Source organism: Hippopotamus amphibius, chromosome 9 (assembly GCF_030028045.1).
Source record: "Hippopotamus amphibius kiboko isolate mHipAmp2 chromosome 9, mHipAmp2.hap2, whole genome shotgun sequence".
Taxonomy (NCBI): domain Eukaryota; kingdom Metazoa; phylum Chordata; class Mammalia; order Artiodactyla; family Hippopotamidae; genus Hippopotamus; species Hippopotamus amphibius.
Genome location: NC_080194.1, coordinates 30,634,418 through 30,915,377, shown reverse-complemented (window position 1 = coordinate 30,915,377; position 280,960 = coordinate 30,634,418). Strand labels below are relative to the sequence as shown.

General features: G+C 38.9%; 1 protein-coding gene, 1 long non-coding RNA gene and 3 pseudogenes across 9 annotated transcripts; 3 read left to right on the top strand and 2 right to left on the bottom strand.

The window, feature by feature from the left end:
• The first annotated feature begins 52,533 nt into the window (after positions 1–52,533).
• On the top strand, positions 52,534–63,707 carry LOC130859901 (uncharacterized). The gene is made up of 3 exons (XR_009055345.1): positions 52,534–52,630; positions 61,238–61,331; positions 63,097–63,707. It is a non-coding gene; the product is annotated as an uncharacterized LOC130859901 (long non-coding RNA).
• A 5,728-nt stretch (positions 63,708–69,435) lies between these two features.
• On the bottom strand, positions 69,436–80,671 carry LOC130860751 (eIF-2-alpha kinase activator GCN1-like; annotated as a pseudogene).
• Positions 80,672–118,191: 37,520 nt separating this feature from the next.
• On the top strand, positions 118,192–192,214 carry FAR1 (fatty acyl-CoA reductase 1). Of its 8 annotated transcripts, none has more exons than XM_057695163.1 (14): positions 118,345–118,449; positions 142,700–142,798; positions 143,947–144,142; positions 152,450–152,625; positions 159,288–159,467; positions 162,137–162,314; positions 163,366–163,410; positions 163,533–163,651; positions 164,588–164,655; positions 166,588–166,759; positions 173,821–173,950; positions 176,366–176,493; positions 178,188–178,290; positions 187,024–192,214. In XM_057695163.1, the coding sequence occupies exons 2-14, from the start codon at positions 142,731–142,733 to the stop codon at positions 187,027–187,029; spliced, it is 1,569 nt and encodes a 522-aa protein (XP_057551146.1). In that variant the 5' UTR covers positions 118,345–118,449; positions 142,700–142,730; the 3' UTR covers positions 187,030–192,214. The 8 variants fall into 8 exon arrangements, 7 of the variants coding, with proteins under 7 accessions (XP_057551149.1, XP_057551150.1, XP_057551146.1 ...); XM_057695162.1 differs by lacking the exon at positions 187,024–192,214 and adding an exon at positions 183,687–183,725; XM_057695166.1 differs by lacking the exons at positions 166,588–166,759; positions 187,024–192,214 and adding an exon at positions 166,115–166,286 and having other exon boundaries at positions 118,192–118,449; positions 178,188–181,055.
• On the bottom strand, positions 128,110–128,526 carry LOC130860750 (40S ribosomal protein S24-like; annotated as a pseudogene).
• A 5,877-nt stretch (positions 192,215–198,091) lies between the features above and the next one.
• LOC130860749 (ferritin light chain-like) lies at positions 198,092–238,125 on the top strand (annotated as a pseudogene).
• Positions 238,126–280,960: the final 42,835 nt, after the last annotated feature.

The window sequence follows — 280,960 nt, the reverse complement described above, 5'->3', positions numbered from 1 at the left end:
ATGTCATGGCAGTTTCTTGTTAGTCTGTCTTGTACTAAACAAGGCTGAGATACTCTGTGAAAACAGAAACGTGTACTTTTTTGCTCACAATCATATTCTTTATCGCCACCAGTGCCTGGAACCTGGTAGAGTGGTGAAATTGCCTACCCAGCTTTCTTCCCTCTTCGTTAATAAAAGAACCCTCTTTCCCGTGAAGCATCTATTGCATGTGGTTTACTGAACTCCGATTCCATCTGTATTGCAAAAGAATTGCACACATCAGAGTTTGCCCTGCACTTTTCAGAGATTAAAGGAGAAGACCCTTCCTCTGAGATTGGCCAAGCTGCAGATGAATCTTGGCAGCCATCACGCCTGCCACATGGTTGCTGTTGTTGCCTCACCCATGTTCCCTTCACAGGGGAGATTAGCACAAATCTTCCCACCTAACAACTCTTGCCTGATTGGCAAGGGAGTGCAAAAGGCAAAACCCCCTTGACTCCAGGTTGGATAAACTCTATGGTGTGATTTATGCTTCAGATCTCCCCACAGCAAAAAGCTGAAACTAGTCTCCAGTGGAGGCGGCATTCTTACTTAGCTTTCTTCCCCTGCTTTCCTCCCACATATTTTCCTGAAAGCAACCCCTCAGTAAATCACTTTCATAAGAATCCTATCTCAGGCTCTATTTCTAGGGAACCCAACCTAATCAACCTGTGCAAAAGAAAGATGAATACAAATAACATGATGCCTGGATCTCACTGTGTTTTTCATTGTACTTTTCCATTAGGTGCGCTGGTTTGTTTAAGCTAGTTGGATTTGAGTTTCTATCCTTTGCATCTAAAAGAGTCTTGACATTTAGCAGCATTCCATAAATGTTTGTTGACTAAGTATATTGAATTACAAATAGAGTAAAATGGAAATATAGGTGAGGATAGGAACATGGTGAGCTAGTTTGTTTAAGCTACTTGGATTGGGTTTCCATCATTTGCATCTTAAAAGGTCCTGATATTCAGCAGGCATTCTATAAATGTTTGCTGAATAAGTATATTGAACTATAAATAGCATGAAATGGAAATATAGATGAGGATGCAATGAATTCCATTGAGTATTTTGAGGAGAAATGGTAATTTACATTTCTTTGAGCCTGTAAGTAGAAATAGTAAATCAGCAGGAAGGTGAGTAGTGAGGATATTTAAGGCCTCAGGAACCTTTGTAAGAACAAAAGTTTGGTAATGTGAAAGTACATGGTATCAGAGAAAAGTTGCTCTGCATGGGTAGAGCAAAGGAGTGAAAAAAATGCCTATTCTGTTGAAGCAGCAAGTCTATGAGATGGCATGAGAGGGAAGGCAGACCATCACTGGTTTACCAAGGTTGTGAGCTAATGCTGACAGGTGGGCTCTAAATGAGGGTACAAGATGTACAGACAACACTCTATTATGTTTGGGATGTAATGGCAAAGAGATTGCAGCCAGTGTAACCAAGCTGTTGCTGTTAGTCATGGTCACATGCAATCAAGGTAAAGATCTGCTGAGACCCATTGATTCTGAGGTGTGTTCTTTATCCACATGGGAACTCAGTGTACACGTCAGTCTCCTTAGTGTCATTTTGTCCTGATCCGTTTCACCTGGGTGATGCAAGAGTTGGCCTGTACAGGGTAGAATACATTTATTTTGTTAAGTCATCATCAAAGTTTTTTTTTCTTTTTTTCAGAAAGCAATGTTATAGGTATAGAGTATTTTTCATATTGATTGCTCATACTAACGCCTGCTCCCACAATGCACAATATAAACCTCCATCTATATAGCCAGATACTTTCACATGAATTTTTCCATTTAATCTTCACAATCATCTGACAAAAATCAAAGAAGTTTAAACTTTGCCAAAGTCACCAGGCTTTAAACCATGTCTTCTCTTTTCAAGTTCATGCCTTTTCCTATTACCTGAGGGTAGCCTCATGGTGATTCTTATGGGCTTTCAATAAATATTTGCTAAGATGAGCTGCAATAGCACTATTAGTTCTTGGTTCTTTTTTCTCTGTTCTTAGGATAATGGTCTCCTTCATCTGACACATGCTCCAGTACCCCAGAAGTCAGACCTCCCTTGATAGTAAGCTCTCTTCCTCAGCTGTTTTTCTTGCTGGAAGGACCTGACCCTTATCCTACATGCCTTTTGAACGTCTCATAGACATTTCAAACTCAGCATGCCTAAAATGGATTTCTGGATGATTTTTTTAAACCTATATATTCTCTGGTGCTCTTCTATTCTTCCCCATTTCAGTATATGATGCCACCATTCAGTCAGTTATTAAAGCCAGAAACTTGAGCATCAACCTGTTAGAATATTTTCACTTCTCTCCATGTATCTCCACTAGTACCATCCTAGTCTGAGACATCTTTCTTTCATTTTGACAGCTGCAATAGCCTCCTAGGTGGACTTCAGAATTCTAACCTTGTTTACTCTACACACACAGTCCATTCTATACGCATCGCAGGAGTAAGCTTTTAAAAATATAAATCAGATCATAACATTCTTTGGTTTAAAATTCTTTAATGGCTTCTAATTGTACTTTGGATAAATCAGTTCTTGAGTAACCTACAATGCCCCGTAAGCATTGCCTGCTTACCTCTCCAGTGTCACTGTGCTCTTTGCTTAGTGTACTCTAGTCATATCGGCTTTCTATCAGTTCCTAGGGAACACCTAGCTCTTTCCTGCCTCGGGGAGTTTGCTGTTGTGCTTTCTCTGCTGGGAATGCTCTTGATGGGGCTAGTTCTCTCTTATTCTTCATGACTTGACAAAATTTTAAGTCTTCAAAGAGGCTTTCTGTAAAAACCCCAACAACAGTTATCTTTGATTTTCTCAATTATGGCAGACTTTCCTTTTTTTTTTTTTTTTTTTTACAGCAATCTGCAATTATTTGCTGTAATTATTTTGTTATTAGTGAAGTTTCTTGTTACGTCTGCTATGCAAGAAAGTAAACTTCATGAAGGGTGATGTCTATTTTTGATTACATCACTAATCCTTGGCACAGAGTTGGCCTTGAATAAATATTCTTTAAATGAACAAACAATTGAATGATCTTCCACTTAAATAAGAAGGACATAAGATGCAGTATTTGTCCTGGTCCTCATGCCACTCACATGGCCACTCACCTAGCCCAGGCCAGGGAGAAAGTATAGAAGACGTTTGAGAACTACAGAAGGAATCAACCTATCAGGCTTTCTGTAGTGAAAATGTTATGGGACTTGGAGTCAAGAGAACTGCATTCTAACTTGAGAGAGTTACCTAAACTTTCTGAGCCACAGTTCCCTCCTGTGTGAGGACAGGGATCATGTTGCATATCTTGCAGCCCCAGTAACGTGTACTCACAATACCTGACACGTAACAGATGATAAACATATGATTGTTCAATTAATAAAATCATAATATTACATATAGGATTTTTATGAGGATTACATCAGATGCATATGTAAGTTTTGGGTATATAATAAATGTTCTTTAAATGCTTATCTCATAGAACATATAGTTGAAAGAAACAAAGTTGCTTTCTTATTCAAAACAACTCTGAAGAAGAACAAAGTTGGAGGACATAACTTCATAATTTCAAAACCTACTGTAAAGCTATAGTAATCAAGGCAGTGCAGTACCAGCATAAGACTAGACATAAAGATCAGTGGAATAGAATTGAGAGTCCAGAAATAAACCGTTACATTTATTATCAGTTGATTTTTTAAAAAAAAATTTATTGAGGTAAAATGTCATAACAAAATTTTCCATCTTAATCATTTTTAAGTGTACAGTTCTGTGGTATTAAATACATTAGTTTCCCAACTGGGGATCGAACCTGTGCCCCCTGCAGTGGAAGCACCAAGTCCTAACCACTGGACCACCAGGGAAGTCCCCCTTATTGGTCATTTTTATATCTTCTCTGGAGAAATGTTTAAGTCCTTTGCCCAATTTTTAATCAGTTTGTTTTTGTTGTTGTTGAGTTTTGAGTTCTCTATATATTCTGAATATTAATCCTTTATCATATACATGACACGCAAATATTTTCCTTTATCATGTGGGTTGTCCTTTTATTTTATTGATAGTGTCTTTTGACATACAAAGTTTTTAAATTTTCATGAAATGTAATTTGTCTGTTTTTAATTTTGTTTCCTGTGCCTTTGGTGTCACATCTAGGAAACCACTGCCAAATTCAATATTATACAGCTTTTGTCCTAGGTTTTCTTCTAAGAGTTTTACACTTTTAGGTCTTACATTTAAGTTTTTGATCCATTTTGAGTTGATTTCAGTATGTCATGTTAGATAAAAGTCCATTTATCCTTTTGCATGTGGATATCCAGTTTCGCCAGCACAATTTGCTTAAAAGACTGTCCTTTTGCCATTGAACTGTCTCGGCACTCTTGTCAAAAATCATTTGACCACATATGCAAAGAGTTTACTTCTGGGTTTTCTATTTTATTCCATTGGTCTATATATATGTTTGTTTCTATGCCAGTACCATACTGTTTATGGTCAAATGATTTTTAACAAGGATGCCAAGACAATTCAATGAAGAAATAATAGCATTTTTACCAAATGATAGTGGGACAACTGAGTATCCACACAAAAGAATGAAGTTGGATTCCTACTCATACCACATTCAACTCAAACGGAACCTAAACTTAACAGCTAAAATCACAAAGCTATTAGAAGACAACGTAAGACTAAGTCTTTGTGACTTTTTATTAGGCAATGGTTTCTTACATATGACACCAGAAGCACAAACAACCAAAGGAAAAAAGATAAATTGGACTTCATCAAAACTAAAAACTTTTGTGCCAAAGGACACCATCAAGAAAGTGAAAAGACAACCTAGAGAATAGGGGAAAATATTTACAAATTACATATTAAATAAAGGAGTTTCATTCAGAGTATATAAAGACCTCTTACAACTCAACAATTGAAAGACAAACAACCCAATTTTTAAATGGGCAAAGGATTTTAATAGACACACTTTCGAGGAAGATATACAAATGGCCAATAAGCGCATGAAAATATGCTCAACATTGTTCGTCATTAGGGAAGTGCAAATCAAAACCACAATTGACTTACCACTGCATACCCATGGGATGGGTATTAAATACAAACATTACTAAGAATTAGCAGGGGAAAAAAAGACCTCAATAAATAATGCAGAAAATTATTTAAATAAAAAAACATGTGGTAAAAAAAAAGTTAGTGAGAACGTGGAGAAATTGGACTCAAACCTTGCTGGTGGAAATGTAAAACGTAAAATGTAAAATGGAACACAGTATTGTATTTCCTCAAAATGTTAAATACAGAGTTGTAAGACCCAGAAATTCCACTCCTAGGTATGCACCTAAGAGAACTGAAAATATGTATACACAAAAACTTGTACACAAAGGTTCATAAAAGGTGTTATTCATAAATAGTAAAAAGTTGAAAGGATCCAAATAGCCATCAACTGATGAATGGATAAACAACATGTGGTATATTTATAGAATTTAGTCAGCAATAAAAATGAAGTGCTAGTATATACTACAACGTGGATGAACCTTGAAAACATTATGCTAATGAAATAAGCTAGACACAACATACCAAATATTTTATGATTTCTTTTACATGAAATGTCCAGAATTGGTCAATACATTGAGATAGAACTTAGATGAATGGTTGCCAGGTGCTGGGAAAGGGAGGAACGACTGCTAATAAGCATGGAGTTTCTTTGGGGGTTATGAAGATGTTCTGAAATTACACAGTGATGATAGTGTCTTGTGCCTGATGCACAGTGAGCCCAAACCAACCAAAACTTTGGAGTCTGAAGCAGAGAAAGTTCTATTACAGGCCCAAGCAAGGAGAACAGGTGGCTCTGCTCAAAAAACCCGAACTCCCCAATGGTTCTCAGGGGTAAGTTTTTAATAGGCAAAATTTGGGGTGAGGGCTGCAGGGTGTGTGACTATCTTTTTTTTTTTTTTTTATAAATTTATTTATTTATTGGCTGTGTTGGGTCTTTGTTGCTACATATGGGCTTTCTCTAGTTGTGGTGAGTGGGGGCTACTCTTCATTGTGGTGCGCAGGCTTCTCATTGTAGCAGCCTCTCTTGTTGTGGAGCATGGGCTCTGGGCATGGGCATGCGCCTGCGCGAGAGCTTCAGTAGTTGTGGCACACGGGCTTAGTTGCTCCATGGCCTGTGGGATCCTCCTGGACAAGGGCTTGAACCTGTGTCCCCTGCATTGACAGGCGGATCCCTAACCACTGCACCACCAGGGAAGTCCTGTGACTGTCTTCTGATTGGTTGATGGTGAGGTAACAGGGTGGTGCTCCAGGAATCTTGTGCTCAGCCTGAAGTTACCACCTGGATGCAGGCCTTAGTCCTTGACTCAAAGATATTCCTCTGTATATTCCTTGAGGAGGAACCAGGGTCCTGCTTCAATTGCTGCACTGTAGTTTCTTGATTTATCCTCGTTTGTTTCTTCATTCCTTTACTTCCCTGATTAGCAACTGTTTGAATCTGCTCTTTGGAACTCAGGGAGGTCTAGGAGGCTGAAGCCTTTATCCTACAAATAAGAAACTGGGAAGGGAAAGGCTTTTGTGCCCAGAAGGGCCTCGCAGGGTCCTGCTCAGTTTCAATAGTTGCACAACTCTGTTAATATGCTAAGAACCACTGAATTGCATACTTTAAAAGGGTACACTTTATGGTATGTGAAATATACTTCAATCAGACCATTATAAAAAGAAAAGAACATTTACCTAAAGGCCTCATTTTAAGCATGATGAAATTGTTGCCCCAAAAAACCCAGGCTCTGTTCACTGATGCCGAAAAGAAACACGGAGACAGAGCTTTGGAGGAGTATAAAGGAATAGCTTTATTACTTTGCCAGGCAAAGGGAGAACACAGCAGGCTAGCTCCTCAAGAACGGTGCCCCCCTCCCTGGGGACTAGGGAGAGGTCTTATAGTCGGGGCTCGTGGTCAGGGGTAGGCAACGTGGATCAAGGCAGGAAGAGTCTTGCATTCTTCTGATGGGTGGGTGGTGAGGTGAGGAGGAGTCAGCATCATCAGCCTTCAGGTCCAGCTGGTCTGGGGTCTACATGCTTGTGGGCAGCACACCATCCTTAATCAATAACGTCACGCATCTGAAGGGGGTTTCAACATCTGCAAAATAGCTCAAAGATATTGTTGTGTGTATTGTTGTTGGGGAAACAGGACCTGCCCCAAGGCTGCTCTTGACCGTTTCTTCGAGGTCTTGTGCATCCCCTCCCTTCCCTAATGAACAACTGCTTGAATCTGCCCATTGGAACTCAGGGAAGGTCATGGAGGCTGAATGAAGGCTGTTTCCTATAATCAAAGGAATAGGGGACACAGAAAGGCTTTGTGCCCAGGAGCCCCACAGGGCCCTGCATGGTATCAAAATTGAGATCTGAAGAATTTGAGTGCTGGCATATGTACCAGTGGTTTTCTCTTCAAATGAAACTATTATGAAACTATAAAGGCAAGCCACAGGCTGGGTTAAAATATCTTTTAAAAATCTATCTGATAATGACATTTATCCAGAATATACAAGGCACACCATAATAAAAAGACAAACAACTGAATTTAAAAAATGGGTAAAAAATTTAAAGATATCTTCTTTGACCAAAAAAGATATACGAAGGACAAATAAACACAAGGAAAGATGCCCCATGTCATTACTGATTAGAGAAATGCCAATTAAAGTTACTATTAGAGACATCTACACACCCACTGGAATTGTTAGGGAACCATTAACTGAAACCGCCTGGCTTGGCCAGGCACAATGATAACTGCTTGCCTGAGTTGTCTCACAATAGGAGGTCCTGTTAAAGAACGAGGTGCTGCCACCAAAAACGAAACCAGAGAATTTGGGAGGGGCCCAAAGGAGGAGGGAGGAGACGATAAGTCCTGATAACCTCCCAGAAGTCCTCACACTGGAATCCATTTTGGCTGAGAGATGGATGTGCCACCAGGAAGGACTCTGAGTCACCAAATATGGGCCAAGCAAGATGATTGGTCAGAGACAACCCAGAAACTAAGCCCATTGCCATAAAACCTGAGACAAGGAGCCATGTGGCAGAGCAGTTCTCCTGAGGTCCTTTACCCTACTGCTCTCCACCTGGCTGGCCCCTCCTGATAGTCAGCACGTGTGTCTCCTTGGACAATTCATTTCCAAGTGTTAGACAAGAGCCCACTCTCGGGCCCTGGAAGGGGCCCCCCTTCCTGCAACAGAATGGCTAAAATGAAAAAAACTGACAATACCAAGTATTAAAAAGTATGTGGAACAACTAGGGGCTTCCCTGGTGGCACAGTGGCTAAGAATCCACCTGCCAATGCAGGGGACACGGGTTCAATCCCTGGTCTGGGAAGATCCCACATGCTGTGCAGCAACTAAGCGCATGTGCAACAATCATTGAGCCTGTGCTCTAGAGCCAGCGAGCCACAACTACTGAGCCAATGTTCTGCAACTACTGAAGCCTGCCTGCCTAGAGCCTGTGGTCTGTGACAGGAGAAGCCACTGCAATGAGAAGGCTGTGCATGGCAACAAAGAGTAGCCCCCGCTCTCCACAACTAGAGAAAGCCCGTGTGCAGCAATAAAGACCAATGCAGTCAATAAATAAATAAAATTAATTGATTAATTTTAAAAAAAGTATGTGGAACAACCAAATTGTCTATTATCGCCAGCGGGAATGAGAAATGGTATAGCCACTTTAGAAAACAGTTTGTAGCTCCTTATAAACTTAAACATGCATTTACTATCCAACCCAGCAATCCCACTCATTGGGTGTTTACCCAAGAGAAATGAAAATATATGTTCACTCAAAGACTTGTATATGAGTCTTCACAGTAGACTTATTAAAAGCTCAAGCACACACACACACACACACACACACACACACACACACATAACACCTGGGAACAACCGAAAATGTTAGTCGATTGACAAATAGATGAAAATTGTGATACATTCATACAATGGCATGCAATTCAGCAATAAGTAAATAAGTTACTGTTATGTACGACACTAATGAATCTCAAAAACATGCTAAATAAAAGAAACCAGACATGAAATTTTTGAAAAGGCAAAACTGTAGTGATAAAAATCAGATCTGTGTTTTCCATGGGCCAGGAATAAGGGAAGGAGATTCTCTGTTAAGGGACAGGATTTTGGGGTGATGAAATGAAATGTTCTCTATCATGATGATGGTGGTGATTACAGTACCATAAATGTTTTCAGTACTCATCAAATCACACTTAAAAATGGTACATTGCATATGCAAACAATATGTCATTAAAGCCGATTTTTAAAAAGAGCATCACCCCAAAACCTCATTTAGAGATGAAAAAGTTGAAATCTAAAGGTGAGTGATTACACAAGTAGCCAAAGTTGGATGTACATCCAGCAATAGAACCAGTCCTTGAGTCCTTACCTAGGTCTATTCACACTACAACTTGTAGTTTTTTAGAAGAAAAGCAACAAATGTACTTTCATTTATTAGGTTTTCCCCACCTCTACTGCCCAGCATTTGCTGGGTCTTCTTGGGAACACAGTAATTAAAAGTTTCCAATATCAGTTTGTCTTCTATTTAGATTAACCTGGGATCAAGCCTCTTGATAATAAGTAACTCATTGTAGTCCTCAGTTGAATAACAGACTGTCTTACAGTTTCCAAATCCCTTCAGTAAAGTGGACTAATAATTCTCCCCTTCCGCTCTTTAAAAAGACTAAGAAAAGCTAAGAAGCCTCAGACAGTGGTTTGATATAAATAAAAGGTGTTGTTTCCAGGCTCGTGATCTGTTTTGTGTTTCTCTATTGTTTTGTTCCAAAAGAAAGCAAATACTTAATACTTCAGAACTCACAACTATTCAGGGTGGTGAAGATGTTTTTACAGACTTCATTTGGAAAATCCAAGGGATCCCCTTGTGTAGCTTCTTGATACTGCACTTGGGTGATGCTGCCATCTAGCGGGGAGAGGAGAAAATCCCTGCGGTAAAACAAAAGGGCTAGTTTGACATTTTGTTCATTCAGATGTTCCTGGTCCTTTGTGTTGTCACGCTCACTAGCCTGGCTAATCCAGATTGCCTTCAAATTGGACATAATTCAACAAACATTATTGAGTCTATTATTTTCCAGGTGTCAGATTGATGCATAGCGAATGGATATTTGGAGACATCAAAAGTTAAATGTTACAAAAATGTATGGCATACAAAGTGCTCTTATGCAAATTATTGGGTTTGATTTACAAGGGAGGTATTATTATCCTAACTTTACAGATGAGGAAACTGAGGCTCAGAAAAGCAGAGATTTGCCTAGGAGCACTTTTTTTAGAAAGCACTTTAAAATTGAATTCTTTCTGTTATGTACCGCACCCTTGGCCAGTTTCCAGGAATATAAGGGGAAATAAATTCAAGAACCTCACTGTTGGTTGTAAATATGTGAAGTAATTACAGCACAGAGGAGGAAGTCCTCAACTCTGATGGGGAGAGTTGGGAAATATTTCCTAAGAGTAATGAGATGAATCTCACAGAGTATAAGTAAATTTGCTATGTAAAGTAGAGGGAGGAGAGGTTTCCAGGCAGAAAAAAATCATGTGCAGAGATATGAGAGCACAGAGGACCAAGGCAGTGAGAGAATGGTGAAAATTCCATTGACTAGAGACAGCATCAATTACGTAATGAGAAATCATGGGGTTGAGCCTGAGAAACACAGCTGCTACCAGACTGTAAAGGGCCTCTATGACATTCTAAAGAGATTGGATCTTTAAAATCTCTGTGTATTTCTACTGCTTACAAAATCAGCACATAATGTCTTAAGAAGGTAACTCTGGAGCCAATGTGGCTACTACACTGGAGGAGGTGGATTAACTGGGGGCTGCTGGAGGAGTCAAGCATGGGATGATGACAGGGTCAACTAAGGCTGACTCAATGAGGATGAGGACAAACAGGCAGGCTAAAGAGATACTAGGAGTCAGACATGTCAGCACTGGGGGATCAGTTGGATTTGGGGGGTTAAGGGAAAAGGAAAATCAGAAGATGACTCCAAGTTTGAACTACCAGGTGGATGGTAATGCTGCCATTAAATACATGTAGAGCACAGGATTTGGGGCCAGTAAATGATGAATCCAGAACTCAATCCCAGGCCTTCTGACTCCAAAGCTTCTGCTTATTGTACTCTAACACACTGTGTTTTGTAGGCTAGCAATGCCAATTGGGGTGAAAAAATGTTAATGAAAGTAATAAATTTTTGCAAAAACAACTTCTACACTATAGCTAAATTATTATATTAGCATAGCCTCTTCTGTTGTGCAATGATTTCTCAAGAATATATTCTTTTAAAGCCCACCAGAGTTATGTTACTTCCTCTCTGTCACTTATTCTCTGCTAGGTCTTGGTTTACTTCCAGAGGAGATATTAATAGAGAAAAATTGGATATATACAATCTAGTCCAAGTTTTAATAATATAATGGAACAGAAGTCAACTTGCTCCAGTTCAGAGGTGCTACTCTACCTGGGGATACTGTAAGTCCCCTGGCAACCTAGACCTGTCACCATCAGTCAGTGATCCACCTCTCAGTGTCACTCATTCAGTCATTGCACTGTGCTGGCCCCTATACACTACATAGTAGTTTATTCAATCCTCCTATTGTCTCTGTGAAGGCACTATTAAATCATCCTTACTTTATACATGAGGATCTTAAGACTCAGGGAAGCTGAATAACTTATCCAGAGTCTGACAACTTGAAGTATATATGCTAACTTCTCCCATACTGGCACTTCCAGCCAAAACATCACAAATCCCGGACCTGTATCTCCAGCATATTACCAGCCAGCCCCACCTAGACATCCTTCACTTGCCTCACAACTTAATGCCTGAAATCCAGTTCATTATTTTCCCCACCATCTGCCATTCTTCTGTTTTCTATCCTGGTCAATGGCATCGGTATACCCCTGACCACTCAAGTCAAGAAGCTAGAAGTCACCTTAGTCTCCTTACTTATTCTTTCCACCCATGTAAAGTAACCCAACCTTTTTCACCTCCCCTTCCTGCTCACCCACATTTCCTTTAAAACATGATTGACTATAATCATACATGTTGTCTTAACTTGCAGCAAAATAATTTCTCAAAACTGCCTGTCTGGCTAATGCATCTCAATAAAACTGCAACTTGCTTTAACCTACAGAATGTTCTTTGGAGATCTATCATTTGCAACATCTGATTAGTGATCATTTTTGCCCTAGGCCTTTAGTAAAGTGTTAGAAAAAGTTTCCAGATTCACAATAATATAAAAGCATAATTTTTGGAGACAATAAGTATTGCTGAGCAAGCCAAATTGGAAAAGCAAAGAACATTTGGTCTTCCATATGAATATGCTGCGGGAGCACTTAAATGCTTTCAGCTTTTTATCAGTGGTTAAAATGTGGCAAGATCCTGAACTATACCTTTTGGCCCAACCAGAACATTCATCTTTTAGTAACTCACAAACAATTTAATATTAATATATTGAGCACATAACTTACATTCATATTTGGGTTCTTACTAATTTACTTCTTCTCATTCGAAGACAACTTTTCTATACAGTGTACATAGAAGGTAAAAACAAACTGCCTAGGTTTGTATCCTGACTCTACTACTTCCAGCTGTGTGACTCAGGCACATTGCTTAACTTCTCTCTGCTTCAGTTTCTTCATTGGTAAAATGAGGACAGAAAGAGTACCTACCTCATACAGGTCTTGTGAAGGATTAAATGTAAAGCGTTTGCACATAGTAATTAATAAGTGCTAGCTCTTTATTACTCTTCTGATTATTAAAAGTATATATGCTTATCATTCTAGCAATATATAAAAGGTTTTTTTTAAAGCAGAAACTACCCAAACTATTCCATGACCATTGTCAGCATTTTTGTGAAAATCCTTCCAGTTATATTTCTATGTATGTGCGTGATATGCAGAGCCTGAAATTTACAGCAGAAGGGAAAATTTATGTAAGGATTGCTGGTGCCTCTAAGAGGGGCAAGTTCCAGATCCTTCTTTGATATTCAGGGTTATTGAAGCAGTGGTCTTAAACAATTTGGGGTGGCAGGGAACAGGTTCCTGAGACAAAAAATGCCCATGACCAACAAAAACAGAGAAGGTGGTAGACTGGCTTCTACCCTGAAACTAAGTGTGAGGAAGGTTTAAGGTTGATACGGCAGCAGACATCAGTTTCTGTCCCGTTTCAGTTCCTATGAGAGGAAGCTTGTGATCCTAGCAAGTGGTGTATATGGGAGCAATGGGAAAGCCTGTCCATCAAGAGCTGTAAGTGGGGAAGTCAAGGCCTACTTTGGAAAGCAGTGATGCATTTGAATCCTCAAGCTCTCTTAGCAGTGACAAGGGGCACTGATTCAGAAGATTCATGGAAGAGTCTGGTCATTTGAGGAATAACCTAAAGTTGCACCTTCAAACAAGCTAAACCCAAAGCTAGAAAGAAGAAAACAATAATGACCAAAGCAGAGATCAATGAAATAAAAAATTGAAAAATAGGGATTTCGCTAGTGGCCCAGTGGTTAAGACTCTGTCCTCCGACCGTAGCACGGGGTGAATGTTCAATCTCTGATTGGGGAACTAAGACCCTACATGCCGCACAGCCAAAAAAAAAAAAAGAAAGAAAGAAATAAAGAAAAAGAAAAAGAAAAGGAAAAAAATTATGGAAAAATATCAGCAACCAAAAGTTGGTTCTATGAAAAGATAAACAAAATTGACATCGAAGAATGTCACTGAGGAATCTTGGGGCAGGAGACTCAGGAAGGTAAATTGTATTTTCTGCTAAGCTGAGAAGAACAACCTTGAAGTTATTACCATTTGAACAGTAAAAGAATATGACTTTATTTTATACTCAAGCAAATGAAGACATACATGTTACTTATCTTTGTGAGTCATTTTACATAAGTGGGATCATAGTACACATGCTATTTTATAACTTGCTTTTTTCACTCACAATACGTTGTGGACATCTTTCTGTGAAATAAACATATAAATGTATAGCTGTATCATAAGTTTTAAAATCAGCTGAATGCTATTCCACTATATGTACAACTAGTATAAACCACCCCCAAAAATCAGGATAGAAATATTGTCACAGCCCTTTTTTTTTTTCCAATAAATCACTAGTGCCCCCATCTGCTAGGTCAATAGAAAATTCCACATCTCTCTCTTAGAGCTTCCTATTCTCTTTGAACTATCAAAAACTCCAGAGCCTTACACCAGTCTAAAAGGAGGTCATTTGACTTCCATATTCAGGGAGCAAGACACTAGTGTTGGTTCTGTCTTTGTCCCCCCAGCTCTTCCACTGGGGCTCTTGCATTAACATCTGACTCAGGATCTGCCCTGTCCTAGTTCCCAAACTTTACAAGATTATAGGATAATGGAAGAATCTGTAGTCCATGTATCTGATGAAGTTTGGTATCATTTGTCTTTGCAGTCTAGGAGTTCTAGTATGTATTAGTGAGCACCCGTGTTGCTCTCATGTTCTCAGATACTAAAGGAACCCTGTGCCCCCTGTGCCCCTTGAATCTTGGTGTTCGGTGTTCTTTTCTTTGTGTACTTTAGCTCTTGCTACACTGCCTCACTCTTGCCAATGCCCTCTTCCTAGGAACTTTGTCCCTGTCCCTTGCCTGGTGGCTGTGACCTAACTGGTGGGCCCCTCAAAAGTCTCCCTGACACTTGAATTATGGCTGAGCTCATCCAATATGTTAGATAAAATGTCTTTTAGGTCTGGTATCTCCATCTCTTAGTCCAAGGAGTTCTGGGACTTGATGAGACATGTCCCTGGCAGAGAATAGTAAACAAGAGAGTCTGGTCAGGGACCATAGCAGGTCTTCTGGGCCAAAACAGACATTGTCTGGAGATGCGGTATAGTATGTTGCTATCATTATCATGGTTATTTGCTACTCACTCTCCATCCACCTCAAGACCAAGAATGGTAATCCCTTTTCTTTTCCCAGTGATCAGTGTAGGAATGTGTCAATCCTGGCAATGAGATGTGAGTGGCAGTCTACTGGGATAGGCTTCTAAACAAGACTTCCTCATTCTTAAAATAGAGACTCAGAGAGAGATGGTCCCCTCTCCCTTTGCACATTGTAATGTTTAAATGGGGTTCCTGGAACCACTTTTGCCTCTTCGCGAGATGAAAGCAAATCCATGGTGGAGGAAAGAACCAAGAGGATTGCAGAGATGTATAGCTGGAACCCAGATGTGCTGACTCTGAAGGCCACCCTGTCTCTAGACTTAATAAGTGGGATTAATATATTTCCTTATTGCTTAAGACCATTTGAGTGAAGTTTCCTATTACTTGCAGCCCAAAACTCTATGAACCTTTTATGTAGATAAATTAGTATCTTTGAACCCTAGTCTCTTTATCTAAAATAATCCCTACGCTCCCATATTGTGAAGTTTAAGCAAGCTTTGTCATGCAGCTCTCATTATTAAAGATCATACTTCTCCATGTTTCTAATCTCGTTTCACAGTGAACTGCTCAGGTAGCTTGGACTCTACTTCATATTCTCTGAGGAACTTAACCCCACGGAAACTGGACTGAAGACCTTGAAACTGAGTAAATCTCAGCCAAGTCCACAAAGCTGCACAGTAGTGCAGTATCATGATTAGGAAAGTGGGATCAGGAAATCGATTGCCTCAGTTTAAATAATAGCTGCCAACTAACTGTGATCTTGGGTAAATGGCTTACCTTCTCTAAGGTCCAGTGCCCCTAACCATACATTGTAGGTTTTCTTCTTTTTATATAAATTTATTTATTTATTTATTTATTATTTTTTGGCTGTGTTGGGTCTTTGTTACTGCGAGCGCGGGCTTTCTCTAGTTGCGGTGAGTGGGGGCTACCCTTTGTTGCGATCTGCGGGCTTCTCATTGCAGTGGCTTCTCTTGCTGCGGAGCACGGGCTCTAGGCACATGGGCTTCTGTAGTTGTGGCTCTTGGGCTCAATAGTTGTGGCTTGCGGGCTCTAGAGTGCAGGCTCAGTAGTTGTGGAGCATGGGCCTAGTTGCTCCATGGCATGTGGGATCTTCCCGGACCAGGGATCGGACCCATGTCCCCTGCATTGGCAGGTGGATTCTTTTTTTTTTTTTTTTTTTTTTTTTATTTTATTTTATTTTTTTGGGGGGTACACCAGGTTCAATCAACTGTTTTTATACACATATCCCCATATTCCCTCCCTTCCTTGACGCCCCCCGCAGGTGGATTCTTAACCGCTGCGCCTGCCACCAGGGAAGTCCCTACACTGTAGATTATAGTACCTACTTCAGAAGGTTGTTTTAACATTCAAATGAGGAGATCTATATTAAGATTTTAGCCCACTGACATTGTTCACAGTTTAAAAAAATTAGCTATCATTACTTGGTCCAGTAGTATACTGATTTGTTGATACAGATTTGATCTTTGTTTACGTAGTACCTCATGTCTACCTGTACATGCTTTTATGAAGTTCTGCAAAATATGCTGAAATTGAAATGTGGTTGAGAGTTTTATTTTCTTACCCTTTAGTTTTATCAAGTATCATTTTGGGTTTCTTTACCTTAAAGTTTCTAACTGTGTGTTTGGAACTTGTGAGTCCATTTTTGATGTAAGTCTCATATGTGTCCAGGAAGAGAGATGGCTGCCTTCAGAACAAACCTCAGGGTCTATGTCTGACTCAGCTTACTTTATGTACCACCACTCTCCCCCTATTCCTAAGGCCTAAAGGTGAGTGGTGACTAAGGGGATGAAAACCCTTACTAGTATTGAAACAGATGAGGTGTCTCTGGAGGCCACCTCTCCTGAGATGTTTCACTTTTGAAAGGTGGCATGAGCTGACAGAACCAAGGAGATGGATCAGCACCACTTCAGGATCCTTTTTTTCTCTTTTTCTCTCTCTTTTTCTTTCTTTCCCTGACTCCTGGTTTGCTATGTCAATTCAGATAATCCTGACTCAAGAGTCAGTTTCTTTCAGTGTTTCCCTGCCTCTGCCTTACGGAGAAGAGGTACTCAAGAATCACACGGACCATTACAGAGTGAGGACCCTTGAGGCAGGTCAATAACAAAAACAGGGAAGGACAAAGAAAGCATAGGAAAATGCAAGCCCCAGGGAATAAATAACTTATGGCCTCTTTCACAAGACCCTGCCAGGGGCAGCGCAAATATTTGGGTCAACGAGATAAGAAAAAACTAACTCTGCACTCTGGCTTCTGCACATTGCTTCTGCATAGATAAACATAGCTATAGGCCCCCAAAAGTGCAGGAACTGGTCTATAAAAGGAGAAGCTCTCCTTTGGTTCGGGGCTCAGTCTTTGGATGTGAATCCACTGGGCCTGTACCGGTACAATAAACATTGCTTCCTGCATTATAACCCTCAGTGTCCTGCCTACCTCTACCAATTCCTCCAACATTTCTGGGGGCTCATCCGGGATCGGGAGATGGTATACAGAGATGGTGATTTCACCTCCCTTGTCTCTGGGGTACGATCCCTGGGATGCCAGCAGTGGTGACATTGCCTGGCACCAGCAGACCAATTGATCCGTAGGAGACTAGCCCCCCCAGCTTGGGGTGAGACTTCCAAGAGCACAACAGAACCCAGAGAGGTGCAGGAACCAGTGCAGGGAGCACCGCCTGACAGACTGGTAAGAACCTGGGTTTATTCTGGTTTAATAGGGCCATCCTTAAGTGACAGAAGGGGAGCGTGATCACAACCCCAGAGTCACCAGAGTAACCTCCAAGACCCTCTCAGGGGGAGAGGAGGAGGCAAAACTGTGACTCTAAGGTTAAAGGATTGAGCAGAGGGCTGGAGCTTGTTGAACGAATGTGAGTAAATAAGACAATCAATTAAGGTCAAAGCGAGTGTTGAGTCCTGATCCAGTTCCATGGCAATCCTCATACGGCTTAGGGTGGTTCTCTTCAGAGAAGTCCTGATGTGGGGTTTATTCAGTCCCATCAATGCTAAGAGGTGCCTGAAAATTTCCACAAGGGAAGCGGCCAGAGATGGATGAAGTGCATTTCCAAAACCTGATTTTCCTACTCCTATCCTCCCTTGTGTGTGTGCGTGTTGTCTGATAGGACGGGAGGAAATGGGTGACAAGCAAAGTAAACCCACTCCTTTAGAATGCATGATTAAGAACTTTAAAAAGGGATACTCACAGGCTTCCTAGGTGGCGCAGTGGTTGAGAATCTGCCTGCTAGTGCAGGGGACATGGGTTTGATCCCTGCTCCAGGAAGATCCCACGTGCCACGGAGCAACTAAGCCCATGCACCACAACTATTGAGCCTGTGTTGTAGAGCCCATGAGCCACAACTATTGAGCCCATGTGCTGCAACTACTGAAGCCCACGTGCCTAGAGCCTGTGCTCCGCAACAAGAGAAGCCACAGCAATGAGGAGCCCGCGCACCACAACGAAGAGTAGCCCCAACTCACTGCAACTAAAGAAAGCCTGTGCACAGCAAAAAAGAGAGACCCAACACAGCCAATAAAATAAATAAATAAACAAATAAATAAATAAATGAATTAATTAAAAAATTTCATTTCTAAAAAAAAAAAGGGATACTCAGGAGACTACAGAGTTAAATTGACCCCTAGAAAACTCTGTACCTTGTGCGAAATAGAGTGGCCATCATTTGGAGTAGGATGGCCCTCAGAGGGCTCCTTGGACAGGTGACTAATCAATAAGATATATAAAGTAATGACAGGGGACCCGGGATACCCAGACCAATTCCCATATATAGACTCTTGGCAGGATGTAGTCCTGATAAAGCCACCCTGGCTTCACTTATGCCTAGAGGAAAATTGTAAGATCCTGATGGCACAGGCAATAGCCTTCTCTAGGTGCAAGCCTAAACCAAAAAAGCTGGTCCTAGAGGGAGAACCAGAGGAAGTGCCCCACCATATATACCCTGATACCCTCCCCTACCCGCTACTGACTCAGCAAGGAATAGTGAGATCTGTCGCTCATCTGAAGCCTCCTCGCCCATTATGCCCCAGACATCAGACTCCAAACCACCTCCTGGGGGAAGTCCCTGAACCCTGGAGAACAGAAGGGAAATGAGAGCAGCCCAGCCCTCACTCGGGGCTGACGGGTGGCCCTAGAGATGCCATTGAGGGTAACACAGGGTCCTCTCTACTATGATCAGGGTGGACAGATACAGGGGGGACAGTGTACATTCGTATATCAGCCCTTCATCACAACAGACCTCCTAAATTGGAAAAACCATACCCCCTCATATACAGAAAAGCCCCAAGCTATGATTGGTTTGATGCAGTCCATAATTCAAACTCATAAGCCCACTTGGGTGGACTGTCGTCAGCTTTTATTGACACTATTTAACACCGAAGAGTGCCACAGAGTCACACAAGCTGCCCTGCGGTGGCTAGAGGAATATTCACCAGAAGGCACTCTTAACACCCAGGCACATGCCCAATGCTATTTTCCTGAGGAAGACCCCCAGTGGGACCCCAATGAAATCCAAGGCCTTCAAATGCTAGAATGATACCAGGAGGCCCTGTTACACGGAATGAAAGAAGGAGGGAAAAAGGCTATGAATATGAGTAAGATCACTGATGTGCCCCAGGAGCCTGGGGAAAGCCCAAGCCAATACTATGAGAGACTGTGTGAGGCGTTCCGCCTTTACACCCCATTTGATCCTGAAGCCACAGAGAACCAGAGGATGCTTAATGCAGCCTTTGTGAGCCAGGCCCAAGGGGATATCCGACAAAAACTGCAGAAGCTTGAGGGTTTTGCTGGGATGAATATCAATCAATTGCTGGAGGTAGCCATCAAGGTCTATATTAATCAAGACCAAGAAGCTAAGCGGGAGGTGGAAAGAAAATTAAAGAGTAAGGCAGATTTACTTGTGGCCGCTCTTACGGAAAGGAAAGGGTGCCCCTGAGGAAGGGACATACGAAGTCGAGGTCCAGGTCAAGGCTGCGGCAGGGGCCTGGAAATGAGTCTAGAGGGGAAACCAACCTATCCAAGATCCAGGCTGGGACAAAACCAATGTGCCCATTGCTGTAGGGAAAGACACTGGAAAAATGAATGTCCTCACCGATCAGAGGACCGTCACTCAGGCCATAAAGGAGAGGAAAGGGGGCGAGTAACCCAGGGACGATATCAGCCTGGGCGACGGAGACATGAGACCTCCTCCGATGACTTTGTGGGTTTGGCCGCCATGGAAGGATACGAGGAAGACTAGAATAGACCGGGCTCCATTTTACTAGGCCCCCAGGAGCCCATGGTCCAAATGACTGTAGGGGGCCAACCCATGGACTTTATGGTGGACACAGGCGCAGAACACTCTGTAGTAACACAACTGGTGGGACCTATTTCGAAAAAATAAACTACCATTGTGGAGGCCACAGGTGGTCAAGTGCACCATCCCTTTTTGTTACCTAGGCAATGCAGGCTAGGAGGCCATGAGGTGATTCATGAATTCCTATATCTTCCTGATTGTCCTGTAGCTCTAATGGGACGTGACTTGTTAGGAAAATTACAAGCCCAGATAACATTTAACTCACAAGGATGAGCGACTTTGACTTTGAGAAAGCCCAAGACTAGGATTTTGGCTCTTATTTTCCCCTGAGAAGAGGAATGGCACCTCTATAGTGCCATGAAGGACCCATGAGAAGGACCTGAGCTCCCTTTCCAAATACCTGGGGTATGGGCAGAAGATAACCCCCCTGGACTGGCTAGAAACATTCCCCCGGTGATGACAGAACTAAAACCCAGGGCTAGGCCAATCCGTCAAAGACAGTATTTCTTTCCCTGAAAGTCTCAGGTTGGGATCCAAAAACATTTGGAGAGGCTCCTAAAGTACGGGATTCTACGGCCTTCTCAGTCAGCATGGAACACGCCTCTCCTGCCTGTACACAAACCAGGCACGGAGGAATATAGGCCAGTTCAAGATCTGAGCCATAAACCAGGCTACTGTCACCCTGCATCCAGTTGTCCCGAACCCCTATATGCTGTTAGGACTTATTCCTGCTGAAGCAACATACTTTACTTGTCTAGACCTAAAGGATGAATTCTTTTGCATCTGTCTAGCTCCATCATGTCAGGACATTTTTGCACTCCAATGGGAAAATCCTGTAAATGGAGACAAGGGCCAGCTGACTTGGACTAGGTTGTCATAGGGTTTCAAAAACTCCCCGACCATCTTTGGGATGGCCTTAGCAGCTGATCTAAGGGCTTATCCAGCTGACTAGCTGGACTGTACCTTGCTCCAATATGAGGATGACCTTTTATTAGCCAGAAAAACCAAAGAAGGATGTATGGAGGGAACCTGGTACCTCCTTACCCTCCTATGGGAAGCAGGCTATAAAGTTTCTAAAAGAAAAGCCCAGATCTGCCAGAAAAGTGTAAAATACCTCGGGTTCCACCTTTCACAGGGACAATGATGGCTAGGCCCAGAAAGAAAACAAGCCGTTTTCTCAATCCCAGTCCCTACAACCTGACGCCAGGTCCGAGAATTCCTTGGGGCGGCAGGCTTCTGTAGAACTTGGATACCCAACTTTTCTATAATGGCAAAACCCCTGTATGAAGCAACAAAAGGGGGGGAAGGGGAACCATTAATATGGGAACAGGCACAACAGGAGGCATTTGAAAAGATCAAAAGAGCCCTCATTAACGCACCCAGTTTAGGGCTCCCGGATGTTTCAAAACCTTTCTTTCTGTATGTACGTGAATGTACTGGGATAGCAGTAGGAATGTTAACTCAAATTCTGGGCTCCTGGCACCGTCCCGTAGCATACTTGTCCAAACAGTTGGATACAGTTGCTAGAGGATGGCCCCCTTGTTTGCGAGCACTGGCAGCTACTGCTCTCCTGGTCGCTGAGGCTGACAAGCTCACTATGGGACAAGAATGAACTGTTCGGGTGCCACATGCGGTGCTAACTCTGATGGGCTCTAAGGGACAATATTGGCTGACCAATGCTCGGATGGTTAGATACCACGGGATGTTATGTGAAAACCCCCGTGTCCACCTAGAAGTGGTAAAAACTCTCAATCCAGCTACGCTGTTGCCGGTGGGACCAGGTCCACCAGACCATGACTGCATTGAAGTCATGGATGAGGTGTTCTCTAGCAGGCCAGATTTAATAGGTCAATCCCTCAAAGACCCTGATGTAGAATATTTTACTGATGGTAGCAGCTTTGTGAAGGAGGGAGAGCAGTTGGCCGGATACATGGTGGTGACATTAAATTCCACCATAGAAGCTAGGCCCTTGCCAAAGGGAACTTCTGCCCAAAAGGCAGAGTTGATTGCGTTGATCAGGGCTCTTCAATTGGCAGCAGGTATACAAGCAAACATGTATACTGACTCTAAATATGCCTTCACCATTCTCCTTGTACACAGAGCCCTATACAAAGAAAAAGGGTTAATTAATTCAAGAGGAAAAGATATAAAATATGGAAGAGAAATTCTTGAACTTCTAGATGCAGTATGGGCCCCCAAGAAAGTGGCAGTTATGCATTGTCGGGGACATCAGAAGGAAAACACAATAACCGCCAGGGGAAATCGGTGGGCCGATCGAGAGGCAAGACTAGCGGCCTCTAGAGAACATCAGGAAACTGCAGCCTTAACTACTGATTTACTCCCCATCCCCTAATAGAATGGAACCTTTGGTACTCTAAAAATGAGGAAACTTGGTTTAAAACTGAGAAGGGAAAATATCTCCCAAGTGGATGGCGGCAGTTTGAGGATGGCTGCATAGCCATCCCAGAAGCCCTTGCTCTGGCCTTTGTCAAATCATATCATCAAGGAACACATGGGGTTGGACAGCCTCAGAGGTTACCCTGAGCTGACACTTCTATGTTCCTCGGCTCTCTAGTATCACTCAGGCAATAAGCAAACAATGTGAACTGTGTGCCGAAAACAACCCACGCCAGGAGTCAGTAATGGCTCCCGGGTCACACAGTGTTGGAGGGACTACACTTGAAAATATTGTAGTAGATTTCACTGAACTCCCCTGCATCCGGGGCTGTAAGTACCTGTTGGTATTTGTGTGCACATTCTCAGGGTGGGGAGAGGGCTTTCCTACCCGTACGGAAAAGGCGCGAGAAGTAGCCCGGCTCCTTCTAAGGGAGATCATTCCCCGGTTTGGAATTCTGATTAGCATAGGGTCAGACAATGGGCCTGCATTTGTGGCAGAAATAGTACAGTTAATTGCCAAAGGATTAAAAATTACTTGGAAATTGTTACAGCCTATCACCCACAGCGTTCAGGGAACGTAGAGCGAATGAATAGAACTTTAAAACGACAGCTAAGCAAGTTACGTCAGGAGACTCATTTACATTGGGATCAACTGCTACCTATTGCCCTGTTGAGAATTAGGACAACCCCCACAAAATGGACTGGGTTTTCTCCATTTGAAATTCTTTATGGGTGACCGCCCCCTACAGTTAAGAGCATAAGGGGAGATTTAGAAGAAATAGGAAATATCACTTTCAGGCAACAAGTGCAGGCTCTTGGCTCGACCCTAACCGATACACATCACTGGGTTGGGGAACGACTGCCTGTAAGTCTACCTACTGACGTTCATTCCTTCAAGCCCGGAGATACTGTATGGGTGAAGGAATGGAATGTCCAGCCTTTGAAGCCCCTCTGGAGGGGACCATTCACTGTTATTCTATCCACTCCTACTGCAATAAAGGTGGCTGAGGTAACACCTTGGACTCACCACAACAGAGTGAAGCCGGCCTCTCCAGACTGGGACTGCATCCCTGATCCAACGGCCCCATGTAAACTGACTGTTCCAAAGAGACGAGTTGTGGTGCTTAGAACCCTGGAAGACAACAGCCCTGCCTCAGTCACTTCGGAGGCTTACTGATCTACACACGGCGGAAGCCTGAAAAAGGACACCACAGCAAAAGGACAGAGAAGACTATTATTACCTCCCCATGGACTGTAATCCCTTTTTCTTGATTCCAGTTGCACTTTTAGCACTAAATCTAGCTATGGGATTAGTGTCTACTGCTCCTGAAGGTTGGACATGGGGGGAAAGGACTTTACTCGCGCTGTTTTTCCTCGTGCTTATAAGTCGCTTGCTTGATATTGGATGCTTGGGATAATTGTTGTGATAGGAAGTACCCAAAACCCCTATTTCCCTATCAAGCTGACCATTAATGCGACTAGATCAGCCACTCCCTTTTCTGTAAAGTTTGATGCTTGCCAAGTCATACCCTGTGGAAATCTAAGTGCACAAAAACAACTTTCCCTGGTAGATAAATACCTCTGTCCTGAAACAGATAATAGCATGGGGCCACCCTGTCCGACTTGGAATGACATACGGTGGACCACTCAGTATCAAGGGTGGACAGCCAGCACAAGTCCATTCAGGTGGCAACTTAGGTGGGGATGGGACTGCCTGAAGCCAAAATTACATATTTACAAGGGAACTACATTCCCTAACTGCCAGCCGTTACAATGTAATCCGATAATTCTTTCTATTAATAACCCTGCTGAAATAAACACCTTCCCTGTAGTAACCCCTCGGACTTATGGACTGGGAGCTGATATGTCTGGAAGGGAACCCCAGGGAGAATTCAAAACAGTTTTAGTCAGTGATCCAGTAGTTAAATCTACTACCATAGCGCCTAACCCAAAAAAAGAGACATCGAAACGCCAGCCTGTAAATAACCTGAAACAAGTAAAAGTGATTGAAGTAAAGGATCTGAGACAGACCCTAGACATTAAAATAGGATATGTGGGGCCAAATGCCTGGATAGAGTGGGTAAAATTCTCAGTGTTGGCCCTAAACAAAAGTGACTGTTACGCATGTGCTGCAGGGAGACCCCAAGCACAGGTAGTCCCGTTCCCTCTCAGATGGGACAATGATCCTTCTGGATTTGGTTGCATGATGGCACTCTATCAAGACAAAAAGGCCTGGGGAAGTGAGACATGTAGGAGTCTGGCCCTGCTCCACCCAGCGATCTGCGAGTCAGACCCGAGGGTAACACCCTCCTTCTCGGTGGGAAAGGTGAACTACTCTTTGTGTCTCTCTAGATGGGGAGAAAAGTTCACTACTCCTGTGGGAGACCTGTCAGACTGCGTAAAGCCAAGAGACGTGTGGCACGAACCGAGAGCCAATTACTCTAACTTGAACATTCCTCGCACCGATGTCTGGTGGTACTGTGGGAACCAGACTCTCTTAGACAGATGGCCCACCGGATGGACGGGAACATGTGCCTTGGTTCCGTTGGCTAAACCATTCATTCTGGCATTCCGTCCCCCTACAAGGGCCAAAAGATCCATACAGGGATCTTTCGACCCAGATGTATATCTAGACTCAATAGGAGTACCCCGGGGAGTCCCCAATGAGTTCAAGGCCAGAGATCAGATAGCAGTGGGATTTGAGTCATTCCTTTTCTGGTGGGTAACAATTAAGAAAAATGTAGATTGGGTAAACTGTATTTACTACAACCAGCAAAGATGTATTAATTACACTAGAGAGTCCCTAGAAGGGGTGGCTAGCCAGTTAGATGCCACTAGCCACATGACCTGGGAAAATAGAATTGCCTCAGATATACTGTTAGCAGGAAAAAGGGGAGTGTGTGTCAGGCTGGGAGGGAACTGCTGTACTTTTATCCCCAATAACACCACCCCGGATGGCACCATAACTAAGGCCCTCAAAGGATTATCATCATTGGCAAACGAACTGGCTAGAAATTCAGGAATTAAACACCCTGTTACTGGCTGGCTGGAAGAATGGTTCTCAACTTTAGGTGGTTACAAGACTCTAATAATAAGTGTGCTCACAATATCAGGAATTCTATTACTTCCCTGTTTTGTCCCCTTAATTATATGGATAATTTCAAACCTCGTTGAAAATTTAGTCGAGAGAAAAACGGCCACCCATGCAATGATGCTATGGAAATATCAACCAGTAAGTCAAAATGAAAATGATGCTTATTGGACCTTAAGTCAGATCCAAGCATCAAAGGGGAGAATGAGGCAGGTTAATAACAGAAACAGGGAAGGACAAAGCAAACATAGGAAAATGCAAGCCCCAGGGAATAAATAACTTATGGCCTCTTTCACAAGACCCTGCCAGGGGCAGCGCAAATATCTGGGTCAATGAGATAAGAAAAAACTAACTCTGCACTCTGGCTTCTGCACATTGCTTCTGCATAGATAAACATAGCTATAGGCTCCCAAAAGCGCGGGAACTGGTCTATAAAAGGAGAAGCTCTCCTTTGGTTCGGGGCTCAGTCTTTGGATGTGAATCCACTGGGCCTGTACCGGTACAATAAACATTGGTTCCTGCATTATAAGCCTCGGTGTCCTGCCTACCACTACCCATTCCTCTGACACTGGCAGGCGGATTCTTAACCACTGTGCCACCAGGGAAGTCCCAGAATCAGAGTTTAACAAGATCCTCAGGTGAGTTGTGTGGCCCTTAAATTTGAGAAACCTTGCTTTAATCTAACTGAAGCTGAAGGATTTCTGACTTCTGGTGATCAAGTAGCCTTGTTATTAAATTTTTCCTTAACATGATGAAATTTCCAAATAATCATGTGCAAACCACCCTCTCCAGAAGCGAAAAAGTGGAATATTTCAGAGAAAAATAGAATTAACACTAGATGGTATATCTTGCTAAAAGTGAGGAGAGTTGAAATAATTTGAAAGTCTTTATAAAAAACAAACAGAGAAATTAGAGAAATTTCTTCCACACCCCATGTCACTGAGTCAAATGAAGATGATAAATATTTATTGGAAAAAATGAAAATATGAGGTGGAAGGAATATTTATCGGATAGCTTCACCAGGTATTTTACATAGTTTAATTTTTCATCAAAACATCAGACCATCACTGTATAGGATCTGATGGCAAAAAGAAATTAGATAAATTGTTCAAGGCCATGCAGAGTTAGGTCTGAATCCAGGTTTGTCTGATTCCAAAACTCCTTATGCCTCTCCCTGTGTGTGACCCACATACACTTGCTAGGTGCTGTGAGTCTCTGAAAGAAGTTCCTATATTCTCAATTCTAAGATGCTCTTTTTTTCCCCACAGCTTAACATTTCTGAAGTTAGGATGCTTCTTACAACTAACATCAAAAGACATTTGTCAAGGTACCAAGCAATTTCAATGTATATTGTAAAATTTTTTCAACAAATAGTGCCCAGAACAGCTGGATAGTCAACCAAAAAAAAAAAAAAAAAAAATGAACCTTGACTTATATCACATACCGCACACAAAGATTAATTTGGGATGAATCATTGTCTTAAATGTTAAAAACCAAAACTTTAAATGTGGAAGGATATAGTTGAAAACTTGGGATAGGTAAATATTTCTAAAAGAAGTCACTAAAAGCACCAAGTAACCTCATAGTCATTAGGATGACTACTGTGAAAAAAAAAGAAAAAGGGAGTTGGAAGGAATGTGGAGAAACTTGAAACCTTGAACACTGTTGGTGGGATTGTAAATGGTTTAGCCACTACAGAAAACAATATGGAGTTTCCTCTAAAAATTAAAAATAGAACTACAAGAAATTCCACTTCTGGGCATATATCCATAAGGATTGAAAGAAGGGTCTCAAAGAGATATTTGCACACCCATGTTCACTGTAGCACTATTCACAGAAGAGGTAGAAGCAATCTGCATGTCCACTGATGGATGAATAGATAAATAAAACATAGTATAGACATACAAAGGAATATTATTCAGCTTTAAAAAGAAAGTAAATCCTGTCACATGATGTAAAATGGATGGACCTTGAGGGCATAATGCTAAGTGAGATAAGCCAGTCACCAAAAGACAACTACTTTATGATTCCACTTGTATGAGGTATATAGAGTAGTCAAAATCATAGAGATAGAAAGCAGAATTGCTTGTCAATGAAAAAAATGTTGCCTCACATATCAGTAAACAAAGGATGTTGCAGCCATCAAGCCATCACTTTACAGCTGCCCTGACAGTGAGCCCTGAGGGAACTCAGGATAGAAACAGGATGTCTGCCATCAAGTCACTGCAGCCACTCCCCAATGGTGCACCCTGAGGAGACTGAGAAAGAGAAAGCACAGGATATTGGCCCCAGATAGCTGACGAGCTTATCAAAGGAATGGTTTTAATGAGCCCAGAGCTTTGCATCTTCCCATATATAGAAAAGCACTAAATTCATTAACTTGAGATGTCTATTTTTTTTTTTAAATCAACTGTAATCATTTGAAGTTCCAACTACCTGGTCTTTGTTGTAAAAACTCCTATACATCCTGGTTCCCCCTTACCTCTTTGGAGCAGTCTTTCTGAGCTGAGAGGCTGCAATCCCATGCTTAAGTCCTCAGTTTTATTGCCAAATAAAACATAATTCTCAACTTTTAGGTTGTGCATTTTTTTCAGTCTACAGGTTGTTACCAGAGCCTAGAGGAAGGGAGAAGAGGAAGTTATTGTTTAATACGTATAGGGTTTTAGATTTATAAGATGAAAAATTTCTGGAGATCTGTTTTATAACAATGTGAACTACTTAGCACTATTGAACCATATACTTTAAAATGGTTAAGATGGTAAATTTTATGTTATGTGTTTTTTACCACAATAAAAATTTTTAAAAAATCTTCACAGAACAAAAGCACTTAGCATAAAAGAAAAAATGATTTATTTGACTTCATAAAAATTGAAATTTGCCATCCACTGAGAAACTGAAAAGAAAATGAAAAGGCAAATCACATACTAGGAGAAAATATTAATAATACACATATCTGCTGTGGATGCTGTGATGCTCCCTCTAGATTTCTCTTCCACAATTGCCAGGAGTTTGAGCTGCTAGAAGTTCAGCAATTAAGTCTGCCTCTAGACATTGCCCTTGACCAGAAGAGAGAGAGAAAAAAAAAGTAAGGGTCAAGAGAAGAAGAAAGATAAGGGCATCCACAGAGATGGGAGGGAAAACTAGGATTGTGTGGAAACATGAAAATCAAAGGAAGAAGATGCATCAAAAAAGAGGTAGTTTGTCAAATGTTTCTGAGCAATTACATAAGAGAAAGAGTAAATAATACATATCAGATTTAGCAATATGGAGGTTATTGGAGACAATAGGTAAGAGCAGTTTAGTTAGTAGTGGGGACAGAAGCCAGATTGTGGTGTGTACATGAGTAGGAGATAAGGAAATAGACACAGTAAGTGAAACAACTCTGAAAAATCTTCGAATGCCAAGGGGAGGAGTGAATTAGTTTAGCATCTGGAGCAGCTATGTGGGTTGGATGGCAAAATGTTTAAAAATTCAATTTAATTATTTTTGAATAAGTACTAAATTCACTTGGATTAAATTTTTTAAATTTTACATTGAGTAGTCTTACTCTACTTCACCACAATCCACATCCTCTACTCTGACCTTTACATGTAACCACTATCTATTTTAGTTTTTTGGGAATCTTTCCATTGTTTCTTTAGGCAGATATGACCAAATGCTAATGTAAGTTAATAATCCTCCCCCTCTTTCTTACACAAAAGCAGTGCAGCTTTGATTTTCTTCATTTAACAATAGATCCTGTATATCTTTCTAGATTAGTACCTATAGAGGGACACAGGTTGTTTCTGTTTGCTACTGTAAATGATGCTGCATTGGATAACCTTATATAGTTGAAAGTTTGTATCTATAGGTATATTTTTAGGTTAAAATTCCACAAGTGGGATTTCTGGATTAAAGATTGGTGCATTTTAAAAAATTAATTAATTAATTAATTAATTTTTTGGCTGTGTTGGATCTTCATTACTTCATGTGGGCTTTCTCTAGTTGCAGAAAGTGGGGGCTACTCTTTGTTCCAGTGCAAGGGCTTCTCATTGCGGTGGCTTCTCTTGATGTGGAGCACAGGCTCTAAGTGGGCAGGCTTCAGTAGTTGCTGCATGTGGGTTCAGCAGTTGCGGCTTGCGAGCACTAGAGCACAGGCTCAGTAGTTGTGGTGCACGGGCTTAGTTGTTCTGCGACATGTGGGATCTTCGCAGACCAGGGATTGAACCTGTGTCCCCTGCATTGGCAGGCGGATTCTTAACCACTGCACCACCAGGGAAGCCCCAAGACTGGTGCATTTTTAATTTTGATGGATGTTGTCATATTGCCTTCCTTGAGGTTTGTATCATTTTGTTCTCCCAGGCATTATATGAAAGTGTCTGTTTCCCCTAGCTCCAGTTACAGAACATGCTATCATACTTTTGGATTCTTGTAATCTCATGCGTGATCTTTGATACTTTATTATACTTCTATTTTGCATTTATCTTGTTATGAAAAGAGGTTGAACATGTTTTCGTATGTTTAAAGGCAATCTGTATTTTTTTATAGTGAACTCTGTCTCTCAAATAGTCTTATTGTTTGTCTTTATTCATTTTTTTTTGCTTGGGTTATTGGCCTTTTTCTTCTCAATTTCTAGGAGCTCTTTATATATTAGGGGAGAGGGAGCTATTAATCAAAAAGTGAAAGGTGGATAATAGAGCAAGCTTATTAAGAAGGAAGGGGGAGTGATATCAAAAGCAAAAATGCAAATATTGACCTTAAGTAAGAGGAAGGATACATTTTGTTATGTTACAACAAAAGGGACAGAGGGAATTTGGTCCACATTCCAGGTGGGTATGAGGATTTTGTGGTAGGGTTGCAGGAGTACCAGTTTATCAGCTTCTACTTTCACAGTGAAATAAGAGGCAGGTTCATCTGCTGAGAATTGATAAGGGGGTAGGGGTGGGAAGAGACATAGTTGGAACACTGAGAATGTGTTGTCTGATTTAGTGATTTTATAGGCAAAATAGTTTTAGGTGAAGACAAGGTCCAGGGTGTAATATTGGGAGTGTGTGGCTGAGGTGACAGGGGTGGAGGTCACTGAAAATAAAAAGATCAAGAGACCAAAAGTCAGGATGTTGGATGATTAGTACTTTCTAGACATGGAAGTCACTCATGTTGATGTCAGGTGTAAGGGTGCAGTGGAAGGTTTATGAGCTGAGTGCCTGAGTCTGCAATGAATGAGAGGTAGAGTCTAGGATGTCAAGAGATGACAGGCACAATGAAGACTAGAAGGTGATAAAGCCAAATGTCATGGACTATGAAAAAGCAGAGATTTTTACAAGCAGATAGAAGAGTATGGGTGAAAAAGCAACACTAAGAAACAAAGAGAAAAGAGGCTTCTGACCTCACTTGATATACAGAAATATTGATACACAGGGTTGTGAAAGAGCAAATAAGCAGACTTCACTTGAATGGGCCGTAGTATCATCTGCCCCTTGGGGAATCTTCTTTATGGATTTAGAAGTGTGGAGCAATTAGATTTGCGTCACCATTTATGAACATGAATGCTCTTCTCCTTACTGACTGGGGACAGCCAGCTTTAAGAGTCATCTTGTAGGAGGCATTTGCCAAATGTTAACACCACCTATAACTCTAGTTCCATCATTTCAGGTGAAGGCTTGTGATATTGCAAATGCGTGTCAGCTTTTACACTGGAGCTTTCCAGGGAGTAGTTTGAACGAGAGAGGAAAAGGGGATAAGGACATTGGATGCTTGAGGGAGGAACCCTCCCAGAGTGAGGGAAAATTCTAAGAGTTCACCATCTGTCAGACCCTGTTCTAAGCACTTTATGTATAAAAACTCATTTAAACTTCACCAATAACCTAATGAGGTAAGCTATAATAAAATCACTCTCATTTTTCAAATGAGGAAACTGAGGAAAAGAGATGTTAAGTAACTTGTGCTAGTTGTGTCACACAATTAGTAAACAGCAGAGCCAGGATAGAGGTTCAGGCAGTCTTGGCCGCAGAAGCCATACTCTTAACCACCCTGCCATACTCTTTATTGATCAACTACATCCAGATGCAGCCTTGGAAATCCTTAAGGATGATATGGGTTTTCCTAGGCAGCTGTTCTGGAGCCTTCCCATTGTCCCCCAAAGAAAATCTCTCAGAGATTAGTCCTGCACTGTGCAAAGCATTAAACTGGGGGAGAGAGAGACAAGAGAATCTGTTTATATCGTAAAAGCAAAATAGGCTAACAGTGTTCAATAAGGTAGGAAGATTTTGTTAAGTGAAACCAAAGAGTAGAATTGGCCTTTTCTAGGGCTCCTCTGTCCTTAGTCATTCTCTTGACCTCCTGGTCTGGGACTCTGAGGGAGGCATAGTTATTCTGGAGTAGTGCTGTGAGCTAAGCTCTTAAAATCGAAGAGGTGGGGGAGATTGTGGGGAAGAGAGAGGAGATGCCTCTCTTCTTCCTGTTTCAGTCTCAGAATTGACCTTACAAAGACCTACCCAAGTCTTTGGGGTCTTTTGACGAACCCAACCCAAGGAAGTCTCTGATGTACTTCAAACAGCTATGGAGTCTTTGCTATAACCACAGTAAACCATTATTTGTTTGTTTTTTTAACCAATTGTTCAAGATAGTAAGTCACAAAATAGTACATGCTGTTTGAGCCCACTTTTTATTTTTCCCCCAACAAAAATGTCTGTATCTATATACAAAAAACTTTAGATATAACCAACAGTAGTTAAATCCTAAGGGCTATTATAAGTATTTATAAATTCATTTTTGTCATCTATAATTTTCTTCTTTTTTGACAATGAACATAACATGAAATTTTAAAAATTAATTAAAATAGTTAATTACAACATCAATAGTGGGCCATGAAACCATTCCACAAGAAGAGGTCAAAAAAATAAAAATGATCTTCCTGAAAGCTGTGTGTTTGAGAATTCCTTCTCTCATCAAGTTTCCTCCACAGCTGTGTCTCAGAGATAAAGTTGGAAGAATGCCCCCTCTCCACACAATGTGTCTACTTTCCCCATAATGACCAATCACTGCAGGGTCACATCAATTGCTGGCACCCTCAGTTTGACTTTATCTGATTTTCTCTGATTCATTCCCCTCTTGGAAGCTTCACATGTTCACTGTCAGGCCAGGAGACCTGGGGGTAGTTCTCCATGCCTACTGCCCCCATTACCAGTGCTGTGCTGGCCGAGGGACACAGTTGTACACTTTCCGGGACTCAGTCATACTTGCAACTACTAGCACCATCCCTGCCACCCCCTGATATGGCAATCCTCTCATTTATCCTTTGCCTTTTCCCAAACATTCCTGGCTCCTCTGCTGTGTTAAATTATTAAACCCCAATGACAAGTTTAATTCTCTCTCTCCTACGTGTTCGGAGTAGAGGATGGCAAAAAAGGAAGATAACGTCACCCCTCAAAAAAGTGATGCTCGTGAAGCTTACTCCAAAAAGGTTCAGCAACATCCCAGTTGTCTAATGAGGTATGGTCCTGCGGTAAAGCTGTAGTTTTACCTTAACCTTTTCTGCTGGGGCTTGACTGGAGTAGCTCCCCTAGCATCATCCACATGCTGGATGTGCTCAACTTTTCCTCATGCTTGACTTACTATGTGGGTTGAGGGCGTGGCCCAGACTCTTGACATCTTTCCTTAGGCATTCTACTAAATAGGAGCCGTTTTATCCTGCCAAAACACTAGATCATATATGCGAGAGAATTTCTCAGATTGTTTCACTGGGCTTCTCTTAATTATTTCACCAAGCTTCTCTTACCAAGCTTCTAAGAGTTTGGTAACATGCAAATATGCTCAGATCATTTGGTCATTACCTCTTCATGACATTTTTCTCCTGCTAAGAAAGACCAGTTAGGCTCTGATTAACCAGGAAACACCACCAATGTCCCTTAAACCAAGACAAATGTGCAACTGGCTGAGTTATTGAGAATTAAATGGAGCAAGATTGGATGTGAACACTCAACAGTATTATTGATTTTCTGTTGCTTAGAAGTACCATGCGGCATATGCCTGAGAAACTATCACTTTTCTAAAGACTGGGAGTGTCTTATCCCCAGAAAATACTCTTTGATGATGTTGAGGTTCGGCTCTCATTGTTTAAAATATCTAGAGCTTCTTAATGAGTGGTTAAGTCCATTATTAAAGAAAGGAGTGGAAAAAGGAAGCCTGGGTGTTTTTCAAGTGTTGGAGGATTGAAAAGTCTGGTCCCTGGAGAGGCAGATTAGCAAACAGTGGGAAAAGGGCAGTTGAGGTAAGGAAGTAGTGGCTTTCTTTTAGAAATCAGAGCCACTCAAACGTAGTGCGCTGGAAAAATATAGGTAGCTGCACTATTCCAGGGCAGAATGCTCAGTGCTGTGGCAATGTTCCCCATGGCTGAGTGGGCACAACTGAACCATCTACTTCTGTCTAATGTGATATCTAATGAAATGCGGTCTTGTGGCAGAACTCATGAACTAAATGCGATGGGGCCTTGAGCCTATCTTTGATAGTGATCACAACAGACTGAAGGCCAGAGGTACCTCTCCCGTTTACCCTGGAACTGAATAAGCTCTGGAATCCTGGCAAAATCCAAAGAAAGATAAAAAGAGCCATGAAAAATGACTGATATTGAACTTTTCCCTCCTCTTGGCATAAGATTTGATTTGACAGAGAAAAACAAAACATGTCACATTATTGGTACCTGCTGTGGTAGTGGGAAAGCCTGGAGGAATCAGTTTCCTTGACGCAATCTGGGTGACCCTCATGTTAGTGCTTCAAGGCAGAGTCAACCTTCTAACACAAAATCTTATTGCCAGGGTCCCCAGAGATTTTTACATTATGTCACACATAACATGTATGAAAGTTAATTTCGTTAACTGAGTACCTAAAGCTGTCCTCTGTCCTTTCTCAGCAGGAGTATGCACGTATATAAAATAAAATTAAATATTGTATATAATTTTAAATGTATACTTTTAAACAATTATTTTAGTTTATATTTCTCATAACGGAAAGTTTGAAACAAGGGCTTGGATTTAGGAGGTAATATCAGGAAGCAGGAGTGAGAGAATAAAGAAAATGAGACATAAACAGAAACTGCCAATAAAAGATGTGTTATTGAGTTACTATGTGGATAACTGGGGTTCAATCCCTCTCTGAACCCTCTGAAGAACTACACAAAATGGGACTCAGAATTGTCCTTCTTAAGGATGGGAAACGAGGGCAGTTTTTGTTGTTGTTGTTGTTTTTGTTTCTGATTGCCACCCTCCATTGAGTCTTGCTCCCAGGAGTGCTTCTGGACTACCCTGTGGAGGGATGACAGATCTTCAACCGTGACGTTGAACATCAAAGCACAGGGAGAGCGAGAGGCAGGAGGACTTAGACATGGAAACTGTCTACCACAGCTGCTACTAAAACCCAAGCTGGCCTGAGAGGATGCAACTTGGGGCATTAAAAAGCACATGCTACATAAACCTGTATCAGGAAAGTGAATGGAAGATGACTAATCTTTTAGAGAAGAATCTTTCTTCCCCTCAACTCCCCACCCCAGTTTGTTGGGTAAGAGGGTGGGTATTGCATGATCTGTTGCCTTTGCACATGTATTTAAACCTCACATGAATGCCCTGTTCTTAGCAGCAGTTCTCAGTTCTACTCTGTCTTATCTGATGACTTTGACTCCGAAGCCTTTTTGGGTTTGCCAGACAGATCTCCCTTCTGGCTATATAGCAGCCTCCCTGAAGCTTATTCTAGGCTGTGGATTCTTTTGTTATCTAGTAACACATTGTTTTCTATTTTCCGTCTTCTAGAATTTTGTTAACAATTTTTTATCTCCTGATGGAGAAATGTCTACTCTGATCCTTTGCCCCTATTTTATTTATTTGGGTTATTTGTCTCTCTGTGGTTGAGCTGAAAGTGTTCTTTATGTATTCTGGATTCTAGTCTCTCTCTCTCTCTTTCTCTCTCTCTTTCTCTCTCTCTTTTTTTGGCTGCACCATGTGGCATGCGGGATCTTAGCTCCCCAACCAGGGATCAAACCCGTGCCCCCTGCACTGGGAACAAGAAGTCTTAACCAATGGACTGCCAGGGAAGTCCCTGGATTCTAGTCTCTTATCCAAGATACGATTTGCAAAAAGCTTCTCCCAATATGTAGATTGCCTTTTCGCCTTCTCAGTGGTGTACTTTGAAGCACAAAAATTTTAAATCTTGATGAAGTGTAATTAATCTGTTTTTCCTTTGGCTGCTTCTGCTTTTGGTTTCATAAATTCAAAATGACACATGTACCCCAATGTTCACTGCAGAACTATTTACAATAGCCAGGACATGGAAACAACCTAAATGTCCATCAACAGATGAATGGATAAAGAAGATGTGGTACATATATATAATAGAATATTACTCAGCCATAATTTATTTATTTATTTGGCCATGCCATGCAGCATGTGGGATGCAGGATGTGGGATCTTAGCTCCCTGATCAGGGATCAAACTGGTGACCCCTGCATCAGGAGTGCAGAGTCTTAACCGCTGGACCACCAGGGAAGTCTCTTGAGGAATTCGTTTAGTTTTTGCTTATCTTAGAAGATCTTTATCTCTTCATCAATTCTAAATGACAATCTTGCTGGCTAGAGTATCCTAGGGTACAGGTTTTACTCTTTTAGCACATTGAATATACCACACAACTCCCTTCTGGCCTGCAAAATTTCTGCAGAAAAATCACCTGATAGACTTATGTGGGTTCTTTTGTACAGGATTTTTTTTTTTTGTACAGGATTCTTTATTTTTCTCTTGCTGCCTTTAGAATTCTCATTTTATCTTTAACCGTTTTAGTCATGTTACATCTTGGTATGTGTCTGTTTGGGTTCATCATGTTTGGGATCCTCTGTGCTTCCTATACCTGAATATCTGTTTCCTTCCTCAGGCTTGGAAAGTTTTCAACCATTATTTCATCAAATACATTTTCAACCACCTTCTCTCTCTCTCCTCCTTCTGAGAGAATGTTGGTAGACTTGATGCTGTTCTAGAGACCCTTTTTTTTAAAATTAATTAATTAATTTATTTATTGGCTGTGTTGGGTCTTTGTTGCTGCATGTGGGCTTTCTCTAGTTGTGGACAGTGGGGGTTACCCTTCGTTGGGGTGCACAAGCTTCTCAGTACAGTGGCTTCTCTCATTGAGGAGCACGGGCTCTAGGCATGTGGGCTTCAGTAGTTGTGGCACATGGGCTCAATAGTTGCGGCTTACTGGCTCTAGAGTGCAGGCTCAGTAGTTGTGGCACATGGGCTTAGTTGCTCCTTGGCATGTGGGATCTTCCTGGACCAGGGTTCAAACCTGTGTCCCCTGCATTGGCAGGCGGATTCTTAGCCACACACCACCAGGGAAGCCCTGTTTTAGAGATCCTTTAAACTGTTCTCATTTTTTAAATTTGATTTTCTTTTTGATATTTTGATTGGGTGATTTCCATTATTCTATCTTACAGATCACTTATGTGTTCTTTTGTATCACATATTCTGTGGTTAATTTCTTCTAGTGTTTTTCATTTCAGTTATTTGTATTATTCAGTTCTGACTTTTTTTTGAATTGAAGTATAGTTGATTTATGATGCTCTATTAATTTCTGGAGTATAGCAAAGTGATTCATATATATATATATATATATATATATATATTCTTTTTCATGTTCTTTTCCATTATGGTTTATTACAGGATATTGAATATAATTTGTTGTGCTATACAGTAGGACCTTGCTGCTTATCTATTTTATATATAGTTTATATCTGCTAATCCTAAACTCCTAATTTATCACTTCACCACTCTCTTTCCCCTTTGGTAACCATAAGTTTGTTTTCTAAGTCTGTGAATCTGTTTCTGTTTTGTAGATAAGTTCATTTGTGTTATATTTTAGATTCCACATATAAGTGATAATGTATGGTATTTGTCTTTTCCTTTCTGACTTACTTCACTTAGCATGATAATCTCTAGGTCCATCTATGTTGCTGCAAATGGCATTATTTCATTCTTTTTATGGCTGAGTAGTATTCCATTGTGTATATACATACCACATCTTTATCCATTCATTTGTTGATGGACATTTAGGTTGCTTCCATGTCTTGGCTATTATAAATAGTGCTGCTATGAACACTGGGGTGCATGTATCTTTTCAAAGTTTTCTTCAGATATATGCCCACGAGTGGGATTGCTGGATCATATGTCAACTCTATTTTTAGTTTCTCAAGGAACATCCATAATTTTTCCCATAGTGGTTGCACCAAATTACATTCTCACAAACAGTGCAGGAGGGTTTCCTTTTCTCCATATCCTCTCCAGCATTTGTTACTTGTAGACTTTTCAGTGATGCTCTTTCTGACTGGTGTGAGGTGGTATGACTTGTTCTTTTTTTTTTTTTTTTATTTTCTAGGTCCTTGTTAAAAGTCTCACTGTGTTCATCTAGTCTTTTCCTAATTCAGTTAGCATTATTATTACTAATGCTTTGAATTCTTTATCTGGTAAACTATTTGTTTCATTGGTTGTTTTTTTCAGGAGTTTTTTCTTGCTCCTTCAATTGAAACAAATTCTTCTGTCTTCTCATTTTCCTTAACTTTCTTTGTCTTTATGAAATTTGATGAAACAGTCACTGACTGTGGTCCCAAAATGTGTCCTTGTGTGCGTGTGTTCCTATACAGTCTGTGTGTGCCCAATGGCTTTAGTGGGAGAGCTGGATCTGATGGGAACACAAGTTACATCTTTCCCCAGGGTGTTCTGGTAGCTACCACGTTGATAGGAGGTAAGGCTGGAAATGGAGGGGCTAGGGACAGAGCCAGGTGTGAGCTGGGGCTTCTCCTTTGCCCATTGGCCATCAGCACCCTATTAGGGGTGGGTCACAGGTTGCTGGAGCAGAAGCTTGAGGGTTGAGTCCAAGCTGGTTCTATTTCAAGGATATCCTTGTCTGAGAGGTTAGGAGTGCTGGAGCATAAGCAGCTAGCGCAGGCACTTGGTGTGAGTCTGAGCACAGGCTGTGGCAGTCCAGCTGCAGTCATGGGTGTAGACTGCCCTGATCAGATGCTGCTCTGGGTCTGAGCCTCCTTTGTCCCTCACATCTGAGCTCTCCCCTCAGCTGATGCTGGCCTTGCCCTGTTGTGGAGCTTTGCTGCAGAGTGAGTGAGGACTGTGTGGGTGCTCAGAGTGAGTGAGGGCACAGGCTTTGACGGTCTGGCCATAGTCAGAGATCCAGACTGCTTCTGATTTGCTGCCTGTGTAAGCGCTAGCAATGGCTGACCCCACCTTGCTTCGGTGTCACTTTGGGTCTGAGCCACCTTTGTGCCTCACAGTCAAGTTCTCTCCTTGGCTTAGCAGCCTGCACCTCACTGTGCAGCTGCATCATGAAGCAAGAGTAGTGGCTTTGCTCAGGCTGGGGTGCACACCTGGGCAGTCCAGGAAACTGGCCAGCAACCCATGCAGTTTCAATTCATCCCCTCCACGTTGTTTTGGGAGTGAGCAAATGTGTGAATTCCCATCATGAGTGGAGTCTAGGCTTCCCACAGGCCTCCTGTTAGTCTTGCTGGCCCTCCAACCAGCCTAGGGAACTCATCTTCCCAGTGCCAGACCTCAGGGCTGGGGCACCCAATATGTGGTTCAAACCTCTCACTTCCCAGGGAGCATCTCCCCTATGTAATCTCCCTTCTCTTCTGAGTCCCATCCCAGAGGCACAGGTCTCTGATCACTTCTCTTCTCTTTCTACCCAATTCCATGTGGATCTTTCTTACAGACTCAGTTGTACAGGAGTCTCTCTGCAGGTCTCCAGTTAGTTTTCAATGAGAATTGTTCAACATGTAGATGTATTTTTGATGTGTTCATGGGGGGAGGGTGAGTTCTGTTCTGTATCCCTCTAGCCTGCCATCTTGATCTCCTTGCACTGCAGGGTTTTTTTTTTTTTTTTTCTTCTTGTAGTTAATTTCTAGTTTCATAGTGTTGTGATTAGAAAAGATGCTTGATGCTTGATATGGTTTCCATTTTCTTAAATTTACTGAGGCTTGTTTTGTGGATTAGCATGTGATCTATCCTGGAGAATATTTCATGTGCACCTAAAAAGAATGTGTACTCTGCTGCTCTTATGTAAAAGTTCCCTATATATATGTGTGTGTGTGTGTGTATAAAATCTATTTGATTTAATGTGTTATTTAAGGCTAGTGTTTCTTTATTGATTTTATTTCTGGAGAAACTGTCTATTGATGTAAATGGGGTATTAAAGTCCCTTACTATTATTGTGTTACTATCAATTTCTCCCTTTATGTCTGTTGCTATTTGCTTTATATATTTAGGTGCTCCAATGTTCAGTGCCTTTGTTATATCTTCATCTTGGATTGATCCCTTGATCATTATGTAATGGCCTGCTTTGTCCCTTTGTTTTAAAGTCTATTTTATCTGATATAAGTATTGCTACCCTAACTTTCTTTTCATTTCCATTTGCATAAAATACTTTTTTCCATTCCATCACTTTTGGTCTGTGTATGTCTTTAAATCTGAAATGAGTTTCTTGTAGGCAGCATATATATGAGTCTTGTTTTTATATCCTTTCAGCCACTATGTGTCTTTTTATTGGAGCATTTAGTCCATTTATATTTGAAGTAATTATTGATAGGTATGTACTTATTGCCATTCTGTTAATTGCTTTGGGGGTGGCCGAAGTATTTTATAACATAAATCAGATAATTTCATTGCCTTTATCTCAAATGTCAAATCAGTTTCCATTATCCTTAGAATAAAATCCCAACCCCTTGCCTTGGCCTACAAAGTCTTACATAATCTGGCTTTGATTGTGTCTCCTTGGATCCTCCTCCTCTTTCCCTGCTCACTACACTCCGGCTACACTAGTCCTGCTGTTCTTCAAATACAAGAAGCTAGTTCCCAACTCAGGGCATTTGTGCTTAGTGTTCTCTCCAATAGAAATGCTCCCAGATGAGTCACATGGCTTACTGCTTCACTTCAGCCCTGTCTTTAATTATCACCACCTCAGAATGACCTTGCCTGTTTACCTTACCTAAATAACCTCTCACCCTTCTTGACTCTCATATCCCTCATTGTTTTGTCTTTTTGTTTACTAATTAATTTCCTTTTCCCTTCCCCATTACCTACCTGACACTAGAACATAAATGCAATGAGGAAAGAGATTTCATTTGTTCCCATCTGTATCTACTGCCAGGAACACAGGCACTCAAAACATATTTCTTCATTCATGATTAATAACAGTAAAAAAAAAGAGTTGTTTACATTTAAAAACTGTAACAAGACAAAGCTGAAATGAAAGCTTTGAAGTTCAGATTCTACTAATGTCACCCCTCAGATTCATTTGCAAGGGTATGGCCAGAAGAATTAGGATACTTCTTCTCTTCCCACACATATCTAATTATATCCGCAATTAAGCACAGAAACAAAGATATTGAAAGAGGTCTGATGGATTGGAGTGAGTCTGGCCAAAACCTAAATAAATGATATGGGAACACTGACCATAAAAATACACTCTTTATGAGGATAAAATTTGTGTGGGTCACCTTTTACATTGAGTTCTGAGGCCAAAGGAAAAACACTAGTTACAGAAACAATTTCTACCCTCCCACCCTGGTACTGTGGGTTATTATGTGAAAAATTGTTTTGTATGTGTAAATTTAAAGAGCTGTACCACTAAATAAATATATCACGTGGAACTCGGGCTGTTTCTGTTGCAGGACATTATGGCAGAGACTTTTTACCTGGTCCCAGTAGTCATTTCTCTTCTATAGCAAGGTCAACAAACCTTTTCTGTTAAGGACCAGAGAGTAAATATTTTTGGCCTTGAGGGCCATATAATATAAAAAAATGTTCATGACTATGTTCAAATAAATATTTATTTACAAAAAGAGGCAATGGTAAGATTTGGCCCCCAGCTATAGTTTGTCAATCCTTGATTTAGAATAGTAAAATTTTTAACTGAGTACATGACTGCCTAGCTAAAGACTATGTTTCCTAGCCTGCCTTGTAGCTATCTGTGGCCATGTGACTAAATTTAGCGTCTATATAGATTACTGTTATTCTTAATTTCAGGATTACTGTTATTCTTAATTTCAGAACTACTGTCATTTTAGGCCAGATAATTCTTAATTTATTTTTATTGGGATATAATTCATACCATAAAATGCATTGTTTTAAATTACAGTATACAGGGACTTCCTTGGTGGTGCAGTGGTTAGGAGTCTGCCTGCCAATGCGGAGGACACTGGTTCGATCCCTGGGCCAGGAGGATCCCACATGCTGTGGAGCTGCTGGGCCCATGTGCCATGACTACTGAGCCTGCGTGCTGCAGCTACTGAAGCCCTCGCACCTGGAGCCTGTGCTCCGCAACAAGAGAGGCCACCACAGTGAGAGGCCCACACACTGCAATGGAGTGTAGCCCCAGCTCTCTCTAGAGAAAGCCTGCAAGTGGCGGCGAAGACCCAATGCAGCCAATAAATAAATAAATAAATTTAAATTGCAGTATACAATTCAATGTTTTTTACTATATTCACAAGGTGTGTTCAATCACCACTGCTATCTATTCTAGAACACTTTCACCACTCCTAAAAGAAACCCTGTATCAATTAGCAGTCACTTCCCATTCCTCCCTCTCCTCCATACTCTGGCCACCACTTACCTACTTTCTGTCTCTATACATTTCCTTACTCTGCACATTTCATATAAATGAAATTATACAATATGTGGCCTTTTGTAACTGGCTTCTTTCATTTAGCATAAAATTTTCAAGCTTCATCTATGTCATAACAAGTATCAGTACTCCATTCCTTTCTCATGCCTAAATAATATTCCATTGTACACATATACCACATTTTGCTTATCCATGCATGGACATTTGAGTTGTTTCTACTTTTTAGCTATAATTAAAAATGCTTTTATGAAACTCATGTACTAGTTAGGTCATAGAATAGAGGAACTTCCAAACTATTTTCCAAAGTGGCTGCACCATTTTATACCACCAGCAATGCATGAGTGTTCCAATTTCTCCACATCTTCACCAACACTTATTAATGTCTGTTTTTTTTTTATTATAGCCATCTCAGTGTGTGTGAAATGGCATCTCATTTTGGCTTTGATTTGCATTTCCCTAATGACTAATGACATTGAGCCTCTTTTCATGTATCTATTAACAATGTATATATCTTTAGAGAAGTATCTACTCAAATTTTTGTCCATTTAAAAAACTGCATTTTCTTTTTATTGTTGAGTTGTAAGAATTCTTATATATCTCAATACTAGATCCTTATCAGATATATAATTTGCAAATATTTTCTCCCTTTCTCTGGGTGGTCTTTTCACTTTCTCAATAGTGTTCATGGAAGCACAAAAGTTTTTAATTTTAATAAATTCTGATTTATATATTTTTCTTTGGTTGCACATACTTTTGCTGTCATATCTAAGAAATGTTGCCTAATCCAAGGTTATGAAGATTTATATATTTTCTTTTATGAGTTTTATACTTTTAGTGCTTGCATTTAGGTTTTTGACTCACTTTGAGTTAATTGTATATATGGTATGAAGTAGAGAATCCAAATTTATTCTTTTGTATGTGGATATCCAGTTGTCCAGATAATTCTTTATTACAGAGGGTTGTGCACTGTAGGATGTTCAGCAGCAGTTCTGGTCTCTCCATATTAGATGTCAGTAGCACACTTCTCCTAGTTGTGACAATCAAAAATGTCTCCAGACACTGTCAAATGTCTCCTGGGGTGTAAGCAGGGGGAGCAAACTTAACCCTGGTTGAGAACCCCAGATCTAGATAATGGGATTTTTCTTGAAATGGAGTGTACAACCTTTAGACTTTACACTTAAAAGAAAGGCCTTCTCCTTGACTATTTCTTTTTTAAAAAAATATTTAATTAATCAATTTATTTATTGACTGCATTGGGTCTTTTTTGCTGAATGCAGGCTTTATGATACAGTTGTGGGGCTGCTCTTTGTTGTAGCACGTGGGCTTCACATTGTGGTGGCTTCTCTTGTTGTGGAGCACAGGCTTCTAGGTGCATGGGCTTCAGTAGTTGTGGCACATGGGCTTTATTACTCTGCAGCATGTGGGATCTTCCTGGACCAGGGATTGAACCTGTGTCCCCTGCATTGGCAGGTGGATTCTTAACCACTGCGCCACCAGGGAAGTCCCTTGACTATTTCTTCTTGCCTACTGGCTGGAATGTAGATGTTATGGTGGGTGTTGAGCAGCCATTTTATTCACAAGATAGACTCCACAGGTAACAGTACTGGAGCAATAATGCAAAAAAGCCTGGGCCCCTTATAACTATAGAGCCATTACACTGATCCTAAATTGTTTATCCAGATTTACCCAAGAGTGAAAAAAAAAATCTTCTAATGTATTTAAATCACTCTTATTTTAGATCACAGTAGCTGAACCTATATCCTAACAAATACACTTTTTTTTAAATCAAGGAGGAGTGTTTTACTCTTTCTCCACCCCAAACTTTTACATCAACTTATAAAATCTTTGTTGCCCGAACAAATCTCCGTAGCTCTCCCAGAATAATGATCACATAGCTAGCAGCCACACTTTGCCATAACACGGGTAGACTGTTCCTGACTCTGTCAGACATTCCAGTAAGAAATTGCACGTGTAACTGCATGGAGGAATATAACAGCATGACTTGTTGGTGGGAACAATGAGGAATTCAACTCAATTGACATATAAGGTCCAAATGGAAAAAAAGTGGAAAATGTAGGTATAAGCAAGGTTTTGAAGGGTCTATCTCATCTTTCGAAGAACTTGATTTTTTTCTGTAGGATGTGGTGAGTCATTGAAGTACCTGATTGGATATCCATTTTAGAAAGATAACTTAGGGCAGTGTGACAAATAGATTGGATGGAATCATGACATGGGGAGGGAAAATTGAAAGGATGACTGGGACTTCCCTAGCAGTCCAGTGGTTAAGACTCCATGCTTCCACTGCAGGGGGTATGGGTTTGATCCCTGGTTGAGGAGCTAAGATCCCACATGCCACTCAGCCAAAAAAAACCCCAGAAAACAGGAAAAAAAAATTGAAGGGATGACTATTTGGAGAAAAAAATTAAATGAAAGCAAGCTTTAGAAGATAAACTAGCTAGTTTAATAAAGAAGAGAGAAAAAACAGAAAAACATAAAATGAGGAATAATATTCAGGGGGTAATAGAGAGTAAATTAAAATAAAGAAAATTATATGTCTACCTCGTCTTTCCTCATCCCCATTCCCGCTTCCCTCCTCCTATAGGCATTCATCTTAGTATATTAAATGAATTATTTAAAATTCACCCTCCATACACACATTTTTATAAGTATCTATATATTCCTGAAAAATATTACACTATTTTGATTAAAAAATTTTTTATTGAAGTATAACATATATACAGATATGTGCACACATTGTTAGTGTGCAGGTCAATAAATTACCACAAGTAAACATGCTCTAGTAGTTACACCAAAATCAAGAAATAGAATATTGCCAGAATCTCAGAAACTTGTATCTTCACCCCTTCCTGCAACTACCTCCTCCCTAATGTTTATCACAAAATGACTTCTAGCACCATGGCTTAGTTTTTGCCTGCTTTGAACTTCAGATAAATTCATTCATTAGGTGTGTGTTCTTTTGTGTCTGGCTCCTTTCATTAAACATTACATTAATGAGATTCATCCACATTTCATGGACCAGTAGATCTTATTTTTTTTTTTTTGCTGTATAATATTCCATTGCTTGGCTATACCATAATATTTTTATCCATTCTATACTACTGATAGGCTTTTGAGTAATAGCCAATTTTGGATATAATGAATTATGCTTCTGTGAACATTTCATTACATATCTATCAGTATTGTGATTTCATTTTCTAAATCAAAGATTAAAAATTGTTGCACTAAAACACAGCACTTTCCCAGTGGTCCAGTGATTAAGATTCCATACTTCCAGTGCAGGCAGCACAGGTTTGATCTCTGATCAGGGAACTAGGATCCCACATGCCCCACAGTGCATCCAAAAAAAAAAAAAAATTATGCACCAAAATATATTTCCATCAGCAGTGTTTTCAGATTGTTTTAAATTTTCCCAGACATGGTATTGTCAATTTCTTTTTAAAATTTTTTAGTCATTTTGGTAGATGTATAGTAGTATTACACTGTGGTTTTAATTTTCATTTTTCTGATGACCTTCTCAAATGTTTATTGGCTGTTTGGATATCCTCGTTTGTGAAGTGCCTCATCAAGTTTCCTGTCCATTTTTTAAACTGGGTTATTTATTTTTTCCCTATTGATTTATAAGTATTCTTTTATATATTCTGGATATTAGGCTTTACATATCTTCTCAAAGTCTTTCCTCTCAATGGTATTTTTTGATATTTCTTAATTTGAATCTAGTCCAATTTATCAAGCATTTTTGCATAGTCCAAAATCACAAAAATATTCTCCTCTCTAATACTCTAGAACTTTGTTCTTTCATAAGAGTATGGTGCTATTCTTGGCTCTTTGCTTTCCCATATACATTTTCAAATTATCTTGTCAGTTATCGTATATACAAAATATCTGCTGGAATATTGATTACAATGGCATTGAATCTAGAAACCTTTGGGGAAATAATTGATTTTTTATAGTAATGGGTTTATAATCCATGCATAATTAGATCCCCTTTAATTTCTCCCAGCGTTTTGCAGTTTTCTATATAGATCTTGTACACTTTTTGCTAGATTTTTTCCTAAATATTTTTATGTTCTTTTAATTTTAAAGTATGTCATTTAAGAGTTTTATTTTCTACTTGTTTCTCATTGGTTTATATACATATTGCCTGATTTGCTTTGCTAATATTTTGTTTAAGAGTTTTGCCTCTATGTTCATGAGTGAGAATTACTCACAATTTCTTTTCTTGTTATGTTCTCAACAGGTTTTTGTATGAAAGAAATCCTTTGTTTATAAGATAAATTGATAGAGTCTCCCCACTTTTCTATTCTCTGTAAAGATTTGTGTAGGATTGGTATAATTTCTTCCTTAAGTATTTGGAAAAACTCACCAGTAAAGCCATTTGGGAAAGTTTTTAATTATGGATTTAATTTTAAAATAGATATAGGACCATTCAGATTTCTGGTTCTTCTGAGTAAATTACATATTTTTAAGAATGTACCATTTTAATTTAAATTTAGCACAAAGATGTTCATAATATCCTCTTGTGACCCGTGGAATGTCTGGTACTAAGTTTTACTTCCTGACATGAGTAATTTGTCCCTTCTCTATTTTTAAAAAAATTAATCATAGTCACCAATTTAGGAAAGTTTTTATATTCCAAAGAACCACCTCTTGCCTTGCTGAATCTTCATATTATTTGTTTTCTGTTTCATTAATTTCTGCTCTTTCTTATTTGAATTTCTTTTGCTGTTACCTTTTCCAATTTACTGTGATGGATGCTTAGCTCAACTCTGTTAGGTATTTCTTTTTTTTCTAAAAGATGTATCTAAGGCTACATATTTCCCTCTGATCATGGCTTTAGATGCATCTCACAATTTTGATATAAAGTATTTTTATTATCATTCAACTAAAAATACCTTTATTAAAAGTAAAATTATTGTAAAAATATTCAAGTATACACAAAGAAATAGAGAACAGCATAATGAAACCCCATCTACCCACCACTCAGCTTCAACAACTTCCCACATTTTACAAATCCTTTTTCTTTTATCCCTTTCATTAGCATTTTTAGGGACATGGGATATTTTCAAGCAAACTCCATACATCACATTACTTTATCAGTAAATCCTTTAGCAAGTTCAAAATATTTTCTAAATCCAAACAGGAGAAAGGAGCCGAACTGGAGCAAAAAAAGCAAATGGGAAAAGTTATTGTGAGGATGGAAGATAGAGGGAGTCAGACCATGCAGGGCCTTGGAGACAAAATTTCCAATAATTTTAAGAGCACTGGAGTACAATCAAATTGTGATTTTGAAAGATCTCTATAGCTACAGTGTGGAGAGAGAGGGGATTGTAACGGAAGCAAGAGTACATGCAAGTAAACCAGTTAAAAGGAAGATGAAGTTAAAGAAAGGAAGATGGCACTTTCCCGGTGGTCCACTGGTTAAGACTCTGCACCCCCAATGCAGGGTGCCCTGGTTTGATCCTTGGTCAGGGAACAAGATTCCACATGCCACAACTAAAAGATACCATGTGCCACAACTAAGACCTGGCACTACCAAATAAATAAATAAATAAATAAATATTAAAAAAAAAAAAGAATGGGAGGCAACTACCTGTAACAACCCCCATTCCAAGCAGCTTCCAAATATCCTTACACAATTGAAATGTTATTAATATCCCCCACCCTGTTCTGAGAGAAACTACAGTGATTAAGAATCTGCCTGTCAATGCAGGGGACACAGATTTGATCCCTGGTCCAGGAAGATCCCATATGCCATGGAGCAACTAAGCCCGTGCACCACAACTACTGAGCCTGTGTGCTGCAACGACTGAAGCCTGCACACCTAGATCCCATGCTCTGCAGCAAGAGAAGCCACCGCAATGACAAGCCCATGCACCACAACGAAGAGTAGCCCCCGCTTGCCACAACTAGAGAAAGCCAGTGCACAGAAACGAAGACCCAACACAGCCAAAAATAAATAAATAAATAAATAAATAAATAAATAAATCTATCTTTAAAAAAAAAAGTTCCATCATTGTGAAAACCTGAGCCCCTCTGAGTTGGTTTGCTAAATTAGGGTTTTGTGGAAGTGGGCCATTGGGTCATTTTATCACCCATGATAAGGACTGACAGTCTTGGAAGTATCGTTGCTTACAATGTTTCATTTTTCTGAAAAAGAAAGGGCTTCTAGCTGGATTGATAAAAATCAATAAATGGTGTTTGGAAAACTTGACAGCCACATGCAAAAGAATCAAACTGGACTACTTTCTTACACCATGCACAAAAATAAATTCAAAATGGATTAAAGACTTAAATGTAAGACCTGAAACCATGAAACTTCTAGAAGAAAACACAGGCAGAATGCTATTTGACATCAGTTTTTGTAACATATTTTTTTCGTATATGTCTCCTCAGGCAAGGGAAACAAAAGCAAAAATAGGACTACATCTAACAAAAAAGCTTTTGTACAGCGAAGAAAACTATCAACAACAAAAAGGCCACCCATTGAATAGAAGATATTTGCAAATGATATATCCAAGAAAGAGTTAATATCCAAATTATACGAACTCATGCAACTCAACAACAAATAAACATTTTGATTAAAAAATGGGCAGAGGATCTGAATAGACATTTTTCCAAGAAAGACATACAGATGGACAACAGGCACATGAAGAGATCACTGGACATCACTAGTAATCAGGGAAATGCAAAACAAAACCACAATGGGACTTCCTAGGTGGCGCAGTGGTTAAGATTCCACCTGCCAATGCAGGGGACATGAGTTCTATCCCTGCCCCAGGAAGATACCACATGCTGCAGAGCAACTAAGCCCATGTGCCACAACTATTGAGCCTGCACTCTAGAGCCCATGAGCCACAACCAATGAGCCCATGTGCCACAACTACTGAAGCCCATGCACTTAGATCCCATGCTCCGCAACGAGAGGCCACCACAATGAGGAGCCCGTGCACCACAACAAAGAGTAGCCCTGCTTGCCACAACTAGAGAAATCGTGTGTGCAGCAACGAAGACCCAACACAGCCAATAAAGTAAATAAATAAATAAATTCAAAACAAAACCACAATGAAATGTCACTTCACACCTGTCAGAATGGCTATTATTAAAAAAAAAAAAACAATAAATAACACGCATTGGTGAGGTTGTGGAGAAAAAGGAACGCTCATGAACTGTTGGTGGGAATATAAATTGGTGCAGCCACTATGGAAAACAATATGGAGATTCCTCAAAAAATTAAAAATAGAACTGCCGTATGATCCAGCAATTCTACTCCTGGAATTCCAAAGAAAACAAAAACACCAATTAGAAAAGATACATGTTCATTATAACATTATTTAAAATAGCCAAAATATAGAAGCAACCTAAGTGCCCATCAATAGATAAATGGACAAGACACACAAATACCAAACCCAATAGAACATAAAACACTAGAAAAAACTGACAGAACCCCAGTATGCAATCAGACAATCAAAGAAGAAACCAACAAAAATTCAAAATCAACCAACCAAACAAACAAACAAAAACAAACACACATACACACACACACACAAACACAAATCCAGGGAAATTTTGAAAGCGAGGATCGAATATAATAAAGAGCAAGAGAACAACTAGACAGACTGAAGATTCCCAAAACAAAATCAGACAATTATAATTAGAACTTAGATAAAGACAAAACCTAATAAGAAAAACCAAAGCAGTGTGTCATCTGGAGAATAAAGCTAGGAAACAGAGCAGACTGATAACATTGATTAAAAGTACATTAAGATAAAATAAACTAAAAAAGGATAGAAGACAGGGCAACAGAGAGCGTAGTATGACTGGAAATATGAAAGGAAAAAGAAAAAAATAGAAATGTATAAAAGAGAAGAAAAGAAGGTAGGAGGGATAAAGTCAGCACTACAAAAATCTTAGCTAGAAATAGAAATATATAAAAAGGCTAAAAATAAAAAAAGAAGAAAAAATAGAATAAAAATATGTTATAAAATGTGTAGATCCCTTAGGACTAAGATTGTAATTAAAAAAATAGATAAATGGATAAAGATGTGATATAGTCATATGTTTACAATGGAATATTACTCAGCCATAAAAAAGAATGAATTCTTGCCATTTGCAACAACATGGATGGACCTAGAGGGTATTGCGCTAATTGAAATAAGTCAGATGGGGAAAGAGAAATACCTTATGATTCATCACAGGATGTGGGATCTCAAAAACAAAATAAATGAGCAAACATAACCATTCAGAGTCATAGATAAAGAAAACAAACAGGTGGTTGCCAGAGGGGAGAGGAGTGGAAGGATGAGTGAAATACGTCAGGGAGATTAAGAGGTAACAATCTTCCATTACAAAATAAATAAGTGAAAGGTATAAAATGTACAGCATGGAGAATATAGTCACTAATATTGTAATAACTTTGGATGTTGACCGGATGGTAACTAATTGTGGTGACCATTTTGTAACATATAGAAATATTGAATCACTATGTTGTGCACCTGGAATGAATATAGTGTTGTAGGTCAATTACACTTTAATTCAAAAAATGTAAAACAATGCCATTCATCTCACTATGGCTGACCCTTGAACAATCTAGGGGTTAGGGGTGATGACCCTCCGCACAGTGGAATGTTCACCTATAAGTTTACAAGTTGGCCTTCCATTCTGCTGTTCTACATCTGTGGATTCAACTAACCGCAGATCATGTAGGACTGCAATACGTATTTATTGAAAACAAAAATTCACATACAAGTGGACCTCCACAGTTCAACCCCATGTTTTTCAAGGGTCAACTGTGCTTTGTATTGGAAAATAAAGCTATTCTCCATAAAAATGTTATTACTGCTAACACACAATGTGATGATTATTATTGTTATTTTTAAGTGCATTAAAAGTAAAGATTCTTAAAATATCTCAGTTATAATTTATAATATAGGAAATACTGATAGCTATAACCCTCATAAACAAAAGCTCTTTGGGGTTCTTAACAATTTTTAAGACTATAATAGGGTCGTGAAACTATTTGAGAAATGATGTTCTAAAGATCACACTTAGAAACTGAATGGATTTTCTGGACCATAGGGAATGCATCATATTCAACTTCAGTATACAATGCCAGGTTGTTTTCCAAATTAATTATACCAGTTTACACTCCCACCAGCAATGGAGTGCTTTAGTTAAAGAACTTGGTACTTTCTGTGATTTCTGACTTTTATTTGATTTGTAAAAGACTCTATAATATTGCAAAGGTAATTAAGACTTTTGGGAGCGAGTGAGGTGCAGCAGTCTGGGCTCCACCATTTAGTAGCAGGGTAGTCTGAGACACATTAACCTCAGTGTCCTCATAAGATTGTTTTTATGATCACATGAATCACATGTAAAGCACTAGAACTGTGCCTAGTGCTATTACATGCTGTACATAATTGTGCTTACTAAATGTTGGCTATCATCACGGTCCTTGTCATCAGTTCTGTGGAAATATGGAATTACAAATGTGATATGGTCAGCAGTGTCCAGCTCTGGGATTGTAGCTAAACTGGTGAAATAGGTATTTTATTTAGGCTTCAACTTACTTCCAGAGGGTGGGGTTGAGGGTGGTAGGGGTGGGGCGGGGGGGGTTGGTGTCTAAGAATATAAAATATATGAACTTACAGAAATGGAAAAATGAGACCTCTTTGTAGCAAAGGTGGGGAGTCTGGGTTTTCTCTTCTATTTAAGTAAAATGAAAGCCCACATGGTATTTCCATCCATTCGGGATGAGGAATTTTCTCAATCCAGACCCAGAAAGGAATCATTTAGGTTCCACAAAAGACCCAGGAAGATAAAGGGACTGACTATTAATAAAGAGATAACATTAATTGAGTGCTTAAGATGTGCTAGACACTATTCTAAGAAACTTCCATTTGTTTTGTCATTTCACTGCATTACAATTCTACATACTGGGTACTTTTCTTAACTCACCTTGCTGAGGCATGCCTGCATATTTACCAAGCCTACATATTTGTTAAGGTGTGGAGCTCAGCTTCAAGCCAAGGCAATCTTAATTATTCTCTGAGATTGCCTCACTGGAATACATAATCCTCAAAAACACATTGTTTAAGTGGGTGGGAGAGACTGATACACACTTTAGGCAGGTCAATGAACCTGTGTGATAGAAACGTTAGAAATGATTTAGCGTTGATGTAAGAGCAGTGTTGCTGACCTGATGGGGGGAAGCATGGACACCGTCCCAGGCTGGTATGTATTACTATGACAGGATGAGGGATTAAGCTGGGCTTGGCCCAAAATGAGCCTCCGTGGACAGTCCATCCCGTCTTTTGGCAGCTCTTCACCTCCTGAGATTTTACATTATTGAGTTGATCTGAAAGATCAACTTTCTAACTCTTTTGATCTTGTTAGCATTTTTCCTTTTACAATGCCTTTCTCAGCAACCCAGTGAGGGAAGCAGGGTAGATATTCTTATTCTCATTTTACAAATCAGTTAAATGGTTTGCTTAAGGTCACACTGTAGCAGAGTCAGTATTAGCTTAGATTATTGTCTCCAAATTCTGGGCTTTTCACATTCTGTCACAATTGGCATTCTAAAATATCAACCCCTCCTTTTGGGGCTTTCTCTTTGTTTTTTAACTTGTTCTCTTTTCCCCCTATAGTTTATTGTACTGAATAATTATATGCAGCAATAACAGGATTTCCTTATTATTCATGCCTATTTTATCAAGAGATCTTTTTTAAATTTTAAATTTTTATTAATTTTATTTATTTATTTATTTATTTGCTGCATTGGGTCTTCATTGCTGCACATGGGCTTTCTCTAGTTGTGGAGAGTGGGGGCTACTCTTCATTGTGGTGTGCGGGCTTCTCATTGTGGTGGCTTCTCTTGTTGCGGAGCACAGGCTCTAGGCGTGCAGGCTTCAGTAGTTGTGGCACATGGGCTCAATAGTTGTGGGCTCTAGAGCTCAGGCTCAGTAGTTGTGGCACACAGGCTTAATTTGCTTCCCAGCACGTGGGATCTTCCCAGCCCAGGGAATCAAACCTGTGTCCCCCTGCATTGGCAGGCAGATTCTTAATCACTGCACCACCTGGGAAGCCCTTATCAAGAGATCTTGATGACACAGTTCAAGTGTTTCTTGAAAGATTATTTGGGGATATATTTCCTTTCTGATAAATTCTCTGGTTTTTAGATGTTTGAAAAAGCTTTTCTAATGAGTTCTTCATATGGCTAAATAATCGATTCAAGGCATTAAAAAAAATATATTACCTGAGATTCACCTGGCTTTCTTTTTGGCAGAATCAAATCAGAAATTAGCCTAATATGTTTTCTCTGCCCACCACTAATCCCCTCTATCTTTAAGAAGACAAAAATATAACCAAAGCTTTCTTTCAGCTGAGTCACATTGATCAGTCCAGAATATATTTATTCAGAGTTAGTATAGTCACCATTTAAATCTTGGATTTTGAATCTACTTTTTGTTGTCATTATTAATATCTCTCCATGTAAAAAATATTTTAGATAAGGCTGAAATCTCCTTCAATCACTTTCAAAAATCTGGATCCATCCCTTTTTTTTTTTTTTTTTGGGGGGGGGTACACCAAATTCAATCATCTGTTTTTATACACATATCCCCGTATTCCCTCCCTTCCTTGACTCCCCCGCCTCGAGTCCCCCCCACCCTCCCCGCCCCAGTCCTCTAAGACATCTTCCATCCTCGAGTTGGACTCCCTTTGTTATACAACAACTTCCCACTGACTATCTATTTTACAGTTGGTAGTATATATATGTCTGTGCTACTCTCTCGCTTTGTCTCAGTTTCCCCTTCACCCCCCGCCCCCTCCCATACCTCGAGTTCTCCAGTCCATTCTCTGTATCTGCGTCCTTGTTCTTGTCACTGAGTTCATCAGTACCATTTTTAGATTCCGTATATGTGAGTTAGCATGCAATATTTGTCCTTCTCTTTCTGACTTACTTCACTCTGTATGACAGATTGTAGTTCTATCCACCTCATTACATATAGCTCCATCTCATCCCTTTTTATAGCTGAGTAATATTCCATTGTGTATATATGCCACATCTTCTTTATCCATTCATTTGTTGATGGGCATTTAGGTTGCTTCCTGGATCCATCCCTTTTCATCATAGGTAACCACAAATATCACTTTAATTTTTGACCTCTAAACTTTTTTCTCTGCACTTATATTCATACATACACACATTCCCAGAGGAAACAAAGTTATTTTGGAGTTTGGTTTAGGTTTTACGTAAATGAAAGAATGTTCTGAAACTTGCTTTTTTCCATTCAACACTATATCTTAGGAATCTTTCCATATTAACATTATTTTTTCAATGATTATACAGTAAATATTTTTTGGTCTGATTTTACCACAATTTATTTCTCTACACTGGTTGGCTTGTTTCTTATTTTGGGGTTTACAAACAATGCTGCAGTGAATATCCTTGTACATGCTTCCTTATGCACCTGTACTGCTATTTCTTTGGGGTAGGCATGGAGAAGTAGAATTGCTGGGTCACAAAATGTGTATGTTTAGTATTTTAATACTTTATTGCCAAATTGCCCTCCAAAATGATTGCAATTTAACCTACTAGTAGCAGTGTATGAGATAATCTTTTTCCAATGCATCGTCACCCTTGATATTTTCAAACTTTTTCAATTTTGCAAATCTACTGAGTGAAAATCCTATCTCATCATTCTAATTTGCATTTTTCTGTTTTCTAGTAAGGTTCAGTGTCTTCTCATTTCTTAAGGCTATTTATGTTTTGTGAATTGTCTGTTTATATCATTTACGCTTTTTCTATACAGGTGGTCTTTTTCTCACCACTAATGTCTTTTTGGTGAAAAGAAATTTTACATGTTGATGAAGTCAGTTTATGACTTTTGATTTTTTTAAATTAAGGTAAAAATCACATAATGGAAAATTTACCATTTTAACCATTTTAAACTAAATTCGGTGATTTTAGTACATTCACAATGTTGTGCAACCATATCATTACTAATTCCAGAACATCATTACCTGAAAAAGAAACCCTGTAGCATTAGGCATTCACTCCACATTCCTCTTCCCCCAGCAAGCCCCTGGCAATCACTAATCAGCTTTATGTCTCTATGAATTTGCCAATGCTGGACATTTCATACAAATGGAATCAAGTAATATGTGGCCTTTTGTGTCGGGCTTCTTTCACTTAGAATGTTTTCAAGGGTCATCCATGTTGTAGTATATATCAGTACTTCATTCCTTTTTATTGCCAAACAATATTCCATTATATGGATATACCACATTTTATTTATTCATTCATCAATCACGGGCATTTTGGATTGTTTTCATTTTCTGGCTATTATGAATAATGCTGCTATGAACATTCCTACACAAGTTTTTGTCTGACCAATTGTTTTCAATTCTCTTGTAAATATACCTAGGAGTAGAACTGCTGAGTCTTATGATAACCCTACGTTTAACATTTTGAGGAAATATTAAACTCTTTTTTAAAATAACTGCATCATTTTACATTCTGATGAGCAACTTACAAGGGTTCCAGTTGCTCCTCCTTCTGCCAACACTTGTTATTTTCTTTGCTTTTCTTTCCTTCTTTCTTCCTTTCCTTCTTTCTTTCCAGCCTCATGGCATGTGGGATCCTAGTTCCCTGACCAGGGATTTAACCTGCACCCTCTTCATTTGAAGCACAGACTCTTATTAACCACTGGACTGCCAGGGAAGTCCCTCCTTTTCAATATTTTTGAATTATTCCCACCCTAGTGGGTATGCAGTGGTATATCATTATGGTTTTGAATTGCATTTTTCTGATGATTAATATTGTTGAACAACTTTTCATATGTTTATTGGCCATTTGTGTATCTTCTTTGGAGGAATGTCCATTCAAATCCTTTGCCCATTTTTTAATTGTGTTGTTTGTCTTTTTGTTGATGAGTTGTAAGAGGTTTTTAAAAATATATTCTAAATACTAGGTCCTTATCAGATATTTGAGTTGCAAATATTTTCTCCCACTCTGTGGGTTGTCTTTTAACTTTCTTGATACTGTCCTTCAATGAACAAGAGTTTTTAATTTTAATGACACCTAACATCTATTTTTTCTTTTTTTTAAATTTATTTTATTTTTAATTTAATGTAATTTAATTTTTTTCTTTGTTATTTTTGGCTGTGTTGGGTCTTTGTTGCTTCGCACCAGCTTTCTCTAGTTGTGACGAGTGAGAGCTACTCTTCATTGCGATGCATGGGCTTCTCATTACGGTGGCTTCTCTTATTGCAGAGCACAGTCTCTAGGTTCTCAGGCTTCAGCAGTTGCAGCACTTGGGCTCAGCAGTTGTGGCACATAGGCTTAGTTGCTCTGCGGCATGTGGGATCTTCTCAGACCAGGGATTGAACCTGTGTATCCTGCATTGACAGGCAGATTCTTAACCCCTGTGCCACCAGGGAAGTCCCTATTTTTTCTTTTCTACTTCTTATATATTTTTTGCTTATGTTTTTAATGTCCTATCTAAGATTTCACTGCCAAATCCAAGAAATGGAAATTTGCTCCTATGTTTTCCTAAGAATTTGAATATCTCATGTTAAATCTTGATCTGTTTTGAGTTAATTTTTGTGTATGGTGTGATGTAAGGGTCCAACTTCATTCTTATACATATGGATATCCAGTTGTCTCAGCACCATTTGTTGAAAAGACTATTCTTGTCCCACTGAATTGTGTTGGCATCCTTGTTGAAAATCAGTTAACCATAAATGTGAAGGTTTCTTTCTGGACTCAAAATTCTATTTCATTGATCTTTATGTCTATACTTATACCAATACCACACTGTTTTGATCACTGTGGCTTTGTAGTAAGTTTTGAAGTTTAGAATTGTGAGTCTTCTAACTTTGTTCTTTTTCAAGACTGTTTTGGCTATTATGGATCTCTTGCTATTCCATATGCATTTTAGGATCAACTTGTCCATTTCTGGAAAACAAGCTGAAATTTTGATAGGAATTGCATTGAATCTGTAAATTTAGGGAATATTGCCATCTTGACAATATTGTCTTCCAATCAATGAACACGGAATGTCTTTTTATTTATTCAGGTTTTCTTTAATTTCTCTCAGTGGTGTTTTATAGTTTCCAGTATGTGAGTCTTGCACCTCCTCAGTTAAATTTATTCTTAAATGGTTTATTATTTTTGATGATAGTGTATATAGAATTGTGTTCTTAATTTCATTTTGAGGTTGTTCATTGATACAGTATAGAACTGATTTTTGTAAGTGGTCTTGTATCCTGCAAACTTGCTGAATTCATTTACTAGCTCTAATAGTTTTTGAATAAATTCTTTATGGTTTTCTATATTTAAAATTATGTCATCTGTGAATAGAATAGCTTTACTTCTTCTTTTCCAAATTGGATGACTTTTGTTTCTTTTTCTTGCCTAACTGCCCTGACTAGAACTTCCAGTACCTGATAATGAACAGAAGTGTGAAAGCAGATATCCTTGTCTTATTCCCAATTTTAGGGAGAAAGCTTCAAGTATGATGTTAGCAGTGAGTTTTTTCATTGATGCCCTTTATTAGGTTGGGGAAGATTTTGTCTCTTCCTGGCTTGTAGAGGGTTTTTTTTTTTTTTTTTTCTTTCATGAAAGGGTGCTGGAATGTGTCAAATGCTTTTCTTTTTTGCATCTATTGAGGTGATCATGTGACTTTCCCCCTTTTATTTTCATAATATGGTGTGTTACATTGACTGATTTTCATGTTGACACACCCTTACATTACTGGAATAAACCCTACTTGGTCATGGTGTATAATCCTTTTAATTTGCAGTTGGATTTCATTTGCTACTATTTTGCTGAGGAATTTTACATCTTTATTCATAAAGGATATTGGTCTTTTTTTTTTTTATTGTGATTTCTTTGTCTGGCTTTGGTAATTAAGTAATCAAAGTAATACTGGCCTCACACAGTGAGTTAGGTAGTGTTATCTCCTCTTCCTTTTTTTTTTTTTTTTTGGAAGAATTTGAGAACTGGTGTTAATTCTTCATTAAATCTTTGATAAAATTCACTAGTGAAGGCATCTGAGCCTGGGCGCTTATTGCTTGGAACTTTTTATATAACTGCATCAATCTTTTTACTTGCTAAAGGTTTATTCAAATTTTCTCTTTATTCTTTAGTCAGTTTTAGTTTTTTGTGTGTTTCTAGAAATGTGTCTATTTTATCCAGGTTATTCAATTTATTGGTGTACATTTTTCATAGCATTCTCTTATAAACTTTCTATTTATGTAAGATTGAAAGTAATGTCTCCATTTTCATTCTGGATTTTATTAATTTGAGTCTTCTCTTTTGCTTGATCAGTCCAGCTAAAAGTTTGTCAATTTTATTGATCTCTTCAAAGGACCAACATTTGGTTTCATTGATTCTTTCTATTGTTTTCCTATTCTCTATTTTGTTTATCTCTGCTCTAATCTTTATTGTTTTCTTTCTTCTAGCTGCTCTGGGGTTAGTTTGCTTTTCTTTTTCTAGTCCTTAAGGTGAAATATTGGGTTGTGGATTTGAGATCTTTGTTTTTTTTTTAAAAAAATATAGATGTTTACATCTATAAATTTCCCACTGAGAACTGCTTTTACTGCATCTCATAAGTTTTGGTATGTTGTGTTTTTGTTATCATTCATCTCAAAGTATTTTCTAATTTCCCTTTTGATTTCTTATTTGACCCATTGGTTGTTTAAGACTGTGTGGTTTAATTTCCACATATTTGTGAATCTCCAGATTTTCTTCTTTTATTGATTTCTAATTTCATTCCATTGTTGTCAGAGAAGATACTTTACATATATATATTTACATATATATGTGTATATAAATATGTATATATGTATATAAATATGTGTGTATATATATATATATATATATATATATATATATATATGTCATATATATAAATATATATGTATGGGAGTACCTTTGTGGCATGTGGAACCTCCCTAACCAGGGATTGAACCCATGCGCCCTGCAGTGGAAGGGTGAAGTCTTAACCAGTGGACCACCAGGGAGGCTCTCATTTCAATATTTTAAACTTTATTGAGATTTTTTTCATGGCCAATATGTTCTATGCTCAAGAATGTTCCATATGACCTTGGGAATAATGTGAGTCCTGCTGTTTTTGGCTGAAGTATTCTATATATGTCTGTTAGGTCTAGTTGATTTATAGTGTCATTCAAGTCTCATATTTTCTTGTTTATCTTTTATCTAGTTGTTCTATTGATTACTGAAAGTGAGGTGTTGAAGTCTCCAATTATTGTTGTTGAAATGTCTATTTCTCCCTTCAGCTCTGTCAGTATTTGCTTTAGGTCTCTATTGTTAGTTGCATATATGTTTGCAATTGTTGTATATTCTTGATGAATTGACTCTTTTATCATTACGTAATGTCCCTCTTTATCTTGTGTAACAATTTTTATCTTAAAGTCCATTTTGTCTGATATTAGAATGGCCATTCCTGTTCTCTTTTGCTTACTGTTTGCTCTCTTTTGGTTACTGAAATATCTTTTTCCATTCTTTCATTTTCAGTCTATTTGTGACCCACATCTAAAATGAGTCTCTTGTAGACAGTATATAGTTTGATCAAGTTTTTATCCATTCTGCCAATCTCTGCTTTAAATTTGAGAATTTAATCCATTTATATTTAATGGAATAATTGATAGAAAAGGATTTACTTTTGTGATTTGTCTATTTGTTTTACATATGTCTCATAACTTCCTTAGTTACCCTATTACTGTCTTCTTTTCTGTTAAGTGGATGATAATTAGTTAAACAGTTTTCTAGTATACTATTTTTCCTTTTCAATTCCTTTACTATATATTTTCTAGTTATTTTCTTAATGGTTTACCATGGGGTTAAAATTAATATCTTAATTTATCACAAGATAGTTCAAGTTAATACAAACAGTTTCAATAATATGTAAAAACATTGTTCCTGTATAGCTCCTCCAGTTATTGTCTCAAATTACATTTTTACACACTGTGTGCCTAACACAGTCTTATAATTATTGTTTTATGTAGATTTTTTATATCAAATAGACTAAAAAGAGAAGTTATAACCAAAAATACATTGACTAACTTTTATATTTAGCTATGTGGTTACCTCTATTAGTGGATATTTCTTCATGTGGATTAGAATTTACTGTCTAGTGTCCTTTTATTTCAGATTAAAGGGCTCCTTTTATCAGTTCTTGTAGGGGAAGGTTTACTAGAAACAATTTCTCAGTTTTTATTTATCTGGGAAAGTGTTGGTTTCTTCCTTTTTTTTTTTTTTTTGGTTAGGTTTTGTGTGTGTGGTGTAAAAAAAAAACATGATATAAATTTACCATCTTAACAACTTTTAAGTATATGTTACAATAGTGTTAACTATATGTACATAGTTGTACAACAGTTCTATACAACTTTTTCATCTTGCATAACTGAAACTCTATATTCATTGAACAACAATTCCCATTTCCTCCTCACCCCAGCCCCTGAAAATCACTATTCTTTTGTTTCTATGAATTTGATTACTTTAGCTTTCTCATATAAATGGGATCTTTTGTGTATTTGTCTTTTGTGATTGGATTATTTTATTTAGCATACTCTCTTCAAGATTCATCCTTGCTGTAATATAAGACAGGATTTCCTTCTTTTTTGAGGCTGAATAATGTTCAATTGTATGTATGTTCAATATTTTCTTTATCCTTTAATCCAATAATGGACATTTAGGTTGCTTCCACATCTTGGCTATTGTGAAAAATGATGCAATAAGTATACCTCTTTCATTTCTGCAAGATCATTTTGCTAGATATATAATTCTTGGTTGACAGTTTTTTTTTCTTTTAGCATTTTGAATATGTCATCTCACACCCTCTGGCCTCTGTGGTTTCTGATGAGAAGTCAGCTGTTCAGCTTATTGATGATCCCTTGTACTTGACAGGTAATTTCATTCTTGTTGATTTCATGATTGTCTTTGTCTTTGATTTCTGATAGTTTGATTATAATGTGTCTTGGTGTGTATCTCTTTGATTTTGTCCTACTTGAAGTTCACTGAGCTTTTTAAATACAAAGATTTACAATTTTCATCAAATATAGGAGGGTTTCAGCCATTATTTCTTCAAAGGTTCTTTCTGCCCCTTTCTCTTTTGTTCTGGGACTCCAATTACCTATATATTGGTATGCTTGGTGGTTTCTCACAAGTTTCTGAGACTCTTAATTTTTCTTCATTCATTTTTCCTTGTGCTCCTCAGATTGGATAATCTCAATTGACATATCTTCAAGTTTACTGACTCTTTCTTCTGCATGTTTAAATCTGCTATTGAACTCCTCAAGTGAATTTTTCACTTCTGCTATACATTTTTCAACTCCAGAATTTCTAATTGGTTCATTTTTAATAATCTCTATTTCTTTATTGATATTCTCTATTTGATGAGATTTTGTTCTCCTGGTTTCCTTTACTTCTTTATACACAGTACCTTTTGAATATTATGAAGCAGCATCTCCAGAAATTATATTCTTCCCTCCCCAAGATTTGTTGTTGCTGCTTGTTGTAGTTGTTGTTTGTTTACTGAGTTTTCTGAATTAATTTTGTAAGCTTTTTTTTTTGTCATGTTGGCCACCGACATCTCTGTTCAATCATCTTAGTGATCAGCTAATGATCTGACAGATTTCCTTTAATGCCTGGAAAAAAACAACAGAAAACCTCCCAGTTTATTAAGGATCTCCATGTGCATGTTATGACACACATTCAACACTCATCTAGATGCTAACAATTCTGCCTTAGCCTTCACTTCCTGCTGGAGCAGAGACTAAAGACCAGCTAGAAGGGAGAGCCCAGGGTCTTCTCAGGTCTTTTTGAACACACACCAGCCCTGGGCATGCACTGGCCTTCTAGAGTCTTGGGAACATTTCAGAAGCCTTATTCCCCAAAGCATATCATTTCCCAGGATTTCCTCCCAAGCTTTTCTGTTTCTTGTTCCAACTGTTACTTTTTTGCCCCAGGCAGCAACAGATAATACATTTGCCTTTAAATGTTTTGGACAAATACCTCCAGGGAGAGATCCAAGTTAGGTGAAATAAAGGCAAGATTTTTGACCTGATCTTTCAGGGAACCACCAGACAAGTAAAATGAAACTACCACAATTCTTTGAGAATAAGGTTTGCTCTGCTCTCTCTGTAATAGGGAAGAGCTTAATTGGACTCCATGCTGGATCTGCTTCTTTGACTTTAACCTTTGCTTTTTGTTGCTTTAATCATACACAATGGCCTTGTTTTGGTTTTGTGTACCCTTTTGTGTTACAAATCAACAGATTCAATTCAATTCTGGAACTTCGGTTCCATCTGGGAACTTCAGTTCCATCTGGGGAACTCTGGTTCCATCTGAGGCTATGAGTCAACAGACTTGATTTGATTCTGGATATTAAGTTGCTCCAGCGTGCACACTGGGAATATATTCCCCTCTCAATTTGGGCTTTTCCTTTATGGGATAAGCCAATTTGTTTGATTGGGGTACCCTATTGGAGAGGGGGATTGTTGTTGGACAATACCTGATTTGGGGAACCAGTTCATTGGGAACTAGTTCGTTGGTTTTTATTTTTGTTTTGTCTTGGTTTTGTGTGCATCAATGCTATAATTTGTTTGTGCCTTTTGTATTGGAATTTGTCTGCATCTTTTGTGTTTTGGTGCAACTTTTGGTTTCTTCTTAGGATCAGAAGAATGATGGCCCCTGAATGGCTCACTCAATTATTATACCATCTCGCAGTTAGAAGTATTTTGCAAAACATCAGGGAAAAGAGATGAGATTCCATATGTAGAAGCATTTATGCTATTGCATCAGAAGGAAAAGGAGTCAGAGGACTGCTACTTTATGGTGCAGTAATCTGAAAGAAAACCTAAGGGGAAACCTATTCTATAAGGGGAAGAGAGAGAAAATGAGAGTGGGGACATATTGCTCCTGAACTTAAACCCCCCTCAGCCTATCCAGCTCTCCCACTGGCCGAGCAGGCTGCACCAGCAGTTGTTCCAACTGCCTCCCCCATGCCACCAACATATTCACCCCTTTCACCATCTCCTGTTTCACCCACCCATGGGGATCAGATAGAGTTTCTATGGTAATCCCCAGGGCACAGGGACCTAGTTTATTATCACCATCTAAAACCCAACAGGGCACCCAATTTGGACCAGTAGCCACATTCACAGAAGGGCAATTTCCCTGGCGCCTATATCCTGTAGGAGGCTTTAATGCAAATGGCCAACCAGCTGGGTTCCTATGGATGCACAATCCATTCTCCACTTCAGATTTGCTTAATTGGAAAAACCATAACCCTGCTTATCAAGAGGACCCACTCCATATGACTGAACTTTTCACCTCCATATTTGCCACTCATCGTCCCACATGGGCTGACATTCACACTCTTATGAATAGAATGCTTACTGGGGATGAAAGGAGGATGCTCATTGACAAGGATCTAGAGGAAGCACACCAGCTCCATTTAGTGGATCCAAATGGAACTCCAGAAGCAGATCTGGCAGTCCCTTTTGCTGAGCCTAACTGGGATCCTAATAATAGGGGCACGCCACTTCTAGAACTTTATAGGAGATATGTCTTAAAGGGTCTTTAAAAGGGGGTACCTAGACAAAAGAGCTTAAACAAGATTCAGGAGATAAAACAAAAACCAAATGAAGATCCATCAGAGTTTCTAGAAAGAATTATTCAAGCTTATAGGCACTACACGGATGCAGACCCTGAGGCACCTGAGAACATGAGGATGGTAAATATGACTTTCATCGGGCAGAGCGCCCCAGATATAAGGAAAAAATTACAGAAGTTAGATGGTGTGTTTGGAATGAACCCTTCTCAATTAGTAGATGTTGCTTTTAAAGTGTTCAACAACAGGGAACAATGACAGACTCAAGAAGATGTAAAACTGAATGCAGCTTTTCTGGCAGCAGCATTGCATTCCCAGAAGGTGAGTAACCTAAAGGAAGGTAAGCCACCATTGGGGAAGCAACAAAGTGCTTACTGCAAGGTTGAAGGGCATTGGAAAATACATTGCCCTAGACTAAAGAATACTAGAAGGAGAACAGGAGTCTCTCACATGATAAAAAGAGAGGGACACTCTGATAATGAATGAAGAGGCCTGGGGACTCCCTTGGACTTGAGGTGTCTGATTCTAATTTCCCCATAAGAGCCCCGGGTAACAATAATAGTGGGGAACGAGTTGACTGACTTTCTAATAGATACGGGAGCCACATATTCTGTGGTAAACACCAAGGTGGCACAGAAAACATCTCAGTCTATGCTGGTCATGGGAGTTTCTGGAGAAGTACAAAGTCGTTCATTTTTACAATCTCTAGAATGCCAACTAGGGGACCTCACCCTTAAACATAGCTTCTTATATATGCCAGAGTACCCAATCCCCCTTTTGGGATGAGATTTCCTTTGTTAATTAAATGCTCAAGTAACATTTTCACCAGACAGCTTGACATTAGGGTCCTACTGGAGCATGCTTTAAGCCTACAAATGGCACTCATGGAAACCCCAGAGAAGGAGACTGAGCTCTTTCACCCTGAGGTCTACAAAAAGATATGGTCAGAAGTGTGGACTGATGGCACTCCAGGGAAGGCCAAAAATGTAAGACCAATACAAATCCCATTAAAAAGGGATGCTGGGACACCTAATCTAAAACAATGTCCTCTGAGACAAGAGGCCTAAAAGGGAATTCAGCCAATCCTAGAGGTTTTTGAAAACAGGACTGATTAGGCCTTGCAGGTCCCCATATAATACCCCTATACTCCTTGTCAAAAAGCCAAACTCAGCAGAGTATTGGTTTATCCAAGATTTGAGGCTATTAATGAAGTAGTCCAAGACTTATACCCTGTGGTACCTAATCCACACACTCTGCTCATAGCTATTCCGGGAGAACATGGCTGGTTCTCAGTCCTGGACTTGAAAGATGCTTTTTTCTGCATTCCTATTGCAGAAGAATCACAGCAGGTATTTGCTTTTGAATGGAAGGATCCAGAAACACAGGTAGTCCAACAGTTTTGTTGGACAGTCCTGCCTCAAGGATTTAAGAATCCCCCTACCTTGTTTGGGGAGATGTTGGCTAGAGACCTTAGAGACTTTATATTGGACAAAGGACTCTTGCTCCAATATGTGGACGATTTGCTCACAGCGAGCCCTACATATGATAAATGTCTACAAAATACTATCAGAACCCTGAACTATTTGGCCAATTGTGGATATAAGGTCTCGCAGAAAAAAACCCAGATATGCAAAGAGCAAGTCACATATCTGGGCTTTGTCATCTCCCACAGGCAGTGAGATCTTTTGCCTGACAGAAAGTAGACAATTGCAGGATCGGGGGCACCCAAGACCCGCAGACAACTGAGAGGCTTTCTGGGAATGGCAGGGTTCTGTCAGATTTGGATTCCAAACTACAGGCTCATAGTAAAGCCCCTCTATGAGGCACTGAAAGGACACAATCTTGAGCCCCTTACTTGGACCAAAGAGTGCCAAACAGCCTTTGAAACAATAAAAACAAAGTTAGTCTTAGCCCCGGCTTTGGGACTACTGGACTTAAAGAGACCTTTTAAACTGTATGTATATGAGAGACAAGACATGAGCCTTGGGGTGTTGTCAAACTCTGGAGACTACCCCCTCACCCCCAGCTCCACTTCTCAAAGCAACTAGAACAGACTGTTAAAGGGTGGCCTCCTTTCCTTTGAGCTATAGCAGCTACTTGTGACATACTTCAGAAAGCTGAGTTTACCCTGGGGCAACCCACCACTATGTACCTTCCTCGCCATGTCCTTTCTTTGCTGGAACAAAAAGGGAGTTATTGTCTGACTTCTGGGAGAATGGGAAAGTACGAAGCCATTCTCCTGGACAATCCTAACATAAGACTTCAAGTCACCTCAGCCCTAAATCCAGGCACATTGCTCCCAATTGATGCTGCACAATCCCCAGAGCATGACTGCCTGCATGTCATCAAGCTCGTGTACTCTAGCAGACCAGACTTAACAGACCAAACCTTGGCAGAGCCAGATATGGAATTGTTCACCGATGGAAGCAGCTTCATGGACCAAGCAGGTCTGCCTATCCAACTGAGGTAACTTTGCATCCTTTCTGACCAGAAGATAACATCCTGCTTAAAACCTGGAGAGAACAAGGGCCTGAGCAACAGCTGACTGTAAAGTGGACAGGATCACATGTGATGCTACTCACCATGCATTCATCTATCAAATTGGCTGGGATAAAACTTTGGATTCATCACACTTAGATTAAAGCTGCACCACTGTCATCAAAGAACAAGCCAACTCCTGAGAGGCCTAGAGAGCAGTGGGCTTGTGAACCCTTAGAAGACTTAAGTTTGCTCTTCAAAAAGGGTAAGTGTTGAGATTGCAATTTCCTTACAGCTGGAGAAGGGTGGGTCAATCTGCTTGGTTAATCCTGATCTACTGAACAGCACAGCATCAGGTCCGGATAACTGAGAATTGTACTATTTACTAAAAATTCTAAGAATTATTCCCTACCCAGTGCTGATCAGTTCCAGTCCACACTCACCCCTCATTGCCCCTACACAGCAGGAAGTAGCTAAGAGCGATCATTGCCCCTTACCCCACAAGATTGTGGAATGCACACTGACAGTGGGGAATTGTAACAGGGAAGAGCTAAATTGGACTCCATGTTGGATCTGTTTCTTTGACTTTAATCTTTGCTTTTCATTGCTTTAATCATACGCAATAGCCTGCCTCAGGGAACCCTACCCACCTGTGAAATTAACACAACCCTTCCCTGAGGCTAGTCATTCCAGGAGATGTTTTGGAAGACTGATAACCCTTTTTTACTTTACCTCCCCACCTCTCCCCCTCTGATTCTATCAAAGGAACTGGCATCCAGACCTCCCTGAGAAGATGGTTTTTTCAGAGACATTAGTCTGCCATCTTCTCAGTCTGTTAACTTTCTGAATAAAGTCATATTCCTTGCCTCAACACCTGTCTCCAATTCATTGGCCTGTTGTGAGGCAAGCAGAGTGAGCTTGGACTCAGTAACACCTCTGGCACTTGGAACTTAATCTATAATACAAGATATTCTGAAGGCTGTGCTGCTGAATGAACCAGGGAGTGGAGAATGGAGGATCAGGAGTGAAAAATTAAAATTCCACAAAGCTCTTTCACCAAGATTCAGCTGTTGTTTTCTTTTCTCTCTCTTTTTTTTTATTCAGCTGTTGTTTTCTTAATTAAGCATTTGCCTGGTTGCTGTGAACTTATTATTATCTTCTGGAGGTTCTGATAAAGTTGGTTTTGATATTTTTTTTTTTTTTGTCCAGTATATTTACTGTTTTTATAGAGGGACAGAACTTTGGATTTCCCTCTTTACTTTAAAATTTTCACTGATGTGGGAGTTCCCTTGTGGTCTAGTGGTTAGGATTTGGCTCTTTCACTGCTGTGGCCTGGATTCAATCCCTGGTTGGGGAACTGAGATCTTGCAAGCTGTGCAGCATGGTCAAAATGAAAAAAAAAAAAAAATTTTGTTTTCACTGATGTCACTCTGATTTAGATTCCTGAAACTCATTTAAGGACTTTCTACATCCAAGATTATAAATAGAGTCCCTTAAATTTTCTTTTATTCTTTGGAAGATATGTTTTTTAAAAACTCATGGGTCTGAAATTCATCCAAATTTATTTTTGTGAATGATGTGAGAAAGAGATTGTGGTAGGCTGAATAGAGGTCCCCCAAGACCCACTGAATGTTCTCATATATGGCAAAAGGAACTTTACAGATGTGATTAAGGACTTTGAAATGGGGAAATTATCTGTATCATCGGAGTGGGTCTGAAGTAATCACAAGGGCTCTTAGAAGAAGGAGGCAGGCAATCAGAGTAAGTAGTACTAGGAGATCTGACAGTGGAAGTAAGAAGCTAGAGAAAGCCCATGCACAGCAACGAAGACCCAACACAGCCAACAAATAAATAAATAAATAAATAAATTTATTTTAAAAAAAAAGAAGGCAAAGGTACATTCTTTCCTGAAGCCTCCAGAAGGAATGTAGCCCTGCTGATATCTTGAGTTTAGTCTTCTGACCTCCAAAACTGTAAGAGAATAAATTTGTGTTGTTTTAAGCCACTAAGTTTGCAGTAATTTTTAAAGCAGAAATAAGAAACTAATACAGATTTCTTATTCTAAATTTTAGCCAACAGAATGACCTCACACCTGTCAGAATGACTACCATCAAAAAGTCTACAAATAATAAACGTGGGGAAAAGTGGACCCCAATACAATGTTGGTGGGAATGTAAATTGGTGCAACAACTCTGGAGGACAGTATGGAAGTTCCTCAAAACACTAAAAATAGAGTTACTATATGATCCAGCAATTCTACTCCTGGGTATATATTCAGAAAAAAATGATAACACTAATTCAAAAAGATCCATGCACCCAGATGTTCATAACAGCATTATTTACAATTATAACAGCCAAGATATGGAAGCAACCTAAGTGTCCATCAACAGATGAATGGATAAAGAAGATGTGGTATATATACAATACAATATTAATTAGCCATAAAAAATGAATGAGGCATCACTTGGTGTGGTGACAGTGAGGAGCGTGGCGTGGGGCAGAGTGGCAAGGGGAGTTTCCTGTGCTCACCAAGTTGAGCCCAGCTCAGAGCTGTGCCAGAGCCTTCAGTCTGGGCCCACAGTGCTGGGCACCTGCCGAGTCCAAAGCAAGAGTCTGGTGGAGTGTTCCGCCCCCAAAAATAGGGAACAGTTTTGGGGAAAGATGGTGGTGAACTAGAAGGACGTGGAATGCATCCCTCTCCATAGACGCATTAGGAATACACCAAAAGACACAATAATTCCTACAGAGAACCAGCTGAACAACAGCAAATGACCTCGGACACCAGAAAGGACTGCGAAGATCCCAAAATAACTGGTAGGGAGACATTTGTGACTGTTCAAAGAGGGTGAAGCAGCTGAGCTGTGGCAGACGGGAGGGAGTGAGAAACACATGGAGGGTCCGCACCATGGCTCAGCGTGCCTAGACTGGGACATCGATTCGCAGCTGAACAGGGGATCTGGGAATGGGAGTGTGGGAACCAGAGAGTTTGTTCAGGGTGAGAAACATTGTTGGTGGTGGGGAGATGGACTGAGGGGACAGGAGGGAAGAAGTCCACAGTGAGGAGTGCCTATCGCAGAGGACTGCGAGACCATAGTGGCAGCTGGATACTGCTGACTCAGAAGCAGGGGGGAGGAGCCACGGGTGTAGCCTCTCTCTCAGCACCTGGGATGGACAGAGGAAGGACTCCGGTGGGCCAAGCTAAGGCACTCAGGGATAACAAAAGCCCCCGGGCAGGGCTGGCTTAGAGTGCCTGCAGCCAAGAGCCAAAAGCCCCACAGAGTGGCCCGACTCTGAGACATTCTGTTTACACCTGAGTCACCAGCGTCCCTCTGCAACAGGTACCGCCACACCCGACTGTTTCTTTCTTTTTATTTTCATATTTCCAGTCACACTACACTCTTCTGTTGCCCTGTCTTCTATCCCTTTTTAGTTTATTTTATCTTAATATACTTATAAGCAATATTATTGGTCTGCTCTGTCTCCTTGCTTTATTCTCCAGATGACACACTGCTTTGGTATCTATTATTAGGTTTTTGTCTTTATCTTAGTTCTAAGTATAATTGTCTGATTTCATTCTGAGAATCTTCAGTCTGTCTGGTGGTACTCTAGTTCTTTATTATATTTGATCCTAGCTTTCAATATCTCCCTGGATTTGTGTTTGTGTGTGTGTGGTGTTATTTGTTTGTTGGTTTGTTTTTGCTTTTGTTTCTGTTTTGTTCTGTTTTGGTTTTGAATTTCTGTTGGTTTTCTCTTTGAAGGTCTGATAGCATACTGGGGTTCTTATGTCAGGTCTTTCGAGTGCCTTTTGTTCTATTGGATTCATTATTTGTGTGTCTTATACATGTATGTGTTTCCTTAACTTAGTATTTGTTTGACTCAACAATCTGCCATTAGTCTGGGGCTTGGACAGTCTTCTTTAAACCCCTTCATTGTGAGGACACGCAACCTCTGAAGTTTGGACTACCTTGAGAAACAAAGAAACACCATGCAAGCAAAGGAGTAAGGAAAAAACCTACAAGACCAAATAAATGAAGAGGAAATAGGAAAAATGCCTGAAAAAGAATTCAGAGTAATGATAGTAAAAATGATACAAAATCTCAATAACAAAATACAGAAAATACACGAAACAGTTAATAAGGATTCAGAAGAACTAAAGAACAAACAAACAGCAATGGACAACAAAATAACTGAATTTAAAAATACTCTAGATGGTATAAACAGCAGAATAACTGAGGCAGAAGAATGAATAAGTGAGTTGGAAGATAGAATGGGGGAAATAACTGCCACAGAACACAAAAAAGAAAAAAGAATAAAAAGAATGGAAGACAGTCTCAGAGACCTTGGTGATAATATTAAGTGCACCAACATTTGAATCATAGGCATCCCAGAAGAAGAAGAAAAAAAGAAAGGGTCTGAGAAAATATTTGAAGAGGTTATAGTGGAAAAATTCCCCAACATGGGGAAGGAAATAATTAACCAAGTCCAAGAAGCACAGAGAGTCCCATACAGAATAAACCCAAGGAGAAACACACCAAGGCACATATTAATCAAACTAACAAAAATAAAACACAAAGAAAAAATATTAAAAGCAGCAAGAGAAAAGCAACAAATAACATATAAGGGAAAACCCAGAAGGATAACAGCTGACCTTTCTGCAGAAACTCTGCAGGCCAGAAGGGAATGGCAGGATATACTGAAAGTCCTGAAAGAGAAAAACCTACAGCCAAGAATACTCTACCCAGCAAGAATCTCATTCAGATTCGACAGAGAAATCAAAAGCTTTACAGACAAGCAAAGTTAAGAGAATTCAGCACCACCAAACCAGCCTTACAACAAGTGCTAAAGGAACTTTTCTAAGTAGGAAACACAAGACAAGAAAAACACCTACAAAAACAAACCCAAAACAATTAAGAAAATGGTAACTGAAACACACGTCAATAATCACCTTAAATGTAAATGGATTAAATGCTCCAACTAAAAGACACAGACTGGCTGAATGGATACAAAAACAAGACCCTTCTATATGCTGCCTACAAGAAACCCACTTCAGACCAAGGGATACATATAGATTGAAAGTAAAGGGATGGAAAAATATATTCCATGCAAATGGAAGTCAAAAGAAAGCTGGAGTAGCAATACTCATATCAGACACATTAGACTTTAAACTAAAGACTATTACAAGAGACAAGGAAGGTCACTACATAATGATCAAGGGATCCATCCAAGAAGAACATATAACAATTGTAAATATCCATGCACCCAACATAGGAGCACCTCAATACATAAGGCAAATGCTAATAGCCATAAAAGGGGACATTGACAGTAACACAATAATAGTAGGAGACTTTAACACCCCACTTACATCAATGGATAGATCATCCAAACAGAAAATAAATAAGGACACACAAGCTTTAAATGACACATTAGGCCATCTCAACTTAATTGGTATTTATAGGACATTCCATCCAGAAACTACAGAATACACTTTCTTCTCAAGTGCACACAGAACATTTTCCAGGTTAGATCACATCTTGGTTCACAAATCAAGCCTCGGTAAAATCAAGAAAATTGAAATCATATCAAGCATCTTCTCAGACCACAACGCCATGAGACTAGATATCAATTACAGGAAAAAAACTGCAAAAAAGACAAACACATGGAGGCTAAACAATGCACTATTAAACAACAAAGAAATCATTAAAGAAATCAAAGAGGAAATCAAAAAATATCTAGAAACAAATGACAATGAAAACACAACAACCCAAAACCTATGGGATGCAGCAAAAGCAGTTCTAAGAGGGAATTTGATAGCAATACAGTCCTACCTTAAGAAACAAGAAAAATATTGAATAAACAACCTAACCTTACACCTCAAACAATTAGAGAAAGAAGAACAAAGAAACCCCAAAGTGAGCAGAAGGAAAGAAATCATAAAGATCAGAGCAGAAATAAATGAAAAAGAAAGGAAGGAAACAATAGCAAAAATTAACGAAACTAAAAGCTGGTTCTTTGAGAAGATAAATAAAATTGATAAACCATTAGCCAGACTCAACAGGAAAAAAAGGGAGAAGACGCAAATCAACAGAATTAGAAATGAAAAAGGAGAAGTAACAACTGACACCGCAGAAGTACAAAAGATCATGAGAGACTACTACAAGCAACTATATGCCAATAAATTGGATACCCTGGAAGAAATGGATAAATTCTTAGAAAAATACAATCTTCCAAGACTGAACCAGGAAGAAATAGAAAATATGAACAGACCAATCACAAGCATGGAAATTGAGGCTGTGATTAAAAATCTCCCAACAAACAAAAGCCCAGGGCCAGATGGATTCACAGGTGAATTCTATCAAACATTTCGAGAAGAGCTAACACCTATCCTTCTCAAACTCTTCCAAAATATAGCAGAAGGAGGAACACTCCCAAACTCATTCTACGAGGCCACCATCACCCTGATACCAAAACCAGGCAAAGATGTCACAAAAAAAGAAAATTACAGACCAATATCACTGATGAATTTACATGCAAAAATCCTCAACAAAATACTAGCTAACAGAATCCAACAGCACATTAAAAAAATCATACACCACGATCAAGTGGGGTTTATCCCTGGGATGCAAGGATTCTTCATTATACACAAATCAATCAACATGATACATCATATCAACAAATTGAAGGATAAAAACCATATGATCATCTCAAGAGATGCAGAAAAAGCTTTTGACAAAATTCAACATCCATTTATGATAAAAGCTCTCCAGAAAATGGGCATAGAAGGAAATTACCTCAATATAATTAAAGCCATATATGAGAAACCAAAAGCCAGCATCATTCTAAATGGTGAAAAACTGAAAGAATTCCCTCTAAGAACAGGAACAAGACAAGGGTATCCACTCTCACCATTATTATTCAACATAGTTTTGGGAGTTTTAGCCACAGCAATCAGAGAAGAAAAAGAAATAAAAGGAATCCGAATTGGAAAAGAAGAAGTAAAATTGTCACTCTTTGCAGATGACATGATATTATACATAGAAAACCCTAAAGACACTACCAGAAAACTGCTGGCACTAATCGATGAATTTAGTAAAGTAGCAGGATACAAAATTAATGCACAGAAATCTCTTGCATTCCTATACATAAACAACGAACGAGCAGAAAGAGAAATTAAGGAAACTCTCCCATTCACCATTGCAACAAAAAGAATAAAATACCTAGGAATAAACCTGCCTAAGGAGGTAAAAGACCTGTATGCAGAAAACTATAAGACACTCATGAAAGAAATCAAAGACGACACAAACAGATGGAGGGACATAACATGTTCTTGGATTGGAAGAATCAACATTGTGAAAATGACTGTACTACCCAAAGCAATTTAAAGATTCAACGTAATCCCTATCAAATTACCAAAGGCATTTTTCACAGAACTAGAGCAAGATATCTTACGATTTGTATGGAAACGCAAAAGACCCCGAATAGCCAAAGCAATCTTGAGAAGGAAAGATGGAGTTGGTGGAATCAGGCTTCCTGACTTCAAACTATATTACAAGGCCACAGTGATCAAGACAGCATGGTACTGGCACAAAAATAGAAAGGAAGGTCAATGGAATAGAATAGAGAACTCAGAGGTAAGTCCAAGCACATATGGGCACCTTATCTTTGACAAAGGAGGCAAGAATATACAATGGAAAAAAGACAGCCTCTTCAATAAGTGGTGCTGGGAAAACTGGACAGCTGCGTGTAAAAGAATGAAATTAGAACGCTTCCTAACACCATACACAAAAAGAAGCTCAAAATGGATTAAAGACCTACATGTAAGGCCAGACAGTATAAAACTCCTAGAGGAAAACATAGGCAGAACACTCTACGACATCCATCAAAGCAAGATCCTTTTTGATCCACCTCCTAGAATAATGGAAATAAAATCAAGAATAAACAAATGGGACCTAATGAGCTTTTGCACAGTGAAAGAAACTCTAAACAAGACAAGAAGGCAACCCTCAGAATGGGAAAAAATACTTGCAAATGAAGCAACGGACGAAGGATTAATCTCCAAAATATATAAGCAGCTCATGCAGCTTAATACCAAAAAAACAAATAACCCAATCCACAAATGGGTGGAAGACCTAAATAGACATTTCTCCAAAGAAGACATACAGATGGCCAACAAACACATGAAAAGATGTTCAACATCACTAATCATCAGAGAAATGCAAGTCAAAGCCACAATGAGGTATCACCTCACACCAGTCAGAATGGCCACCATCAAAAAATCTAGAAACAACAAATGTTGGAGAGGGCGTGGAGAAAAGGGAACTCTCCCGCACTGTTGGTGGGAATGTAAGTTGGTACAGCCACTATGGAAAATAGTTTGGAGGTTCCTTAAAAAACTACAAATAGAACTACCATATGATCAGTAATCCCACGACTGGGCATATACCCAGAGAAAACCATAATCCAAAAAGAAACATGTACCGCAATGTTTATTGCAGCACTATTTACAATAGCCAGGACATGGAAGCAACCTAAATGCCCATCAACAAATGAATGGATAAAGAAGATGTGGCATATATATACAATGGAATATTACTCAGCCATAAAAGGGAATGAAATGGAGCTATATGTAATGAGGTGGATAGACCTAGAGTCTGTCATACAGAGTGAAGTAAGCCAGAAAGAGAAAAACAAATATTGTATGCTAACTCATATGTACGGAATCTAAAAAAAAAAAAAAATGGTACGGATGAATCCAGTGACAAGACAAGAATAAGGATGCAGATGCAGAGAATGGACGGCAGGACACGAGGTTAGGGGGTTAGGGGGCGAAGGGGAAGCTGGGATGAAGTAAGAGAGTAGCATAGACATATATATACTACCAACTGTAAAATAGGTAGCCAGTGGGAAGTTGCTGTATAACAAAGGGAGATCAACTAGATGATGGGTGATGCCTTAGAGGGCTGGGACGGGGAGGGTGGGAGGGAGTCGAGGGAGGGAAGGGATATGGGGATATGTGTATAAATACAGCTGACTGACTTTGGTGTATCTCAAAAACTGGTACAAGAGTGTAAAGCAATTATATTCCAATAAAGAGCCTTAAAAAAAAAAAAGAAATAGAAAAAGAAAAAAATGAATGAAATTTTGCCATTTGCAAAAACATGAATGGACCTGGAGGTTATTATGCTTAGTGAAATAAGTCAGATGGAGAAAGACAAATACCGGATGTTATCACATATGTGAAATCTAAAAAATAAAAGAAGCAAATGAACATAAAACAGAAATAGACTTACAGATAAAGAAAACAAACTATGGTTATCAGTGGGGAGAGGGAAGTGGTAAGGGGCAAGAGAGGGATAGGGGATTAAGAGGTACAAACTACTATGTATAAAATAAGTATGCTACAAAGATATATTGTACAGCACAAGAATATAGGCAATATTTTTTAACTTTAAATTTATAAAGTCTATTTAATCTGTACAAATACTGAATCACTATGTGTTTCACCTGAATCTAATATTTTAAATCAATTATGCTTCAATAAAAAAATTTAGGCAAAGGACTATCCAATTATACCCAATGCCAAGTTCTAAAAATGTAACCTCTCACTGACTGGAAATGCAGGGGTTGGATTGGGGTGGGAGGGTTGTGTAACAGGATCTGAATTATGTCTTAAAAGGATCATTATGGCTGCTGTCTTAACAACAGACTATGTGGGAAGGTGGGGATAGAAACAGAGGAAGATAAGTAAAGAGGCTATTAACTAATCCAGATGAGAGCTATGGTAGCTTGAAACAGGGTAGCATAAGTGGTGGTGATAAATGGTTAGATTCAAGTTATATTTTAAAGGTAGAAGAAATAGGATTTCCGGAGGGATTGGATGAGGTGTTAAAAAAGAGGAATCCAGGATGATTTTTCAGTCTAAGCAATGGATAGAATGGAGTTGCCACTTATTAAAGTAAGCAAAACTATATGAGGAGCAGGTTTGGAGGAAGAAAGAGTGTTGGACATGCAAACTTTTATACCTTCCAAGTGAAAACAGATAAGAATTTTGGAGAGTCGTCAGCATATAGATGCCACTTAAAGTGATGATACTGGATGAGATAACCTAGGGAGGGAAGGTAGACAAAGAAGAGGGCTGAGCATTCAGACTTGGTAGACTGCAATAAATGTTGAGGAGGAGAAATCAACAATGGAGCCTGTGAGTGAATGGTCTATGAGGTAGAAGGAAAATCAGAGATATGATGCCCTTAAGTCCAAGTGAAGAAATATTTCAAGAAAGAGGAAATGATCAACAAACACTGCTGCTGTGTCAACACTACTGAAGGTTAATAAGATGAAAATGAAAAATAATCTTTGGTTCTGGAAACACAAAGATTGATAACTTTGCCAAAGTTGTAGAGCTAAAACCTGACTGGAATGAATTTAAGAGGGAATATGAGGATATGAAATAAAATAGAGATAATAGACAACTCTTTTGAGGAGTTTTACAGTAAAGTGGAATTGAGAAATAAAGCAGCTTTTGCAAGGGGAAGTGTGGTCAAGAAGCACTTTTTGAAAGATGGGACGTACGAAATTATATGACTCTGAGCATTCTCTAGCTAGTGATCTGAAGCAGTATCGTATTCCTCTGCAACCTCCCCAATCCACTCTGCCCTCTGAAGTCTTTGTTGTAAACAAAATATTCCATTCCCTCAATCTGCTCTCTGAAACTTTGCCTATTTATATGGATCAGCCCCATGTACGCAAGCTGGGCTGGGAGCAGAGAAGATCAAATCCCAATCACAGATGTTCCCTGCTCCTTCTCCTTTATGGGGAATTTATCACTAGATACCTTCTGTTTTCAAAGATGCATTTTCTAGGGATTCTCAAATTAGAATCACTTCTGGCCTGTATTAATGACGTAAATACCTTGCTTCTACCCCAGACCTACAGATCAGAATCTCTTTAAGCACATACAAGTTTGGGAACTACCGCTACGTCTTACTGTCTCCGTTTCTTCTTTAAAATTTATGTATTTATTTTTAATTGGAGTATAGTTGCTTTACAATATTGTGCTAGTTTCTGCTGTACAAGGAAGTGAATCAGCTATATGTATACATATATCCCCTTCCACTTGGACCTCTCTTCCCCCTAATTCCCACCCATCTAGGTCATCACAGAGCACCAAGCTGAGCTCACGGTGCTATATGGCAAGTTCCCACTAGCTATTAATTTTACACATGGTAATGTGTATATACCAAACCTAATCTCCCAAAATCCCACTCCCCCTCCCCTGCTCTGTTCACATGTCCGTTTTCTACATCTGCCTCTCTATTCCTGCCCTGCAAATAGGTTCTCTGTACCATTTTTCTAGATTCCATATATATGCATTAGCATACGGCATTCGTTTTTTCTTTCTGAATCACTTCACCCTGTATGACAGACTCTAGGTCCATCCACATCTCTACAAATGACCCAATTTCATTCCTTTATATGGCTGTGTAATATTTCATTGTATGTATATGTACCGCATCTTCTTTATCCATTCATCTGTTGGTGGACATTTAGGTTGCTTCCATGTCCTGGCTATTGTAAATAGTGCTGCAGTGAACACTGGGGTACATGTGTCTTTTTGAATTATGGTTTTCTTGTATATGCCCAGTAGTGGGATTGCTGGGTCATATGGTAGCTATATTTTTAGTTTTTTAAGGAATCTCCATACTGTTCTCCATAGTGGCTCTATCAATTTACATTCCCACCAACAATGCAAGAGTGTTCCCTTTTCTCCACACCCTATCTAGTATTTATTTTTTTGTAGACTTTTTGATGATAGCCATTTTGACTGGTATGAGGTGATACCTCATTGTAGTTTTCATTTGCATTTCTCTAATAATTAGTGATGTTGAGCAGCTTTTCATGTGCCTCTTGACCATCTGTATGTCTTCTCTGGAGAAATGTCTGTTTAGGTCTTCCATCCATTTTTTGATTGCGTTTTTGTTTTTTTTTTTATATTGAGCTGCATGAGCTGTTTACATATTTTGGAGATTAATCCTTTGTCAGTTGCTTCCTTTGCAAATATTTCTCCCATTCTGAGAGTTGTCTTTTCATCTTGTTTACAGTTTCCTTTGCTGTGCAAAAGCTTTTAAGTTTAACTAGGTCCAATTTGTTTGTTTTTGCTTTTGTTTCCATTACTCTAAGAGATAGATTCAAAAAAATATTGCTGCAATTTATGTCAAAGAGTGTTTTCCTTATTTTTTCCTCTAAGAGTTTTATAGTGTCCGGTCTTACATTTAGGTCTTTAATCCATTTTGAGTTTATTTTTTTGTATGGTGCTAGGGAGTGTTCTAATTTCATTCTTTTACATGTAGCTGTCCAGTTTTCCCAGCACCACTTATTGAAGAGGCTATCTTTTCTCCATTGTATATTCTTGCCTCCTTGGTCATAGATTAGATGACCAAAGGTACTTGGGTTTATCTCTGGGTTTTCTATATCATTGATCTATATTTCTGTTTTTGTGCCAGTACCATACTGTCTTAATTACTGTAGCTTTGTAGTATAGTCTGAAGTCAGGGCACCTGATTCCTCCAGCTCCACTTTTCTTTCTCAAGATTGTTATGGCTACTCAGGGTCTTTTGTGTTTCCATACAAACTGTAAAATTTTTTGTTCTAATTGTGTGAAAATTCCCTTGGTAATTTGATAGGGATCATACTGAATCTGTAGATTGCTTTGGGTAGTATAGTCATTTTCACAATATTGATTCTTCTAATCCAAGAACATGGTATATCTCTTCATTTGTTTGTGTCATCTTTGATTTCTTCATTAGTGTTTTATAGTTTTCTGAGTACAGGTCTTTTGCTTCCTTAGGTAGGTTTATTCCTAGGTATTTTATTCTTTTTGCTGCAATGGTGAATGGGATTGTTTCCTTAATTTCTCTTTCTGCTCTTTCATTGTTAGAGTATAGGAATGCAAGAGATTTCTGTGCATTAATTTTGTATCCTGCAACTTTACCAAATTCAATGATTAGCTCTAGTAGTTTTCTGGTGGCATCTTTAGGACTGTCTGTGTATAGTATCATGTCATCTGCAAACAGTGACAGTTTTACTTATTCTTTTCCAATTTGTATTCAGCAAATGGGTGCCTGGTCAGGGCTTCCATTGCCGAAGAGTCACTGCACTGGTGGGCCAGGTCCCATAGCAGCAGCATGGCTTCATCCATCAGGCAGGGGCTGTTGGACTTCAGCTGACCAGCCAGTCCTTTCATGATGTCCAGGGCATACTGGCTGAGGTCGAGAGTCACTGATGCCAACAGACTGGACATAATTTCAATAACATTCTCTGGACTCCTCAGTAAGCACTACTCTATGGTTGGCAGTATGAGATCCTTAAACACTGAGTGGGACATGTATTGGAGCAGAGGGGCACAGTTATCCAACAGATACTTCTGAGGCTTTACTTTGCTCATCAGGATGTTCTTCATATAAAAATCCAGAAGGGCACTCTTGTGCTGATTGACCATGTCTATCTCCTTGTGGCTCGTGCAGAACTGCACCAGCAGCCCCAGAATGCCTGGGTGGGTTCTAGGCTGAGAATGGTTGAGAAGTACTGTTCCACCAGCCCCGGGGTTCTCTTTCCACAGCTGGGTGAGCTTCTTCACAGCACCATCCATCCACAGCATGCTTGTGGGAGCCACCCAGTACCTCCAGCAGGAGCAGGCACTGCACCTCCACCAGTTTGTTCCAGATGTCGCATTGATGCTTGGCTCTTAAGGGAAAGACAATGCACACCAGCAGGTAGGTCCATTACAGGGCCAGCAAGGCAGCTGAGCCACTGCTCTTACTGGGGACACCTGCTTGGAGCCAATGCCTGAAGACTGCAGAGAGTGCAGCAGGTTCTTAGCAGTGGCTTCCGGATGGGCCTCAGCCAACTTCTAGATGGCTGCCTACAGGACCCTGCGCGAGGCTGCATCTCTGTATCGATGCAGAGTCAAGCAGAATAATTTGCAGAGGCTTTTCACTGCTCCCTCCAGCAGGTCTTTTCCAGCAACACATTTCCCCAGCTCACTGAGAATTTTCCTCTGTTCCTTCACACTAGCTGTTGTCACCTTCCCTACAAAATGCTTTAATGTCTCAGAAACCTGTGTGTCCGCTGCCCCTAGGCTCCTGATACCTGCTTCTGGCATTCCTGACTATGTAAGACCCATTTTCTATACACTACTCTATTTCAACCTTAGATATGACTTTATTACTCACTATTTGCCCTTAGGATCTTTGACAGCATGTAAAATATACTCCATCCTTAGCCTCACAGGCTTACAGTTCAAGGAATCAGACAGCAGCCCTAAACCTATTTGAGTTACCTTGGAAGGCAGCCAGATAGAAAACTTTGTGGTTGGATGGTCAACCAAAGATGTGACAGTGTTAGAGAAATTGAGTTAAATATGCCACTTACACTTTGAATATGTAAAAAATGGCATAGTGGGGTCATACAAGAAAGTCATTTCTAAGGGAAAGAAAGACACAATTATTTGTGAACTGGACTTCTTTAAGTATTTAACAATAGTATGAACATAAGGGCAAACAAATTTTTATAAGCAGTATGTAACTGTTACCTAGTCATCATCTGCAATGATGCAAGGGAAAAATAGTATTAAGAACCTAACAGGTCAGAGTTTGATTTTATTTCTGCCGCCTATCCATTGGGTGATCTTAGGCAGTAGGTTACTAAACTTCTCTGAATTTCATTTTTTTCTCATCTGTAAAGTAGAGATAATGGTACTTATTATAATGAGCAGTTTGTGGACTGAATAAAATGTATGATGTATATATAGTGCTTAGAACACAATATATATTCAATAAATGGTATGTTCCCCACCCCCCACCCCCATGCTCCCATGGGAATCCAAGGCTTAATTAAATATGGGCAACTTGATAAAATTTGACTTGAGGAACTTTGTTTTAAACTTAGTTTTGAGCAGAAATATCAAGCTTATCAGGTTCTATACAAAGAAGGAAAACGATTTAGTGATTCCGAGAGGACACCCCTAGATTTAGTAAAACAACAGTCTTTGAAAGTCTCATCTATAGCAACATAAGGCACAAGCCCCTTACCTCCCTGCCCCTGAGGTAAAATTAGCAAATTTTTAAAGGTCTTTTAAAAAGTGAGAATTTTTTTCAAAATTGAAGTTGGAGCCAGGTAAGGAAGGCACTATCTCAAAGAAAGGTATTTCAAACGTACAATAACTACACAAAATATTTTTAAAAAATAAAATAAAAACCTCACAAAACCAAAAATCTTCCTGAAGGTGGAAGTAAAAGGAAAGGAATTGCAAAATCTTTTTCAGCCTCTGGCTCTTGTCTATTTATGTGTCATCTGTTTAAGCTTGAAAACAAAACATAACAAAATTAAACAAAATAAAATAAAATGCAAAATAATGTCCTGTTGAATGTGGTTCTAAGCCAGAGGTTGTCTGTCCAGCAATTTGTCCCACTTGCTTGTTTCTTCTTGGGCTGCGCAAAGGAAACTCAAAGGACCAAATAAAGGGCTACATTTTTAGTGCTAGAAAACCAGTCACACCACTCCTACAAGATGACCAAACACCTCTAAAGTCCCCTCACTATGTAGTGAACTCCTTCTTTCACCTGCTCTGTTTCAGTCTTTGGACACTTGCTCTTCCTGTGATAAATGCACAATGCTACTCAGTAGAAGCAGAAACTTCAATGAGGAACTTGGGTTACTTCTTGCACCATTGTTTTTCGGGGGACAGGGAGGGGCTGTGTGCCAAATCTTAGAACACTGTGTTTTTCTCTGTGTCTGCACCAAGCTCCTCATTTTGATTGTGACTTACTTGGAATTATGTTGAATACCAGAGAGCGCCATCAAGATATTTGCCATGTTCCCAGCCCAATTTACGGCCCATGTTGACCAAGTAACACTTTCTATATCATGTGACCACCTCGCCCCATATCACATGGCCACAGCTGATTGAGGCCAGGTAGGCACCTGACTGACAAACCACCAATACATAGGCTGGCCCACATCCTATGCAGTGGAATGACATGAAATGCTTTGCCTTAACTGAGGAAGGAGTTTGCTTACTAAAGGCTGAAACATAAAAAAATGTAGATGCAAGAACATTTTCATTTTATATGCTGCAAGCACCTTCTGCCACACAGGATGGAAAAAGAGATTACTTTTAAGAGCAGACCCTCCCCGTACTCTGGAAAGTATTATTTTCACATGAATTTTTAGTTATATGAATATGAATCAAGTATCTATCAACTTTCCTTGGGGAATTCAGTAAAAATATACAAATATAGAGGGTTTATGTTGAAAAATTGAGTGTCCTATTTAGAAAGGTAAATTGGTATTTTTTTTTTTTTTTAAGCAGAACCATATCCCTGAAAATGATCTTAAAAACACTTTTCCTAAGGAAAACACCTACAAATACAAACCCAAAACAATTCAGAAAATGGTAATTGGAACACACATGTCAATAATCACTTTAAATGTAAATGGATTAAATGCTCCAACCAAAAGACACAGACTGGCTGAATGGATACAAAAACAAGACCCTTCTATATGCTGCCTACAAGAAACCCACTTCAGACCAAGGGATACATATAGACTGAAAGTGAAGGGATGGAAAAAGATATTCCATGCAAATGGAAGTCAAAAGAAAGCTGGAGTAGCAATACTCATATCAGACAAATTAGACTTGAAAGTAAAGACTATTAAAAGAGACAAGGAAGGGCACTACATAATGATCAAGGGATCCATCCAAGAAGAACATATCACAATGGTAAATATCTATGCCCCCAATATAGGAGCACCTCAATACATAAGGCAAATGCTAACAGCTATAAAAGGGGACATCGACAGTAACACAATTATAGTGGGAGACTTGAACACCCCACTTACATCAATGGACAGATCATCCAAACAGAAAATAAATAAAGACACACAAGCTTTAAATGACACATTAGACCATCTCGACTTAATTGATATTTATAGGACATTCCATCCAAAAACGACAGACTACACTTTCTTCTCAAGTGCACACGGAACATTTTCCAGGATAGATCACATCTTGGGTCACAAATCAAACCTCAGCAAATTCAAGAAAATTGAAATCATATCAAGCATCTTCTCAGACCACAACGCCATGAGACTAGATATCAATTACAGGAAAAAAACTGCAAAAAATACAAACACATGGAGGCTAAACAATTCACTATTAAACAACCAAGGAATCACTACAGAAATCAAAGAGGAAATCAAAAAGTATCTAGAAACAAATGACAACGAAAACACAACAACCCAAAACCTATGGGACGCAGCAAAAGCAGTTCTAAGAGGGAAGTTTATAGCAATACAGTCCTACCTTAAGAAACAAGAAAATGATCGAATAAACAACCTAACCTTACACATAAAACAACTAGAGAAAGAAGAACAAAGAAACCCCAAAATGAGCAGAAGGAAAGAAATCGTAAAGATCAGAGCAGAAATAAATGAAAAAGAAAGGAAAGAAACCATAAGAAAAATAAATAAAACTAAAAGCTGGTTCTTTGAGAAGATTAACAAAATTGATAAACCATTAGCCAGACTCATCAAGAAAAAAAGAGAGAAGATGCAAATCAACAGAATTAGAAATGAAAAAGGAGAAGTCACAACGGACACCTCAGAAATACAAAACATCATGAGAGACTACTACAAGCAACTATATGCCAATCAATTGGATAACCTGGAAGAAATGGATACATTCTTAGAAAAATACAATCTTCCAAGACTGAACCAGGAAGAAATAGAAACCATGAACAGACCAATCACAAGTACAGAAATTGAGGCAGTGATTAAAAATCTCCCAACACACAAAAGCCCAGGACCAGATGGATTCACAGGCGAATTCTATCAAACATTTCGAGAAGAGTTAACACCTATCCTTCTCAAACTCTTCCAAAATATTGCAGAAGGCGGAGCACTCCCAAACTCATTCTATGAGGCTACCATCACCCTGATACCAAAACCAGGCAAAGATGTCACAAAAAAAGAAAACTACAGACCAATATCACTGATGAATATAGATGCAAAAATCCTCAACAAAATACTAGCTAACAGACTGCAACAGCACATTAAAAAAATCATACACCACGATCAAGTGGGGTTTATCCCTGGGATGCAAGGATTCTTCAATATACGCAAATCAATCAACGTGATACATCATATCAACAAATTGAAGGATAAAAACCATATGATCATTTCAATAGATGCAGAAAAAGCTTTTGACAAAGTTCAACATCCATTTATGATAAAAGCTCTCCAGAAAATGGGCATAGAAGGAAATTACCTCAACATCATAAAAGCCATATATGACAAACCAAAAGCCAACATTGTTCTCAATGGAGAAAAACTGGAAGAATTCCCTCTAAGAACAGGAACAAGACAAGGGTGTCCACTCTCACCACTGTTATTCAACATAGTTTTGGAAGTGTTAGCCACAGCAATCAGAGAAGAAAAAGAAATTAAAGGAATCCAAATTGGAAAAGAAGAAGTAAAATTATCACTCTTTGCAGATGACATGATACTATATATAGAAAACCCTAAAGACTCTACCAGAAAACTGCTAGCACTCATTGATGAGTTTAGTAAAGTAGCAGGATACAAAATTAATGCACAGAAATCTCTTGCATTCCTATACACTAACAACGGAAGAGCAGAAAGAGAAATTAAGGAAACTCTCCCATTCACCATTGCAACCAAAAGAATAAAATACCTAGGAATAAACCTGCCTAAGGAGGCAAAAGATCTGTATGCAGAAAACTTTAAGACATTGATGAAAGAAATCAAAGATGACATAAACAGATGGAGGGATATACCATGTTCCTGGACTGGAAGAATCAACATTGTGAAAATGACTGTACTACCCAAAGCAATTTACAGATTTAATGCAATCCCGATCAGATTACCAATGGCATTTTTCACAGAACTAGAGCAAGAAATCTTACGATTTGTATGGAAACGCAAAAGACCCCGAATAGCCAAAGCAATCTTGAGAAGGAAAAATGGAGTTGGTGGAATCAGGCTTCCTGACTTCAAACTATACTACAAGGCCATAGTGATCAAGACAGTATGGTACTGGCACAAAAATAGAAAGGAAGATCAATGGAACAGAATAGAGAGCTCAGAAGTAAGCCCAAACACATATGGGCACCTTATCTTTGACAAAGGAGGCACGAGTATACAATGGAAAAAAGACAGCCTCTTCAATAAGTGGTGCTGGGAAAATTGGACAGCAACATGTAAAAGAATGAAATTAGAACACTTCCTAACACCATACACAAAAATAAACTCCAAATGGATTAAAGACCTACATGTAAGGCCAGACACTATCAAACTCCTAGAGGAAAACATAGGCAGAACACTCTTTGACATACATCAAAGCAAGATCCTTTTGGACCCACCTCCTAGAATCATGGAAATAAAATCAAGAATAAACGAATGGGACCTCATGAAACTTAAAAGCTTTTGCACAGCAAAAGAAACCATAAACAAGACTAAAAGGCAACCCTCAGAATGGGAAAAAATAATTGCCTATGAAACAACGGACAAAGGATTAACCTCCAAAATATACAAGCAGCTCATGCAGCTTCATACCAAAAAAGCAAATAACCCAATCCACAAATGGGCAGAAGACCTAAATAGACATTTCTCCAAAGAAGACATACAGATGGCCAACAAACACATGAAAAGATGCTCAACATCACTCATCATCAGAGAAATGCAAGTCAAAGCCACAATGAGGTATCACCTCACACCAATCAGAATGGCCATCATCACAAAGTCTGGAAACAACAAATGTTGGAGAGGGTGTGGAGAAAAGGGAACTCTCCTGCACTGTTGGTGGGACTGTAAGTTGGTACAGCCACTATGGAAAACAATTTGGAGGTTCCTTAAAAAACTACAAATAGAACTACCATATGATCCAGTAATCCCACTCCTGGGCATATACCCAAAGAAAACCATAATCCCAAAAGAAACTTGTACCATAATGTTTATTGCAGCACTCTTTACAATAGCCAGGACATGGAAGCAACCTAAATGCCCATCAACAAATGAATGGATACAGAAGATGTGGCATATATATACAATGGAATATTACTCAGCTATAAAAAGGGATGAGATGGAGCTATATGTAATGAGGTGGATAGAACTACAATCTGTCATACAGAGTGAAGTAAGTCAGAAAGAGAAAGACAAATATTGTATGCTAACTCACATATACGGAATCTAAAAAAGGTACTGATGAACTCAGTGACAAGAACAGGGAAGCAGATACAGAGAATGGACTGGAGAACTCGAGGTATGGGAGGGGGTGGGGGGTGAAGGGGAAACTGAGAAGAAGCGGGAGAGTAGCACAGACATATATATACTACCAACTGTAAAATAGTCCGTGGGAAGTTGTTGTATAACAAAGGGAGTCCAACTCGAGGATGGAAGATGCCTTGGAGGACTGGGGCAGGGAGGGTGGGGGGGAATCGAGGGGGGGGCGTCAAGGAAGGGAGGGAATATGGGGATATGTGTATGAAAACAGTTGATTGAACCTGGTGTACCCCCAAAAAAAATAAAATAAAATAATAATAAAAAAAAAAAAAAAAAAAAAACACTTTTCCTTAATCTGGAAGTAGGATAGCCTACACCTAAAAATCACTGTTTTGAAGAAAGGGATGTGATTTTGTCCAAGTAACTAGACATAGGAAATTAGAACTGAAGACAAGCCACAATTATCCAAAAGAAGCTTGACTGTTTGGTTGTGAGCCTATGTGTGATATTATAAAAAACTGAGTCGTTCATATTTTGAGAAATGGACTGCTCATTATTTTCAGAAGAAACTTATGATGAGAACCTAAGGTAAGGGAGGATAGCTCCAAGAATGGGGGGGTGAGAAGAATGTGTGCTTCCACCTTTAATCACCCTGGGACAAGGTAAATTCTGGAGCATAAAACGAGGACTCTGTGGGAAAGATAAAAGCAAACGCCCCCTCCCAGAACCTTGGAGATTTGAGGAATGTACCTTAGGGAGGGGAAACTGGCTCAAGGGTGGTCTAGCAAGCATTGGCCTGGTCCTCTAAACATTGTACTGAGTCAGTCCGGGGTGAGACCAGTAGGACCACCGGGGGAGCAACATGTCAGGAGGTGTTCCCTCTTGGGGTTGTACAAGTGCGTGGTTGGCATCACAGAATGTATGCCTTCTGAAATGTTGTTCTCTGGAGACCTTGCTTGCTTCACCCTAGTTCTGGCCCTGTGTGGCACTCTGATTATTGGGGAATGAGTTGTGGCGGAGTCTCACTCACAGGAGTTTAACCGCTGAATCCTGAAAGTTTCCGTAAATTAAAGATGAGAGCAGTTGCTCAGAAGTCTGATCCCTGAGGGGAGCAGAATATGCTGAACGGGAATCCAAATATGCAGCTTTGGCACATTGATTATTTTGAGTGGTAGGCATTTAAACAACAGCAGATGCAGGAAGGGATCTCTGAACTTCTCCTTTTTACCTAAAAGCAGATCATGAAATTTCCCACAAGAAAAGCATCCTCCATGTATCAGGAAGAGAACATTCTTATCACCAGAGACTGGGAGCCAAAATGGATCTGTACAAACCAAACTACTAAAACAACCCTTATCTTTCATTACTTTCCCCTAATATTTCCTAGTCACTTCCTCACAATTTACCACTCCTGAAAGGTTAAACTGTTCTCCTTTGTCTTGTCACTTCTCCACAAGTTTATTGTTTTTTTTTTTGTTTGTTTAAAAAAAAAAAAAGTACATAAGCTCTTGGTCCTAACTGCTTCTTTGGGTCTTCAGTTTTCCTATAAAGGCTCCAAGTGCATATAACAATATTAAATAAAATTTGTATACATTTCTCTTGTTAATCTATTTTATGTTAGTTTAATTCTCAGGCCTGGCCACAGAACCTAAGAGGGTAGAGGAAAGGTTTTTCCTCTGCTGCAGGGGCCATGAGTATGTTGAAGGGAATAACTGAAAGTTTGGGTATACAGGAACTGTGAGCTGGAGAAAAGGTAAAGGGTGAGGAAGAATTCGTAGTAGGGAGAGAAACAGTTGCAGAGTAGCAGACAAAAAGTAGTTGATCACATTGCACTGGAGAGAATTTCTACTGCTGAGGACCCAAGACCTGTTTTGGATTCTGCATGACCACCCAGTCTCATGGGACCCAGCCCTACCAAGGTTCCAGCCATTCGTGAGTGAATCTTTCTGTGGCAAGCTGCCCCAAACGGCTCTGACTATCTTAAGCAGAAGGGGATTTATTCAAAAGGCATTACGGGTATAATCAAATTGACAGGAGGTGGGAGAGTCAGGCTTGAGAACTGGTGGGAAGCAAGACAGCCCTAGAGGCAATAGATGTCTTGGTGGCAGGAATGGTTTTGTCAAGGTGCTGCTGTACAGACAGGAGGGAAATTTGATCATTGATAGCTTCAGTCTCTTTGTCCCTGTGGTAGAGATTCAAATTCCAGGGCAGGAATATACAGTGCCCTAGCTTGGGTCATGGGCCTGCCCTCCTATCTTGGGTTACAAATCAAGTCTCAAATAATAGCTCCAAATTAATCAAAGTGGAAGAGGCAATAGGGGAAAAGGAAATTGGGGTGCTAAGAAGGGGAAAAGATGAATATTGGGAGGCCAAACCAAGAACTGTCCACTGCCTAGCAACATGGCTTTCTGTCTTTTCCTTGTTGCCACAGGCCTTCCCACATAATTCCGACTCCTATCTTTTGATTCCTGTGAGTACCATTACCCCAGCTATCCCATAACTGTTACTTGAATAATTCTCAGTCCCTTGCAACAGAGACAGCTGAGGCAGATTGTGAGGAAAAGAGTACTCTTCTGCTTTTTTTTTTTTTTTGTCTGTCTCCCCTCAGAAATTATTAAAACCTCTCCAAGAAAGACCCCAACTTGCTTCTTCAGAGAGTGTTTGGCTCTGCTGGATTCTCTTGACTTGTCAGCTTTCTCTTGGGACATTTTCCATGTGGGAAGGGAAAGGGGTCATAATATTACAGTATTTGCTTTCTCAGTTAATGTTTAGCATGGTTTGGCTCAGAGATCAGCCCAAACAGGAGCTATACATGGGCCCTTACACTCCCTCATTCTTTTTTTTTAATTGAGTTATAATTCACATGCCATAAAATTCACCCTTTTAAGGAATGCAACTCAGTGGTTGCTGTATATTCACAAACTTGTGCAACACTCACTACTATATAATATTAGAACATTTTCGTCAGTTACTCCCCATTTTCCCCTCCCCTCAATCCCTGACAACTACTAGTCTATTTTCTGTCTCTATGAATTTGCCTATTCTGGACATTTCATATAAATGGAATTATATAATGTGTGGCATTGTGTGTCTGGCTTCTTTCATTTAGCATAATGTTTCAAGGCTCGTCCATGTTGTAACATGTATTAGTACTTTATTTCTTTTTATGGCTAAACAGTATGCCATTGTATGAATACATCACAGTTTATTTATCCATTCATAACTGACAGATACTTGGGTTGTTTCCACTTTATGGCTGTTGTAAATAATGCAGTTATGAACATCATGTACAATTTTTTTGTGACCATGTGAGTTCTCAGTTCTATTGGGTACATACCTAGGAGTGTAATTACTGGGTCATGTGGTAATTTTATGTATAATATTTTGAGAAACTGATAAACACATTCTGCAAAGTATAAGGTCGTATTCCAGATCCTCGACACTTGCCCCTCACTTTTATTTCAACCATTCTAGTGGGTGTGAAATGGTATCTCATTGTGGTTTCCATTTGCATTTCCCTAATGGCTGATGATGCTGAACATATTTTCATGTGCTTATTGGCTATTTGTGTAACTGCTCTGGAGAAATGTCTATTCAAATCCTTTGCCCATATTTTAATTGGATTGTCTTTTTACTATTTAGTTGAAAGTGCCCTTTATGTACTCTGGATACTAGTCTCTTATCTGATATATAATTTGCAAATATTTTCTCCCATTCTGTGCTTAGTTATTTCACTTTCTTGACATTCAAGCACAAACGTTTTTAATTTTGATGAAGTCCAATCTGTCTATTCTATTTTTTATTTGGTGGCATATTTAAAAAATCATTGGCTAGTCCAAGGTAAAAAACCTTATACTCACATTTTCCTCTAAGAGTTTTATAGTTTAAGCTTTTACATTTAGTTCTTTGGTTCATTTTGAGTTAATTTTTGTACATGGTGTGAGGTAGAGGGTACAAATTCACTCTTTTGCATATGGATTGTCGTCCCAGCATCATTTGTTGAAAAGACTATTCGTTTCCTCACTGAGTTGTTTTAGTACCCTTGTTGAAATCAAATGACTATAAATATAAGGGTTTATTTCTGGACTGTCAACTTGATTCCATTAATCTGTATTGCTGTCTTTATGCCAGTACTATACTGTGTTCATTATTGTAGCTTTGTAGTAGTTTTGAAATAAAAAATTGTGTGTCCTCCAACTTTGATCTTTTTCAAGATTGTTTTCACTATTCTGAATCCCTTGCTATTCCATGTGAACTTCAGGATCAAAAGAAAAGCTGCTGGTATTTTGACAGGGATTGCACTGTATATCTATATATCAACTTGGGGTATACTGCCATCTTAACAATATTAAGTTTTCTAATCTGTGACTATGTCTTTGCATTTATTTAGGTCTAATTTTTTTTCAAATTTTTTAGTAATTAAAAAATTATTTCTAAGTATTTTATTTGTTTGATGTGATTGAAAAATGGAATTATTTTCTTAATCGTATTTTCTGACTATTTGCTGGTGTACCTAGGTACAATTGATATTTGTATATTGATCTGCTATTTTGCAACTTCAGTGAATAAATTTATTTTTCAGTTTTAATGGTTAATGGTTTTAATAAAGGCTTGGGATTTCCTATGTACAAGATTCTCTCATCTACAAACAGAGGTAGTTTTACTTCTTCCTTTCCAGTCTGGATGGCTTTTCTCGTTTTCTTTTTTTTTTCTTTTTGCTTAATTGCACTGATTAGACGCTCCAGCATGATGTTGAATAGAAGTGAAAAGAGCAGGTACTTGTCTTGTTCCTGATCTTAGGGGAAAGCTTTAAAATTTCACCATTAAGTATGATGTTAGCTGTGGTGTTTTCAGATGCTCTTTAACAGATTGAGGAAGTTGCCTTCTATTCTTTGTTGAATGTTTTTTATCAGAAATATTGAGATGATCATATGATTTTTTAACTTTATTCTATTAATGTGGTGTAGTGCACTGCTTGATTTTTGTATGTTAAACCAACCCTGAATTCTTAGGATAAGTTCCACTTGGTCATGGTGTATAATCCTTTTATATGCTGTTAGATATGGCTTGCAAATGCACAAATATGCAGCTATTATTTTACTGAGGATTTTTATGACTATATTCACAAGGGATATTGTTCAGTAGTTTGGTTTTGTCTTTTTCCTTGTGATGCCTTTGTCTGGTTTTGGTAGTAGGGTAACACTAGCCTCATAGAATTAGTCAGGAAGTTTTCCCTCCTCTTCCATTTTTTTTTAGAAGTTTGGAAAGGACTTTAGTAATGTAACTAAGGCCAAGAAAATGAGAGACTGTTTTGTGCTGACTAATTCTACCCTTCTGGTTTATAAGAATACAAAATATTACATACAAAGATAGACTATTATGAATAAGATACTAAATATTTAAAAGACAAAAATTAAGCCAACAAGTTTTGTCCCAGATTAAGTTTACCCCCTCCTAAAATCCCTAGAGATAGTTTACTTAAGCTATATCACAAATTTATTTTTATATCAATGATTACTGTATTTGTGAAAATGCAAATATAGCATACTCTTTGAAAAGCATTCAAGAAGCACAGCAACACATTAATATGAAAATAAAAAGAAATAAAAATACTACCATCCAGAAATAATCATCAGAAATATTTGGTGAACACCATGTCAGACCATGCTCTATATCACAGTTACTTAACTCCATATTTAAATGTATTCATTGTTTACCACCAGTCTTCTTACTTTACCTTCTCTATACTTAAATCTCATGGATATACGGATTTTTTTAAGTAGTTTTGTGCTAGGACTCCTGGGCACTGTGATTCCTGAGTTCCTTTCTGCTTAGGGATGTTCATATGCTTCCTTATATGTGTAGTATTCTTGTCTCACATATTAACTTTCTAGAGATTGTTCTATTATTTTCTGGCATGAATATTGCTATGGAAGAGTTAAAGGATAATCCAATTTCCTCCCTTATAGATGACCTTCTTTTTCTGTGTTGATGCTTGAAGAACATTCTTCTTTTATTTTGTTTTATTTTTTTAAATAAATTTATTTATTTATTGGCTGTTTTGGGTCTTTGTTGCTGCACACGGGCTTTCTCTAGTTGTGGCGAGTAGGGGCTACACTTCATTGTGGTGCGCAGGCTTCTCATTGCCGTGGCTTCTCTTGTTGCGGAGCACAGGCTCTAGGCACGTGGGCTTCAGTAGTTGTGGCACATGGGCTCAATAGTTGTGGCTCACATGTTCTAAAGCGCAGGCTTAATAGTTGTGGCACACAGGTTTAGTTGCTCTGCAGCATGTGGGATCTTCCTGGAGCAGAGATCGAACTTGTGTCCCCTGCATTGGCAGGTGGATTCTTAACCACTGCACGACCTAGGAAGCCCGAAGAACATTCTTTAATCCTTGAAATTCAACTTAATTTGACACGTTTCATCTCAGGGAGATCATTCTGGAATGATCAAAATCAGCCCTTTAATTTATAGATTCAGTTTCTTTTAATACTTATTTTTTTCTGCTGCATTTTTTGGTCACTTCTATTTAGGTCTTTTAAAAAAATTTTATTACAGTATAATTGATTTACAATGTTGTGTTACTTTCTGTTGTACAGCAAAGTGAATCAGCTATTCATTTACGTATATTCACTCTGCATTTTTAAGCTCACTCTTTTAGGGATAATAATTAGTCTTATCTTGGATAATGTTTGTCCTCTGTGATGACTAAGTTCTTTCACCTTTGTTTTTTTCTCTTATAAATGATTAACCAGACTTTGTTTTGTATTAGAAACCTCTTTTCAGTTGTGTCCTTTCTATTTCTTCCTATTTCATATTAATTTGTTAGAGAAAGGTAGTGTTATTTTGGTCCTTGAATTGTTTTCATAACTCTGCAATTTCTCTTTCCATCTCCTGTTGTCATTTTATCTGGTATTTGAGCTCTTGCTTTATTGAACTGAAATTCTTATTAAGTCTTCTTTAGGTGTACTTATGAACATTTTTATTCTGCAAAGTATTTAAATAGTACAGATGTTTCTTCTTTAATGTTCCACACTCATCTAAACTTTCACCATTTGAGTAGTTTGCAGGGAATGGAGAATGCTTAATGCAGGTCCTTATTTCTGTTATGTCTTAATCTTATCAGTTAGGATGCTTTTGCCTGCAAATAACTGAATCTGTAACTAACAATGTTAAACAATAAAGACATTTTGTTATCTCACATATCTAGTACCTAGAGGTAGTCAGCTCCAAGGTTATTTCTGCAGTTTAACTATGTCATTGAGGATATAAGCTCTTCCCACTTTTCTGTTCTGCCATACCTCAAAATCATAAGATGGCTGCCACAGCTCCAAGATTCAAGTTTATACACACCAGCATCCCAGGCAGCAAAGAAGGGGAAGGGACTAAAAGGGCCTTATCATTTTTTATCTCTCTTTTTTTCAGAAAGAAAAGTTTTCCTCAGAACCTCTCTTCCTTCCACCCCATCCCCTAAATAGACTTCTCCTTTCATTTTGCCAGAACTTGATCACATGCTCTTCCCCAAATAAGTCACTGAAAAAGGAGAACTAGATTGGCATGATTATCTAAGACAGTGATTCTCAACTGAGGGTGATTTTGACCTCCAGGGAACATTTGGCAATATCTGTGAACAGTTTTGTTTATTACAACTTCAAACCAAAAGCAAACCACAACCAGTATTGGCAAGGATAAAGGGGAGAACAGCAGTTGAGCATATGCGCTACCTACCTATACACCATTGTCTAGTGGGAGGAAACGCATTTTCAGCTAGAATACTAATGAATAGTTTATTTTTCTCACCAAAAGGATTGTTAAATTGTCCTTCCTTTGCCATACAAAGGATAAAATAGAACTCAGAGAGAATGTAGAGGTCCTAGATATGTAGAGAGAAATGCTTCAAAATCATGAAGTCAGAAAAAGAAAAATGCAATTGGGGTTTAACAAGTGAAAAATACTACTAAAGAGTATGAGAAGAATAAACCTATGAAAATAAACTAATCAAAACAGTCCTTAATGTGAACTTTATAAATATCAATAACTTTATGAATAAAAGTAAAAGTTAACTAAAACAGAGAATAAATTAGAAAAAAGGACATCTATGGTAGACAGAATAATAAGTCCTCAAAGACACTCATGTTCTAATCCCTGGAATCTGTAAATGTTACCTCACATGCAAAAGGGGTTTTTAAGATATGAATAAGTTGTCATGAAATAGGGAAATTATTTTTTGATTATCCTCTGAGGCCCAATGTAATTCACAAAAGTTCTTACAAAGGGAGACAGAAGGGTCAGAGTCAGAATAAGAAATGTGATAACAGAAGCAGAGTTGAAGTGAATGCAGATGGCCTCCTCAAACTGGAAAAGGCAAGGAAATGGGTTCTCCCCTGGAGCCTTCAGAAGGAATGTAGCCCTGCTGACATCCATTTGAGACTCGATCTCCAGAACAAAAAAAGATAATAAATTTAAGTTGTTTTAAGCCACTAAGTTTGGGATAATTTGTTACAGCAGCATTAGAGCATCCAAGTACAGGCTGACATAGAAAGAGAACAGCATGAGACAAAGCAAAGATCATCTACAGTCCTGTACAATGCAAAGACAAGAGGATTCAAGACTGGATCCATACAGAGGCAATACATAGCTAAACACTAATTAAGAGTTTTCATCATTTTTCATAGTAAGAAGGAAACTGGACATTTCTATGGCAATTCACTGTGTATTTGTTACAGTTTGATATATGTATTAGTTAAGGTTCTCCAGAGAAAGAGAACCAATAGGAGACTTTATGTATGTGAGGTGTGGCTGTGTGTGTGTGTGTGTGTGTGTGTGTGTGTGTGTTAAGGAATTGTCTCAAACAACTAGGAGGGCTGGCAAGTTTGAAATCTGTAGGGCTGGCTGGCAGCCTGCCAATTCAGGTTGCTGTTGCAGTATTGAGAATTCTATAGGGCAGCAGGCTACAAACTCAGGTAGTGCTTTATGTTGCAGTTGTGAGAATTCCTTCTTTAGACCTTGAACTGACTGAATGAGGCCCAATTACATTATGGAGGGTAATCTGTTTTATTCAAAGATTTAAATGTTAATCACAAGTTCAAAACAAAACAAACGAAAAACCCTTACAGAACATCTAGTCTGTTGTTTGACCAAACAACTGGGCACATAATCTCACTGACACATAAAATTAACCATCACAATGTACACATGTACATTTAACTCTATAGTAGAATACACTCATTAATTAACAACAAATCTCTTGTTGTGTTCATCAATCTGCCTTACTAGTGTTTAGATAAAGATTCTTAATCTGGAATCCATGGACCTCTAGAGGGTCTCTCATCTTCAGGTGGGGGGAGGAGGTTTCATGAGACATTCCAATTATATATAGCATTTTGAGTTGATGTGTGTTCATGCATTTTTCTGGGTGATGGGTCCATAGTTTTCACCATATTCTCAGAAGACTCTAGAAGGGTATGAGACTGGTCAAGAAAGGTCAAGGAGCCACTATAGACAGATATCTAAACTGAGTGGACTATCTTTGACATCAGAAGGCTGGGTTCTAATGTCTGAACAAGCAACACCTGTACCAACTGTCCTGGGAGTTACTCATTACACAAATAGAAAGTCCTCACCAACTGCAAATAACAGATTAAATATAAATCTTTGCTTTTCAATACAGTTTTCCATATTTTACTCTGATATGATACTACAAAGGCGGGCGGGGGGTGGGGGTGGGGTGGAACAGTCCCATAGTTCAGTCCCAAATGAGTCTTTCAGAAGCAATTTTTGGGTCATTATAGTTTGGGGGGGTCATTATAATTTTATGGATGAGCTAGGTAGCTAATACATGGCAGTAGAGTGAGCAGCAGTGAGAAGCCTTCCAATAAGAAAGAGAAATAAGAAATAAGAAAGAATGCTGCTCTTAAATCCTAAACTTATCAACTTAACACATATAAGAAGCCAGCAAAATGTCTCCTAAGCCCTCAGAACAGCTATGTAGCTAAAGTGAAAGAATCAATTAATAGAGGAAACTAGTATTTTAAAGCAGTTCAGATTACACATGGGCTGCATAGGGGAATTTATAAGGTGATGGAAATATTCTGTATGATACTATAGTTGTAGACAGATGACTTATGCCTTTGTCATAACCCATAGAATTATGCATCACAAATAGTGAACTTCTGCATGCAAATTTTAAAAATATCAACCAGGATGTCCAGGGATCCCAGGATGGAATGCAGACAATAACTAATGAACCTAATTGTAATACAAATGTATAATATAACTTGACTGAAGGAAGCAGGGAAAACAGGAGCTGACTTAAATAACTTTGGAAAAACATGTTTTGACTGGATATTTTAAGGCTAAAAACAAAAAGGACTAGTTGATATGAATTAGCATTTCTGAAACTGCTTTATATACATACTAGGGTAGAAGAATTAAATAAGTTGTAGATAATAGGAGCCAGGTTTCTGTCAGAGAATAAAGTTAAAAAATTTAAGGAGAAAAGGCTAGAATTAATACTGTAGTGCTGTGTTAGAGCTGGGGATGTATGAACTCAAGTTTATCTTAAGATATATGCAGATAGATACAGAAGCATATATATGTGTGTTTACATGGGTATGTGTACACACACACACACACACACACACACACACATTTGCTAACTCTGCTCACTGAGTGGGCTGAGAAAAAGTGGCAACTCAGTAGCAATGAGCACACCCAGGACCCAAATCTTGGTTTCTAAATATAATTCTCCGATAAAAGGACACAGAAGGTAATCTGAAATAGCTCTCAAAGATAGAAAAATGTGGCCAAAGCTGGAACTATTTGAGCAACAAAATAATAGTAGCACTCTATTATAACCCAAAGAATAAAATAAATATCCATGAACTTATAGTGATATAAATAATTGAATAAATAAGTAGATAGATAAGCACTGAAGAAAGAACAAATCTTTCTTACAGAAGAATTCAAAACAATATTTGTAGATACTTCCTCCTCTAGGAGATAGAGATAATTCTCCTCTCTTTGAGAGTGGGCTGGATTTAGTGACTTGCTTCCAAATAACAGAGTATGGGAAAGAAAAATAGTAACTTTACAGTGGAGAAAATTGGCAGGTACTACCTTAACCAAGCAGATAAGGTTAACATCATCAGTGATAAATCATTGGGATATTATATACCCCCTGGTATGCGATGTGAAGAAAAGGCACTTCACCTTTGTGGTAATTTCCCCCAAAACTCATAACTCTCATGAATCACAAGAAAAACCCAAACTGAAGGACATTCTACAAAGTAGCTGACCAGTACCACTCAAACTGTCAAAGTCATAAAGAACAAGAGACTAAGAAACTGTTAAAGATTGGAGGGGATTAAGGAACCATGACGACTAAATGCAATATGGGATACCGGGTAGGTTCCTCAAATAGAAAAAGAACATTAGTGGAAAAACTGGTAAAATCCAAATAAAGTCCAAGGTTAATGGCATTATACCTATGTTAATTTCTTAGTTTTGACAACTGTACCATGTTTGTGTTAAGATGTTAACAGTAGGGGAAGCTGGGTGAAGGGTATATGGGAACTCTTGATACTACCCTTGTAACTTTTTAGTAAATCTAAAATTATTCCAAAAGTATAAGGTGATTCTGAAAAGCAAGTTCTGACAGAATGTCTGGTACAAGAAAAATGTTCTTCTGTGGGTCAAGAGTATTTCTCCAGGCCTGAGCTGGCTGAAATATGCCTCAGGTCTGATTGTATGCTTTGAGTGGAATTCCCTGCTTATCCAACAACTTTCAGATTGTTGATTCAGCCTACAAGGGACTGTGGTCCTGGGAAAGGAATGCAGTGAAGAGAGCACATGAGCATATTGTCACTAGAAAGATATATCCCCTAATTATTAATCAACCACCCAGTATTCAAACTAATTGCACCAACTCAGAAAATTTTGTTATGAATCTCTCACTGAGAACCTGTTCATTCTAGGGTCCAAAGTCTTTCTGGACTAGCAAGCCTCAAATTCAGACCTTACAGTCTGGTGGGCTCCCTCCTCAATTCCTCCCCACCCCCACCTCCAGCACCACTTTATCCATGTTGTTGTTCCAGCTCATTAGCCCTCCCAATAGTCAGCTCTCCCAGTGATACCTCCAGTAACACCACACTTGCTATACACAAGGTATTTCTGATATCTTGGCATCCCTTTTACTTTCTTGAATAACATGAATACCAGTTTAAAAAGTGAGATTCCCCCAGTTTCCCTGATGTTTTTATTAAGTAAAAGCTGTGGCTGTATCCTGGAAAAATTAGGGCACAACACCAATAAACAATGACTCTAGAATCCAGCCTCTACCAGGTTTTTACTGTGTTGAAAGAAAAGAACTTGATTCTCTCCCTCTTGTATAATGAATTTTTCTTTACTCTCTGTGTGCATTGCTTGTGCTTTTCCTTATCATTCTATGGTTGAAGGCCTGTGTAACCTGAATTGCCACTTTTCAGAGATGAAGAGAGACGTATTCATGTCATTTGTATTTCAAGTATGAGGTCATTCCCCTTTCTTACTTTTTATTCATTTTAAAACTCTGCCTTGAACTTCAAGTTCTTCTGGCCAACATGACTCTAACCTGGTTGTCAATAACTTTTTAGTAACTATTGTAACTGAGAGCTTTTCTTTACCACTCAAAGTTCACCAAACCCTATACTAAAAATGGAAATGTGTTAGTGAGTCAAGCAGAGGCACATAGAGCATCTTCTTGTGTGAGCCAAAATGAAAAGTAAAGTTGCTGAATATTTGTTTCCTCTTCATTATTCAAACTTTATTATATATAATTTTGTGTGTGTGATTACAACAGTAAATACACACTTAACTTTAAGAAATGGATACAGTGATTTTTGACTGAGAGAATTTTTGCCTTATTGCTACAGACAAGCCTGGACCTTGAAATGCCTGACTTCTGTGTATCTCTCTCCCAGAATTGGGTAAAGAGTGGGACACTTCCTTCCCTTTACATTGTGGATGAGCAGTCAACCCCTCCTCATTCTTCTCTCTGGGAGCTGATCCTTGCCAGGGTCCCAAGGCCTTGACTCAGTTTCCTCTTCATTCTGGTCCCCCTTTCCATCTTGTGCCCACTGTAGGAGAGGTGAAGGGGAAAGCAAGCAAGAAAGGGGGAAAAAAGCCCAGCCGGCTCTTGCCATGGTATTATGCAACACCATGTCCTCCTTCATCACCTCCTTCACCCCTTCCTAACTTTTATACTACTTTTATGGTCAAGAAAGGCTGACTGGACTAGGAAGTTCCCAGGTTGAGATTTTATGAGAAGGAGAAGGACTGAGAAAGGGCAAACTCCATCCCAACACATCTTCACACCCTTATTCTCCCACTCCCTGATGTAATGCCTCTCCCTTTTCCATAGAACTTTCTTTTAGGTTCTCTGTTGCACTAACTTCTTGCCTCATGTTTCAGCCTTTGGTCAGCCCTTGTCCTCCCTGTTCCTCAACCATCCCACTCCCTACACCAATGCCATGCTGTTCCTGCACCAGTGCCAGTGACATGGAAGGTCCTCTCTCATTGTCAGAGGGAAGAGAACAGCACCTCCAGGGAGTGGTCCTGAGGAGAGATTTGCTTCTAGCACCTCAAGATGGAATTCTGTCATTTACCTTGATAAACCTTAAGAATAAGCATACACTGCTATCTCTTGATTCATTTGTTTTATTAATGAATATCAATTAACTGCTTAGTCTTCCCATCATTTCAATATAATCACGTATTTCCAAGTGAAGATACTTAGTAGGTAAACTTCAGGGGAGAGGATAAGCCTGGATATTTAAATCTGGAAGTTGTCAGCGTCCATACGATATCATCTGACATACAGACTGAATAAAGGTACCAGCTTTAAAAGAAAAAAGAATGTCCCAAAAGTAATAAAGAATTAAATGAGGTATAAAAAAAAAAAAAAAGGTACCAGCTTCAATCCTTATGCTGAATTTTAGTAAAGCTCTTTTTCTTTTTCATTTCTGTATATATACATATTTTAAAAACACATCTATAGAAGTTCTCACATTTTTCTACCTACACATGCCTGGGGTGCTAGAGCCTTGCTTTGCAGAACAGTGCTCAGGGATACAGAAATCCAATGGCCAAGTTCTATGAAATGTTCATCTTCAATTTTACTGCAAACTGCCAAATTGCTTTTCAAAATGTAATGTGCTAATCTGCAAGCAATTTATGAAGGAGTTCCAGTTTCTTCACATCCCTTCTTAAACTTTATATTATCAGACTTCATACCTGCCAGTGTGTGGATTGACCTTTCCCCTCAGGGATCCGATTCCTGCTCTATCTCATCAGATGAGGAACTGCCACTCTCAACTTAGCACAAGAACTGTGACCATTTAATGTCCCTGAGAATAAAATTATTCCACAGAAATAAAACAAAAGTTTCATTAGTGGGCCAATAATTAAATGTGGACTTAATAGTTTGTTTTCTGATCCCTCATAAATATTTAAAACATAATCACATAAAATGTTAAGACATTGTCACCAGGAGCCCATTAAGCACTACTACCTACCTGACACATAAGTAAGCCTTCAATAAATGTTTTGTGAATGAACAGAAGGAAATGTCACTACATAGCCATGTACAAATACAACTGGGTGTCCCTCTTGATCCCTCTTTGTTGCTTCCCTGACATGAGTTACCAGGTTGCATCAGTTCTACCTCTGAGATATCTTTTGTGGCCCTGTATTCTTATGGATTCTCACTACCATTGCTCAAGTTATGGCCATCTAAATCTCCTTCCTTTCTCATTCTCCCACCCCCAAACTGAAAATGTGTCGGTTATTCTTTCATGTTTATGTGACATTCTACATGCTCATCTTCTGTCTGGAAAATACTCATCTGACAGCATTCTTACTTAGCCTTCGGGATTCAAGTCAGATATTACCTCCTTTGTGAAGATTTTCTTGACTCCTGGGCAGTTTCTCCTGTGCTCCTTCAGACATTCTAATGACTCTTCTCATTGGACTTACGTTCGATTGTGTTCATCTTTTTGGCCATCTTGACCAATGCTGTCAATAGAAATACGAGCCACATGTAATTTTTCTAGTAGTCACATTAAAAAATGTAAAGAGAAACAGATTAAAAGAATTTAAATATTTTAATTTAACCTGAAACATCCCAAATATTATAATTTCAACATGTAACTAATATAACATTTATTAATGAGGTATTTTGCCCCATTTTTTGGTACTAAGTCTTCAAAATTCTGTGTTTTTTATACTTATAGCATATTCCAATCCAGACCAGCCATATTTCAAGTGCTCAAGAGCCACATGTGGTTAATGGCTCCCCTACTAAAAGACTAGTGTGACATTCAAAAGGAATCATATCTTGTTACTTTTTGTATTCCCAGGAGTTCGACTTGTCAGAAATGCCTAACAAATGCTTGCCAAATAAATTAACGAATAAATGAACAATGATAAAAATAGCTAGTGCTGATCGCTTACCTTGTGAAAGGCACTGTGGTAAGCAATATACACAACTTCATTCCTTTCCCTGCCAGCAAATGCTTAGTTGGCATTTAATGGCTACTTAACAGTCGTTAATTAAGTAGCCTTGGGAAAGCCATTTAGTTTGTTAAGAACTCAGTTTTCCTATTTGTGAAAGACAGAGGGGATAGGAAAAGTGAGTCTTAGACCAGTTCTAAAATAGTGTGAATATAAATAAATCAGAGCATTTATGAAATTCACGAAAGCAATGAATGATCAGATAAATTTTAGGAGACAATGTTGCGCAGTGGAAGAGCACAGGCTTTGGAATTAGGCCTACCTGGTTAGAATTCCCAGCTATACTACTCAGTTATGTGCTCTTAGGCAATGAAATTAAATTTCCCAAACTTCCACTTCTTCGTCTGTAAAATGGAGACAATAATACCTACCTTGTTGTGGGGTTTGGAAATAAAATCTATAAAGTGTTTGACATATTAATATTATCTTCAAAAAATAGAAGACATTATTATTGGTTCTGAGAAGTCTGTCATTCTATCTTCTCCCCCTTAGGATTTAACAATCGTAGAGGTAAACCTGTGCTGGAAACTGTGATAAAATGCTTTAAAATGTTAACTCATTCAGCTTGATAGCATCCCTGTGAGGTAAGTGCTATTACTATTATTTCCATTTTACCCCCCAGGAAACTGAGGCATAGAGGGTGAATAACTTTCCCAGGGTCCCACAGATGGTAAGTGGTGGATTCTACACCCAGGTATTCAGTGCCAGAGTCAGGACTCTTAATCACTGCTCTGTTCCTCTCAAGCCAATCACTGACTAATTTACTAGAAAAAAACTTACAACTGGCTGCTCTAATAAATGTAACAGAGTGGTTAAGTGGCTTTTTTATGGACAAACTAATCTGTGCACTGTTCTCTGCTCTGGAGAATAAGTGATCAGGGACTGAGTCAAATATAAGTTTTATTTCCTTAAGAGTGATACATTTGTATACACTGACTATTTTACAGGCATAGGTGGGGTTTGCTGCCTGAGGTTCTTCCAGTTCAGGTCCTTTGTTTCAACTGTTTCTGGGAAGAGGCCTCTCCCTAGAAGCTCAAGGGTGAGCTGACACTGATCTGAGACTTTAGGTACAGTTCTTGAAAAGCACCACCCAAAGAACAGGACATAGGGGAGTCAGAATCTGTCATTTACACCTTGGACATGCTGTGATGTTAGAATACAGATCGTGAACTAGTGAGTCCCACTTCTGGGCATCTGCAGCAGTTCTGTTCTGACTCATGAACAAAGGGAGTAAATCCCTAAAAAAGAAAGAAAAAGAAAAGAAAAAGACAGGCACAAGAAAAGAATAATCTGCAGGTCTCAGGGTCCTACTGAGTTACTACTGCCCCCAAAGTGAGTCCCTGAAACAATGACAATGCCACCCACAAAGAAGGGCAAATGACCATCAAATCAGTTGTGGGAAGAAATTGGCCAGCAAGGTGGTTACTTCGTTTCACAGTGACACTTGGAAAAAAGACAGCAGGTGGTATTTAAAGAAATGTTACAAATATGTTTCTTTTCCTCCCAATACCTGTGAGTCAGGTAACACCACAACACTGTTATCCATAAACAGAGTCTAGAGGAGACACTTAAGAATGTAGGGAAGGCAAAATTTTACCTCTACGTTCTTAAGGGTTTTCAACTGGGCCTGAGAATTAAATAGAAATAAGACAGGAGAAATGCATACAAATTTCTATGTTTTATGTGACGTGGGAGCTCTGATAAGAAAATGAAGACCCAGAGAAATGGCAAAACCTACAGGCTTTTACATTAGGTTGAACAAAGAGAAGAAATTATGGGAAAGTAACTAAATTATATGGGGAGGCTAAGGGAAGATAAGAATTATTTTACCAAGTCTGTTTACACAGGATTCTCTCAGCTTCACTCCCCATTGAAGAATGCTTTTTTCTCCTGGTATAGGGAGGGTATCTTTCACATGGGAGATTTTACCTCCTGTTTTCAGGAAGAAATGGGGAGATTAGAAGACCCTTTTGGCATCCACTATTCTTTCAAGTGCCTTTAGTTCAAAATAACCCTCACGTCAAAGTAGCATATTCTGGGGTGGCATATTCTGCCACTTTTTATTCCTCATCTTTGAAACTTTCCTCCAAAGATTCACAGTCCAGAATCTGAGTTGGCAGATTATTCTGTTTCTCATCAAATTAGTCTCTTAGTCTTGAGAATAGGTAAGTTCATTTGAACAGTTGTGTCTTAATTCAGGAGACAGTGGTGCAGGTGAGAGCAGTAGTTCGTGGAAATTAGGTCTCTATATGACATGAACAATCAGGTATTTAACGAGGGCTTATTTTTTTAATGGAAACAAAAGTAAAACAAATATTAATCGTTGGAAATCTAGTTTCTGAGTCCAGAGGACAACCAGGTGAGAAGATTTCTAGATTTAAGCTTAGAAGCATCTTTAGATGGCAGAATGAGGATGGCAATTTGTAATTTGACAAATTTCCTGATTTGAAGTTTGAATGTCTCTGGTTATGGTATTGGGTATTCCAGTGAATTTTCCGAGTGGCCCACATAGCAGCAGGCATGCAGGTTGTTTATATATGACTTGTTGTGGTGATTTTTCTGAAGTTTATATCAAGCTTTAGCTTGCAGGGCTTGGGGAAAAGAGCAGTTTTAGTTCCTAGTGATTTCAAGTCAGAAGGGTGGGAGAAAACTTGGCAAGATAATTTGGAGAGTTGTAGCCATATATTTTAGGGAACTAGAAGAATTCAGGATCCAGGCTAGTTTACAAGTAAATAACGAAAACTCAAAGACAGTAAACACAGCTAGAATCTAATAATCATAAGAGTGCGTTATAGTTTTTCATTGAAACATAATTTTCTTTCTAGAGTCAACCGCATTTTTATTAAATATAATTACAGTAAGACTATTTTATTTGTAAAAATAAGTTTAGTCTTGTTAAACTTGGCCTGATTATTTACATAAGTACAGCAAGAATGATTTATCATATAGGTTCTTTTAAAGTCTGCTTTGTTAGAACTTTTAATAAGGAATCTTAGGTTGAAACTTTAAAACTCTTTCAAGGATAAGATGCCATATCAAGAATTCACGATCAGACTTTGCCTATAGCACCCATAGATTTGGGTGAATTCCTCTCTTCTTGAGGTACCCAACGTATCTTAAGGTTCTTAGGCCTGCCAGCAAGTGACCTTCCTTACTAAGCACTGACTTCATAAAGTCAACCTTAGTTTCTTAAATCTGTCTAGTTACATTTGAGTGTATGTACATTACTGTCAAATATGACATTACAATGTCTTGATAATATAATCAATGTTTCCAATTGTGTTCTGTTACAAAGAGAAGAGATTCTTATTGAATCTATGTAAATAACTATATTGCCATGAATAAGAACATTTTTAAAGAATTTCCAAATCCTCAAGGGATTAGGAAGAAAGAAAAAGATGAATGTTTTAATTTTTGTTTACAAAGGTATAATTGCTATAAGTTAATAGATAGCTTAAGAAAAAAGAAACGGGGTCTTCTTAAATTTGGAAAACCAGCAATGCTTTAAACAAGTGATAAAATTATAATTGTCCTCATTGGTTCATTCAGTCCCATATAATTACTTTTTGTTTGCTTGATCTTGAGTTAGCAGTTTTATGAATCAATCAGTTTCTGCATTAGAATTCTAGAAATAGTTATCCAGTTTAGTGGTACAATCTTAGAGTTATCAGAAACTTATATTCTAGAGTATTTGTCAGGGTCCTTTTCATAAATCTCCTTGAAGATGAAGCATTTCCCCCTGTAGATGATTGTAAAAGCTTTCCAAGAAGAATCAAGAATGAAATAACAACTGTCTGTGAATGACAAAAGACTTAAAAAAAGCCATGGTTAAAGATCTGGTGAGAGTTCACTATTCAAAAAATGATACAATTATCAGGGACATTTGGTTATTTCTGTGATATGCAATACTTTAAAATAATAATTGGGTTTATGACTGCTTATACAGATAATAAGGACACTGACAAATTTCTAGGAATTTTGTAAAATTTTTGAAATATTAGTTACAAATGCCCATACAAATATAACTAAAGAAAGTTAATCAGCACTTTTGACAATGTTTTCTATGTAATTTAACACATCAAATAAGCTAATTAGTTTAATCTCTCCCTCTCTCTTTTTTTAAGGAGAGAGAACAAATCTTTTGAGATCTTCCAGGGGCCATCTGGAAAGTCCCAATGTTAGCTCCAGGTCAAAAAGTCTTCATTTCGAATTTGATTGGGGGAAGTTTATCAAAATTGTCAAAAGGTTTAAAACACCTGATTAAGTAGTACCACAGGTCACTGAAAAACAGATAACTTAGTTATCTATCAAATTAAGGTGACAATTGAAAGATTTTAAAGGCAAATACAAAAAAATGACATAGTTGTAAAAAAAAGAACCCTCATTTTCTTTAATATTGAAGATATAGTTTTCATAAGTAGTCAAAGACCTGATAAAGACAATGTGAAGCATAGGAAATTATTTTGATAAGACAAAAAATCTTTGTTTCCTTGACAGATTACACAAAAGGTAAAGAAAAAAAACCTTTTATAATCTTTTATTAAAAGCAGACCAAATGGAGCATAACCTTTAAAAACTGTGTAAAATATTAAAAAAATTTTAAAAAGCAGACCAATAATCTAATAAACTTTGTCATGTTAACAGAGAGAAATTTAAACTCTAGTTTGTATCAGTACATTACTGCACTCATTTGAAAAAGTCTTATAAGTAAATGCATTTAATTTTAGCCAGCTTTGATCTTGCAACAAAAAATTTCTGTTCTACAAAACTTCTGTAATTTTCTATATCCATTTTGATTTTGTCCTATTCCTCTTCTCTTTCTCGTTCTGGAACATTTAGTCATTTTACTTTAGGACAAATTCACTCTTTTTTTTCTTCTTTTTTTTTTAAACAGAAACACATCCTACATTCCTTGTATGCTCTTCATATAAAAATATACCTATACTTTGCTTACAAAGTTGTTTTCCTTTGCTGGTATTGTTTTTAGTAGTTTTATTTTTATATATTGATTATACATTTTAACCATTAGTAACCTTTATTTTCCAGTGAAAATTAGAAAGCAGGCAATTGTAAACTGTCATATATTAGCATTCTTAGCAGATTTGCAAGTTTATGAATACAGTTATACCTCAAAGATATTGTAGGTTCTGTTTCAATGCAATAAAGTGAATATCACAATAAAGCAAGTCCACTAATTTTTTGATTTCTCAATGCACATAAAAGTTATGTTTACACTATACTGTAAAGTATGCAGTAGCAACATGTCTAAAAAAACAATGCACAATGCCTTAATTACGAATACTTTATTGCTAAAAAATTCCAACCACCACCTGAATCTTCAGCAAGTCATAAGCTTTTTGCTGGTGGAGGGTTTGAAATATTGTGAGAATTACCAAAATGTGACAAAGAAACACGAAGTGAGCAAATCCTGTTGGAAAAGTGGTGCTGATAATAAAGTATTATGAAAAAGAATGATATACTGTATTAAAATTTGCTATAGCTGGGAGACCATGTCAAAAAAGAAAAAGAGAAAAAAAAAGGAAAGTAGTGCTGAGGTACTGATAGACTTGTTCAATGTGAGGTTACCACAAACTTTCAACTTGCAAAAAACACAATATTGGGACTTCTCTGGCAGTCCAGGGGTTAAGACTAAATCTGCAGGGGGTGTGGGTTCAATCCCTGGTGGGGGAACTAGGATCCCACATACCATGGCAGCCAAAAAATAAAAAAAACAAAACACAAACCCCCTGCTCCCAAAATACAATATCTGTGAAGTGCAATAAAATGAGGTATATCTGCACATAATTATAAAAAATTATAATTTTTAGAGACATACGCTTTTTCACGTGTACAATTTTTTAATGTGGCAAAAAATATGAGTAGTAACAGACCCCCAAATATCTTTTTTCTCTTTGTAAAAATTAAGAAGCCAAAAGTAGATAAACTTATGTTTAGCAATTACTGTTTTAGTGTATTATCTCATTTAGAAATGATCTAGGTATTCAATGAATAGCCATGATTTAACTTATAACTTTAAGGCCTCAAGTTTCAAAAAAGATTTTGGAAGCCATTTTTAAGTAGACATGATATTTTGTTACGCTAATATTGTTAACGAAACAAAACTAGCATAATCTTATTTTTCTTGTAGATAAATCAGGCAAACATTTTTTAAAAAAATCACAGCAACGGGACTTCCCCGGTGGTCTAGTGGTTAAGAGACTGCGCTCCCAATGCAGGGGGTCCGGGTTCAATCCCTGGTCAGAGAATTATATCCTGCATGCCACAACCAAGAGCCCGCATGCCGCAACTAAAAGAGCACGCATGCCACAATGAAGACCAGGCAGAGCCAAATAAATAAATAAATATTTAAAAAAAAATTCACAGAAGCAAAGAACCTAAAAGTTAAAACATGACTTACTTCAACTTTTTTAATGTTGACATTAAAATGTTGACATACACCAAACTATTTTTATTATATGTCCTAATTTTAAATTGAGTTTAAAATTTTACAATCTTGAACATCTGGTAGAGATAATATAAACTCATTTGACTAGTAAACCCAAATAGAATAAGTTCTATGTCTTCATTACATTTAACGTTGACAACTCTGAAGACAAGACTTGCTTTTATTAAACCAACAAATTTAAACTAGCTTTTATTTCAGATTCTGTAAACCTGAAAAACATTTGGGTTAATTTCTATATTTCTGAGAGTTTTAGGACTACTTAATTCGTATAAGCATTTTTTTAAACCAATTAAATAGAACTCTTTTACAAAGTAATTTTGACAATATTACCCAGAGGTAGAAAAATATTACATATATACATAGACATACAGAGACATATACAAAAAGAGATCTTACAGTTTTCATTTTAAATCTTAGCCATGAGTTAGGTATAAATACAGAAACACAAAATTTACTAACTTATACAATACAAGAGTTACCTTTCTCTTATTAATTTTTTCCTTTCAAATTGACCTTCCCATAGGTAACCACAGGATATTTGTACAGGGTGAGAGCTCTCTAAAAACTCCTTTTAGATATAAAAGTCCAAATATTCAAGAGTATACCTATTTTAATTATAACTTAAAACCAATAAGACTTTTTATGGCTTAAAATCAATAAGCCTTTTATGGCTTAGCCACAGACATGAGAGGCATCTGCAAGCAAAGTAAAAAAGATGCAGCCCTCCCAAGATCCAGAAAGTTTACTCCGAGAGTTAAGCCTAAGAATGCAAAGAGCTTTGTTGTCACAGGTAGTAAGAATAGTATTTGTGAAACGGGTGTCACTTGTTTCCTCCAGAAACTTGAAATATCTCCAACTATAGACTAGCTGATTTGTGACATCAGGTGGGCAACATTAGGTTAAGCGTTTCCTAGCACTATGAAGACAACAAAGAAAAGACAACAAAGGCTCCTTATGGACTGGAATCTCTAATTAAGACAAACTTCACTGAGAGCTGACAAGGCTGGACAAAGAGAATGCTGCTTGTCATTTTGTGTCTTGATTTCCAGCCTGTTTGGCTGGTTACCTGACTTAAGCCAACATTTGTACCATCCGGTCTAGCTGGTGGAGACTAGACAGAATATTTTCACTGGCCAAAAGGCCAAGCTCTAAAGACACAAAAGGAGATGAACGGAGCATCTCATTTTATGATTTTCCTCCTTATAACAAACACCACTAAAGACAAAGACCAAAAAACCCCAAAGACTAGGAGGCTGTGGATTATAACCAATGGGTACCCAGAACCAAATACAAGAGTCACAACTCAAAAAACTAATTTTTACATGTGTTTCTCCTGCCAAGCTACATTTAGAAAGAGAAAAAGATAAGGACTTTCCTTATTCTTGCTTTGGTTGGGCAATGCAGGCAGAGATCTAAGGGAACTCTTGATGTGTAAGAGTTCTTACCTTCTGCTGGCTTTTTGTCAGATGTCCCAGGATCTCTCAGTGAAATCCCAACCTCAGCACCAGAAACTGTAGGGGAGGCAAAATTTTACCTCTATCTTAAGGTTTTTTGGCTGGGCCTGAGAATTAAATTGGCATAGAACAGATTAACAGAATTGTATACAAATTTATGTTAAATGAAGACTCAAAGAAATAGCAAAATCCTTCAGCTTTTATACTAGGTTGAACAAATAAAGGCAATTGTGAAAAAGTAACTAAATAATATGGGGAGGCTAAAGGAAGACACGAATTATTTTAACAAAATCTATGTATACAGGATACTCGGATTTATTTGCCATTGAAGAATGTATCTTTTCTTCTGGTATAAGAAGAGCATCCTTCACATGGGAGCTTTTATCTCCTATTTTCAGGAGGAAAGGGGGAAGCTTAGAAGGCTCTTCTTGTATCTGCTATTTCTTAAGTGCATTTAGCTCAAAATAAGCCTTATGCTAAAGCGGCATATTTTGGGGTGGCATATTCCACTACTCTTCAAAAACCAGAAAGTCAGTGGTCATGACACAAGAAATATTTTAGAAGAGTCAAGAACATAGCAGCTCCATTTTTGTTCCACCTAGATTAAAGCTGTTGAATAATTGACGGTCAGCTGATTTGCCTCCAAGGGAAAACCAAACTTATTTCATAGATCTCTAAAACTCTCAGAACAGATACTGGGCATTAAGTTTCATCTCCTTTTAGAGATAAGGAAATGAAGCCACATAAACCTGTGCATACTTGCTCAGACCAACAACTGATATACTAGCAGAAATGTTAGAAACTTGGTAGAATTTTTTGGTTTTTAGGCTTTAAAAATATTTTAAGCAGACCAATTCCAGATGTCATAACTGAATAAAGGGCAAGGTAGAGATCACCAAATGAATTGCAGAGAGTAACTGTGCTCACTAGAAATTTGGCTCTCTTGAGAAAAGCTGCCTGAAACTCTTTCTATGCTGTGCTCAGTCTATGCTATGAAAGTGAGCATCTCTGATGCATTCTAGATAGCTGTAATGGGTTCTTCATAGCAACTACAGAGTTACATTCCCTTTAGTTTTGTCAAAAGAGGTAGTTCTTTTAAAACTAAAGAAAGAAGAACAAATAAAACCCAAAGTTAGTAGAAGGAGAGAAATCATAAAGATCAGAGCAGAAATAAATGAAATAGAAACAAACAAAAAACAATAGCAAAAATCAATAAAACTAAAATCTGGTTCTTTGAGAAGATAAATAAAATTGATAAACCTTTAGCAAGACTCATCAAGAAAAACAGCGAGAGGACTCAAATCAATAAAATTAGAAATGAAACAGGAGAAGTTACAATGGACACCACAGAAATAAAAAGCACCATAAGAGACTACTACAAGCAACTATATGCCAATAAAATGGACAACCTGGAAGAAAAGGACAGATTCTTAGAAAGGTATAAACTTCCAAGACTGAATCAGGAAGAAATGGAAAATAGGAACAGACCAATCATAAGTAATGAAATTGAAACTGTGATTAAAAATCTTCCAACAAACAAAAGTCCAGGACCAGATGGATTCACAGGTGAATTTTATCAAACATTGAGAGAAGAGCTAACACCCATCCTTCTCAAACTCTTCCAAAAAATTGCAGAGGAAGGAACACTCCCAAACTCTTTCTATGAGGCCACCATCACCCTGATACCAAAACCAGGCAAAGATGTCACAAAAAAAGAAAATTACAGACCAATATCACTGATGAATTTAGATGCAAAGATCCTCAACAAAATACTAGTCAACAGTATCCAAAAACACATTAAAAGGATCATACACCATGATCAAGTTGGGGTTTATCCCTGGAATGCGAGGATTCTTCAATATATGCAAATCAATCAATGTGATACACCATATTAACAAACTGAAGGATAAAAACCACATGATCATCTCAATAGATGCAAAAAAGCTTTTGACAAAATTCAACACCCATTTATGATAAAAACTCTCCAGAAAGTGGGCATAGAGGGAACATACCTCAACATAATAAAGGCCATATATGACAAACCCACAGCAAACATCATTCTCAATGGTGAAAAACTGAAAGATCAGGAACAAGACAAGGATGTCCACTCTCGCCACTACTATTCAACATAGTTTTGGAAGTCCTTGCCACAGCAATCAGAGAAGAAAAAGAAATAAAAGGAATCCAAATTGGAAAAGAAGTAAAACTGTCACTGTTTTCAGATGACATGATACTATACATAGAAAATCCTAAAGATGCCACCAGAAAACTACTTGAGCTAACCAGTGCATTCAGTAAAGTTGCAGGATACAAAATTAACACACAGAAATCTCTTGCATTTCTATACACCAGCAATGAAAGATCAGAAAGAGAAATTAAGGAAACTATCCCATTCACCATTGCAACAACAACAAAAAGAATAAAATACCTAGGAATAAACCTAACTAAGGAGGTAAAAGACTTGTACTCAGAAAACTATAAGACACTAATGAATGAAGTCAAAGACAATGGACAAACAGATGGATAGATATACTATGTCTTAGATTAGAAGAATCAACATTGTGAAAATGACTAGACTACCCAAAGCAATCTACAGATTCAATGTAATCCCTATCAAATTACCAATGGCAGTTTTTACAGAACTAGAACAAAAGATCCTAAAATTTGTATGGAGACACAAAAGACCCCGAATAGCCAAAGCAATCTTGAGGGGAAAAAATGGAGCTGGAGGAATCAGACTCCCTGACTTCAGACTATACTACATAGCTACAGTAATCAAGACGATGTGGTGCTGGCACAAAAACAGAAATATAGATCAATGGAACAGGATAGAAAGCCCAGAGATAAACTATGGTCAACTAATCTATGACAAAGGAGGCAAGGATATACAATGGAGAAAAGGCAGCCTCTTCAATAAGTGGTGCTGGGAAAATTGGACAGCAACATGTAAAAGAATGAAATTAGAACATGCTCTAACACCATACACAAAAATAAATTCAAAATGGATTAAAGACCTAAATGTAAGGCCAGACACTATAAAACTCCTAAAGGGAAACACAGAAAGAACACTCTTTGATGTAAATAACAGCAAGATCTTTTTTGATCCACCCCCTAGAGTAACGGAAATAAAAACAAAAAGAAATAAGTGGGACCTAATGAAACTTCAAAGCTTCTGCACAGCAAAGGAAACTATAAGTAAGACGAAAAGACAACCCTCAGAATGGGATAAAATATTTGCAAATGAATCAACAGACAAAGGATTAATCTCCAAAATATGTAAACAGTTCATGCAGCTCAACATAAAAGACAAACAAACAACCCAATCAAAAAATGGGCAGAAGACCTAAATAGGCATTTCTCCAAAGAAGACATACGGATGGCCAAGAGGCACATGAAAAGCTGCTCAACATCACTAATTATTAGAGAAATGCAAAACAAAACTACAGTGAGGTATCACCTCACACCAGTTAGAATGGGCATCATCAGAAAATCTACAAACAGCAAATGCTGCAGAGGGTGTGGAGAAAAAGGAACACTCTTGCACTGTTGGTGGGAATGTAAATTGATACAGCCACTATGGAGAACAGTATGGAGGTTTCTTGAAAAACTAAAAATTGAGTTACCATATGACCCAGCAATCCCACTACTGGGCATATATCCAGAGAACACCATAATTCAAAAAGACACATGCACTTCAATGTTCATTGCAGCACTAGTTACAACAGCCAGGACATGGAAGCAACCTAAATGTCCATCAACAGATGAATGGATAAAGATGTGGTACATATATACAATGGAATATTACTCAGCTATAAAAAGGAATGAAATTGGGACATTTGTAGAGACATGGATGGACCTAGAGACTGTCATACAGACTGAAGTGAGTCAGAAAGAGAAAAACAAATATCATATGTTAACATATATATGCAGACTATAGAAAAATGGTACAAATCAACCAGTTTGCAAGGCAGAAATAGAGACACAGATGTAGAGAACAAACATATGGATACCAAATGGGCAAAGTGGGGGTGAGGGGGAGCAGGTGGGCAGTTGGGGTGGGATGAATTGGGAGATTGGAATTGCCATATATACATTACTAATAAGAAAAAAAATATCAAATTGTACACTTCAAACATATCCAGTTTATTGTATGTCAATTGTATCTCAATAGAAGTTCTTAAAGAAAAAAGAAAAAGAAGTACTTTTAAATAGTTCACACTCTCCTTTGTCATGAAATCTGTAAAGATAAAACATGGTGAAAAAAATTATTAACTCCATGGGTTCCTTGAGAGACATACATAAGATTCTGTGCTACTCATTGTGGGAAATAAAAAGCTGTATAAGGACAAGGCAAAATGACCAGATCTTGTTTTTGGAGGAGGCAAATGTAGCATAGTAGAAAAATTATGGAATTTGCCATCAAATAGACCTAGATTTCAATCCCACTTCTGCCACCTAACAGCTGTGTGACTTTGGGCAAATTACTTGTCTCAGTGAGCCTCAATTTTTTCTTCTACAAAATTCAGATGAATAGATGAATAGGGTTGCATAGGGTTGTTGTAAAGGTGGAGTGAAGAACCTCAACAGAACTGTTTAATGAGACATTGATAGAACAGTATGAGTTACAAAATGACACAGGCCACGAGAAAAAGTATTTTCTCAGAGCATGGAGAGGTACTATTTGCATAAAAATTTAATGCTTGACCTTAGTTGTCTTCTGTTTTCAAAGAAGTTATGAAAGTCTGAGGGAATGCATACATAGCTATAACAACTTTATGAGTGGCATATGTGTTTTTTGGTGTCTATTTCTATGTATTTTCTCAGTAATATATGGTATCCTTAGGCTGTAAATTATAATAATACATTTTTGGCTTGGTGTAATTTACCTTCATTTACAGAATTGTGTTTCTGTAGCAAGAATCAAAAGTATATACAGGTGTTTCACATGTGAATAAAATTACAATGTACAGATTCCAATATATGGCAGCACAATTTTCAGGGCTCTTGTTGAAAAGAGATAGGAAAAGCATTTGAATAAATGATTACTTTTTTTTTTTTTGGGTATTACTCTAAGTGTTAGACTCTGGGAAAAATCCTTCATTACCTTTTGTGAAGACTGTTAGTCACTTTTTATACCTATATGACTTGGAATTAACTTAAGAATGATGGTGCTCTATGAGGGACACAAATCATACAACATGCTCTCTCCATGAGACTGTACCATCTTGGATAGCAAACTGCTGTTTTAATTTTAAGTTCTCTCACAGAAAGCATGCTGCCCATCTGTGGGGGTCTCTGCTGGAGGGATATGTTACATACACATTGACTTGAATCAAATGAATGACTTTAAGATTGCAACCTAAAGTTATTTTTGAAAATCATATGTACTCATTAAGCCATTACTTAATTTCTTCACATGTTTTTCTCAGAACTATTAATTTATGTATTTATATATAGCTACTATATTGTTATATTTACATATAACTATTTTAAAAAATCACGATATTTGCACAAAAATTAAAAAATTTGTAATGAAAGTACTCTCCAGAAGTAGTACCTAATTGCCTATGGTATGGTGATAAACGTTAACATTGGTTAACTCAGCTCTGTGTCTTCTAAGAAGATGCCCCTAAATTCCCTAAGCTGGGTTAGATCCTTTTTATATGTGTTCTCTCATCCTCCATTTTACTGGAATTATCTGTTTTTGTCTGTCTCCCTAGGCTCTGTGGAAAATACCATCTTACCTAACTTTATGTGCCTAGTTCAGGGAGAAGTACTTTAAACAAAGATATTTACCTGAACTGAACAACTTAATGACCGAATTTACAAACATGAATTCTGTAATCTTTAACTGTTTTGCTGCTGATGCCGTTTCACAGGCTAGAATTTAGCCCAGAGTTCTTGTGTTTGTTTTGGGAAGAGTATTTTATTAACCTGTAGCCAAGAAGTGTTTCATCTGACCCTGGATATTTCAGAATTCTGCTAATGGACCGGGTTTTAAACACACACACACATCTTGCCTAACCTAGGGAAATGAGTCATCCCTAAGGGTAGGCAGCTGTGTTAGTTTTGTGTTCTGTGCCCTTCTCCAGGTATGACTGTACAGTCAGTCTTGGTATCCATGGGTTCCACATCTGTGGATTCAACCAACTGTGGACTGTAATTTGCAGGAAAAAAAATTCTTGGGAAGTTCCAAAAAGCAAAAGTTTGAATTTGCTGTTTGTCGGCAACTATTTATGCAGCATTTACATTGTAGTTAAAACTACTTACATAGCATTCACATTGTATTAGGTATTATAAGTAACCTAGAGGCGATTTAAAGAATATGGGAGGATGTGCACATTGGCTCTGTTAGCAGTGGTTAACTTAATTCTGCATCTTTTAAGAAGATGCCCCTAAATTCCCTAGGCTGGGTAAAAACCTGTTTATATGTGTTCCCTCACCCTGCATTATACTGGAATTATCTGTTTATGTCTGTCTCGTTATATCCTATGCTGTGTGGAAAATTCTACCTCACCTAATTTTACATGCCAAGTTCAGGAACAAAGATACTTCACCATCTTACATAAGGAACCTGAATATCTGGATTTTGGTACTGGGGGCGGGGCGGGGGGGGGAGTGCGGAGGAGGGGTGTGTCTTGCAACCAAGTCCACACAGATACCAAGGGATGACTGTACTTGGTGCTGTACTCGGAGCTCCTCCAAGGCAGAAGCCATGGAATTCAATGAAAGTGTCCTGAGTTCATAACTTAGGTGGGCCACAAAGTAGGCAGCTCAGTAAGCTTTAGCAGTTTCCAACTGGGTGCAGTACCATGGGTACTTTTGTTCTAAGAGTGTCAGGCACTGAATCAAGCTCTAAATCCTCAAAGAAAAGTCATTCTGAACCATCTTAGATCATCCTTAAAGCACCAACCTGTGACTGTTATTTACCATGCCAGGAGCTTTCATTCATTTTAAATTCTCACAATCCCTTTTTCTTTTTCTTCCTATGGTTTCTAGTTTTTGAATGATAGCTAAATCCTAGTGGGATTGTTTATACTGAGGGTGTCCCATGGAACCTAAGGTTATGGCAATATTATTAGAGTTTTTCTCACAGTCCTTTTATCACTTAAAAAAATTGAGATATACATAAAGTGCGTTGAGTGCGCTAATCTTAAGTGTAACTCTCGGTGAATTTTAACCTGGGCATACACCACCTCAGGAACCACCACCCTGATGGAGAAGGAACTACCACCCAGATGGAGAGACAGAAAACTCCCAGCTCCCACGAGGTTCCCTTGTGCCCTTTCCATTTCCCCTCCTCCCCCCGCGAGATAACCATTATTCTAATTTCTCTCACCATGGATAAGTTTTGTATGGAATTACTCTGGGAGAAGTGTTAAGTGGAAGTATTTGGCCCACAGTCCCGCGGGTCTGGACGAGACGCACGCTCGGCTCCCTCTCCCTAGGGCACCCCGGGGAGGCTCCAGGGGACCACAAAGCCACCGCTCCGCTCTCACCGACCCGAACCAGCCCCGCCAAGAGGCGCGCCAGGCCTCACGTAGACAGTGCAGGAGCACGCCACAATGGCTACCCGCGGTCTCCCGCGCCCGCCTCGCCGCATCCTCCCAACCTTTCCAGCGGGCGCCACTCCCAAGGCGACGCGCAGCCCGGGCGTGGCCCTGGGCGCGACCCGCCGGAACGCGAGCTGCCGGCGGGGGGCGCGCCTGAGCCCGGGATGTGGGACGCGCTCCCATTGGCTGAACTTTCCCCGTGGGCTGGCCGGCCGCAGAGCCCACCTCCCGGCCCTCTCTCCGCCCTCCCATTGGCCATTTGTGTCCCACCCGCGCCCGCTCCCGTCCCCTTCCCGCCCGGATGGAAACGGGGTTGAGGGGGTGGGAGGCAGGAGCCTGGAGGAGGGTGAGCGGTCCTCCTGGTAAGGGGGCGCGAGAGAGCCAATCAGGACAAGACGTGGAAAAGAGGCGCCGCGTCAGCCAGTCACATTCCGAGGTCCGGGTCGGGGCCGGCTGACGCGAGTACCGGCCGCAGCCAATGGGCGTGCCGCTACCCGTCCGCTCTTCAGCAGCCTGTCGGGGGCGGTGGAGTAGCGAGTGAGGGGAGCGCGACGGCGACGGCGGCGGAGCCCTCGCTGGACGGCCAGGAGGAAAGCGAGGCCCGAGCCTCTGCGTCTAGGTGAGAGGCGGGCACGCCGGGCGACAGAGGCGGGCTGCAGGCCCCTCCTCGCCTGGCCCGGGACGCGGCTCTGGGAGCAGGGGAGGCAGGCCTGGCCCAGGCGGGGCGACACCCGCCGCCCCGCCCCCGCCCCCACCCTCGGCTGCCCAGAGCTCGGGGTGCCCGCTTCAGGCGAATGGTCTCTGCGTGGCTTGGCGGAGCCACCGCCCTCTGGAGGGCCTGGGACCGAGAGCGGGGCCGTAGGGAGGGGCCTGGTTTGCAGACGCGGAGCCGGGGGGCGCCGCCTGGGGCGGGGAGGCCGCATAGAGGTGGCGAAGGTGGGGCGGGGTAGCTAACGGAGGAGCAGGTTTTTGCGCTCGAGGGTGGCAGTGAAAGGAGGCCTGTAACGGGAGGATTTCTGGGTCTGTGAACGAAGAAAGTAATGGGAATAGGGTGATGCTCAGAAAAGGGTTCCCGGGAGAAGGTGCAGAGCCGGGGCGTGTGATGGGTCTCTTGGAAGTAGGCATTGCCAGAGACTGGGGGAAATCAGCTGGGAGTGAAGGGAGGACAGGCTTGGGACACGTGGATCTGGAGTAAGAGGCACTCATTAAAGCCGGAAGGTGACTGAGAGGCGAAGGTTTGAGATGAGGTGTGGATGGAGGCAGTTTGGCTAGAAGGCGTTAGGTGGCCAGTTAAGAGAAAGTGTACAAGGAGGGAACCAGCTAGGTTTGTGTTTGATAGCTGAAGAGTGTGGATCTTTTATGAGTAAGTCAGCAAGAATAATTGTCCGTTTTGTCAGATAGTAGTCAGCCAGACAGGTTCATAGGTTCATTCACTGCTCATCGTCGGCTAAACGCTCACACTTGTTGACTCTCGCCGCTGAGGTTGATTGCTCTCGCTCCCCAACTCTCCTCCCACCCCTGTTGACAGTTCATCTCATTGTTTTGCCTCAGCAGCGCAGGAACTCATCTTAGAAGCAATGGCACAACTGTTGTTTGCTTTTGATTGGATGGCAGTGAGGAATTGCTTAATTCTTACATTAAAAAAAGTAGAATGTGTTGGTTTAAAAACAACATCAAAGGATACTTTCAGAAAATCTGCCCTATGGGGGAAGTTTCTCAACTGTCATGTGTAAATATAGCATAAAAATGATGCAGAATCTCTTGCACAAGTAAGAATGAACACAAGTACAGTCCTGTTACTCTATAAGAGTCAAGCATTTTGATGTGGAATTTGATTATGTATCATGCTTGTTGGGAAATTTTTCAGCCTTGGGGAGAGTTTTGTAGCTAACTAGGTTCAAAGTTGTTTTCACTTAGAGGAAAGAAAAACATGGTATCACTGCTGCTACCTTAACTGTTTAAAGCTTTGGAAGTTTTATATGTGGGGTGTGGGCAGAGAGAGGTTGGGGGCAGAGGAAAGGTAGTAGAAAAGAGAATGGTCTATTACTACAAGGGTGAGTCAAAAATTTTATCCGCACTCCAGCTATATTAAAACTTATGTAAATTCTACAGCCGGAGTGCAGATAATTTTCACCCGCGTACATTTCCACTGAATTTAAACAGGAGAAGGTGATACCACCTAGGTATGATTTCTGCTTGAGGATAGGACAAAAGGATTGTGAAGCGTTAAGTACTTCTTTACCAACATAAAATGGTATAGTGTTTAAGGACAAAAACCAAAGAGGGCATTTGTTGTATAGGATGTTTCCTTATTAACCAAACCAACAAAGCATTATAGTAATGGACCGTTCTTTACGATGTAGAAATAGTTTTGTGGAAGTAATTTATTTCTTGGTAATGCTGTTCACTGATCACATTTTACTCTTAGTATAACAGAGTACCTAAGTGCTGAGGTGCTGAGGCAACTTGGAGCATAGAAGTGATCTGAGTAGTGTGCAGTTAATCAGGGAAAATTTCCTGAAAGAGGTGAGTGTTGAGCTATCTTTTGAACCAGCAGTTGGAACATGGGTTATTGCAAGACAAAAGGATGACGTTCTAGTAGTATGGACATGTTATAAGCAACTATGGACAAGAGTGACAAATTAAAAATGGTTTTTAAGGAGGATTGAAGATTTGAATGAAGATTTAAAGGTGCAGAAGTCAACTAAGTCTGTTGTTATAGCTTAGTTGAGAAATGTTGATTTTGTATAGTGGCTAGGAGAGAAAAACTAGAATAGTTGATGATGGATTGGAGGTAGTAGTAAAGAAAAGAGTACAAAAGTTTTTTTTTGATAGTTATGATAAGAGGAATATGGTGAAAGTAAGTTGTTGAGAGGTAGATTTGGTGTTCAACCATATATAATAATAAATATTTTGATTATGTTGATAATAATAGCAGAATTTATTGCGTGTTACTTTGTGCCAGAAACTGTTTTGAGCTTTTCAAGCATCATCTTCCTTTGATTATCCGTACTTTATAGATGAGAGAACTGAGGTTCAGAGAGATTTAATTTAACCAAGGTCACATAGCTAGTAAGTGGCAGATCACGGTTGGCAAAGTCAATAAGTAAATGTGAATTGAGCATCTGCTTCATGCCAGGCACTGTGTTACTGAGTGCTGGAGATTCAAAGTTCACATGCAAATTCAAGATCAGGCCTGAAGAAAGAGAAAAAGATTAGTTGGAGAGACTTTTGTAGCCACTAAAGAGTATACTGTTTAGGGAAACTTAGGATAGAGTTTTAAGAAAGAGGAAGTGATCAGCAGTAAAATATGTAACTAAGAGACTCGGAGGAACAAAGGTTGAGAAGAAACCATTGAGTTAAGTAAGGAAAAACGTAGTTTGAGTTTAGTCTCAAGAAAGCCAAAGTAAAGGTATTAACGTACAGGCTGGTAGTTAATTGTGTTTAGTGACAAGTGCTCTATACAAATTTAAAGTTTGGTATTATTACAATTATGTCAGATTCATAGGAAAGATGTTGGTATGTCCCTTTGTAATATTTTAATTATTGGCTGGTAAGATTATGGGTAGTTTAAAAATGCTGGTACTTTTTGTATTTGTCCAAGTTTAAAAAAATGAGTGTTGTTATTTTCATAATTAGTGGGGAAAAATTATTCAACTAAAGTGAACTAATAGTGAGGGAACATGTGTCTAGTCTGCACTGTGTTTAGGGTAGGAGAGAAGATGATCTTATTTCAGTGTCCACTGCAGACTACTTTGGTAGGCACAATCCCATTTTGGCAATGACTTGTTATTGTTGGAAACAACCTGAAACTGTTCATTTGCTTAATCTGAGGGATCAGGTTACTAAAAAGCACCCTAAATCATGGAGATATGTTCTTGGCTTTTTCTGAATATTGTTCAGTGAATGAATTTAAGGTTAAAAAAAACAAACCAGTCTTACATTGAGTCACTTTAACCGTGTCTTTTTGGCCTTATACCCTTCCCTCCTCCCACATGTAGGTTTGTAGTTCCTCTCTTTAGTGGGTTTGTAATGGGCTTAGAGTCTAAACTCAGTAAGGCAACATGAAAGTGCTGAGTTTACATATAACAAATTTAACTTAAACACTTAAAATTCATCATTGTTTTCTCTTCCCAATTTGAAGAAGAGATAAATTTCAAGAAAATAAGCTTTTCTTATCAAATAATTATTCCAAAGCAAATTAGTATTTGCCCTAGGGTTAGTACAGATTTATTCCAATCTTGTAAGTCAAGAATGGGACATAGTTTGTAGTTTAATTTCATTTGGTCCATAGAAATTGAGGGAGGAAACTTAATATTTCATCTAGGTGCTGTACTATGTTCCTTAAATAAATTATGACATTTAATTCTCATGCAGTTCTCTGAGGTCAATATCTCTTTTTATGAAGAGAATGAGATTCAGAGAAGTTAGTAATTTTCCAAAGGCTGGAGAGCTAAATGGCAGAGCTGAGATTCAGATTTTGCTTTCTCTGACTCCAAAGCTCATGTATGTGAGGTGTATGGCAAGAAGCACTTGTTTATTAATACATACAACTGACAAAAATGCCACATAGCCTTAGGTATTTAGTAACTATTCATTACCTTAGAAGATGGGACTCTTGCTCTGTGTGTTTGTGCCTGTGACACAGGATCTTAAATGATAGTGATTTTTGTGTCTTATAGGGTATATTATATTTTATTGCTTTAGAGGTGTATATTTTCACATTTTAGTGTTTTTTGAAATGAAGATTTTACAGTGTCTTTATTTAAAAAACAAAGTTTATGAAATGGATACTATGTCTTAAAGTCAAATGTGTCTCAGAATTAAGGAAGTGTGGTATGTGCATATAGCATTCATGTATAACTGTCTTAGCAGTTTGTTTGCATTTTCTCCCCAGCCTCCTCTTTACTTAGCCTATTACTTTTTTTTTAGTATGATAGAATACAGAATTGAAGTGTATATTAATAATAAAATAGTCATTCTCTTTAGGTAGTGAATATTATTGTGTAGAAGAAAAATTTTTTTATGTAGAAAATTCACATTGCACTGTGAATCAGCAGATCTGAATTTTAATTTTGGTTTTGTTAGCAACCTGATGTGTGACTTGAGACAAGTCACACATCAAGTTGCTCACTTCCCCTCTCTGAGCTTTAGTTTCCCCATGTGTAGAATGAGTGAGGAGGGGAACTTTTAGACCTGTCTAGCTTGAAGAAATTGTATGCCTTCTTTCTAATTAAAAATGTGGGTGCCTTAGAGCCCTTTCTTAAACAACTGTATTTGTTGCTTTTTACTATTTTTTTTCTTTCTCTTCATCTCCCTATCTTGCCTCCCTGCCCTTTTTTCTGTGGATCCTTGAGGGTATTGTCAGATTCTTAATTTATTAGAGAGTATGAATTACTTTTTCTATCCTCCATTTATCAAGGCAGGATATCTGAGAAAGTAGGTAACCGGTAAATAGTTAATGAATGAATGAATATGTTTTCTCTGGGTTAATAAAAGAATTGTTTAAATAAAATACCATCAAAGAGTTGTTGAAGATTCATTGAAGGGTAGTACTGCTCCTTTTCACGTAAAGAATGAAATGTGTTTAGCAAAGTAAGTATCTGCCCTCTACTGGGCAGATGTACAAAGAAGAAAGCTCCTGGACCTGTCTTTAAGAAGCTCTCTGTTCCAATAGGCGATGCAGATGTCTTTAAACTTTGTGTTTTGGAAAATTGCAAACGTAAAAATACAATAATATGCATATCACCAGCTTTAACATTTTTCAGCTTGTGATCTACCTTGTTTCATCTGTATCTCCACCCACTCCCCTCCCCTTCCCTTATTAATTTTGAAGCAAATCCTTAGACATTTTTACCAGTTATTACCATACAGCATGATAAGTGCCAACAATAGACATGCTAATCTAAGTGAAGTGGAAATTTCTTCATATAAATGTATTTGAGATTTGTATATTATACTGTTCTGAGCAAGAGAAATTAGATATAATAATCTATTGTAGGATGGGGATAAGTAGTTGGAGAGACTGAATATACATGTATAAAACAGAATGTAGCACCCTAAGATCATATGCCAGTATTAAGAGATTCTAAATGGGAAATGACACTGGTGGGGTGTGTGTATATATGTGTTTAAATTTTAATGACTTGACAGTTTTAAGATTACTTTGAAATAGCTATTCTAGATCATTCTTGTCTTTTACGGAATTTTTGCCAGTGGAATGTTGGTATGGCAGTTGCATGAGAAGTCCTTCTTGAATGTGAGGAATTCTTACCACTATATCTTATTATTTTGGAGTATTGACTTAAAAACTTTGAACTATTAACAGAGAATTAAAGTCTTAAAATATATCCCATAATACAGAGTCTTAGTCAAAAGTCATGAACCTCTTTGAGTAGCTCCTCAAAGCTTTGTGCCATAACTTCTCAGAAAAAATATACATATACACTTAGTTTTTCATATAATTTCAGGAGGCTAGTGATAAGACTTTCAAAACCTGTTCAAATATGTTTGAGGGTTTATGGATTCTGGTTTAATAATCCATTTTTTAATGTCTAGGCAGAAAGCATACTGCTAAAATTCAACTTAAATTTATTTCTATGTGTTCCTCACCTTTTACAAACAAGTGTTTATCCTTATTGAGTGAAGTTATAAAATTCATCATACAAATGCCTAGTTTTTTAAAAGTCCAATTCTTAATTGGATTCTTGGGGGAAAACAAGCTGTAGCCAGTTTAATGAACACTGTAGGAATGATTTTACCAGAGATTTTGGAATAAATGTATGGAACTTTATATAATGGCTGCTATCCATCCTGAATTAACATGAAGTAGAATATGACTTAAGAATGAATAAATACATAAATACCACTTTTTCAGAGGTAAAGGAAAAAACTTCTTTGACCTCTCTTACCCGTAAATAGTTAAGATCTGTGGAGGAAAGGATCTGTTAAAGTATTTTGAGGCTCACATTTGTGTTAAAACAACTCCTAGATATGATACACAGGGGCTTAGAAACATGTTTTGGTCTGACAAAGGATAGATTCGCAGTAGAGCCCTGAGATCATAAATGTTTATCATCCATCTAGTTTGAAGGATGGTCCTAAATACATTTCTTAGAAATATGGGGTTTTAAAAACTTGTGGATTGTACCTAAAATGTAATCATAATAATGGTTATTAGCATAAGCAGAATCCTTAGGAGAGAGGAACAGATCAGTTAGCTGCTGAATGGGACATTTGACTCTGCAGAGTTTGAAGATCAGTGATTATTAGGTGTATGGCTTTAAAGTGATAACCCTTATGACCCATTGGAGTTAATAATTTTCTGAGTATCTAATGCATTACTAGGAAATAACTTACTCTGATACATGGTAATATATAGACTTTGAGAGCTGGAAGAGGATTTACCAATCAGTGATCTAGCCTCCCCTTCAATGAATTTTATAAATGATCAGAGTGGTTGATTGACCTGCGCAGGGTCAGGTGGTTAGTGGCAGTCCCAGCAGTGCAGCCTGGTTGCTCTTATTTATCTTGGCTGTCTTTTCATTCTGGATCTCAGTTTCTGGAAAAGAAAATATGTTAACACTAGTTTTTAACATTGTGACTTTGATTCTCAATTGATAAACTGACTGAGAATTCCCTGAATTTTTATACTCTAATATTTTTACTTTGCTATATATGTTCTTATCCCATCTTTTAGCACAATAACCTATGGTTACGAGGCTTATTAGTGTAGGCTTCCTTAAATCAGTTTCAGGGCTGGAAAAAGGTACTACAAATCCACAAAGTCATCTAATACTTCCCTCCTGTTTTCTCTACCTTTCTGTGCTTGACAGCATTTTGTTGCAAGCTATACATATGAACCTGGCAAAGTTTTAAAGATAGACCAGGAAAAGATTTTTGTTTTGGGATTCAGTTGTTTAAAGGGATTCCTGGAAGCTTCCTACTCAAAACTAGAGACTGGAGGGATCATTGACATTCAAATTCAGAGAAGTTATTATTACTTCCATGATGGGCTCTGATTCCAAGTCCTTATGCCACATTTGATTGGTATGGACCTGGTGACCAGGGAAAAGACCTGCCCCTACATTAGTGGCCATATAGCTAGGGTAAGGATCTTTAGAACAGTGGCCCTCCAGCTCTTTTAATCCCAGCCCTTTAGCTGTCATTCTTTAGCTCAATAATTCCCACTTTCTAGCGAAATAATAACAACTAAATTGTCAAGGTATAAGCATTTTCGGAGGAGAGGGACACTTCAGCAGTCAGGAATATGGATGGTTCCTAATTGAGTCACAAAAAATATATTTATCTTAAAGTCTAGACTAGCTAGAAAACTGTAGGTCTCAAATTCTAGTGATGGAATTGTATAACACAGGGATCCCCAACTCCCAGGCTGCAGACCAGTGCTGGTCCGTGGCCTGTTTGGAACTGGACGGCACAGCGGGAGGTGAGTGGCGGCGGGCAGGCTTCATCTGCTGCTCCCCATTGGTCACATTACTGCATGAACTATCCCCCCTCCCCCTCCATCCTCCCCCTGCATCATCCTTGAAACCAGTCTCTGGTGCCAAAAAGGTTGGGGACTGCTGGTACAATGCATTCTGCAGGTTTAATAAAACAACTAGAATGATAATAATGAAGCTCAGCTAATGGTAATTTTTAATTAGAAGTAAGAATAATGATAATTGAAAACCATGACCAGCTAAAGACAGTTTCACTGACAGCGACTGATTTTTCCTCTTGAAAATCACAGAATTCCAGGTTTTGAGTGTGCATATTTGGTAGAAGCTTTGCAGCATTTTGAGTTGCAGCAACCAGAGTTATTAATTGTATACAAACTGAAATCTTTGGTACACTCTAATAACATACTCATTTTTGCTACTCAATAACTGGCTTTATAGTTTAATTCGTAAGTAGTCTTGTGGATCAATGAAAGGTCATGCTTTCTAAATCATTTGTAGACCATGGGAGGTTTGGCCCCTGTTTATACAGTCATTACCTTAGAAGGCTGATGTGTGGTAATCATTGAGCTTTTCAGGAGCATTGTTTGCCTAGTGGCTTTGGAAAATTGGTAAAAGGCCAGGCTTAAAAAGAGGTCTACAGGCTTCTTTACCTCAGGACATTTAGTAGGTCTTTGATATGCTAATACACCTTGTAGCTCTCCTGGTTGGGGATAAAGTGTATAGTTTCCCAGCCCCATTTATTACAATTTGTAAATTGCTAGCTTGGAGGACCAGAGCCTGTTTTTAGGTTCAGCCTTGGGAACAGGTTCAGAAGGCTTCATAAGAAAGTGACACAAGAGAAACAGAGGAAAGACAGCATACAGCAGGAGCTTCAAAGCATTTTTCCATAGTGAAGAGTTACAGGTCATTCGCTATAATAATCAGACTGAGTATAAACTGCTTTTAAACAAAGTCTGACTACTATAACCAGTGAAATACCTGATTCTACCAACTTGTTCTTAAAGTTACTAATCTTCATGAATAGGCTTTGGTAGTTTTAAATTAGACCACACAAGATACATGATTAATAATCTGCCTAAGATACAGAAGATGTGGCATATATATACAATGGAATATTACTCAGCTATAAAAAGGGATGAGATGGAGCTATATGTAATGAGGTGGATAGAACTACAATCTGTCATACATAGTGAAGTAAGTCAGAAAGAGAAGGACAAATATTGTATGCTAACTCACATATACGGAATCTAAAAATGGTACTGATGAACTCAGTGACAAGAACAAGGAAGCAGATACAGAGAATGGACTGGAGAACTCGAGGTATGGGAGGGGGCGGGGGGTGAAGGGGAAACTGAGACGAAGCGAGAGAGTAGCACAGACATATATATACTACCAACTGTAAAATAGTCAGTGGGAAGTTGTTGTATAACAAAGGGAGTCCAACTCGAGGATGGAAGATGCCTTAGAGGACTGGGGCAGGGAGGGTGGGGGGGACTCAAGGGGGGGGCATCAAGGAAGGGAGGGAATATGGGGATATGTGTATAAAAACAGTTGATTGAACCTGGTGTACCCCCCAAAAAAAATTAAAAAAAAATAAAATAAAATAAAAAAAATAATAATCTGCCTAAGTCAATTTTTTGGGTAAACTTGTATGTAGTCTACATGTAATGTTCAGGGCATACATGGAACATTTTCCTGTTAAAATCAGTTTTGCTGAGTAATTTGAAATATGTATATATTTTCACATAAAAGTTCTTTATTAATCTTCTCATGAAAAATCTGCAAAGTCACCACAGATACAGTCACTGCAGACAGAATCTTTACTTCTTCCACTGTCCAATCTCCAGCTCAGTTTTGCCAGCACCAGCATTGGACTTTGCAGTTTTCTTGACTTTCTTCATTCTTTTCTTCGTTCCTTTTGCTGTTTTCTTGAGGTCTTTTTCTTATACAGGCCATGTCTTGCTTGTTCTACATTTGGGTTCATTTTTCTTTCTGTAATCCAAGGAATAGTAAATTCTGCCAAAGCCAGTTGTCTTGCCACCACCAAAATGGATACTGAATCCAGATACAAAGATGACATCTGGTGTGGTCTTATACATTTTGGCTAGTTTTTCTCGAATATCTGTCTTAGCTGCTTTTGCCTTCCCAGGGTGAAGGGTGTCGATGACCATTTGTTTCTGCTAGAGTAGTTGGTTGGTCATGAACTTCTTGGTCTGGAGAGTTACTGTGTCATTCATGGTGGTTGCTGATATTCAAGCAGCCACAAAGGAAAAGAGTGAAATATTTTTATATTAATTCTTTGTTATATTCTGGAATCAGATGCACAGCTTTCATGAATTTTTAAGCAAAACAGGATACGTATTTTGATTTCTCTGTTGTGTTGGAGAAGTTTAAGAAGCCTTATCTTTAGTAATACACTTAAAATATTAGTATGACTTTGTATATTTCACTTTTCTGAGTCTGAAAGTATTAGGATAAAAATTACAATATATAACATGGAAACATTTTTATTAAGGTAAGGAGTCTGTAGCACAGTAGTTGATCTAAAGAAAAATCACGTGTGACTTTTGAAGATTACTTTTTAAAAATTGTTTTCTCCCAGAATGGAATTGGATACCTGTTTTTGCAAGCAGTGGAACTGTTTATTACCAAACTGTGTTAACAAGAGCATAGACCTTCTATTGTCGGCTTTACAGTAGGGAAGTTACCCTGCTGATACAGGCCTGGAGGACAGAAACAAAGGAAAATGGGTGTTGCTAAAAAATTTAAGTTTTCTTGTCAGCAGATAATTTTAATGCTATAGAATTGACAGTTCCTCTCTGGTGAAGAGGAACTTGACTTTTAAAGAAGTTTTTGTGTTTGATTTTTTTACATCACTCAAAGGAATTCTAAGTCTGGTTTTTCTTAATGTCTGATATTTTCCAGGATAATGAGGTCTTAGAGGCATTTTAATTTGCCAAAGTGCCATGCTTACCAAGTAACATCAGTATACAAAATAATTGTGTAGTGCCCTAAAAACTAATGAACCTACTGAGATTCCTTACCAAGAAGTATCCTAGACATTGGGGAAAATTGGATATAGAGAGTTAAATATTGACATATCAATGTCTGTGTAGGCAAACAGAGTGGCCATTATATTTACTTCAATGAGTGCTTACAACAGGGTTGGACACTAGCATCTTTTATTGAAAACCAAGATGCTAGAGCTATTCTTTTGTTTGTGGAAAAATGCCTTGTAAGCCTTAATTTTTGAAAGGAAAAAAGGAACACACTATTCTTAGCAACTAGTACATTTTGAGTTTGCATTTTAGTCCTCTTTTTGTTGTTTACAGCTCACTTGCAGAGGAGGTTTTCTTTTACATTGAGTCTTAATCAAAACTCTAAAGATTCTAGCGTTATTAAAATACAGTAAAAAGACACTAGACCAGTGGTTCCTAATATGCCTCCAGATGAGAGTCTATCAAAAATTTTAAAAGAAAATATATGCTTACCTACAATATGAGGCCTCTTATAGTCTAACTAAAATGAATTGGCTTGTTTTTGGCTACAAGTATGTCGACTCCAAGTAGAAATCTACTGGTTAGAAGTTCACAATTAAGTGAATATGGGAAAATGAAATTCTTGTTCAGTGAATGAGATTATTTGGTAGGCAAAATCAGTTGACCCTGGAACAACAGTGGGGGTTACGGGTGCCAGTTCTCTGAGAAGTCAGAAAAATCTGTGTGTAATTTTACAGTTGGCTCTCTGTGTCTGTGGTTCTGCATCGTCATGTTCAACCAACTGCGGGCTGTACAATACTGTAATGTGCATTATTGAAAAAGATCTGCATAAGTGCACCCATGTAGTTTAAACCTGTGTTGTTCAAGGATCATCTGTACTTAAAAGTATGAGGCCCATGGGGCCACATTTTTTAAAGCCATTTTGGGTAGCTTGAAAATAAAGTTGTTCCTTAGTCCCATGAAGTATGTCAAGCGTGGATTAAATATGTTAGTGAACCAGGTTCATTTGCCCGATGTGCAGCAAACCAAACGCTGAGACGCTGAGGTTTGCAGCAGGAAAAGGATTTATTCAGGAGGCAGCCAAGTGAGGAGAAAGGAGAACAGATCTCAGATCCGCCTCCCCAAAGGCAAGGGGTTTGAAATATTTATGGGATAAAGAAGCAGGGTGGTGTTAGGCATGGGGAAAGGTAATTGGAGTAGGGAGAAGGTGAGGTAATTGGTGTTCTTTGCAGGCATATCTGGGTTACATGCTGCTTCTTGAGATGCATGTTCAAAAATGGAGGCACTTAGCGTGATCTGAGGGTGGAGTTTTGAGTCCTCTGATGTCAAAAGGTCATTTATTGGACACCTGAGCAGGCTGTTTTAAGGTCAGTGGTCCCCACCAAAAATCTTAGCCAGCTTGAATTGGGTAAGAGCTGACTCCAAATTTCTGAAAAACAGCATAAGCTCCCGATACTGTAGGGACCCATACAACAGAGGTGTTATCTATAAGGGGTGGTTAAGGAGCTGAAAGAAAGAGTTAAGATGAGCTTAATCAGTGAAAACATATTACAAGCAGAGGGGTTTTTAATAAGTTGTTCCCTTGGCTGCTGTTCTGTAGGACAAGCTCAAGAATTTCTTTTAGTCATCAGTTTCTGTTAACCTATCAGACAGTTTCAAATGGTTGACCATCTCAAGAGTAATAAGCAGTTACTTTACCTTATTCTTTGTGGCAGATTATATTTTCTAAAGGTAGTTGTAACAGTGTCTCCCTTCTCACATGTTGTTTTAGTGTGACCTTGACTGTTCCCTGGTCCTGAGGTGGAGTTTATGTCCCTTTCCCTTGAATTTTGGTGGTCTTGTGAATCACTTGTGAGCAATAAGGTGAGGTCACAAAAGATGAGCTTCTATCCAACTCACCAAAATACTGGTCTTGAAGTCTTTAGCAGCTTTTAAGCATTTTACCCTGAGATTGCCACGCTATAAGGAAGCCCGGACTGCCTCATGTGGACAGGCATGTGAAGAGGCTCTAAGATCAGGAGCTAGAATTGTTCATCCAAAACTGCTTATTCCAGCCTTTCCCAAATTCCTAACTCACAGATACTATGAGAGAGAATAAAAATGATTATTGTTGTTTTAAGACATTGTTTTAGAGTGATTTTGTTACATGGCAGTAGGTAATCAGGATACTACTTTCCCTGAATCTGCTACTATATACTGAGATTTGTCAGTGTACAGATAACAGTCAGTGGTATATCCCAGTGGTTTGTTCTGGGATATGAACATTAACTTTATTTTGGTCTTTTACCTTTGATATCTAAAACTTTTTAAAACTTTTTTCTACCAGTCTTTCCTGTACTCATTTGGAAAAGCCATTCCAACCTTAACTATTTAGTAGAGTGTATTTTGGTAATTGAAACTGTCAGGTTTGTTGGAAAGTGCCCATGATATGTTTGTTATGTCTTGAGAACATATCATCTTTAGAAGGCTTTTTGCTCTGTACCTTAATTTAAGTTACTATGATACTTGGCTTTCTATTAGTTTCCTAGGACTGCTGTAACAAAGTATTACAAACTGGGTAGCTTAAAACAACAGAAATTTGTTGCCTCACGGTTCTGGAGGTTAGAAGTCCAAAATCCATGCTCTGTCTGAAACCTGTAAGGGAATCCTTCCTTCCCTCTTCCTAGTTTTTTCATAGCAATTTTGGCATTTCTTGGCTTGTAGCTGTGTAACTCCAGTCCTGCTTTTGTTGTCAGGTGGAGTTCCCTGTGTATCTCTGCCTCTTCTCTTATAAGGACACCAGTGATGTTGGATTAGAGACCCATTCTGCTCCAGTGTTAAATCATTTACCTTAACTAATTACACCTTCAACCTTCAACAACCCTGTTTCCAAATAAGGTCACATTCTGCAGTCCTAGGGATTAGGATGTCAACATATCTTTTTAGGAAGAACAAAATCCAATCCATAAGAGGCTTCAAGGGAGGTTGGTATCATTATATTTTAACCATTTATACATTTTTACTCAAGAGGCTTCAAGGGAGGTTGGTATCATTATGTTTTAACCATTTACACATTTTTACTCAAGATTAGATGTGAATGGGGTTTTTAATCAGTGACCATGAAGCTGTATTCTCTGCACTTTAGGTCCCCTTTCCCTCTAGCATACACACATGGTACACATAAAATTTGATGGTAGTTTTTTTACTATTTAGGCTCATTGACCCTTTTGAGAATCTGATAAGAACAGTGGATTTTTTCCCTAGAAAAAATATACAGATATATGCATGGGAGTACACACTTGTACTCACACACTCAAAACAATATTTTGCATGAAACTTTAACATGTTCTTGGATTCCTCTCCCCCCACCCCAGCCTGTTCATGAACATCTGTATTAGAGAGTTATTAATTCCTATCAGTTACAGATACCTAATCTCCATTTCCCTTTTAGTGGAAAAGCAAACAAAAAGGAAAAATAATAAGGAGGAAGCAAAAAGGAAAAATAATAAGGAGTATGTATGTGGGATCCCCTCATGGTCATTGTAACAGTGCAGGTTTTGGGGGAATTTTCATATTTACATGATATTTACCATGTGCTTAGTCTCCTTTCTGCTTCCATTCTTATTCCCTTAGCCATGTATAACCTTTGGCTAAGTAAAATTATAAGTAATGTTATACTTTTCTGTAGAAAAGAATAATCTAGGTACTTTTAGACCTGTACACAGTATATAAAAAACCTTTGTATCTTGTCAGTGTTGGGTTAGCTCTTGACCTCTTTAAATTCTGTGTTATTTTTTTGATTATTATATCAAGATTTTTTTGAACATGGTGGCAGTCTAGGGTTTCTGAGTCTGCAACAGGATTATATACTGTGCTCTTCTTCATTTGTAGCCTTTTCTACAAAACAATATTGCCCAAGGTTACCCCTGAACATCTTAATGGGGTTTCCTTTTAAAAATACAGATTTTTAGTACACCTTGAAAAAGGCTATAAGTCATGTCTTTGTGTTGCATTTAGTCTCTGGCATATCTGTATTTCTGAAGCCTAGCATTCATTTATTGTTTGTTTGTTTTTTAAGATATTATATCAAACAAGTATTTACTGTCCATTTTAGAGTGATATATGCAGTAACTAGTAATAGTGAAATCACAGGCAATGGCTGTTTAGACTGTGCTGGTTTCCCATTGATGCCTTTCTTAGTAGTTCATTTTTCTGAATGTGGAGTGTTCGGAATCTTTATTTAGAACAGAGGTTGGCAGACTTTGGCCTGCAAACTGTTTTCCTGTTTTTGTGAATAAAGTTTTATTGGAACACAGCCATGCGCATTTGTTTACTTACTGTTCATGGTTGATTTTGTGCCCTGAATGGCGGAATTGAGTAGTTGCTGCTAAGATTGTATGGCCCACAAGCTGAAAATATTTACTACTTACTTGAGCCTTTATAGAAACCTTTGCCAACTCTTGGTTTAGAGTATTTTGGAATTAATTCCCCCCTTTTGAGGTTACTTGAAGTTTTTTGTTTGTTTTTGTTTTTTTACTTTTTCAGTCATGGAATCTAACGGATAGTGAAAAGATTGTTTACCCTCAGCATTCTATCTACTGCTGCTTGAATTTCCTTCAGTACTCCTGCCAAGTGGTCCTCCATCTTAGAGGTGTAGGATGATGAGACAAAACAGCATTGGAGGTGGCTATGTTAAACACAGAATTGCCCCTGATTAGGAGTCAGTAATTCCCAATGAAAAGATAGATGAAATAGCTTATTCTTTGTCTGTTTGCTCTCCCCACTGTCTCCATTGGTAGGTTATTTACTTTGGGTTTGTTACATGCCAGAGGCGCAGAGGAGCCACTTTTAAAGAGGAGGACAACTAAATAGATCCTGCTTTAAGGTATAGCTATAGGTGGAAATTTATAGGAAGCTGGAATGAATGTTTAGACATTATCTAGAGACTTTCATATTCAGTGCTTAGTTTCCCTAAATAAATTTATAGCAGCTAAAGCATGGAACTAAGAGTCTTTACAACTACCTTTTGTTAGTTTTTACTGTTTGTGTTCAATAAATACTGGGGCAGAAAGAAACACACAGGTAGAGCCATCTCACTGCAGAACTTCCCTGCAGAACGTCCCTACAGAACTATATTTGGTAGTTCTGTGTACTTGACTCCTTGGTGAACATAGTGAACGTAGGGGTCCTCTCAGGAGATGGAAGAGAAGGGTATCTGATCCAAAGAGCAACATTATCCTGATGGGGGAAGAATTTCTCACATTCCATTTAGGAAATCCAGTCTGCTAAAGTCTCGTTAAACAATAGTTTCATAGTTAAAACATCATCTGGTTTTTAATCTAGTAGGTTTACTACTAATTCCATCTAATAAAGAAATGGAATAAAAACTCAAGTAATAAAGATTAACAGAAGAAAGATAATACACTTTTTTTCTTAACACAATGCTAGTCTTTTACTTTCTCTTTAAAAAAGATTTTTCAAATTTTTTTTCTCATAGATGAAAATGAGTTTGTAAATTGTTGAGGACAGAAGATAGTGGAGACTTGCTAATTGATGGGAAAATATACACTTTCAGATTTTTTGGTACCTTCTAATTTTTCTATTTTACAAAAATACTGGTTTTTAAAAATATATAACACATGCACTTAGTACAAGTTTGCAAAAGGATATATAGTGAAAAGCAAATGCCTGTCATTTCTCTCCCCGAGCTATCCAGTTCTCCCTCCCAGAGGCAACCGTTTTTACCAACTTTTTGGCTTTTTTGACAGAAAAATCTGCGTATTTATAAACATATGCATTCATTTTTTTCATTCATTTTCCATAAAAGGTGGTGTATCATACAGAATATTACATTTTGACTTTTAAAATTAATCATGAATGCTGTGTTTTATATCAATATAAGTTGCACACCTCTTTCCTTTTTTAGTTCTTAGAGGTTTGTTTTAAACCTACTTCTAAAATCATTAATTTCCTTCCCAGAATTAAAAAATGGGTATATGTATATGTGACTATAACAGTATACAGTCCAGAGATAAAGTAACTATTAGTTTTTACTTTGGTAATAAAAATTTTTTCCTGGTCTAAAAATTATACTCATAAGTAAATGATTATTTCCAGAAAAAAAAAGATAATTAAAGTGTTTTAGACTGAAATATTACAGATCAGACTGACTGCTGAGGGACCATACTGAGAAATAGCTGCCGAAGAAGTAGGGGGAAGATGAATAAGGAAATGTAATTATGTGCCCAGCCGTAATCCTTACATAAATGTTATGAAGTGAAGGGGTGTGTGTGTGTGTGTGTGTGTGTGTGTGTGTGTGTGTGTGTGTGTGTGTGTGTGTGTTGTCTATATGTTTTAGAGATGAGGAAACTGCAGAAACAAGTAGGTAAATAAGCTAACCCCCAAGATAAATGGATGAGCCTAGATTCTGGCCCAGCCCTGCTAGACTCAAGAGCCCAAATGTCCCCACTACAACATGGTATTGGGTTATCTGAAAGGCTTGTTTCCACAAAGGGGGCCTACCTTGTTTATCAGGAAGCAGTTTATAACAGGACCAGATTCAGTAGATTACTGAAAATGGCTTCACTAGAAACTTAGTTTCTTAATGGCTTATGTAGGGGAGGAAAAACTTCTTTCTTCTATCCTTTTATGGTCTATGACTGATGCCTGCCAATTAAACTGACAAAAGACAGAATAATAGAAAAGGCATATGAATATTTTTTAAACTCAAAGGCTTCACAGAAAAGTGAAAACCCAAAAAAGAGATGGTTAGACTTGAGAGCTTATATACCATGTTAACAAAGGGTTATAAATTATGGAGAAGTGACTAGGAAAAGGAAAAGGAGTTTGGGCTTCCAGGGGCAATAAATTGTGGGGAGGTAAATATGTAGGAAAACTAATAGAAGATATAGGTTATTTTAGTAAAGTTTGTTCATCTTGGTGCTAACATTCCATCTTCTTCAAGGCCATGAAACTCACCCAGAGAGTCCTCATTGTGGCAGTCCTCATTTCTTGCAAGTTTCTTTTAATCAGATGAGGGAGCCTTTGAGAAGAATTCTTTCCTTATCTGTTGAATCTCAGTTCCTTCAGCTCAAAGTAATCCGTATGCCATTAGTGACAAGCTTTGGAGTGCAAATTCTGATCCCATGCTTCCTTATACAAAACTCACTGTTTTCAAAGGTAGTTAAGTGCACTATATAGTATATATATTGATACAGAGATTTGTATGTCTTGGTATAGATATTTGTAGAACCATGTTTGAATTTTGTTATTAATCTTAAGCAAGACTGTAAGAAGCTCTCAGAGCTTCTTGTCTTCTACCTTATTACCTGTACTGCCCTGAGTTTTTTGTTTCTAGTATTCCAATAAATAATTCTATTTAGGAAAGGTCTTTCAGTGGGTCGGGTAGAGTTGGAAATAAGTCCACTAATCTTTGGTAAGTGTTTATTACCTAACTTGAGAATGATGTCTTTGTATTCCACCTGGTAAGTGGCAATAATTAAGTCTACCTCGGTGGTCTTGTGAGTCAGGTTCTAAGTTTGACAGTAGATCTCTTTCTTTCTTATTCTCTTTGTTGGGTGCCTCTGGAAATGACCTTCAGGGAAATACTGGTAAAGTCTAATTAATTGCCTTTGAGTTTTAATTGTTTGAGTGTCTACCTAAACCAGTTAATAGTCTTATTTCTAAACTGTGTTGCTGGATTGGCTCATTAACTTTTACTGTGAAATGATGTGGACTTTTAAGGATTTTTCAGCCAGAATTTGCCTTATTTCATATGTTAAAATTTTCTGTGGAGCAGATTGTCTGTTATATGCCAAGAAGACCCTGTAGTAAAGAGTACTGTTCATTTCCTCTTAGAATAAATCATACAACTTAAGAAATGGAAAGGGCCTTCAAGACCATCTGTTCCAGCCCCTTCACTTTTCTGAACTCCTCTTCCAATGCTGTGCACTCACTCCTTACTATGAGTTGATGCCTTTACCTCACTGTAAGACAAGTGGAAACTTTTTATACCCTCCATAAATGTGGAATTTAGTTAGAAGACACTGGTTTAAATTTGCCTCTGTCTATATATAGGTGCTGAGTAACGTTAGGCAAGAAAAATTAAGAAGACTTGTAGGAAATTGTATCTGAAAGCATGAGAGATACCATTTTTTTGTGCTTAATCTCTCCTTTTCTTGGCTTCCCTTTATTATTTTTTCTCATCACTGGTGAGTCTTCTGTAAAACTTTGCTTCAAGCCTGTGGACCTACCTCATTCCTTCCTCCCGCCATATCCTAATCTCCATGTACTTGTTCACGTTTGTCTTTCTGCTTAGCAAGTGTCTGAAACAACTACCTGACAATATATTAAAAGTTCTAATTAATTTGAGTTGTTTTTAGCTCTCATATAGGCAAAGGAATTCCCATTTCTTGGCACTAAAGAGCTGCTTTTATTTGGGGGGGGGGGCGCCACAGATTTTTGTGGTTTTCTTGTTATTGTAATACCCCAATCTCTCACTTGAATTGCTTTGTCTATTTAAAGACCTCTTTTTTTTTAAGTTTATATTTTTATTTTTTATTTTTTTACTTATGTTCCCCATACCACACAGCATGCTCTCACCAGTCATTCACTTTATACACAGTATGAAGAATTTTTTTTTTTAAAAAGTTGAAAATGAGAGAAGGAAATTGTCTCTTTCTTAACCAGGTTTCTAAAAGTATTGAGACAACATGATTGGCTTTCCATTAACGTTAGGACATTTTTTAAGAGACTACATTTATGTTACAAGGGTGCAGTTTATATTGATTGGGTGAGTGCTATCTCAGAATTATCTGTGATTTCTCCATTTGTGTCCATTCCAGGCTTTTTTTGCCCATGCGACCTGCATGTTCTTTTGTAGATAAGGAAACATGTTCAGAGTAGTAGTTTTATCTTAGGATCTCATGGCTTCAAAGTGGCAGAGCCTGGACTTGAGCTCCTAGCAAGTGAATGTATGTTAGTTTAAGTAGCTTTGTAGTATGTTCTCTTAACATAAGTTTATATGCATACTATAAAACCCATTAGGAAAACCCACTTTAGCAAGAAAGCCTTGAAAGTATTGTGATATTTAGTACCTACCATTTTGCTGGTCTTCTGAAAGATTTCTGCTTCTTTAACTTTTGAACCCTAGGATGAGGTACTTTTTGAAGAAAATACCCAGCTGCCCCTGCTAGGTGGTGTTTCCTAAGGCAGCTCAAAAACAGTGAAAATAAATATGAATCATGTTTCACAGCTTCTCTGCCCTGGCACATGGGAGTGATACTGCTGCTTTTCTCATTATTGCAGTGCTGCAGCTACTTTTGAGCAGTTGATAGGAGCCTTAGATATCTTGCTATGTAAGTAGAATCACACAGTAGGAATCTAAACAGCATGCTCTGGAAGGATTGGCAGCATTTATTTCCTGGCTTCTGCTTTTCCTATAGCTTTTGGCTGTACTGGGAGGACTATGTGGAAGATGTGATGTCTAGACTTTCCTTAAAAGAATTCTCATTTGTACTGGCTTTGCCAGTAAGTTAATAGGGTAAAGTGTATTGGTGGGTGGGGGAGTTAAGAATATCTGGAGACAGAGTTTAAAAATACTTAGTGCTTGTAAAGTTTTGGGTTGCATTGTGATAAAATGGGGGCGTTGTAGGAATCTGTTCTTTCTTCCATGAAGAAAACCTTAAGGATAAAATCACATGGAAGCAGCTTTACGCTTGTTACCTGAAACTGTTAAGAAGCAGTTTCATTCTGCAACTCTCTTAGCAAATAATGTTTATACTGTTAAGGAGAGAGTGTTAAGTTCAGTAAAAATTTTCTGTTATTTGGTGTTAACAGATTTGCTGTTTAGGCTTTATAGGGAGGGTGTCTCAGTAGATGAGGAAGAAAGTACGTAGTTGTATTTTTTTAGGGTTGAACCAATCACATATTCAGGCTGTAAATCCTCAATTATTAAAGGGAAAACTGCTTAGTATCTTTTTCTGTCTTAAATGCATGTGTACACCTGTGGAAAACTTTCTGGTGCCTGGTATCCGGTAGGTTTTTAATAAATGTCTGTTGAATAAATTTTTACATGTGAAGAAAATGAACTCAGAGAATTAGATAACTTGTTCTAGGTCATGCACTAAGGACACTGTGTTTAACATATATTTAGTATGTGATTGTCATTAATATTTATCAGATTTGTTAGGTGTATTGATGCAGAATTATTCTTCATTTCTCCCCATGACAGCATTTTAACTTTAATGTTCTATAGTTTTAGTTAGGTTTGGGGGTCGATGAAGTCTTCAAATAGCCTTATTAGACCTGAAGCAGGTTGTGAGTAGAGTAACCATGCTGTGAAAACTGGAACAGTTTTGAGGGCAGGGGATTCTAATCAAAGTTAAACTGGGATAATGTGTAATACCAGGCTTATTCCAGGAAAACCAGGACATATATGGTCACCCTATGTTTGCTTTTATTGGTTAAAGTAAACTTTTTATTGCTGTGTGAGGTATGTAACATACCTTCAGAAAGTCCATAAATCCTGTGTACAACTTGATAAATTTTAAAAAACAATCCACCCAGATCAAGAAATATATAGAACATAACCAGCATCCCAGAAGCCTCCCTCACACCCTTTTGGTCACTACCTCTTCCTCCCCTGCAGATAGCCATTGTTCTGACTTTTAACCATAGGATGAGTTTTGCCTGTTTCTGAACTTTATATACATGATATTATATCGTATACACCTTTTGTATCTGGCCTCTTTGGCTCATTGTACTCTTTGTGAGCCCCATCCACGTTGTGTGTAGTGATAGTTCATTCATTTTCATTGTTTTTTAATATTCCATTGTACGAATATACTACAGTTTATGTAATATACTGTTGATAGACGTTTGGATTTTTAAAATTTTGGGTCAATAGGAATAGTACTGCTACAAACATATCAACATTGTTTATGAGTGTTTTGGTGAACACCTGTACTCATTTCTATCGGGTATATAATTAGGAATGGAATTACTATATCATATGATATGTGATTGTTTAGTTTTATTAGGTAGTACCACTTTTACCAAGTGTTATAACAATCTGTACTTCCTCTAGCAGTAGATGAGAGTTCCATTTTCTCTCTCTGTAACCTTACCAATACTATGTATTGCCTGTCTTTTTCATCTTAGCCATTCTGGGGACAGGGTACGAGGATCACATTGTGGTTTGATAACTAATGAAGTTCAGCCCTTTTTCATGTGCTAATTGGCCATTTGGATACTTTTTTGTAATGCCGTTTGGATACTCTATGCTTCCTTTTCTGTTCAGACCTTTCCCATTTTTCTATTTTTTTTTCATTTCTTCTTATTGATTTATAATTCTTCATATATTCTGGGTAATCAGTTGTCATTTATACATACTACTACAAATGTCTTATTATCTGGTTTGCCTTTTCTCTCTATTAATAGTGTTGTGGAATGAACTAAGTTTTAGTGTCTTCCAGTTTATTAGTATTTTTCCTTTCTGGTTAGCACTTCTCGTGTCCTGTTTAATAAATGTTTGCCTACCCCACGATCATGGAGATATTCTGTGTCATCTTCTAGAATAATAACTATTTTACCTGTCACATTTGGGTGTGTAGTCTATCTGGAATTCATTTTTGTGTGTAGTGTGATACAGAAGTCAAGATTCATTTTTTGCTATATGGATACCCAATTGACTGTACTGTTTCTTCTTGTCCCAATACCACATTTCTGTAGCTTTATAATACATGTTGATACATGGTAATGTAAGTTTTCCAGGTTTGTTGTTCTTAATGCTTGTCTTGTCTACTCTTGGCCCTTTGCATTTCTGTAACATTTTAGAGTCTTAATTTCCATACGTAAATGAAAGCAGCTTACATTTTGATTGGGATTGTATTGAATCTAAGGAATGTAGTACATCTCTCCATTTATTTAAGTATTGTTTAATTTCTCTCAATATTTTGTAGTTTTCCGTTAGTATCTTTTACATTTATTTCTAATTTTTGATGTTTTCAAAAAAATTCAGAGGTGAAATTCACATAATATAAAATTAATCATTTTAAAGTGAAAAATTCAGTGACATGTACTACATTCATAATGTTGTGCAGCTACCACCTCTGTCTAGTTCCAGAACATTTCCATCACTCCAAAGTAAAGCTCTTTAAGCAGTTGTCCTCCATTGCACACTCTCTCCACCCTTCAGCTGCTGCCAACCAGCAGTCTGCATTGTCTCTATGGATTTATCTATTCTGGATATTTCATGTAAATGAAACCCTATAATATGTGATCGTCTATATCTAACTTTTAAACTTAGTATGTTTTTGAGGTTCTTCCCCCATTGTAGTACATCAGTACTTCATTACTTTTTATGACTGAAAAATACTCCACTATATGTATATACCATGATTTGTTGATCCATTCATTTGTTGATGGATTTTTGGGCTGTTTGTACTATTTGGCTGTTGTGAACACTGCTGCTGTAAACAAGTATGTACGTGTACTTTTTTGAGTCTCTATTTACAGTTCTTTTGGGGTATATACCTAGGACTGGAATTGCAGGATCATATGATAATTCTTTGTTTAACTTTTTGAGGAGTTGCTAGACTTTCCCACAGCAGCTGAACTGTTTTTCATTCCAATCAGCAGTGTACATGAGTTCAGTTTCTCTACATCCTCATCAATCGATATGTGATATTTTCCATAATTTTTTGGTGTTTTGGATGGTAAGTGGTATAGTTTTTTTTTTTCTTTAACTTTATTTCCTGTGTGTTGCTGGTGTATAGAAATACATTTGTTTTTTCTATGTAAACCTTGTATCTAGTGACCTTCTTAAATTCATTTGTTAATTCTAATAGGTTACTTATGTATTGATTGAATTTTTCTATGTACATTTGCATTTCTGATTTCCAATGCTTTCATCTTCTCTGTTCTTTTTTCCTAGTAGTTTGTTATTTGATGGATGCAGTATTCTTGTGAATCATTTGGAGGATATTTATTAAATTTAAATTTCCTGTAAATTTTTCATTACCTTGGTTTTCTTTATGGTTCGTTCTGTTGCTTTTCATTTTGGTCCTTCTTAATTTTGTAGATATTTCTTAAATATCTGATGATCCTTGGTTATCCATATTTATGAAGGACTAGAATGATTGGTTTTGGTAGCTCATAACAGCCTTCCTCTCAGTTTTCTGAAGTCTGTTTTTCCAAAAGAGTTTTTTTCCAAGTGAAATTACTGGAAGTTCTGTATGAGTTTGTTTTAAGGGCCAGCAGCAGCCAGATAATCTGGGGACCTAAAATTTATTTCTGGGACTCGAGTGCCCTGAAGACTTTTTTTCTTTTGGTGGTTTTTGTTTTCTTCCTCCCAATGGCCAACCTTCCCCACCTCCATTTGTGGATATTTGGAGCAACCTCAAGTTCAGCCCTACTTCTCTTTTGTCCCTAGCACCCATGCTGGATATTCTCAGCAGATCTGGATGCTAAGCCTGGGAGCCAGTGTTTGTGCAGAAAGTGATAAGACTGTCAGGAGTGGCTCTGCTGTTCTGTGAGCAACCTTTAGTTACCTTAATTTGCCTACAGCTTCTTGATCCTGAACTTGGTGTTTTCTATTTAGGGGGTTGGGACAGCCCTTGCCTCCTATAGTCCTTTCCTATGTTTGTTCTGCTTAGGTTGTTATTTCTTCTGCTATGGCTTTCTCTATGATAATTTAGTCTCATCTATTTCTTGTGGAAATTCTTTTTTCTTGCCTTCCTTCCTACCTTTCTTCCTTCTTTTCTTTCTGCTTGTTAATGGGTTTTCAGATTGTTAGGAATTTATTTTTTAATAATTGTGAGAAATTTAGATATAAAATACATGTATCTACTCCTTAGCTTAAATAAAACAAATACAATTGAAGCTCCTTATTCTCTTCTCTGATTGTATTACACTCTCTCTAATGCATCTATTAATATTATCGTGTGTGCATTTCTAAACAATGAATAGCATTGTTTTGAATGTGTTTAAGCCTTAGTGACGTAACTGCATGAATTCTTCTGCATCTTGTTTTTTCCACTCATCATGGTTCTTTTGTTTGTTCATTCTCTTAGTATACTCTCTTTTCTGCTGTTTCAGTGGAATTTGGGTAGGGAGGTTAAGTCAGTCTATATATTTCTTACTATGACTTTTTTAAAGTCACTACAGACATGTAAAAGAAAGGACTTGATGTTACCTCTTGTTTCAACTGGTGATGATAGGTGAATATGACACCTCACCATGTTATACAAGCTAGGGAATTGAGTCTTGCTGCTGACCTCTATTTGGTGTTATAAATACTTTTGGAGATAGAGAAACACCATTCATTTGTGTTTTGGGTTTAACTGAGGTTTAAGTGAAGATTTGGGTTCTTATTGCTGAAGGAATTTTTAGAGGTCACTTGGTACAAATTGTACTAAAGAAACCCAGGCCCAGAGAAGGTGAGTGACTTGTCCGAGGAGATCCAGAGAAAAAACACAGGGATTAGAAGCCAGTGTTGCAATTCATTGTACTTTCCACCTTACTACAGTGAACCAAACGTTAATGTCCCCTTTTGTGTTAACATTGAACTTTAGTTTTTACCTGTCCTTTAAAATACTTATTTGAATAACAAGAGATTTTTAGTACATAACAATGAACATTAATCTTTGGACTGATGCTTATTTGTCATATTTTCCTTAGGATCAGAATGGTTTCAATCCCAGAATACTATGAAGGCAAGAATGTCCTCCTCACTGGAGCTACTGGTTTCCTAGGGAAGGTACTTCTGGAAAAGTTGCTCAGGTCTTGTCCTAAGGTGAATTCAGTGTATGTTTTGGTGAGGCAGAAAGCTGGACAGACACCCCAGGAACGAGTAGAAGAAGTCATTAGTGGCAAGGTAAGTATGAAAAATGATCATTTGCAAGAGAGAAAAAAAGTGTGTGCGCGTATATTAGGAAATATTAAGAAATATTAGTATATTTCTTTATCCTGAAAAAAATTAGTTAAAAAAAAAGAATACCATAAGAATGGCAGTAAACTGAATATGACTTGTGATCAGAAGGACAAAAAAGCTTTTTTCTATGATGAACAAAGTTGTATAACAAGTTCTGAATTACCTTTATGGTAAATGTTTAATGTGTTCTTAGAATATTTGAGGCAGATTATTTGTAAGTACTAGATGTTTTACATAGTTTTCAGAATAGTAGTAGTTTCTAATTCCTACTATGCTGTCTGAGACACAATGCTTTGATAACAGTTAAAAATTTGTAAGCACTAACTGCTCCCCACAAAAGTATTAGGAAGAAGCAAAGTCACATATTCCCATTTGACAAATAAGAACATGATGACAGAGGGGTCGTATAGAATACAAAACTATGTTAACCTTTAGAAAAATATTGCTGAGAAAAAATGGAAATGAGCTGGAGTAAAATTATTTCACAGTCATAAGCTTTTGAATTTTCTCAAAATGAATTTATCTGATATTCATTGTTAGTAAGTTTGGTATGTAGCTATGTAATTTTTTAATTATTAGGTAGGTATCTGGTACCTTTTAACCTCCTAGGGCAGCTGTGACTTATGTATAAAAAAACAAAAAAGACCAAAACCAGGAACCTCTGAGTTACTCTGAGCAGTCAAAGAATTGCTGAAAAGTATCAAAAGATATGATGATTATAGATTAACAACTCTCTAGAGTTAATACATAAATAATTTATTAGATATGATTTGTATTCCAGCCTGTTTTGATCTTTCAGTAGAAATCCATAGTTAATAGTGGCTGACATTTATTGAGGGCTTACGTTGTGCCAGGCACTGTGTGCAAAGCACCTTATATGTATTTAACGTAGCAACTGTTTTAAGGTAAGTACTGGTGTTATTCCCATTCTACAAGGTCATATTATTAGTGTTAGAACCAGAGTCTTTGAACTCTGACGATTGAACCCAGAGCTCATGCTCTGGTAAGGATAAATGTTGAGAAAACCCATTTTATAAATATGGACAGTGAGTCTCAGAGGTTGTCTTTTTTTTTTTTTTTTAATTATGTCCATGGTTTATTTAATAAAGGCTGGGAATCAAAACTAAGTACAATCAAAATAAAGATTTATCACTCAACTCAAATTATATTTAATGTGAAGGAGAAAAATTCATCAAAATAGTTATACTTGAGCTAACTTAAAATCATTAGCAATAATACACTAATCATAAGGAAAATCAGAGGTTTTCATTTTATCTGAAGTTGTGTAGCTAATAGCTGATAAATATAATGCAGGTGACTTGATAACAAATCCCTTTCTACTTTATAGCCTTACTTCCCCAATAGATAAGATAATAAGGCAAAGATGATGGAAGGCTTTGTGATACAATGGGAAAAGTAATCTTGAGAGTTGGATACCTTACTAGCTGTAAATATAGTAGCTGGTACACACTGAGTGAAAATAGCTTGATTTCCCAAAGCCGATGGCAAAAAGCTTGGTGCCCAAGTTTACAAAAATTAAGAGATGACAAAAGCAAAAGAGAAGGGGGAAAGGCAATGTCAATAACAGAGGTAACAACAACAGGAATAAGGGTCAGTTTATGGGTTAGGGCAGCAGTGGGAAGCTTACCTCCTAGGAGTGATAAAGTATGATAACAGAAGAACAATTAAGAGAAAAAAAGAGAAAAGATACACAATAAGACCTGTACAGAAGTGTGGGAATGTTTAAATATAACTTTTAATTTTCTTAACATTACAGTGTTATAATAAAATACAATCACCAATATTCACTACAATGACAGGATAAACTAAGAAGAGGTTTAATTCTATTTAGAATGTTTTCTTTACTAAGGTGTTATATTGTTTGAGAATGATTTCCATTCAAATATGATTTTGGTTCAGAAAGATGAACTTCTCTCTTTTGTGAAGCATCCATGTTTTTCTTGCTTGTATCCCCGCCCCTCCCCCATTAAGAGGTAATCTTAGACCCACAGGGTTTTAACAGTGAGATGTATATTAATATTAGTTTTTCTTTTTAAATATAAATTGTTTCAAACTATTAATAGGGCATTAAAGAATAAAAGTAATATTTAATTTTGTCCCACTGTTTACTTTATTGAGTTTGTCCCCACATGAAAACTTTAAATAATCCTTACTTCAAATAGAAAAACTTCTTTTCTCTGAATTACTTTTTGAAAACAAATCTACTTCTTTGAGGGATACTCAGTGACAGTATAGCTCACAAAGATAGTTATTCTCTAGTAACATTCATCCCATTGCCCCAAACTCTCATGCACTTGTGTTCTTCCCATTTGCCCTCCCTTCCATAAAGATGTAGGAGTCCTGCTATATACTAGAGGCTGTTAGGGTTATTAGAGATACTGCAGTGAAGAAAAAGTCCCAGCGTTTGGAATTTACATTCCAGTTAGGGAGACAAGTTAACAACCATATAACAAATTGAATAGTGGCACATGCTGTGAAAGAAGTAAAGCAGAAAAAGGGGATTGAAAGCTGCTTTAGATACAATGGTCAGAAAAAGTTCCCTTTGAGGTGACGTTTGGTCAGAGACCTGAATGATGAAGTGAGGGAGAATCTGTGTGGGTACGTGGAAGAAGAGTTAACGGTAGAGAAAACAGCAAGGGCAACAGCTCCGAGAACTGCTTGGCAGGTTGGAAGAGTGTCAGAGGAAGCTGTGGTTTTTGTTTACTGGACTCTGTATAAGGCATGTGAAGTAAAAATTAAGTGCTGGAGTGTTTCCTACCAGCACTCTTCCTCTCCCCAAGTGAGGTTTCTGCCTTTTAAAACACAATTAAAATTATTTAAAATTTTTGCTTGTTTGACTTGAGAAAGAGGGCTTCAAACAATTATTTACACTTACACATAAGAAAAACATAGCTAGTATTAACTTTAAACTTAGATTAAGGAATTATCACATGAGCTTTCTAGGTACTTATTTTTAAAAGTAAGATGTGGGTTAAAGATGGAAACAGAGAACAGAGTAGTGGTTACCAGAGAGGAAGGGGTTAGAGGGTAGGGTGAAATGGATAAAGGGGGGTCAACTGTATGGTAATGGAACTTAGAAACTAAACTTTCGGTGGTGAACACACTGTAGTGTATATAGGAGCCAAAATATAATGTCCTACTCATGAAACTTATATGATGTTATAAACCAGTGTTAGTTACCTCAATTAAAGAAAAAAGACAAAGGACTTCCTTGGCAGTCCAGTGGTTAAAAGACTGCGCTTCCAGACTTCCTAGGTGGCACAGTGGGTAAGAATCCGCCTGCCAATGCAGGGGACATGGGTTTGAGCCCTGCCCCAGGAAGATACCACATGCCGCGGAGCAACTAAGCCAGTGCGCCACAACTATTGAGCCTGTGCTCTAGAGCCCGTGAGCCACAACTATTGAGCCCATGTGCCACAACTACTAAAGCCCATACACCTAGAGCCCGTGCTCTGCAACAAGAGAGGCCACCGCAATGAGAAGCCTGCGCACCACAACGAAGAGTAGCCCCCGCTCACCACAACTAGAGAAAGCCCGTGTGCAACAAGGAAGACCCAACACAGCCAATTAAATAAATAAATAAATAAATTTATTAAAAAAAAAAAAGACTGTGCTTCCACTGCGTGGGGCACAGGTTTGATTCCTGGTCAGGGAACTAAGATCCTGGGTGCCATGTGGCATGGCCAAAAAAAAAAAGGAGTTTTAGTCATTTTTATTATTATTTATAAATTCTCTAGAGACAATAAAAAAAGATATGAGTTAATATTTCAATATTTACCACCATAAAAGCTAGCTACATCGTAACTATGCTTGAAGAATTTGCCATCTTAAATGTGGTAGGTATAAAGGTCATTTTCAGTTTTTTCCTGAGAACTGAGAAGATTGACTAAGCTGTATTCAATATCATTTTAAAATTAAAAGTATTTGGTAGCTTATTTTAAGGATGTTTTTTAAAAACATGATATAATTTATAGCTTTTTTCCAAGTGACTTTTAATTATAACTCTTGAGCATATTATTTGATAATATATATTGACTTCAGTGTATTGCAGACTGATATTATTACCTTATAGCTGTATTTTTTCATATCCTCCAAATAGGTTGAAAGATTGTTTATTTAAGGCAGTAATTCTCAAACTTTTGGTCTCTAGCCCCTTTACACTCTTAAAAATTATTGAAGACTTCAAAGAGATTTTGTTTTTGTGAGGTTTTGTTTAAATATTTCTTATTGATATTTATCGTAGTAGAAATTAAAACAGAAATTTTTAAAGTAAAAGAATATACATACAAGCACATATTCCATTAGCCATCAGGAGTGATGATGTAGCTTTGGAAAATTCCTCTCTATACATGTGAGAGAATGAAAGTGAAAAATGCAAATAATGTTTTAGTTTTATTATGAAAATAGTTTTGACTTTGTAGACTACTTAAAATAGTCTCAGGGACTCCTAGGATCTTACCACAGTGTTGCTTAGACCATTTGGGGACAGCCTTCTGGCACATTCTTATGGATATACTGAACAGGGGCAAATATTCATGCTTTAAGGAGAGAGTTGACTTTTGCAGACATCCGAAAGTAGTAAAGTTTCAGAGAATGAAGTTGGGGTCAGAAACAAAAGTGATTAGAAAGCTGTGAGCTCAGTTTTGGTACATGCAGGGACTCAGACTATAGGCATATCCACAAAGAAGTGTCAATGATAGCATTTTTTTTTTTTTTTTGAAGGAGAATGGTGCTCATTTGTATATCTAAATTCTTACAGTCCTGTTGAAAAAAACAGAGATATTAGCAAATCCTTACATAGCAACTAACCAGACTTTTTACTTTGAATGAGCTTCGTATACCTTTGTGGTAGTTCTTTGGATTGGAACTGATTGTCAGGTCACATTAGCTTTTCTTTGACATCATGCAGCAGATACTTATCATGTTGCTTTTATTTTTATTTAACTGTGGGATATAAAATTCTCTATCCAAAATTCAGAAATTATCCCCTACACTTCTTAACTATTCAAATAGTCTACATTAGTCTCTCTTCACCTTTTTTCCCTCTTTCTGATTTTTTGCTAAATCCCTTTAGAATTGTTTTCTTACCTTAAACCTATGAGAAGGGAGTCATCAAGGGGGCTGTAAGACCACAAGGCCTATTTTAAGTGATAATGCCTGTGTGTGTATTTTGTTGCCATCGCTGCCCTTTGTTTACTCATTTTGGCATTTCATCATCAACCACTTGTAACTGGTATACTGTAATTGCCTTCCCAACACCCCTCCCTTCCCCTAGTGAGAGGTTATTTATTCCTATTCATTTTATTTTTCAGAGAACATTTATTGTGCCTACTCAGTGCTGAGCACTTGATGTAAGGGGTTGAATTCAGGAATAAATGAGTCCTTGCCTTAATGGAGCCTATAGTCTAAAGAGTTTTTAAGAAGGAGGAGGGAAGGAAGAGAGAGTGTAGAGGTGTTAAAAGAGATTGGATAGGAGCAATTATTGAAGCTGATGCTTTGGTTGGAATTGAGGGCCTAAGTAAAATGTGAAAGAAAGAGTTGGACATCTTCTCTGGAATCTTCAGAGTAACGCTTCTAAAATTTTTCCTCACCAGTAAGTCTAATTTGTAAAGAAAATGATTATCTTCTACTGAAAGCCTGAAATTAAATAGAAGTTTTGTAGCTTAGTGTAAACATATGGCCACTATTTTCAATATAAAAATGCCTTGTCCCCAAGTATTTGTCTAAATATTTGACTAAAATACTCTATAAAGTTATGTCGTTTTATCTTATGTTTTTATTCCCCCCTGGCACATCCTACCACTTACTCCTAGGGCCATTCATTCCCACTTATGTATAGCATTGCTGGTGAATCAATAAAATGAGTTCTTTTTATATCAAGTAGCAGTGAGTGTATACACTTAAAGTTATTAAGAAACTTATAGGTGGAGCCTACTATGATTTTGAAACAGGAATAAAAGAGCATAGGCATAGAGTATATACTATAGTGGGACATTGTCTTATAGCAGAATTTCTCAACTTCAGCACTATTCACATTTTGGGCCAGATAATTCTTTGTTACAGGGAACTGTCCTATGCATTGTAGGGTGATCAGCATTCCTGGCCTCTACGCACTAAATGCCAGCATCTCCCTCTCCTCACCATCGTAGTTTTGACAAAGAAAAATGTCTAGACATCACCAGCTGTTCCCTGGGGGCTAAAATTGCTCCAACTTGAGAACCATTGATTTACAAGAATGTCTCTGGGAAAATAAATCTCATTTCTGGTGAGGATTGAATTAAAATAGTTGACCATGAAATAAATTCTGGAAAGGGAATAAAATGCATTAAAGAGGGCATTAGTAGACTTAGTAAAGTAGGAACTGATTGGGGTACCCAGTGGGTTAAAAGCATTGGAAAAGATGGTATTGAATAAAGAGATGGTGGCTAAAGAAGGGATGAGTATCATGTTTGAGATGTAACTTGTGAAGCAGTGTGATCATGTCTTGGTGTAGTGGTGGAGATATCTGATATGAAGGGGAATTAAAGGTCATTGTCAGTCTAGGAGAATGAAAAAGTGTGAATTCAGTGTGTTTAAAGTACTCTTCTGGTCATTCCTCAGGCTCCTTTTTCTCTGCTAGCCCCTTAAATATTCTTCAGAATTCTGTCCTAGACTCTGATCTCTTCTTACTAGGTCCATTTAGGTGATTACTCAACACCTTGTGTTTTATGTGAGATGAAAGGTGGTATTTTAAATTAGATTTGGAAAAAGCTTCATATAGTCTGGATCTTGGATGCTCATCACTACTGCTACCTGGCTGATATTCTCCCAGGGCTACCTGTGTGGTTAATAATATCTGTATCAGTAGTCTGGCTCTCTCTTCTCTGAACTCGGGACCCGCAGAGCCAGTTATCTCTACTAGACAGGTCTCCTGGGGTGTCTCATAGGTGCTTTACACTCAGCATTCACAAAACTGAACTCATATCTCCATAGCTGAACTTCTTTTCCAGTGTTTTCCACCTAATGAATTTATTCACTTAACAAATGTTTATCATGTTGCTGTCTTGCCAGGCACTCTGTTAGCTAGGGCCTTTGTGCTGAGCGAAATAGACCTGGTCCCTGTCCACATGACGTTTATATTCCTTATCCCTCATCCAGTCATTGGCCAAGTCTTATTTTAACTATCTGTTTACTTGTCTAATTTTTCCTATCAGACTCTAAATAGCTTGCGGCAAAGATCATTTTCTTGTTTTCTTAGTGTCTAGAAGGTAGTTGGTTCATCTGAAATGTGTAGTAAATATTTTATTAATTAATATAAGAACACAGTAATACTGAAGTCACTAGCTAATAGTGGTGGAGGGGAAGACTGTTACTTACTAAAAGTCATCTAGGAAGGTGAAAGCGGGTACCATATATGTTTTAGAGACTTTTTTCCCCAGATTTCAGAATCTCCGCTTAAACTGCAAATATGGAGTTTAAATGGAGTGGAGAGTCAGGGTGTAATAGAACAGTGATCTGGAGGTAGCATCAGTGTTCCTCTATAAAATCTGGGATAAAAAATTAAATTTGACTCACCATTGAATGCACCTTTATACTGTAACCATCTTGGAATCTGATTCTCTAGTTAAATTTATTCCTTTGAGTATACTTAAGGAATATTGAATCCTAAATATATATATATATTTTTTTTTTCAAGTTTATGCAGTATCTAATCTTCATATTTGCTTACCAGCTTTTTTTTTCCTTTAACATACTTGCTTTGTTTTTCCCTTTAAATTTTTTCTTAGGTTTTAGGTAGAGTATGATGAATGGTATTTTACTCTAATCTGCTAAGAGAACTAAAACCAAAATAAAATAAAGTGATAAATTAAGGTTTGGAGTTTAGAAATCTGAATGATCCTTTTAAACATTGTTCTGATATCTGTACTGCTTATGATCTATTCTGAGGGATAATAGAATCTAATCAACAAAGCCATGGACAGTTAAAATTTAACTCTGCAAACTACCAGCTCTGTGTCCTTGGCAAGTTACTTAACCTCTCTGTGTCTCAGAATCCTCATCTGTAAAATAGGGATAATAATGTGGACCGCATAGCGTGTTTTTCATACAGAATGATAGCAATTTAAGAAATCTTAGGATTTGTGTAGTTGAAATTTAAAAAATACTAATCCTTGGGGGAGGAAAAGGTGGTGATGATGGGTTTTAGAAAGTTGGAAAATACTCCCCTAAAATGTTTTTCCCCTTTGATAGCTTTTTGACAGATTGAGAGATGAAAATCCAGATTTTAGGGAGAAAATTATAGCAATCAACAGTGAACTCACCCAGCCTAAACTTGCTCTTAGTGAAGAAGATAAAGAGATCATCATAGACTCTACCAATATTATATTCCACTGTGCAGCTACAGTAAGGTTTAATGAAAATTTGAGGTAAGTAAAGGTATTTATATGATATTTGAACTGCAGCATAGTTAAAAGATCTAATTTGAATTCTACTTTTTAGTCAAGTCGTTTTGAAGGTGTTTTGAAAATGTTCCCTTTCTGCTAATTGTAGCTTTCAGTGACCTACAGAGTGTTAAAAGAATTATCTTTCTCTTCTTAACAGCTTAAAAACATTGGATAGCTAGTGTATGTTTATTAGAAGAAGTTGCCATGAATTGAAACATGGGGCAGGGAGGAGGCAAGAAATGGGGAGTGTGGAGTAGAAGAGAAGTTTACCTTGGGTAGTAAGTAGTATTAGTATTAACAGCTAATACTGTTTATTTCCTCTTCCCTCCATTCTTTCAGAAGTGTATACCCCGGCAGCTTTATTTTTCTACTAGACACATATTCATCTGAAAATTTCAAAAAGTTAGGCTCAGGTTTTGCAGAGTAAGATAAAATGACTTATCCACTGAAGTCATACTTTGTTTTAAAACTTTAGTATCAGTGTTAAGTGCAGGGTACATTGGATATAAGTTTACTTTAAAAATAATTTGGACTTCCTTCACGATCCCTATTTTAAGAAAAAAATAACATTTTAAATGGTCACTATGTTTTTAAAAATCTAATAAATACACATTTCAAATAATGGTGCTTAATTCAGAGCATTTTTTGACATTATGTACAGTTTTATAATGTTAATCTAATTGTATGGTCTTATATCAGTTAAAATGGTGCATACGTCTTCAGGCTTCATAATTGCTTGAAGGCCTTCTTCAGATGTTTTTAAGTTCAATTCTGATTGTAAAGGGTTTTGAGATTATCCCCCATATTGTCTATGTATAGAAGTATAAACCTTAATTGACGCTGTGTAACATAGTTCAGTGCCAAAGCATTACAGTGGGTTTTGCCTATATTACAGGTGAGGGTACTATAATAGTCCCTTACATTTCTCTAACAGTGCTTTATAGTTTCACGGTGTTTTCTTGCTCATTATTTCATTCCATGCTTAACGTTACCCACTGTAATATAACAGGCAAATCCATTTCATACTTGAGGAAGCTGAGGCAGCACTGTGTAATGGAAAGAGCATGAGCTTTAGAATTACATACCGTAGTTCTAATCTTGACTTCATCCTTTATTATCTGGTGGTAATAATTTATTTACATTTTAGTTCTTTTTATGCAGCAGTGTGTTCAGGATTCAAAAGTGACAAAGGAATCTTATTAGAACTATAGTATAATCTCATTTTCAAAAAATATGTGTGTACATATTTGTGTATTTATATACATATCTTTTAATATTGGTCAGTTTTATTTGGATAGTGTGATTACAGTTAGGTTTTAAATATGAAATAGTCAATCAAACAGGTATTTTCCCCTGTAGTTCTAGCTTTCATTTTTTTCATAACCAAAAGAAAGAATTCACATAGCCTTATGAAACTGTTTTCGTGAAAAAAGGTGTATAGATACTCGATAATTGTAGTATAGTCCTCAAAGGGAAAATTAGATGCTTTTAAAGGGGAAATTCTTTTGCAAGCAGACCACATTCATTAGGGTGAAACTCATTTAAGTAATCTTATGAGGAGGACCAAAGAGTAATACTTACGGGATAGGTTCTCTCCTCTTTCTCTTCCCCTCAGGGTAAGCAAAGTTACCGTTAACAAAAAGGAAATCTTTTTATTATTATTCTTTCTTCTTTCACTAGAGATACCATAGTGGAAGAGGGTAGACAGGTGAACAAGAAAATTTATTGTTCTTCTCTTCCTTGTCGAGGCATGTGTGTATACTGACCTAATCCTAGTCATTACATTGAAATTATTGTTTTCTGTGAAGTAATTTTAATGGATATTGATGTCTAAGTGGTTGATATTATAAAATACTTTAGGTTAATATATAACTACTTACAAAACAATTATTCTTTATAACCACTTTTTAAGTTAGCCCACAAATAAAAAATGGTCAAAGCCTTTACTGCCAGGGCAAAACAATCCAGATTTTACTCCCAACATGATACACAATATTTTGGGAGAAATAAAAATAAATTGCATACAAGTCCTATTCACAAAGTGCATATAGTCTAATAGAGGAGGTAGAATATGCTTAAATGACCATAAACTAGGATAGAAAATGTGGAGTTACTGTAGAGCATACATTAAAGTGCTATGAGAATTGAGAGGTGGCAGAGCTCATTTATTTTCAAGTATGGTGGTCTGTAAATCTTGAAGTGGGAAAAGATGGATATCAAGAGTAGGAATTATAGAGAAATACTGACAGGAGATGAGGAGAGAGTGATATTGAGGATAATAAAGGGAGTTACTTAAATACTTGACCTATATGGGGTCTGGTGTCTCTTAGGTAGTAAGGAAAGTGAAGGTAGGACAGGGTCAATGGAGTTGAGAGTAAAGAAGTGTCAAGAGACTAGAAACCATGATGAGAACAGAAAACAGGCGTAAGGGCAGAAACGGAAGGATGGATAGTGTGGTCTGGGGAAATCTCATAGTATGAAATTTTGGAGATGGGGCAATTTTGGGTGAGAAGGCCCAGGGTGTGAATATGAGAGTAAGTGTTCAGAAAGGAGTGGAAGTAAAGATCGATGATTAGAAAAGATCAAGAAACTATTGAGTCTAAGGGCACTGATTCTCAAACTTTAGAATGTATTATGAATCTTAAGGATTACTGGAAACTGTGTTTAAAATGCAGAATCTTGGAATGTATTTGCCAAATTCAGACCCTCTAGTTTTGAGATAGGGAATCCTCATTTTTAACAAGAGCCTAGGGTGTGATTTGAATTATAGACGTCTGGGTCCCCTACCCTAATTGATTAATTGGCCCCTAGTCATCTGTTTGTGTATCTTCATTAAGTTAAAAAAAAAAACAGCAGCAATAGAGACGAGATCTCATGTAGGTAACATTTTCTCAGAGGTGGGGAAGGGAGAGATGAGGGAGAGATCAGAATGGCCTGGGGAACTTATTTAAAATGTAGTTTCCCAGGACTCAATTCAGGCCTTAAAAAGTGTTTAAAGGTGAGGTCCAGCAATCTGCATTTTTAATAAGCTCACAGGTGTCTGTCATGTCAAGCATGAGATCTCTGGTTTAAGGTCTTAGAAGTGTTATCAGCACAGATTTTGAACAACCCAGTATATCTATAGAACACAGGTGAATCAGAAAATTTATTGGCAGTTCAAGTTCTTTCCTTTATTGAAGTGGTTTCTGTGTCTACATTAATGATGGGCCATAATTATAAAGATTTGTTCTTTTTGCTCTCCCCCCAAAGCCAGTGTTATATAAAATACATTTATGAATCCATACAACCAAAACATAGTGAGAACTTTATTTTTGTTTAGTACTACTAAGTACTTTCAGATCTAACATGTCAGGGTCTCAGCCTAAAGTTCAAGGCGTAGAAGTTGGATGGTAGTAAAAAAGAGTGAGGATACTAGCCTGGCAGAGATTCTAAAAGTTATTTATGTGGGCACAAAGTGCCTTCAGGTTTGGGCTCTCAGGTGCAGGTGGATGGAAAGAGGTGAGTAGGCAAAGCTCAGGAGTGCTTCCTCTCTCAAGTTATTTCTTATTTTCGGTGACCCAGAAATTCTGTCACAATCCTCAGGAACCTGTAATAGAATATCCTGTGTGTCTTGCTCCCAAAACATTACTCTCCCTACCACCATTGTTTTGCAAATGCAAAAGAAAATAGCACATTGCCTTACAGTCTTGTGGACAGTATCCTCTCTGTGAAGTGTCTTTTTTGCTGGATATCAATTTGAACAGATTTTCCTCCCTCAGTTGAGATAAGGAAGGAAAAAGACACACATGATTTTAAGACCCCAACCCAATTATTCCATTAAAAATTTTTTTTCCTTCTAGTATGTTTTCATAGGTTCCTGGATACTATTAAGTTAAAAGAAAAAATAAGGCCCATGAGTTTTTCCTCTCATGAATTATTTCTTGTTCCTAGTGACCCAGAACTTGTTGTCCTGTCCTCAGAAACCTGTAACAGAATAGTCTCTGTATACCTTTTCCAAAACAATACTCTCCCCATTCCCACTGTTTTGCAGATGTGATATGCATCAAAGAACTACTTTACAGTCAAGTGGACTAGATTCTATCTGTGACATATCCTGGCCTTTTAAAAGAATAGTTGAATTTTTTTTCTTTTTAAATACTAAAAGTGTAAGAATTTTGAAAAGTACTCAAAACTATTTTTAGTTTTTTAAAAATTTTCTTGTGGTCTCTCCTTGAAAATATGTTGTTTTCCATAAAATATAAACATAGAATTTGTAATTTCATTTATTGAAACAATTTCCATATTTCTAACTTTTTCATAGTTATAATTTTCATGATGTGATGATATCATGTTATACTATTATTTATGTCATGTTCACTTAGTGGAGCAAATTCAGGGAATTTTTCTGAGGGTGTGGCGAAAAGGGAACCCTCCTAGACTGTTGGTGGGAATGTAAATTGGTGCAGCCAATTTCTATGGAGAACAGTATGCAAGTTCCTCAAAAAAACTAAAAATAGAGTTGCCATATGGTCCAGCAATCCCACTCCTGGGCACATGGTCCAGCAATCCCACTCTTGGGCACATATATCTGGACCAAACTCTGATTCAGAAAGATATGTGCAACCCTTTGTTCATAGCAGCACTATTTACAATAGCCAAGACATGGAAACAACCTAAATGTCCATTGACAGATGAATGGATAAAGAATATGTAGTATACACACACACATGCACAATGGAATATTACTCAACCATAAAAAAAGAATGAAATGATGCCATTTGCAACTACATGGGTGGACCTAGAGGTTATCATATTAAACGAAGTGAGTCAGAAAGAGAAAGACAAATACCATATGATATCACTTATATGTGGAATCTAAGATATGACACAAACGAATTTATCTACGAAACAAATAGGCTCACAGACATAGAGAACAGACTTGTGGTTGCCAAGGGGTGGGGGTGGGGGAGGGTTGGATTGGGAGTTTGGGACTAGCAGATGCAAACTATTATATATAGAATAGATAAACAATAAGATCCTAATGTATAGCACAAGGAACTATATTTAATATCCTGTAATAAACCAAAATGGAAAATAATATGAAGAAGAATATATATGTATAACTGAATCACTTTGCTGTACACCAGAAACTAACACAACATTGTAAATCAAATATACTTCAATTAAAAAACAAGCAAAAACACAGCAACAACAACAAAAAAACCCAAGAAACAAATTTAGGGAATTTTAATTTCTTTCTGTTTTAAAAATTAGGGTTAGAACAAGTTTTTCCTCAGTTAATTTCAGTAGGTTAACTAGGTTAATAACTATATCATTTCTGTAATTCCTAGTACTTTGTCCTAGTCTCTTTTGGATCAGTTGTATCAGTTTATAGTGTCACCAACAGTGTATTACTTTGCCAGTTTTTCACAGTATTACTGGTTTTGCATATTTCAACTTTTTTTTTTCTCAAATGTTATAAACAAAAGTATAAGAGAAAGCAAAAACTACCCCTTAAGTAATATTTATTGAATGCCTATTTTGGGACTGTGTTAGGAGTAATGCTGAATACTTGCAAGCTATTATTTCATTTAACTTTTTACAAATCTTACTAGGTAGTCTCCATTACGTATTCTCCTGTACAGATGAAGAAACTGAGGCCTGAGTGCTTGAGTGACTTTACAAGGTCACCTAATCCTAGCTGATAGGTAGGGTTTGACCAGAGTCTGACCCAGGTCGTATTCCAGAGTCTTATTTTTCATCCTGCTTACTTCATAATCTATATATTTAAAAAATATTATTCACACAAATTCTCTGTGTTTTTATAGTTGTCATAATTATTTTAATGGCTGTGTTCTTTCATTGTGATAAAATAGCTACTTTATTAAACCACTTTATAGTGAATATTTGGGCTCTCTAGGCTTTTGCTATTACTAGATGATGCTTCATTGATTATTTTCCTGCATATATACTTTTGCATTTGTGAAATTATTTACCTCAAATAAATTTTAAGAAGGGAGATTATAGATCATCTCTGGGTCTTGCATGTGCCTCTTGTAACAAATGTGTCAGTTTTAGTTTAACACCCCTTTGAATTTTATAAGGTAGTCTTAAAAAGGTGTTTGGGTTAATTGCTACAAAGAGAGGAGTGAACATATTTTTACTTGATTAGATGTTAATATAATTTAATATTTTTGAGTTTTCTTTGACTATTTTACCCTTATTGATGACTCTACCTTAGCATTTTAAAATTACTTATTCTTCCTTGTCCTGATAGTATAGCCATTTCATAAAACAATGTGCTTTCAAAAGTCAAGATACAAAAGACGTCTAAAATGACTTCAAAAATGTATGCATAAAAGCCAAAGACTGAAATTAATCTGTGTCTATTTCTGGGTAATTTAAAAATTTTAATTTGTCCTTTTGTTTTTAAAATCCTAATATGAAGTTTATTTCATAATCAGAAAAATTTTAAACACAACTGATAGAATGGTTGTACTTCATGTTGAAATAACAAAAAATCTTAGCTAAAGGATCAATTGTAAAAAAACAAAAATCTCTTTGTCCCCTTCTGTCTCTGATGCTCTAAAATGGAAATAAGATTTTTTAGCAGGTGAAAAATGACATAGCTTCCCAATTTTTTATTGTCACTTTTTCTTTTACAGAGATGCTGTTCAGTTAAATGTAATTGCTACACAACAGCTTATTCTGCTTGCACAACAAATGAAGAATCTGGAAGTATTCATGCATGTATCAACAGCATATGCCTACTGCAATCGAAAGCATATTGATGAAGTAGTCTATCCACCCCCTGTGGATCCCAAGAAGCTGATTGATTCTTTAGAGTATGTTTGTTTGAAATTTATATAATTTGCTTTGACCTCAAACTTTGGATCCAAGTTTATCTATCTACATGTATCTCTTGGTCTGTTTCAGTTTCTCTCTCTTTCTCTCTCTACCCATGCATATGTATACATTTATCTCTTCCTTATTCAACAGAGTTTTATGTATCTGCTGTGTTCTTTTTATTGTATAGATTTGTACCTAAATGACTCTCAGTGACGTCAGTGTGGAGCTTTCACTTTTGACCAGGTGTGATGGTTGGAGGAAAGCCTCTGAACAACTCATTCATGGTATTAGAGTCTCCATTTTATCAGGGAATCAGTGTTAGCCACTAAGAAGTGCCTGATATGCATGGAGACTAATGACTGCCTATTCAATAGCAAGGTCTAATTTATTAAAAGATTATCCTTTTATTTTGCCCAGTGGAGTACAGTTGACCCTTGAACAGCACAGGTTTGAACTATGTGGGTTCAGATTTTTTTCCAATAAATAAGTACTCCAGCACTACACCATCTGTGCTTGGTTGAATCTGTTGATGTAGGTCCATGATACAGAGGGCCGACTGTAAAGTTATATGCAGATTTTCAACTGCACAAAGGGTCAGTGCCCTGAGCCCGTGTTTTTCAAGTGTCAACTTTGTATCCACAGAGGGGCCTTGAATTATTAGGGAATCAGAGGAGTCGTGGTCCTTTAATTGATACTCCTAGTGTTATTGTTTATCATCTTTCTAAGGACTAGGATCCTGCCATAAATTATTGCTTGAGAAATGTTTGTATTTGATGGTCACAAATAGGCATGGCCAAGATTTCATTTGCTTTAGCCTGCACTTTCTCATCAAGTGAAACAAACAAACAGGATCAGAGCAAGAATAAATAGAAGGGTCTTTTCTTCTTTTATACACTATAATTATAGAAAATACCAGTATCCATCTTATCTTCATGTATTTGTTAATCTTCATATAGTATTCCTGTGAGTTTTTTCCTCCTTTATTCTGTTTGCTCTTAGGTCTTTTTTCTTCCAAGGGATTCTATTCATGTTCAGTTCCTTAGTTACCATCCCCATTTTCTCAGTTGAATTCTTTTCTTTCCAAGGGTACTACAGAATGTTCATAGCTCCAAGTTTTCTTCTAAAATAAGCACATATGTCCATTTCTTTAAGGCTTTCCTGGCAATATGAGGAAGTAGACAAATTTGTAAGAAAATCAGTAAGTATGGGAACTTACTGAGACATTCTTATGATAATTCCCTTGTTTCTGTTTTCTAACTTTGTTTCTTATATGGTCCCAAATATCTACCTCATTTTCTTCAGGTCAGTAGGCAGAAGTGTTTAATATCTCTGGAAAAAGATGAGTATGGAAGTTAATCAATCTTTTTACTTTTTGTCTTATTAGCAGTTGGTATATTCAAACATCTAAGTTGCTGAGAAAGAGCCTATAACCTTCTAATTCTATTATTTCTTTTCTTTGCTTACAAAGAAATCTGGCAAACAGATAATTTTAGGGTAACTTATAGATGGGCTCTGTAAACTCACTCCAGTGATAAGGCTTACTGGCTCTGAAGTCTCTCCTTGGGTTAGCCAATTTTTTTTAATGTAGCAACTCTCTCTTTCATTTTTCGAAGTTCATCTCCACTATGGAATTTTTCCTAAGTTGATAGCAACCTCCCTTCAATTTTGTTAGTGTTCTTTTCCTTCTATACACAAAAAGTACTTCCACATACAGAAGAAAGTGTATCTTGATAGTCTCCATTTTATGCATCCTCACCAGTTAGTATGGGTATCATTTGTACACTGACAGTATACTCAGAGTACAGGTATGCATGGTATTATAGACAGGAAGGAAGACTCTGAAAACAAGTACATAGTATATCAGAATTAGAAGTTAGACTGGAAAAGACTATAGAGATCACCTAGTGTATCACCCTTCTTTTATAGATTATCATAGTAGACCTTTTCTTCAGAGACACTGAGAGAATTGGAGGAATTTTGTGACTTCATAGTAGGTTGCTAATTGAATTTTAATAGTGTGGTTCAATTTATTTTTATCATTTACCCCAGTATTTTTTAGTCTTGCTTGTGAGAACATAACAATTTTTAGCAATTCACCTTAGATATTTAGGTTACAAGACCTTTTATGTTAATTGTAAATGTATGCTCATTTAAAATGTATGTAATTAACATGTTATGCTGTTATGGTAATTACATACAAATATATAATTCCTAATCTGAAACCTTTGGGGCTAGATGTATTTTGCAATTTATTTAGACTTTAGAAAGGAAATATGATCTATGTATTGTGTAATATGAAATAACTTCAGCTAGATTCAGGGTAGCACCCCTCATCAAACATATATGAAATATATGAATACTTACAACTAAATGATGTTTCAAAAAAAGACCATAAATCAGTTCTGATTCCCTTTTGCTACCTACCATATGATTTATGAAAGAACTTTCAGTTTTCAGACCTTTTTGGATATAAAAACTGAATATAAGAGATCTGGAGTTGTGGTTGATGTTTAATGAAAGTAAAGCTAATTTCCATTTTTTTTAGTAAAAGTTGTGAAATCACTGGAGTTGGAGCAATGGATTTGTTTGAAATGTGCAAAGTGGTTTTTCATTTTATAGTAAAGTGTCTGAAAATAGTTTTGCATGCAATTTCTTTGTTTACCAGGTGGATGGATGATGGCCTCGTAAATGATATCACACCAAAATTGATAGGAGACAGACCTAATACATACATATACACAAAAGCATTGGCAGAATATGTTGTACAACAAGAAGGAGCAAAGCTAAATGTGGCGATTGTAAGGCCATCAATTGTTGGTGCCAGTTGGAAAGAACCTTTTCCAGTAAGTTGTTAGAAATCTTTGCAAATAATTGAAATTGAGAATTTTAAGTCATAATTCTGTACAAAAAGAGTTGGCAATTGTTTGAGAGCAGGTTTTGTTTAATGAACATGGCTTACCATGGAAAGTTGTGGAAAGAGACACTTATTGGTACTTTTATTTCTAATGTAATACTGCATGTATAGAAATGCAGATCAATTTTTAAAATATTAATTGAAAATTAAATCTATGGCTATGGTTTTGTCTGGAGTCAAAGGGGACCATGCCTTATGAGTTTTCTTCATGATTGATAAGAGAGTGGACTCTAACACATCAACATTTGTTGACTTTTAAAATTATTTGCTGATTAGTTTCCCTTGTAGAGGTGAAGAGAATAGAGATGAGAATATTCAGGATCTTATTTTATTTCATTTGCTTTTTAGTACCAAAAAGAGTCAGGCATTCCAAGAGGTTGACTCCTCCCTGTATAGATCACAGGCTAAGGAAGATAAGAGATTTCTGTGATCAGCTGTAGAAAAGCAAGACATTATGGTATTTGTGAATCCCTGAAATAAAACATAGATATAAAATAAGAGATAAATTGAGGATAAGTAGGAAAAACTTATATTTCTGAAATGGTAGTAAATGATAGCATCTCTTTTGTTGTTTTGACATTATTCTGTTTTCTTCTGTTTTATTCAGTAATTTTGAGGAGGATTTACCATTTCCCCCAATATCAGGATATTGCCTTGTAAATAGCACAAAATCAAACTTGAACAGTCTTAAATTAGCTAAAATATTTGACAGATATAAACTCCATTTTAAAAAATTCTCTTTGCAGAGAGTTAATAGAAGAGTAGGTAACCCTTTGAAAATGATTTTACTTAGTCATTTGCAATCTCAAAGGAAGGCTGCTTCTATTTAAGATGGGTAGAAATATTCTGGCCTGAATCTAGTCTGTTTTTCAGTTTTTAGAAGAAAACTACTAGGTATATATGTGGAATTATAGATTTCAAATGATACATCCCTAGTTTCATAATATTTCTAAGCCTTTTTTTAATTTTTGGTGTTATAGGGATGGATTGATAATTTTAATGGACCAAGTGGTCTCTTTATTGCTGTAAGTAAACCTTTTGTTTTATTGAATGTTTTATATTTTGTTCTGTTTTCTGTATATCTTTATATTGTGTATATGTACTGTGGCTTATAGATCTTAAGGTGTTGTTTTTAATTTCAACAAAGGCAGGGAAAGGAATTCTTCGAACAATGCGTGCCTCCAACAATGCTCTTGCAGATCTTGTTCCTGTAGATGTCGTTGTCAACATGAGTCTTGCGGCAGCCTGGTATTCTGGAGTTAATAGGTATATGAGATAACAGTGTCACTTGTTAAATATATAGTAACTGAGATGGGAAAGCTAATGTTAAATAATCCCTCATAACTGATATTTATCACTTTTATTAACCCATACCAATATTATATAGGCATTACCATTTTCAGCTGCAGGAGTTGATTTAAATAGGCGATGAAGTGGTTCCATTAGCCATAATTAAGAATTAACATAAATTCTTGTGTGCTATCTACAGGATGGACAAGGTCATTAGAAATTAAAACAAACAAAAACAAAAAAACATGATTTCTTTTTTTAATCCAAACTAGAACTTAGTATAAACTTGGCATATATAAAGAGCTGAAATTCACAGAGAGTGGCTTACATATATCAAACATGTACACTAGAGCACTTTAATCAACTCATGGGCCTCCTTTTAAAAGGGAGTAGTAGCATTTATAGGTTAACACATAAACCTAAACACCTAAGCTTCTTAGTAACTTTTTTCCTAAATAATAAAGTGCCCTTATTTTTGAAGTCAGTGTTTTATATCTTAAAAAAGGAGGAATATGATTATGTGGATATATTGTTCCTGGTGAAAGGGGACTCAATTCATAATTTTTTTCAGCTAGAACCTCTGAAAATGGGAAGGATATAGGAAGAGCTGAGGTTGTTTGTTGTTCTTTTTCTTTGCATGAAAAACAGACACTTCTGCTAATACAAAGAAGAAAAATGTGGAAAGAAGTCTATATTATTTTTATAAATTTTTTTGGTAGGATAGAGAAAAAGGGTAGTGTAAATAGTTGTTCAGACACAAATATTAATCCTTTAAAGATAATATTTTAAATATTCACTGTAGAAAAGGTACCCATCATCCTTATTTCTTCCTGCTTAAGTAACATAAAAGATTTAGTTTGGTTAAGTTTGACCTCTTTTTATGTTTCATTGCTTTGATCTTTGTCTTTGCAGACCAAGAAACATCATGGTATATAATTGTACAACAGGCAGCACTAATCCTTTCCACTGGGGTGAAGTTGGTATGATTTTACCTGTGTTTTTTAATGTTAGAGTAAATTTTAAAGAACTTAAAATGTTCACTGAGTTTTTATGCTGGAATAACCCATGAGGCATTAAAGCCACCCAGTTACCAGTTTATTCTTGTTTTCATTGCTGTGTTAGAGTATCTACTGGTACTGCCTTTGGTCCTTAATAATGTCTCATAAATTTAAAAATATCCTGCTGTATATTACCTCCTCATCCCACCCTTGTCTGACCCTTACTATTGCCATCTGCAGCGATACCCATGGTATGGAAATAATGCCTTTTTCCTCCCTCCTGAGTACTCTCAATCCTGATGTTCCCTGTTCGCAGGCAGTATCACTTCCAACTACAAGAGTTGGTATATCACAGGAGATAGCTAGTTGTCCTAAGAGTAATAACTGAAGGAGTTAGCAGGTAGGATACATTTTGCCAGAATATTTTCTATTACATTTATTAATCTGTTTAAATTCATGGATTCCCAGCAGGTAGTGTGTATGCTATGTTACTTGTTTTAAAATAGGAATAGTATAACTTAAAGCCTACTGAAATTGAATCATTTTTAAGTTGTTGGTTTATGTTTTCAAATTTAAAATAAAATATATTTATAGTGTTGATTTAGTGCTAGATCTTATTTTACCTCTAATTGAACAGTTTTTGTTTCCTTTGTGGAACAATTTTGATTTTAAAGTAAATCTTTGTCTTTTATCCATGGGTTTTTCTATGGCATTTTAATTTCAGTTTAAAAAGAAAAAAAAATCTAGGATGCTTTTAATTTTATGATAATTATTTGTGTTTTTTTAAGAATTTTAAAACACTTTAAATGAGTTAGGTTTTTTGGTAGTCTTTCATTGTGTTCTGAAGTTTAGCAAAAATCAAGCTGAGCTTTCTTTTTTAGTGAATGTCCCAGTATACACTTCCATTGACGTATTAACATAGATGATAATAGATTGTTTTGATATTGCATAACTTAAATAAATTACAACAGAAGTTAATTTGGTGTTGTTTTAAGCTTGTTGATATATGTTAATTTGAGCTACTTAATTATTCATAAGCAAAGGATGATGATTTCCCTTTTCTTTTTTAAATAAGTTCAGTAATGAGAATCTGGAAGGAGGAACAGAAAGAAAGAAGCTATCGAGAGGTGAAATATAGAAAGTGACATTGTAAACTGATATAGATAAAACATTAAAAAGGATTTCTAAGAGTGAATTTTAGCAAAAATTCATTCAATTAAAATTCATAAATAGTGGCAGTTCCAAAACCACTTGAGTTCAGCAGTCTAATAGAACCCATATTCTCTTAGCTACTGTAGAAAATAGAAAAGTTTGTTTTTTAAATGAGCAAAAACTGACATCTTTGGTAAAATATTTTGCTTTGTGAAAACATGATTTTTGTTTTTTCAAAACTTCATTACATGGTTATTATCAAAGCTGTTACACAACTTTTCTTCCTCAGAATACCATGTAATTTCCACTTTCAAGAGGAATCCTCTCGAACAGGCCTTCAGACGGCCCAATGTAAATCTAATCTCCAATCACCTTTTATATCATTACTGGATTGCTGTAAGCCATAAGGCTGCAGCATTCCTGTATGATATCTACCTCAGGATGACTGGAAGAAGCCCAAGGTAATGGTGACTAGCTCTGTCTTTTCTGTTCCTCTGACTGTTAAACAACCCATGCTTACACTAAAATGCATATTAACTCTGTATTTGTTTATGCTTATCATAAGGCTTAATGGCCTTTTGTGAATGAGAAGACTTGAATTTATGAATTTGTCAGAAAAGCAAAGGTAGTGTTGTAATTCACTCTATTCTAAAGTTTGGATGATAAATTATTGTCATGTGCTGAATTCTAGGTCTAACTGTAGGTATTTTTTCTGAATAACAAATAACATTCAAAATGCTTTGACGCTTATTTTTCCTACAGGATATTATCTAACTCATTACTTCAAGATGAATCCTTTAAACCAAGTATTCAGGCGCCCCAATATTAAGTTGTATTCCAACAACTTATTGCTTCATTATTGGAAGGGTGTCAGACATACAGTACCTGCATTATTGCTTGATCTGGCACTCAGGTTGACAGGTCAGAAACCGTGGTAAGAAGAATAGCAGTAAATACACTATGTATTGGTAAGGTGGTGGAAGCTTGCTGGAGAGACAAAAAGTCGCTAGCATGAGCTTTACTTTTAGAGTTACTAACCTGATCAATCACAATAACAATCAGGATGCTAGGACATTTCTTAGAAATTGAGGATGTTTGGGGAGACTAACTGTGGACCCCATCTTATTGGGCCATTGATCCTCCAAAATCCCATAATTCAGGAAATGCCCAGCGTCAAGGTTGTCATTGTTATTATAAGCTGAAATTGAGTCCTTCTTTCCCTGTTAAAAACTTGGAGATGAGTTTTATAGGGGATTAAGGGTTAAATGTTATGCTTTAAGGGGATTGTGCAGTTTTATATGAAAAAACCTAGGATGCTTCTAGAAAATTAATTGCTTGAGCTATCTCAGCTTCCCATTCAGCTTATAATATGGTAATTACCGTTTTTGACTAATTTTTCAGGTTGAGAATGGTTAAAAGTTAACAAATGGAAAACTTTGTTCTCTTACAGTTGTTATGACCTTTCTTTCCTGTTTTCTTTTTTATTGAAACCCCACAAACTTAAGCAAAATAATCCTACTGTCTTTACCACAGTTATAGTGAAATGTACTATAAAAATATTTATTTTTTTAACTACATTGGCATTACAGTGGAGCCTTTGATTGGAGAGTTCAGGATTTGAGTATTTGTGCATAAAGAAGATGCTGACTCCAGAACTCCCATCAACTGCTCAAAAAAATAGAAGTGACGTATCTGCCAGTTATAGTGTATCAGGATCTGAGTTACATGTAGGGAATTTTCTGTGGCTTCAGTTGTCCGTTATGTTTCTAAACCCTGTATGTTAAATATTGAAATACATGAGAGGTGTTGAACAAATTTAAGTAAAGAAATACTTAATGGAAAGAGGATCCAAAATATATTAAAATTATCTTAAGGTTTTGCTAGAATGACCTGCAAAGTGCAGTATTTGTCATTGGCAACATTCTTTCCTGGCTAAAACGCAGCTGTAAATTTATGAGTGATGGCAGTGCATGCTATCTTGCTATTAATAAAGTTGTTGCAGACTAGATCAGAAAAATCAAAACTAGGTCACAAGTAAAATAAGTTAAATATATCACAATGTCTTACACAGAAAGGGGGGCTTAGTAAACTTAAAAAATGAATGAAGAGCCAAGTTTATTAAATAATTTGTAGTAGATGTTGCTGTATAACAAATCTTCTCAAACTTAGTGGCTTAAAACAGCAGCAGTTATTTTGTTATTTCTTTCAGTTTATTATTTCTCACAGGATCTGGAATTCAGGAAGGAATCCACTGGGCAGCTTTGGCTTAGAGGTCTTTCATGTGGTTGTGGTCACATGGAGCTGAGAGAGAGATGTGCAGTGGAACAGCTAGTATCACTGTCTCTTCATATTGTGTCAGGATCTCTTTATAGAGTCTCTTTGCAAGGACCAGCGGAAGCCTTAGGGGAGTTGGAATGCTTACGTGGCAATGAAGGCTTCAAGGAAAAGTGCTTCAGCAGGCAAGGTGGAAGCTATGTGCATTTTCTGACCTACCTAAGAAAATCATGCAGCACTACTTCCACCTCATTCTTTTAGTCACGGGCAAGTCACAGATCCTCCAGGATTCAAGGAGAAGAGATATAGAGAATAGTCAGGATCATATTGTAAATGAACACGTGAGATGAAAGGTATTGTTGCAGCCGGTTTTGGAAAGTGCAGTCTGCACAGTCAGGCTTCTGGTCCCAACAATTTATATTCCTTCCACATGGAAAATACCCGTGCTTTTCTCCCCCCAAAACCTCTCTGACATCAGCTTGAAGCCAGTGTGGTCAGCAAAATCTGATATGATTGTGGGTGAAGCACTTTAGGAGTGCTTTTTTCAGGTATAGGTCCTCAAGTATTGATCTGAAACCTGTGAACTAAAGTGACAGGTTATCTGCTGCCCATCCACCCAACATATAATGTGAAAAAAGCATAGGAGATACTTTAGACAGTCTTGTTCGAAAGAGAAAATGAGAGACACACAGCAATCACTGGTCTGTAACAGTTCTGAATTCCAGCAGGGTATGTTTGATGGTTTCTTAGGGCTCATTCCCACGCTCTGGTTTTTCTCTGAGGCTTTTGGCTTTCCCCTCTGAGTGATGCTTCTTTTCCCATTAAAAAAAGGCCTGTGTTTGCAACTGAATAGCCTTCTTACCATATTTCTTGCCCATAAAAAGTTGGGGGAGTCTTCAGAGCAGGGATTGGCAAACTTTCTGTAAAGGGCCATATAGTAAATATTTTAGTCTTTGTGAGCCATATGGATTCTGTTGCAACTACTTAACTCTGCTGTTAAATGTAGTTTCCACCTTGTAACTATTCAGTTCTGCAGCCTTAGACAATATGTAAGTGGATATGCGTGACTGTTCCAGTCAGACTTTATTTACAAAAACAGGTGGATTTGGCTCCTAAGCTCTGGTTTACTGGCCTTTGATCCTGAGGCCTCTTTTCATTTGGTACTGTCTCTGTCCTTTTAAGTGTAAACTCATGTGATTTCGTTTAAAACTGTATGGGTTTCCCATGTATCTATTTAAAAACAATCCACTCCATTAGGGCATACCCACAGATCTTTTTGAGAATTATCCTTCTCTATCTTGGGTTTCTTATGAGGTTGCTGTGGGACAGCACCCTTGCATCTTAGTTCCTTGCCTCTTAGATCCTTAGACTCTTATATCCTGCCTCTTAAACAATAGAGCTTCTATTAAGACATGTCTTTAACATCTAGAGTGAAACTTTTGTTTGCCTGAAAGGTTCTATGAGGTATACTACCTTAAATCTTTCTGAGGTCCTAATGAAGAATCTTATGTGTGCAGTCTGGATTTGACCTATGCCCAGAAGCTGTTTCTTTTCTTTTTTTTTTTTTTAACTTACTTACTTACTTACTTATTTATTTATTTATTTATTTGGCCGTGTTGGGTCTTCGTTGTCGCACATGGGCTTTCTCTAGTTGCAGCGAGCGAGGGCAGCTCTTCATTGTGGTGTGTGGGCTTCTCATTGTGATGGCCTCTCATTGCAGGGCTCTAGGCGCGTGGGCTTCAGTAGTTGCAGCACATGGGTTCAATAGTTGTGGCTCATGGGCTCCAGAGCACAGGCTCAGTAGTTGTGGCTCATGGGCTTAGTTGCTCCGCGGCATGTGGTATCTTCCTGGGGCAGGGATCGAACCCATGTCCCTTGCATTGGCAGGCGGATTCTTACCCACTGTGCCACCTAGGAAGTCTCCAGAAGCTGTTTCTTAAAGAATTCCTGGCTGGAATTTTACATTCCTTCCAAATTCCATTCAAACAGTTCATTTTTTAAGATCATCTTTGTTCTTTTTGAGGAAATCTTGGCTAGATCAGTGTATTAGATACATTTTGTATTTTCCATGTGAGCACAGGTGACAGTTTGGTTCTAACTTCCAACATTATTTTCCTGACTAACCTTGAAACTCTCACCAACAGCTTCTTTTTTTTTTTTTTTTTTTAAGAGCATAGGCTCAGTAGTTGTGGCGCACAGGCTTAGTTGCTCCGTGGCATGTGGGATCTTCCTGGAGCAGGGATCGAACCCGTGTTCCCTGCAGTGGCAGGCGGATTCTCAACCACTGCACCACCTAGGAAGCCCTCACCAACAGCTTCTTAGAGCCCTTTTATTTTTTCCACTAACATTCTTGGTCCTTCCAGGTTTTACCAGTGGTCTCAGGGGCCTTCTAGTTTCTGTCTACCACCTAATCCTAAAGCCAGTACTGCATGTTTTACATTTTTATTATAGCAGTCCCTCACTCCCAGTACTGATATCTGTTCCTATTATTTGTGCTGCATGACAAATCTTTCAAATTTAGTATCTTTGTTTTTTAAAAAAATTGAGATAATTAACATCAAACTTAGTATCTTAAAACAGTAATCATTTCATTTATTGCTCATGATTTCTGTGGGTCAGAAATTCTAGAAGGCTTTGATAGGGTGGTTCTCTCTTAGGGTCTTTCAAGTGGTTACAGTCATAGGGACTGGTGCAGGTACACTGTAGGAGGGGTAAAGGAGAGGAAGGGTGTAGGGCAGCTGGGTGGCCAGGCATATTTCTGTCTTCATATAGTCTCAGAGCCTCTCAATGTGGTCTTTACACATGGACTGATTTGGGCTTCCTCACAGCATGGCAGCCTCAGGGGCAGTTGGACAGCATACATGACCTCTGAAGGCTTCAAGGGTGAGTATTCCAGTGAGCAAGGCAGAAAGCTACATCACTTTTTCTTACCTCCCCACGGAAGTCACACAGTGCCACTTCCACCTCATTCTGTTGATGTAAGTTACCTTCACCTCTTAATGGGACGATAGTTAAGGGCAACATGTAAGATGGGAGATAATATTTGCAGCCACCTTTGGAAATTAAAATTTGCTACAAATAGGAAACATCAAATAAAGAATCTTCTTACCTGAGGTTTGTCCTGTACAAGGCTTTCTAGGTATCAAAGCAGAAATGCTTTGGGAGCTTATACTTTAAAAGCTATAAGAGACATACGGGTTTTTTATTTAGGCAGTTTTATAAATGTAAATATAAGGTCCTATAATTTATATTATTTAATTTGTTCAGATATTTACTGAGCAAGGTACTGGCCTCTATACCTTATATTGGGGCATTAACGTAATGCCTACTTCTGCATTAAACTGATGTCAGTCATGTCATTCGTGGTGTCCATTTTACTCATTTATATTATTCGGGAGTGCCAGGTAGATAGAAATCTGACTTGCTGTATATCTTGACATAATTTTAAAAGCACGGCTCAGGTACGCATCATATGGATTCCTGGTTAATAGTCACTGGGGACTAAGATGTATGATATTATCACATGTAGAAGCAGTATAAATTGTTCACTCCAGCTCTTGGAATGTAGTAGATATCTCATCACTCTTAAAAGTGGTATTTAAAACAAAAATGTTTCCATGGTCTTGTCTTTTTTGGTTATTTAGCTTAACTTTCTCTAGGTTAACTTTTCTGAACCTGATATTTTTTATATTTGTGATTCTCAGTGGAAGACAGTTTTGCCTCCCTCAAGGGACATTGGACAAGTTTTTGATGTTTTTAGTTATCACAAGCGGGGGATGGGTGCTACTAGCGTCTAGTGGGTAGAGACCAGGGATGCTGCCAATCATCTTACAGTGCGCAGGACAGCCCCCCACCACAAAGAATTATTTGGCCTAAAATGTCTGTAGTGCTGAGGTTGAAAAAGCGTGGACTAGATGACCATTAAGATCTTGCCCTCGTCTGAAAGACTGTCATTATTTTTTGCAGATTGCTGTAATAAAGAATAAATAAATACTTAGAACATACATGGCAGCGTAGTCCCAGGCATCTGCTCTTACAGCATGTTTAACCAAAGACTGACGGCGCACAGTTTTAAGTTTCTTTTTATCCCCCATAGTATTCAGTCCAGGCTTTTATCGCTTGATAGTCTGTTAACGTCACACATATATGACCTTTCAAATTTCCTTCTCCCCCTCCAATTTTTGTAATTATGGCTGAATCAGTGATTGGTTTTAGGGTGATTCTGTCACTTTAGTGAATCTGAAAATAAGACTAGGTGAGAATTGTCAGTGAAAGAGAAGTTAGGAAGAAAAACTTTTTAATAAGATGTATGTTGGAAAATCACATTAACCAAATATGTGTATATGTGTGGTTCAAGTATACTATACTGGCTGTGATAGTGGGTATTAGTTTAATTAGAAATCTGTTAAATCTTTTTGTTGTTTTTTAGGAAAAAAATGCCAAGCGTCTTTTCTAAAAGCAGCATGTCTTGTTTTTTTCCCATTCATGTGCTTTCTGTTTGAACTATTCCTGTCCAAATTTTGCCTTTGATGCTCAATAATTCTTTTTGTGTTTAATGGAGGTTTTATTTTGGAATTACTTTCTTGCATGAAGTCATTTTTCTTTACATAGTCCGTGTTGCCTCATTTGCTTTCAATATGCTGGATTTAGGGTTTCTTTCTAAATGTATTGAATGTGGCATCAGAATTTCTTAGCTAATGTTACTGTTTTGACTTTCCCCCATTTCTAATGTTCTAATTTTCTATTTCCCCCATTTCTGAAGCCCCTAATTTTGGGACTTCTAAACTAACTATAATGCTAATCTTTATTGTGGGACTGTAAATAGAATTCTTTATAAATTCTTCACACATAATTTTTCTGTTTATCAGAGGTTAGGAATTTTGGAGTGTGTTTTGTTTCAAAAAGTTCTTTCTTCCATTTCTCTACTTATCATAGGTAATTATTATTGTATAGCTGTTACTGTTCTGGTTAGTGTTACGACATCAATGACTGATAGTAAGCCATGATATATAAAATGACAAACTTTAAAGCCCCTCACCCTTTTAAAAAGAAACAAAAAGTATCGAACCCCTTATTTCCATAAGGATGGATATTGGGCATTTGGAAAGGTGAATGAATATCTTGAATATCTATTTCAGAAAGTTGTGAACATGAGTCATTGATTTCATGGCACATCCAGACATTCAAGAGTGGTACCTGTCAGTGTTCAAGACAAAGTTATGTATAGAGTTGATTAAATAGCAAACGAATATTTCTGTATACTTTGCTTCCATGATGCTGAAAAGTTGAGATTATAATGTAATGGTATGTTATGAATTCACAGAAAATCTTAGTAAAATGCAGCTGAACTAAAATGTGGTTTAAGGGACAAAAAGAAAAGGAATACTAATTGAATCCATTTATTTACTTAGTATTACATGTAGAAAATTTGACCTTGAAGTATTGCATTTCCTTTGAAAATTAATTTCATATATCAGCAGAACTCTCTTTAAGCAGTATTAAATTCATTCACTGCTGCTTAAATTTTTTTCATTTTGGATTTATAAAATGTTCTTCTAAGATGCAGAAATATTCTTATTTCCTGATGGTTTGGTACACTTATTGAATTACATATTACAATTTTACTGTGAATGCCTCAAAATAGAAACTGGTACCCTGGGTGGTGATAAGATTTTTCCTTATTTATGCAAATTGTGAAACTCAATTTTTCTTATAATACAGGATGATGAAGACAATAACTCGTCTTCACAAAGCTATGATATTTCTTGAATATTTCACAAGTAATTCTTGGGTTTGGAATACTGACAATGTCAATATGTTAATGAATCAACTAAACCCTGAAGATAAAAAGGCAAGTATTTTCTGTTTTATATTAGAAAACAAGTAGCATACTAACTAGAGTATGATAATTAGCAATGTGAGAAATAATTGGATATTTTCCCCAGCAATTATGCAATAAGAAAGTTGATCTACTTATAGTCTCCCATTAAAGCTTCAGTCATAATTGGTGGTGATGAAATGAAGTTGCTTTATCCTAGAATTTATAATGTGAGTATGAGAGTAGCAGAGGTGTTTTCAAAGCATGATTGAAATGTTGATTCTTTTTCTCTTTAATGTCAGGTTCAAAGAGAATTTTGACTTCTTTACACATTTCCCCTCCAAACAGTTTTCTTTAAGTTTTAAGGAAAATCTTCTGTCAGAAGTTTTTTTTGTATACTGTTTCACTTTTTGCCCTTCCACACTTTGCTCTCTGTTAGTCTGAAACTTAAGCTCTGTGTATTTTCTTTTTAAGGTTACCTGAGATATTTGAACATACATACTTAAAGTCTTAAGTTGAGCAATTTCTATAGCCTCTTCCTTAATGATATTTAGGACCAGAAAATGTTTTAGCTCTGATTACCACCCCCAGTAACATATGGTTATATGTTACTTTAGTTCTCTACTTAAACCTCATAATTAGAAATGATTATTTTGTTCAGTTTTACCTAGATTTAACTATATATTTACCAGTGTCTTTGCTATCAGATCTTCTCTTTGGGGTCATTTTTTTCCCTGCTTGAAATATATCCAGAATACACTAATGTGATTGAGTAGGGGGTATGTTGGTAGTGAATTCTCAGTTTGTGATTATGTGACATGTCTTTATTTCATTCTTGTTTCTGTTACGTGATTTGAGCACATTAGAGATAACTTTCTTTTTACATTATCTAATTTTGTTGGTGTTAAAAAGCCAGTCTAATTTGCTGCTGCTTTACAGTATCCTTTCTTAATTTAGCAAGGTCTAGTATAATATTGATACTTCCACCTTTTGGATAATGCAAAAGGTAACGCCTATCTGCTATGTTTTAATTTTATGTATATGTTATGTGCCTCACAATCATTACTGTTGTAGTTTGGTCAATTAGTATTCATATAGATTTACCAGCATAATTGTCCATTTACTTCTCTTATTTCTCTGTCCTCCTCTAATGATTCCAGACTTCAATCTGGAATCATTTTCATTCTGCCTAATGAGTATCCATTAATGTACTTCTTCTAGTGTGTGTCTTCTACTGATGTCAGCTTGTATCAGTTTTTATTCTTCTGGGAATATTTTTATTTTTCAAAGATATTTATACTGGTATAGAATTCTATGTTAGCAGCTTTCTTTGAGCACTTGGGAGACATCTTCTCATAGTCTTTCAACTTCCATTGCTTCTTTTGATAAGTCAATTGGTCAGGCTAATAGTTGTTTCTTTGGAAGTAATCCACAGAGCCTTTTCTGATTTTTTAAAAATTTTTTTCTTTGACTTTCAGCAGTTTCACTCTGATATGTGTAGATATATGTGTGTGTGCATAGATATATGTGTGTACATGTGGTACATATGTGTTTTGAACCTGCGGCTTGGTGTCTCACCATTTTTGGAAAATTTCCAGCCATTGTCTTTTCAGATACTGCTTCTGTTCTATTCTTTTTCACTTTTCCTATGGGAATCCAATTACACATATGTATGACTTTCTCATAATATCTCATATCTTAAGTCTCCATTTCAGTGCAGTGGTATTTTAATGATTTATTTATGGTAGCTTTTTTATTTTTGGTCTAGAATTTGCTATTTTCAGAGAAGTGATGGTAAGTTAAATTAAATTTTTGGTGTTTTATCACACCAAAAAAATTACCTGATTGTGTGTGGAGGAGCACTGAGCAGTGTGTAGCCCTCTTATTTTGTCATGAAATAGCATTTTGGTAACGCTTTCTTTTCCAGATTTTATCTACTCTTTTCATCAAATGGCCTGCTTACTGTTATCTAAACTCCTAAGCCAGCTTTCATAATATATTCTTTCTCTTGATGTCAGTATTATTCTCTAGGAAAATTAATCTGTGTGGTATGCAGGGCGTTCAAAAAGAAGAGATACTAGATAGAAGGAAGTTGGAAATAAGTATATTGATACATGTATAAAAGGGATATTTAGATTTATTTGGACAATGGGATTTTGTCTTTTTTTTTTTTTTTAATGGTGCAGGCTTCTTTCTTCTTCATATACTCCTCTTTAAAAGCTGACATGAGTTTTCAGATTATCATCTCAAATGTTTCTGTGTTTAATGGAAGGTATGAAATAGGAATAAGAACTTTTTTGGGGAATACAGTAATATTTTAAAAATTAATACAGTAAATATTTTGTAATCGTGTCATGTGGAATTAGCCTTTAGAAAAAGTGTGAATTTTTGACTGGTTGTGAAAAAAATTATCCAAGAAAGTAACCAATAATCTTTTCGTTTATGTAGACTTTTAATATTGATGTACGGCAGTTACATTGGGCAGAATATATAGAGAACTACTGTATGGGAACTAAGAAGTATGTATTGAATGAAGAAATGTCTGGCCTCCCTGCAGCTAGAAAACACCTGAACAAGTAAGTTTTACATGGGTCTGATTTCATCTTGTCTTCCTTATGAAATAATACAATGTTTTCTAAGCTGATAAATTGAGATATTACTAATAATATATTGTATCAATACTTAGGAAAAGTGGTTGCCTTTGGGCTATAACTATGGTAGTATTGATTTAGCCTATGATTGTTGAAACTTAATATTTTCATCAGTTTATACTGTTCATTAGTAATAAAGTCAGGTGGAATTTAGTTTTAAATGTCACTTTTAGTTTCCCTTACTGCTACTAAAAAAGTAAAGATATTAGGAGAAAATAAAAAATATATTTTAAACTGGAGGTAATGTAAAGTTTCTATTACCCTAGTTAAATATATCTTTAGAAAAGAAAAAGAGATATCAATAAACTTTTCAGTATGGAACTTTTTTTCTTTGTTTATAAAATAGTTGTAATTATTCCCTTAGTCTCTTATAAAAATAATACATACTAATTGTTAAAAAAATAACTCAAAAGATAGAAAAGGAAAAATTACTGTTAGTCTATTATTCAGAGATGCAGTTAGTTTTAATAGTAATCTCTTTTATTCAAAGTAATTTTTTAATATAATTTTTATAATAGTTTTCAAAATTTTCACATTATTCTTGTGCTTTCAACTCTTTGAGACTTTACAGGGCAGCTAGTTCTATGGATGAGGAAACAGAGACACTTAGGAAAGTTGTGTTTGACAAGGTCATATTGTATTAAGTGGCAGAGCAAACTAGAATACTGATCTTTGACTCCTAATTCAAAGCTCTTTTGTCTGCACCCATTGTTTGCATATTGTATAGTTAATCCTTGAACAACATGGGTCTGAACTGCGTCGGTGAATATATTGAGACATGTAGATTTTTTCCAGTAAATACGTACTACAGTACTACACCGTGTGAAGCTGGTTGAATTCACTGATGCAGAAACACAGGTTAGAAGGGCTCACTGTAAAGTTATCCTTGGATTTTCAACTGTGGAGGATTGATGCCCCACATTGTTCAAGGATCAACCGTAGTCCTATATCTTTCACTGCCTGTTGAAGTTAATGGGATTTATGTAACATTATTACATATCTAAAGGATTTATATTCCTTTCTAACACCATTAAAAAACATCAAAAATGTTTTGAAACATGAGCAAGATAATGTGCATGTTGCTCTTTGAGGGTTTTTTATATAGAGCAAGTGCCATGCTTCATTCAGGAATGAGGACTTGTCCAGTTGGCTTTTGATCCTGTGACTGTCAGCTATAACTAAAGGAGTAAGTTCACTTGTCTGACAACTTGTGAGCAGCTAAAGATGTCCAAAAATGCTTATTTTGTCTGTAGGTTGATACATATGATGAATCTACCTTTTTTAAGCACAGTATAGGACATACGGAAGGATGTTGAATAATAGTTGTTAAACGAATTAATTTGCATCCCAAACTTACTGTTATAAAAAAACTTTGTTATTCATTGTTGATAGAGGTAATGCATTGGTTGATGGCTCTTGTTCAGAATGTGCACAGTCAGGTTTGTGTGACATTTGCTAACTTTTTAATTTAAGGACTTCTAGTTAGTTTTTAAGTAAGTTTCAAATTAATGTGGATTTGAACTTTGATTAGATTAAAAACTGAGCATGAATTATCTGCTGTCCAACAATATTTTATTCTAGAAAATAGTATTCAATACATCTCTTGATTTGCTTTCCAGGTTGAGGAACATACGTTATGGTTTCAATACTATCCTTGTGATCCTGATTTGGCGCATTTTTATTGCAAGATCACAAATGGCAAGAAACATCTGGTACTTTGTGGTTAGTCTGTGTTACAAGTTTCTGTCTTACTTCCGAGCATCCAGCACTATGAGATACTGAAGACAAGAATTTAGCATTAGAACATCTATGCATATGGTGGTCTAAATGCACAAAATGTAAAATGTACTTAAGTCATTTCACCTTTTGTCGAGACATTAAACCATCTTAGCTCAGAGTATGGAGTAAATTATGGTACATTTTATGTAACATTTTAATGTATGCTCATAAAAACCTAGTGAATACACTGTGGTATGCCAGCTCAAATCTATAATAGGCACCAAAACCATGACTTAACATTTTGATCCCTGGGGAAAAGGGGTTGGGTGAGGGTAGGAGTGGGGAAATAGGAACACTGACCAGTATAACTGTGCAATTCTGGAACATATTAATTAAAATATGCCTTAACATATAGTAATTTTCTAATTATAATTAGTGCAGTGGAAGGCACTTATTTGGACAGGAATACTAGCTAAGTTGGTAGGTATTTGATTCTTCAGTGTTTGATTTTTTCATTAGTTGAAGTGGGTTTTAGTTTTGTTAAAATTACAGCAAAACTCTTTTCACCTTATCTTTTAAGTTATTGAGTGTTCTCAAACATGAGAGGCACGTTCTCATTTTTCTTTCTCTGATTAAAGGTCTGATGCATATCATTTTTCTCTAAGCAATCAGTTGCTTTCATAATCAGAAGGCTATATATTATTATAGAGGCCCTACTAGATCTAAATGAGTTTGAGAATCCATATCAAATATGCTATATGTTTTTAGAAGGAAAATGAAAATTCAGTAAGACTATTAGTATCAAAAAGAATAGGAATACATTTTTCTTGACCACATAAAAATCAATTCTGTGACATTTTGTTCCTATTTTGAAGCTGGATGATTACTTGAGACTTTGACAAGCAGGTGTGGGTGCAGGGAGGAATTCACCATACTTGTGCTCTCCTCCCTTTATAAATTTTATTAATAGGACTTTAAAAGGCTTATACGGTCTTTCCAGTGAGAACTGAAAGTACATTATTATGGAAGAATGTATTTGCAGGTAGTCATAACATTAAGAAAATGTTCTCATATGTGTGTAAACACATACTAACTGTTGACCTTGAGAGCTGAATTTCTTCCAGAAAAATAAAATAATGCATAAAATAATGTGTATAAAATAAAGAACTTTATTTACATACCACATAAAGTAGCAAACTGTTGAATGAGTTTAAAGATATCATTTATTTTTTTCTGCATGTGGTTTTAGCTTTTAGAAAGAAATGCATTATAGAAACAAGTAATAGCAAGAAAATTGATGTATATTTTAATGATACATTATGATTCCCTTTATATCGTAATAGTAGTTAACTCTCCTTACTGTTTTAACACACATTTGGTTTAACAGATCAGCATAACATGTTCTAATTTAGCTGATCAAGTTGTACTATATTTAAGTCATTAACAATGAATCTCAAATATGTTTAATGAAGTCAGTTCACAGTACAAAAAGTTACATAGAGTTTTACATCTTAATTTTCTTCATCAATTTAAATGCAGTGTACAAGAAATTTATTTTGTTATTGTGAAAAAACTAAATGTAAAGGAAATCACCTTCTTCTAATGCAGGTGTATAATCTTGAAAAGGAAAATGCTTCCATGTTGAAGCCAGATTTTCTGTAGTAAAACTTTTAAAACATTATTTTAAAAGAAATATGTATATAAATATAAATATATATGTATTCTTTGCAATGATACTAAAGTCTCTGGTCTAGGACCATACTTTGTATAAGGTGTGAGAGACCAGGGCAGTGTCTAAAAATGGAATAAATGATGATGCCTTTGATTTAAAGTGGCCCACATAATTAACTATAAATGCTCTATACATTGAGTACTCCATCTCTCCAAATACATTTCCATAATGTGTTGAAAACATGCTAAAATTTTATGATTTTTGTACATCTGCTGAATATATTTAGAATCAGATGAATTGTCTTTGTATCTTGCAAAAGAATCAGATACAACTTCAGCAGGCATGTGAAGTACATGGGAGCTGTATGTCTCTGAATTCTGTCATTGTTCTTGTAATCTAACTTAAAGAAATGATAACTGGGATAGTGCTGAGGCCACTGCATTAATTTTGTGTGTTTAGAATTCTTTTGTCAAAAGAAAGCTAATGAATAAATTAATATGTCATTCTGGAACTTAAAGTCCTAACTCACCAACTTGACTTTAAGCTTAACTCAAACATAAAGATGTTGGAAATCATTTGCATTTATGTCATTTGCTATACATGGTTTTTAGTTCCGTTTTACACATAAACTCAAATTTTAACAGGATAGCCTGTTAAATAAATCTAATATTTCATTTAACTCATTTGATAAAGCTATATCTTAAACACTGTTTTTTTTCTCCTATTCACTCTTCATTCTTACAATTCTGGCATATGCATTTGTCAGTTATGAAGTCATTGTAACTATATTTAAACTTGACTTGGCAACATTAATATGTTCAAAAACTCAATACAGAGAAGCATGGCAATACATTCTTTAACTTAAGGATGGTATAAAATAAACATTTTCTAAATCTATGTAATGAAGCTTGGAAGCAGGGAGGAAAAAATCTTATTTCTCTCTCTTTTTTGTGCTTGTCTGTAGAAACTGGTTCAGGGTTTTTTGCTTTTTGTTTTAAATGTAAATCGATAGTCTTTTTATAAGAAATAAATAGAAGCATTATTGGGTGCCTTTGTTTGTAAACCAAAAAGTAATAAATGAATCCCTATATTTCCATTATAGTATTTATTGTATTTTTACAATAATTGTCCTGAAAATTACTCGTGAAGTAATGTGGTTAGGATTATAGGAAATAGTTCTCACTTTTACTTCTTACCTTTTTTAAGGTGTACTCATTACTTTTTGTACCCTAATTTTATTGAATTCTAAGTCTCTTATATAGCATTTTAGGGGAAGCATATAGGCAGGATGAATACTTTTTGTTAAAGTATTATTTTTATTTATTAGTTGGAATGAGGTGGTTTTTCTGAAAGCAGTGCCAGGGTGTCATTAGGCTCCAGCTATTCTCCTCCACATTGAATAATATTATATTAATTTATAAATACATGTGCTGTAATTTGTCTATTGAGTAAGTACAAGGAATCATTCATTAGTAATAGAGGGTAACTGTAAAAAAGGAGAGAGCTGATATCAGACTGGGGTATAGGTGAATATAAAAGGCCTTCCAAGCCAAACTCTTCTAGGCTGACTCCAAGAATATTAGCACTGACTTGAGAAAAACTCCCTAATCTTTTGCATGAGGAACTAGAGAAAGGAATGTATACTGCATAACTTGATATAGAAATGAGTTAATTAAATTTACAGTCTGTGATGAAAGAAATATGAAATATTTTCTTATTGAATTAATATTTTTATCTTGACATTTTCTAGTCATAGAATGAATGTCCTTTTTTTTTTAATGGTGGTACTCTCTTGGTGTACATCTCTGCTACCCTTAAGATTCCTAAACAAATCATCTTTGTCATTTGAGCATATTTGTTAAATAATTCCTTTGATTTTTCTTTATTAAAGAAAAATTTGAGTAACATTAAGTTTGACGTGCTGCTTTGCAAGTTGATGGCTATAAAATATATTTATATAGAAAAGTGTAAAGTGACAAATACAAGTTCAATATCTTTATGGCGGACAAATAAGGCTATGATTGTCGTTTTCTTTCTCTCCCTCTCTCCCTTCCTTGCTTCCTTTGTCACAGATCACCTACAATACCTATACTATTTATTTATTTAATCATTCATTCATTCTGGTGAGAGCTTTTAAAGAGCAAAGCATCTACAGGTTCAGTGATAATTGAAATGACACCAAAATAATAGAAAGAGGACAGAGGAAATACACCCTGTGTAGCTTATGGCACTTTTAATTTCATTCTATGAAAATTCAACATTATCCATGTATGCTGTTGTCATTATGAGGCTGTCGGTTGCTTTTGTGAAATATCTGGATTAAAAAAATTAGGTTGGTGATTGTAAAAAATACCTATACTTCTATACTAGATGAAGAGGGGCAGGGACTTCCCTTAGAAAGTGTTAGGTTGAAACACATAACAATGCTTATACTTGATGGTCTTTGAACTACAGAGATAATCTGATATGACTTAACCTAGTATTAGAGCTGCTTTTTTTGTTTTACTTTTTAATAAACATACCTGGACCTAAACAAACAGATGAATGGGATTTTATTTAAAATAATAGTCTTCCCAGGAGAATATATATTTATTTCATCAGTACTCGATTTTTTGACATATAATACCTACTTTTCTGCTTTATGTTACATCTTTCACAGGTTTCTGTCATTTTCCCCAACTGGGTTGTTGATTTCTTGAGAGGAAAATCAGCTTGCGCCTTTTACACTGTAGAAATAACGCTAGTGAACACTTGTTGAGTGCTCACTATTGTGCCAGGCACTACTCTAAGCATTTTACATGTATTAACCCATTTGTGCCTTACAGCAACACTTTGAGGAGGGCACCTGTGTTACTTATGTTTTATAGGTGTGGTAACTAAGGTGTGTGACATTAGTAATTTATCTATGTTAACTTCTAGTGGCAGAGCCAAGGTTTGAACTCAGTTAGCCTAGCTCCAAAGCCTGCTACACTTGTCCATCACACTCTGCTGTCTTTCCCTATAGGAACACATGCCTCTGGACCATTCAGAGAGTTTCTCTCACATGTTGGGTTAGGCACTGTGTTTTATATACTGCAATCATCTGTTTATCTGTCTGTATCACTCAGCACACTGTAAACTTGTCACTGGTTCAGATTGGAATATGACACACTACCTAACCTTTAGGGTTGTATGACTTAACGTAGGTAAATAAACATAGTTTTAATATAACATGTAAAGAAAAGAACAAAATACTAAAAGCACAAAGGAGTGATTTACTGCTTAGTGTTTCAGGGAAGAGCTCATACAGACATGGCATCTGAATTGTGGTTTTAAGGCAGACTGCAGGAATGCTGGGAAGGGGGCATTCCAGATACAGAGAAGGGCATGTGTAAAGGGAAGCGTGGGGAGCTGTGAGGAAATATTTTGATGCGAAAGGGGAGGATGACCGAGGGAAGATGAGGCTGGGGAGGCAATGGGGGCCAACTAAGGGCCTTTGCATGCTCAGAATTCACTATGGAATGTGGAATGGCTGTGGTCGGAAATACTCAGAAGGTTCTGCTAGCCAGAGCACACCCAGTTCCTATTAAATAGGATTCGAATTTGGACTTTCAATGAACTGACCTATTCTACTTATTTCCTAAATGAAGTCAATTTAAGAGAAAACATTCTACTCAAATAGTGTCACTAAGAGTTTTTGAGAACAAACCACCCAAGTGTTTAAACAGCTGGTCTCTCTGTTTCTCAGTTTTCTGTGATTCTCAAAGCGTGATTCTAGACCAGCAGCATCCGCATCACCCTGGGAACTCAGCAGGAATGCAGCTTTCAGACACCCCCCAGACTTCCTGAATCAGAGGCTGGGGTGGGGCCCAGCAGCCTGTTCTGACACGCCCTCCAGGTTATCGCGATGCATGCTGAAGCTGGAGAACTTCTGGTCTGGCTAGTCAGTCTTCGTGAGATCCCAGCAAGGTCCAAGGAGAGGACATTCCTAGGACCTGAGACAAGGTCTGAAAAGTCCCACTTGAAACCAAAAATGAGTATATAAAACATGACACAAAACACATAGTAATAGATGGGAAAAGGTCTGGCCTCATAGGAATAATGCCAAAGTGTTCAAGCAGTTAGCCTTCTGTGATAATTATGGGTCGTCTAGCTTTTTATCCCTCTTCTTTCATATTTTCCACGTTTTCTGCAATGAACCTGAGTTTTTTGTAAACCAAAGCAAAAGTTTTTATTTTAAAGTAACTTACAGATGAGGATGCATGGAATCTGGAAAAATGACAAAAGCATTTAAAAAAAAAAAAGTCCATTCTGGGTTTTTAACTCCAGATCTTGAGATGGCATTTTTTCTCATGACTAGAGAACAACTTATGCTATGATAGCTCTTGAAAATGTCCAGGTCTTTGTTATGTTTTTGGTGAACTTGGTAAATATATTCACTTCTGTGCTTACTAGTTTCTTAGTCGGTCTTTACTCATGGTACCAGCCATGAGTGTATGTCCTTTCTGTGCAACCAAGTAACCACAGTCCTCCAGCTAGCTTAGTTTCCCATCATAATTCCCATTATAATGACCACATTATACATCAATTAACTGTGAGTTTATGAAGAGTCAGCTCCCACAGAGAGTGCTCAACTCTTGGTAGATTGAGAAGGTGTTTCTGTCCTTAAAGCTGAGTTCTAGAGCCTGTGCCATGGAAACTTCTTATAATTACCGTAGCATGCAGGCAGTTGAAAGTATTGCTAATTTTAGAATGTTCTACTTGAGAAAATCTTAAATGATTGGGAATTTGCCTTAAGCTATATGAAAACAGGACCTACCCCCATTAGATTGAAAATACCTGTTTACTTTGTTTCCTCCATACGATTGTGAGCTCTCCCACAGGGCAGGGCCTATTTTTTTAAGGCACTTGGCACATAGAAGTTACTCAGTAAGTGTCTCAGCTTAACTGATAACATGAAGTTTGTCCTTGCTCTCTCAGCCCCAGAATTAAGCCTCTTTTTCATAAATAATAAAAAATTTTGCAATCGAAAAGAATTTGCCAAAAGGAATATAAAAGTTGACACCAATAACCTCTTTTTTTCCCCCTCACCTAGAGATGCTAACAGAAGACAGTACAAATGCCCCAAGTTAGAAACTCCACAGTTGACAAACTTTACTAAGTCTTTTATTCAGTAAGCATTGATTGGCTGTTTGTTATCCACTAATGTAAAGAAAGTCATGCTAAATACAACCTTCTGAATTTTTAATAGATCATAAAGTACTAGTTCTGATGCCTGTTCTACTTATAGAGTTTTTGCTTATGAAGACATTTATCCAAAGAAATCTAGTCTAGATTGAAGGGCAGCTTGATTCCTGGTGTGTGGTGATTCCTAGTGTTGTGTGCTTTAGATCAGAAAAACCCTGGATAAGCTTTATGATCTGCTTAGCTCAGTGGTGCTAAAGCCACTGGGAGAGTGGACTGTGCATGTAACATCTGGCAGCACAGTAGAATGGCCTAATGGCACATTTTGACCTGGCTATATCTGCCTTCTTTCCCAGTATACCAGAAAGATCTTGTAGGCCTAGGCCAATTTTTGAATTTTTTCCTTCTGACATAAGAGGTAATGTTCAGTACACTCTATGAAATGCTCTCCCTGCTCTGACATTCACTTCAACTCTCAATTTCCTCACTGTATAATTTCAGTATTGTTCTAACTTATACCATGCTATGAGCACCCTCCTACCTCTTATTGTCAGATGCATTTTACCTGCAAGCTATATATCCATACTCTGTTTAACTGACCGTAAAATTCTAGGTCATCAAAGAGCATAAGGACAGATTCTTCAAGAAATGTCAGTACTGGTATCCTGGAGTATCCAGAGATCCTCCTTGGCACACATATTAGCATAATCTCAAAAAGACACACAGAACCATCCCCTAGGTTGGACATCCTGGGAGGAATCCCTTTTGTCTGAAAGGAAACCTTTTTTTCTCTTAATGCAGAAAAAATAAATGCAAGGGGAAAATGTTGACTTGGAGGATTTTAAAACTCCAACTCTGGAACTTCTTCAAAAAGCCCAGGTAACATAGTATAAACTTAGCCTCATCCGCTTGAGAGTCACTACTGCTTGTTTGCCCACCCTGGTCCCATTACTACTCTGCCTTTTATCACATAGTTCCTTGACAGTTCTCTGTCTGCTCTTGTCTTCCTCGTTTCTCATTTGAAAACTCTCTTTCCAGCTACTGTGCATCTTCCAGGATCATCTGACTTTCTTCTTGCAGGGAATTGGACTAATACTCCTTCTAGGAGACTGAATTCCTATAAGGTCCACACATGAAGGATTTGCTGCTTTAAAAAATAAGTAAGTGGAATTCCCTGGCAGCCCAGTGGTTAGGACTCAGTGCTTTCACTGAGTCCGGTTTCAATCCCTAGTCGGGAACTAAGATTCTGCAAGCTACGTGGCACAGCCAAAATAATAATAATAATAGTGAACACTAAAAAAAAAAAAAAAAAAAAAAAGCAGTCAAAGATTAGACAGTGCCAAAAGGAATACTCAGAGATTATTCTTGAAAATGAATACTTCATCTCTGCTTTTCTGACACACTGTTCCATGGTAACTGTGGAGCACAAGTACATAGTCACTTCTAAAATTAAAAAAAGACAAACAAAAAACTATTATAACAAAACTACCGTAAGGACAGAGAAGCAGAATTGTATAGTGGAAAAAGCATTAGTTTTGTTGTGAGAGTAGATATGAATCAACTGCCACTCGCCAGCTGTGTGACTATGAAGGAGTCATTTTAACCTCTCAGCCTGTTTCCACGTTTGTAAAATACCTGCCTGGAAAGTTGTTTGTAAGGATTAAATGATAAAATAAATATAAAGTGTGTGGTACATAGTATTTCTTCAAAATCACCAAATATGCCTAATGAATAAAACTACAGAATAATTACAGAGTGAGTTATATTAATGCAATGCAATTTATAGTCTCCAGTTTTATGCTATGATTTCCCCATTTCTGATATCACTTTTTTCCTTAAAAAATACATTTTGAATATATTGAATAAAAGTATAAGAAACCAGTTCTCTTTTTGCCTTGCAGTGTTAATATTATTTTCACCCTAATTGAGCACCCTTCTCCACTGTGGCTTATCTGCAATCAACACTGGATAAAATGTGGGCCCTTCAAAACTTCCTCATCCAGGAAGAGAAGTCCCACTTGGTCATTTCACCCACGGACAGAAGAATTCTTTAAAGGTAGCCAGTTCCCAAATTATCCATTCCCACAGATTTATTAGGCACACGTTGAGACAGCTCACCCTCTTTATGTGCTATAATGATCTGTCTTCTTTCAGGGAGAGAGAGGTTATTTATATAACTTGGCTCCCGGAGCATTTCACATTCCATTAGCTCTATAGTCCTCAGCCCTGAAAAATTAAAGGCATGGGGTGATCAGTGGCCTGTAATTTGGAAGAGCCTTAAACTATCCAGAAGCAAATTCTGGAAATCATCCCACCCTCACACACATACATTTAAAATCTTCCTCATCTTAATTTTTGAACAAGTCTCTTGCCTCAGAATGAAAAATCTTCAGGAAGCTTTCACTTACAACTAGAAATTGCAGAATACGTGTATTTAAATATTGTTAGATCACAGATTCTTAGCTCTAGATCTGATTCTTTGCTTTGCCAGGCATTCTGTACAGCTTTCTCACTCTTTGACATTTTCAAAGTACAGTGTTTCCACATTCAGTTGGCAGGTTCACCCTGCATCCCCACACTGGGCTTAAATGGTGTTTTGTGTTTTTTTGCCAAAATAAATCTGGTTACTTTTTACCTTTTTTCCTTGGTTAGAACTTTCTAGTTAAAGTTGAGTTTCTAATTCTGACTCACCGTCCTCACTTTAGAGGCACCCCCACCCCCTGCACTTTTCCCTGAAGGAGAAATTTCCTGTGCTGAATGCTCTTCTTTGCCCGTGCAGACCCACACTCTCTTCTCCACGCTGCTCTTTGCCACATCAAGCTGACCTTTGTGGATGACACATTTGGATTCCCTTGCTTTCTGGCTTCCAGTTGGTTTCAGCCTGTGAGAGGCACCGACACAAGTAGAGGACAGGAGGAGAGAAAGGACAGGGCTGTGTATTCCTCAGTCACTCTCTCTCGTCTCTGGTTTGGCAGTGGTTGCACTCCTCTACCAAATGCGACTGCTGCTGTAGGGTGGCCTCGCTTGGGTATAGCTCCACATTTCTCAGAATTTCAGTCATCGCCTCCTCGCCTTACCTGCAGCTCTCCACTCTTGGGAGTCCCTGTGCTTCACCATCTCTCATTGTTGCTTTAACCCTGCTCATGCTTTTGTTCCTTCCTTGACCTCTATTACTTCTCTCGGTATGGAATCTGTTTCCTGTCTGGCTTGGATGCAGCTCCTCATCCACATCTTGGCAGTGCTGGTATCTTCCACAAACACAGTTCAGGACCCCAAATGTGGTGGAATAAAGTCTACTGACTGGTCCTGAAAACATGTTCACTGCCTTTCTCACTTTTCAAGTTGGCTACTACTTCCTTTCTCAGTACCTGATATGGGCACACCATCATTACATGGGAATCATCCTTGCTCTTCCATATATATCACTGTGGAACCGATCGCTAATTTGCAGATTTGGTCAGCTCACCAACACCTAGAAGACAAATTCTTTTTCTGAAAAAACAAAAACAAAAACAACACTTCACTCTTTCCACCTAGTCTGTCTTCCTCTATCTATACATCTCATTCCCAACACAGACACATGCGCGCGTGCGCACACACAAACACACACACACACTGTTGTATGTCAGACAGTGGAGTCGAAGTCGTAGTACTTCAGTAGAGAGCCCTTCATCCATTCCTTAAGGTGAACTCCGCTCTAGAAGAGACTTCAGGGCTGTCCCCAAATGGAAATTATCTCATATTTTTCTCCTTGTCCTCCAAACTCTCCTCTTCTGTCCCATCAGATGGACCCTATCATCCACCCGGGTAAACTAGAAATGGGAATCATTTTTTGCTCTTCCCTCTCTATACTAATCTTTGCATCAGTCACCAAATCTTTGCCATTCTGTTCCCTTAACATTGCAGATAGGTTAACTTCCTTCCATCTTCATTGCTACCTCTGTTGTCCAGAGACCAACATTTCTCTTACCTGGATGATGATTTTTTCTAACTGATTTCCATGCCTCTAGTCTGGTTCCTCTCCAGAGCATGCTCTCTTCAGCAACTGAATGGTCTTTCTGAATCACAATTCTGATACGTTATTTCCATACTTAAAACTCCTAAGTGACTTCCCATTTGTACACTGCCCCCAGGATCAAGTTTGTACTTCATAACACAATTTCTAAAGCTCGTTACCATCTGGACATTCTCACCCCTCAGACTTTTTCCTATCCCTCATGCCCCAGCCACTTGCTATTCTACGAAAGTTCTAATCCCTCTCGTCTTGATCATGATGTGCCTCTACCTGCAAAATTTTGTCTGCTCTCACCCATCTTTCCCATTTCAGTTTAGGCATCGAGTCTGTGCCAAGAATGCTTTCAATGGCAAATATCCAAAATCAGATGCTACTAATTTTTCTTATGTAGGAAATCTGGAGATACGCAGTTGATAGTGTTGATTCATTATTACTGTTGTCATTATAATCATTAGTTATTATTTATAATAATAAGATTAGTCTCCTAACCTATTCTTAAGTGATCCCAGACTTCTGATGAAACTGCATTCCACGTTCTCATTCTTCTGGTCCAAACCATAAGAATCATAAACAGACTTTATCTTAGGTATTATTACCATCAGTTGATAACTGATATCTGCATTGAGAAAAATTTTGAGACCCAAGAGAGGCTCAGCAGAAGAGAATGCGAGGCATGATCACTTAGTGATGTCTGCCATGGGCACAGAAAATGGAAACATGGCATGTGTGCGGTATATCTGCTGTCTTCTCTCAGAATTTTGTCAAGCATCTCTAAGTGGCCTGGTTAAAAGTTGCACAGTTAGCTTGTCAGGATGGAAAAGGTCAATTCTAGAACAGGAAAAACATGATTATTTGGTTTTTTCTCCTTTAATTTGCAAATAGTGAATTATTCCACTTTAAATGATAAAACAGCCTCACTTTTCTAGGATTAAACCCAATTTAGTTTTGATATAGTGTCTTGTATACACTACTGAATTCAGCTTGCTAATATTTCTACTTATCACAGTCTACTTGGAATTAATGTTACACCACTTAACATATAAGAACCTTAAAACAGTATATTTTCCATTTATACCCTTCCCATTCTTCATGATACTGTTATCATTTTTTTTCTTTTTTTGCTTTCCCAAATGTTATAAACTGTAATAAATTGTTACTATTTTTGCTTTAAACAGTCAGCTGCTTTTCTTGTAATGAAAATAAGACTTTGTATTTTCTTAAAATACCTTTAAGAAAAAGTAACATTTCTGGAATTCTTCGTTTCTTAATGTAGATTCATATTTCCAGCTGCTGCCATTTCCCTTTGGCTTGAAAACATTAACATATCTTGTGATGAACATATCTGCTGGGGATAAATTCTTCAGCCTTTGTTTATCTGGAAATGTCTATATGTCACCTTCATTTTATAGGCTGTTTTCTTTGGATAAGAATCCTAGGTTGGCAATTCATTTCTTTAGCACTTTAAATATATCATTCTATTGTCTTTTGATCTCCATTGCTTCCTGTGAGAAATTAGTGATTATTCTTATCATTGGTCGCCTATATGTAACATGCCTGTTTTTCTCTGGCTGCTTTATTTTGTTCTAACAATTTAAAACTCATGGATGTTTAGTTTTTGTTTTTGTTTTTTAATGTTTATACTGCTTGTGTTTTATTGAGCTTCTTCTGGGGTCTGTGGCTTTATAGTTTTAATCAAATTTAGAAAATGTTGGCCATTATTTCTTCAAAATCTTTTCTGTGCAAGTTTTATTCTCTTTTCCTCTGAGAATCCATATGTACATACATTAGACTGCTTAATATTATCTCATAAGTCACTGAGGCCATGTTTAATTTTTCAGTCCTTTTACCTTTTGTATTTCAGTTTGGATAGTTTCTGTTGACCTGTTTTCAAATATACTGATTTTTTTTTTTTTTGTAGTGTCCAATTTGCTGTTAAGCCCATCTGGTAAAATTTCATTTGAAATATTGTAATTTTTAGTTCTAGAATTTCCATTCTGCTCTCTCTCCCTATATATAGGGAGAGAGAGAGAGTTTCCATTTCTTTGCTGAGATTCCTTGTATCCATCTTTTTTTTTAATCTTAAATATATTTATAATAGCTGTTTTAAAGTCCTTGGCTGTTAATTCCAGTGTCCTCTCAGAGTCTGTTTCTTTGGACCGTTTTGTTTTTTGTTGTTGCTACTCCTGGTTATGGGTCACATTTTCCTACTCCTTTCCATGTCTAGTGATTGTTATTGCTTGTTGAACCATGTGGGTGTTACATTATTGAGAGTCTGGATTTTGTTTTCTTCCCTCAAAGAGTGTTTTTTGTTCTTTTAGGCAGTTAATGCATTGGCATATCAGTGTGATCCAACTGGGACTTGATTTTAAGCTTTGTTAGGGTCGGACTATAGTAGCCCTTATTCTAAGGCTAGAGCAGACCTACTTCTAAGATATGGCCCTTCTGAGCTCGCCACTGAATGTCTGGAGTGTCACTTTATTCTGGCTAGCTAGAACACCATTATCTCAGCACTTCAGAATCTTCATTTAGCTTATAGAGACCCCAATGGATAACTTTCCTGACAGACCTGTGGTATCTTGCTCTGTGCATCTACAGATTAGTATTTGGCGAAAGACCCAAGGGGGTTTGTATGCAGATTTCAGGAGCTCCTTCCCTGTGCAGCTCCCTCCTCTGTGAGATCCTGACTCTCAATTATTTCTGGGCACATCAGTAGCTCCAGACTCTGATCTCTGTTTCCTCCACCTAGCAAGACCACCCTCAATCCTGGGCTCCCCAAGGTTCTGGCAGTCCCTCCTGAGAGAGAAGCAGGTGATCTTGCTACTGTTTTTAGCCTTCTGATTAGGGAGGTGCCTGATCCAGGAAGAAATCTGCAACTCCCTTTCTCCCCCTAGATCCACCTGGGGCACCCAGATGCCTGTCCTTGATGTACCTCTTGCCAAGTTTGTCTGTACCCACAGGCCTTCCAAACCAGAGGACTCTACCGGATGTCAGTGTGGTGAAAAGGGAGGGCTGGAGGGCCTTTAGCTCCTCCATCATCTCCGCTAACACCCCCGAGCCACCGCTTGGTATTCTTCAGTAGGGACGATTTTTCTCAAATGTATGAAAAGCTTGAATACAAGAATTTTAGAAAATATTGATATTTGTATTGATCTTTAAATTTTTTAAAATGTGGCAGTTTGGATTTTGGGGAACAGACCCTGGGTTCGGGTTTGGGGATCAAGCTGTTAGGGATTTATGCCTGTGAAGAGGAGCAGAGGCAGGACTGGCAGAGGTGGAAATCAAACTGTGTTGGAGGCCTGATGGAGCCTCAGCCCTCCAGCAGGGAGCCGAGGAGTCAGCATTGCCTCGTAGATGCCTTGCATCAAGTCAGAATGGCTGAGCCTAGATACTCCACCTCCCTCAGTCAGCAGATACAGGCTGCCCCGGTGAGGGCATGATTTTAGATATGGCAGCTCTTCAGCTGAGGCAGACCCTGCAGGAGCTGACATCAAAGGCTGTCTGCTGACCACACTCCCTGCAGCTGAGCAGCAAGTCCTCCCTCAAAGGGGAATGTGGTAGTAAACCTCCGTGTCTACTATACAAAAAATGTTCTTTCTACATGGACATGCAACTTTAAGACAAATCCCCTTGCTAATCTTCCCAACCTGATTGCTACTCCTTCTAAATAGAAATTCTGGAGCCAACTGGACTCATCTTTTGAAAGACCAGGAAGTAGTGAGAACTGGACTATCATGGAGCCTCACTGGGGTGAAGTCATGGCAGGGACTCCAGCAGGCATTGATCCATTTATCCACCCACCTGTCCATCTCTCCATGGGTCCACCCACAAATGTTCCCGTGCCAGGTTCTTGGACAGGCGTTGGGAAGGTGATTGTGGCTACACCACCTTCTCTGTCCTCAAGGAACTCAGAGTCAGTGGAGGTGACTTCACAGAATAGTAGCCCTCAGTGTGACCTGAGCAGATGATTGGACCCACAGCAGGAGGGCCTCAGCTAGTCAGTTGTTTCCACTGCGTCTGGGCCCAGAGGTCAGTGTCAGGCAAGTGGGAGGCACTGAGAAGTCAGCCCACGGGGGAACGTATCAGCCATGAGGCCGTGGCAGGGCTGGGCTGGCAACAGCTGCCAAAGAAAGAGTCAGGCCTGGGCCTGGGCTGCCTGGCATGGCACAGGATAGACCCTGGGCTCTGTCGGAGTCCTGCTGGGCCAGAGCCTGAGGTGTCTGGGCACAGGGTGCAGCTTAGCTTTAGGGACTGAAGAAAGTGTAGTGAATCCAGAAATGTAGGAGTGGAGCGGGGTGAGGGGCACCAACAGTGATTGTGACAGGTGAGTGGGGCATAGATTCAGACAATGGAGACAGAAGGTCAACTTCCTCCTGGGGTTGAGCGTCCTGTTTCTAAATGTTCTTTCTCAGATGCGCTTACCTGGTGGTTCCTTACTCTCTCCTTCATGCTCCTGCTGCCTTCTTCCCGACCCAGGGCTGACCTAGAAGGAGGCTGGGTTAAGGGGTTGACTGGGGACTTGCCCATCAGGATCTTCAAAGAGAGTCACAGTGAATGAGAAAGAGGAAGATCAGCCCTAAAATGGGCACCAGCCTCTCTTGGCTGATGGTGACCTTCTGCTGAGGGCTTCAGCCGACAGAGGGGAGGCGGAGGAAGATGCCCTGGGTGTACCTGGGGCTGTAGCCATCATTTCCCTGACTTCTGCTGTTTGGTGAGCTTGAGGCAAGCCCCAGACTCTTTTACAGTACTCTGCAACCTGGAAATACTTCCTCTGCCTGCTGCACAGACACAGCTCCCATATCCAAAACATACCTGCTTACGCCAGCTTCACACCCAGGCAGATCCAGTCAGGCTGTGAGGAAAAAGGACCTTCGGAAGGTCTGGCGCCCTGCAGCCAATATTCCAATATGCATTGCCTAACCTGGGCCTAAGGAGGCGGCCCTGAAGGCCTGAGGAAGGCCTTTTGGAAACTTGAGCAGCAGTATTGTTTCTGGGCAATTGCAGACCTTCTCTCAAAGCCCTGGCACATGCTGCATCTATGGCAGGAAAAAGGCAGCTTAAGGTTTTGCAAGATACTTGCCTTTTGGAGAAAAGCCAAAGGGAAAAGAAAGGATTAGCACGAATGCTCAAGCTGTTGTTTTCTGCTGGGGCAGGGTCTCTTGCACCTAGGCTGCATGCAGATGGAAATAAAAACAAAGCACAACTCTTCTGAGCATCCCTGGTGGGCTGCTCTGCCCACTTCCTGTTGTGGTCATTTAGTGCCCTTCTCCACTCTCTGCACGTTCCCACATCAGTCCAGACTCCTTTCCCCCAAATCACAGACCCTCAGGCATGAACCCCTCTACTTATAGACTCACCTCTCAGCGCTGCCGCCCTTCCCTGGGCCTCAGGAGCTGCATTCCTCCACCTGGTCAGGGCCAGGCCCACCCCTGTCCTCAGGTGCCCTTCCTGCCTTGACTGTTCCAGGACACTTACCTCTCTACGATTCTTTTTTAAATTCATTTTATTTTTATTTTTGGCTGCATTGGGTCTTCGCTGGTGTGTGCGGGCTTTCTCTAGTTGCAGTGAGTGGGGGCTACTCTTTGTTGTGCGTGGACTTCTCATTGCGGTGGCTCTTTTGTTTGTGGAGCATAGGCTCTAGGCACATAGACTTCAGTAGTTGCTGCGCACGGGCTTAGTTGCCCCGCAGCATGTGGGATCTTCCTGGACCAGGGATCGAACCCATGTCCCCTGCATTGGCAGGTGGATTCTTAACCACTGCAGCACCAGGGAAGTCCCTCTCTATGACTCTTCTAACCTCTTGCTCCCCCTGCTTCCTTCCCTCTTCCCTAGCCACCGGCTCAAATGTACCCCATCAAGAGGCAGGAGCTCCCTCCACTGGCTCCTTTTCACACTAATGCTTCCTGTTTCTCTCCTGTCACTTCCAATCTTGAAAGAGCCGTTCTTTCTTGCTTTTCTGTCTTGGCTCCCTCCCTGCCACCCACACTCAGCACATTGCGCTCTGGCTTGTCACATCCAACAGATACCTGTCAGCAAGTCCTTATCTCCTTTGACTTTGCTGTGCCAGTTGGCACTGTTGACCACCTCATTCTCCTTGATCTTGCCCCTCCCTTGGCTTTCCCTAACACAGCTATATCCTGGGTGTCCCCGATCTCCTTTATTGACATTGCTTTCCTTTTTCCCCCTTCTCTTTATACAAGTTCTGTCCTCAGCACTCTTCTCTCCTTCAAGTGCTCTCTGGCATTGATCCATCTATAGCATGAGTTCCCCTCTAGTGATTCCAAGTCTATATCCTCAGCTCAGATACCCCTCCTGAGCTTCAGATCCACATTTCCAGAGTCCACCTGTCACCCCTTGAGGATGTACATAGACACTTTCGAAAAGGAACTGGTCATATTCCCACCTTCCAGTTCTCCCTTCTGTGTTATCTGTCCTAGTCACTCAGTACATGAGGTTGCCCAAGCCAGAAACCTGGGAGTCATCTCTGCTCCCCTGCTTGTGAACTTGCCTCAATCCCCCTCCTCCCCCTCCTCCTCCCCCCCTCCCTCCCTCTCCTCCTTTACCACTGCTCTACTCTGCTCCTTATCCCCTCTTACCCCAATCACTCCAGCAGTCCCCTAGTAGAGTCACTTCCTGCACTCTGGAGCTCCTGAAACTCATTCTGTGTAATCAGAACAATCTTTCCAAAGCACACAACTGATCATCTCACTCCTCTGCTAGACACCTTCAATGGCTCCCTTAAAGTGTGATCTCCTTGATGTAGTCTATAAAACCATCTTTGTTCCGGCTCCTGTCAACTCCTCCAGCTTCCCTTCTCCCTCCGTGCCTTGCATTTTACCCTCCAGCAATACCAAGCTGATGCCTCTGCAACTTGTCTGGAATTTTTCCTTATATTTTCCCTTTAACTTTCCCTACTCCTTATTTAATGCTCAATTCTGTTGTTCCTTCTCCAAAACACGTCTGATTTACAGCCCCTTTCTCTGTCCTTGCACCTGTGATAGTTTGTGTCACCACTGCGTAGTTACCACTCTTCTACTGATTCCTTGCCCCGAATCCAAGGGATTTAAGGAGGCCGTCACAGCCCCGCACAGGCCCATCCCAATAGCAATTAATCTCTCTTGCTCCTTCAAGGCTGGATAATAGCCCTCTGACAGTGAGAGACCTGGCCCTCACCCAGGAGGATGCAAAGAAAAACACCCAGTGGTGGATCTGGCTTGTGCAGTGGCTCTGGTGACTGTGAGCTATGGGCCTTTATGGTGCCCTGGGGAGAGAGGAGTGGCTCCACAAGGTGCTGCCTCCACAGGCTCTGGCTCCTCTTCGCACACAAAAGGCCACTAAAACAATACATTCCCATGCAGCCAAGGCGTCAGCCCAAAGCAAGGAACTGGCTGAGGCAACTTTGGGCAGCCCTGGAAGAGAACACCCAGCCCAAGCTCTACTCCCCTTCCTGCTTCCACTCCACAGCTCACCTGGTCCTATTCTGAACTGAGCGAGGGCCCAGAGAGTAGTGGGCATGGAGCCCTCGCACCATCGCGCAGGGAACCCGCTGCAGTCCTCTGCGGACCTGTCCTGCCAGGAGCCTGAAAGAGCTTGCCTGTCTTCACTGCCTGGGGGTTACCTGGCCCTGGGCCCTTTCCTCCCTTTCAAAAGGGAGGAACCGTTTCCTTGTGACTGAGAGGAACAGGCCGTTGTAGGGGAAATGGCGAAGGCCTTTAGAGTCAGACAGATCTGGGTTCAAGGCCTGGTTCTCCACTTGGGCACCTTAGGCAACTCATTTATGTCTCCTAGCCTCAGTGTTCTCACCTGAGTGCAGAGTGAGTCACTGTGATGATAAACTGTGATCATTTATGTAACGTACTGGGACAACGCCTGACTCAGAGTAGCTTGCTTAGCAAATGCTAGCCCTTATCATTAACAGGCAAGCTGGCAGAGCAAGTTCTTTGGCCTCCTCCTGGGTTGAAAATGCTTGTACAGGCTCAGAGCAAATATTCTGGCAATCCAGTGGTGCCACCTTTACCCAACCTAAATGTACATGAACAACACGGAACAAGGCTTTACTTTCACTGAGCTGCTGTACCGGGGCTTCAACGTGAATTCAATTTGGCAGATTTTTTTAATTGCTTGTTTGTATTCACACAGTCTGGAGTTTCAAAAGGAGGATGGCATCATTCTGGGGCCAGGGACAGGATGCCTGGGAATCTGAGCAAGAGCCTTGGGGGAGAGGGCGAGCCTAGGGAGCACACCTGGGTGCCGTGTGAACACATCCACCACAGCACCTCCCCTCAGAGCCCTGCAGGGATGCCTGCTGGCTTTTAGAAATGGTGGGAGCCATTCCCTGCAGATGAGAAGGAATTCAGTGGCTCTGTGTCACCTGCAAGAGGACCTAAAGCCCATCGTCTAGCCATGAGGCCCTTTACAATTTGGCCCTAACTTATCTTTCCACTTACATCTCACACTCAAGCTTTCCTTCCCCACTCAGACTCTCAGTTTCTCAAAGGGACTGCTACTGCCATTTCAGGCAGGACATGTCTTCATAATACAGGACTGCCCTGCACAGTATAGGACATTCGACTTCACTGGCCTTCACTCACTAAATGCCTATAACCCCCTTACCATTCATTTCCAAATGCCCTCCCCCTTTTCCAAATGAACCAGGTGCTCTTTGCTCTTGCCTGAGCCTCTGCCTGGAAGGTCCCTCCCACCGCCAGTTCTCCACCAAGAGTAGCCCTCCTTCATGAGAACTCATCTCAAATGTCACATCTCTGGAAGCTCCTCCTAATTCCACGCAGACCAAGTCACAGCTATAGTCAGTCCTTCCCTCTGATCCTGCTGGGATCTCCACTGTTGGAGGGGTTGCTTGGGGGTCGATTTCCTTCATTAACCTGCAGCCCCTGAAGGCTGGACCACATTTAGAAGATTTTTTGGTAGTCCTCACACTGTCCAGCATCGAGCTGAAGATGGAAAAGGTGCTTCACCCTGGGTGCCTCGGAGAAGCGCCGCGTCTTCCGGGGCAGGGCGAGGCGTGCTCCGGGGATCCTGGAGGACAGCAGCTGGGCTTCTGCTGCCACCTGGCGGCGATCCAGAGCTCGCTTTGCTGTAATGGAAAGAGCGGCCGGGCCGGCAGCCAGCCCGCAGCAACCTGGGCTCCTGGGGCCCAGTTACTGAGGCGCGCCTGGCATGAGCCAGGATATTACAGCAGCCACCATGCTTATTACCACTGTGGCAACCACTGTTTCTGCAGCTATTTACAGTTTAAAGAGCTTTTATTCCATACGCAGTATTTCACGCAAGCCACATTGCAATCTTGTGAAGTCGGCAGAACTTAAATTATTATTCTTATTTTACAGTAAAGGGAGGTGAATAATATCATTAACAACATCAGCTACTACTATAAAAATTATGTCTCTTCTTCCACCTCCATTCTCTCCCCTATCCTAATTACTGAGTTGCTTAATATGTGCCAGGCAGTGGGTTAAGGGATTTGCAAACCACATAACAGCCTCTTGAATGGGACTTTTCCTATCTCAGAGTTTGGACCAGGCCCTAAAGTCGTGTGCCCATGCATTTTAATGCAGCTCTATCTAATAGAAATATAACATGAGCTGTATATGTAATTAAAATTTTCTAGTAGCCAGATTTTTAAAAAAGGACAAAGTGGTGAAATCAACTTTAATGAGATAGTAAATTCATGCAATATATCAAAAATATTATTTCCACATCTAAATCATATAAAAATATTAATGAGATATTTTACAACCTTTAATTCATACTAAGTCTTTGAAAGCTGGTGTCTTGGTGACACAGCACATCCCATTTTGTACCAACCATACTTCAGGTGTTCAATAGCCATACATGGCTAGTGGCTGCCATGTTGGGTGGTGTGGCTCTAAAGAAAGGAATTTCGCCATTCAGAAAACCTTGTTCACTGGAAGTCTCCAGCCAGCTCGTGAGTCTTAGCCCACCACTATCAGTGTCTAGACCATTTGTAAGAGGAGTTAGGGAATTGGAGAGGGAGAACTGGGGAGTGGGAGTTTCTTTGAAAAGAGTTGTTGGAGTGCTGTGTGATTTCATCCCCCTACTAATGGAGGAGAGGAGGGTTGTCCCTTTTCTCCAATTTGAGCCAAGTAAGGAAAGCTTCTATATAGTACAGAAGCTGATGCCTGACTAGTGCCCAGAGAAGCCAAGGAGTGAGCCTGGCTGGAGTTGACCCTGATGTCAGAGGAAGGAGAGAGGGCAGCAGAGTGAATACGGTGAGTTGTGCTATGGCGGGGCACGGGGCGTGCTCTCCATGGGACGTTAGTCACCTTGAGGGAGCCAAGCCAGAGGACCTCATGCCAGGACAAGGAGGCTGCGTGGAATGCACCAAAGGAGCAGGGTGGAGGGGCCAGGTGTGAGCAGCCAGCCAGAGTTTGTGCCACTCACAGCTGAGGATGGTGCAATGCCAGAGCCCCACTGAAGGGAGTTTTTGAGAAACCCATAAAAATCCTCCATTGGAAAAAGGAGCCAGAACTTTGAGGCCACCCACCCAGAGTGTCCTAAAGCTGTGTTAAAATGTTATCTATGGAGGACCTTGCCCTTTTCCTCCGACCTCCTGTTCTTCCCTGTATGTGACCTGAAAGAAAGCTCAAAGTGGCAGCTTGAACAAGTGGAAGGCAGTAGAGCAAGGAAGAGGGAAGAAACTGAACACTACGTTCTTTTCCTTCTGTGGCTTCTCCAGCTGTGGCAGATATTGTACGGGGGTGCTGGACAGGCAGGACTGAGATTCCTGGAGAGGGACACAGGACTATGCAGCCTCAGCTGGGACCTGCCCTGTCCTTTAACAAGGCTTTCATTTACTCTGGTGATGCTCATTCATCCCATGAACCCTCAGGGAGCACTCCGCAGTAGCAGTTGCTATTATCACATACTAGCCTTTATTATTCAGGTTAAAATATATTTTAATAACTAAATATTGATAACACCGTGAGGTTAAGTTAGAAGTTCTGAAATACAAGTAGATTAACCAGAGATCTCTGCCGTAAGCAAGAGAAATCCAGTTCAAACTAGCAAAAATGGAAATGGTAATGGAGTGGATCATATAAATGAGAAATTTAGTGGTGACTTACCTCAGGAACAGTCAAATCCAGAAACTCAATGTTGTTAGTTTTTTTCATCTTTTAGGGTTTTTTTTTTTCTGCTTCTCTTTGTGCGATGGCCACAGACGTTCTCACTGTACGTGATGTCTCCTGCCAGACTTGCAGCTTTCCAGCCCTGTAACCTGAAGGCAAGATAGCATCTTTCTTACTAGTGTCAGCAGGTGTGTTTGACTGATTCAGGTATTCACCCTTTGGAGTTGGGGATTAGGCGTAGACAAGATGTGGTAATTTACCACATCCCAAACACAAGGGTTAGAGGGCAAGTTTCCTTGAGAGTGCGGGTGCTGTTGCCAGAAGTGAGCTGGAGAAGCATGCTGAGAAGATAAACCTAGAGTTACCACCATCCACTCCAGGGCAACAAGTGCACAGAGCTGTGGGCACACAAGAGGGTGTGACCAATATTGCCTCTTTAAGAAATTCCCAACAAACGTTGTCACATACCTCACTGAAGTCCAGATACATTATGTATATTTAATTTCCCTAATATTCCTCAGCTGGATATCATCTATTTGCCCCTCCAGATCTGCCCTCCACCCTTCTCTAGCCTGCTCTGTGCCCAGGACGCTGACTTCTCTGGACTACATCAATGGCTCCTTTGCCATCTACTTGGATTTCCAGTTGGGGTTGGCTAATGGAGAAAAGAAATTGAAGGGAAAGAGAAGAACGAGTTGGGATATTTATTCTCCAAGTCCCTTCATGCAAGATTACTTGAGCTGGCCAGGTGGAGTGGCTCTGCAGACAGCCTCTCTGCCTCCAGGTTTGCCTCCTCGTTCTCACTCCTTCAGGCTCGGGTGGTGGCATCCCCACTGTTCTAGCCCAGGGTATTCTACTATTCCTTGGTTTTCCTACATCCTGCCCATCTTTGTGTATAGTCCCTTTATAAGACTCTCTTCTAAAGCCATCCTAATATGAGTACACTGTTACCTGCCATGACCCACACTGACATAAAAATCTGTCTGCAAAGCAAATGAAAATTGGTTATAATTGTCTTTAGACCACATTGACTCCTTATGGTCTCTGCTTTTTTTTTTCTAAGTGCTCACAGACCATTGCCTTTACAGTACTTATTCCTTCCAGACTTTTGTAGCGAGTCGACACCAAGCTTGGCAACCTGTACTTTCAGGACACTCTTTTTTAAAAAAAAATCACTGCATTTGTTAGTCCCAGTTCTTTAATGTCCTCCCTTATGCTCTAAAGTGCTCTAGAGGTTTGGCCATTTTGTCCCTATAGTGTTTTAGTCAGAATAACCCAGGTTATGCTGTGGTAACAAACAACCTCCAACACATGATGGCTTCAAACAAAAACAGGCTTATTCCTCCTTCCCGCTACATGTTCATCACGGGTTGGCAGAGGGCTCTGCTCATGGCAGACACTCAGAGACCCACAGTGATGGTGCTGCCCTAACTCAAGCGGTGCCAGAGTAAAAGAGATTTCTGAGAGTCTTGCATGGACAATTACATGTTTGGCAATTACCAGACTTGTCACAAGGCCCCATCCCTGCACAATGGGGCCAGGAAGGTAGTCCTACTGAGTGTCCCTTTTAGGGGAATGCAGTTATTTCATATATCTTGTCTTTCCAACTAGGGTATAAGCTCTCTTAGAGCAGAGTTTTTTTTGCACTGCTGTTTTTTTAAGCATATGTCTGGTACCCAGAGCACGCTCAGTAATTGCTCACTGGAGGGACAGCTTATCCAACCATGATTTTGAGAGTGAGTGACATTTGAAAGCAGGAAGCTGTGCTGGGTGTTCTGATATTTAGGTAGAAGTTGCTAAGGTTTGGGGGGGGTATGTTTTCATGTCAATGGTAAATACTAGTTCTTCCAATAGTAAAATCCCAAAAAAGAAGGTAAAAAGCATAATATAGAAGGAAAAATGCATCTTCTAGATGTGCCAGTTCTACTATTAGGTTTGTTTTAAAGTAAATATACAATTTGGTTTGGAACCAACACAATGCCTGGCACATATTAGGCTAAATATTTTTTGAATGAATGAATGAGTATTGTTATCTCTGCTTATTTACTAAGCCTCATATATCAGCTTTTTCTCATGTTGCCAGGCAACAGAGAACACATGTTCACTTTATACGTAGTATAACATGGAAGAGCTGGACTACAGTGCCAATAAGGTAAAATGATGAGGGTTCTTATTGAAACACAAAAACAGCAGAATCTGGGCTAGAGGGGCCTTTATCATAAAGGGGAAAAGGGGTGGGTGGGGGACCACAGAGGCCATACCTACTATTTGCTGGCCACTGCTGACCTCACCTTTGTAACCTTAAATCCCCCTGGCTTCACCTGCCTGAGAGTGTAAAATACACTGAATTAACATAGAATCTCCCATCTTGATTGCTGTGAGTCACATCTGCTCACAAAGGAGTTTCAGGTGGTCCCGACCCACCCCATACACCACCCCTGCCCCAGGTATTTCTGCATACTTGTGCTCAGGCTGAGTCCATTCATGCTTTTCTACTCCTCGATGCAGGTTGGTGTCTGCAAATCATGCTGCCCCTGCTAGGGGTGCCAGTGGTTTAATACACAGTTCTGTCAGGCACAGCTGTCTGTCCTCTGGCCAGTTCTTTTTAACATAAATGAAGAAGCATCTTGAAGGGATGTAAGTATCTCCTTCAACTGTATAGTTTAGGATTAGATTGTAGATCAGCCAGGACTATATAGAGCACACAGCTTTAATGCCAACAGAACAAAGACAGGTGTAGGCAGTGAAATGTGGCACTGGGTGATGAAAGAGCCCTGGAAAGAGCTGACTTAGAGACCATGAAAGAAGAGGAGAGTGGAGTGGAATACAGTTGCAATTCCTCAGAGACCACAGGAAAGACCCACGATTGGAGACAATGTTTATATGATGAAAACAATCCACTAGGGTTATTTAAGTGTTAGAAACATCACAGTCCAAAACAAATAATTTGGCTTCGTTCTTTATGTGCCAGAATTAATGAGAGAAGCAAAGTCTATCATTGCACGTACCTCTGTGTGTGTGCGTGTGTGCACACGTGCATGCCTGTGTGCACACCTTTCCTGTCCAGCAGTTATGCAAGAGCCCTGGAGGCATATGGGGTATCTTTGCAAGTGGGCGCAGCTCTTGGTACTTCTTGCTCATGTCCTGGTGGATCCATTCAGAAGCAGTGGATGCTGTGCATGTTATAACAAGCTTGGACACAGAGATCTTTGCCAAAATTCCTACCTAAGCCCTGGTTCCCTGTGCCCAGTGTCCTTAACCATCCCTGTTTGGGGCCTCTAGTAGTTTTTTGCTATTCAGCACCATACCTGACTTCTTCTAGTGATAGTACCCAATTCTCACAGTTTCAGGGAAGAAGCATGTGACTGGCCAAATAGAGTACTATGTGTCATGGCTTTAGTAATTGGCTTAGTAATTAACATATTCTGTTGAGAAGCCAGTGAGAGATTGTTTGTTTGTTTGTTTGTTTGTTTGAGACAGATGCTGGGGGGACATTACATGGATCCTGACAATGAAGTCAACAGAGAGAGGGAAATGCAATATTGAGAGATGAATCAAAACAGTCCTCATGATATATTTTATTTTTTTAATTTTTATTTATTTATTTATTTATTTATGGGGGGGTACACCACATGATATATTTTAGATCCCTGGATCAACCCATACCTGAAGTTAGTTACCCATGCACTTTTAGTAACAAACAAATAAATTACCCAACCTCATCTTTTTTCTCCTCTTTAAGCCTGTTTGGCTGTATCTTCTGTCATTTGCAGTAGAAGGTATCCTAACAGTTACTGAGTCCTGCTCCTCCTGGGGCTATTAAGTGAGGTGGAGGTCATGGTCATTTCTGAACCCAGCTTCTTCCCTCTAGCCTGAGTCTCAAAGGGTGTATTTGTCTTCTTGTTTGGGAGTTTTCTCTCCCTTCAGCCCTTGGGATACTTTCTTCTCCGGAACAATCCAGCTCTGGCTTCTAGGTGACAAAGTCCTTGAAAATAAAAGCCTGTTAATTCTCCCACAAGGCAAAGGTAACTTAGATCTTTTGGACACAAATGCTTGTCTGTTCTTCCAGGAATAGGGGAGGGAAATTTTACCTTTTGGTTTGCCTTCAGCTGGGGGAATAAGCTAGAATAAATATCTCAGTAAATTGCCTGCTAGTTAACTTTAAAAGGTGTAAAGCTAAGGCAGCAAGTCCTAGTAATAGGGCACCTGACCACTGACTCAGTTTCAGGCATGTTTGAAACACTATGAGGACAGGACAGCAGAAAAAGACAGAAGGCACCTGACCCAGCACTTCCTGACCAGATAAGTCTTGCCAACTGCCACTGGAGAGGCTGGGTGGCCAGAGCTAAACTCACACGGCAGATTGCAAATTCAAATGCCGCCAGGGGCCAGGTGGAGAACAAAACGAGTGAACTGGGGGAGGACGGAGGAGCACAGGGAGGAGGGGGGTCTACTGTGAACAGGGGAGGATGCAGCCCCTACTCAACTGAGCCTATGTCTCCACATGGGAAAATGGGCATGGTGTGGCTCCAGTTTAAGAGAAGCCCTAAATGTCTCAAGTTCTGAATGTTGGCAGCCAATTACAAAAACAAAAAAACAGCACCATTGAGACAAAAAACACATTCAGGCAGGCTAGATCCATCTTTTTCTGTTCCTTTGTTTAAATCCAAGATAAATAGTATGTCTAAGATATGTTCATCAGAAGCCAGATTCTCCATACCTCACAAGCTGCTAGATGGGTGCAGGGCTTGGACCACTGTGGGTGATGGGTGTCTGCGTTGATCTGTTCCCCCTTTCCAGGCACTGGACCTGTCTCTCCTTTGGGGACTGCTTTCTCTCCAAGTTCAGGTGGTTTGACTGGGGCTGACTCAACCCCTGAATCCAAGGGTCAGCCCATAACCTGACCTGGCCAGTCAGAGGCTTCATCCTCCGGTCATCCCTGGTGGACTAAGGCAAGGTTGGGGAGCAGTGCATCAAACCACACCAATGAGACCATTTCTGTTTGTTTGTTTTTTGTTATTATTATTTTTGCAAAAATTATTGGGAAAGAGAAGCTCTCTTTCCTCTGGCATTGCTAGCTGTAAATATTATGAATCTGGAAGATCCAGGTGCCGTCAATGGGAGAGGGCCTGGAAAAGAAGGACACTATCACTAAGGAAAGTAGAAAATGGAGAGAGTGAAGGTGAAAGAGGGAGAGACAGGGACCAGCCCCTGACTCCAGCTGAGCCTGAAGCCATATCTACACCTGGACTTTTGATTAGGTTAGCAAAATGTTATCTTTTTCTTAATATAGTTTGAGTTTAGATTCCCTCACTAGTAACCAAAATAAGCTTGTCAAATATATACTGCATTGCTAACTACCTGTTAGCACCTCAGACATAATTGAAGCCTGGGAGCCCAGAGCCTTGATGGTGGCTCCAAAGCAGGAGGTGAGGACATCTGTGAATCCAACATTGAGTTTGTAGGGAGAGAGGCCAGAGGAAGAAGCAGGGCTGACAGTTCCATCCTTTCACCAGGAGTTATTGTCAGATGTGTGCCAGGGAAGCATCCCACGTTCGGTCTGTTTTGCTATAACACTTGTGTGTTTGTGAGTGATTTTAACATAAATTAGCTCGAATGTGGTTAATAAATGCTGGAATGATGTCAGTGAAATGTTCATAGGTGATGCTCCCAGCCCGTCAGAAGATGAAGGGAAAGTTTAGGACCACGGCAGACAGCAGCAAGCTGAGGAGGGAGGTGCTGTGGTGTATGGTTCTCCCTGCCTCCTGTCTCCCTGTGCCCCTGTCCCCTTAGCTGACCCATTATCTCTGTCTGGGAATGCTTTCTGCTCAGTGCTCCCCCATCCTGCTCATGGTTCCCTTACTTCTGAGACTGAGAAGACTACGCTTCTCCCACACTGCCTGCTATCAAATTACCTTCTCTTTCTTTTTAAGGCAAAGTCCTTTGTTTTCTGCAAAATATTTTATTTATTAAGCTCTAAGCATTCTTTTAAAACTCTGCTGGTATTTTTAGATTAAGATTTTTATTGCTTTTGTTAGCGTTCTAGTTGCAAAGTCGTATAAGTTTTAAATTGTCTGCCTCAGTCCTCTTTTCCCCATGTCTTATTATTTTTAGTTTGCTGTTTCGCAGAAAGTGTCTTTTTGTCCTCTCCCCCAGGAACACATATATCTTATTATTGCAGAAACACTTGCATTTTTTGAAAGAGCAAAATGATAAATAGCTCTAGATGTGCTGAGCCTGGACCACATTGCTTCAGTTCTCATTGATTTTCCTTGTTTTTACACAATATCATCAAATTTCAACCTGTCTTCTTATCGTTTTTTGGGTCTAGTATTGAAATATAAAGAGACTTGAATCTGATTCCTGGGTCCTGATAGGCTGAACCCAGGAATTTTTTTGGATCCCTGAATCCAATTTTCAAACTTGAGAGACCTAGCTCATGCTCTGCCTCTCAGAATCCAGGAGGAGCCTTTGAGCAAAACTGTATACACCAACACAGCATAAGCAGATGCTACACACCGTAAAGGAAGCAGGATGCAGGCAGCTGGAAAATTGTGCTACAAAAATAAACACCCGGTTTCTGCAAATTGGGCGACTCTCATTAGCCTGGGGAAGCTCATTTTCATGGTTAAGTAGTTAAGATGCTGATTAAAGGCACTAAATGTAGGCACCTGCTTATTCTTTGGCTTTCTTTTTATTTTAAACTTTGGCCAGGAGATGGCGCTCTTGAATGTAATTTGTCAGAAGACCCCTCAGAGTTAGAGCTACAAGAATAAATTCAGCACCTGCAAATGCTCCTTCTTAAACGGAGAAAATGACTTGGATTTTCCAAGAGGGAGAGGAATGCAAATTTAAAACCCGCTAGAGGCCGAGTGGCTGTGAACATAACACCACCTGTCATTTTTCTTTTGGATTTCCAAATCCAATTAATATTGATTCATGGTAGGGGCAGTTACAGCCCCAAGGCTGTGAGGCTAAATTGGGAAGCAAAACTATTTTGAAGTAAAAAATATAAGGCACTTGAGGAGAAACTAGTTTTAGAGCCGATCACATTAGAATAAATACAGCCTAGTACACTGGCCTGTGGTCACCTGGATTTAAATCCTGTGCACAAATGATGCCTGTGATGGCTTACACCTTCCAGGTATGCCTTTGCATGTTATTGGAGGACTTCAGAGCCATTATGCCCAGGACTGAATAAATCAGCATGGATCTTCAAATACTGCTTTTTAGGCAGCCTCCACCTCTGTGAGAAGAGCTGGTTCTAGAACGTGGCGACTTGAGGTCTGAATCTTACATTGAGATGTGGGTCCAAACGAGTGATATCCTAGAATAGAATCATACCACTATTGATGTCTGCCGTGTGCCAGGTGCCCTGTGTGGGGTGCTCTGGTTGTGGTTTTTCTTGCAGTCCTTACTACAACATCAAAAGGGTTACTCTTATTATCCTCATTTTACAGATGAGAAAACAGAGACTTAAAGAGGCTACATAACTTGCCCAAGGTTAAACAGGTAGCAGATATTATAGCTAGTAAATTACTCAGCTGGTTCCAGAATCCACGTTAATTACTATGCCGTTAACCCCTCCCCCCAGAATTGCTGCTGTCTATTTCCCACTTAAAACCTTGGCAGGGCTTTCACAACCCCAGATCCCTTAGCCTTTTATGATATATGAATCAGAGAAATGGCAGTGATATTATCTAAGGCTGTATGTAAGGCAGGACCACCAGCTCCTATCACTGCAATTGTTTTGAAGCGCACACGGACAACACGTGAATATTTATTCACGAGTTATTTACAGGTTTTCTTGTCGATTCATGCATTAAATACTGTTAAACTTTATTTCTAATTTAAAAGAAATACTAAATAATGTCTACTCTTTCCTTCCTTCACCCCCAATGGAAGGTCTTGTTCATCCCTTGCCTCGCACACTCCGTGCACACCTTGGAAACCACCAGCCTAATATGAGGCCAGCTGGGTCTGGCTCTCTGCTCTGAGACAGAGATTCTCCCTTGTCAATGTGCAGGAGAGCTCGGGCCCTGAAGGCAATGGGCTGGCATACTTGTGCTGAACAATCTTTTCCCTGGGATGGGGAGGGGGTGAGTATCATATTTATCTATATCTTGGTAAGCCTGGAAACAAAACTAGGGGGTATATAGGGACTGAATGATGCATGGGCCTGGCAGTCCAGGATGTGCAATGCCCATTGGCCAAGGCATCATCTCCCATAAACTGTGCTTGGATGATGCATCAGTTTACTAGGGCTGCCATAACAAAGTACCACACGCTGGGTGGCTTAGACAACAGAAATTTATTCTCTTACAGTTCTGGAGGCTAGAAGTCTGAGATCTCGGTGTGGGCAGGATTGGTTCCTTCTGAGGGTGTGAGAAAGAATCCTATTCCATGCCTCTTCTTTGGTGTTCCTCGGCTTGTAGATGCATCACCCCAATATCTGCCTTCATCTTCACGTGGCGTTCTTTATATGAGGATGCCAGTCATTTTGGATTAGAGGGTCCACTCTACTCCAGTATGACCTCATCTTAACTAATCACATCTGCAATGACTATTTCCAAGTAAGATTGTATTCTGAGATCTTGGGGGTTAGGATTTCAACATTTTTTTGTTGTTGATTGGGGGACACAATTCAACCTATGGTTTCTGCTGAAGTTTCCTTCTGTGAGTCTCCCCTTTCTAAGCTTACCTGTGGCTGACCATTCCCCTGCTGAGCAATGTTTACTTGCTTTAGGTCAGGGTTTCTGAGGCTCTTGACACCATTGACATTTTGGACCAGATAATTCTTTGTTGTTGGGTGGCTGTCCTGAGCCTTGTCACTACATGCTAGTAGCACTCTACCCCCCTGAACTGTGACAATAAAAATGTCTCCAGGAGGGGGGTCGCAGGAGGGAGGGAATATGGGGATATGTGCATAAATACAGCTGATTGACTTTGGTGTACCTCAAAAACTGGTACAAGAGTGTAAAGCAATTATATTCCAATTAAGAGCCAAAAAAAAAAAAAAATTCTCCAGGAATTGCCAAATATCTGGGGGACAAATTCATTCCCTTAGAGTACCACCACTGTAGGTATGGCAATATACTGCAACGAGCTCCAGCTGAGCCTCAGGGTCAGGGACTCTGCTCCTGGAGACTTTGCATCTCTCTGCTCTCCTACATGGCATGTCTATTTCAGTTTCATTCCCTGAAGGTGACCTCGCACGCCTTGCTTCTTATTCTCAGGGCGAGGTATGCCCCTCCCAGGAGCTCCTAGGCCTCCCGCACCCTGTGCCCCACAAATACTGATGCTCTCACAGTTGTCTGAGCTCTCCTTGCATCTGGAGAGACTGTCACCAACCCGAGGGCAGAAGTGGCACCGATTCACTTCTGTGTCGCAGCTTACGCGGCATGCAGCCCGGCACTCCAGCACATTTTGCCGAATGCTGGCATTCCCAGCTGATGGCTTCCTTCTGTTTGTTACCAGTGTATCTTGTTTTTTAAAAAAGCAGCTTGATTGAGATATAATTCACATACCATACGACTCACCCATTTAAAGTATGTAATTCCATGGTTTTTAGTATGTTCACAGAGCCGTGCAATCATCATCACAATTAATTTTAGAACACTTTTATCGCCCCCAAAGGAAATGCTGTACTACCTCTCAGTCACTCTCCATTTCCTCTAGCAGTCTCTAACTTTAGCAATCACTACTTTCTGTCTTTATGGATTTGCCTCTTCTGGATATGGGTATAAACGGGATAATAGAACGTGTAATCAAATTTCATCCATGTTCTAGCATTTATCAGTACTTCATTTCTTTTTATTGCCCAATAATATTCCATTGTATGGATAAAACACTTTTATCCAATAGTTGATGGATGTTTGCATTGTTTCCATCTTTTGGCAACATAAATTTTAACGTGTGGATGCCAATGTTTATATGCTCTGTACAAGTTTCTGTGTATCTGAAAGCTGGGTCATGTGGTAACTGTGTTTAACCTTTTGAGAAACTGTCACACTGTTTTTCTAAAGCAGCTGCATCATTTTACATTCCAACTAGTGGTATATGAGAGCTCCGATTTTTCTACATCCTCACCATCTCTTATCTTTTTCTTTTTTTTTTATTTTTCTTTTTTTTTGTTTATCTTGTTATCTTTTTTATTGTAGCCATCCTAGTGGGTGTGAAGGTGTATCTCATTGCAGGGGTTTTTTTTCATATTTTTTTTATTATTATTATATTGGTCCCATTTCTTGACATATAACCTTTTTTTAATTTTTTTTATTTTTTTGGGGGTACACCAAGTTCAATCATCTGTTTTTATACACATATCCCCGTATTCCCTCCCTTCCTTGATTTCATATTTTTTTAAAGATTTTAAAGATTTATTTAAAGATTTATTTATTATTAATTAATTTATTTTTGACTGCGTGAGGTCTTAGTTGCGGTACGCAGGATTTTCCTTGAGGCATGCAGGATTTTCCTTGAGGCATGAGGGACCTTTTGTTGCAGCGTGAAGGCTTTGCTCTGGTTGCAGCGCTCGGGTTTTCTCTTCTCTAGTTGTGGTGCACAAGTTTTCTTTTCTCTAGTTGTGGCACATGACCTCAGTAGTTGTGGCATGTGGGCTTAGTTGCTCCATGGCATGTGGGATCTTCCCAAACCAGAGCTCAAACCTGTGTCCCTGCATTGGCAGGTGGATTCTTAACCACTGAGCAACAAGGGAAGTCCCATGCTTTAGTAAATTTATATCCTTATAGTCTTCAATGGTCGTTCTCATTCTAGCAAAGTGGTTAAGGGCGTGGGCTCTCCAATCAGGTGCCTGGGTTCGAATCCTCTCTCTGACACTGTCGCTGTAATCTTGAGCAAATTAATGTAGACTCACCAGGCTTCAGGGACTTCAACTGTAAAACGGGGAAAATAGAAACCAATCAGCATTATCCTGAGGATTAGCTGGGTAATGCATGTAGGTGGTCCGCACAGGGCCTTGCACTTAATAAATGTTAGCTGGGCCATTATTATCTCAGTACCTGGCAGAGAGTAGACAGCCAATAAATGAATCAATGACTGATAAAAAGGGTCATTTAGGCGAGCAACCCAATTTCTACGTAGAGTCACAATCCTGGTGCTCAGGGGGGCAAACAGAAACTTCTCCTTTCTTGGAGAGGGATGTCTAAACCAGTATGTACCTACCGAGGGTGGCGTCCCATCCGGCACAAACTCCAGATAAGACTTTTCTTGACCCAGGCGTTTCTCCCACCTTGAAATGTCTGTTTACATAGCTCCCCCTTTGAGGGTCCTGGGAACAGCATCTTCTGCTGCTCTTGCTTAATTGTCTCCTAAACATACAAAGAAAGTAGATAATTTTCCAGGAGGAAATAGTACTGGGCTTTGACTCCTCAGCTGGCATTACAGAGATGTCAGCATTTCTTACGAAGTCCCCAAACACACTTTGCGCAAGCACTCTATCCCTCGGGTCATTATTTTGTGACATTTGTTAAGAAATATCCTTTCTTTTTCACAGTCAGAAGTTTCTTATCCTGAGTGTGTTTCTTTCCTTGGTCTTGGTGGGACTGAGGCTGAGTTCACTGGCTGCTGAGCTCAAGTCAGTTTTTGATTAATTGCTGCTACCAAGTGGAGGCAGATTCTGGTCGTGGGGATGCTACCCATGCGAAAGGACAAAGCATTTGAAAATCTAAGAAGAGTTAAAGAATCATCACAACAAAAAGCAAACATAAATGAACTTAGTTATTTTACCAAAATATGTAGATTGAGATTACTTTAAATTCAGTTTTTCACATTCTTTGGGAAGTTCAAAAGTTATTATCCATCGTTCCCAAAATGAGAAAAATAGGATGGCTGGTTTTTTTGGAGCTGCCATTATTAGGTTCATCACAAGCCTGATCTTTTCATTGAAGCAGATCCCTTACGACCTGTGTTGGGAAGTGAGTTCAGCTTTATTCTAGTTGATGACGGATGTTTGCTCAAAGGTGTATTCTTTCTTGGATTTTACCTGAATTGTGTGTGTGTGTGTGTGTGTGTGTATAGGACCTGGATTGGGAAGGATGAGAATACAGGTGAGTAGAGGTCAGCGGAGGCTTCAGGCCACTTATCTGTGGAGGGATGGAGGCCATCTAGGTGTGTAGAAGGACAGTCCCTGTGACCTCCTCTTCATCACTTCTTCTAACACCAATCCTATGAGCACAAAACATCTCCATTCTCCCCTCAAAGGTCTTTCTACTATTCCTCAACCCTCAAGTCTGCTTCAGTATCACAGACTGACGACCTGATATAATAGAAGAACAAGGAACTAGGTGTCAGAGACGTGGATTTGAATTTGGTTCAACTTGTTGGGGAAGTTGCTTGATCAAACCTGGGTCTAACTGACTTTAGCACCAGAGCCCAAAGGAGGCTCAGCCTCTCTCATGAAGAGCCTTGAATGATGTGCTAAAATGTTTGGGTGCGATTGGGCGGGAATATCAACATCCACTGTAATATGGGTATGATTCAGGGCTCCCAGGTCACCCGTGGAGGGGAGCTGAGACTGGCATGAGGACAATAGTGACACGTCACCTGCAGTAGCCACGAGACCCCTCCCACCAGCTGTACACACACAGTCTCTGCACTTTTGCTGCAGGTGCCTTGCTGATCAGCACACCATGGGAGGGCATGTAGGATATTTCAGTTTTTATTTCTCTTATGTTACAGCTCCTTCACCTAGGACTCAGCACGAGTCCATTGGGATGAAGGGCAATCTACAGACAGACCCCATAGAGGGGTCAGGCCTCTGCTCACCTCTCGCACTGGTTCAGTCTCTAAGCTACACTTGTGCTCTTTCCCAGAGGACTCCTGGCCTCCTCGTGCAAATAGGTTCTCAGCAGACAGCTCCCTCTAGAGCTCGTCACATGTCGCTCCGAGGGTAACTACAGCTTGGCCTCAAGCCAGGCCCTTCCAGCCATGTCTGCCTTCTTATGTCCAGCTATGCCTTATGAGAAATGGGTTCAGGTTTCACACTGAATGCATTTTCCATCAGCTTTATTGTGAAGAACAATGAGATGCTTTATTGTTTGAATCATCTTAAGGCCATGCACTCTCGACAGGGGCAATATCACCCCGATGGGGTAGATATTGGTTCTTGGTTATATGCTTTATGTATAAAGCACAGACATACATATAAACAGTTTACATATATTTGAAATATTGGTGGTATTAAAATTTCATTGGAGATATTAGGAAAAAAGTGTCTAAAAGGCTACTTAGGGGCAATAATGAAAAAACGTTGAGAAACACTCCTAAGACCCTAAGATAAAAGGAATATTTATATAAATTAGAAATATACTTTGTGTGATTATCTTTCTGTCCATGCTTATTAATAGACAATTTCCATGTAACAGAAATATTAGTAAAACAAAATGAGTGTTGAAGACTCCAGTTTCAGAATGTGTCTACAGATGTTAAACATTTCAAAGAAATCTCTTACATAGGCTATATTTGTAGTACTTCAGATATTTGGAATTCTGTGCTTTTTTAAAATGAAAACATAGAAATTCCCCAAATGGTTTTATTGGCATTGGTTACCATCCTTGAATTTGAATGGAAAGCCCTTTGCACATCTGTGATCAATTAGCTTTTGATTATTGGCTAATTATATGCATTTAAATATATCCAGGAGACAGATATTGTGGTTAAATACAATAATTAAATTAATGCTATGATTGAAAATATTTTAATCTTTTACCAATCCAGGGCACTCATGGAAGGAATATTTATTATTTTAATGCACAATTTACAAATGGCTTTCAAATAAACTCCATTTGCTAATTGTGTAACTCATCTCACCCTCATGAGTCCTGCAAAGTTAGGATTCTTATTATTTTACCATTTTCATTTCAGAGATAAGGAAGCTGAGGCTCAGGCAGCTTAAATGATTTGTTCAGAGACTTAGCTGCAAAGAGTGTGTATTAGCTCAGGCTGCCATAAGAACACATCAGAGACTGGGAGGTATAGGGGAGGAAAATTCTCTTTGCTACAACCCTCTTAGGTTCTGTGCCTGAGGACTGCTTGAATTGGGCCAACGAAAGATAGATTTTTAAAAACTTTATTTATTTATTTATTTATTTATTTATTTATTTATTTATTTACTGCATCAGGTCTTAGTTGCAGCACATGAGATCTTCGTTGAGGCACATGGGATCTTTTGTTGCGGTGCGTGGGCTTCTCTCTAGTTGTGGTGTGCGGATTTTCTCTTCTTCAGTTGTGGCACACAGGCTCCGGGGTGTGTGGGCTGTGTGGTTGTGGTGCGCAGGTTCCAGAGCACGTGGACTCTGTAGTTTGCGGCACGCGGGCTCTCTAGTCGAGGCACCCGAGCTCAGTAGTTGTAGCACATGGGCTTAGTTGCCCCGCAGCATGTGGGACCTTAGTTCCCTGACCAGGGATCAAACCCATGTCCCCTGCATTGGAAGGTGGATTCTTTACCACTGGACCACCAGGGAAGTCCCCAAAAGACAGATTAACAAAAGAAAAGTAGAAGTTTATTAGCTTGTGTCTCATTTACTTGTGGGAGCACTCAGAGATCAGTAACTGAAAGGGTTGGTTAGAATTTAGGCTTATATGCCATTTTAGCAAAGGAACAATACATTTTTAGAGCGATCACAAGACAAAGGAGAAGAACCTTGAGTCTCTAGGAGCAACAAATTGTGGGAAGGCAAATATATGGAAAACTATTGGCAGATAAAGGCTAGTTAGTGAGGTTTGTAAATTCCTCTGGTGCCATCTCCAGGCTGATAAAGGGTTAAAGTTGTCTCTGGTGATTAACTTTCCCCCTTCCTGGCAGAATAAAGAGGAAATTTATGTCCTATTTTTAGGCAAATAGGGGAAGCACAGAAATCTTTTCTTGTATCTGCTTATTCTCAATTGCCTTCAGCTCAAAAGAATCCTTATTCCAAAGTAATATATTTGGGGATGGCATACTCTATCACCCTACCATGGCTTAAACAACATAAATTTATTTTTGCACAGTTCTGGAGGCTAGAAGTCCAAGAGTAAGGTGCCAGTAGGGTTGGTGCCTGGTGAGCCCTCTCTTCCTGGCTTGTGGATGGCCACATTCTTTCTGAGCTCTCAGATGGCCTTTCCTGTATGTACACGTGGGGAGAGGAAAAAAATCTCTGGTGTCTCTTCGTTTTCTTATAAGGTCACCAATCTTATCAGATTAGGGCGCCACTGTTATGACTTCATTCAACCTTAATTACCTCCCTATGGGTCCTATCTCCAAGTAGAGTCACATTGGGGGTTAGGGCTTTAACATACGAATTTGGCAGGAAGGGAGACACAATTCAGTCTGTAACAGAGTGGCAATGGGATTTGATTTCCTCCTCTGACTCCCAAGCCTCTTTTTCTTTGTCCTATCACGTGACCCCGCCATGTGCTGGCATCCATCCTCTGAGCCAGGGCCAGACCCCTGGCCGCAAGCCCAGAGCAGGCAGGCAGCGGATAGAGTTGGGAGGAAGGTGTGCATCATCTGCATCGGGGGAGGAAGGGCAGGGGGAAAGGCCAGGTTTCCCCTGCAGTGGCCAGTGCCTTAATTCAGGAGCTTATTATTGCTTGCCTTGACTCTTAGAAGAGTCCCCTGCTTAATTTCTCTGCCTCTAGACTTGTCCCACTCTATTCCATCCCCCAAACAGATAACAGAGTCCTTTTTCTAAAATGCAAGTCTAATCACCTCTTTCGTGTGCTTAAAACTATTCAGTGTGTCACAACATCTAGATGAAGTCTAATTCCTTAACTTTGCATTTAAGAGCTGTCATGACCTTGGCCGGGACCACATCTCTGACATCGTTTCCTGTCCTTCTCTCCTCATATTGGACATTCCAGCTACACAAAACTCCCATTTATTCTCTTCAACACAGTTTGAGTTGAAAATAGTTACTCTTATTTAGAAACTTAGCTCAGATAGCATCTCTTCTAGAAATCTTTGCCCCAAATCGCTTCCCCCCATTCTTTTCTTTCTGAAGCCATGATAATTTGATTATAAAAAAGTTACCTTCTATTGGAATTGTCTCTGTTTTTATTTCCCCTAATGGAACATAGGCCTCCTGTAGAAGAGGGGCTCAGAAAATACTTGCTGAACAAATAAGTGTTTTGTCATGAGACAGCAGATCCCTCATTGGAGTGTGTCTCTTCATCTTCTCCATCCCTCTGCAACAAACAAAGCCAGCGTATTCCTATGGGAACTTCCAACCCTGGTTATTCTCCATCTCTAAAGGCTGAAGGATAAGCTCAATCAACAAATTGGCCCTCATAGATTTTCTGCAGTAATAGCAAATGTCACCAGGAAAACTGGATTCCTCCCCATACTTGGTAACCATCACTTCATTCCCTCTTCTATTTGGGGTAACACTTCTGTGCCTTATGTGGCAGCCCAACTCCATATAGCTTTTAGGCCTTCCTTTCTGGGAGGTCTCTAAGGCTCACAGGAAATCAGCCCTCCAAGCCTTCCTACAGCAAGCAAAGGCCCCCGGAAGGTTCAGATTTGATCTGGAAGGTCAAACATGAAGCCCTGGCAAAATCCCTTTGGTCAGAGGCCAGACTTAGCTGTTAACTTACCACCTGCAGCCAATTGTCTCTTGAACTAATTGGTTGGTCAATTGTTATGGCTTTTTCCAACTGACCAGCTGTTTAACTCAGCAGTCTATCTCTTCCAAACTTGAAACATACTCAATCTTCCACAGATGCCTTTTCTGTCTGGCTAAGATTCCACCCTTTATTCTCTCTCCTTCTTTCTTCTCTTGGAGCCAAACCACCTTCAGTGCTGACCCACGGAAAGATCTCAGTGTAATGTTAAAATTCTGCTGCTTTATGATAGAGGGGAGGGATTGCAGTCTGTAACAAAATTGTCTTTAGTCAAACGCACAGACCATTCCTGAAGCTGGTTAAGATGGTTCTTTATTTTAGGATGAAGAGAACTATTCCAGCCTCTACAGAATCCACAGTGTGGATTCAGCGGTTCATATATGGCTTCTCTCTCCTGTCTAACTTGCCTTAACCATCTTCTGTTGGCATTGTGCCTGGTACAGGACTCCCAGCTTGCTCCATATGCTCATCCCTGTGGTAACAAAAGTAATGTTACTGAAACTTCTCTCTTGAACTCTTTTCTATAATCTCCTCTACATTTTATATCCTGATTTTATTCCAATTACTATCACACTGCAAAAATCTTTCATGTGTTTTTACGTGTTCTTCACACTTGTTATAATTTAATACTTCCTTCAGTGGATATAAATACATTTTAAGTTATTCTCCTTTTATTTACTAATTATATGACGTTATTTTTCACTTGTATGTAACACATGAATATCTTCACAAAATAGATTTTTAAAAATTCTTTTGACTTACTTCCTCAGGATTAATTTTTAGTGACAGAATGACTGGCTCACAGGAGATGAATATCACTATGACTCTTTCTAGCTATTATTATCTGGCCTTATGTACATGGTACCAACTCTGTGCAGGTGCCTGTTTGAGAGCAAGATGACCCACACTGAGGGCTATGGCTTTCCATTTGTCTTTACTAATTAAAGACATACAAAATACTATTTTCAGTTCCAGTTGCTATATAAGTCGTGGTCAGCACCTTCAAAGTACAGCTTCTTATTAACGCATGGTCAACTCAGACTTTTTAAGCACCACTAACTTAAATGAGAATTTTTTCAAGCACCACTAACTAAACTGCCATTTTCAAGCTCTTTTAAATCCTGTTCATTTCAACTTTCATTCAAGACCTGTTTCACTGCTGGAAATATGACCTCCTGCACCTGGTTCATGGGGCTTTTCCCTGTCTCCCTCCCTTCTTTCCTGTCCTTATCCACACTGGTGTCTACACAGGGTCGTCTCTCTAGATTGTGCTTTGGCTCTGCCATGGGAGTTATGTCTAACTCTGCATTTCTTTCCCTAGAAACATGTTTTGACTCTTTATTCCAAATGCTCAGGATTATTCCAACAATGCTGTCAGAGCCCAAAATAGCTTGGAAAATTCTCTTTGGAAATTGTTTTCAAAAGCCATAGGAATATCCTTTGAATCTCCTTATTGGTGGCAAAACTTGGTATTTAGCAAATAGATTTTATTTTATTTTTTGGAAGGAAACTAGTATCTTTTACATATTTTTCATATTAGACAGGATCCTGTCAGAAGCCAGAAACCATGCCATTATTTCAGCGGAGAGAATTTAGTATAAAGAGAACTGCTTCCCAGATAGAAGAGAACTGAAGAGGCAAAAGGGGAAACTGAGGTATCATGAAGGTAGTAGCTGCAGGAGGCAGCTGCCTCCCCTAAGGATAGGGGAACAAAGGGAAGATGTTGGGATGACTAAATCTTAGAGGTTTGCAAATGGGGCCTGCAGAGCTGGGACTCAGCCCTCTCTATTGGAGAGGGCGTGCTCCAATAGAACTGGTGCTCTGAGCTTGAAGCCTGGAGAAGAGGCCCCTCAGAGCTGGAATTCTGACTCCTGAGGAGAAAGTGCCAGTGGCTGGTGCTGTCTTTCTGAGAAGACACGATGAGGCTGGTTCTAAGAGTGTGGAAGGGCAGAAAACTAGAACCACCTACGCTGCCGGAAGCAGCAGCTACTGGAGGGTGAAGAGTGTTGCTGGGGCAACGCTGAAAGGAAGGGGAAGCAAACAAAGGAGAAAGTCTCCATTCCCTCCTCCAACCCTCAAGTTCCCTATGGCATCCCCGATAGGCAGAGTCTAACAAGGAGACAGCTGGCTAAGAGAAACTGTCACTTAATAGTACTATTGTGGCTCGGCCCCAGTATCAGAGAGTAGAATGAGGAGGAGGGGAAAATTGAAGCCCAGAAACAATGGCTTAATAACCAGCAACCACCACGTACCAGGCACTCGGTAAGTATTTTGAAATATGAGATCTTTAGTTCTTGTGGCACCCCTGTGATTGAGGAATTCTTGCCCTCGTTCATGGATGAGAGAGTGGAGGCCCAGAGAGAGTAAATGATATTAGTGGCACTGGAATCAGAACACACATCTCCTCACTCTGTGTCCGCTGCTCTATGTTCTAGGACATCTGCTGAAGTGAAGCTTCCTTCTGGATGACGAGGGAAGGAGTTTTCTTATTTCTGAGAGGGGCTGTCGTGAGGGGAGATAAGAAGGAAGAAAGAAAAGAGCCAGGGAGTTGGCATAAGGTTCCACTGTATGTGATATGATTCTTAACTTCTTCCATGTGACCCACTCTCCAAATGTTTAGAAAATTCTACCCAACTCACAAAACATCTGGAGTAAGTGGATTTCTTGTGGAAATTGTTAAAGGGTCTGAACTTTGCACTGAGACTTGGAGAGGAATGAGGACAGCATCTGAAGATGCAGCACGCGAGTCAGAGAGGGTGAACTCTTTGGTGGCAGAAATCTTGGGAAGTTTTATGATTTGTCTAGGCTGTGTAATTGGTCTGTATCTTAACACTTGGGAGGCGCTAACTGACATTTAAATTATATCTATTTTACAGGTAGAGAATTTGAGGTTGAGAAAGGGGTTAGGTAACATGACCACGATTAAATAGCTATTAAGTCGTAAAACTTGAATTTGAACTCAGTCAAATATACTTCCTTTCCAAAATGGAATGCACAGGAGAAGCCACACTAGTACTATTACCTACCGTTTATTCAAAATAGATTGCAAACCTGGAAATATGCTAATTGCTTACTCTGCCTAATCCTCATAATTTCACGAGGTAGATACTTGTATGCTTATTTTATAGATGAAAAACTGAGGCTGAAACAGGCTAAATAATATGCACTATTCACAGCCAGTAGTTAAGCAGAGCTAGAATCCCCACCTAAATCCATTGGACTCCCTAACCTCGTTTCCAATCAGTGCTTCGTAAACTCTAATGTGCCTGAGAATCACCCAGGGATCCTGTTAAAAGCAGATTCCTATGCAGTGTACCTGGGGTGAGGCTTGACATGCTGCGTTTCTAGTGAGCTTCTCGGGAATGCTGGTCCGTGAACCTCACTTTGAGTAGCAAGGCGCCTATGATGATGTCATACTGCTTCCCTATCCCGCCAAGCCCACCTCATCACCTCCAAGTGGGTCACCACTGAGACCCCGGGACGCCCCCTGATCAAGCTCTGTTGTGATATGACACTCAGAGCTCATCCTTTTTTCTCTTTCCTTCCTCTGATAAGTTTTTAGTAAGTAACTAAACAAATCCATCACCTGGCAGGTCATTAAGGAAAACATGATTTTGCCCCCATGTGATTTCATTCAATTAATGAAGCTGTCATTAAAACCCATGACTATGTCAGGAAAATTAGTGTCAGGTGTTGGGTTGTTTTGGTTCTAGACTCATTCCTATATTTTTAATGAGGAATATTTGAAATATCGTCACCCTTATTCCCCATCGGGGGCTCACAGCTCAGGACGCCTGAGAAGTCTGACATATTGGAGGTCAGCAGGATGTTTAGAGGAAGCGATTAACACCAGCCGTTGTTGTCTCTCTCTATTAACACGAGGCTGCCCGTTGAGACTGTTTCCAGAGCCTTAGTGTTTCTTGGGAGATAGAGAAGCAAATGTAGCTTATGAAAAGTGCTGACAACCTCATAAAGGGACCCAAAGGGTGCTAACTAGGGATCTCCCACTCGTATTGTCTGCCCATAGAATGGAAAGCCTTAAGGAAGATTAATTTTCTGTGTCTAACACAGAACATTTATTTTGTAAACTCTGGTTAAAAGAAACATTTTATTCCAAGAAGTGTATGGGGTGGGTTAGTATTTTAAAACAATAATTGTCATGCTTTCCCCCTGCAGTCCCACCCCCTTTTATTTCCAAACTTAAATCAAACTAAACCTCAGAATCCCAGCTCTCACTGTGAGTTGTTGCAGCAGAAATATGAAGAGAATCAAAATAAATTTTTTCTTTTTTCACCCCTTTGGCTTGAGCGTTAGAGCTGTGTTTGGAATTCAACAATAAGTTTGGAAAAATGCTTACAGAGTAAGCTTTCTTCCCTTTCACACAGGGAAACTAAAAGTGTCTGGGTTGGAGCACTGAGGAAGCTATTCAGGAAGGAGACAAAGTTCATTGCTGGTGGGGTTGTCGGAGAGGGTCCTTGTTTTGCATCCTGATCCATGGGTTGATATCCTAGGACAGGAGAGGAAACAATAGAAACTGAGATAATGGTCCTGCTTGGCACTCAGTGTGTTCCCTCCTATGAGAAGCTTCTGAAAACTTCTTATATGTCTTTTCAAATACTTTCTATTCACCACATTTTGTGTGTCAGTAATTTGGTCATTTTTATTGAATAACATGGTTTATCATATGAACATGCCATAATTTGTTTATCCATTGGATTGTTGATGGAATTTTGGGCTGTTTCCAGTTTTTGCTATTATGAATAAAGCTGATATGAATATTCATGTATATCTATTTTAAACAAACTTTTAAATTTTAGAATAGTTTCAGATGTGTAGAAAAACTGCACAGGTAATACAGAGAGTTTTTATATATCACACAACCAGTTTCTTGTATTATTAACATCTTATATTGGTTCATGCATTTGTCACAATAGTGACACATTATCATCAACTAAAGCCCATCCTTTATTCAGATTTCCTTCATTTTTTCCTGGTGTCCAGCATCCCATCCAGAATACCATATACATAAAGTTGTCGTGACCCCTTAAGTTTCTCTTTGCTGTGGCAATTTCTCGGACTTGCCTTGTTTTTTCCCGACTTTGACAGTTGTGAGGAGTGCTGGTCAGATGTTTCGTGGACTGTATCTCAGTTGGGATGTGTCTGATGTTTCTCTTATGATTAGACTAGGGTTATGGGTTTTGAAGAGGAGTACCACAGAGGTAAAGTGCTACTCTCATCATGTCATATCAAATGTACACATTACCAACATGTGTTGGATTTTTTTCAGTATTTTTTCTGCATCTTTTGAAATTATCATTTTGAAATTTCTCCCATATATTCTATTAATGTTGTGGATAATATTAATTGCTTTTCAAATGTTGAATCGACTTTGAATTCTGGGGATAAACTTCACTTAGTCATAATGTATTGTCCTTTTATGTATTCCTTGGCATAATTTGCTAAAATTTAGTTGAGGATTTTGTGTCTATGTTTATAAGTTATATTGTTACTTTATTTTCCTACCGTATCTTTGTTTGTTTTGTCATCAGAGCAATGCTGTCCTCACAAAGTGAGTTGAGAAGTGTTCTCTTCTATTTTCTGGAAGAATTTGTATAAGCTTGATATCCTATCTTCCTTAAATGTTTGACAGGATTCACTGGTGAAGCCCCAGGGCTTGGGATTTTCTTTGTTAGAAGGTTTTTAATTACAAATTCCATTTCCTTAATAGGTATATGGCTATTCATATTTTTATTTCTTCTTGAGTCAGTTTTATTACATTGTTTGCAAGTAATTTGTCCATTTTACCTAAGCTCTCAAATTTATTGGCATAAATGTGTTCATATTTCCTTATTATATTTTAAATGTCTATAGAATATCTCCTGATATCCCTACTTTGATTTTGTATATTGGCAATCTGAATTTTCTTTCTTTTCCCTTCTTTCTTACCAGAGATTTATCAATTTTAATAACATTTCAAAGAATCAACTTTTGGCTTTTTAATTTCTCCTAATGTTTGTCTGTTTTTTAATTTCATTTATTTCTGCTTTCATCTTTATTTCTTTCCCTCCTTTTCCTTTGGTTTTACTCTGTTTTCTCCCCTAGCTTCTTAGGTAAAAATTCTGATTTTTTATTTTCAGCCTTTTTTTTTTTTTTCTACTTTAATTTTTAAAGATATAAATTTCACTCTAAGCACTGTTTTTGCTGCATCCCACACATTTTGATATGTTGTGTTTTCATCATCTTTCACTTGAAATATTTCCCAGTTTCTCTTGTGATTTCTGCTGTGACCCATGGATTATTTAGAAGTGTGTTATTTAATTTCCAAATATTTGGGGGAATTTTCTAGATATTTTACTATTATTGATTTCTATTTAGTTTTGTTGTCTGTTGTAGCTAGAGACTGTGGTCTGTAAGATTCTAATATTTTGAAATTTATTGCAAATTATTTTTTGATCTTGCCATGTGGCTTTGCCATTTCTTTTGCAAAAGAGGTAATATACATGTTCCCACCTTTGACCTTCAACTTCTTATGTGACTGCTTTGGCCAATAGAATGAGGTGGAAGCGGTTACATGCTAGTTTCAAGCCTAGGCACAAGAGGCCTTGCATATTCCAGTTTCTTTCTGGAGGTTTTGTCATCCCTGCAAAAAGAACATGCCAGGGCTACCCTGCTGGTTCAGGGGGAGGGTGTGAAACACAAGGAGCAGAGCCTAGCCTTAATCAGCCAATGTCTAGCCAACCTCCAGATCTGTGATCAAAAATGAATAATTGTTGGTTTAAGCCACTGAGAGTTTTGAATGATTTGTTATACAAAAGCTAACTGATACAGCTACACTCCATGACTGGTGATTGAGTGGATTCTTAAGGCCTAGCCAGCTTGGTCTGTACCCATTCCAGTAGGTGCTCCTGCTCTTTTGGACTGAAGCACTACTGGCCTTTATCCTCATCCTTCCATTACTTTTCTTCACTTGGAACAATGACAATGGACATTAATTAGGGTGTCATTCTGATGAATGTGCTCATGGAGTTGTCCTGACATGACCCCCATGCAAAAAGCTCAGGCTTCCTGGGTACCGCATCTGGACAGAGAGTGTACCTGTGTTGGAGGAGGGGCATAACCAGGGTAGTGGGGCAGAAGCTGATCAGTCTCAGCTTTTTTGCAAGGATGACCCAGGGCAAGGCTGAGTAGAGTGTGCAGTTAAAAGCCTCTACTAGCATGTAGTACCTTTATATTGGCCCCTAACATTCACCCATGAATTTGGACTCCATTAACCTCAGGATGTCATTCCCTTCCTGTGTTGAAACTTGATAACCTCCAATCTGCCAAGGATGAGACTTCTGGGCCTGGCTCTGCATTCAGTTATTCTGCCTGTGTCTTTCCTGGCATTTCCAGTTTAGTAGGGAGGAAGGGGGGAAGCGGCAGCACTTTCTAGTTTTCTATCCTGTCTGAACCTGGAAGTTCCAACTCTTCTCATGTTTATGTTGGTATGTGTGTGCATGTGTATGTGAATGCAATGTGTAAATGTTTTTGTATCTATGTACACACAAGCATACATACCCATTCTCTCTCTGGGTCTCTTGATAGAGATAGATGTATATACACACATGCATGTGTATATGTATGTATATACACACAGGTATATAATAAGCACATATATGCCAAATATATACATGCACTTGTATTTATGTGTGTTATATTTATTAGCCTGCTATTGTTTTTCTCCTGGGCCAAATCTAGAGGAGGTGGACTGGTTCACTCTTAACTTTGCAGGGCCTGAGGTAAGAGTAAAAATGAAACCTTACTTACCATATGAATAAGTATTTAAAAGTGACAAATCAAGGTAATAAATGATTAAACAAATATGTTCTCTCCTCCTACCTTGATAATTATATTTTCATGATAAACTGGAAGGCCCGGCTTCAATTTAGAATGCTCGTATCCCTTAGAGTTCTGTGTCAGAAGTGGTGGTATGGGAAAAGCTGGTCCATGGCCCGTGGCCTGCTCCCCTTTCTGCCACCCCCAACTGGTGTGCACACTAGCTCATGCACTCAAGCATCATTTATACCTCCTACAAAGGGCCACCCTCGGGCACATGCTGGGCTTAGGCATGGATGTTCCAACAGCGCAGCCCACCCTTGGGAGAATGGTTAGGGGAAGAGGCCTGTGCAGGCCAGGTAGGTGGTTTCAGGGACATTTGGGCAGGGGATGCCAGAGTCCTAGATACCCAGGTTGTGGTCTAGAACGGGTTGGGGCAAGACTCCAAGTAGGTATCTCTTTAGCCCTAGAAACATGATCTTCCCCTTCAACCTGCGAGGAAGAGCATAGCCAGCAGAAGAATATGTATTGCTAACAATACTATAACGCTAGCAGTGCTTCATTGAGATATAAATCTTCCTTGATCAGGTGCATTATTCTTTCAATATGCTAGTTGCAAATATTTGCTTTAGAATTTTTGTATAGATATCCACAAGTAAGATTGGTTTATTTTCTTTTGGATGCTATGTAGTTAGGTTTTGGTATTAAGCTTATGCTAGATTTATAAAATGGATTTGGGTAACTTTCCACTTATACATTATGGGACAATTTGAATAATTTATGTAGTATTATATGTTCCTTCATAGTTAGGTTAGTTAGATCTTGCCCATAAAACAACCAGGGTCTAATGTTCTTTTTTATTTTTACTTTTTGAAGTGGTGGATTTGTGTAAAACCTTGCTAGCGTATTGTGTGGTTGTTAATGTGTTCAGACAGTTTACTTTTTCTTGAATTAATTTGGTAATTTATATTGTGCTAGAAAATCATCCATTTCATCTAGATTTTAAAATATATTGACAAAATTTTACAAGATATTTTATAATTATTTTTACTGTTTTTCCACAACTACAGTTTATCGTCTTTCTCGTTCCTGATATGTGTATTGGTCCTGCATTTTTCCTTAGTCAAACTTGATAGAGTTTTGGGCTTATCTACCATTTTTCGTTGGCATTTTGTTCGTGACTCACTACTTTTAGTATTTTTTCTTTATTAATTCCATCATATTTCTTTTAGTTTGTTTTGTTCTAATCTTTTCATTTGAGTACTTAGCTCATTGATGTTCAAATTTTCAAATGCTAATGCCAAGGCAAGAGCAGATGTAGGATGTAAATAGGAAATGAAGCCAAGGGTCAGGAGGACAGGACATGAGGTGGAGGAGAGAGATTGGGAACCACATGCAGAGGGACTTGGGGTGTTATTACAAGCAGCATAGAATGTGTGAAGTTTGGTTGTCAGGGTGACATGTTAGAAAACATTGCCATGAGGACACCCTGCCTCCGCAGGCTCTGCATCCAACTCCGTCTCCATCTTGGCCATGAGTACATCATGAGGAGCTTGCCAAATACCCAACAGAAATCCAGACCCACAATGTCTACTACATTTTTGATCCAAGACTTTTAGTTTCATAGCCCAATAAAATACAAAAAATCAACAGCGACAAACATAGGATTGCTGATTTTTATTTTGTCAAGTACGGATATTACACATATACACATACAACCATTTATTAGCACAGCAATTATACCAGGTTTTAATAGACAAAAGTAATAAGGTCAAAAATCACAGAATAACTGTTGTATTCAATTTGCAATGTGGCTTGAAGAATTTCAGCCCTAGTATCACAAAGCAGAGTATAGAAGGGTGGGTTTGAAGCTGAGTAGCAACAGCTTAATATCCAGCTTACTTGCTGAGCATGGGGGAAACTTGGGGAGCCCTACTTGCTGTAGATTTAGGTCCCCAAATTTTGTACTCTAGGAGTAAGCATGAAATGGAGTTTGAAAACCTGTCACAGGGACTATGTCTCAGCTTTGCTAACCCAGTTCTTGAAAAATAAGGTGAACCCACAGTGCCAAGCACCTGGCAGCAGCAAATGTCAGTTCTCTCAAAAAGAAGACATGGTCATGTATGTCACAAATTATTTTCACAAGCAGTTTTGTAAAGGCAGCATCCTGGACTGGACAAAACTAGCCGGGAATGCAAGGAGACAAAACAGTAAGAATGAAACCTATCAGAGGCAGAACCAATAGCACTTCATTTACTAAAATGATCAGATATAGACTTTAAAACAATGGTGATTACTTATTCAAGGGAATAAAATACAATGTCTAGAATTTTAGCAGAAAATTGAAAGCTATTTTAAAAATGGAACCAAATGAATAGCCTAGATATCAAAACCAAAATTAAGGAGTCAATGAATTGGTATAAGAGCTAATGAGACGATTAACATGTTAAAAGACAGATTGAAAGAAAGCATCCAGACTGAAACATGGAGAGGCAGAAGGAGGAAAAACAAAGAATAGAAGCTAAGAGACAAAGGGTACAGGAATATCCCATATAGTTTTTAATATTTGTATTATTGACATGGCAGGAGGCAGGAAGGAGGGAGAAAGAGAGAGAGACAGAGAAAGAGAGAGAGACAGAGAGAGAGAGGATGAGAAGGAAGCAATATTTGAAGAGATAGTGGCTGAGAACTTGCAAAACTGATGAGAGTTAAATCCACCGTATTCAGATTCCCTACAAACGTCTTGCAGAATGGATGAAAAGGATTCCAAGCATATCATAGTAAAGATGCTGAAAAAGAAAGACAAGGAAATAATTTTAAAATCAACAATAGAACAAGGATATACTACCTTCAAAGACACATAAATTAGACAGTGGACTGAGAGCTAAATGAAAAGAAAAATTGAACAATAAAAAAAAAAACTCAAGAGAAGAAAAGAAATAGAAAAAGAAAGAATATGTGGGACAAAGTAAAAACAAATAGTAAAAAGGTAAATTAAACCCTGCAATATAGGTAATGTAATAAAAACAAATGGACTAAATACTCTGATTAAAAAATCAAAGATTACTAGACTTGATTAAAAACTCAGACTAGAGGTCTTCCTAGGTGGCGCAGTGGTTGAGAATCCGCCTGCCAATGCAGGGGACATGGGTTCGATCCCTGCTCCAGGAAAATCCCACGTGCAGCTGAGCAACTAAGCCCGTGCACCACAACTATTGAGCCTGCACTTTAGAGCCTGTGAGCCACAACTGTTGAGCCCATGTGCTGTAGCTACTGAAGCCCACGTGCCTAGAGCCCGTGCTCTGCAACAAGAGAAGACACAGCAATGAGGAGCCCTCACACCACAACGAAGAGTAGCCCCTACTCACCACAACTAAAAAAAAACAAAAAACAAAAACTCAGTCTATGCTTTAGATGAGTTGTGCATAAAACATAAGGCTATGGGAAAAAAGGGAAAGATTGAAAAAAGATATAGCATGCAGATACATATCAAAGAAAGCTGGTATATATTCTAAATATGAGTCCTTTACTCATTATGTGTGTTTTATATAATAAATACAGGTCTATAATAAAATAGATTATGTATTTATATTATATATGTAGATATATTATAGATTATATATTTATATTATATATGAGTATTATATACTTAGATATATATTATAGATTATATATTTATATTGTGTGTATATATGTATATATATCATCATCAATAAGAAAAAGACAAACAAGCCAAAAGAAAAACAAGCAAGAGAGTTGAACAGGCACGTCACAAGAGCATATCCCAAATGACCAAAAAATATATGAAAAGGTGCATAATCTTAGTAGTAATGAGGAAAATGCAAAATAGAGCCACAATTTGATGCCATTATCTATCTACCATAATGGCTAAAATTAAAGAGATGGATAATATCAAGTGTTGCCAAAGATGTGGAACAATGGAATTTTTATACAGTGTGTGTGGAAGTGGAAATAGTTAGAGCCATTTTAAAAAACTGTTTGGCATTAGCTATTAAACACAAAGATATGCCTACCTTACGAACCAGCAGTTTCGCTCCCAGGTATATGCCTATATTCATTTCTTAGGGCTGCCACAACAGAGTTCCACAAAAAGGTGACACTAGAAATTTATTCCCTCGCCGTTCAGGAGCCCAGACGTCAAAAGTCAAGCTGTTGGCAAGGTCATCCTCCCTCTGGAGCCTCTAGGGGACGAGCCCTCATGCCTTTTTCCAGAGTCTGGTAGCGCTGGGCATTCCTTGACTTATGGCAGCAGGACTCCCATTTCTGACTCCATACTCACTTGGCCGTCTTCTGTGCGTGTGTGTCTGTTTGTGTCCAACTTTCCCTTTTCTTGTAACACTTCTTATATTGGATCTAGGGCCTACCCTAATCCATTCAGACCTCGTTTTAACTAACGACATCTGCAAAGACCTTATATTCCAAATAAGGTCACATTCACAGGTACCAGGGGTTAAGCTTTCAACATATCTTCTTGGGGAACAAATTCAACCCACAACAATACAATACCCAATAGAAATACGTGTACATATGTACCTTGAGACGTGCATAAGAGTATACATGAGAGCATTATTTGCCATAATCCCAAACTGGGAACATCTCTTATGTTAGCAATAAGTTATGGTGGTAGAGTCATATAATAAAATACATAATATGCAATCATTAAAATAAATAAATTATAGCTGTATACGATAGCATGTATCTCACAAACACTAAGTTGAAGAAGCTAGACACAGAAGAATACATACTGTATAAATCTAGTCACTAAAAGTTAAAAACAAAACAAAACAGGCACAGCTATATTTAACTATTTGGGAATATATGTCTAGATGGTTAAACTAAAAAGAAAGTCAGGAAAATGTTTACCCTAAAAGTCAGGATAGTGGTTGCCTTTGGAGGAAGGGAGGGAATTGCAGTTGGGAGGGGGCATGAAGGGGGCTCCTGGGTTTTGGCAGTGTTCTATTTCTTGACCTGGGTGCTGGTTACAATGTGTTATTTTGTGATAAATCATTTAATCATACAATAGTCCCCCCCCTTATCTCTGGGGGACATAGCTTCACCACAATCATCTATCAGTACATCCTTCACCTCCATTTTTATCTGTCATTGCATCCCCAGTGGATGCCTGAAACTTTGTATAGTAACAAACTCTATATACACTGTTTTTTCTGTACACATATATCTATGATAAAGTTTAATTTATGAATTAGGTACAATAAGAGATACAACAACAATAATAGTTACCACTGACCTTCTGATCATAAGTTAGAAGGAAGATCATCTGCTTTGGGTGATCCTGGATCATTGAGTCATGGTGATGTCCATTTTCATAGTTACATGCCAGGAGCAGATGATGTCGATGGTTGGGTATCCTGGGCAGGATGGAGCAGGACAGCAAGAGATGTCATCACGCTACTCCGAATGGTGTGCAATTTAAAACTTATGAATTGTTTATTTCTGGAATTTTCAAAATTTAATATTTTCAGACCATGATTGACTGCAGGTAACTGAAACCATGGAAAACAAAACTAAGGATAAGGGAGGACTACCGTTGTATACCCTTATTTTGTTTACTTTTCTGTATGTCTGTTTTATTTCTCACAGGTGTGCGCGTACACGCATTTGTTTTTTTTTTAAAGAAAGAAAAAAAGTGACTCCAGAAGGTTAGTGGATTTAAGGCCATCTGGGTTACATTTACAGCCAAATGAGCCAAACCAAAGCAAGTGCAATTAACTTTAGTTAAAACAACATATTGTTCTCTAGTCTATTTACCAACCTGGATGGGTGTGGCCCTGTCTGCAATATCTCCTGCATACAGTTTTGAAAATGTTAATTTATTCACAGTTTGTTTTTGAGAACCCATTATGTGCTGGACACTGTGATGTGCCTTTCCTCTGAGTTGTGTTTTCATGGAATTCAGAGGAAATATATACAATTTTGATTTGAATAGCTACTAGTCTCAAATTTCTGCACAGTGAGAATCTTTTCCCTCACACCACCCCCACCTTTGCCCACACTCTAGTTGGAATGATTAAAACTTGTGAAATACATGTTAAAAGATGCACATACTCAAAAAATATCATGGCCATCTGAGATCAGGGTGAGAAAGGCTGTTGAAAATCTGTGGCAGCCTGAGTTGGGGAGTTGATGTGCATGTTCTCTGAATATTTAAGTTTAGATAAAAATGCTAAATCTTATTGCTTGAAAGCTATCCAAAAACCCACAGTGCCAGCCCCACTGGTCTCTCCTTTCTTTAGGAGATGTCATCAAATCTCAATAGATGTCATCAAATAGATGTCATCAAATCTCAATAATGGAAGCTATTAACACAGCACATGAGACTAACAAGAAACCTAAGAAGACATTTATGTTTCTTAAACTTTTATTATCTTCCACACCTGACTTGAAATTCATTACATATGATGTTGCTGTCCTATTTAATTGTATATTTGGGACTAATGTAGCTGTAGCATATGCAAAAATAAATTTGCTCAGTTTTAAGTAAATCCACGTTCAGGTGGTGATGTGCCAAGATACCTATCAACTTGTCATCATAGCCCTTCTCTTTTTTGGGAAGCCATGAGCTTCAGAGGGCAGAGACCATGCTTCCTTCCCTTCCCAGTGTGTACTCGGCACCTACACAGTGTTAGACACGGAGTAAAACCTAAATACTTGATGATCTGCTGATTGAGAAAAAGAATGAGCAAATTCTTGAGAAAACACGTGTTTCCCTAGAGTGAGCAAGGATATTCCCCAAACAGTTCCATTTAAGTTGTATTTAACCACCCCCCACAGCCCCTCAAAAAATGCTCAGACTTTTGGGCTTTCATTCATTCCATCAACTAATTTTCACTGAACGCTTATGTAGACCTTAAGGATATATAGTACTTTTGATTATGAAAGCTAGGAGAAAATAAAAAAGTGGTAGGAAGTATTGGGGGACAATTTTAAATAGAGTGATCAAGGAAGGTCTCACTGAGGTGATGTCTGGGTAAAGATTTGAAAGAAGTGAGGGAGTAAGAGGTAAAGTGAGAGGATGAGGTGAGGGAGTGCACTGTGGGTTTACTGACAGAATAGCCTTTTAGGCAAAGAGAATAGATGTGCAATGGCCCTGAGGCAGATAAATCCTGGGAGAATTCAAGGAAAATCAAGGAGCCCATTGTAGCCAGAGCAAAGTGAAAAGGGGAGAACAAAAGAAGGTGAGGTCAGAGAGGTAACTGGTCCAGACTGTGTAGGGTCTTATAAGCCATTGGTTTTTACTAACAGTGAGATAAGAATCTATTGGATGATTTAGAGCAAAGGATTGACATTATGTGACTTGCTTTTTAACAGAATTACTTTGATGGCTTTATTGGAAATAGACATAAGGGTCAAAAGCAAAATCAGATGGAACCAGAGCTAGCCTATGAGAAATCCTCATCATTAGACATATACAATTGTAACAGAGGATCCAGTTTTCACAGAGGCCAAGTTGAAATAGTAGTTTTCTCCTTTCAGGAATATATTTGATGATAGAGTAGATATAACTATAATTACACAATAGATATTTTGTTTTTGATGAAAATATGTATTTGGTAATGCATGAATATGGAAAGATGTTTTGGAATGTTTAAATGAAATGAGTGAAAATTATAGACTGCTGTTTTTGAATGTTTTTGAAGGCTATCATTTGTCATCTTTAAATGTATTTTTTAAAGGACTGAGAGAATATTTAAATAAAAATCAGTGGATATGAAGCAAAAACAATAAAGATGAACAATGAAATGAATAGAAATTATTTTAATACTGAGAAGTAAATTGTGACAACAGTTTCCAGATTATACTTAAAGCAGTAATGCATTAAGACAAAGAGTTAAATTTAATCCAGTAAATTTGATAATTACTTAATGAAGAGAAGTGATTAACTAAATCCGCTGTTGATTTGGCAAAAATCATTGACATTAATGAGAAATATATAAAACTCAAAGTATACCAACAAACTAAGGTATCAACAAAAATTGACTAAAAGGTGCCGTCAATTCAAAAGTGTTTATGTTCAATTATGGAACAGAAAAGGGTGAAATGTTCTGAAATCTTATAGCTCATAGAGAGGTTTTCCCAAATTTGAAAACAAACATAAAAATGTATATAACATTATCATTAGCAAGTTGTGAAGCTGGAAAAAAACAAAAGTTGTGAAACTGAAAGAAACTTTCCTAAAATATCAACATTAAAGCTCTATTTTTCATCAACTATTCAGGAGGAAAGACCCAACTGTCTTTTTCTTTTACATACAGAAAATGAAGAGTTGATCAAAGAATATGTATCCCAGAATGATAGGATAAAGTACTATAAAGATGTGTCAGGCACTTAATTCATCAAAATATTATATTATATTTCTGGATTTTGTGATGTTCATGTTGCCTTTAAAAAATTTGGATCTAGTTGTGATTTTTTCCCTCATTCTTGTTAAATAAATTAAACAAGGGAGGTCATTAAACTGAATTAGCTCTAATGAGGTGGCAACCTATGTAGCAAACCAAAATCCAAGCCTTAAATGCCTCAAGGTTACAAAATTGAAATCTAAGAACAACCAATCACAAAGAGCCAACGAGGCTTTATGCTACAGGCAATCAAATAATTTCTTTCTTTCTTTTTTTTTTTTTTTTTTTTTTTTTGCTTCAGATCCCCCACATATGGATTGACTCTGATCAATAGATCCATTTGGGCATGTTAAGATCTACAAAACAATTGGGTGTCCATGAAGATATAGCGAGACAGGTATTCGAATTTGGAGTTTAGGGTAGGGGTTCAAGTTGGAGAAATAAATCTGTGAGTTATGGTATGTTGTCCATATTCCATTTTTTTCTCCCACACCACCAAGCAATTAACTTAATTTTCCATGGATGCTGACCAGGTATCCCGCAAATTAAATTCCGACACTATCTACCTAGAGAGTGTCAGATTCCACAGGTAAAGGCTCAGTCCCACAAGACTGCAAAAATATGTAAATATATTTTTATATATTATATATGTAAATTTATAATTTTTGTATATACAAATTTATATATTTTTATATAAATATGTATGTATATATATCTCAGTTACAGGCAGAAGTTAAAGGCAGCCTATAGAGAAGGCTTGAGGGTTTGGGGGACATTGCTTATTATGACCATGATTTCCAGAGAGTTGATGGTTTTAGAAGTTGGGGAGAGTTATGAGATGGGGTCGGAACATACAGAACATTTTGAGGATTAAATCTTGGGGATGAGGGACAAACTGGGGGACCCAGACATCTTGCAGTGACTAATGAAAATGTAGGTAAAGAACATACAGGTAGATGGTTGAGTTGAAGTTGTGAATGTTGAGGGGGAAGAGAGAGATGAAGACCTCGTCAGGGAAAATTTTGAGCTCTGGTACATCTTTAAAACTCCTCTTGGAGGTGTGGAAGCCCACACTCATAAAGTGATGGATTAAAGGATCATTTGTCCATTGAGCATGTAAGGGCTCTGTTTTGACCCCAAAGATGGAGGTGTGGAGAATGTGAAGGTTTCCAATGTCAGCATAAAAACAGCCCTGTGAAGACTGCCAGAGATGCCTCAAAGGTCCTACTGTATGATATCACTTATATATGGAATTTTAAAAAAATACAACAAACTAGTGAATATAATAAAAAAGAAGCAAACTCACAGATACAGAGAAAGAACTAGTCATTACCAGTGGGGAGAAGGAATTGGGAGGGGCGTTATAGGGTAGGGTATTAAGAGACGTAAACTATTAGGTATAAAATAAGCTACAAGGATGTATTGTGCAACACAGGGAATATAGGAAATATTTTATAATAACTATAAATAGAGTGTAACTTTTAAAAATTTTGACTATATTATACACGTGACATATAATATTATACATCAACTAAATTTTGATTAAAAAAACACAAACCCTAGGAAAAGAGAAAAGTCCTACTAAGCTTTTAATGTGAGCCTGATACACAGGTATTTAAGTATTTGTTAAATGAGTGAATAACATTCAAATTAGAATAACTTCTTGGGTAGACCCTTGCCAGTCTTCCACACAATTAAAAGAATAACAAAACAAAGAGTCTGCCGTAAGAGCAAATTCCAGCCCTGGAATGAAGAAAATCCTTACAAATCCTAAAATTTCAGTTTTATGAGTCTGATAATTTAAAAATTCAGACTTGTAGAACATAGGACAAGTGATTATAGAAAAGGAAGGAAAGAAGGAAGTAAAGAAACAACTTTTTCAGTGGTGGTGGGAGAGAGTGAGGAAAGGGTATGATCAGTATTCAACATCAATTTGATGAAAGAGCCAGCACTGGGGAAAGGGTGTGGAGTGTAACATGCATTTCCTCTAAGTTACACCACTGCCAGGGGCAAAGTTGGGGAACGGGCACCTAAAAGCTACAATGAAAGAAAATTAGTTATCTCACTTTTCTTCATTAGCCTCCCTATATGAGGTCACCCAGCACTGCCTAGGTCTCTCCTTGCAATGGCTGCCAGGAACAAGTCCCTGGGATGTGGGTCTCTGCCCTGGGAGAGCCACTGAGTGTCTCTGGTTTCTGGTTCTAGGCTTGTTCCAGGACATAGCCCTGCAGCAGCTTCTAGAAGAATTCATATTCTGCTTCCCAGTTAAAGTATAGACCCCTCAAGGCCACACTCCAAAGTAACAGATTAAAGGGACCTTAAGGCGTTTTTAGTCTATTTCCCCATCTGATGCAGAGGTCCTTTAGAAAATGGCATTGTACCTCAAAGTGACATACACGTTTACCACCCCAGAGGCAGCCCATTCCATTTTGGTCCTTTTCAAGGAACAGAATGTTCAGGCTCGTTGAACTGAAATCCCCATAGCTTTTTTAACAACTTTTCTGCCAAGACTTGTGTAATTAGTTTAATAAGATCAGTGGCTGCCAGTTACAGGCCATCAGATGTCTCTCTGGTGACCAGAATTCAAAGTCTCTCTTATGGAAACACTTGATTTAACCCTGTTTCAGTCTTGGTAATCAATTTCTTTTTCTATATGCATTATGTATAAATGTTCTTCCATTACATTATTAATTAATTCTTTTTTGTATCCAATCCAAAAATTATAGAATGCCTACTATGTGTGGGTCACAGGAGTTTTAGTTACATTGGTAAGTGAATCAGTTAAGGTCCCACTCTCCAGGACTTTATTGGATAGAAGGAGATAGAGCCAGAAACCAGCTTACAATTCCAAAGTGAAACTTGAGAAAGAAAAATAGAGCTGAAGGAATCAGGTTCCCTGACTTCAAACTATACTACAAAGCTACAGTAATCAAGACAGTATGGTACTGGCACAGGGATGTCCCTGGTGGCGCAGTGGTTAAGAATCTGCCTGCCAATGCTGGGGAACATGGGTTCAATCCCTGGTCCACAAAGATCCCACATGCTGCAGAGCAACTAAGCCTGTGTGCCACAACTACTGAGCCCATGTGCTACAACTACTGAAGCCTGCACACCTAGAGCCTGTGCCCCATGACAAGAGAAGCTACCACAATGAAAAGCCCATGCACCATAATGAAGTGTAGCCCCTGCTCACTGCAACTAGAGAAAGCCCGCGTGTAGCAACAAGCACCCAACACAGCCAATAATTAATTAATTAATTAAAAAGTATGGTACTGGTACAGAAACAGAAATGTAGATCAATGGTACAGAATAGAAAGTCCAGAGATAAACTCAAGAACTTATGGTCACCTAATCTACGACAAAGGAGGCAAGAATATACAATGGAGAAAAGACCATCTCTTCAATAAGTGGTGCTGGGAAAACTGGACAGCTACATGTAAGAGAATGAAATTAGAACACTCCCTAACACCATACACAAAAATAAACTCAAAATGGATTAAAGACCTAAATGTAAGACCGGACACTATAAAACTTTTAGAGGAAAACAGGAAAAACACTCTGATGTAAACCACAGCAAGGTCTTTTTTTTCTATTAATTAACTAATTAATTAATTACTTTTATTTGTTGGCTGCATTGGGTCTTCATTGCTGCACGCAGGCTTTCTGTAGTTGCAGAGAGTGGGGGCTACTCTTCATTACAGTGCACGGGCTTCTCATTGCAGTGGCTTCTCTTGTCGTAGAGCACGGGCTCTAGGCACACAGGCTTCAGTAGTTGTGGCTCACAGGCTCTGGAGTGGAGGCTCAATAGTTATGGCACACAGGCTTAGTTGCTCCATGGCATGTGGGATCTTCCTGGAGCAGGGATCGAACCCATGTCCCCTGCATTGGCAGGCAGATTCTTAACCACTGGGCCACAAGGGAAGCCCCAGCAAGATTTTTTTTAACCCACCTCCTAGAGTAATGAAAATAAAACCAAAAATGAACAAATGGAACCTCATTAAACTGAAAAACTTTTGCACAGCAAACAAAATCATAAACAAGATGAAAAGACAACCCTCAGAATGGGAGAAAATATTTGCAAACAAAGCAACAAAGGATTAATCTTCAAAATATACAAACAGCTCATACAATTCAATATCAAAAAAACCCCACAACAACCCAATCAAAAAATGGGCAGAAGACCTAAATAGACATCCCTCCAAAGACATACAGATGGCCAAGAGGCACATGAAAAGATGCTCAACATCACTAATTATTTGAGAAATGCAAATCAAATCTACAATGAGGTATCATCCTATATCAGTCAGAATGACCATTATCAAAAAATCTACAAACAGGCAGTGCAAGTGGCGGTCCCCTGGATCTGTCTCTTGCTTCAACAGTGTTTGGACAGAACAGACCCAGGGACACCCCTTACTCTACCCTCCAACCTTTTTTCCAGTCGCAACCTTCGGAATCAGCCACTCAGCTATCCTTGGTTACTGGGAGAAGCCAACACCATTTTTTGAGCTTACCTCTTTATTACCAATCAACCATGAGCTTTTCTTCAGAATTATTCCACTGAGGTGGAGGCTGCTATCCACTGCCTGGCCAGCGTGCACCTGTGTACCTTCTACACCTTTCTCTCTCTGGGCTTCTATTTCCACTGCAACAATGTGGTTCTGGACCATGTGGGCCACTTTTTCCATAGATTGTCTGAGGAGAAGTACAAGGGCACTGAGTGTCTCTTGAAAATGCAAAACCAGCATGGTGATTGTATCCTCTTCCAGGACATGCAGAAGCCACGGCAAGATTAGTAGGGTAGAACCCAGGACACTGTGGAGGCCGCCATTCTCATGGAGAAGAACCTGAACCTGAAGCTGAACTAGGCCCTGTTGGATCTGCAGCCCCCAGGTTCTGCCCACAAAGATCTCCACCTCTGTGACTTTCCGGAGAGCCACTGCCTTAGATGAGCAGATGAAACTCATTAAGAAGATGGGTGACCACCTGACCAACCTCCACAGACTGGCTGGTCCCCAGGCTGGGCTGGGCGAATATCTCTTTGAAAGGCTCACCCTCAAGCATGACTAGGAGCCTCCAGAGCCCAGTAGCCTTTGAGGAGCCCCTCTGGTATCAGGGCTTCTCCCTGAAGCCCCTCTCTGTAGCCGCTAGGCAGCTTTTAAACTACCCTGGAGCCTTCTCCCAAGCCTTGGACCAAATGGAAACAATAAAGCTTTTTGCAGAAAAAAAAAATCTACACACAATAAATGCTGGAGAGGGAACCCTCTTGCACTGTTGTTGGGAATGTTAAGTCTATACAGCCACTGTGGAGACAGTATGGAGGTTCCTTTAAAAACAAAAAATAGAGCTACCATATGACCCAGCAATCCCACTACTGGGTATATACCCTGAGAAGACCATAATTCAAAAACACACATGTACCCCAATGTTCACTGCAGCACTATTTACAATAGCCAGGACATGGAAGCAACCTAAATGTCCATCGATAGATGAATGAAGACGATGTGGTACATATATACAATGGAATATTACTCAGGTATAAAAAGGAGCGAAATTGGGTCATTTGTAGAGATGTGGATGGACCTAGAGTCTGTCATACAGAATGAAGTTAGTCAGAAAGAGAAAAACAAATATCATATAATAATGCATGTATGTGGAATCTAGAAAAATGGTACAGATGAACCTATTTCCAGGGCAGGAATAGAGACTCAGACATAGAGAATGGACATGTGGGCACAGGGGAGAAGGAGAGGGTGGACCGAACCGGGAGATTACGACTGACATATATGGACTACCATGTGTAAAACAGATAGGTAGTGGGAACCTGCTATAAAGCACAGGAAGCTCAGGCTGGTGCTCTGTGAAGACCTAGATGGGTGGAATGGAGGGGGTGGGAGGGAGGTCCAAGAGGGAGGGGATATGTGTATATATATAGCTGATTTACTTCATTGTACAGCAGAAACTAACACAACACTGTAAAGCAATTATACTCCCCCCCACTGCCCCCACCCCAGCCAAAAAAAAGCGAGTCAAGCACTGTATTACAGAAGTTATTAGAGTTCATAAGAGTTTATAGATGAGCCACCTAATCTCATGCGAATTATAATACCAGAAATCAACTTGCTGTGTTTTTTAGGTACCTGCTAGACCTGAATGTAAATTCCACTCACCTTAGATAAATTTGGGTAGTTTCCATGTTTTTATCAGTCATTCATTTACAGACCATCCCCAGTGGTGGAGCATATAGATAGGGCAAACTCAGTATTGAGCAGCCATGGAGGGGATCAGTGGCTGGTGGGGTGGAGGAGTAGGAAAGTGGGCCTCGGCCTTGGGTAAGTTTTACAGCAGTCAAATTCCAGACTCACTGGTCTTTCTCTAGTGGGAATAGTTACTTCTCACAGTGACATAAATTCCTGGACTTCTGCTGATAAAACAGAAACACTACTTATTGATCACTGATTATTCAGTGGAAGAGCAAGTTCAGAAACAGTAAGCATAAGTATTTCAAAAAATGTACACAATGATTCATCAGTTTCCCTTTATTTATTTATTTTTTTATTGTGCACAGATCTGGTAATCCTAGGTGAAGATCGTAGGAATCAGGAGGAAGATGTGTTCTTAGGACTCTGTTACATATTTCAAGACAAAAGTGATTACTAAACATATTTCTCAGACATCAAACCACATAAGTTAAGAGCCTCATTTCACTGATAGCATTCTTAGCCTCAGGCCATCTTCATAATTTTTACATTTTCTTTAATTTAATGAAAACTGCCCTGATTTAAAAAAACAAGATTTCCATAATTATGCTCTCAATATGGCTGAGGGAAGAGGAGGGGTCTAAGTACAGACATTTCCCATAGGGAAAAACGTGGACTAGACTTTAATCGCATCTCGTCACCCTCTTGTCTGTGATCTCCAGTAGGTTCCTGCTCCACTCCATGAATGGGGGTGAAAAGAGGCCCCATGTCATGGTGTGAGTGTCAGCCAGTCATTCATCTGCTCAGCAAATATTTACTGAGCACCTACTCTGAGGTTCCAAGTCCTCAGGACCGTTCTAGGCTCTTGGGATACATCAGTGAAGAAGACATACAAAGATTCCTGCTTTGTGGAATGTACATGGTGCAGGGGATGATGGTAAATAATGAACATAATTAATAATTATATAGAAGATGATAAATGCTAGAACAAATGAAAATACAACAGGGCAAAAGGGATGTGGGAGTGCACCATGGGGCCATGCAGTTCCCAGTGTTAAATAGGGTGGTATAGGTAGGCCGTGTTGAGAAGGTGAGACTTAAGCCAAGACTTGAAGAAGGTAAAGGAATTACCTAAGGGAATGGCTAGGAGAAAACCCTCACAGGCAGATGGAACAGCCAGTGCAAATGTTCCAAAGTGGAAAGTTTCCTGGCACATTTGAGGGTAAGGGAGGGCAGTATATCTAGAAAAGAGTAAAAAAAAGAAAAAAGAAAAGGATTTGGGAGGAGTGGGGGTCTGGGGTATCAGAGAACTGTGTTAAGACCTTGTAGGGCGGGGGGGAGTAGCGGGAGGGAGGGGATATGCAGATATATGTATAAATACAGCTGATTGACTTTGGTGTACCTCAAAAACTGGCACAAAAGTGTAAAGCAATTATATTCCAATAAAGAGCTTAAAAAAAAAAAGACCTTGTAGGTTGTTATAAGGACTTAGGTTTTCACTCTGAGCAAAGTGGAGAACAACTGCAGGATTTTGAATACGAATTTTGAGCATAGGAGATTTCCTATCTACTGTGTTGAAAGTAGATTTTTAGGAAGCAAGGGAAACTGGGCTGGAGGCAGTAAAAGGGATGAGAGATGATGGTGACCCAGGAATAACAGGAAGTGAGAAGTGGTGGAATTCTAGATGAATTCTGGAGGCAGGGCAAGCTTGATTTCCCGATGGATGGGATAGGGAACGTGTGTTTGTGGAGGAGATCTCAGTTTGGATATGTTTAATCTGAAATGTCTGTTAGACGTCAAAGTAGAGATGTCAAGAGGCAGTTGGATATGACTCTGGAGGTTGTGAAGGGAGTCTGGAATAGAGATATAAATTTGAGAGTCATCAGAAACCCACTAAAATATGTAGCAAATTAATTATTGACAATAATTTGTATTTTAAAATTTAAAATTTAAAAATTTTTAACTTTCAATTTTTTTTTTTTACAGTAGGTCCTTGTTGGTTATCTATTTTAAATACAGCAGTGTGTACATGTCAGTCCCGAACTCTCAGTCTATCCCTCTCCCCCACCCTTCCCCCTAGTAACAAGTTTGTTCTCTAAGTCTGTGAGTCTGTTTTTGTTTTATAAATAAATTCATTTGTATCATTTTTTTAGAGTTTGCATATAAGTGATATCATATATTTGTATTTCTCTGTCTGACTTACTTCACTTAGTATGATAATCTCCAGGTCCATCCATGTTGCTGCAAATGGCATTATTTCATTCCTTTTAATGGCTGAGTGATATTCCATTGTATATCTGTACCACATCTTCTTTATCCATTTATCTGTCGATGGACATTTAGGTTGCTTCCATGTCTTGGCTATTGTAAACAGTGTTGCAATGAATATTGTGGTGCATGTATCCTTTTGAACCATGTTTTTCTCTGGATATGTACTTAGGAGCAGGGTTGCTGGATCATATGGTAGCTCTATTTTTAGTTTTTTTAAGGAACCTCCATACTGTTCTCCATAGTGGCTGAACCAATTTACATTCCCACCAATAGTATAGAAGGGTTCCCTTTTCTCCACACCATCAGTATTTTGTTGTCATTAGATTTTTCCCTTTGTATCCCCACTCCCATGAAAGAAAAATAAGGGGAAGCCAGGCTTTTTCTTCCTTTTCTTTCAAGGGGAGTTTATTTGACAATGCAAAGCATCCAATACATGAAGGAAAACCCCTTTCTTTGCCTTTGTCTTCAAAAGCTTAGAGTTTCTGAAAAGGGCCTCCTAGGGAGGTGTGCATAGTGGGCAGGTAGTTTGAGTAAATTTCATCCTCCTTGTCACAGTTCAGGAAACCCAAGGCTTCCTCAGTTAGCGTACGGCATTCTTCTAAACTCAGGGATTAATTCAGGGGTGGCCCAATCTGCCAGAAGCCTAAGACATTTGCTAAGGATTCTAAGATGTCCATGCAGACTCTCTCTTAGACAGTATGGTGTATGTTTGTTGGACCTGGAACTGATACAGCCATTTTACCCCAAGAGAGAAGTAAGCTTAAGGACTAAGATGCCATATGGAAAAGGGCATACTAAAAAGATAGCAGAAATGGGGCATATTCATTATCTATTGCTATGTAACAAAATTTCCCAAAGTTAAATAGTTTAAAACTACAAACAGTTATTAGTTCATCCTGTCTTGTTGGATGAAGAATTTGGAAATGGCTAAACTGGATGGTCCTGGTTCTTAGGGTCTTTCATGATGTTGCAGTCGAGATGTCAGATAGGGCTGCACTCATCTGAAGGATTGTCTGGGGCTGGAGGAGCTGTTCTAAGATGGCCCTTTCACATAGATGGCAGGTTTGTGATGGCTGTAGGTAGAACCCTCTCCATAGGGCTGCCTAAATGTCCTCACATAGTAGCTGACTTCTCCCAAAGTAAGTGACCCAAGAGAGAACAAGAAGGAAATGGCAGTGCCTTTTGTGGTCTAGTCTCAAAAGTCACACACCATAACTTTTGCCACATTCTATTCATTAGAATCAAGCCACTGAGTCCAGCCCACACTCAACAGGAGGGGAATTAGACTTCATTTTTTTCAAAAGACAAGCATCAAAGAATTTGTAGATGTTATTTTAAAACCACCCCACATAGTGCTAGAGCTCTTCTATAACCACACCTGAAGCCTTTCCTACAAGTAAGTGAACCAATAACTTTCCTTTAGTTTTAAAGCCAATTTTAAAGCCAATTTGAGTTGAGTTTTTTGGTTTTGTTTTTGTTTTTTATTTGGCTGCACTGGGTCTTTCGTTCTGGCATGCAGGATCTTCATTGCCACATGCGGGATCTCTAGTTGCAGCATGTGGGATCTAGTCCTGACCAGGGATTGAACCTGGGCCCCCTGCATTGGGAGTGTGGAGTCTTAATCACTGGACCACCAGAGAAATCCCTTGAATTGAGGGGATTTTTTTGGTAATAATTGTATTAAGATCTATGAATTGAGTTCTTTAATACTTGTAGCTGAAAGCGTTCTAATTGAAGTAGCTGATCTAGGAGAGGATAAAAATTTCAAAGCTGGGAAGCAGATTGTTTCTTGTGAGGTGATAGGTTCTCAAAGAGAAAAGGGGAAATAGCAGCTCCTAGGGAGCCTGGATCTTCTACACGGGGGCTTCCAACATCCACAAAGATCCATGGGCCCAACCCTGGCATGGTCCTAATCATGACTCTTATTTTATATATTCTGATGCTTCAACATCTGCGGCTCTGCTCACTCAGCAGGGACTGCCCCTCCCGTGGTGAGTAAGTTCCTAGAGATAGTGAACAACTCAACCACGAGAGCACTTTTCAAATACGAACCAATCAATCTAGAGCCCACACACCAACCACCCACTTTATGGTGCTCTTGCTCTCTGGACCACTACTCACCTGTGCTAATTTCTCTAGGGCCAGGTCTCAGACAACTAGTGACAGCCTCTATGCTCCAGACCCTGCTGAAATTATTCAAACTAGCCAATCCTAAACCTGCTTGCCATGCCTCACCTGTTGCTTCCCTAGGAAACCATAATGAAAGCTCTTGCACACAGTCGTCCCCTCTCCCTTTGCCTCCTGACCAAACTTGCTATTTCCTTGTGTGGCCCCTGCATGGCATGGGTGCTCTTTCTCTTGCGAACTGTGAGTAACAAAGTATCTTTTCTTTTCTTTTTTAAGAACTTTGAGATACAGTTAACATACAATAAACTGCATATATTTAGAGTGTACAATTTGGTATCCCAATCTCCCAATTTATTTCCCCCCAACCCTCCCCGCTTTCCCCACTTGGTGTCCTTATGTTTGTTCTCTACATCTGTGTCTCTATTTCCACCTTGCAAACTGGTTGATTTGTACCATTTTTCTATGTTCCGCATATATGTGTTAATATACAATATTTGTTTTTCTCTTTCTGACTCACTTCACTCCATATGACAGTCTCCAGGTCCATCCATATCTCTACAAATGTCCCAGTTTCATTGCTTTTTACAGCTGAGTAATATTCCATTGTATATATGTACCACATCTTTTTTACCCATTCATCTGTTGATGGACATTTAGGTTGCTTCCATGTCCTGGCTATTGTCAATAGTGCTGCAATGAACATTGGAGTGTATGTGTCTTTTTGAATGATGGTGTACTCTGGGTACAAAGTATCTTTTCAATGGCAATTGTCTCCTGACCTTTTGACCTTGCTGTACCTCAAATTTTCTATTAACCCTATTTCTGTATTTTAAATCAGGGACATGATCCACAGAACTTCCCACCTTCAAGGAACCATGTGGATGCAGACAAGGCGTAAATCCACTGTGACCAGCATTGTGCCTCTCATGTTCTGGACTATGTAAGACCCTAAGGGAAAGCAGGGGGCAGGGACTGGCTAGTTGAGTAGAATCAGATTTAATATAATTTTAAGAAAATGTTAGGAAAATAGATAACATGATGCTTCTTTACCTGAGTGCATTGATTACAAATTAAAGCCTGCTACATATAAACGTTGTTTTTTGAAGAATCTGTGATAATCCTAATAAGCAGTTATAACTATTCATTTGTTGGTTTTAATCTTCAAAGTAATTTGCAAAGGTTTATTTTTAAAAATCTCCAGCCCCTACCATCTCCCCCATTTGACCTCATGACACATTTAAACACTGAGATGTGTGAAAGCATTTGGTAACAATTTTTGTTACACAGATGGTGCACGCCTCACCTCATCTACAAAATTTGCCAAGTACTTTGAGTCTTATTTCAAAAATATTGTACAATTATTTTTGTAAATTTAATCATGAGTTCACTTCATTGGGCGTTTTGATTTGACCTTTCTGCCAACCTAATGATTTTTCTTAAAATTGAATCTCAACCATCTCTAGTAGGTGAAAGGCTTTCATTTATTTATTTGGATCTATTTATTTCTTCCTAGAATGGGAGGTGAGTCTCCAACTTAGAAACTTTTTTCAACAAGCTTTCCCTGAGACTGATATACCCCTCACTCACCCTCAGGTTCCAAATTCTCTGTATCTCTGTGTTAAATTCTTTCATTTTCCTACAAATGTCAGAGGAAAGCATTGTAGGAAGGTACTCTTAAGCTAAACCATTCCTTTTGGCTCCTTGAGAAAAGCAGCTTCTATATTTTATCACCTCTCTAGCCAGTCTAATGACTAAAGTTAATTATTGAGCCTCTGCTATTTTGGGGAATCAGAGATGCTTAAGATACTGACCTTGTCATTAAGAACTTGAAAAGAAGATTAACCAATTAGCAAACCAATAATTACAAAAGTGTATACAAAAATACTACCTAGATACATAGAGGTGATGGAGACTTAATATGGTATAGGGTAGTGTTTCAGTTGTCTATGGCTACAAGCCACCCCAAAATTTAGTGGCTTAAAACAACAACTTGTGATTTCTCATAATTCTATAATGTAGCTTGGCTTAGCTGGGAAACTGTCCTGCTTTGTGTGTTGTCTGCTTGGGCAGAGAGTCCATGATGGTTTCTTCACTTGCATGTCTGCTTATTCATCTGGGATGACTGGGTACTGGCCTAGTATCTCTCACTCTCCACATGGCATCTCTATCTGGCTTGCTTGGACTTTCTCATAGCATGGCTGTCTCAGGGCAGTAAGACTTTTTTCAGCTGATAGCTTCTAAGAGAAAGGACGTGAAAGCTGCTAGTTCTCTTAAGGCCTGGGTTTGGAAGCCCTAGAATGTCACTTTCATTGCATTCTATTGCTAAAACAGGTCATAAGTTCAGACCAGATTCAATGGGAGGAAACAAAGCTCATTTCATAATGAGTGAAGCGCCATGTATGTACATGAAGGGAAGGCATTTATGGCAGGCATCTTTGGAGATTACCAAGGAGGACAGGTCAGGAAAAGCATTGTAAAGAAGTGATTGAATTGGCCAAGGAAAAATTATCCAAGCATAAACTCATTCTTTTGGCCCCTATGAATAAGGATTTTCCATCTTCACCAACTCTAACCACTCCCCACCCCACTGCCCAGAGAATCAAGCATGATTCACACCGGGCATGAAGATAAGCCCTGGAGAATAACATTTGAAATGTGATAAAGAATCCGTTGTCCATACTACACCTTTCTTTTGATTAACTTGACCCATAATTTTCCTCTCCATGTTCCTTGCATTTCTTTTTTCCCCTTGTGACATACCCCAGTCAATACCAAACTTGTCAATAACCTGGAGAAGAGGTATGTCTCACTGAAGGAAAGTAGTGCTGAAAGAAGGGTTCCTGTGGGCTCAGGGAGAATGATGAACACTTGGCCTCTTTCGGTCCCAGCTGGAGAGGAAACTGGAGAGAATACAGCACCAATGGTGCTTCAACAAGCACCATTTTATTGTCTCCCAATTTATATGAGGGACAACAAGCGGTGCTTGTTGAAGGAGCCAGACTGGGAGTTGGGCGGAAAGTGATGTGGCCATGGCTGGTGAGGCCTGCCAGCTCTGTGGGGCCAGGAATTTCCTGCTGCCTTTATGCGAATGTGGACTCTGGAAACCTGGCTACGTCTGTTCCTATGGGACTAGCAGCTCATTTCTGTAGCCTCAAAAACTCTTGCATTTGGGGAATTACCTCTTTACTGTTCTCTCTTTGGATTTAGTGAAGTTTCCTTGGCATTTCCATATTTCTCAGCTGTGCTAAATGAAGCTATGGGTAGAGATTTGAGCCCATTCCTGGGCCAGAACTATAAAGCTGTACTTCTCCCCTCCACCCCATTCTCACGGTCTGCATGGTGGTAGTGGGAGGAAAAGCAGAGGGAGTGCTTTCAAGTGGGAGATCAGAGACTCTGGTGGGGGCTCTTTGGCCAGCTACCTTTACTTGCCAGTTTCCTTCTCCTCTTCTCAAAATGGGAGGTTCTATGTTTTACTTTTATTTCATTACAGGAGACTGTTGCTAAGTTCCAGGTAGAGGTGGAGGGTCTGAACTAAGCTAGTATATTGGGGAGAAGTGGCCAGGCATGTCTGCCCATACTTACCCTCCATCTCGCGCGTGCGCGCGCGCACACACACACACACACACACACACACACACACACACACACACGGACACCCCTGCCTGGCCAGTGCAGCTCAGTTTCTGCTTTGTGTGCACAACAGCTTGTTTTCCCATCCTGCCCGATCCCTACGCTTTTTCAGGGCACTGACAGCTTTGCCTGGGAGCTGCCGTCTTTCATTACCACCATCTAAAACAGCCACTCAGGGAGTCGAGGGAGGGAGGGAATACAGGGATGTGTGTATAAAAACAGATGATTGAACTTGGTATACCCCCCCCAAAAAAAGTAATAAATGAAAAAAAATAAAATTAAAAAAAATAAAACAGCCACTCAAGTCAGATGGGGGGCGTGTCTGGGAACACATTGCAACTTCAGAATCCAGATGCCACCACATCCAGTCTAAAGACAAATGGGATGACAGTTTGTTGCCTCTAATGAAACAGAGGTTAACTTGGAAATTAACAGCATGAACTATGAGCCCCTCAGGACCCCTCCCTGTCAGGGGTCTGAGCGGGGCAGGACATCACTGTTGCCCTTGGAATAGGTTGTTCAGAGAGGAGACAGGACCAAGCTGACTCTCCATATCTAGGGGGTCCAAATGTTTTTCATTTTTGTGTTTGCGTTTTCCCCAGATGTGTTTTGAGAACTAAACATCTCTGAGAAATTTTGATATCAACCCCGGTGGAAAAATAGAGGAAAAAAGAATCACCATAACCTTAAGAGGTTGAAATTACTATCACGCTCATTTTACAGAGGCATGGGGCGATGCAGACGCTGGTCCATGTTGACAAGCCAACAGTGGCGGAGATTTGAATCCCAAACTCTCTGACACTGGATGGCCTGAGGCCTCATCCCTCCCTGATTAGAAGCCATGAGCTCTCAGCAGCTCTAGGCCTGGCCTTTCCACTGCTCTGCCCCAGGCTGCTTTCTCAGGGCTGGCCGGCTCCCCACTCTCTCCAGTTTCTTTCCCTAACGCCAAACCTCAGCAACTTGGCTGCTTTTCTCTTCTCTGGAGCTTCCATCACTGCCTCCCCCAGGTCTTCTCTCCCTAGTCTCAGAGGCACAGTGGGCTGCAGTGTATCCAATTCCCTGCTTCCTCCCTGCTTTCAAAGACAAATACGTACAGCTTTTGTGTTTAAAGGACTTCACTACAGGTCTCAACAGGGATGCAGAGCGAGAGTGGCAGAAATAAGAGCTCTGCAGCATCTTTATTGTCCTGGTCTCAGGTCCAGAGTCCCTGACTCCCTCGTGAGATGGGTAAGGAAAGCCTTGGTGACATTTAAACATCCATTTTTATTTCAGAAAGTGGAGCTCACCAGTGCCCTTCTCTTCCTACTGTTCCCCAGCTTAGGGAAGAATGCAGGGATGCTTCTTTCTCTTAGGAAACTTCTCCCCAGTCAAAAGATTCCAGTCAGGCTGGGCATTGGAGATTTCTTGCTTCACCTGGTTGCTTGCCTCTTGGGAGATTTCCATACTGGGAATCACTCAAGTTCCTGGCTTCTGCCATTCCCAACTTGTCCTCCTGGGGACGTTTTCTCAAATTTAAAGCATTCAATTTCTTATTGCCTACGAAAAAATCTCATAAGGCAATCTGAGTCACGAACAAAGAGGGAGATGGCTATAAATTTATTTCCCTTTTTCTTTCTTTTTTTTCAGTGGAGAGACAATACAGTTAGGTTGGAATAGACTAGGCGATTGTCTCACCAGGTGATTCTTAGGGGAAAGCAGAGATGGTGTAGCTTGAAAATAATCTATATCAGCCACAGCTGTGGAGTGGGAGAGACAGCATTCTCAGCGGGCAGTGAAAGTCGGTTATTCATTACCCCCAAAGACTTGACAGTACACTGAACACATGACATTATATTTATGCTACATAAAATAATGTGATACAATTTTTATGACCCAATTTAATCCAGTAGAGGGTATCGGTTTAATAAAGACAAGGACACTAGAATTAAAATTATCTATAGATCTACATAACAAAAGGCTAGTAAAAAGGGGAAGTACGCTAATTTGACAGGAAATAGATAGCATTGTCATAAAATTTGTAAAATGGAGAGAAAGTGCCTCACTCTGAATTCTGTGAGCTAAGTTGACAGGTGCTGAGATCCGTAAAAGGGAAAAAGCGAAAACCACACAGCTGTCTTTTCTGAAGTCCCAGGCCAAGCACACGTGCTATTCATTTATTCTTTCCTCTGACAGCAAAATGGAGTATCTGCTGTGAAAAACTTTGTTTTAACAACTATCTAAGAAACAAGCAAACTTTCCTACAATCATGTAAGATTTTTCAAAGTTGAATTCCACTCTGTGTGGGTACCTTGCTTACCTTCTGGATATCCATGGCAACTGGCTGGAAATGGCTAATATAAATATAGAAAAATCAGCACTAGCTGCTCTCCAGACCCATGGAGAGCTGTGGTCTCAGAGCTTCATGTGATTTCACCGAAGAAGAAAAATGCATGTGATGTGTGAGTGGATTTCAATTTTATGTCCACCCATCAAATGTTTATGAAACTTCCCCTGAGAATCCCTAGTCCCTGCCCTCAAAGAGCTCACAGGTCATAGAAGATGTAAGTTACTCTGATGTGTGGGCTTTTTCTTTTTTTTAATTGGAGTACAGTTGATTTACAATATTGTGTTACTTTCTGCTGTACAGCAAAGTGAATCAATTATACAAACACAAATATCCACTCGTTTTTAGATTCTTTTCCGTTATAGGCCATTACAGAGTATTGAGTAGAATTCCCCGTGCTATATAGAAGGTCCTTATTAGTTATCTATTTTATATATAGTAGTGTGTATATGTCAATCCCAATCTCCCAATCTATCCCTCCCCCAACCTTACCCCCTGCTAACCATTAGTTTGTTTTCTACATCTGTGACTATATTTCTGTTTTGTGTCGGCTTCCTTTTAAGGGTTGGGGTTGAGAGTAAATCCTAAAGGTTTTGCTTACCCATGTTCCTGGTTCCAAGTTTGTGGTGGCGTCAGCCTCTCAAGTTTCTTTTCCCTTTATCCATCAGTCAACTCCCTTGAACTAATCCAGCCATTGGCTTCCTTTACCCCTTAAGGTTACAGAGGAAGATTTGGGGATGTCAAGCACCTAACCTCTGTCGGCCAATTGTCCAGCCCTGAGCTCTTTTCTCCCTAAAGTGGCACCCAAACTCTGCCCCTCAGAACTCCAGGGCTCCCCTGAGGTGCCTCAGGGAGTATTGCAGGGAGCGAGGAGAAAGAAGGGATGCTGGGTCAGGCACCCTCCCCTGCTACAATCAGAGTAGCTCCACTTGCATCTATTTTATGTGTAAACTGCATAAACACGATCAAATTCGTATCAGCCTCAGCAAGGATGGAGGCTGAGAAGCAACCATCAGATGTGACCACTAGGGAGTCTTAAGTGGTTTGTGTGGTTAATTTTATGCTTCAGTTTGACTGGACCAAAGGGTGCCCAGATATTGCGTTAAACGTTACTCTGGAGGTATCTGTGAGGGTGTTTCTGGATGAAATTAACACTTGAATTGTCAAACTGAGTAAAGCTAATTGGATGGGTGGGTGTCACCCAGCCCACTGAGAGCCTGAATAGAAGGAAAAGGAGAGGAAGGAGGAGCTCAGTCTCTGCCTGTGTGCTGAACTGGGCCATCAGTCTTCTCCTGATCTGGGACAGGGACTTTCACCCCCCAGCTCCTCTGGTTCTCAGACCTTCAGACTCAGACTGGAGCTGCATCCCTGGCTTTCCTGGGTCTCCAACTTGCAGATGGCAGATCATGGGAACTCAGCCTCCATAATCACGTGAGTTAATTCCTTATAACAGATTTCTTTCTCTCTACCTATAGCCTATTGATTTTGTTGCCCTGGAGAACTTGATTAATACATGGCCTTAGATCAGAGGAGTGGCAGGGGTAGAAGCCAGGCTGAAATGAGTTGCTGGGAGGTGAGGAAGTGAATGTGATAAATATAAACATATTTTTTTTCTAGAATGGTTATAAGGAAATAGCTTGAGCAGGGGATGAGGTATAAGATTTAGGGAGCACTTCATTTGAAAATTCGTGTTTGAGGGCAGAGAGGAAGCTGCCCACAAGTTGGGAAGGAGTCACTGAAAGTATGTGTGGGAAGGGCAACTGTGGCACATGGTCCCAGGTAAGTGCGTGGGGAGGGAGCCAAGAGCACTGCCCAGTTGCCCTCTTGAAGCTCCATGCCTTTGTAAACTGGACATCACAAGCCTCACTGGCTTATAAAGGTTAAAGGAGACAGAGTGTGTGAAAGCAGATAGCATAGGGCCTGGTACACACCAGGTAGTCACTCCTTCCTTTTCTCCTTTTCCCTCAGCTTCCTGATACCACATCCACCATCGCCTGGTTTCCACATCACTGTCTGCATCTGTGATTGGAGTCTGGTAGATCAGAGTTTAAACCATGGCTGTGCCATGTGCTGACTTTAGGCAAGTGATCCAATCTAGCTAAGCTTCATTACTGATATCAGTAAACTGGGAATAATATTTCTACTTTAGCGTTATTTGTGAAGATTAAATGAGACAGTATATATAAAGCTCCTGAGGAAGTGCCTAACTCACATGAGAGATGGTCAGGGAGGAAAATGGTTGAAGTGACTCAGTAGAGGCTCAAGGCTTTACCCAGCTGATGTGCATCAGTGAGGTCCTGAGATCAGGTGACTCCGAGTCAAAGCAGGGTTGTCAGTTTTCTGGGGTGGAGAGAAGAGAGGGGTATGTGTCCTTGTGGTTTGGCTCAGGTAGTGATTTTCGTCACTAACTGCCATGAAACTTGTGCTTGGAACTGTGCCTCTTCAAGATCATTGGTGCAACCCTAGAACAGTTCTTTCAAGAGTTGTTTTTGTTTGTTTTTTAAAATGCTGCAGCTTCTCTGCTGATCAAGGATTGGGAGGAGGAGGTAGCAGGAAAAAAAAAGAGGAAAAAAGAGAAACAGGGACAAGGGTTGAGACGAGGAGATCTGAGGGGCTTCTATCGTGTCTGTTTTCATTCTCAAAATATTAAGTAAATGTGCTGAATGAATGCATCAATAAATGCGTGTCTAGTCTAGGAGCTATCTTAGCATATTCAGCTGAGATACAGAGTTAACCGAATGAAAAACAAGATGTGTCTTTCAGATTTCCTCAAACTCTCCACCCCATGGAGCCACCCTTTTTAAAAATATTAAACCAAAATGACTCAACATTCAAGATTCCCTCCTTGGGGGATTTCAAGAATTCTGGCCTTTCATGAGGTTTTTCTCAAGAAATATTTTTGAGATTTCCCCAGGAGTGTTTTGTCTGACCTCTGGGTCACCCTCTGCCTGGATACCAGAAGTGGTCCTCTGGGTCACTGACTCTTGTAAGAATGAGATGGGTCTCTAAGTTTGCAAATAGACACCAAGTGGCTTCAACTCTGAAATAACTGTGTGTGATGTGAAGGAGGAAGCCAGGCAGATTCAGCCTACACCAGAGTTTGATACCTTCTCAACTCTGGACTATTAAAACAAACTTTAATTTCTTCCCACTCTCATTTCACCTGAGCCATTTATCTAGGTCCACTTGCGAAAGCACTAATCCAACCATGTCATTTTGGCAAACTTTCCATGATTCCTATTGCCAGCAAGCATAGAAACTTCTCACCCTGCATTCAAAGCCTAACCTCCACTCTTTATTGCAAGCTTAACTGGATCAAAAAGCTTAACTAGATAACAAGTGTCACATGTTTTCATAATATATTTTTTCCTTTGCTGCCTTTATGCCTTTGATTTGGCTGTTTCCTTATTCTTGAAGGCCCTCCCGATTTTTACTCCTGGAAAAGTCAGTTTGGTACAGTGGGGAAAGGCATATCTGGGATTCAACTTTGGTTCTACCTTCTAAGAGTTGTGGTTTGGAGTATGCTGTTTAATTCCCAGAGCACCACTTTACTCATTAGTTAAATGGGGATGGCAATACCTATTTGGTAGGGCTGTTTAGGGGATTAGCTATAGAGATATATGCTAGTGTCTGGCACATAGTTGGTGCTCAAAACTGTTGCTGTCCCATTCTTCAAATCCATTTCGTTGACATTTCCTCCAGGCATCCTTAACCTCCACAGACACTTATTGGTAACTCTCTATGGTATTTACATTTTCTGCATTTTATTGAGTGTCTGTGCACTTGCTCCATCTCCCTCTTTAGGTTTTAAGCTCTTGACGACAAGCCTGGAGTTGTCTATTTTAGCCTCTGCAGAAAGTGCTACAGAACTGGAGGAGTGACTTGCAGCCATGCTCAGAGTATTTAATAAACATTTGTTGAATTGAATTGAGATGTCTGAAACAACCTGAATCCATTGTTATTCTGAGAAATGTCTGTCTTAAGAGCCACAATCATCCCAGGCCATGCATAATTCATAAAAAATTACCCTCAATGCCCTGGTTTCTTGGTCCACCATCCCTTGGAGAAGGCAGGACAGTGGTGGGGGGCTGGGTAAATTTACATTTCAGAAGATGTGATCTCTCTGATCACATAAGCACGTCCTGGCCCCAGTGAGGTTAGCTCAGTATTGCCAATCGCCGAACCAAAGTTCTCATAGTTATGTCTCACAGAAGCTCTGGCAGGAATACTGGGCTTTCTATGCAAGTCCAGCTCAAATTTATTATATTTTCTTTTCACATTTTTAATATTTCAAAAAAGCAAAACTCAAGCGCTAAGTGCAGACCCTGAGGAGAGAAATTGTTTAATGAAAGAAGAATTTCATTTGGCATAAAAGAAAATGTTTGGGGAAAGGAGGTACAGAAAATCTGGGTATGGTAGCGGCTGGATCCTCCATGAGAAGATACATGCAGAGTCTTCCTGTATTTTTATTTCCTAACTTGCTAAAAAGTTTGAGGTTTCATGCTGTCCCAGAGTGGGTAGGACTATGATATTTAAGTGGCTGATTTCATGTTCTTTGTTGGATGCATCACAGTTCTGACAATTAAAAATCCATCTTCCCCCTCTTATCATACTGGGATGTTGATGTTATATTGGTAAGTTTTCGAAACATCCTGAAGCCATGCTTAGAGAACTCAGGATTTGCAGCGTCGTTTTAGAATTTAAAGCATACTTATTTTGAGTTGATTTACTTACAAAATGACATCTTTCTGGAAGGAATGAAACAATCAAGTAGAGATCATTTCGAGTCGAATTATACCAAAACCCACAGTCTCTTTCCTCACACATATTATTCTTTCCAGTTACTATCAGGGCCTCCCTAGTCAAGCCACCATATCTTTGCAGATACTGTTCCCTCTGCTTAGAATACTCCCCACCCATGTCCTTTGGGGAACCAGGTCACGGTTAGCCAGGATGAAACGTCATCTTTCTCAGCTCCAGGCAGAGTGAATTACTCCCTCTTTTATGTTCCCACACACCTCTCTAGAGCAGCTTTTTTCTTTACTGCTGCAGTGGTTTATTTGCATGCCTCTTTATCTAGATTGTGAAGCCTTTAGTGACACAGAAAATTTTCTTTTCTAGGACCATTTTCCTGCTTCTCTTTGTATCCCATGGCCTGCATAAGTAGTAAAACAAAATCCACAAGTCAGTCTCAAGGAATGGGCAGTTGTGAAGAAACAGAACAGCTTAAAATTCGGCTCTACAGCAATTACAATCAGAGAAAACTGTTAAAAGATAAAATGGTGACTATAGGAGGATGTAATGGTGAAATACAAGATAGAGGTGATCCAAATGTACATAGTTCCCAAAACAAAGTGAACAAAGAGGTGTCAAGGATGCTTTCTACCTCCCTCTATTGCCTGCTGGACTTCACATAAACGAGAAATAAACACATTCAGCGTTTTCACTCCTTTATTATTCTCTCTTGGTTCTTTTAGAAACCACCTTGTCCACTTAGGTTGTTTTTTACTTATTTTCCAGTTGGGTGGTTGGAATAATAGTTTATATGGAATAATTGAGTTCACTGCTCATTATTTATGTTTTTGTAGCCAAAATTTCTCCATTTAACACTCATTCTTCTAGATAAGATCCCCCAATGATTTCAATAGAATAACTATTTGAGTTGTATAGTTTCTGAAAAATTTCAGGTCTTAGAATGTCTCTCATGAAAAAATAATAGATCGAATGGACATAGCCATCTTATGTCAATTGCTTTCTCTTTAAAATTTCTGAAAAGATAATTCATTGCCTTCAGACACTGTAAGTTGTGGTAGAAGAATGTGAAACTATCCCAATTTTGGCCCACTGGAAATTTTTATAGGTAGTACATTTGAAAAGATAAATCCATATCTGAGAGACAGTAGATAGATGTTGATATCTATGTTTCCCCAATTCTATTCACATCCACCTGGCTCCCATACCCATCTCACCACACGTAAGACTATTTCTATACCTAGCTAATAGATAGAACCACTGAAAGAAGTTTCTTATGCACCAACAAATAAATATAAATATATATTCTTACCCCCCCCACCTCACTTTTTACAAAACAAATAGGAGAAGAAGGAGAGGAAGTATTTGTTTTAATTTGGTTGGAATGAAAGTAGGGTGTAGAAGACACAAAAAGAGGTATAATAGCTCTCCGATTAAGCTAACGACTAATGAGAAAGCATAAAGGAAGGAAGAAAATGCAAAAAGGACCTAACTCCTTATCTGCCATAAAAGAAATTCTAAAGTTATGCTGGAATAGATATAAATTGATGGTTATGATGCATGGGATATTTATGGAAGGTCTGAAGTTAATGATGAGTAATGTTGAAATAGCATATTTACCTTCTAAATCATACTAGAATAAAAAAAGAAACTAATGTTGCTCCTACATCAAAAATGCATAATAGAAAAGGGCCCTCAAGGAAAAATAATGTTTAAAAGCATAAACTAGGATGACAGACCTAGTATTGCAATGATCATTATGCTATCCACTTTGAAATAGTAGTTTGATAAATTATAGTTTATTAGCCCTTTGCAAGGTGGTGAAGATATAGGAAATCTTTGCAAGGACTGAGGGGTAATCAGAAAAAGCATTTAAGATGTGAAGTTAAGTGAAAACCTGGTATGTGCGTCAGGACTGCAGCTGTGAAGTAAATGTAGACAGGTGGAGGGCCACGTGGCAAGGTGGAGGTGTTGAAATTACAGGATTTATTTTTGCTATTGTTTTTCTTAATTAAAATTTCCTTTAGCTTTGTTTTTTGTATTACCTTATCCTTTAGTAAATTAAAAATTAAAAATTACAGTATCAATGATTATAATATTGATATATTCTAAACTATATTTTTAGGTTAAAAATCTCTTCCCACTGCCCTCCATTCTAATCCTCCTGAGATTATCAACATTAACAACCTGTTCTATATCTTTCTGTATTCTCAAACACATGCTCAAACACAAGCACATATAATTAGGACTTTTTGGTTAGTGTTGGTGTTTGTTGGTTGGCGTTTTGGAATTGTACTATAAATGTGACTGTGAAAATTGCCTTTCTCATTTAACAATGCACCATGGACAACAAGGGAAAGCTCTATTTCAACCTCTTTTTATGAAGTATAGTTAATTTACAATGTTTAGGTGTATAGCAAAGTGACTGTATTATACATGTATATACGTGTGTGTGTGTGTATACGTATATATTCTTTTTCAGATTCTTTTCCAATATATGTTATCATAAGACGTTAAATATAGTTCCCTGTGCTACACGTAGATCCTTGTTGCTTATCCATTTTATATATAGTAGTGTGTATCTGTTAATCCCAAATTCCTAATTTATCTCTTCCCCTGGCTTTCCCCTTTGGTAACCATAAGTTTTTTTTCTTATGTCTGTGGGTCTATTTCTGTTTTGTAAATAAGTTCATTTGTATCATTTCTTTAGAGTCCACATATAAGTGATATCATATATTTTTCTTTCTCTGTCTGATTACTTCATTCAGTATGATAATCTTTAGGTCCATCCATGCTGTTACAAATGGCATTATTTCTTTCTCCTTTATGGCTAATATTCCACTGTACCTATCTACCACATCATCTTTATCCATTCATCTCTTGGTGGACATTTAGGTTGTTTCCATGTCTTGGCTATTGTAAATAGTGCTGCTATGAATCCTGGGGCACATGGATCTTTTTGAATTAGTTTTTATCTTTTCCGGTTATATGCACAAGAGTGGGACTGCTGGATCATATGGTAAGCCTATTTTTAGTTTTTCAAACAACATCCATACTGTTTTCCACAGTGGCTGTACCAATTATATTCCCACCAACAGTGTAGAAGTGTTCCCTTTTCTCCAAACCCTTTCCAGCACTTATTTATAGACTTTTTGTTGATGGCTATTCTGACCAGTGTGAGGTGACACCTCTTTGTAGTTTTGATTTGCATTTCTGTAATAATTAGCAATATTAAGCATCTTTTCATGTGCCTGTTGGCCATTTGTATATCTTCTTTGGAGAAATGTCCATTTAGATCTTCTGCCTGTTTATTGACTGGGTTGTTTGGTTTTTTGGTACTGAGATGTGTAAGCTGTTTGTATATTTTGGAAATTGATCCCCTGTTGGTTGCATCATTTGCAAATATTTTCTCCCAGTCTGTAGGTTGTCTTTTTATTTTGTTTATGGTTTCCGTTGCTGTGCAAAAGCTTTTAAGTTTAACTAAGTCCAATTTGTTTATTTTTTGCTTTTGTTTCCATTACTCTAGGAGATGGATCCAAAGAAATATTGCTGCAATTTATTATCAGAGTGTTCTGCCTATGTTTTCCTCTAGGAGTCATATGATATCCAGTCTTACATTTAGATCTTTAATCCATTTTGAGTTTATTTTTGTATATAGTGTTAGAGAATTTTCTAGATTTCATTCTTTTACATGTAGCTGTCCAGTTTCCCTAGCACCACTTATTGAAAAGACTGTCTTTATCCATTGTATATTTTTGCCTCCTTTGTCATAGATTAATTGACATTATGTGCATGGGTTTATTTCTTGGCTTTCTGTTCCATTCCATTGATCTATGTGTCTGTTATTGTGCCAGTATCATACTGTTTTGATTACTGTATCTTTGTAGTATAGTCTGAAGTCAGGGAGGCTGATTCCTCCAGCTCCATTCTTTATTTTCAAGATTGTTTTGGCTACTCGGGGTCTTTTGTGTTTCTATACAATAGAAACAATTTCAAATTTCAAATTTTTTCATTTTAGTTCTGTGAAAAATGTCTTTGGTAATTTGATAGAGATTGCATTGAATATGTAGATTGCCTTGGGTATTGTGGTCGTTTTAACAATATTGATTCTTTCAATTCAAGAACACAGTATATCGTTATGTCTGTTTGTGTCATCTTCAATTTCTTATAGTTTTTGGAGTACAGGTCTTTTGCCTGTTTAGGTAAGTTTATTCCTAGGTATTTTATTCTTTTTGATGTGATGGTAAATGGGATTGTTTCCTTAATTTCTCTTTCAATATTTCATTGTAAGCATACAGAAATGCAACAGATTTCTGTATCCTGCAATTTTACCAAATTTGTTAATGGCCTCTAGTGATTTTCTGGTGGCATCTTTAGGATTTTCTATGTATAGTGTCATGTCATCTGCAAGCAGTGACAGTTTTAATTCTTCCTTTCCAGTTTAGATTCCTTTTATTTGTTTTTCTTCTATGATTGCTGTGGTTAGGACTTCCAAAACTATATTGAATAAAAAATGGTGAGAGTGGGCATCCTTCTCTTGTTCCTGATCTTAGAGGGAATGCTTTCAGCTTTTCACCACTGAGTATGATGTTAGCTGTGGGTTTGTCATATATGGCCTTTATTATGTTGAGATATGTTCCCTCTATGCTCACTTTATAAAGAGGTTTTTTTTTTTATCATAAATGGATGCTGAATTTTATCAAAATTTTGTCTGCATCTATTGAGATGATCATATGGTTTTTATTCTTCAATTTGTTAATGTGGTGTATCACATTGACTGATTTGTGGGTATTGAAAAATCCTTTCATCCCTGGGATAAATCCCTCTTGATCATAATGTATGATCCTTTTAATGTATTGTTGGATTCAATTTGCCAGTATTTTGTTGAGGATTTTTGTATTTATGTTCATCAGTGATATTGGCCTGTAGTTTTCTTTTTTTGTGATATCTTTGTCTGGTTTTGGTATTGTATTGGTTGTGGTCACAAAATGGATTTGGATGTGTTCCTTCCTCTGCAATTTTTTGAATAGTTTCAGAAGTATAGGTGTTAACTTTTCTCTAAGTGTTTGGTGGAATTCACCTGTAAAGCCATCCGGTCCTGGACTTTTGTTTGTTGGGAGTTTTAAATTCAACTTCAGTCTGTCCATATTTTCTATTTCTTATTTCGTATGTTCTATTTTCTATTTCTTTCTACTCCAGTCTTGGGAGTTTGTATCTTTCTAAGAATTTGTCCATTTCTTCTAGGTTTTCCAGTTTACTAGTGTATAGTTTCTTGTAGCTATTTCTTATGATCCTTTATATTTCTGTGCTATTGTATGTAACTTCTTTTTTATTTCTGATTTTATTGATTTGGGCCCTCTCCCTTTTTTTCCTTCATGAGTCTGGCTAAAGGTTTATCAATTTGGTTTAACTTTTCAAAGAACCAGCTTTTAGTTTCATTGATCTTTTCCGTTGTGTTTTTAGTCTCTATTTCACTTATTTCTGTTCTGCTCTTTATGATTTCTTTCCTTCGATTAACTTTGGGTTTTGTTTGTTCTTTCTCTAGTTGCTTTAGGTGTAAGGTTAGGTTGTTTATTTGAGATTTTTCTTGTTTCCTGAGGTAAGCTTGTATCATTATAAACTTTCCTCTTAGGACTTCTTTTGCTGTGCCCCATAGGTTTTGGATAGTATTGTTTTCATTTTCATTTGTCTCTAGGTATTTTTTGATTTCTTCTTTGATTTTTTCAGTGATCCATTGTTTGTTTAGTAGGATATTGTTTAGTCTCCATGTGTTTGTGTTTTTTGCAGATCTTTTTCCTGTAGTTGATTCCTAGTTTCATACTGTTGTGTTTGGAAAAGATGCTTGATATGACTTCAATTTTCTTAAATTTACCAATGCTTGTTCTGTGGCCTAGCATGTGATATATCCTGAGGAATGGTCTATGTGCACTTGAAAAGAATGTGTACTCTACTGCTTTTGGATGGAAAGCTCTATAAATATCAGTTAAGTCCATTTGGTCTAATGTGTTATTTAAGGCCCGTGTTACCTTGTTGATTTTCTGTTTGGATGATTTATCCATTGGTGTAAGTGGGGTGTTAAAGTTCCTTACTATTATTGTGTTACTGTCAATTTCTCCTTTTATGTATGTTAATATTTGTCTTATATATTGAGGTACTCCATGTTGGGTACATATACATTAACAATTGTTATATTTTCTTCTTGGGTTGATACCTTGATCATTATGTAGTGTCCTTCTTTGTCTCTTATAACAGTCTTTATTTTAAAATCAATTTTGTCTGATATAAGTATTGTTAATTTGGCTTTCTTTCTTTTTCTTTCTTTCTTTTTTTTTTTTTTTTTTTATTATTTTATTTTATTTTTTTGGGTGTACCCCAGGTTCAATCAACTGTTTTTATACACATATCCCCATATTCCCTCCCTTCCTTGACGCTCCCCCCCTCGATTCCCCCCCACCCTCCCTGCCCCAGTCCTCTAAGGCATCTTCCATCCTCGAGTTGGACTCCCTTTGTTATACAACAACTTCCCACTGACTATTTTACAGTTGGTAGTATATATATGTCTGTGCTACTCTCTCGCTTCTTCTCAGTTTCCCCTTCACCCCCCGCCCCCTCCCATACCTCGAGTTCTCCAGTCCATTCTCTGTATCTGCTTCCCTGTTCTTGTCACTGAGTTCATCAGTACCATTTTTAGATTCCGTATATGTGAGTTAGCATACAATATTTGTCTTTCTCTTTCTGACTTACTTCACTCTGTATGACAGATTGTAGTTCTATCCACCTCATTACATATAGCTCCATCTCATCCCTTTTTATAGCTGAGTAATATTCCATTGTATATATATGCCACATCTTCTGTATCCATTCATTTGTTGATGGGCATTTAGGTTGCTTCCATGTCCTGGCTATTGTAAAGAGTGCTGCAATAAACATTATGGTACAAGTTTCTTTTGGGATTATGGTTTTCTTTGGGTATATGCCCAGGAGTGGGATTACTGGATCATATGGTAGTTCTATTTGTAGTTTTTTAAGGAACCTCCAAATTGTTTTCCATAGTGGCTGTACCAACTTACAGTCCCACCAACAGTGCAGGAGAGTTCCCTTTTCTCCACACCCTCTCCAACATTTGTTGTTTCCAGACTTTGTGATGATGGCCATTCTGATTGGTGTGAGGTGATACCTCATTGTGGCTTTCACTTGCATTTCTCTGATGATGAGTGATGTGGAGCATCTTTTCATGTGTGTGTTGGCCATCTGTATGTCTTCTTTGGAGAAATGTCTATTTAGGTCTTCTGCCCATTTGTGGATTGGGTTATTTGCTTTTTTGGTATGAAGCTGCATGAGCTGCTTGTATATTTTGGAGGTTAATCCTTTGTCCGTTGTTTCATAGGCAATTATTTTTTCCCATTCTGAGGGTTGCCTTTTAGTCTTGTTTATGGTTTCTTTTGCTGTGCAAAAGCTTTTAAGTTTCATGAGGTCCCATTCGTTTATTCTTGATTTTATTTCCCTGATTCTAGGAGGTGGGTCAAAAAGGATGTTGCTTTGATGTATGTCATAGAGTGTTCTGCCTATGTTTTCCTCTAGGAGTTGGATAGTGTCTGGCCTTACATGTAGGTCTTTAATCCATTTGGAGTTTATTTTTGTGTATGGTGTTAGGAAGTGTTCTAATTTCATTCTTTTACATGTTGCTGTCCAATTTTCCCAGCACCACTTATTGAAGAGGCTGTCTTTTTTCCATTGTATACTCGTGCCTCCTTTGTCAAAGATAAGGTGCCCATATGTGTTTGGGCTTACTTCTGAGTTCTCTATTCTGTTCCATTGATCTTCCTTTCTATTTTTGTGCCAGTACCATACTGTCTTGATCACTATGGCCTTGTAGTATAGTTTGAAGTCAGGAAGCCTGATTCCACCAACTCCATGTTTCCTTCTCAAGATTGCTTTGGCTATTCGGGGTCTTTTGCGTTTCCATACAAATCGTAAGATTTCTTGCTCTAGTTCTGTGAAAAATGCCATTGGTAATCTGATCGGGATTGCATTAAATCTGTAAATTGCTTTGGGTAGTACAGTCATTTTCACGATGTTGATTCTTCCAATCCAGGAACATGGTATGTCCCTCCATCTGTTTATGTCATCTTTGATTTCTTTCATCAATGTCTTAAAGTTTTCTGCATACAGATCTTTTGCCTCCTTAGGCAGGTTTATTCCTAGGTATTTTATTCTTTTTGTTGCAATGGTGAATGGGAGAGTTTCCTTAATTTCTCTTTCTGCTCTTCCGTTGTTAGGGTATAGGAATGCAAGAGACTTCTGTGCATTAATTTTGTATCCTGCTACTTTACTAAACTCATCAATGAGTGCTAGCAGTTTTCTGGTAGAGTCTTTAGGGTTTTCTATATATAGTATCATGTCATCTGCAAAGAGTGATAATTTTACTTCTTCTTTTCCAATTTGGATTCCTTTAATTTCTTTTTCTTCTCTGATTGCTGTGGCTAACACTTCCAAAACTATGTTGAATAACAGTGGTGAGAGTGGACACCCTTGTCTTGTTCCTGTTCTTAGAGGGAATTCTTCCAGTTTTTCTCCATTGAGAACAATGTTGGCTTTTGGTTTGTCATATATGGCTTTTATGATGTTGAGGTAATTTCCTTCTATGCCCATTTTCTGGAGAGCTTTTATCATAAATGGATGTTGCACTTTGTCAAAAGCTTTTTCTGCATCTATTGAAATGATCATATGGTTTTTATCCTTCAATTTGTTGATATGATGTATCACGTGGATTGATTTGCGTATATTGAAGAATCCTTGCATCCCAGGGATAAACCCCACTTGATCGTGGTGTATGATTTTTTTAATGTGCTGTTGCAGTCTGTTAGCTAGTATTTTGTTGAGGATTTTTGCATCTATATTCATCAGTGATATTGGTCTGTAGTTTTCTTTTTTTGTGACATCTTTGCCTGGTTTTGGTATCAGGGTGATGGTAGCCTCGTAGAATGAGTTTGGGAGTGCTCCGCCTTCTGCAATATTTTGGAAGAGTTTGAGAAGGATAGGTGTTAACTCTTCTCGAAATGTTTGATAGAATTCGCCTGTGAATCCATCTGGTCCTGGGCTTTTGTGTGTTGGGAGATTTTTAATCACTGCCTCAATTTCTGTACTTGTGATTGCTCTGTTCATGGTTTCTATTTCTTCCTGGTTCAGTCTTGGAAGATTGTATTTTTCTAAGAATGTATCCATTTCTTCCAGGTTATCCAATTGATTGGCATATAGTTGCTTGTAGTGGTCTCTCATGATCTTTTGTATTTCTGAGGTGTCCGTTGTGACTTCTCCTTTTTCATTTCTCATTCTGTTGATTTGCATCTTCTCCCTTTTTTTCCTGATGAGTCTGGCTAATGGTTTATCAATTCTGTTAATCTTCTCAAAGAACCAGCTTTTAGTTTTATTTATTTTTCTTATGGTTTCTTTCCTTTCTTTTTCATTTATTTCTGCTCTGATCTTTACGATTTCTTTCCTTCTGCTCACTTTGGGGTTTCTTTGTTCTTCTTTCTCTAGTTGTTTGAGGTGTAAGGTTAGGTTGTTTATTCGATCATTTTCTTGTTTCTTAAGGTAGGACTGTATTGCTATAAACTTCCCTCTTAGAACTGCTTTTGCTGCGTCCCATAGGTTTTGGGTTGTTGTGTTTTCGTTGTCATTTGTTTCTAGATACTTTTTGATTTCCTCTTTGATTTCTGTGGTGATTCCTTGGTTGTTTAAGAGTGAATTGTTTAGCCTCCATGTGTTTGTATTTTTTGCAGTTTTTTTCCTGTAATTGATATCTAGTCTCATGGCGTTGTGGTCTGAGAAGATGCTTGATATGATTTCAATTTTCTTGAATTTGCTGAGGTTTGATTTGTGACCCAAGATGTGATCTATCCTGGAAAATGTTCCGTGTGCACTTGAGAAGAAAGTGTAGTCTGTCGTTTTTGGATGGAATGTCCTATAAATATCAATTAAGTCGAGATGGTCTAATGTGTCATTTAAAGCTTGTGTGTCTTTATTTATTTTCTGTTTGGATGATCTGTCCATTGATGTAAGTGGGGTGTTCAAGTCTCCCACTATAATTGTGTTACTGTCGATGTCCCCTTTTATAGCTGTTAGCATTTGCCTTATGTATTGAGGTGCTCCTATATTGGGGGCATAGATATTTACCATTGTGATATGTTCTTCTTGGATGGATCCCTTGATCATTATGTAGTGCCCTTCCTTGTCTCTTTTAATAGTCTTTACTTTCAAGTCTAATTTGTCTGATATGAGTATTGCTACTCCAGCTTTCTTTTGACTTCCATTTGCATGGAATATCTTTTTCCATCCCTTCACTTTCAGTCTATATGTATCCCTTGGTCTGAAGTGGGTTTCTTGTAGGCAGCATATAGAAGGGTCTTGTTTTTGTATCCATTCAGCCAGTCTGTGTCTTTTGGTTGGAGCATTTAATCCATTTACATTTAAAGTGATTATTGACATGTGTGTTCCAATTACCATTTTCTTAATTGTTTTGGGTTTGTATTTGTAGGTGTTTTCCTTTTCTTGTGTTTCCTACTTAGAGAAGTTCCTTTAGCACTTGTTGTAAGGCTGGTTTGGTGGTGCTGAATTCTCTTAACTTTTGCTTGTCTGGAAAGCTTTTGATTTCTCCCTCAAATCTGAATGAGATTCTTGCTGGGTAGAGTATTCTTGGCTGTAGGTTTCTCTCTTTCAGGACTTTCAGTATATCCTGCCATTCCCTTCTGGCCTGCAGAGTTTCTGTAGAAAGGTCAGCTGTTATCCTGATGGGTTTTCCCTTATATGTTGTTTGTTGCTTTTCTCTTGCTGCTTTTAATATTTTTTCTTTGTGTTGAATTGTCGTTAGTTTGATTAATATGTGTCTTGGTGTATTTCTCCTTGGGTTTATTCTGTATGGGACTCTCTGTGCTTCTTGGACTTGGTTCATTATTTCCTTTCCCATGTTGGGGAAGTTTTCCACTAGAACCTCTTCAAATATTTTCTCAGACCCTTTCTTGTTTTCTTCTTCTTCTGGGATGCCTATAATTCGAATGTTGGTACGTTTAAGGTTATCACTGAGGTCTCTGAGGCTGTCTTCTAGTCTTTTTATTTTTTTATCTTTTTCCTGCTCTGTGGCGTTTATTTCTCCCATTCTATCTTCCAACTCACTTATTCGTTCTTCTGCCTCAGTCATTCTGCTGGTTAGAGCATCTAGAGTATTTTTAATTTCAGTTATTTTGTTATCCATTGCTGTTTGTTTTTCTGAGTTCTTATGAACTGTTTCTTGTACTTTCTCTAATTTGTTATCGAGATTTTGTATCATTTTTACTATCATTACTCTAAATTCTTTTTCAGGCATTTTTCCTATTTCCTCCTCATTTATTTGGTCTTGTGGGTTTTTTTCCTGCTCCTTTGCCTGCATGGTGTTTCTTTGTTTCCTCATGGTTGTCCAAGCTTTTGGGGTTGCTTGTCCTGGTGATAGAGGTGTTTATAGAAGACTGTCCAAGCCTCAGACTAATGTCCAAGTATTGGAGTAGACGAATATTCAGTCTAGGAAACACATACATGTATAAGACACACAATTATTGAATCCGTTAGGACATAAGGCTCTAGAAAGACCTGACAGAACCCCAGTGTGCTATCAGATATTCAGAGAGAAACCCAGCAGAAATTGACAACTGAAACAGAACAAATCAGAGACAAAAGCAAAAGCAAACAAACAACAAATAACACCCTACACATACAAACATCAATCCAGGGAGATTTTGTAAGCTAGGATCAAATATAGAAATGAGCTGGAGTACCACCAGAGAGAATGGAGAGTCTCAGAATGTAATTAGACAACTGTACTAAGAACTAAGATAAAGACAAAAGCCTAATATTAATACCAAGGCAGTGCATCATCTGGAGAATAGAGCAAGGAGTCTGAGCAGACCGATAGTGTTGCTTATAAGTATGTTAAGATAAAATACACTTAAAATGGCTGGAAGAAAGGGGAACAGAAGAGCGTAATGTGGTTGGAAATATGCAAAGAAAAAGAAAGGAATAGAAGTGTATTAAAGAAAGGGATGAAAGGAAAGTATGAAAGATATTTTGTCCGTACTACCAAAAACTTAGCTAGATATAGAAGTATTTAAAAAGGCAAAAAAAAAAAAAAAAAAAAAAAAAAGAGTAAAAAATATCCTTAAAAAATTATGTTGTAAAACTTGTAGATCCCTTAGGGCTAAGATCGTATTTAATAAATCAAAAAAAAAAAAAAAAAGAGAAAGAAAAAAAAAAAAAAATCCAGAACTGATCCCCGAATGGACCAGTTCAATAGGTATTGATACTACTATTTCTGTTTCCTTAGCGTCTCAGCTGTAAGTGTCCTTCTCCTTGCCTTGGGTTTTTTTTTTTGCATTATTCTGTGACCAGCAGAGGTTCCTTTATTGTTCGTCTGTAAGCCTTGGTGTGTGGGGAGGGAGAGGGTGCAATAGTGGCTCCTTCTCCTGGGAGTGAGTGAGCAGTGGCACACTGTTGCTTCAGTCAGGCTTGGAGGTGCCTGTTGCAGAGGGCGCTGGTGGCTCAGGCGTACACAGAAAGTCTTAGAGTTGGGCCTCTCTCGGGGTTTTTTCTTTTTGATGCTGGTTTTTTTTTTTTTTTTTTCTCTCGGCAGCCTCCCTGCTGCTGGCGTTGCAAGGAGTTTTAATCTAGCCCCGCCCGAGCGCCTGAGGGTGCTTGTTATCCCTGAGTGCCTTAGGTGGCCCCGCAGGGCGTCTCTCCGCTGCCTGTTGCAGAGGTGCCGAAAGAGAGGGAGAGGCTATGCGCGCGGCTCCTCCCCCCCGCCGGGGAGCCTGCAGCCTCCAGCCGCCATCATGGCCGGGCAGCTCTCAGGGACCGGCACTCCTCTCCGCGGACCTCCTCCCTCCTGTCCTCTCGGTCCGTCACCCTACCGGCAACAATGTTTCTCCCCCTGAACCAGCTCTCCGGTTCCCACGCTCCCACTCCTGGACCCTCCGTTCAGCCGCGGATCGATGTCTCGGTCCGGGAACGCTGAGCTGCGCTGCGGACCCTCCGTATGTTTCTCACTCCCTCCCGTCTGCCACAGCTCCGCCGCTTCACCCTCTTTGAGCCCTCGTAGATGCCTCCCTACCGGCTATGTCAGGTTCCCCGCAGTCCTTTCTGGTGTCCGAGGCCATCTGCTGGTGTTCAGCTGGTTCTCTGTGGGAATGACTGCGTCCTTCCGTGCATTCCCAATGCATCTGTGGAGAGGGATGCACTCCACGTCTCTCTACTTCGCCGCCATCTTTTTCTCCTCCTCTTTTTTTTTTTTTTTTAACTTTGGCTTTCTTTTGATTTCCATTTGCATGGAATATCTTTTTCCATCCCCTCACTTTCAGTCTGTATGTGTCTCTAGATCTGAAGTGAGTCTCCTGAAGGCAGCATACATACAGGTCATGACTTTGTATCCATTCAGCCAGTCTGTGTCTTTTGGTTGAATCATTTAGTTTGTTTACATTTAAGGTAGTTATCAATATGTACACTCTCATTGCCATTTTGTTAATTGTTTGGATTTGTTTTTATAGGTCTTTTTTTCCCACTTTCTTCTTTTGTTCTCTTCTCTTGTGGTTTGATGACTTCCTTAGTGTTATATTTGGATTCCTTTTTCTTTTTTGTGTGTATCTATTAGAGAATTTTGGTTTCCAGTTACCATGAGGTTTTTGTATAGCAGTCTATATGTATGTGATTGTTTTAAGTTGCTCATTTCTAAATTTCAAATGCATTTTAAATACCCTACATTTGTACTCTTCTCCCCTCTTGATTATTGTTTTTGATATTATATTTTACAGCTAATTGTTTTGTTTATCCCTTACATGCTTATTGTGGATGCAGATGATTTTACTACTTTGTCTTTTAACCTCCCTACTAACTTCATGTGTGGATGATTTCCTACCTTTACTGTATGTTTGCCATATCAGTTGCCTTTTCTTTTTCTTTTTTTTTTTTATAAATTTATATATTTATTTATTGGTTGTTTGTCACTGTGTGCATGCTTTCTCTAGTTGCAGAGAGTGGGGGCTACTCTTTGTTGAGGTGTGCAGGCTTCTTATTGTGGTGGCTTCTCTTGTTGCAGAGCATGGGCTCTAGTTGTGCAGGCTTCAGTAGCTGTGGCATGCAGGCTCAGTACTTGTGACTCATGGGCTCTAGAGCAGAGGCTCAGTAGTTGTGGCACATGGGCTTAGTTGCTCCATGACATGTGGGATCTTCCCAGACCAGAGATTGAACCTGTACCCCCTGCATTGGCAGGCAGATTCTTAACCACTGTGCCACCAGGGAAGTCCCCCAATGAGCTTTTTCATTTTGTAATTTTCTTGTCTCTAGATGTGGACTTTTCTTTTTCACCTAGAGAACTTTCTTTAACATTTGTTGTAAAGCTAGTCTGGCGGTGCTGAATTCTTTTATCTTTTGCCTGTCTGAAAAGCTTTTGACTTCACCAAATCTGAAGGAGAACCTTGGTGGATAGAGTATTCTTGGTTGTAGGTTTTTCCCTTTCATAAGTTTAAATACATTGTGCCACTCCCTTCTGCCTGTGGAGTTTCTGCTGAAAAATCAGCTGATAGCCTTATGGGAGTTCCCCTGTAAGTTACTTGTTTTTTCCCCTCGCTTCTTTTAGTATTCTCTCTTTATCTTTAATTTTTGTCATTTTGATTACATTATGTCTTAGTGTATTCCTCCTTGGGATAATCCTGTGTGGGACACTCTGTGCTTCCTGGACTTGGGTGACTATTACTTTTCCCAGGTTAGGGAATTTTTTCAGCTATTATCTCTTCAAATATTTTCCTGGGCCCTTTCTCTCTCTCTTCTCCTTCTGGGACCCCTATAATGTGAATATTAGTACACTTGATGTTGTCCGAGAGGTCTCTTAAACTGTCCACATTTCTTTTCATCCTTTTCCCTCATTCATCAGCAGTGATTTTTACTACTCTGTCTTCCAGCTCAGTGATCTGTTCTTCTACCTCATATAGTCTACTGTTGATTCTTTCTAGTGTATTTTTCATTTCAGTTATTGCATTCTCCAATTCTGTTTGGTTGTTCTTTATGTTTTCTAATTCTTTTTTAAAAACTTCTAACTTCTAACATCCATTCTCCTCCCGAGTTCTTTGATCATCATTACAGTCATTACTCTGAACTCTTTCTCAGGTAGATTGACTATCTCCACTTCACTTAGTTCTTCTCCTGGAGTTTTATCTTGTTCCTTCATCTGGAACATGTTTACCTGCTGCCTCAGCCTGTCTCAGTTGCTATTTGTGTTTTTATGTATGTGGTAGGTTAGTTACATCCCTCGACCTTGGAGAAGTAGCCCTCTGTATGAGACATCCTATGTGTACGAGCAGTGCACTCCCCTCTCATCATCCAAGCTATATACTTGTGGTTCCCCCTAAGAGGGTTGTGTGTGTCCTTCTGTTGTGGTGGGGTGACTATGTGGTTTGACCCTTGTCTGGTTGGTTTCCAGGCCTGCCTTTTGAGGATGCCGCTGGCTTCTGTTTAGCAGGGCCTGGTCACAAGGTGACTGGTTGTGGAACCCTAGGGGGCCCTGGCTAATGCTGGCTCACTGGTGGGCAGAGTCAGGGTCCCAAAGACTCTTGGGCTGATTCCCAATCACTGGCCAGTGAAGCTAGATCATGGGATTAATGTCAAGCTACTGGCAGGCAGAGCTCGTTCCTGGAATCTGAGTGCAGAGCCCAGGGATCCCAGAGCTTGTTTCAGATTTTCAGTGGGGCGTGGGAGTGGGGTGTGGGGAGCAGTTCCTGATACAGTTGGGTATGAGGTCCAGTGTGTCCTGAAGGTTGTGTTGGCCTGCTAGTCCCAGTGTAGGGTCTGGTCTGCATTGTGGGGTTGTAGTTTTCTTGCTTCTGGTGTTTGCATCCTGGTGGCTGAGGCTGGTCTAGAGGCTTGTGCAGGCTTCCTGGCAGGGGTGGCTGGTGCTTGCCCACTGGTCAGTGGAGCTGGGTCTTGGTCCTCTAGTGGTCTGGGCCATGGCTAGGGACATGTCTATTAGTGGCTATTGTCTCTTTAGTCTTTAGGCAGACTGTCTGCTGATGGGCCACGCTGTGTCTCTGCCCAGTTAGTTGTTTTGCCTGAGGCATCCCAGCACTGGAGCCTACAGACTATTGAGTGGGGCCAGGCGTTGGTGCTAATGAGCCAGTATGGCAGCTGCCATGAATGTTCACACAGTTGAATGTTCCCCAATATGTTTGTTTAAGTGTCTGTGTACCCAGGGTGAGCCGCAGTCTCCTTCTCAATCCTTACTTCTCTAATAGACTCTGCAAGACCAGCAGGTAGGTCTGGCCCAGGCTCCTATCAAAGTACTGCTTTTGCTCTGGGTCCTGGTGTGCATGGGATTTTGTGTGTGTCCTTTAAGAGTGGAGTCTATTTCCCCCACTCTTGTGGGGCTCCTGCAATTAAACACCACTGGCCTTCAAAGCCAAATGCTCTGAGGACTCATCTTCCTGTTAATGGATCCTTGGGCTGGGGAGCCTGATGTGGACCTCAGAACTCTAACTCCTTTGGGAGAACCTCTGCAATATAATTATTCTCCGGTTTGTGGGTTGCCCACACACTCACAATTATATAGCAAGTATGCCTCTCCTACCATCTTGTTGTGGTTCCTTCTTTATATCTTTAGTTGTAGAAGATCTTTTCTGGTAGGTTCCAGTTTTTTGTTTGTTTGTTTTTTGTTTTTCCATTAATGCCTGTTCTTCAGACAGTTGTGATTTTGGTGTGCTCATGAGAAGAGGTGAGCTCAGGGTCTTTCTACTCCACCATCTTGGCTGCTCTTCCCCTATTTCAGTCTTTTTAACAGTTGTATAATAGTTCATGGTATGGATATATCACAGTTGAATAAGTAACATCCCTAATTCCTCACTTAGGTTCTTCCCAGGTTTTTGCTTCTCTAAGCCATGATAACATAAATATCTTGGTACATGTATCCTTATGTATTAGAGCTTTTATTCTGCTAGATAAATTTTCCCAAGTGAGATTTCTGGACAGTTGGTTGTATTGTCTATTAAAAAAGAAAGAACTTGGAGGAAAAAGTAAGCTTTTTGTAAATTCATGTATATTTACTTCGGCTGAAGTTCTCTGAGATGACCATTTTTTGTAGGATCATTTTTTCTAGGTTCCTTTTTGGTCTGTTCTGGATGAAATTTTAGGTCAGACAATGGAGGACACATACGTTTTGAGGGAGAAAAGAAGAGTAATAGAAGAAGTCAGAGAAGAGGGGATCAGGGCCAAAGGAGAAGAGAATTGAAAGAAAGAGAAGAGCTCTGCAGAGTTAGATGATGCAGAGAGGTGTATCGTCTATTCATGGGGAGGAGGTTGTGCACGAAATGCCTTATATCTCTCATCTGGGCACAAGGTGAGATGGTACTTCTTCCATTCCCTTGATGTTAGGAATGGCCATGTGACTTATTCTAGTGTGTGAAATGAATGCAGAAGTGACATGTGTTGCTATGAGGTAGAAGACTTTAAGAGCTGGTACTCAATTTTCCATGCCTCTTTATCCCTATCAGACTGACAGGTGACATTCCAGATATGGAGATCCATAAACCAGAGTCCCTGAGTGAGGATGACATATGGCAGAGCCTCACCCCACCCTTACCTCCCAACCAATGTGGGATAGACACATGAATGAGATATAAACCTTATTGTTTTAAGTCACTAAGGTTTTAGGATTGTTTGTTTCTTTAGCATAATGTAGCCCATTATGATTGACACAGTCACCTAGAGAAGAGGTTCAGATGAGAAATCCTGAAGTCTGATCTCAAGGGGGTAAAAAGTAATTAGATGGTAGCTTGGGGTGGCAGGGGGTAAAGAGTGGGGTATGTAGCGAGGAAGTGTAAGTAGCAATGTTGAGTTTCCTTCAAGGTTGCTTAGGGGCTATCAGAACCCAGTTCTGCCAATTAGTTAAAAAATGCTCTTTGGGGAAATCTAGGAATAATTCTAGAACACTTTAAAAATAAACCAGGAAACATTAACTACATAAATAATGACAAAACCAAGACATATACTGTAGAATTCTTTATATATAGAATAAGATCCCAGCAGCTTTTATGCATCTCAGTGTGTTCTGAAGATATAAGAATATCACACAATAAATTCCTCTGCATTTAGTTCTAAGAAAAATTTTATTTCCTTTTATTGGTTAATGAGAATTATATCAACATCCCTACAAAAGCCTTGTGCCCTGTTACTTTCTTGTCTTGATTGCTAGGAAGTTAGAAGATTATCCTTTACCTGGACTGTTTGGTGCAACTCACTCCCCTTAGAGTCTAGCTTGTGCAGCAGAACACGAGGCATGGGGTCGTGCCAGAAGATCTGGAGGACCTAGACCACCCAGGGTGGCTGAAAAAGGCTCTGTTACTGATTGTGGCCAAGACAACTTGGGATATTCTGTAACTGGAAAAGACCCACCAGAAATGCTATGGGAGCAATAGAATTGAGGAAGGGAGTGTGTGTGTGTGTGTGTGTGTGTGTGTGTGTGTGTGTGTGTGTGTAGGGTGTTTGTATTTTATTAAGGATGGCCCTTAAAGCAGTAGTCATGTAACTGGTAAGATCCAGCAACATCCTGAGAATCATTCAGCTATAGTTGGATAGTCTGAAGGTAGAAAACAATGCTGATAAGGGCCTGATTCCCAGCCGATAAGACCAGGACTGTTTACTTCTCAAGGTCAGAATTAAAAAACAATTTTTTTATTAGAGTATAGTTGATTTACAATGTTGTGCTAGTTTCATGTGTACAGCAAAGTGCATCAGTTATACATGTACATACATCCATTCTTTTTTAGATTCTTTTCCGTTATAGGACATTACCGAGTACTGAGTAGAGTTCCCTGTGTTGTATAGTAGGCTCTTATTAGTTATCTATTCTATATATAGTAGTGTGTACATGTCAATCCCAATCTCCCAATTTATCCCTCCCTCCTCTTACCCCCCGGTAACCATAAGTTTTTTTCTACATCCCTAATTCTATTTCAAGATCAGATTTTTTGTAACTGCAAGTCAAATGCTTTTAGAGGGTTATGAAATTGATTTAGAGCATCTCAACTCCAGCTTTTAAAAATAAAATAAAATGGAATAGAAAACATAAGCATGTATCACATGTAGTAAAAGTAAGGGTTTTTTTCTCTGTCTAAATGAAACTTCTATTGAAGTGTGTGTGTGTGTCTGCGCGCATGTGTGTGTGCGTGTGCACACACGCATGTGTGTGTCCTGGGTTGTAATCGAGAATGTATTTCTTACTGTGCGTTCTGGGTCAAAACCATTTGAAAGCCACTGGTCTAGAGATATATGGAACCTAAACCTATTCTATGAGGACAGGGGCAGACCAGTAACATTCAGAGACTAAAGCTGGGTAATAGCAAAAATGGGTGAGCTGGACATTAGGAAGCTAACACCCATGATAGCACCACCAGCTTCTGAGTGATCAGGGCCTTCTCAAGCATGCAGACAAGAGGGAGTGGTTTAAATGAGCCTGCAGCTTTGGCCTGGCTGAACACAGTTGGTTAGAGTCAATAAATGTTTAAATTGGTATACCATGTCGGTAGCAATTTGTATTAAATCTCTCTCCTTGATCGTGGATCAATTTCCTCCTGCATAATAAGCCAGAGGGATAACCTGAGAGAGAGACTGAAGGTCAAATGAAAGGAGTGGTGCTGAGCAGAGGGACGGAGGCGAGTGTGGTTCAAGTTGGGCTGCAGGGGAGGGGAGGTGCAGGAACAGGTCAGGGCTAGGGCTTCAGGACAAAGACGACCTTGGAGGCATTGAAGAGCTAGTTTTAGGTGGTTCTGTTGCCCAGTGTGACGGCAAACCTGAGAGGTTCAAGTCCCCACGAAGGACCCAATATCTTTCCCTTTGTTACCTGGCTTTTTGGTGGTGTTATTTTATTTTAGGATGATAATGCCTTTGAATCTTTCATTAAAAGTTACTTCAAATTCTTTTGCTAAACCAGTAGTATGCAAGATAAATAAGTAAGTGGAGGCTGGTAAGACTGTAGCTCATCTTATTTTATGTCTTAGCCTCTTGTTTCTTCTACCCTTTTGAGAGTTTATAAGGCTGTAACTCTTCTCCTATCAATGAAGTTTTAGAGAGCAGCCAACATACCCAAGTGATGCCTGTACTTGGGACTCACAGACACTTTAAACTGTCACCAGAGTTTTCTCTTAAAGCATTCTGTTCTATCTTTTAAATTTTATTGCAGGCATAATTTTCCAACCTCTAAAGACAGTTCCAACCATGGAACCAGACTTATCACTGAATTGAGATTCCTTTTTCCCCCTTTATTTTCAACACTCTGGCTTTGCCCAGCATGCTGCAAAGATTTTATACTCATCCAGACTAACATTGTAATTCTGGGTGTGTACAGTGTCGCCACGGTGAAATTGGTGATATTGAAGAATTCTGTTTAGGGTTATTGTTCATGTTAGAGGGTAAAACGTATGCTTGTTTGAACATTTATCTTTCTTTGTTGTCAGGAAGATTATAAGAACAAAAGATCTTCATTTAGGATAGTAGCATATTTTATTTAACTGAACACGGTTTAATGAATAGGAACACATTTAAAGCAAGACACAACCTAGAGCAATATTTGTTTAAAAAATGAATATAAATCTTTACTAAAAAATTAACCTTTGTCACAATGTTCATTGCATTTGGTCAGTACATTACTCCCTTGCTTGTATTTATTTCACTTTTATTTATTTACTACTTGCAGAGAAAATTCGTCTGTAAGGATCTAACCCTTTGGCCCATTACTGCCTCTAACAGTCAGGAGCTGGCTTGCATCCTAATCATTTGACTTTGTGTGTTCTTAGCTCTGATTAATTCTAAAACTCAGATTTTTCTCACTATACTACATTGCCAATTTCTTAAAAGACTCAGGCTCTCAATGGCCTTATGAACATTTAAAACCTATAGGAGAAATCAAAACAATATAAATTTTAAAATCCAAACAGATTTTTTTCCAGAAGTTTCTGTACTGCTTTCCCATTTTTATAACCATTCAAATATATATTTTCATAAAAGATACAAAATATCTAAGGAAAAAAACCTGTTTGTTCCTCCTATCTATCCATGTCCCTAACCCCCTCCCTGCAAAGAGCCAACAAAAATTTTCTTAAAGGGAGTTTGGTTTGCATTTAGAGACAGCAGAAGTGAACTCTAAAGATAACATGGTTTATGTGTGTGCTGGGATTTCTAATCACCCCTTCTTAGGCTGACTTGAAAAATTAAGCGTGCCGTGTCCTGCGTGTAACCAGATGTGCATGGCTCCTCATTGCTTTGAACAGTTCCAGATCCTTAGTAATTTGAGTTTATCTCAAAAATTACTGAACTGCACGGCAAGAAATTAAACTAAAAATTACGTTCATCCATCACCTTTTATGAGCCATGAAAAACTACATGGGGAATAAATCTTTGCAAGCAAGACAGTTTCTGTTATAAGTGGTTCTTCTCACTTCGAATGCATTAATATTCAAGACCATAACCTGCCACGTGCTCAGCTTTGTGTGAGAAGGGGAACAAATCAATCCCCTGCTTCTGTTTACCGTGCTGATTAACTCTGTTCTTGGCTGTGCCTGGGGTGTGGGAAGTACCCTTTCCCTTAAAGGGGTAGGCGCTCAGGAAATCCCCGCAAAGAAGGAGGGATCAGCACTTATTATGAGCTTGCTAAGGCCATGCTCAACCCTCCCAACAATTGCAAGAGGATTTTGTTATCCCCACTTTCCAGGGGAGGAGAATAAAGCTCAGAGAGCCTGTGAAACTCCAGCAAACTGACCCAGCTGGTAAGTGCGCCAGCTCTCAATCCCAGCTCAGTGGAACTCCAAGCACCTCTTGGATTCCTCCATGATGCCGCTCCCAAAAGCCATCAGAGGAAGCCAGAAAACAATGCCTCGAGCAACTGGAGCCCTTTGAGTGCCTACAGAAGGGAGGATGGAGGATTCTGCCTGTCACCAATTTAAAGACAGCTCCTTCATTCTGCCCACAGTTTGCCCGGAAATCACAGCAAGCTCTTTCCTCTCTGTGTAATCGTCTGAGTTGTGAGTGGGAAGGTCATAAGTGACTCATGCCCTGTGCCCCCACACAGCCCCTGGGAAGGTATGGGAAACTTCCACCTCAACATGTTCTGAAGCAGTTCATTCCTGCCTGGGTGGCATCATTGCTCCCTAGGTGACTGGCTGGTCCACCCTTCCCCACCTCCAAAGGGATATCAAAGTCTGAATAAATGTCTTTCAAGCAGAAACCCACTCTCTCTACCTTTTGTAGAAAGTCAAGTTGCAGTCTCCTTGGTTGATGACCTATCACAGGGCACCGTGGTCTTGCAGCTCTTCCCAGCTCTCTGTTTAAACCCTGTGCACTCGTTGGTGCTTATGGGAAGAAACCAGGGAGCAGTTCCTCCCCCAAGCTGTCCTAAGTTCAAAGCTATTTAAGCAGCTGCCTCAGTGGGTATCCGTGTTTCATGGCAGAGAAAAACTTTGAGGCTTTTCCACAATCAAGATGCCTTCTTTGTAATCAACTAAAACTGTAACTGTTTTTCTGGCCCATTTCAGAGAGGCTAGCATACCTGGTCACCCACTGCCCACCGCAGTTCAGCAAGTCCCCCTGCGTGATACCCCGTGACAGCTTCTGGAGAAAGTATAATTGTGAATGACGTTCTTACCTCTATCCACAGCCCAGCATCTCCTGTTGTCCACTCGATAGCCTCCCCACCATCTCCTAGGTCCTCAGCCCCTTGGGTGTCTATTGCACCCACCTTGCCCATCACTTCCTTGCCTCTGCTCACCAGCAGCTTAGCCTCGCTGGAGAAAATTCACACAACTAGGCCAAACGGTGCCAAATGGTCACTTAACGGCACTCTCAACACAGCTTAGAAATAAACAGTCATCCTGGGTGTTCCCGCATCACATTCATACCCTCAGGGACTAACCTGGAGTTCTTCCATTGTCCCTGGGATCAACCATCACTCCTATCCCCTCCCCGTATCCCCTCCAATTCTTTTTGGTTATTTTTTTAATTTCATTCGGGTTTTTCCTTAAGGTCTTATGGAAAAACCCAAATGAACTTTTTTTTTAAAAAAATTTATTTATTTGTTTATTTTTGGCTGTGTTGGGTCTTCATTGCTGCGCACAGGCTTTCTCTAGTTGCAGTGAGTGGGGGCTACTCTTTGTTGTGGTGTGCGGGCTTCTCATTTACAGTGACTTTGGTTGCTGCCGATCATGGGCTCTAGGCACGTAGGCTTCAGTAATTGTGGCACGCAGGCTCAATAGTTGTAGCTCATAGGCTCTAGAGTGCAGGCTTAGAAGTTGCTTCACAGGCTTAGCTGTTTCACGGCATGTGAGATCTCCCCAGCCCAGGGATCAAACCTGTGCCCTCTGCATTGGCAGGCGGATTCTTAACCACTGCGCCACCAGGGAAGCCCCCTCCCCTCCAATTTTTGCAGCAGGCTTCTAAGTTAACAATTCTGAACTCCTTGAAGGTAGGGATCATGTCTTGTTTCCATTTGTGGCAATAATGTGTTGAATAAATGATCGAAATGAGAAAACTAGAACTGTTTAACCTGGGTTCCCACAAATGCATTCCTCTCTCCCATGAATTCTGATCAAGGAGAAAGGGCAGGGAGACCAATTTAAACTGAGCACTGGACAATCTTCTAAGCCTTGTGATCAGTACTTTTACACATATTTTCTCATGTAATCCTCACCTAAGTCTGTGAGATAGATACTACTATTTCCATTTTGCATGTACAGAGAACAAGTGGTCCAGATTCACCTAATTCCACAGTTCATACATTTTCCATGCTTTTGCTATCTAATTTCCCACCTGCCCTTCCATCTTTATCTCTTCAATTTCTCTAATAACCAAGGGAGTTTATGAACAGCTGGTATTGGTAGAAGCACTTTAAGAAGAGGCAGCATTTGGGTTGGACGCTGCAGATAGCAGGGAGGGGATGTCCCCCAAACTTCAAAACTCTCTGATGATACTCAGCAAAGGAGACAGGAAGGGACTGGGACTGTGTATTAGTCTGAACGCATTTGATTTGGATTGCAAGTGATAGACACCAGCCTAAAATAAATTTGTAAAAAAGGAAATTGTTGTATCACGTACCTAGGAAATCTGAGGCACATTTGTGGGATGTTTGGATACAGAACTTTACCGGTGTAATCAGCAGGCAGTCCTGCTCCCTGCTCTGTCCAGGCTTGGTTCCCCTGGGGGATGGCTGATCGTAAGGCAGGGTGTCCCTGCATGGTGGTGACTCATACATCTCTAGGCTGCAGTGTCCCCCTGACACCGACCACTGTGTACCCCCTCATCCCAACTCCCAACTCCCATCTCTGTCTGAGCTCTTTGAGAGCAAAGTCTGTACTTCAGCTGCATTCCCGGGGCCTGGCCCAGTAAAAAGCTCACTGAAGAGATGAAATAACGCAACCTGCTGTTCCTCTTGAAGTCCAGACTGACCACGTTCACCGCTAGGGGGGAACAGGGGCAGTCAGAACAGATCTAGGATGAAGTTTCTCTGTGCATCTTTCTACTTTGTTTTTAATTGTAGCGCTGTTTGCCTTTGTTCTCCAGTGATTTTTGACAGGCCTTTTCCTTCCTTAACCACCAATCAAGAGTTGGGTGAGGGAGGGGAAAATGGACAGGGAGCGCTAATGGGTGCAGGGCTTCTTTTAGAGGAGAAGAAAATGCTCTAAAATTAGATTGTGGTGATGACGGCACAACTCTGTGGATGTACTAAAAAGCAGGGCGTTGTACACTTTAAATGGATGAAATGTATGGAAGCAATGAAATGTGAATTAATGTCTTAATAAAGTGGTTTTAAAAAAAAGAGTTAAAGGGAAAAAAATCCAGAAAAGGGTACTATTATAACACAGAATAAACAGAAAGCCCACTGTATATTGCCTTTCCCTATATTTACCCTAACTATAGTTCCTGTGTTATTAACGCCAGAATATCTGTATAGTTACCATAGGTTGTAGAGAACCCCTGCCCCCACCACCCAGGGTGCACTGCACTGGTACAAACCAAGAGGCTCTATGACAACTTTCTCCATTCCATCAGAAAGGTGAGAAGGGAGCTGTTTCCACATGCTCCCAGACAGTATGAATTAAGCTGCCACTCCTGCCGCTGCTTTTCCTAAGAGATTCAGAGAGGTGAGATTAAGAGGTGGGACTGGGGATGGCACCAGAATGCCCTGGAACACAATGTACTACACGCATTTCTGGAGAAGCCTCTGGACAACCCCCTGAAAAAAGAGGCCGGGAGAACAGAGATGTCCACCTTGCATCTGGCCCCTTAAATACAGCTGATGCACCATGTACCATGCTCTTGCTGGCAAGTCAAGTCCACTTGTTCTGAGTAGCTATCCCAAACTACAGGCAAATACTCAAACCTGGCTTTCCCACATTCATTTTCCAGACCTCAGTGCCACAGCTTTTGGCTCCTTCTTGCCTCTTTAGTTTAGACAAACCATTTGGACTCCACGTTGGCTCGTAAGGACCCAGGTTTCCACTCAGAATTTGGACCTATTCTTCTTTGGATTTTGGTGTCTCCCACAAAACCTTGTCCAGAAGGAGAGTAATCAACTCATTCTAGTTTGCCCAGTTTTGAAATGGAAATTCTCGATTCCCGGAAAACACTCCAGTCTTGGACAAACCAAGGTAGTTAGTTGCTAGTTAGGAGATCCTCAGAAAACCCAAGTGTCTGGGCTAATGCCCTCACCCCTGCGTGCAGCCGAGGAAGCCTGCATAATCCACTGATGCAGCATCTCACCTACAAGATGAGAGACAACAATAGCTTACATGACATAGGGTGGTTTTGAGAAGTCAGTGAGACAGAACACACCAAGTACTTACTGCCGTGGAGTAAGTTGTCAGTAAATATTTATTATTGGCATTGTTTTTTTTTGTTGTTTTTTTTTCTTTTTACTGTTATTAATGTTATTATTTAGACCTGTATCCTGGAAGAGGCAAATGAGTACAAACCTGTAGGAGAGTTTAGCAAATGGTGCTGAAGAGTCAATGAAAGCTAATGTTCCACTAGATAAAATGAACAAGATCAGAACTTGGGAGCCATGGTGATGCCTACTCTCTATAGCAATAAACAAACGAAGATAGATTATTTGATCTGAATTGAACATTGTTTACATACTTTTTGGAAAGAGTACCTGTGTCATCGTTAAGATTTTCCCAAGAGTGCTTGAGGAAGGGAGCTGATGCTAACCTGACATTATTACATGAAGTAAACCGCCTGAAGACGTGGAGAATGCACTACTTACATTTTGCCTTTGGTGACGAACACTTCTTGAACACCAGCTGATTCAGAATCTCTGAGAGCAAATCCCAGAAACTCACACCACTAACACGTTGCTCGGATGATCCTTACACACACTGAAGAGTGAGAAGCCCACCCTAGACCTTGGCTCCTGGTGGATGGGAATTGTACCTTGTTCACTACTGCGCCCCCACCTCCACCCCAGAACTGGACTTGTGCCTAATAGGTGCTTCCCAAATGTGGACTTATCAATTTGTCCTTTGGTTTCTGATGTTAGCCTGCAAAGTGTTTC

Excerpts from the sequence above, each read along its gene's own strand:
- FAR1 (XM_057695166.1), top strand. The coding sequence starts at position 142,731 with ATGCTAAGCCTGGGAGCCAGTGTTTGTGCAGAAAGTGATAAGACTGTC. Across the intron at positions 142,799-143,946 it reads AGGAGTGGCTCTGCTGTTCT|GATCAGAATGGTTTCAATCC; the intron begins GTGAGCAACCTT and ends TATTTTCCTTAG. Across the intron at positions 162,315-163,365 it reads GTTGGAAAGAACCTTTTCCA|GGATGGATTGATAATTTTAA; the intron begins GTAAGTTGTTAG and ends TTGGTGTTATAG.